The 288,358-nt window shown below is 36.4% G+C and overlaps 1 protein-coding gene across 1 annotated transcript; it reads left to right on the plus strand.

The window, feature by feature from the left end:
• Positions 1-231,432: 231,432 nt before the first annotated feature.
• LOC132303203 (protein DOWNY MILDEW RESISTANCE 6-like) lies at positions 231,433-236,998 on the plus strand. The gene is made up of 4 exons (XM_059800370.1): positions 231,433-231,839; positions 232,019-232,266; positions 235,272-235,596; positions 236,223-236,998. The coding sequence occupies exons 1-4, from the start codon at positions 231,642-231,644 to the stop codon at positions 236,463-236,465; spliced, it is 1,014 nt and encodes a 337-aa protein (XP_059656353.1). The 5' UTR covers positions 231,433-231,641; the 3' UTR covers positions 236,466-236,998.
• The last annotated feature ends 51,360 nt before the right edge of the window (positions 236,999-288,358 follow it).

Here is a 288,358-nt window from a genome sequence, read left to right on the forward strand (position 1 = left end):
TTAATTGTTTTTAGTTGCATTTGTTTACTTATTTTACTTTAATTGATTTACTTTATTTAATTAATTGTTTTACTTAGTGGTCGTAATTGATTGTTTTAATTTACTTCTTTAATTATGTTAATTTAAATTAATAAGGAATTAATGTGATTTAATAAATTAATTGTTTTAAGTTAAATTAAATTTAATTGAATTTAGTTAGTTTGCAACATGACTTTAGTTTTATGGGGTTTATAGTTTTCATAGGCAGCCGACATTATATAACCTAGGTTTGCCTATAGGCCGAATTATACATGGATTAGGGTTTAATGTTTGAGGTTATAAATAGGTTTATATGGTGGTTTAGGGTTTAAAGAAAAACAAAACAAAATCGTAGGTTTTCTGTGGAGGCATAGAGGAAACAGAGAGGGAGAGAGCAAACAGAGAGTTTTACCGGAGAACTTGGGAAGAACCGTCGGTGTAAGGCAAGTTTTATATCTAACTCTATCTCTTTGGCTTGTGTTCTTTACATCTTTAATTCAATCCCAGGATGAAATAGACTTAAATTAATTTGGTTTAATTTAGTTTCCATGTTATTTAGTTTTAAAACTGTATATGTTGCTGTATGTGTAATCTGCTCGTTTTGAAACTATTTTTGCTTGTTCTTGTTCTGGATGAATTTGATTAACAAGTAATGAATTTAAATAACTTTAGAGAACCTTGGGACTTAGTTTAACCAGTAGGGAAGTTGGTTTGGAGAAACAAAGTAGCCGAATACTGCCGGAGTGGAAGGAGACGACGAACAGGGGAGAAACAGGTTCACCAAAACGCAGAGCAGGCTCCTCCATGCGTGGAGCCGACTCAAGGATCAGTGGAGGCTGCTCCACCATGGGCGGAGGCTGATCCACCACAATTGGAGGCGGCTCCACCACAATTGGAGGCGGCTCCAATGTTTAGGGAGTCGGCTCCTTTAACAGTTTTCAGTTTTTCGCCTTTTCAGTGATGGTTTTGGCTACGGGTTTCAGAATTTGGTGTTTCTAGATGCTATTAGGAGCTATGTAGGGATGTTTCAGTAGCATTTAAGTCCTGTTAAAAATTCTGAGGGTGTGATAATACATAATAAATTACAAAGAAATCGGTAGATTTAAACCGTTATAGTTTTAAGTGAACTTGTGGACTGTTTTTTGAGGCAGAGGATTTTAAGTGCATAACCCTATGAGTTACAATTTATCTGGGAATGGAAATATTGTTTAATCATGTTTCTGTAATTTAGATTTAGCATATTAGATTACGGAATGATTATATATTTATAAGTGACAGTAAGACACTTTTAAGGAAGTTTACTTGGTTAAAATTTTACAGATGATTCAAGTTAATTAATTTTAAATTAGCAATTGAAATAGGAGTTTGACTTGAAAGTCATATAACAGTGGTATGAGATTAAGCCTGTTAACTAATATAAATTCAGTGAATGCTTAATAAGAAACTAGTTGATATTTACCAAGAACTGTTTATATCAACTTATGGAATGTTGTGGAGTAATTACAAGTAAGCATGTATATACTGTTATTGTTACAATTATGCTTATTGTGAGTTACAGAATGATTATATTTATTTTTTTTCATTTTAAATTGTAGAGAATTATATACTGGATGTATTAAACAAGCATGCTATTTATACAATCTTGAAATGCTTATATTGGATATGTTGATATTTACTGTAATTTATATTGTCAACACTGGATGGATGGATTGTATGCACCGGTATGGGATGGTGACATACTAGGGGGATTAGCTCAAAAATGCTAAGTCTTACCTACTCTGGATTAAAGGATGGATTAACTACAAAAGTTAAGTCCTACCTGTATATTGTGTCAGACCACTAAATGGTTGAGTGACACTTTTGGATTGGAACGGATTTTAAATATATTTTTATGGTACCACGACATGAGCCTGAGTCTCATAGTCGTTGGCTAGGGAGCGTATATGCATTAGGATGCATAACTGGCTACGATGGTTGGAGGTGTACCCTATTTAGGTTAGGTACACATGCCCACTTCGTGTGCGTTTTAGCATGTTACCTCTATTAAGGTTGAGACCGGCCTGTAGGCCAGTGAGAGTCCTTTAGTGTGATTATATATATATATATATATATATATATATATATATATATATCTATATGGACTATTTAGTTATTATTGGATTGGTTAGGATGTACATGCGTATTGGGCCTCTGTTTGGATTGTAGTGGTATAGAACTTGCGCGTAGGCCTGACCCACTTCTATTTTTCAGGTACACGACAGTTCTAGACTTGGACGTGCTCGTGTTGAGCAGAGGTTTCTATTCACTCTACCGACGATGTAGGACTTCTCTTCGTAACTTACTTCTGGATGTCTTATTAGTTATTTTTATTACTGTTTGGATTGCTATTAGGGGTCCACTAGAGATGGATTCCCGAGTTGTACCCTTGGAGGTTTTGGAGTTGGATTATTAAATCTTTATTATTTGGGATTTTAAGAATTTTATTTCTAAAGGATTTTATATTTTAGATTTCTTTCAGCTCATTATATTATTTCTTTTAATCACCTTGTATACCGTGTTCATTTTAAAATATTAATTGTTTGATATTCCTTTGGGTTTGGGCCTGGGCCTGATCAACCCATGTCTCGGATCCGAGAGGTATCACATTTTCGAAATATCTCAGATTTGTTTTTATCCAAAAAGCGCCGCCATTGAGGATCGATCCAACTTCAGTTCGATAGATCTCAGCCATGTTCAATCGATCCAAGTCCAAGGTTCGATCGATCGAACTTCCTCCAGTGCGAAAAAGTTCAATTTCCAGCTCACAAAAAGTCATCCTTTATCCAATCATTGGGGAATATTTGTTGTACGACCCCAGCTTATTTTGGGTGTCATTTGACCTACCTATAAAAGGATAAGGATTACTTTTTACATCATAACACATCATATCATATCATACCTTGTAGAACACTTAGAGAGAAAGCTTAGAGGAGGAGGACGCTAGAGACACCATTGGAGACTCTTCATCAACCAAGGAGCAAATCTCTACCATGGAGTTAGCCCTTGAGGGTTGGGGAAGCACCACCATGAGTGGCTAGACATCCTCTTGGAGCTAGAGTTAGCCCCAAGCATGCTTTCTACATCTTGATTTTGTGTATTATTGAGGGATTAGTGTTGTAATACATGTTTTGACACTTATATATATATAGATCTTGTTTATTCAATGATTTATATGGTTTAATGCTTCCAATTGACCATGTCATTCTATCCATATGTCTATGTATGCTAGAATAGATGTTCATGTGTTTGTCTCTATTTCTTGTGTTATTTATGCATGTCTATGTGTATTAATAATGCCATAGATCTAGAGATTGTCAAAACATTATGCTTAATGGAATGCTCTTGTAATTTTCTTGATGGTTCATGCTCATTTCTTGATGGATTGTGCCTCTCCCTTAGTTTAATTAGTTTAATTTCATGTCATTAGCTTAATTGTAGTGTAGTGGTTGCATAGTTGTTAGATGGGAGGACAATCCATGCTTGTTGTTTGATGTTCCACACTTTTGAATGCAAGTAGCATATGTCTCTACCCTTGTGGTGTATTTGGCTTGTGAGCTTAATGAAATGATTAATGACTTGCTAGATATATTGTGCTTTTCACACGCTATTTAGACAATATATACTTAATAGTTAGATATATTATAATGACCCGGATTTTCACAGATATTTTTTTTTCCGTTGTCTTTCCTTTCTGAGTTTAGTTCCTCTTCGCTTAGTGTCGTCTCGAGTGCTCTGGAGTGATTTCTGAGACTCTTTTCTGTGGATTGACAACTTCATTTGAGGACCGAGTCGTTTCCACATTTTTCGTTTTTCGACACTATTCACTTTTCGTCCTTTTCCCTATTTCGTCCTTTTCCCTATTTTATCTTTTCCCCGTTTGACACTTTGTTGGCGTAACCACACTTCTTGTGTTCGGAGTTAGTTTTTGACTTCATGTATCTCTATCTTAAGTGGTTTCCACGAAATACGTATCTTTACTTTTGCAAGAAAGTACTCTGGTTACTCCTGGTGTCCATAGGGGCATGGATGCAAAGTTCTTTCAAATTATTTTCTTTTCTTGGGGTGTTTTTCATAAATAACTTTTGAAGATATTTTATTTCAGGGGTTTTTAAGAAAATATTTTTGGAAGATATTTTCATTCTGGGCCATTAGTGCAATTTTCACTTTTTAGAGGGGCCATTGTGCAATTAATGAAAGTTATTGCTAAATGCCTTGTTTTGAGCCTGGATCCTCATACAGGATTCATTTTCACTTTCTATCGAGTTGCGTATTCTTAGAAATTCCTTCTGGTCATTCTTTTCCAGTTTCAGGGTTTCTGGCCCTAGTTAGCGCCAAACTTGTTTGGGGCATAACTTTCTACTCGGGACTCAGTTTTTGACGCCATTTCTTCCGTTGTTCATATTTTCTCATTTTGAATCTTTTTCATTCACAGAGTTTTACCATTTGAGCGCGTATGCTCAAATTTCACTTTTTCAGACCTGGGGGGGCCCGTGCGGGGCACTTTTTGAGATTTCTATAAAAGGGGGGTGAGATATTTTATTTTTTCATCTTCCCCACTCTCTTGCATGATCTGAAGCTTCCATGGCAGCCCAAGGGGGGCTGCCACATTCTCGCTCCTCTTTTGAGCTTCATTCCTTCGTCAGAACGTAGAAGGGCCTTTGCGTTTAGTGTTCGTGTTGACTACGCGTTTCTTTCACCCTTATTAGAACCCATTTCTGGCCATTCTTTGAGTTTGGGTTTGAAGTCAAGTTGTGATTTTGATAGGGCTTCCTTGGGGGTTATGTGCACGGTGTAGTCCCCGACAAAACCTAGAAGTTTCGTCGGATTTGGAGCGGTTTCCATTTGGTGGCTTTTGAGATTTTCATCTCAAATTGAGGTAGAGGATGTTCTAGGCTTTTGTGTGTGTTGTATTGAGTGTTTAGCATGATTATACAACTTAATTGCATGCCTTGTATCAATTTTAGAAAATTATTATTAATTATTTCTTTGTATGAAATTTAATTCACAAGGATGTGTATAACTTGAAATGGAATTGTGGCATGCTAGAAAATCATGTTTTAATATGTTTGTTAACATATATTAAATTGGGACTAATTGAATAAGAATTGCACTTTTTATTTAATATTTATCTTTGGTGAAAGACTAAATCCCATGGCCATACTTTTCATGAAATGAACTTGTAGTATGCTTTTAAATTAAGTCTTAGCATGTTTGTTAACATACTTTAATTTGAGAGTATTTGGACAAGTATGAAAATATAGAGATTTTAAATTAAATAATTAATTAAAATCTATTTAATGGTTCCCTTGGCCCAATTAAGTTTTTTACTTGATAATCAAGATGACTAGGACTTGTGTACTAGTATATATTAAATTGGGACCATTTAAAGTTGCTTTGAAATTTAGAAGTTTAATTATCATGATATAATTAAATTCTACCTTGTTGTGCCATTGGCCTAATTGAGATTTTAGTGAATGTATGTATATACTATGCTATATTGTATAATATGCATTGATTAGGGGCCATTTGATTGAGATTTGAAAGCTCGGGAATTTAATCAGTTTATTTGATTAGATTATGTTTCTATTGCTTTAATGATTAAATCCTGAAATTGGCATTGATAGTATGTTTGAAGCATGATTTTAGACTTGTAATAGATTTATAAATTATGTTTTCAATATTGGATTATATTGTTATAGCGTGTAGTGAATCGCACACTAAAGATTTGACATGTAATGTTGTTATAGCGTGTAACGAATCGCGCTCTGAAGATTCGACATTGTCATCCTATAGTTGTTGCGGATTTAGAGCATGTGTTGTGTGGTTACAACCTACTTGTGCATGAAGGTAGTTTCGTGTACTTTTTAATACGTATATAAGTTGTTAACTTATTTATTTTGGAGTTGCTTGGGATATTGTTAAGCTGTGATGGCTAGGGTTTGGCTCTAGTACGGGGATAAGAGTCCTCTAAGTCAAAAGTTCGAGCGTTGGGTAGGCTGCCTGGAGGTTAGTAGCTCCAAATTTGCCTTGTCTCAGCGGAAATCCGAGTTGTGATGTCCAAGTCTTCCACTATTTGATTTCGCATTCAATTCCAAGTTGACAACCAATGTTTAATTGTGACTTGTGGTTTCAGTAATTGGCGATTTAATGTTGTTAAGTACATCTATACTAAATTGATATATTTAGTTGATTTCACAAATTTAGATTGCTAGTTGATAACCTAGAGAATCTATGTCTTGATGTGTGGTATTAGATATTCTAATTATGCTAAATTGCTATATTTAGTTGATGTTGTATTTTAGACTTCTAGTTAATAACCTTGAGAACCACTATGTTGTTGGTTTGTGTAAGCATGCTCCTATGTTGTTACTTTGTGTAAGCATGACCCAATGTTGTTTGCATGATTGAGGTGATTGATGCTAGAAATGATCTTAGGTAGCTAGGATGCTCCCTGAGTCTCACCTTGACATAGACGTTAGGTGGAATGAACCACAATAATTAAATCATGCAACTTGGAAAACTTTAGGTCGATGCATGCTCAATTCCTACGAGTAGCTTTATGTTACTCACCCCTACGATACTGGGGCATATTTCAGGTACAGGATACAAGATTGGAGATTGCAATTGCTTGGGTAATTTGCTGAGTTGAGCTTCTTTAGAAGCATTCTTGTTCACATGCAAGTGTTAGCATGTTCATGATTTGTCTATGAAATGTAATTTTTCTAACTTGGAGGTTTGACATGTCAAATGTTGTAAATGTATTGTAATGAGGCCATAGGCCATTGTAGCACATATATTTTATCATATTACATACACTTGCATGCTCACTTTGGCAAACAATACCTTCCTTGATGAAACAAAAACCTAAAGTTGCATATTTTTTAGTTTGACCCTATTCTGTTACAAGGGCATTTTGGGTATTTTAAAATGAGTTTTTTTTATTTTTCCTTATGACTTACATAGAAAACTTGATTTTGAGGGGGGTTTATTTTTTGTGTTTTTCCAGAAAACATCATCTTGGCCCTCAAAAATCCATATTTTTCCAGAAAATCCTTGCTGCCAGGTTTTGCAAATTTTTAGTACAAATGTAGTTGGTACTATTCATCGACTTTTTTTTTAAAATCGTCACGACCGATCTAAAACTTCCGAAGGTCTTGTGGGTGTATTTTAAGATTTTTTTTTCAATTTAGGAAATTTGAAAACCTCCCGAAGCCCTATTTCCAAAACTTTGGCAATAACTCGGATTATTTTTTTTTCCTCTTGACCTGATTTTCTTGGGGGCATTCTGGGCATTCTACATTGCATTTTTTTTGTTTCCGTCTATGTGTAGGGTAAAAAACTTGATTTTAGGGGGGGGGGTTCTTTTTTGAGTTTTTCCAAAAAAGTCTGTTTAGATGCCCGTTTTACTCTCAGTTGCAGCAGTGGTGGGTTGTCCTCGTCGGGCCGCCACGACATCATTTTTGTTTTTTATCTTTCTCCTTCGTCCGGACTCTGAATAATGAAATTCTTGAGTCCATTATGATTAATTTTTTTATTGTCTTCCCAGCGGTGTGCTCGATAACACTTGAATCCACTTTTTGCAAAATGAACATTTTGCCCCTAGGTTCTTTTTGTCCGTTTTTGAAACGACACTTCTGCATTTGTTTCCTTTGTGTTCCGTGACCTCATTGAGGGTCATATTGGTGTCTTAGAGATGCATTGTATCTCTAGAGACCGTTGTTTTACCTTTCGCTTCCGCATTTCGGATCCATTATCGGGTCATCTTTTAGTCATCACTAACGCACCAGGTTTACAAAACTTGGGCCGTCACATATATTGTGCTTTTTACATGTTGCTTAGACAATATATACTTAATTGGTCACCCTTGCTAATTGAATCAACCAAACACACACACACATCAATATTGCAACACATATTTCCCTCATTTGTCACTTGTTAAGGGTGTAGAGAAGTATTATTTGGTGGTGACCTCTAAACCCCAAGATCTCTCTCTTACTTACTCTTTATTGCGTTCAATTATTTAGTTTAATTTGCTCTCTAGTTTAATCAACCAACCAACTATTTGTTTGATCACTCGACCTACTAACCCTAATAGCGATTCCACAACCAAATTCAACTCCAATCCCTTGGGACGATCCCTACTCACCCTAACTATATTTTTAGTGAAGGTAGTAGTGGCTTTTATAAATGTAAAACCTAGCCCTCGCCTTAATGTACACTCTCTAAGCTTGTAGTGAAGTGACACACCAATGCTCGGTACTTCATTTTCTGACACACATTTCCTTAAGATTTGATCTAAGTAAATAACGAAACAAAATGGGATCTTCCCAATAGTATTTTCGGATGTTAGCAAAGAATCGGTCATTTTCTTGTTTTGACCAATTAATAGGAAGTTTGCTGGTTGCAAGATAGTTAACAATGTCAGCAAACCAAGGCAACGTCCTATTTAAGATTTGAAAAAGTTGTTCATCCAGAAATGATTCATGAATTAGAAGATTTTGAAAAGATTTAACCATTAATCTAAAAAGATGATCGGCAACAACATTGTCGGAGCCCTTTTTTGTCCTTGATTTTAAAGTCAAATTCCTGAAGAAGTAGGATCCATCTTATCAAGTGAGGTTTGGTTTCCTTTTTCATTAAAAGATGCCTAAGAACGGCATGATCAGAAAACACAATGACCTTAGATCCTAAGAGATATGACCGACATTTATCAAAGGCTTATACTACGGCAAGTAATTCTTTCTTGGTGGTAGAATAGTTTAATTGGGCACCCAAGAAAGTCTTACTCACATAGTATATAATGCATGGTATCTTACCTACCTTTTGCCCTAAAACAGCACCCTTGTGAAATTGGAAGCATCACACATAATCTCAAATGGTAATGACCAATTTGGAGGTCACATGATGGGAGTGGATGATAGAAGAGTGCGAAATTGGTGAAAAGCATTTAGGAATGCTTCATCAAAGAAAAATGGTGTGCCCTTGGCAAAAAGATTGCACAAGGGTCTAGCAATTTTGCTAAAGTCTTTGATGAATCGACGATAGAAATTGGCATAACCTAGAAAAGAGTGGATTTCTTTCACCATTGTAGGTGGAGACAATTCTAAAATTAGCTCAACTTTTGCTTTGTCAACTTCTATTCCTCTTTTAGAGATGACATGTCCAAGCACGATTCCTTTTTGAACCATGAAATGGCTCTTTTCCCAACTTAACGTGAGATTAGTCTCATGACATCTTTGAAGCACTTTTAAGAGATTTTAGAGACACGAATCAAAGGAGGACCCTAAAACTGAGAAGTCATCCATGAAGACTTATAAATATTTTTCCACCAAATCTGAAAAAATTGACATCATACACCTTTGAAAAGTGGCAGGAGCATTGCATAATCCAAAAGACATCCGTCGATAAGCAAAAGCTACTTGATTGTACCCCGAGTAACCATCTAGGAAGCAATAATATTGTTGCCCGGCCAATCTTTCCAAGATTTGATCAATGAAAGGCAACAGAAAATGGTCCTTCCTAGTGGTAGAATTCAGCTCTCGGTAATCAATGTGTACACGCCACGAAGTGGAGGTGCGTTTCGATATGAGATCACCTTTAGAATTTTTAACAACTATGATTCTTGACTTTTTGGGAACCACTTGAGTTGGACTAATCCACTTGGAATTAGAGATAGGATAAATGATTCCTGCATCTAGAAGTTTCACAACCTCCTTCATGATAACTTCCTTCATATTCGGGTTCAATCTCCTTTAAGCATCCCTGAATGGCCTTTTATCCTCTTCTACGTGTATGCGATGCATAAAAAGTAGAAGGGTCAATGCCTTTAAGGTTAGCCACACTCTATCCAATGGCTTCTTTGTTAGCTTTAAGCACTTCTAAAAGATCATTCTTTTGGTCATTTTCAAGATTTCAAGTAATGATGACCGGAAGAGTCTCTTTTGGGCCTAAGAAGGCGTATTTGAGATTGGATGGAAAAGGCTTAAGCTCAAGAGTAGGAGGAGAGATAAGAGACGGAACTGGTGGAGTACTAGAGAGTGAAGGAAGTGATTTTTTCTTGCTTTTCCAAGGTGGGAAATCCAAAGTGGCCATAGAGTCCATCGAAGCATTCACCTCACTCATGGATCCTTCCATGTTAAAACTACAACTTTCAAACATTTCACAAAGGCACGCCTCAAAAGGGTCCTTAGAGAGAATAGAGGGAAGAATCTCCTCTATGATTTCATCCAAAACATCCACTAAGAAACACTCGTCTTCATCTGTGGGATGTTGACTCTCATTAAATACATTAAGCTTAACCATCATGTTGCCAAAAGAGATATCCATAATGCTAGATCTACAATTAATGGTGGCATTGGCTGTGGCAAGGAATAGTTTTCTTAGGATGACTAGAATGCGACTGGCTCAGGATCAACTAACATAAAATCAACAAGGAAATAAAATTTATCAACCTTAATTAAAATGTCCTCAACAATTCCCCTGGGTTTCTTAATTAATTTACCAGCTAGTTGGGTTCCTCAACAATAGTTTTCTTAGGATGACTAGAATGTGACCGATGCTGGCTTCAAGTCCTCTAATCCTAATTGCAAGTAAACAGAGTATAGAATGAGATCAATACTTGCACCTAAATCAAAGAGAGCTCTACAAACCTCTTAGTTTCCAATAACACAAGAAATGGTCGGAGCACCCAGATCCTTGAACTTAGGAGGAGTGTTAGAAAGAAGAATGGAACTCACTTGGTCAGTTAAAAGTACTTTCTTAAGGTCCTTTCCTTTGCTTTTCCTCTTTTGAGTGCACAAGTCATTCAAGAACTTTACATATGGTGGAATTTGCCTAATTGCATCTAGAAGAGGAAGTTTAATTTTTAATTATTTAAACACTTCCATTATGTCATGAATTTTTCCTTCTTGTTTCCCAAATGATGAAGTCTCTCTCAAAGCTTGAGAAAATGGAGCTTTTGGCTCATAAGGCTTCTCTAATTGGGGAGATGATGATGAAGATGATGGAATGTCCTTTTTAGAACCACTAGTATCCAAGGAAGTATGAATATGATTTGGAATGGGACGGATGCGACCACTTTGTGGTGCCAGATCACTATCCTCACTGGTACCTCTACGTTATTATCCACTCTTCTACCACTCGTTAAGGTAGTAATTGCTTGAACTTGCTCACTTCCAGAAAATCCAGATGAAGGACTTGTTTGCACCATAAATTTCCACTTAGGATTGGTTTTAGTTTGACTAAGAAACTTACCTTTCTCTCTCATATTTAAAGAATTAGCTAATTGCCCGACTTGAGCTTCAAGCCTTGCAATTGATTGAGAGTGAGAATGAAATAATTGATTATCTTTTCGAAGATTACCTAAGGCTTCCAAAACCTTGTCTTCAAAAGTGGGACTCTTAGGAGGGGCTTGATTTGGATTAGAGTAAGATTAAGAATTTGATGCTTGAGAATGAGAATATGATTGAGAATTTGATGCTTAAGGATGAGAATATTGATTCACATTTTGAGGATAGAATGAAGGACGGTAACCTTGAGAATTCTGATTTTGATTTTGGAGATGTGGGGGAACATACTTCGCTTGGTAACCTTGAGTTTAAGAAGGGTTTGTACCATCTTCTTGATTTTTTCATGCGAAGTTTTGATAATTCTTCCACCTCGAATTGTAAGTATTGGAATAAGGGTTGTTCCCTTGATGAATAATAGTGGCATTTGCTTGTTCTTGAGACTCACTTGGTATGATTTGTCCAAGACGAAAATTTAAAGTATAGTGAGTGTAACTAGAACATTTCATTAGAATGATGGGAATAAGATTGAATTGTTAGACCTTGATTCAAAAGAAATTTATCAAACCTTTGAGTAAGATTTTTGACCTCGGCGGCAATTTCCATAGAAGTGTCTATTTGACATAGAGCTTTCTTTCCTCCCACATTTGATAGGCGACCCCCTTAGAAGATGAAGATCTATTCATTGAGTTTTCACTCATTTTTTTGAAAAGATGCCAAATTTCATCCTTATTTCTTTCTATGTAACTGCCTCCACATGAAGCATTAACAATGCCCTTATTGGCATTGGATAAACTTGAAAAGAAACATTGAACTAATTGCCACTTAGGAATGTCATGATGTGGACATTTCCGTAGCAAGTCATTCAAATGTTCCCATGCTTCATGAAAGGATTCTCCCTCTTCTTCTTATACAATTGTGCCCAAGAGGTGATTGTATTTGGCCCCAAGTTGTTAAACCAATATTTAGCTTTATCTTAAAGAGTGAAAGGGAAAAGCTTCATTTTAAGGACTTCTTCCGGCACATCCGTGATTTCTATGGTGGAACAAACTTCCAACAACTCATGTAAATGTTTATAAGGCTCTTCATTGCTCAACCCATAGAAAAGGGGGCACATGTTAATGGTGGAAGCCTTAATCTCATAATGATGAGCACGGAAATTTGGTAATTGAATGCAAGTAGGTGCATTATATTGATTTGGAGTGTAACAATCTTTAAGGAGGATTGAGAGGTGGGTATACCTCTTGATGAAGAGGGTATGACATTTGACCTTGATGAGGGTTTTCCATTTGACCTTGTTGAGGGATTTGAACATATTGATGTTGTTGCTCACCAATTGGGGGAACAACATTTGGCCTTGGCATCCCTACATTAGATTGTTGCACAACATGATTGATTGGTCATGGCATTCCCAATGGTGGATGCACACCTTGAGGATCCATAATATGAACTTGTTATGGGTGGTGCACACATTGATGATCCATATGACCAAGATCTTCAATGGGATCTTCAATTGGGTCTTCCATTAAGGGTGATGGAAGATAAAAATTTGGAAGATTTGGATGACTATCCCTAGTACTACCTCTTAAATGCTGAAGGGAAACTTTGAGATTTTGATTTACAAGAGCAAGAGGACGACTAACTGATCTACGACTATGCATGCACTAGAATAATACAACACACCAACACATCAATTTTAACCTCCACATACGATGTTCCCAAACTCCTCAATAATATCAATGCACAAAATAAATACAAGCCTCCACATGGGCCGATGCCTTCTACGAGAAGGTATATCATGAGCGCTGAATATTGCGTATTCGAGCCCCTAAATGTACGTATATTATGGCCTAAAGTGATACTTCTATCCATAGTTAGATTGATTTATGTTTAATGTGTGTTTATAGGTATTTTTCCCAGAGAAATGGCTAAAACCGGAACTTTATGATGATATCGAAGCTTACAGAGTTGTTGCTGGTCATTCAGAGCAAGCCGAGAGCTTAAATGGTGAAGTTTGGAAGAATTCAGGAACCAGAGCTCGAGCCCATGTCCTGAGGCTCGAGCCTTGCAAGAAAAAAAGAAGAAAAGTCAACAAGGCATTAAAGCTCGAGCCTTGTACCTTCAAAGCTCGAGCCTTAACAGAGGGTGCTTGAGCCTTACCTAAGGGTGCTTGAACCTTGGCCCACAAGCTCGAGCACAAAGCATTGAAATTTGAAGAGTTGATTTAAATGAAAGAACCAAGCTCCCAAGGCCTCGTGCCAAGACTCAAGGATCGAGAACCATTACTCAAAGCTTGAGCCTTGAGTACCTAAAGCTCAAGCCTAGTACCTAGTGCTCGAGTCCATGAAGCTTGGATCAAGTAATGTTAAAAGTGATCAATCCTAAAAATATTATAAGTGTTGAGGGAAAAGAGGCTTCGAAAAATAGTTGAAATTTTTTGGCTAAGTGTCAAAGTGAAGATCAAGCACCATTCGTTAAAGCTCGAGCATTAATCCAGAGAAGCTCGAGCCTTATTCCCAAAGCCAAGCCTGAACCTTAAAGCTCGAGCTCGACTTCTTAAAGCTCGAGCTTTCCATGGCAGATTAGATTTTTAGTACAGGATTATTCCTTTTTAAGTCGTATTTCACTCCAGATGGGCCAGAAGACCTAAAAGCCCACCATATCTTTATTTTCTTCCATAAAAGAAAGCATAGGCCTTGATAGAAGAGGTCCAAAATTCCAAGTCCTTTTTCTCGTATTATTCAGAAGGTTGATACTGGGGTGGCTTTTAGGGTTTCCATAACCTTAGAAGGTGAAGATCTTGAGAAGAGAAGTGCCGTCCGTGACGATGGAGATGACTACAACACAAATGATATTCAACATCGTCATGAGTAGCTAATTCCTCTCTTAAGGCACTGATATAACCTAATCTAATAGTATGGTTTGGTTGTTTTAACTCTAGGATGTTTTTAATATATTATGTTTTTTATTACATGACTATGAGAAATTGAGACAACTCAATTGGATTTAATGTTTTAAATAGTTTTTGAATTGTTATTATCTTGTCTTAGATATAACTGTTCGTCTTCTATTCTCAACCCATTCTTATTGGATGGTATCTGGCAGAGCCCTGCTGGATATAAGAATGAAGGTCATGTAATGGTGTTCTAACGTTTTTTTATGAAAGAATGTTTTCATAGTCTATGCTTAGGAAAGATAGATTGTTTATAAAATAGTTAAAGTAGTTAGAGTAGGTAGGTGGATAGTCCATGCTAACCGCAGATAGGTTATAGTTAACTACATTTTATAGAACATCTTTCTTTAAAACCTAAATTGAATGAATATTATTGAATTCAATTCATTTGAAATATAATTTGGTTAAATTCCCAAAGTTGAAATAGTTAACCATAGTTACAAAGGTTGTGGTGAAGTCAAAGCCCTAAGAACTCTCTCTCTCCGATCACTTTAGTTTAATTTTAGTTTACTTTCAGTTTATAATCGTGACAACCAATCAATCAATTCAATCAGTTACCTGTAAACCAACAAAAATTAGTTAAAAGCAGAATATAATAATTTATCTCCCTATGGGTTCGACACCTTCTCTATAGTGCTATCCTATAAGGATTAGTGTTGTTGCGAGTGGTAAATTTATAAGTAGTATGCAAAAACACATAACAACTTTTGGCACCATTGCCAGGGAGATTTGTTATTAGTTTAGTTTTTAATTAGTTCTATTTTGGGTTTACCAGTCTTCAGACTTTCTGATATCTCACCTTAATTCTTTTTCTTTTTAGGTACAGGAAATTAACAGTGAGGATAAAGACGCTTAAGGGATAAAAGCTTCGGTTTAATAAACCTTCTGTGAGTTTTTATTGTTTTTGTTTACTTGGAAAACTTTATTTTTGTTACTATTAGGATTAGTGGAATTAGTGCATGTTAACTCGCCATACTCAGACAAACTTTAGTGCATGATTCTAAAATAGAGAGAACTCTTAGTCAATTAAGAAAACTTAAAAAACATTTGAATACAATAGGAAGTTCCTCTAATAATATGACTGATCAGCGAGATGCACCGGGTAATGGCAATGGTAATGGTAATGGTAATGGAGAATGGGTGCCACTTGAGGGATCATTTTATTCTGACCACATATATTTCCCCTTCGTGCTTTGTATTTCTGGATGCTGATGCAACCCATTTTGAGATCAAGCCTGCTATAATCCAAATGCTTCCTATTGTCCATGGGTTTACAACAGAGGATCCTTATACGCACTTAGATGTATTTTTGAAATTATGTTCGACTATTAAGTTGACCACTCTTACCAATGATTCATTCAGGATGCGACTTTTCCAATTTTCTCTCAAGGACAAAGCAAGAACTTTATTGCAATCCCTTCCAACAAATTCCATATCTACATGGGACATGTTGCAACAAGAGTTCTTGAAAAAGTACTACACAGTAGGAAAAGCCTCTCAAATGAGAAGAGAAATCATGGTATTTTCCCAAATCCCGGGAGAACAGCTCCATAATTCATGGGAAAGATATAATGATCTTCTAAGAAAGTGTTCACACCATGATATTGCTCAATGGCACTTAATACAGATTTTCTATGATAGTCTTTCAGATTCTTATAGAAACATGGTTGATGCATCTAGTAATGGAGCCTTTCTATGTAAGAGTCCGGTTAACGCTGGGGAACTGTTTGAGGCCCTAAGTGAAAATTCAGTGCAACATGGTTCTTCCTTTAGATCTAGGTCTTCACCTGGAATACATAAGGTTGAAAAACTTTACGAGGTAGACAAATTTAGTGAGTTAGCCACTCAAATAGAAGCTTTGAACCATAGGTTTGATCAAATCTTATCATCTGTCTTTGCTCTTATTGTTAATCCACAAACTTCCTTGCCAAAGGAAGTTTGTTCAATCTTTGTTAATCCTTCCCATTTTACTAACACTTGCCCTATGATGGGACAATCATCTGAGATCCCATAGAAGCAAGTGAATGCTGTATTCTCTAGACCAGCTTATAATCCATATTCGTCTGCATATAATCCTGGCTGAAGAGATCATCCTAATCTATCATGGCATAATCAAAGTCAAGGAACCACTATTCCTTAATCACAGGGACTATATCATAATTCATCCAATCATGTGCCACAAAATAATTCTTTCAATTAATCTGGTATTTATTGTCCACCTCAATTTAGGAATCAACCTACTAAAGCCCATACTCTTCCACCTCCTCCTAGAAATTCTACTTTTGAGGATCAAGTACTCAATGCTCTTATTGATCTTAAAGCCAAGACCCAACTTCTTAATTCTCATTCTCAAGCCATAGCAAAGCTAGAGGCATAAGTTGGGCAACAAGTACTCTATCTCGAAGAGATGATAGAAAGCTACCTAGTCAACCAATAGCCAGCCCGAAAGGGCAGACTTATATGATTGATAAAACTAATTCATCAGGTATTCATCATGAGCAAGTTCAGGCTATCACTACATTGTGGAGTGGTAAAGTGGTTGATAACCAAGTTGAAAAAGTACAAGAAGAAAAAGAAAGGTTAAGGATTCCCATTGTTCCTATCATTCATAATCCATATCCCAATGATGTTTCCTCAAGTTCTATTCCATAATCCACCACATGAGTTAAAGGTGGAGTCACTTCTTCATCTACTCTTAACCATGAGATAGTTTATGAGCCAAGAGCACCTTATCTTGAATGTCTCAAGGAACCCTCCCACTTTGGTAAACAAGGGGAGAAAATTCAAGATATGATGGAGGTCTTTAAACAGGTCAAAATTAATCTTCCTCTACTTGATGCTGTAAAGAAAATTCCAGCCTACTCCAAATTTTTAAAGGACTTGTGCACTCTTAAGAGAAAATCCAAAAGCCAAGTTCCTAAGAAAATTTAGCTCACCGAGAAAGTCAGTGCTATTCTTAAGTATAACACTCCTCTAAAGGTTAAAGACCTGGTGCTCCTACAATTTCTTGTATTATTAGAAACAATGTGATAGAGCAAGCACTTCTTGATCTTGGAGCAAGTGTGAATCTTATTCCTTACTTGGTGTATGAGAAGCTAGGTTTGGGATAGTTAAAACCTACGTCGGTTGTTCTACAACTTACTGACCGTTCTATCATACAACCATGAGGTATTGTTGAAGATGTACTCATAAAAGTGGACAAGGTCTATTTTCTAGTCGATTTCTTAGTTCTTGATATAGAACCGGTCCACGATTCCAAAAAGTATATTCCAGTTATTCTTGGGTGTCCTTTTCTAGCTACAGCAAATGCTTGCATTAACTGTAGGATTGGAGCCATGGATTTATATTTTGGAAATATGAAAGTCAAGCTGAACATCTTCAATGCTATTTATCATCCCCACGATGATAGTGATCGGTTGATCAACTATACATCAACCTTCGCAATAGCACGAATCATTGTAAAATAGGGCTATTGGTCGGGTAAGTCGAACCACTGGGACTGCGCTAGTCTTAAGGCAACCTAAGTGTCTAAAGTCATTTTAGAGTGATAAGGGGTGTTCATAGAGGGTTTGTTTTATGGTCACTAAACTAGGAATTCAAAGTGCATAAAATAATAGTGTTAGTAAATGAGAGTTAGAGATAATAAAAGGGGAAACTAGAGAAGTGAATCCACCTACGCCCTAAATACATGCTAGATTAGGTCTAAATTTGGGGATAAATAGCATATATGCAATGGTCAAGAATTATGTAGCAACACATAGTTGCTTCATAACCAATAAGAAGTTCATGAGATTAAAACAAGAATGGTCTATCAAAAGACAACACATTTGGACTACCTAGACTAGGGTGTAGTATCAAATACATTAACTTAAGCAAAAGACCATCAAGCATTCAATCAAATGATGAAGCACATGAAGGTAAGAATCAAGCATAATCCATCAAAGGAGGTACCTAAGCAATGGAATATCAAGTTTCAAAATCAACATGCCTTGAAAACCATTCATAGTTAATATCTTCATTGTCACTATGAAAATAAAAGCAATAAGACTAATGTAAGAATCATCAAGACAAGCTAAATAACTCACATCAATCATTTAAACATGAATATTCATTACAAGAAGTAATAAGCTCTTAAACTATGAAAAGACCAAAGTTTATACATTATAATCCCCAAAATAGAACCTAATCTAGAACATGAACAAAAGGGGAGGCTTCATCACCTCCCTAGATGAGGTTTAGTTACCCATGAGTGAGCTAGAAGAAGGAAGAAGCTTGCCCTTTTCCTCCATTTTCGAGCTCCCTTCCTTTTGCTCCAAGAACCCTCTTCTTCTTGCTCTCTTCTCTCTCCTCTATCTTGTAGAATATAGGATAATGATATATGTGGCCTTCCTTGCCTTATCTCCTTCAACAAAGCTCTCTCTCTCCTCCAAAAAAAAACATCCCCAACCACCTCATAAAGAAGTAAGTAGAAAATGAGGAAACCAATGCACAAGTGGCTGCCAAAATGAGAATTCCTGAAGGCAATTCTGCCCCAAATTCGAGCACTCTAAGCAAGGCCTCGAGCGCTCGAATTTAGTGTAAAAATGCCCATGCTTCACTTGCTCCGCCCAGACCTACTTTGGTTAAACAGCCATAACTTTGCGCTCCGAACTCCGAATGACAAACCGTTTAAAGATTTGGAGAACTGATTCAGAGCTTTAGAAACTTTATGTTTTGATGAAGACCCAAATCTCAAGTCTGGTTGGTCGAAAATGGGGAGAAAGGCAGTACTTCAGTGCTGCCAGGCAGTTCTGCGCACCTCTGGTAACAAGGCCATAACTCTCTGCTCCGAGCTCCGAATGATGAACCGTTTGAAGATTTAGAAAGCTAATTCAGAGCTCTAAATCTTTCATGTTATGATGGAAGTCCAGTTCTCGAGCTTTCTGGGTCAAAATGGCGAGCAAAGTCCTAACTCCACTGCTGATCTCGTGAAGCAATCTGCCCTAATTTCGAGCACTCGAAATTAGGCCTCGAGCACTCGAAAATTGGCCAGAATGCCCTATGCTTGGTTTGCTCATCCCGGACCTACTTTGGTAAAACGGCCATAACTTTGTGCTCTAAACTCCAAATGATGAACCGTTTGAAGATTTGGAAAGCTAATTCAGAGCTCTAAAAACTTCATGTTTTGGTGGAGATCCAATTCTCAAGGATGATTGGTCGAAAATGAAGATCAAGGCAGAATTTCATTGCTGCCAGGCAGTTCTGCGCACCTCTGGTAACAAGGCCATAACTCTCTGGTCTGAGCTCCGAATGATGAACTTCTTGAAGATTTGGAAAGCTGATTCAGAGCTCTAAATATGCCATTTTATAATGGAAGTCCAGTTCTCGAGTTTGCAAGGTCAAAATGGTGAGCAAAGTCCTGACTCCACTGCTGCCAGAAATTCAGAATTGTGCCTTTTGATGGCCAAAACTCCACAAAGCCTTGATTTTGCTCCTTTTTTGGCAAATGGACCTGAAAATGCATAAAAACATAGAAATGAAGATAATCTACATAAATTAACATACAACGGACTTTACTAATGCAATTTAGGGCGCTTGAATATATAATATTCGGCGCTTATCACACCCCCAAACTTACATTTTGCTAGTCCCTTAGCAAAACTACAATGAAAAATTTAATGAAAAGACAACCATGGGCTTGCTACTGCAAAAATATCATCCATGGTAAAATAAGATATATACATTGCTCAAAAAATAACTTGAAATAGAAAAAGAGCTGGAGATGGGGTCATTGGGAAGACTACCTTGCATATATGAAGCGTTGATACAAAAATTGGCTAAATACATTTCCACATACATGCATCAACATCAAAGTCTATATAAATAACTCAATTATCATCTCTTGAATGGAAATCAACTCTAGCTTCAGTGAAAGTGAATTAGATTCTCAACATGCGGCTTTTACTTTCTTTTCCAATTCCAAAGCGCAAGTTTTCAAATCATTGAATTCCCCTTTAAATGAGGTCCCTAAGGCATGATTTTATTTACAAGACAACTTTTGTTGCTTGTTGACAATTTATTGTAACTCATAAGCGAAACATAGAATGGTTGTGCAATGCTGAAGTCCCTTAAGCTTTCTAACCAACTTATGTAGCAAGCGTTAGGCCAACAACTCCCAAACCAGATGGCTTTAGGGTGTTAAGTGTAGAGACACTCCAAAGGGCTTAATAGCTCAAGTTGGAAAGGCTACGAACTCTAGCAAACCATGTTTATTACCAGTTTATTTTTTGAATGACCGTGCAATGTTTAAGTCCCTTAAGCTTTCTAACCAACCCTTGTAGCAAGCGTTAGGCCAACAACTCCCAAACCAGACGGCTTTAGGGTGCTAAGTGTAGAGACACTCCTAGGGCTTAATAGCTCGAGTTGGAAAGGCTACGAACGTCAACTGGTCATTATTTTCTTTCCTTCTCAGTTTTTTTTTTTTTTTTTTTTGTTAGATTCATGCCAAAAGTATTCATCCATTAGGTTCATCAAATCAGATTAACTAGGCCAAGATCAAGGTCAATCAAGTTGCATGCCTCACAGTTAAGTTTCCAATGTGCATCTGTGCATTGTGAAGCTTAAAAGAGTGTCAAATCCGGCGAGAATCTAATTGAGACATTTATACAGACTAATTTGAATCTACATGATCATTTCAACTCAAATTTTTCTTTATTTTCAAAAATGTCACAATTGCTTCTATACACAAGGTATTAAACATATGCTTCATCTCCAACAGGTTTCAAATTACAATATCATTGCTTAGCAAAAATGCAAAACCAAAAATGCATAAATGCACCCCCAAACTTGAATGTCACATTGTCCTCAATGTGAGAAGACAAGTAAATGAAAATAAGAACAGAGAGGGTTAAAGAACAATAATACCAAGCGGAGTGAGGAAGGCAAAGGTTTCCATCTATGTGAATGTGCAAGTGCTTCCCCCAAACTTGGACATGAAGACCTAGCAAAACACAACTAATATACAAATGTAAAAGCATAGGCTCTTAAGGAAAATCAAAACAGAATTAAAAACACTAACCTGAATTGTAGTGCAAGATAAAAATCCAAACAAAACACAAATGCAGACATTAGCCACAAGTGTAAAATGGATAGCAAAAGAATGCCAAAAGTGTGCCATTTTTTTTTTTTTGAATGGCATGCATGAGGGTGTTGTGGAGGAATTGAGGATGGGGTTGATTGAGTGCGAAGGGTGGTGGGTGGTTAGGGAGTGAAGGTGTCGATAGAGAGATGGTGGCATGTATGGTGGGGTGAGGTGAGGAAGTTTGGTGAGGTTGGTTGGATGGTTGGGAAAAAAAAGGATGCCGAAAGGGGCATGCATGGGGGTTGCATGGTGTTGGTGTGTGTAGATGCCGAGAGAAAGAAGGCTTGTGTGAGGGTTGGTTGGTGAATGAGAGAGGGGTGAAGTTTGGGGTGGTGGTCGGTTTGGTTGTTGTGTGCATGGTGTTGATGTGAATGGTTGGGATTATGTTGGGAGGGTGGCCGTGGAAGGCATGCATGGTTGAGGATGATGAGGGGTTGGTGTTGTGTGAGGTGGTTTAGAAAGGTTGGCATGCATGTTTGGATGGTGCCGATGGTGGTTGGTTTCATAGTTGGATGCCTTGGGTGAGAAAGAGATTTCGAGCACTCCAAATGGGATTTCGAGTGCTCGATTTGAAGACAGAGAGTTCGGTATGTTGGGTTACAGTGGGCGTGGGATTGATGGTTCACATTTAGAGTGCTCCAAAATGGAATTAGAGTGCTCTAAATACAAGCAGCAGCCTCGGAATGATGGTGGAGAAGTTTGGAGCAATCCAAATGGAAGCTAGAGCGCTCCAAACTTGGGCAGTGAGCATGCAAAATTGGTGTGGTAATTTGGAGCAATCTGAATGGGATTTGGAGGGCACGAAATTGGCTCAGTAGGCTAGGGGGTGAGCTCGGCTGTGAAGACTGAAACAAGGAGTGAAAGGGAAAACATGCAAGACAGTGAGCACCATGGAAGTCGAATTTGTTGCAATGGAATATGGAATGTGAGCAACATGGAAATGGAAGCTGTTCAAAATGGAGTCCATGCATGGAAATTCCATGCATTTGCATTTGCAATCTCATTCCATGGGAGACAGTGAGCACTATTGCATGCACTTTCATGCATTTTGATGCATTTGCAACATCATTCCAGGAATTTTGCAAGTTGGCGACTTGGAAACAAAAAAATTTTGCATGTCATTCCCATGGAATGGAAGAATTTCTGAAAATTTTCAAATTGTCTCATAATGCTTGAATGAACTGAAGAAAATTTTCAAATTGCATCATCTTTGGAAAATTTCCAGACTTTGAATGAATTTGAAAATTTTGGAATTTTTGAATATCTCTTCAATGCAACATCACACAATTCATGGAAAATTTTTAAAACTTAGCACTTTATCTCTAAAGCATGGAAAAAATTTTAAAATTTGCAAATTCAGTCCATTCCACTGCATGGATGGAAAATTTTTGGAAAAATTGTCGAATTGCTCAACATTTCTAATGCCTAGATGAAAAATTTTCAAACTTTGCATTTCATCTCCAATGCATGGAAAATTTTGGGGAACCATGATCCAACAATGTGTTGAAAATGAGAGGTTGTGCACATGAGTTGCATGCCAAAGATCCTATGAACTTGCTCGAAAGCGATGGAAATTTCCGGGAATGAAAATTAGAGCTGAGAAGGTCTAAGAGGCCAGTCTAAAATTGCGGAACGCAACTGAAGATCATTTCAGAAAAATCAAATTTTTGGCTTTTCTAAACCATTTCCCAGAAAATTTCAAGGCACGAGCAATTTGAGAAGGTAGGGAAGCTTGGAACATCGAAAGAATTTCTTCCCTTGCTTTGCTAAATTTGATGTCGATAGCTAGACGAACCAGGATCAGGATCCATTGGAGAGATGGATCCTTAACGCTCCGTATGCAACTTGCCTCCTTCATATGGTCTCAAACTTAGATCAATGAATGGTGAGGGATATTGATCCTTCTGAAGAGAAACAAGTTTGGCCTTAGAGGATTTGAGCATTGCTTTTAATCTCACTTCTTTTATTTTCAGATTTAAGCAAAGGTGTTGCTTGTTCGAGATTATGGAGGCTCGTTGAATGTCATTGTTTTGACTAACAATGGTAGGATCATGACCTTCCATATTTGCAATCTCCAAGTCATATACCTCATTGTACTCAAATGGTTTGTTCACAGGTTGAGTATCATGGACAATGATTCTAGATTGGGCTGGAATGATTGGAAGAATTTTCAGTAACTTGTCAACATTCTCCTTACCTTTGTCTGGTGGTTCACCCTCAAAATGTTGAGGTAACTCCGGTGAAGAAATGGAAGGAGATGGACAATCCCACGATAGAGATGGATTTGGTGCTTCCCATAAAGGAGAGGAAAATGGTGATGGAATATCAAGCAAGGAGTTGACTTCCCGAATGGATTTGTCCACACCAAAATCCTCAAAATCAAAAGGGACCAAGCAAGCATGTAGGGGATCCTCCGTTGAAGGAGGTGGGATTGGATTTTGAATGTGTTCATCAGCAATAGTGATTTCAAAACACTCATTGTCATCTGAAGGAAGTTGCACAGCATTGAAGATATTGAGCTTAACATTCATATTCCCAAAAGAGATATCCATCAATCCGGATCTACAGTTAATGGAAGCATTAGCTGTAGCTAGAAAAGGACGTCCGAGAATTATGGGAATGTGTTTTCTTGGATCATGGACTGGTTCCGTATCAAGAACCACGAAGTCTACCGGGAAGTAGAATTTGTCCACTTTTATGATCACATCTTCAATAATTCCCCGTGGTTGCTTAATAGATCGATCAGCAAATTGCAACACTATCGGAGTTGGCTTTAGATCTCCCAAACCAAGTTGTAGGTAAACCGAATATGGAATCAAATTCACACTAGCTCCTAAGTCAAGGAGGGCCCTCTCGATTTTGTTGTCACCAATGACACAAGAGATTGTGGGGGCACCCGGATCCTTATACTTCGGAGGAGTGCTATGCTGAATGATCGCACTAACATTTTCGGTTAACCTTACTTTCTTTGGTAAATGACTTCTGGAAGTGCGCTTTTGAGTGCACAAATCCTTAAGGAATTTTGCATAGGGAGGAATTTGCTTGATAGCATCGAAGAGAGGAAGATTGATCTTTACTTGCCTAAAGACCTCCCACATGTCTTGAATTTTGCAATTCTTATTCCCAAAATGTGTCGACTCTTGAAGACGTTGAGGGAACGGAGCTTTTGGCTCATAAGTAGTTTCCACATTTGGGGTGACATGCGTGGGACTTCCGTGAATGGTATTTGGACAAGAAGAACTTGGATTTGGACTTGAAGAGCTTGAATTTGGATTTTTCAATGGAGGGTTTTTCTCACTTGTGTCTCCATCAACCTTGTTGTCAACCACTCTACCACTCCGAAGGGTGGTGATAGCTTGAACTTGTTCATGAGTCGGCCCACTCGGAGGAGGGGTTTCATCAATCACATGCATTCCTCTAGGATTTTCAAATGGTTGAGCGGGAAGCTTACCCTTGTCTTTTTGAAGAAGTTGGTTCACTTGGTTAGCTATTTGTCCCATTTGATTTTCGAGCCTAGCTATGGATTGAGTATGGGAGTGAACCATTTGGAGAGTAGGTTGCAAGGATGTCAAGAGATGCTTGTTGGAATCTATGATTTGCTTGTTTAATGATTCCATCATTTGCACATTGAATGATTCCATCATTTGCTTGTTTGCAGCCACTATCTCATCAATTGGATTCACAGGAGGTTGAGTGGAGACATTTGGATTGTATGGAGGTTGGTAGCTTGAAGAGGCTTGGAAAGGCCTACCTTGATATTGAGAAGAGGGCTGATTTTGAGGCCCTTGATTTTGAAGTTAGGAATTTTGTGGGGCTTGTTGCCTCCACGAAAAATTCGGATGGTCTCGCCAACCCGGATTGTAGGTGTTGGAATATGGATTGTTCCCGGGCCGTGAGAACATGGCATTAGCTTGCTCTTGGTTGGGATTGGGAAATTGCTCCGGTGTGGGGCAATCTTCCGAGAGATGAAATGGACTATTACATGAGGCACAAACCGAACTTGCCGAATTTTGAGACAATGAAGGAGGAAGATGTGGTGCCATCAATTGGTAGAATTTATGAGCTATGGCATCCACTTGAGATGATTCCTCCCTTATTGATTTTTGTTGACAAGGATTGGTGTTCTTTGGAGTGGTTGAGGTCGGAGCCCTACGAGAATTGTGTTGAAGTGAATTTTCACTCAAATTCTCAAGTAAGGTCCAAGCCTCATCCGCATTCTTGGACATGAACATCCCACCACAAGAAGAGTCAACCATAAATCTATGGGTGTCGGTCAAACCGGCATAGAAAGCTTGCACTAATTGCCATTTTGGGATCAAATGATGAGGACATTTTCGAAGAAGATCTTGTAGCCTTTCCCAAGTCTCGTGGAGTTGTTCTCCATCAACTTGAGAAAAGCTTAGAATGGAACGCCTCATTTGGTTGGTTTTACTCACCGGATAATACTTCTTAAGAAATTCTTGTTGCAATTGAGCCCAAGAAGTAATAGAGTTGGGAGCGAGGGAGTTCAACCAATATTTTGCCCTATCCTTTAGGGAGAATGGGAAAAGATGGAGATGAAGTGCATTGTCCGAAAAACCTCTCAACCGGATGGTCGAACAGATTTCAAGGAACTCATCAAGATGCTTATATGGATCTTCATTATCAAAGCCATGAAATGATGGAAGCATTTGAATGGTACTAGACTTGATCTCATATTGAGCTGCATCGATGTTTGGCATCACTATACAAGAAGGAGAAGCATAGGTGGTAGGAATGAAATGATCTCTAAGAGTCATTGGTTCTACATTAGGAATTTCAACGCGTTCATTCCCCGGATTTCCTACGTTATCCCCCATTATATTGAATTCAGTTTCAAGGTCCCTTGTAAGAGTAGGTTCCCTAAGGTTCCGTCTAAGAGTTCTTTCAAGAGAGTTAATATCAATGGGAGAATCGATTGTGGGTAAGGAAAGTGACCTACGACCGAACATCAACAACAAAGCATATACTTAAAAAAACAATTCATCAACCACAACTCCACATACGATGTTCCCTTTCTCCTCAATTATCAAGACAGAAAATGTAAATGGCCACGACAAGGACCGATGCTTGAACACAAAATATAAACAAGATAAGAGCCTCGACAAGGGCTTCACAACTAAATTAAACACATACACAATATTCACAATGCGAAACTAGAAGTCAAGAGACTTACCTGGGGTCCTCTAGACTTACAATTTGCTAGCAATCCCACGGCGAGCTCCGAGTCCCTAGAATCTTACAACACAAAAATGGTTAAACCACACGACAAATATGCACAAAACACGATATTAACAATCACACTAAGTTTAACCCTAAAACTTTGGTTGCTAAACCGTATGCAAGTCCCCGGCAACGGCGCCAAAAATTGATCGGTTGATCAACTATACATCAACCTTCGCAATAGCACGAATCATTGTAAAATAGGGCTATTGGTCGGGTAAGTCGAACCACTGGGACTGCGCTAGTCTTAAGGCAACCTAAGTGTCTAAAGTCATTTTAGAGTGATAAGGGGTGTTCATAGAGGGTTTGTTTTATGGTCACTAAACTAGGAATTCAAAGTGCATAAAATAATAGTGTTAGTAAATGAGAGTTAGAGATAATAAAAGGGGAAACTAGAGAAGTGAATCCACCTACGCCCTAAATACATGCTAGATTAGGTCTAAATTTGGGGATAAATAGCATATATGCAATGGTCAAGAATTATGTAGCAACACATAGTTGCTTCATAACCAATAAGAAGTTCATGAGATTAAAACAAGAATGGTCTATCAAAAGACAACACATTTGGACTACCTAGACTAGGGTGTAGTATCAAATACATTAACTTAAGCAAAAGACCATCAAGCATTCAATCAAATGATGAAGCACATGAAGGTAAGAATCAAGCATAATCCATCAAAGGAGGTACCTAAGCAATGGAATATCAAGTTTCAAAATCAAACATGCCTTGAAAACCATTCATAGTTAATATCTTCATTGTCACTATGAAAATAAAAGCAATAAGACTAATGTAAGAATCATCAAGACAAGCTAAATAACTCACATCAATCATTTAAACATGAATATTCATTACAAGAAGTAATAAGCTCTTAAACTATGAAAAGACCAAAGTTTATACATTATAATCCCCAAAATAGAACCTAATCTAGAACATGAACAAAAGGGGAGGCTTCATCACCTCCCTAGATGAGGTTTAGTTACCCATGAGTGAGCTAGAAGAAGGAAGAAGCTTGCCCTTTTCCTCCATTTTCGAGCTCCCTTCCTTTTGCTCCAAGAACCCTCTTCTTCTTGCTCTCTTCTCTCTCCTCTATCTTGTAGAATATAGGATAATGATATATGTGGCCTTCCTTGCCTTATCTCCTTCAACAAAGCTCTCTCTCTCCTCCAAAAAAAAACATCCCCAACCACCTCATAAAGAAGTAAGTAGAAAATGAGGAAACCAATGCACAAGTGGCTGCCAAAATGAGAATTCCCGAAGGCAATTCTGCCCCAAATTCGAGCACTCTAAGCAAGGCCTCGAGCACTCGAATTTAGTGTAAAAATGCCCATGCTTCACTTGCTCCGCCCAGACCTACTTTGGTTAAACAGCCATAACTTTGCGCTCCGAACTCCGAATGACAAACCGTTTAAATATTTGGAGAGCTGATTCAGAGCTTTAAAAACTTCATGTTTTGATGAAGACCCAAATCTCAAGTCTGGTTGGTCGAAAATGGGGAGAAAGGCAGTACTTCAGTGCTGCCAGGCAGTTCTGCGCACCTCTGGTAACAAGGCCATAACTCTCTGCTCCGAGCTCCGAATGATGAACCGTTTGAAGATTTAGAAAGCTAATTCAGAGCTCTAAATCTTTCATGTTATGATGGAAGTCCAGTTCTCGAGCTTTCTGGGTCAAAATGGCGAGCAAAGTCCTAACTCCACTGCTGATCTCGTGAAGCAATCTGCCCTAATTTCGAGCACTCGAAATTAGGCCTCGAGCACTCGAAAATTGGCCAGAATGCCCTATGCTTGGTTTGCTCATCCCGGACCTACTTTGGTAAAACGGCCATAACTTTGTGCTCTAAACTCCAAATGATGAACCGTTTGAAGATTTGGAAAGCTAATTCAGAGCTCTAAAAACTTCATGTTTTGGTGGAGATCCAATTCTCAAGGATGATTGGTCGAAAATGAAGATCAAGGCAGAATTTCATTGCTGCCAGGCAGTTCTGCGCACCTCTGGTAACAAGGCCATAACTCTCTGGTCCAAGCTCCGAATGATGAACTTCTTGAAGATTTGGAAAGCTGATTCAGAGCTCTAAATATGCCATTTTATAATGGAAGTCCAGTTCTCGAGTTTGCAAGGTCAAAATGGTGAACAAAGTCCTGACTCCACTGCTGCCAGAAATTCAGAATTGTGCCTTTTGATGGCCAAAACTCCACAAAGCCTTGATTTTGCTCCTTTTTTGGCAAATAGACCTGAAAATGCATAAAAACATAGAAATGAAGATAATCTACATAAATTAACATACAACGGACTTTACTAATGCAATTTAGGGCGCTTGAATATATAATATTCGGCGCTTATCAGATAGTGAATGTAATGACTCGGTCATTTTCCTCCCTTTCTTTTTCTCAAAATTTACGGATATATTTTTTCCGTTTAATTTTCTTTTCCAAGTTCTATTTCTCGTCACTTAGTGTTATCTCGAGTGCTTGGAAATGGTTTCTAAGACTCTTTTGTTTGGATTGACAACTTCCTTTAACGACCAAGTTATTTCCACATTTTCACTTTTCGGATACTATTCACTTTTTGTCCTTTTCCCTATTTTGTCTTTTCCCCGTTGGTCAATTATTGGCACAACCTTACTTTTCATGCTTGGAGTTGGTTTTTGACTTTATATATCTTCATTCTAAGTGATTTCCACAAAATACATATCTTTACTTTTGTAAAAAAATACTCTAGTTGCTCCTGGTGTCCATAGGGGCATGGATGCATAGTTTTTCATAATCTTTTTCTTTTCTTGGGGTGTTTTTCATAAATATCTTTTGAAGATATTTTATTTTAGGGGTTTTTAATAAAATATTTTGGGAAGATATTTTTATTCAGGATCATTAGTGCAGTTAACCCTTTTTGGAGGGGCCATTATGCAATTAACGAAAGTTATTGCAAAAATACCTCATTTTGAGCCTGGATCCTCGTACAGGATTCATTTTCACATTTTGTCGAGTCTTGTGCTCTTAGAATTTCCTTCTGGTCATTTTTCTCCAATTTCAGGGTTTCTGGCTCCGGTTGCCGCCGAACTTATTCGGGGCATATCTCTCTACTCGAGACTCAGTTTTTGATGTCGTTTCTTCATTATTCATATTTTCTCATCTCAGTTCTTTTTTGTTCATAGAGTTTCACTGTTTGAGTGCTTCTGCTTAAATTCCACTTTTCCGGACCTGGCGGGACTCGTTTGGGGCATTTTTTTTAGTTTTTCTATAAATCGGGGGTGTTAAGCCAAAAAATTAGATTTCATCATCTTCCTCCCCTCTCTTGGCTGGATTCCATGGTAGCCATGGCTGCCACTTTCTCTCTCTTCCTTTGAAGCTCTTCCCTCGTGTAAAACGTCATAGTGCCTTAGTGTTTTGTGTTTGCCTTGATGACGCTCACCTTTCCCCATTATTAGAACCCATTTCTGACCATTTTGTGAATTCGGGTTTGAAGTCAAGTTGTGATTTTCATGGGGCTTCCTTGGGGATAATGATCATTGTGTTGTCCCCGACAAAATCCTGAAGTATCGTCAGATTTGGAGTACTTTTCTTTCGATGGGGATTTGAGATTTCCATCTCAAATTGAGGTAGGGGGTGTTATAGTTTATGTTCTTAAAGTATTGCATGCTATTGATGTTTATGCAACTTAATTACATGCTTTGGTATCAAATTTAGAAATTTTATTATTTATTTTTCTTGTATGAGATTTGATTTTCCAGGTTGATTATAGCTTGGTTTAAACATGTGGCATGGAATTATATTACCCCTTGATATGTTCATTGACATATATTATATTGAGAGCATTTGAACAAGTATTGAAGGTTTTAATTAATATTTTTCTTGAATAAAAATTTAATTCATGTGGCCTTGTCTAGCTTGAAATTAATATGTGATGTCATATTATATTAGGCCCTAGCATGCTCTTCAACATATGTGAATTTGAGAGTAATCGGATGTGTTTTAAAATCTAGTAATAATTAATTAATTAGATTAATTAATTTTATTCTAAGTGCACTATTCACTCTATTGGATTTTCGACTTCATTTTATTGATGTGCATGCCGTATACTTTCATATATATTAAATCGGGAATATTTTATTAGGTTTTGAAACCTTTCATTTAATTATTTTCTAGTATTAAAGTTTAATACCCATGGCCGTATCTTGCATGGAATTCACTTGTATCATGTTTTTAAATCAAGTCTTGACATGTTGTACAACATATATTAATTTAAGATCATTTGGATGAATTTCAAAATCTAGAGTCAATTAAAATCCATTCAATGGTTCTATAAGCTTGATTAAGTTCTAACTTGGTATTCATGATTTTCTTTACAAGTTCCTTCACGTGTATCAGTTTGAGAATTATCGGATAAGTTTTGAAACTTACATTTATTTATTTCCTTTGTATGGAACTTAATTCACATTGTTGTGTCTTGTATGAAATGAACTTATAACTTGATATTGAACTTGTCCATGACAAGATCCTTGACATAATATATTCGTAAAATGTTGGACTTGCCTTGTAATCTTAAGAACTTAATCCCTTAAGTAGATTAAATTCCCTTTTATGCTTCCATTGAGTTAATCATACCTTGATTTTGAATCTTTGTTAATCTTATGAATCGGACTTGTATTACATGGACTTTTATCTTTTTATCAAGCACCATGACCCCTTGTAACTTGGTTTCATTAATGTACTTAATGAACTTACACGATTGTCTTGGAATGGTTTAATTACTCATGTGTTGCTTAGTAAATAATTGAATCATTAATCTTATACTTGTGGTATATTTACATCAATGAATTTCATGTGCAATGTATCTTGGTTCTAATTTATATAAATTCATACTAAGATTTTTTGACATTTCACATGCTATCATAGTTGACAACTTAGGGCATGACTTATGTGTTCCAAAATCTTGGTTGTGCATGAAATGTGGTTTAATGCATTACTTGTATTTTGATACACTCTTGGTTGCACAACTTGTTGATTTTGGGACTTGGGATATCAATTAAGAATTGACATGGCTAGGACTTGGTTCTAGTACAGGAAATAGAGAGCTTCCTACACTATAGTGCACACTAGGGGAAGGTACCCATGGGTTAGTAGCCCTAAAGTGATCCCAAGAGTACGGTTTTAATCCGGGCGATATCCGAGTTTCCATATTGGTTGATTTCACACTTTAAATTTCAAGTTGTTATTCCTTGAAGATTTAAAACTTGTCGTGTTATGTGAAATGCCCCAATCTTGTTAATTGCATAGATATTATACCATGTCCTTGATTTCATGTATTATTCCTATTCCGTTAATTGGAATGCTCCAATCATGTTAATTGCATTGATAATATAATTTTTGTCATTGTATATCCAAGTACCCTTCTTGTCGTGTTATATGGATTATTCTAAACCTTGCTTAATTGTGTTGATAATGCAATTCATGTTGATCTATATTCAAGTATCCTTACTATCATGTTCCTTGGATTATCCCAACCTTGATTCGTTTCATATATGTATATGTATCATGATTCTTGTTGATTACACTCTAAGGTAGCTTAGGATGCTCCCTGAGTCTCATCTTGACATAAACGTTAAGTAGCATGAGCCCCTTTAACATGTTTCACCTTAAGGTGATAAAATTGTAAAATGCTAGGTCTATGCATGCTCATTTCCTACGAGTAGCTTTATGTTACTCACCTCGAAGTTACTGGGGATTTGTTTCAGGTACGAAGGCTTGGTTCATGATGCTCATCACTCCTTGGATGACTTATAGCTTTTATGTTTCCATTTCATGCAAATGTTAGCATGAATTGCCATTTTCATAGTCATGTATGTCTAAACTTGTATTCTTTGATCCTATTTATGTAATGTGTACATAAGTACATTCTTTTCAATGTATTTGACATGTATGAGATGAGGCCGGAGGCCAATGACATGTATCTTGTATTTTATGCACTTTCGTTTTCAAGGTTTACGATGAAAATATTGAAAAATCACATGTCATTGCTTCACCATGGTTGTATCGGGCGTGGGAATTCCATTCCTTTTCTTTCGTAGAGTCTCTATGATCATGCATGAGGTGTGGCCAAGGGACAAACACCATTATGTTCTAAGTTTCGCATTTTGGTTTCATTTATTGCATTTTAAGGCATTTTTGGCCGTTGAGAGGTCATATTTTGCACTGGGGTTATTTTGAGGCCGCTAACTATTGGGACACGTCTTAAATGTCTTTTACGTTTGCGTGCATGTCCACTTTTCACAAAACTCTTAAGTTTCAACTTTTGACCAATTTTTGGGCGATTTTATGAATTTTTATAAAAAAATTCATGCATGGGGGTGTCATTTGAAGTCCCTCCTTGTTTAGGTATGTTTTAGATGCTTGAATGAGGCTAGGGAATGTTTTCAAACTTGTTTGGATCATGTGGAATGCATGTATAGCCTTAGAGATGGACCAAGCATCTCACACACACATTGCAGTAGCTTTTTCTACTGTAGCAGATGTGTTGGTCGGCTGATGAGGATCCGTCAGCCGGCTGACAAGGCCCTCGAGACCATTCCAGTGGCCTTTTATTAAAAACATCGTTTCGGCTGGCTGATCATTGAGGTTCGGTCGGCTAATGATTGAGTTTCTGCCAGCTGACCCTTGCTGTCGGTCGACCGACCCTCCCTGGAACCATTTTCTTCATCTTTTCCTTGGACACCTTTGTTGGTCCAACTTTAAGAGATCATATCTCATTCGTTTTAGATCCAAATCTGGTCGTTCTTAAGTCTAAGTTGAAGAGCTTGGAATTAGCTTTCCAATGGTACCAACCACTCATCAAAACTCCCTATAGTGAGACTTATTTCAGTTTTAATAAGATAGGGTCGTGGTAACTCTTAAATGAAGAAGGCACTTTGTTTTAATTTCATATTCTTTCCGTTCAGACTCAGAATCAGGCAATTCTTGAGTCTAATTTCATTCATTTTTTGTTGTCTTTCCAATGGTGTGTATGGTGGCACCCATTTCAATGTAAAATGACCATTTTGTCCTTAGTTCATTTTTTTTCAAGTTTGGCATTCTTGCTTCATTGCTTAGCTCATTTGAGTTTCGTGACTGCATAAGGAGTTATCTTGGTGCCTTAGGGATGACGTACATCTCTTAAGGCCATTTTGCTTCTTTTACTTCTGCATTTCAAATCCGTTATCGGGTCATCTTTTGGTTCATCACAGGACACACACTAGGTTGAAAAATCCAAGGTCGCCACAGGTGGTATCAGAGCATCCGGGTTCGAATACCTTAGACGACGGGTTTTGGGTGCATATCATGCTCACATTTTTTTTCTTTGATATGTTATTTGTATCTTGATAACATATCTTGTTTGATAACATGTCTTATATGATAACATGTTCACATGCTCGGGTGTTTTAAAACATTAACTATTTGTTCAGCATGCTTTATGTATATATATGCTTCCTGATAACATGGTCTGGGTTGCTATCATGTTCTAGTGTAATATCATGTCTACGTGCTTATGTTAGCATGACCGTATATGACGTACGTTGGCATACCTTACGCCTTTCATTCACGTGTATTGTCGTACCGTGTACTTGCGGGCTTCTTGATAACATGTTTTGATTTGATAACTTGTCTGTTTGCTTATATGGCAATTTGTTTAGAAACTTACTTTGACTGTCTTAGCATATGATATATGCTTGTTTACCTTGGCACATGGTACCTACTTGTTAGTTTAGCATATAGTATATGCTTGTCTGCCTGAGTACATTGTGTACGCTTGCTCATCTTGACATTATTATATACAGCATATCATCATGCTTTACGTTCTTCTCTTGTATACACTGACATGCTTTATGTGATTTTACTACTTGTATGAGTAGATAGTTCGTTGCTATGTTGCATGCTATCTGTTTACTTTTATATCTGGTTTTGACATTGTCTCCTAAGATCTGTCGCATCCCATGGATGCATTCTTGTTTTACAAGTTTCTTCCTTGGATAGGAGAAATTCATTCTGTAAGGACCCATGTCGGGAACCTGCTTATCTATTTTGTTGGTTGGATGTTTCAAGACCTAGTCTGACGGTTGATGCGAGTAAGGCTTATGTGAGCATAGAATCGCAGTCCTTGTCTGGTGAAGTGAGACACGGGCCAGGGAGGCACCGTTTCATTCCCTTTTCCTTCATGGCTTCACGACGTGGTCTGGGAGTGTCGTGGGTGTTTTGCAATGTAAGAGCTACTGGCTCTACTTGCGCTGAGGATTTAAGGCCTTAAGCGTAGCGGTGCCTATAACATTCTTATTAGAGTTTTGGGATTAGCTACCCTAACTCTCGCAGATGCCTGGTTACCGTAGTGCTTTTGGTAATGATCATTTTCGACATTGATGTCATCCGTATCGATAGGTTTTTCTGAGTTGACCTGTTGGGGGTATGTTATGAACTAGTGCCTTACACTGTCATGCTACCTTACTGACGAGTAAGTGTGGGTGGATTCTGGTCACTATTCGTACTGCCTTGTCACTCTCTTCTTTTATTATGATTCAACATTTCGTTGTCTTGGGATTCTCTCGGTGGTTGAGGTTTAGTTAACGTGCCGATTCGTATGAGGTGTTGTCTCGGTTCATGGTTTTGCGTTCCTTTAGTTAATCTTGAGACATCTAGAGTTGTCCTTCAGTGCTTTATGAGCTGTCCTTTGGTTTGACCTTTTGTTCGGTCCTTACTCTATTCTTTTTTTGGTATGTTCCGAATTTCGGGGACGAAATTCCTTTAAGGAGGGCAGGTTGTAATGACCCTCGATCATTTTCCCTCCTTTCCTTTTTCTCAAATTTTATGAATAAATTTTTTTTTCGTTTAATTTTGTTTTCCGAGTTCTGTTTCTCGTCACTGTAATGACCAGGTTATTTTCCTCGCTTTCCTTTTTCTCAAATTTTACGGATAAATTTTTTTCGTTTAATTTTCTTTTTCGAGTTCTATTTCTTGATGCTTAGTATCGTCTTGAGCGCTCAAAAATGCTTTCCAAGACTCTTTCCCTTTGATTGACAACTTCCTTTAAGGACCGAGTCATTTCGACATTTTCACTTTTTGGATACTATTCACTTTTCGTCCTTTTCCCTTTTTTATCTTTTCTCCGTTTGTTACTTTTTGGCACAATCTCACTTTCCGTGCTCGGAGTTGGATTTTGACTTCATGTATCTTCATTCTAAGTGGTTTCTACGAAATACGTCTCTTTACTTTAGCAGTAAAGTACTTTGGTTGCTCCCGATGTCTATAGGGGTATGGATGCATAGTTTTTCAGAATCTTTTTATTTACTTGGAGTGCTTTTCATAAATATCTTTTGAAGATATTTTATTTCTGGGATTTTTAAGAAAATATTTTTGGACGATATTTTCATTTTGGGTCATTAGTGCAGTTTTCACTTTTTGGAGGGGCCATTGTGCAATTAATGAAAATTATTGAAAAAATGCCTCTTTTTGAGCCTGGATCTTCGTACAGGATTCATTTTCATATTTCGTCGAGTTGTGTGCTCTTAGAATTTCCTTCTGATTGTTTTTCTCCAGTTTCAAGGTTTCTGGCCCTAGTTGACGCAGAACTTGTTCTGGGCATATCTCTCTACTCGGGACTCGATTTTTAATGTTGTTTCTTCCATTGTTCCTATTTTTTCATTTTTGTTCTTTTTTGTTCACAGAGTTTTGCCGTTTGAGTGCGTCTGCTCAAATTCCACTTTTCCGGACCTGGCGGCGCCTTTTCGGGGCACTTTTAGGGTTTTCCTATAAATAGGGGGTCACAAAATTAAGAAGTTATCTTCCTCTCTCTTCATGCACACCCAAAAGCTACCATGGCAGCCCAAGGGGGGTTGCCACCCTTCTTATCTCAATTAAACCTTCTTCCCTTTCTTAAAAAGTCATAGTGCCTTTGCGTTTTGTGTTTGTCTTGACTACGCGCATCTTTTCCCCTTATTAGAACCCCTTTTTGGCCAATTTTTGAGTTCAGGTTTGAGGTCAAGTTAGGATTTTGGTAGGTCCTCTTTGGAGTTTAATGTTCACGACGTTGTCTCTGACAAAACCTAGAAGTATTGTCGGAATCAGAGCCGTTTCATTCTGGTGGCTTTTGAGATTTTCATCTCAAATTGAGGTAGGGGATGTCTTAGGCTTTTATTTATGCTGTATTGATAATTTTATAATCTTATACGACTTGTATGCATGTTTTGTATTAATCTTAGAATTTAATTTAATTCTCAAGGATGTGTATAACTTAGAATTAAAGTATAGCATGCTAGTAAATTTGGCCTTGGTATGATTGTTGACATATATTAAATCTAGTTAATTTGAATAAAAATTGCAACTTTTATTTAATATTTTTTTTTTTGTGAAAGATTAATTCCCATGGCATGCTCTTTAACATACTTTAATTTTGGAGCATTTGGATGAGTATGAAAATCTAGAGAATTAATTAAAATCGATTTAAGGGTTCCATTGGCTTAATTGAGTTTTAAACTTGATATTTCAAATGACTAGGACTTGTTTACTAGCATATATTAATTTGGGACCATTTGATGTTGCTTTAGAAGTTAGAGATTTAATTATCATGATTTAATTAAATTCTACTTTGTTGTTCCATTGGCTTAATTAAGTTTTGAATGGATGTATGTTATGGCCATGTAATGTTATTTAACATGTGTTAATTAGGGATCATTTGATTGACATTTGAAACTTAAAGAAATTAATTAGTTTATTTAATTAATTTCTATTTCTATAGTGTTAATGATTTAATCATGTGTTTGACATTGGTTATATGCTTAAATCATGATTTTGGACTTGTATTAGATTTGTAAGTTTATGATTTCAATGTTGAGATATATCGTTATAGCGTGTAACGAATCACACACTGAAGATTCGACATTTTTCATGCCTTAGTAGTTGTGGACTTAGAGCATATATTGTACGTGCTTCCAAATTTGGTTGTGCATGGTAGATAGTTGATTATCTTGTATATATATATTGACAGATATGTTGTTGCAGAACTTGTTGATTTTAGAAACTTTGGGATGTCATTGTTTAACTACAGCTATGACATGGTTCTAGTACGGGGGATTATCCCTCTACAGTCTAGTGTGCACATAGGGAGGTTACCCATGGGCTAGTAATCTTAAAGTAACTATGGTGTCAGTCTGATCCGGCGTGATGTCCTAGTATCCACTATGTTTGATTTCGCATTTCATTTCAAGTTGATAACTAGATGATATCGTAACTTGTTGTTCCATATTTGATTTCCCATTTTGAGTTTCAAGATGTTAACTTTGAGAAATCATACTTTATGCATTGTATTGGAAGTTCCAATATTGGTTAAATTGCATCAATATTGTGATTTGTGTTTTGATGTTCAATTGTAGCTTAGGAACGATCCTATAGATTCATTTAAAACATAGACGTTAGGTGGCATAATCCACTTAAGTTGTTTTCGTGCTTTAGATTTTAAGTTGAGGACTTTGAGAATCTATATCTTGTTGCTTTGTATAACATGCTTCTTGTAATGACCCGGTCATTTTTTTTCCTTTTCTTTTTCTCAGATTTTAAAGGATATTTTTTTTTTTCCCGTTGCCTTTTCCTTTTTGGGTTTGGTTTTTCATCACTTGATGTCATCTCGAGTGCTCTGGAATGATTTCTGAGACTCTTTTCCTTGGATTGACAACTTCCTTTGGGGATTGTGTCATTTCCATATTTTATTTTTCCAAACACCATTCACATTTTGTCTTTTTCTCGTTTATCCTTTTTCCTTTCACAACCTCACTTTTTGTGTTTGGATTTGATTTCGGTTTTGCATGAATTCATGATATTTGATTTTCATGATAGTGATATTTTTACTTTTCTAGAAAAGCATGTTGATTGCTTACTTCTTTCATAAAGGGCCATTAATGCATACTTTAGTGTAATTATTCTTAACTTGTGGGGTTTTAGTGTAATTAAATAAAGTAATTATTTTTCATCTTGGGGACCATTTTGCAATTAAATTTGGAAGATATTTTCAAAAAGGACCTTTCTGCAATTTTTGAAAAGTGTGACAAGTGTCCCACTCTCATTGGTCCACTTGTTGACATTTGTGTGGAAACACTTTAATGTATTGGATGATGACATTTGGAGGGTGAGGATTCACACACTTGTTGGCCTAGGATTGGTGCACTTGTTGGCTTGGATGGTTGACAAGTGTAGGTGTGGGATTAAGCCTAGGAATGAGCCATGGATTGGTGACAAGTGTAGGTTCACAATTTAGTCTAGCAAATATCTTTGAGCCACTTTGGGATTATGGTTTTAAAGGAGGGTTTTTGTGCAATTGACCATAGATATGTGTGTTAACCATGGTGTAAGAGCACATAGTGAGTGGAGGATTTCTATTTCCTCCACTCACACTTAACCATATTATTTCATTCTCTTCTTTACAAGAAAACCCTAGCCTCCATGGATGGAGCTTGAAGCCTTAGGCAATGACCTTGATCTTTGAGGCCCTTCCACTTACTTTAGACCATAAAGCTTGGAATACTTTTTGTTCCCCTCATCCTCCTCTTCAAAACACTTGAAGGATCTAGCCTAACTCCTAGTTTTGCTTTGGTATCTAGAGGTTCAATTCTCTAGTGAGGTATTGATCTATTATTTTAAAGTATTTTTATGTCATTATTGAGTGTTTTACATGAATGGAAGAGAAGGACTTGTATTTTGCCCTTAAACTGTTTTAACTTGAAATTAATCTTATCAAATTAAATATATAATATGAAAATATACTCAATTAGCTTTCATTTAGTTTTGGTTTCATGTAATTTGGATTTAAAATGAAGTAGTTATGAATTTTTGAAGTTACAAGCAAGTTGCTGGAAATTCGAAGCTTTTTCTTTTTGGTCCGGAAATGAATTTTTAGATGGAGCTGTAGTGCTTCAATTACCTTTAAATTTTTACTTGAATATCCCCCATGGGTTCGACACTACTCAGAATTTTTTCACGATTTTAGAGCATTTCTAAAAATTTTTAAAAATCTGAAACTATCTGTTGTTCATGTTTTTATTGCAGCTGGAAAACATATTTTTAGATGATTTATTTCACTAACCTTTTGACATTGGATCATGGCTTAAATTCCCAGTTTTACACTCTCATATGTTTACTTCCAAAATAAATTAGGTTTGCCCAATTTGGATGTCAAATGAATTTTTCATGAATTTTCAAAGTTGGAAGCTATAGGCTGAAAATGTGTTTTCTGGGCAGAATTTGTTTCAAAGTTGTGGGGCAAAACTGTTTCAATTGGGAAAATATTTTGTTAAAATAAATTGATATTATCAAATTACAGTGCTTAATCTTTCATTAGGCTTTGGATTCATTCAATTTGGTTTAGAATTGAATTTTTTATGAATTTTACAAGTTGAAGGTAGCAAGCTGAAAAATCTGTTTTGCGGACCGAAAATTTGGGGCGATTTCATTTCGGTGGTAATTGGGATTTTCATTCCAATAGAGGTAGGGAATGTTTTATGATTATTTGTGTGTTGTATTGGGTGTTTGCCATCATTATACAACATATATGTATGCCTTGTATCAAATCTAGAAAGTTAGTAATTTTTATTTCTTTGTATAAGATTTAAAATTTATGATGATGTATCACTTTGATTTGAATTGTAACATGCTAGGAAATTATGCTTAGATATGTTGGTTAACATATATTAAATTTGGATCATTTGATTAAGAATTACAACTTTTATTTAAAATTTATCTTTAGTGAAAGTTTAATTCACATGGTTGTATCAAGCATTAAATCAAGTTGTAATGTGGTATTTAAATAGGCCTTGGCATGTTCTCTAACATAGATTAAATTGACGGCATTTGGAGTTGTTTAAAAATCTAGAGGAAATTAATTAATTAGCTTGATTAATTTTGTTTTAAGTGTTTTAATCACTTAACTTGTCATTTGATGTTATATATATGATAACCATGACATGTCTTTCAATATATATTAAATTGAGGTTATTTGGATTAACTTGGAATTTAGAGAATTTAACTATTAATGTTTAATTAAATTCTACTTTATTACTCCATGGATTTAATTGCATTTTGGAAGTTATTCTATATTTAAATCATGGATTTGGATTTGATGTATGTTCACTTGATTACTTTAGAGCATTGGATAACATAGTTGTTCCTTTTATATTCATGAGAATATGTTTTTCCTTATTGAATATATTGTTGCTTTATGTAAGGAATTGCACACTTTGTATTTGACATCTTACATGCCATAGTAGTTGTGAAATTTGAGCATGTATTGTATAAGTTTCCAAAATTTGGATTGTGCTTGGTAAATAGTTGATATCTTGTATATACATGTTGATATATATACATTGTTGCACAATTTGTTGATTTTGGAAACTTGGGGATGTCGTTGTTTGGCTACGGCTAGGACTTGGTTCTAGTACAAGGGATTGTCCCTTTGTACAGTCTAGTGCGCATATAGGGAGGTTACCCATGGGCTAGTAATCATAAAGTAACTATGTTGTCGGTTTGATCTGGCGTGACGTCCGAGTATCCACTTTGTTTGATTTTGTATTTCATTTCAAATTGATAACTAGATGATATCGTAACTTGTTGTTCCTTATTTGATTTCCTATTTTGAGCTTAAGATGTAGCTTTGTGAAAGCATGCTTCATGCGTTGTATTGGAAGTTCCATTGTTGGTTAAATTGCATCGATATCATAATTTGTGTTTTGATGTTCAAATGTAGTTTAGGAATGACCTTATAGATTCATTTTGAACATAGACGTTCGGTGGCATGACCCACCCTTGTTGTTTTCATATTTTGGATTTCAAGTTGAAAACTTTGAGAATCTATATCTTGTTGCCTTGTATAACATGTTTCCATGTTGTTTGAATTGCATGAACAATGTGATTATGATAGAAATGATCTAGGTAGCTTAGGATGTTCCCTGGGTCTCATCTTGACATAGACGTTAGGTGGCATAACCCCTTTAACATGTTTCACCATAAGGTGATAAATCGTTAAATTCCTAGGTCGATGCATGCTCATCTCCTATGAGTAGCTTTATGTTACTCACTCATACGATACTGGGGCATATTTCAGGTACAGGACTCAGGATTTGGAGATTCCATTGCTCCTTGGATGGCTTACAGTTTCTAAGTTTCTATTTTATGCAGTGTTAGCAAAAGATTCCTCTTTGTAGCCTTATTTGTTTAAACTTGTATTTGTTAATTCGTATATGTAAAGTGTACGTAAGTGCACTCTTTTCAATGTATTTAACATGTATGAGATGAGGCCGGAGGCCAATGACATGTATCTCATTTTCTATGCACTTTTGTTTTCAAAGTTTATTATGAAAATATTGGAAAATGTTAAGTCATTGCTCCATAACTTTCGCATCAGGTGTTAGAATTTCATATCTTTTCTGCCCGAACTCAGAATCAGACGATTCTTGAGTCTAATTTTGTTCATTTTTTGTTGTCCTTCCAATGGTGTGCACGGTGGCACCCTTTTCGGTGAGAAATGACCATTTTGCCCTTAGTTCATCTCTATTTAGGTTAGGCATTCTTGCTTCATTTGCTTGGCTCATTTGAGTTCCGTGGCTTCATGGAGAGTCATTTTGGGGCCATAGGGATGACGTACATCTCTTGAGGTCATTTGGTTTCTTTCGCTACCGCATTTCGGGTCCGTTATCGGGTCAACTTCCGGTTCATCACTAACGCACCGGGTTGAGAAATTCGGGTCGTTACAGGTGGTATCAGAGCTCCTAGGTTTGAATACCTTGGACGACGGGTTTTAGGTACATATCATGCTTATGTTGCCATGCTCTATGTATTTATATGCTTCATGATAACATGTTTTGGTTTGGTAACATGTTTATGTGCTTATGTGCTACATGTGGTATGCTATTTGTTTAGCATGATTTAATTATTATGTAAAGAGCATGACATATGATGTATTCTAGATCAGATTTGTACATGCCTAACTATGTTACATATTTGGCATGACACGAGATTGGTCATTGAGGCTCGAGTTGAGGTTGATGGTGATTATAGTCACAGTTGTATTGTAGTTTAGGTTGTTATTGACCTAGAGTTAGTTTTGAGGTAGGTGGAGAGACACCTTTTGTTTAGGCTCTTGTGGGGTGAGCCATTTGGCATAACCGTAGTACTGGATTTGTTGATTTTAGGCCATGGTTAGGTTTTGGACCTTTTGGGATCCTTGGTTATTTTGGAAGGTTCCTCTGAGATTGCAATTTTCGTGGGCAGGTACGTTGTGGGTGGGTGCATGGCACTGTCATGCTACTATACTGGCAAGCTACGAGTGCAGTTTGGATGGAATCAGCACTGGGTTTTGTTCCGACAGGTGTAGTCCTTTTGATCGATAATGATGATGGTTGTTTTGGGGATCAGTCGTAGTGATCGATTTAGTTGTCTGATTGTATGGCTAGAGTTGCCATTTTCTTTGAGTTCTCCTTGCGCGATGACGCTTTTGGGGTTAAGTCGATTGATAGATGCTTGGGGTAGAGAGAGCATTGCATTGTTAGTGTCACTTGTAGTGTCACCCTTAGATTCAGAGATGGATTGTAAGAGTCTTACCATTATGGTAAGGGCTCACGTTTGTTTTGAGACAGGTTGTTGTTGCATTGGTTTTTGGAGTCAAGGTATGGCTAGGACTAGTCCTTCCTTTTTACCGAGGCACTCTAGACACGATGTCCATAGGGTTCATTATTGCATCACTTTTGTTTTCTGCAGTTTCATTTACTACCATGTTAGTAGTATGATTTATGATATTGTGATGCATGAGTAGGTGGAGGTCTATCCACGTTTGCCTTCTTGTTTTGTGGCAATAACATGCCTTTCTTATATGCTTCGAGATACCATGTTGTTACTGCGCTTTAATGACATGCTTTTGTGTTTATATGGAGATGTGCAACATGTGCTTTTGATTTTCATCTATGTAAGTAAATTTTTTTTCTGGTAGTTGCATTCCTTGTCATATGCATAACTTTCAGGTTTGCTTTTCCCATTCGTTTCCCTTGGTCGTACGTAGTCTGTATGCGGGTTTCCACAATGGTTTTGTCCTGGTTCGTGTTAGGGACTTCACAAGGAGTGAGTCTCTTCCCTTCGTTACGTTGTGCACTGTTTTGGGGTTGGTTGGTCCATGATGATCATCGTTGTTGTCTTGAGTCCTTGGTGAGGATTTGATAGATTTTGGTTGACTTACTTCCATGTAGGGGGTGAAGTCGTTGACTTTGTTGTCTTTCATTTCAGAGATGGAGTCGTGGTGTTGTCCTTTTTAGGACTGGTGGTCCCCTTTCTTTCGTGTCTTCCCTTGGGGAGTTCCTACCGTGGTTGTTGACGGTTGTGGTGCTCAAGTGAGTTAATTGGTGTGAGATCATTTTACGGAGACTTATGTCCATATCTTTGAGGATTGTTTGATTCGTGAGGTAAGCTCGATGCTCTTTTGAGAATGTCTTTTGGAGACTTGTTCCAGTTTTGGAGGCCTGGATGTGGTTGACTCTTAGGAGGAGTTTTAGAGGATCGTTATTGGATATGGCTTGCTTGTGGAGTTTTCTCGTCCTAGTTCTGACTAGGCATGGCCTTGAGGAAATCGTAATTCCAGTGGTTGTTTATAGATGCATTGAAATTGAGGAATTTTGATTTAGCTTGGTGTTGTCAAGTACGATTTTGAGAGACTCATTCTATGACCTTGGTTGTCAAGATTTTGATGTGTGTGCCACTTCGTGGACTTGTATTTCGAGGATCTAGTTATCCGTGATAAGGATTTTGATCCGATGTTTGATTACGGTGAGTAGTCTTATAGTTGATCTATTTTAGGATGATATTTGGGATTTTGGAGTTGCTGTTTTGCTTGTCAGACTTTGGATCTGTAATTGATGTTATTGATAGTAGTGTTTTGAGATGTTAAAATTGTTGGTCTTTTTGTATTGAGGATTTAAGACCTTAAGCGTAGCGGTACCTATGGCATTGTTGTCAGAGTTTTGGGATTGGCCAAGATGGTCCGGCCGAACATCTTTGGACCATATCTCAACTCTCACAAAATTTTGGTTTCCGTAGTGCTTTTGGTAATGATCATTTTTGACATTAAAGTCATTTGTATCGAGAGGTTTTGTGGGGAGACCTAGTAGGGGCAGGTTATGAATTGGTGCCTTATACTGTCATGCTACCGTACAAGTTGTGTGCTATGGGCGGGTGCTAGTTGCCGTCGATACTACCTTACTAACGAGTAAGTGTGGGTGGGCACTAGGAATTGTCGTTGCTACCACACATTTGAGTACGTCGTGGGCAGGTTCTGGTTGCTATTCGTACTGCAATGTCGTCTTTGTTTAGTACTTTTATTTGATTTATGGATATTTTAAAGTTCTGTTGGTGGTTGTTTTTGGTTCCTTATGATGGTTCGTTAGGAAGGATGCTTTCGATTGTTGTCTTCCGTTCCCTCGTCTGGCCTTAAGTTCTGTGTGTGAGTTTTGACTTATGTTGTGGCCATGTGATCACTTTTCTTTTGAGGGGTTGTCCTGTCGTGAGCACGTGGGTGCGAATGACATGGGGTTGTACGTTGTCTTCACTTTTGGGATTGCTTTCGTAGCATGTTGCGAGGGATACTCAGAGATGTACTTCGTAGTTATCCTGGTTTCGCTTTTTTGTTTTGTTGGGGCTAGATTTCGGGGACGAAATCCCTTTAAGGTGGGAAGGTTGTAATGACCAGGTCATTTTTCTTCCTTTTGTTTTTCTCAAATTTTAACGGATATTTTTTTTTCCATTGTCTTTTAGTTTTTGGGTTCGGTTTTTCATCACTTGATGTCGTCTCGAGTGCTCTGGAATGATTCCGAGACTCTTTTCCTTGGATTGACAACTTTCTTTGGGGATTGTGTCATTTCCATATTTTATTTTTCCGAACACCATTCACATTCTGTCTTTTTCTCGTTTATCCTCCACTCACACTTAACCACATTATTTCATTCTATTCCTTACAAGAAAACCCTAGCCTCCATGGATGGAGCTTGAAGCCTTAGGCATTGACCTTAATCTTTGAGGCCCTTCCACTTACTTTAGACCATAAAGCTTGGAATACTTTTTGTTCCCCTCATCCTCCTCTTCAAAACCCTTGAAGGATCTAGCCTAACTCCTAGTTTTGCTTTGGTATCTAGAGATTCAATTCTCTAGTGAGGTATTGATCTATTATTTTAAAGTATTTTTATGTCATTATTGAGTGTTTTACATGCATGGAAGAGAAGGACTTATATTTTTCCCTTAAACTATTTTAACTTGAAATTAATCTTGTCAAATTAAATATAGAATATGAAAATATACTCAATTAGCTTTCATTTAGTTTTGGTTTCATGTAATTTGGATTTAAAATGAATTAGTTATGAATTTTTGAAGTTGCAAGCAAGTTGCTGGAAATTTGAAGCTTTTCCTTTTTGGTCCAGAAATGAATTTTTATATGGAGCTGTGTTGCTTCAATTGCCTTTAAATTTTTACTGGAACTTTCCCCATGGGTTTTACACTACTCAGAATTTTTTCACGATTTTAGAGCATTTCTAAAATTTTTTAAAAATCCGAAACTATCTGCTGTCCATGTTTTTATTGCAGCTGGAAAACATATTTTTAGATGATTTATTTCACTAACCTTTTGACATTGGATCATGGCTTCAATTCCCAGTTTTACACTCCCATATGTTTACTTCCAAAATAAATTAGGTTTGCCCAATTTGGATGTCAAATGAATTTTTCATGAATTTTCAAAGTTGGAAGCTACAGGCTGAAAATGTGTTTTCTGGGCAGAATTTGTTTCAAAGTTGTGGGGCAAAACTATTTCAATTGGGAAAATATTTTGTTAAACTAAATTGATATTATCAAATTATAGTGCTTAATCTTTCGTTGGCTTTAGATTCATTCAATTTGGTTTAGAATTTAATTTTTTATGAATTTTACAAGTTGAAGGTAGCAAGCTGAAAAATCTGTTTTGTGGACCGAAATTTTGGGGCGATTTCATTTCGGTGGTAATTGGGATTTTCTTTCCAATAGAGGTAGGGAATGTTTTAGGATTATTTACGTGTTGTATTTTGTGTTTGCCATGATTATACAACATATATGTATGCCTTGTATCAAATCTAGAAAGCTAGTAATTTTTATTTCTTTGTATAAGATTTAAAATTTATGATGATGTATAACTTTGATTTGAATTATAACAGGCTAGGAAATTATGCTTAGATATGTTGGTTAACATATATTAAATTTGGATCATTTGATTAAGAATTACAACTTTTATTTAATATTTATCTTTAGTGAAAGTTTAATTCACATGGTTGTATCAAGCATTAAATCAAGTTGTAATGTGGTATTTAAATAGGCCTTGGCATGTTCTCTAACATAGATTAAATTGACGGCATTTGGAGTTGTTTAAAAATCTAGAGAAAATTAATTAATTAACTTGATTAATTTTGTTTTAAGTGTTTTAATCACTTAACTTGTCATTTGATGTTATATATATGATGACCATGACATGTCTTTCAATATATATTAAATTGAGGTTATTTGGATTAACTTGGAATTTAGAGAATTTAACTATTTATGTTTAATTAAATTCTACTTTATTACTCCATGAATTTAATTGCATTTTGGAAGTTGTTTCTATATTTAAATCATGGATTTGGATTTGATGTATGTTCACTTGATTACTTTTGAGTATTGGATAACATAGTTGTTACTTTTATATTCATGAGAATTTTGATTTAAATCATGGATTTGGATTTGATGTATGTTCACTTGATTTGATGTATGTTCACTTGATCACTTGATTACTTTTCCTTATTGAATTTATTGTTGCTATGTGTAAGGAATTGCACACTTTGTATTTGACATCTTACATGCCATAGTAGTTGTGAATTTTGAGCGTGTATTGTATAAGTTTCCAAAATTTGGATTGTGCTTGGTAAATAGCTGATATCTTGTATATACATGTTGATATATATACGTTGTTGCATATTTTGTTGATTTTGGAAACTTGGGGATGTCGTTGTTTGGCTACGGCTAGGACTTGGTTCTAGTACGAGGGATTGTCCCTCTGTACAGTCTAGTGCGCACATAGGGAGGTTACCTATGAGCTAGTAATCCTAAAGTAACTATGTTATCTGTCTGATCCTGCGTGACGTCCGAGTATCCACTTTGTCTGATTTTGTATTTCATTTCAAGTTGATAACTAGATGATATCGTAACTTGTTGTTCCTTATTTGATTTCCTATTTTGAGCTTAAGATGTAGCTTTGTGAAAGCATGCTTCATGTGTTGTATTGGAAGTTCCATTGTTGGTTAAATTGGATCGATATCATAATTTGTGTTTTGATGTTCAAATGTAGTTTAGGAATGACCTTATAGATTCATTTTGAACATAGACGTTAGGTGGCATGACCCACACTTGTTGTTTTCGTATTTTGGATTTCAAGTTGAAGACTTTGAGAATCTATATCTTGTTGCCTTGTATAACATGTTTCCATGTTGTTTGAATTACATGAACAATGTGATTATGATAGAAATGATCTAGGTAGCTTAGGATGCTCCCTGGGTCTCATCTTGACATAGACGTTAGGTGGCATGAGCCCCTTTAACATGTTTCACCATAAGGTGATAAAATGTAAAATGCTATGTCGATGCATGCTCATCTCCTACGAGTGGCTTTATGTTACTCACTCCTACGATACTAGGGCATATTTCAGGTACCGGACTCAGGATTTGGAGATTCCATTGCTCCTGGATGGCTTACAGTTTCTAAGTTTCTATTTTATGCAAGTGTTAGTATAAGATGCCTCTTTGTAGCCTTATTTGTTTAAACTTGTATTTGTTGATTCGTATATGTAAAATGTATGTAAGTGCACTCTTTTCAATGTATTTAACATGTATGAGATGAGGCCAGAGGCTAATGACATGTATCTCAGTTTCTATGCACTTTTGTTTTCAAAGTTTATTATGAAAATATTGGAAAATGTTAAGTCATTGCTTCATAACTTTCGCATCGGGTGTTGGAATTTCATATCTTTTCTGCCCGAACTCAGAATCAGATGATTCTTGAGTCTAATTTTGTTCATTTTTCGTTGTCCTTCCAATGGTGTGCACGATGGCACCTTTTTCAGTGAGAAATGATCATTTTGCCCTTAGTTCATCTCTTTTCGGGTTAGGCATTCTTGCTTCATTTGCTTGGCTCATTTGAGTTCCATGGCTTCATGGAGTGTCATTTTGGGGCCATAGGGATGACGTACATCTCTTGAGGTCATTTGGCTTCCTTCGCTTCCGCATTTCGGGTCCGTTATTGGGTCAACTTTCGATTCATCACTAACGCACCGGGTTGAGAAATCTGGGTCATTACACTTCTATATTGTTTAAATTGCATGAATGATGTGAATTATGCTAGAAATGATCTAAAGTAGTATAGGATGCTCCCTGAGTCTCATCTTTACATAGACGTTAGGTGGCATGAGTCTCTTTAACATATTTCACCTTCAGGTGATATGATTGTGAAATGCTAGGTCGATGCATGCTCATCTCCTACGAGTAGGTTTATGTTACTCACCCATATAGGGGGGACATTTTTCAGGTACAAGGACCTTGATTCGGGATGCACACTAAGCCATGGAAGTTTCGTAGACTTGAAGTATCATTTTCATGAAAATGTTGGCATGAAATCCTATTTGTAGCTTTGTATGTCGAAACTTGTATCTTTAATTGCATATATGTAATGTGTACATAAGTACACCTTTTATGCTGTATTTGACTTGTGTGAGATGAGGCCAGAGGCCAATGACATCTATATTGAATCTTATGTAATTCTTGATTTCATGAAATGTTATGAAAATATTGGAAATTCATAAGTCATTGCTTCATTACTTTTGCATCGGGTGTGGGAATTCCGTTTTTATTCTTTCATAGAGTCTCATTAATCATTTATGAAGTGTGGCCAAGGGCCAAATGGTAATTTGAAACCATTTCATATTTTTGAATTTCAAATTTTCCATTTTGAGTTCATTTTCGCCATTTTTGGCCGTCGGGGGGTCGTATTTTGCATCGGCTATTTTTGAGAGCCACGGACCATTCCCGCATGCTTAAAAACACTAAATATGTTTGCGTGCATAACCATTTTAGCCTATAAATGCATTTAGGGTCAAATGAACACTTGGTGCAAAGTTATTTTTTCCTGGTTTTTGGCCTAGACTGATCAGGGGCATTCTGGGCATTTCACAGTGCATTTTTTTTTTTTTCTTCTTTCGACATGGTCGGGTAGAAAACATAATTTTAGAGGGAGTTTCTTCTTCGTATTTTTCTAGAAAATATAGTCTTGGTACCGGAAATCCCTTGCAAAGTTCAGTTTTCTACTATGCATGTAGCAGCTTTTTAACCCTCTTGACTGAAACTGATCTAGGGGCATTTTGGAATTTCCTTTGGAAACTAAATTCTAATCTTAACATAGTCACATAAAAAACGTGATTTTAGGGGGCGTTTCTTCAGAAAATTTTTCCAGAAAATGTCATCTTGGATTCGAAAACCCCGCATCAAATCTGATTTCCTGTGCACACTTGCACTATTTGAAAAAGTCTGTTGTAAGGGCATTTTGGGGATTTCACATCAAAAATAAATTTTTCTTTCAACATGGTCACCTTGGAAAAATTATTTTGAGGGGGTTTCTTCTTTGTATTTTTCCAGAAAACGTCGTTTAGTGCCTCAAAACGGAACACGAATTTCAGCATTTTGCACAGGTTACTATTCATTGATGTCAAAACACTATTCACGGCCGCGACGATGTCAAAACTTTGTTTTGACTTTTCTCTTCCATCCGGACTCCAAATCAAGTGATTCTTGAGTCTAACCTGATTAAATTTTCACTGTCTTCCCAGTGGTGTGCTCGGTAGCACCCGATTTTATATTTTCATAAATGACCATTTTGCCCTTGGGGCTATTTTTGTCCAGTTTTTTTATAATTCGCTTTTGCTACTTTCTTTTAAGTTCCGTGACTTCACAGGAAGTCATGGATGTGTCTCGGGAATAATACACATTCTAGAGACGTCATTTCCATGTAAAATGACTATTTTGCCCTTGGGGCTTATTTGTCATATTTTTGATCTTTTGCTTCCGCGTTAGTTCTCATTGAGTTTCACGACCTCATGGAAGTTCATCAAAGTGTCTTAGAGGTGTGTTATGCCTTGGGAGACCGTTGTCTTATTTTCTTGCTTCCGCATCTGGATCCGTTATCGGGTCAATCTTTGGTTCATCACAGGACGCACTGGCTTGAAAAACCAGGGTTGTCACAGGTGGTATCAGAGCTCTTAGGTTTGAATACCCTGGACGACGGGTTTTGGTATATCATGTTTTTGTTGCTATGTTATACGTGTGTATATGCTATTTATTAACATGGTCCAGTATTATAACATGTTTATGTGTTTCTTGATAACACGTTTGGTATTATGACATGTCTATATGCCTAAATGCTTGTGTGTTTAAGAGCATCTTTGTTTGACATGTACGCTTATTTGCTTTAGTGCTTAATTGTTTAAACAGCTTTCTCTGATTGCTTTAGCATGACCGTATGTTGCATACCCTGTCTTGCTTTGTGTTTGGTACATTCATAGTCTGAGTTGCATTCGATCATAATAACTCGTATTATTGTTGATCTCATTTCCTTTCCACGCATATAGCGTTACAGTCTTGACTTGCGAAGAGTATTCTTGTTAGGGCCCAAGTGAGCGTAGGGTTGTAGTATCCGTCTGGCGAGATGAGACATAGGCCACGAAGGCACCGTTTCGTCTCATTTTATTTCGTCTTTTTATGATGTGGTCATAGTGGCGTTGGAGGTGTCGGTATCATCTCTTAGGACTTCATAGTGGTCTTGACGTCATGATGTCTTTGAGGTCTTTGTTTTTAGCGTTGTGGGACGATTAGTCAGGACTAACTCGAATCCTTCCTTAGGAGTTGGGAAGTTGCTTTGTGAGCCTCCGGGTAAGGTTCTCATGTCTTGTCTTCTTAGGGCGATGGTTTCGGGATTTAGATGGGTGTGTTGACCTAGTATCCTTCTTGTATTGCCTTGGTTAGCTTTTACTGGCTACGGTTAGGATGTGAGTGGTTTCGTGTAATTAATTGTGTTGGTGCAATTAATTACTCTCCCTTGTCATTGGAGACTTAGGGGGGGCGTTGTGTTAGGGTTCTAGTAGAATCCTGTAGAGTTCCTATCTAGCTCATTGGCATCTTGGTTTGAGGGTTTTCTCGTTGATGTCTTGTAACGGTTAGCCTTGGGGCTGTCCATTTTGTTGTTGCCTTGTTTCGTGTAGTGTTGGGATTCCATCAGGGAATGAGCTGGTCTTGGGAAAAACATGCTGACTCTATGTTTAGGAGACCTTAGTGGTCATTAGGGGGAATGATTCCTTTCCTCGTAGTGAGAGATTGGACTCATCCAGGTTTTGTGTTACCTTTTCTGAGAGGTTGTTCCTTTTGAGAGGCACTCCATTCATTTATTTTGATTTTACGAACTTGCCATTTGTATGGTCACTTTTACATGTTTATGAACACCATTGTTTATGGGCATGCCTTAGAAACATGTATTGGATTTATGACTATGTGGTAGTTGTATGAAGATGTACATGATACGTTGCTTATACAGTATCTGCTTACCATGTTTATGCCGTTGGTGGGGTATAGCGCATCGCTATTTGTTTGACCCCTATGTGATAAGTGGTTTATTTGGTTTAACTTATGTGTACTGTGTGTTTAGTACTATGATATTATTTGATTTATGTCATTTAATTTTTTCGAGTATGCACTATGTGAGTATTTGGTTTACACTGATTCATCTTTCCTGCACTTATGTTGGGTTTTGTGACCTTGGTTGTTGGGATAGAGATATGTGAGCTACATTGTAGACTTGCATTTTGAGATTTTAGCTATCCACTATAAGGATTTTGACCCAGCGTTTTGTCTTCTGTATGTAGCCTTACGGTAGGTCTACTTCAGATCGATACATAGGTTTTTGGTTTGGTAGGTCCAATCCATTAGCTTGAGGGTACAGACTCGTCAGGCTGTGGATTCGGGACTGGTGTTGTTATTGTTACATTTTCAGATGTGGGGGTCGTTAGTTATGCCAGTGTTAGGGATTTAAGGCCTTAAGCGTAACGGTACCAATGACATTATTGTTAGAGTTTTGGGATTAGCTACCCCAACTCTCGTAGATGTTTGGTTTCCGTAGTGCTTTCGGTAATAATCATTTTTGACATTGATGTCATTTGTACCGAAAAGTTTTTTTCTGAGTTGATCTGTTGGGGTCATATTATGAACTAGTACCTTATACTGTCATGCTACCTTACTTACGAGTAAGTGTGGGCCAGTTCTGGTTATTGTTCGTATTGCCATTGCATTCTTAGCCATCTGTTTTGATCTGACTTGTGGTTATCTTGGGATTCTTTCGGTTATTAACATTGAATTAATATACCGATTCGTTTGGGGAGTTATCTCTCAGTTCTTGGTTTTCGTTTTCCTTCGGATGATCTCCAGGCTTTTGGAGTTACCCTTTAGCACCTTATGGTCTGTTCTTTATTTGACCATGCATTCAGTCTTAGTTTGGTTCTCCTCGGATGTTCCTAATTTCATGGATGAAATTCCTTTAAGGAGGGTAGGTTGTAATGATCGCGGTCATTTTCAACCCTTTCCTTTTTCTCAAATTTTACGGATAAATTTTTTTCGTTTAATTTTCTTTTCCTAGTTCTGTTTCTTGATGCTTAGTATCATCTTGAGTGCTCAGAAATGGTTTCTGAGACTCTTTCCCTTGGATTGACAACTTCCTTTAAGGACCGAGTCATTTCCATATTTTCACCTCTTAGACACTATTCATTTTTCGTCCTTTTCCCTATTTTGTCTATTCCCCGTTTGTCACTTTTTGACACAACCTCACTTTCTGTGCTCGGAGTTGGTTTTTGACTTCATGTATCTTCATTTTAAGTTGTTTCCACGAAATACGTATCTTTACTTTTGCAGTAAAGTACTCTGGTTGCTGTTGGTGTCCATAAGGGTATGGATGCATAGTTTTTCAGAATCTTTTTCTTTTCTTGGGGTTTTTTTCATAAATATCTTTTGAAGATATTTTATTTCAGGGATTTTTAAGAAAATATTTTTGGAAGATATTTTCATTTTGGGTCATTAGTGCAGTTTTCACTTTTTGGAGGTGTCATTATGTAATTAATGGAAGTTATTGCAAAAATGTTTCGTTTTGAGTCTGGATCATCGTACAAGATTCATTTTCACATTTCATCGAGTTGTGTACTTTTAGAATTTCCTTCTGGTCATTTTTCTCCAGTTTTAGGGTTTCTGGCCCCGGTTTCTGCCGAACTTGTTCAGCATATCTCTCTGTTCGGGACTCAATTTTTGATGTCGTTTCTTCCGTTATTCATATTTTCTCATTTCAGTTCTTTTTTGTTCACAGAGTTTTGCCGTTTGATCGCGTCTGTTGAAATTCCACTTTTCCGGACACGGCGAAGCCCTTTTGGGGCACTTTTAGGGTTTTCCTATTAATAGGGGGTTATAAAATTAAAAAGTCATCTTCCCCTCTCTTCATGCATGACCAGAAGCTGCCATGGCATTCTCTCCATTAAACCTTCTTCCCTTTGTTAAAAAGTCATAGTGCCTTTGTGTTTCGTATTTGTCTTGACTACGCGCATCTTTCCCCCTTATTAAAACCCATTTTTGGCCAATTTTTGAGTTCGGGTTTGAGGTCAAGTTAGGATTTTGGTAGGTCCTCTTTGGAGTTTAATGTTCACGACATCGTCCCCGACAAAACCCCTAAGTATTGTCGAATTCGGAGCCGTTTCATTTTGTTGGCTTTTGAGATTTTCATCTCAAATTGAATTAGAGGATATCTTAGGCTTTTATTTATGTTGTATTGATGATTTTATAAGCTTATGCCACTTGTATGCATGTCTTGTATTAATCTTAGAATTTAATTTAATTATTTTCCTTGTATAGGATTTAATTTTCACGGATATGTATAACTTAGAATGAAAGTATAGCATGCTAGTAAATTTGGCCCTGGTATGGTTGTTGACATATATTAAATTTGGGTCATTTGAATAATAATTGCAACTTTTATTTAATATTTTTCTTTTGTGAAAGATTAATTCTCATGGTCGTACCTTGCATGAAATTAACTTGTGATAGGCTATTAAATTAATCCTTGGCATGCTCTTTAACATACTTTAATTTTGGAGCATTTGGATGAGTATGAAAATCTAGAGATTTTAATTAAATGAATTAATTAAAATCGATTTAAGGGTTCCATTGGCTTAATTGAGTTTTAAACTTGATATTTGAAATAATTAGGACTTGTTTACTAGCATATATTGATTTGGGGCCATTTGAAGTTGCTTTAGAAGTTAGAGATTTAATTATCATGATTTAATTAAATTCTACTTTGTTGTTCTATTGGATTAATTAAGATTTTAAATAGATGTATGTAATGGCCATGCAATGTTGTTTCACATGTGTTAATTAGGGATTAGTTGATTGAGATTTGAAACTTAGATAAATTAATTAGTTTATTTAATTAATTTCCGTTTCTATAGCGTTAATGATTTAATCATGTGTTTGACATTGGTTATATGCTTAAATTATGATTTTGGACTTGTATTAGATTCATGAGTTTATGATTTTAATGTTCAGATATATTGTTATAGCGTATAACGAATCGCACACTGAAGATTCGACATTTGTCATGCCTTAGTAGTTGTGGACTTAAAGCATGTATTGTATGTGTTTCCAAATTCGGTTGTGCATGGTAGATAGTTAATTATCTTGTATATACATATTGATATATACGTTGTTGTATAACTTATTAATTTTGGAAACTTGGGGATGTTGTTGTTTGACTACGGCTAGGACATGGTTCTAGTATGGGGGATTATCCCACTACAGTCTATTGCACACATAGGGAGGTTACCCATGGGCTAGTAACCCTAAAGTAACTATGGTGTCAGTCTGATCCGGCGTGATGTCCAAGTATCCACTTTGTTTGATTTCATATTTCATTTAAGTTGATAACTAGATGATATCGTAACTTATTGTTCCTTACATGATTTCCTATTTTGAGCTTCAAGATGTTAACTTTGAGAAATCATGCTTTATGCGTTGTATTGGAAGTTCCAATATTGGTTAAATTGCATCGATATTGTGATTTGTGTTTTAATGTTCAAATGTAGCTTCAGAATGAGCCTATAGATTCATTTAGAACATAAACGTTAGATGGCATGATCTACTTAAGTTGTTTTCGTGCTTTAGATTTCAAGTTAAGGACTTTGAGAATTTATATCTTGTTGCTTTGTATAACATGCTTCTATATTGTTTAAATTGCATGAATGGTGTGATTTATGATAGAAAAGATCTAAGGTAGCTTAAGATGTTCCTTGAGTCTCATCTTGACATAAATGTTATGCGGCATGAGTCTCTTTGCCATGTTTCACCTTAAGGTGATATAATTGTATAATGCTAGGTCGATGCATACTCATCTCCTACGAGTAGCTTTATGTTACTCACCTACGTAGTGGGGACATTTTTCAGGTACAAGGACCTTGATTCGGGATGCACACTAAGCCATGGAAGTTTCGTAGACTTGAAGTACCATTTTCATGAAAATGTTGGCATGAAATCCTATTTGTAGCTTTGTATGTCAAAACTTGTATCTTTGATTCCATATATGTAATGTGTACATAAGTACACCTTTTACGATGTATTTGACTTGTGTGAGATGAGACCCAAGGCCAATGACATTTATATTGTATCTTATTTAATTCTTGATTTCATGAAATGTTATGAAAATATTGGAAATTCATAAGTCATTGCTTCATTACTTTTGTATCGGGTGTGGGAATTCGGTTTTTATTCTTTTATAGAGTCTCATTAATCATGTATGAAATGTAGCCAAGGGCCAAATGGTAATTTGAAACCTTTTAATATTTTTGCATTTCAAATTTTCCATTTTGAGTTCATTTTCGCCATTTTTGGCCGTCGGGGGGTCGTATTTTGCATCGGCCATTTTTGAGAGCCACAGACCATTCCCGCGTGCTTAAAAATACGAAATACGTTTGCGTGCATAATCATTTTAGCCTAGAAATGCATTTAGGGTCAAATGAACACTTGGTACAAAATTGCATTTTCCTTATTTTTGGCCTAGACTGATCAGGGGCATTCTGGGCATTTCACAGCCCATTTTTTTTTCTTCTTTCAACATGGTCGGGTAAAAAACATTATTTTTGGGGGAATTTATTCTTCGTGTTTTTCCAGAAAATGTCATCTTGGTACCGAAAATCCCTTACAAAGTTTAGTTTTCTGCTACGCATGTAGCAACTTTTTAACCCTCTTGGCCTAAACTAATCTAGGGGCATTTGAGAATTTCCTTCGAAACTAAATTCTGGTCTTATCATGGTCACATAGAAAACGTTATTTTAGGGGGGGTTTCTTCACAACATTTTTCCAGAAAATGTCATCTCGGACCCGAAAACCCCGCATCAAATCTGATTTCCTGTGTGCGCTTGCACTATTTAGAAAAGTCTGTTGTAAGGGCATTTTGGGGATTTCACGTCAAAAATAAAATTTTCTTTCGACATGGTCAGCTTGGAAAAATTATTTTGAGGGTGGCTTCTTCTTCGTGTTTTTCTAGAAAAACATCCTTTAGTGCCTTAAAAAGGCACACGAATTTCAGCATTTTGCACAAGTTACTATTCATTGCTATCAAAACACTATTCACGGCTGCGGCGACGTCAAAACTTTGATTTGACTTTTCTCTTTCATCTGGACTCCGAATCAAGTGATTTTTGAGTCTAACTTGATTAACTTTTCGCTGTCTTCCCAGTGGTGTGCTCGGTAGCACCCGATTTTATATTTTCACAAATGACCATTTTGCCCTTGGGGCTATTTTTGTTCGATTTTTTTGTAATTCGCTTCCACTACTTTCTTTTGAGTTCCTTGACTTCACAGGATCTCATGGATTTGTCTTGGGAATAATATACATTCTAGAGAAGTCATTTCCATATAAAATGACTATTTTGCCCCTGGGGGCTTATTTGTCATATTTCTGATCTTTTACTTCCACGTCAGTTCTCATTGAGTTCTATGACCTCATGGAAGATCATCAAAGTGTCTTAGAGGTATGTTGTGCCTTGGTAGACCATTGTCTTATTTTCTTGCTTCCGCATCTGGATCTGTTATTAGGTCAATCTTTGGTTCATCACAGGACGCACTGGCTTGAAAAACCAGGGCCGTCACAGTCACTGGGTGTCGTCTCGAGTGCTTGGAAATGGTTTCTGAGACTCTTTCATTTGATTGACAAATTCCTTTAAGAACCGAGTCATTTCCATATTTTCACTTTTAAAACACTATTCATTTTTCGACTTTATACCTGTTTGTCACTTTTTGGCACAACCTCACTTTTCATACTCGGAGTTGGTTTTTGACTTCATTTATCTTCATTCTAAGTGGTTTCCAAACATGTATCTCCCGGTGTCCATAGGGGCCTTGATGCACTGTTCTTCAAAAACATTTTCTTTTGTTCGGGTATTTTTCATAAATATCTTTTGGAGATATTTTATTTCAGGGGTTTTTAAGAAAATATCTTTTGAAAGATATATTCATTCTGAGCCAATTTTGCAGTTAACCCTTTTTGTAGGGCCATTATGTAATTAACGAAAGTTATTGCAAAATATCTTGTTTTGAGCCTAGATCCCCATATGGGATTCATTTTCACATTTCGTCAAGTTGTGTTCCTTTAGAATTTCCTTCTGAACATTTTCCCCAGTTTTAGGGATTCTGACCCCAGTTGCTGCCAAACTTGTTCGGGGCATATCTCTCTGCTCGGGACTCAGTTTTCGACGCTGTTTTTTCCGTTATTCATTGTTTTTTATTTTGGTTCTTTTTTGTTTATGGTGTTTTACCGTTTAAGCTCGTCTGCGCAAATTACACTTTTCTGGACCTTGCGGAGCCCGTTTGGGCCACTTTTTGGGATTTCTATAAATAGGTTGCCTTAATTTAAATGGTTAACTTTTTAGCCATCTTCTCCCCTTCATGGTCGGCAGCCATGGCAGCCCAACGAGCTGCCACCTTTATTTCTTCTTCTCCACTTGCGTGCCTTTGTATTTTGCTTCGAGCCTTAACGTTTTTCGTAGGCCTCGTCGTGCTCTACCTTTCCCCCTTATTAGAATCCATTTCTGACCAATTTTGAGTTCGATTTTTGAGTTTGGGTTTCGATTTTCATGGAACCTCAAAGATTAAAGTTATTCCTCTAGTTGTCCCCGACATAACCTAGGAGTATCGTCAGATTTGGAGCATTTTTCTTTCGGTGGGGATTTGAGATTTCATCTCAAATTGAGGTAGGGGATGTTATAGGTTTATATTCTTAATGTATTGCATGCTATTAATGCTTATACAACTTATTTACATGCCTTAATATTAAATCTAGAAACTTTATTATTTATTTTTCTTGTATGAGATTTGATTCTCCTGGTTGATTATAGCTTGGTTTAAACCTGCGGCATGATATTATATTACACCTTGATATGATCATTGACATATATTTAAATTGAGAGCATTTGGACAAGTATTGAAGTTTTTATTTAATATTTTTGTTGAATGAAAATTTAATTCATGTGGTCTTTTCTAGCTTGAAATCAATATGTAATATCATATTATACTCTTCAACATATGTGAATTTGAGAGTATTTGAAGATGTTTTAAAATCTAGAGATAATTAATTATTGTGATTAATTAATTTATTCCAAGTGCACTATTCACTCCATTAGATTTCCGATTTGATATTATTGATGTGCACATATATTAAATTGGGAATATTTGATTAGGTTTGAAACCTTTCATTTTATTATTTTCTTGTATGAAGCTTTAATTACCATGGTTGTATCTTGCATGGAAATCACTTGTATTAGGCTTTTAAATCAAGTCTTGGCATATTTTGTAGCATACTTTAATTTGAGAGCATTTAGATGAGTTTAAAAATCTAAAGATTTTAATTAAAAGAATTAATTAAAATCTATTTAATGGTTCCATTGGCTTGATTAAGTTTTAAACTTGATATTTGTAATGACTAGGATTTGTTTACTAGCATGTCTTAATTTTGGATCATTTGGAGTTGCTTTAGAATCTAGAGATTTAATTATCATGATTTAATTAAATTCTACTTCATTGTTCCGATAACCTAATTAAGTTTTTGAATAGATATAGGTGATGACCATGCTATGTCCTTTAACATGTATTGATTTGAGATTATTTGAAATTAATTTGCAATCTAGAGAATTTAATTATTTTTATTTAATTAAATTCTATCTAATTGCTCCCTGGATTTAATTGTGTTTTGGAAGTTGTTTCTATGTTTAAATCATGGACTTGGACTTGTTGTACATTCACTTGGTTACATTTTGAGTATTGGATAACATTATTGTTATATTTAGATTCATGAGTCTATGTTTTCAATATTCAGTAACATTGTTATAGCGTGTAACGAATCGCACACTGAAGATTCGACATTTATCATGCCATAGTAGTTGTGGACTTAGAGCATGTATTATATGTGTTTCCAAATTTGGTTGTGCGTGGTAAATAGTTTATTATCTTGTATATACATGTTGAAATATACGTTGTTGCACAACTTGTTGATTTTGGAAACTTAAGGATATCGTTGTTTGACTACAACTAGGACATAGTTTTAGTACGGGGGATTGCCCCCCTATAGTCTAGTGCGCACATAGGGAGGTTACCCGTGGGTTAGTAACCCTAAAGTAACCACGTTGTCGATTTGATTCAGCATGATGTCCGAGTATCCACCTTGTTGGATTTCATATTTTATTTCAAGTTAATAACTAGATGATGTTGTAACTTGTTGTTCCTTATTTGATTTCCCATTTAAGTTTCAAGATGTTAACTTTGGGAAATCATGCTTTATACGTTGTATTGGAAGTTCCAATGTTTGTTAAATTGCATCGATATTGTGATTGTGTTTTATTGTTCTAATGTAGTCTGGGATGATTCCTTAGACTCATTTGGAACTTAGACGTTAGGTGACATGAACCATTTTAGTTGATTTCGCATTTCAGATTTCAAGTTGATAACTTTGAGAATCTATATCTTGTTGCATTATATAGTATGCTTCTATATCATTTAATTGCATAAATATTGTAGTTTGTGCTTGAAATGCTCTAAGGTAGCTTAGGATGCTCTTTGCGTCTCACTTTAACGTAGACATTAGGTGGCATGAGCTCCTTTAACATATTTCACCTTAAGGTGATATTATTATAAAATGTTAGGTCTATGCATGCTCATCTCCTATGAGTAGCTTTATGTTTCTCACCCCAAAGTTATCGGGGACATTTTTCAGGTGTGAAGACTTGGTTCGTGATGCTCATCATTCCTTGGATGACTTGTTTTTAAGTTCCATTTCATACAATTGTTAGCTTGAAATGCCATTTTGTAGCCTTATATATCAAAACGTGTACACTATTTATGATGTATTTGATATGTATGACATGAGGCCAAGGGCCACAAACTTAAAAGTTCAAGTGTATGCATTTAAATTTCAAGTTTTGCCTTTGAAATGTAATTTTGCTAATCTTAGAGGTTTGGTATGTGATTTGGAGTAAATGGAATGTTATGAGGCCATTGACTATTGTGGCGCGTCTAAATTGTTATTTTATGTTTTTGTGCATGCTCACATTAGCACACAAATACACGGTTTTAAGTTTGATCATGTTATGGGGGATTCAAATGAGACTTAAGAACTCTTCTTATTTCTTGTGCATGGTAGGCTTCATTTTCACCTTTTCAACCTGTTTTGGTAGAGCGGTGGCTTGTTTCGGTCGACCGGTTCCTTGTTTAACTTAATTGCACAGTAAAAACTCGTTTTCCAATAACTTTCTCACCGTTTGGGTCCATTTCGGTCGACCGCTTCTTCATTTCGGTTGACTTAAAATGATTTTCCTTCATTTTTAGGATTTTAGGCCATTTTGGGTTCATTTCGGTCGACCAGTGGCTCATTTCGGTTGACCTAAATGGTCTATTTCTTTGTTCTTCAGTCTTTGGACAGCAGTGTTGCTCTGACTTCAAACGGTCATAACTTTTTCATTTCTAATCCAAATAGGGTGATTCTTGAGCCTAAATTAAGAATTTTGAGTCAAATTCCAATGGTACAAATGCCATTCTCATATTAAAATCATAGTGGGAGTTATTCATTTTTTAGTGAGACGGTGTCAGATTTTGCTTGAATCGGGAATGGGAGTCTTGTGGGATTCTTGGCCAAATTTCTTAGAACCTCTTGGAATGTTGTTAAATGATTAGTTTAGGTTGTATAGACCTCATTTGAATTGCTTAGAGTCAAATCTCCCTTTGCATTTGTAAATTGACCATTTTGCCCCTTGGTTAATGGATTTTGCCTGTTTTGACCTTTGTTTCTGCTTTCGTTCTCTTTGAGTTTCATAACTTCATGGAAAGTCACTTGGGTGTCATAGGGATGATTGATATCTCTATAAACCTTACTTTTGGTTTCGCTTCCGTATTTCAGACTCATTACCAGGTCAACTTTCGGTTCATCACTAACACACCGGGTTGCAAAAATCAGGGCCGTCACAAGTGGTATCAGAGCGTCTGAGTTCGAATACCTTGGATGACAGGTTTTGGGTGCATATCATGCTCACGTTGTTTTGCTTGATATGTCATTGTATCTTGATAACATGTCTTGTTTGATAATATGTCTTGTATGATAACATGTTCACATGCTCAAGTGTTTTGAGACATTTATTATTTGTTAAGCATGTTTTATATGTATATATGCTTCCTAGTAACATGGTTTGGGTTACTATCTTGTCCTAGTGTGATATCATGTCTGCGTGCTTATGTTTGCATGACCGTATGTGACGTATGTCGGCATACCTTACGCTTTTCATTCACGTGTATTGTCATACCATGTACTTACGTGCTTCTTGATAACATGTTTTGATTTGATAACATGTCTGTTTGCTTATGTGGTAACTTGTTTATATGCTTGTTTACCTTAGCACATGGTACCTACTTATTATATTAGCATGTAGTATATGCTTATCTTCCTGAGTACATTGTATATGCTTATTCATCTTGACATGATTATATGCAGCATATCGTCATGCTTTATGTTCTTCTCCTATATACATTGACGTGCTTTATGTGATCTTACTACTTATGTGAGTAGGTAGTCCGTTGCTATACTATATGCTAGCTATTTACTTTTATGTCTAGTTTTGACGTAGTCTCTTAGGGTCTGTCGTATCCCTTAGATGCGTTCTTGTTTGATGAGTTTTTTCCTTGGATAGGAGAAATTCATTCCATAAGGACCCATGTCGGGAACCTTCTTGTCTATTTTGTTGGTTGGGTGTTTCAAACCCTTAGTCTGACGGTTGATGCGAGTAAGGCTCATATGAGCGTAGAATTGTAGTCCTTATCTGGTGGAGTGAGACGCGCGCCAGGGAGGCCCCGTTTCATTTTGTTTTCCTTCGTGGCTTCACGAAGTGGTCAGGAAGTGTCAAAGGTGTTTTGCAATGTTGGAGTTGTTGGCTTTACTTACATCGAGGATTTAAGACCTTAAGCTTAACGGTGCCTATGATATTGTTGTCAGAGTTTTGGGATTGGCCAAGATAGTCTGACCAGACATCATTGGACCATACCCCACTCTCGCAAAATGCCTGGTTCCTATAGTGCTTTTGGTAATGATCGTTTTCGACATTGATGTCATTCGGATCGATAGCTTTTTTTTAAGTTGACCTGGTTGGGGGCAGGTTATGAACTAGTGCCTTATATTATCATGCTACCGTACCAAATTGTGTGTCGTGGGCGGGTGCTAGTTGCCGTCGATGTTACCTTACTGATGAGTAAGTGTGGCTAGGCACTGTCATTGCTACCACACATTTGAGTACGTTGCGGGTGGGTTCTGGTCATTGTTCGTACTTCCTTGTCGCTCTTTCCTTTTGTCATGTTTTGACTTTTCATTATCTTGGGATTCTCTTAGTGGTTGACATTGAGTTAACGTGCCGATTCATATGAGGTGTTATCTCGGTTCGTGGTTTCGCGTTCCTTCAGTTGATCTTGAGACATCTGGAGTTGTCCTTCAGTGCTTTTAGGAGCTGTCCATTGGTTTGACCTTTTGTTCAGTCCTTGCTCTATTCTTTTTTTGGTATGTTCCGAATTTTGAGAATGAAATTCTTTTAAGGAGGGTAGGTTGTAATGACCCCCGGTCATTTTCCCTCCTTTCCTTCTTCTCAAATTTTACAGATAAATATTTTTTTTTCGTTTAATTTTCTTTTTCAAGTTCTATTTCGTGTCACTGGGTGTCGTCTTGAATGCTTGGAAATAATTTTCGAGACTCTTTCATTTGGATTGACAACTTCCTTTAAGGATCGAGTCATTTCTACATTTTCACTTTTTGGACACTGTTCACTTTTCGTCTTTTTCCTCGTTTGTCACTTTTTGGTACAACCTCACTTTTCATGCTCGGAGTTGTTTTTGACTTCATGTATCTTCATTATAAGTGGTTTCCATGAAATACGTATCTTTACTTTTGTAGAAAAGTAATCTAGTTGGTCCTAGTGTCTATAGGGGCATGTATGCATAGTTCTTCAAAAATATTTTCTTTTCTTTGGGTGTTTTTCATAAATATCTTTTGAAGATATTTTATTTTAAGGATTTTTAAGAAAATATCTTTTGAAGATATTTTCATTCAGGGATAATTTTGTAGTTAACCCTTTTTGTAGGGGCCATTGTGCAATTAACGAAAGTTATTGCAAAATACCTCGTTTTGAGCCTGGATCCTCATACGGGATTCATTTTCATATTTTTTTGAGTCATGTACTCTTAGAATTTTCTTCCGGACGTTTTTCCCAATTTTAGGGATTTTTGACCTCGATTGCTGCCAAACTTGTTCGGGGCATATCTCTTTGCTCAGAACTCGGTTTTCGACGCCATTTCTTCCGTTGTTCATTTTTTTTTTATTTTGGTTCTTTTCGTTCATAGTGTTTTACCGTTTGAGCGCGTCTGCACGAATTACACTTTTCCGGACCCGACAGGGACTGTTCGGGTCACTTTTTGGGATTTCTATAAATAGGTTGCCCTAATTTAAAAAGTTAACTTTTCAGCCATCTGAGACCCTTCATAGCCGGCAGCCATGGTAGCCCAAGGGGCTGCCACCTTTCTTTCTTCTTCTCCACTTGCATCCTTTTGTATTTTGCTTCGAGCCTTAACGTTTATCATAGACCTCGTCGTGCTCTATCTTTCCTCCTTATTAGAATCCATTTCTGACCATTTTTGAGTTCAGGTTTCGAGATCGGGTTTGGATTTTCATGGTACCTCAAAGGTTAAAGTTGTTCCTCTCGTTGTCCCCCTACCTCAATTTGAGATGAAATCTCAAATCCCCACCGAAAGAAAAATACTCTTGATCGACGATATTTGAACACTTTTAGTAACTGGTTAATCTTTTATTTATTTTGCTTATTTAAACACTTTGAGTAACTGCTTGACCTTTTATTTATTTTTTCTTGCTATTATCTTACTCTTCTACCTATTTTTGCCAATTTAAACTAAGTTGTGTTACTTAAGTACTTCATATTCATTATGATATAATATGACTACGTGTTTTGCTTCTGAAAGTTTAAATGCTACATAATTAAATAGAAGCATGAGGCCAGGGGGAGATAACATCTCCAAAATTAAATATGGGATACTCTTGCAAATATATTCTGTCATGCCTACCTAAATTCTTATTCCTTCAAGCATGTTGATTATATTTACTATGCGCAATATTTATTTTTCTTGTATGAGATTTGATTCTCCCAATTGATTATAGCTTGGTTTAAACCTATGGCATGATATTATATTACACTTTGATATGATCATTGACATATATTAAATTGAGAGCATTTGGACAAGTATTGAAGTTTTTATTTAGTATTCTTCTTGAATGAAAATTTAATTCATGTGGCCTTATCTAGCTTGAAATCAATATGTCATATCATATTATATTAGGCCCTAGCATACTCTTCAACATATGTGAATTTGAGAGTATTTGAAGATGTTTTAAAATGTAAAGATAATTAATTAATTTGATAAATTAATTTATTCCAAGTGTACTATTCACTCCATTGAATTTCTGACTTTATATTATTGATGTGCATGCCATATAACTTCACATATATTAAATCAGGAATATTTGATTAGGTTTTGAAACCTTTCATTTTATTATTTTCTTGTATGAAGGTTTAATTATCATGGTTGTATCTTGTATGGAATCACTTGTATTAGGCTATTAAATCAAGTCTTGGCATATTTTATAACATACTTTAATTTGAGAGCATTTGAGTGAGTTTAAAAATATAGAAATTTTAATTAAAAGAATTAATTGAAATCTATTTAATGGTTCCATTGACTTGATTAAGTTTTAAACATGATATTTGTAATGACTAGGACTTGTTTACTAGCATGTCTTAATTTTGGACTATTTGGAGTTGCTTTAGAATCTAGAGATTCAATTATTATGATTTAATTAAATTCTACTTTATTGTTTCAATAAACTAATTAAGTTTTTAAATAGATATAAGTGATGACCATGCTTTGTCCTTTAACATATATTGATTTGAGGTTATTTGAAATTGATTTGCAATATTGAAAATTTAATTATTTTTATCGAATTAAATTCTATCTAATTTTCTCCATGGATTTAATTGTGTTTTGCAAGTTGTTTTTATGTTTAAATCATGGACTTGGACTTGTTGTACATTCACTTGGTTATATTTTGAGCATTGGATAACATTATTGTTATATTTAGATTCATGAGTTTATGTTTTCAATATTAAGTAACATTGTTATAGCGTGTAACGAATAACACATAAAAGATTTGACATTTGTCATGCCATAGTAGTTGTGGACTTAGAGCATGTATTGTATGTGTTTCCAAATTTAGTTCTGCGAGGTAGATAGTTGATTATCTTGCATATACATGTTGATATATACGTTGTTGCACAACTTGTTAATTTTGGAAACTTGGGGATGTCGTTGTTTAACTACAGCTAGGACATGGTTCTAGTATGGTGGATTGTCCCCTAATAGTCTAGTGTGCACATAGGGAGGTTACCCATGGGCTAGTAACCCTAAAGTAACCACATTGTTTTTCTGATCCGGCGTGATGTCCAAGTATCCACCTTGTTTAATTTTGTATTTTATTTTAAGTTGATAACTGGATGATATTGTAACTTGTTGTTCCTTATTTGATTTCCCATTTAAGTTTCAAGATGTTAACTTTGAGAAATCATGCTTTATACGTTATATTAGAAGTTCCAATGTTGATTAAATTGCAACGATATTGTGATTGAGTTTTATTGTTCTAATGTAGCCTAGGATGATTCCTTAGACTTATTTGGAACATAGACGTTAGGTGGCATGAACCATTTTAGTTGATTTCGCATTTCAGATTTCAAGTTGATAACTTTGAGAATCTATATCTTGTTGCATTGTGTAGTATGCTTTTATATCATTTAATTGTATAAATATTGTAGTTTGTGCTAGAAATGCTCTAAGGTAGCTTAAGATGCTCCCTGAGTCTCACTTTGACATTGACGTTAGGTGGCATAAGCCCCTTTAACATGTTTCACCTTAAGGTGATATTATTGTAAAATGTTAGGTCTATACATGCTCATTTACTACGAGTAGCTTTATGTTACTCACCCCAAAGTTATCGGGGACATTTTTCAAGTGTGAAGACTTGGTTTGTGATAATCATCATTTCTTGGATGACTTGAAATTTTTAAGTTCCATTTCATGCAAATGTTAGCATGACATGCCATTTTGTAGCCTTTTATGTCAAAACTTGTATCTTTGATTCCATATATGTAACGTGTACATAAGTACATCTTTTACGATGTATTTGATATGTATGACATGAGGCCGAGGGCCACAAACTTAAAAGTTCAAGTGTATGCATTTAAATTTCAAGTTTTGTCTTTGAAATGTAATTTTGCTAATCTTAGAGGTTTAGTACGTGATTTGGAGTAAATGGAATGTAATGAGGCCATAGGCCATTGTAGCACATCTAAAATGTCATTTTATGTTTGCGTGCATGCTCACATTAGCACACAAATACACGGTTTTAAGTTTGATCATGCTATGGGGTATTCAAATGAGACTTAAGAACTCTTCTCATTTTTTGTGCATGGTAGGCTTCATTTTCACCTTTGTGACCTATTTCGGTCGACCGGTGGCTTGTTTCGGTTGACCGGTTCCTTGTTCAACTTAATTGTACAGTAAAAACTCACTTCCCAGTAGCTTTCTCACCGTTTGGGTCTATTTCGGTCGACCGCTTCTTCATTTTGGTCAACCTAAATGATTGTCCTTCATTTTTAAGATTTTGGGCCATTTTAGGTTCATTTCAGTCGACCGGTGGCTCATTTCGGTCGACTTAAATGGTTCATTTCTTTGTTCTTTAGTTTTTGGACAACACTGTTGCTCTGACTTCAAACGGCCATAACTTATTCATTTCTAATCCAAATGGGGAGATTCTTGAGCCTAAATTCAGGGATTTTAAGTCAGCTTTCCAATATACCAATTCCATTCTCAGATTCAAATCACAATGGGAGTTATTCATTTTTAAGTGAGAAAATGTCAGATTTTGCTTGAATCGGGGAATGGGAGTCTTGTGGGACTCTTGGCCAAAGTTCTTAGAACCTCTTAGAATGCTGTCAAATAATTAGTTTAGGTTGTATAGACCTCATTTGACTTGCTTGGAGTCAAATCTCCATTCTCATTTGTAAATTGACCATTTTGCCCCTTGGTTAATAGATTTTGCCTGTTTTGACATTTGTTTCCACTTTCGTTCTCTTTGAGTTTCATGACTTCATGGAAAGTCACTTAGGTGTCTTAGGGATAATTGATATCTCTATAGACCTTGTTTCTTGTTTTGCTTCGGCATTTCAGACCCGTTACCTGGTCAACTTTTGGTTCATCACTAGCGTACCAGGTTGCAAAAACCAGGGCCGTCACAAATTATCTACATACCTACTTATAATCTAATATTGCAGTATAACTCGTCTTCCCTAGGCATAGATTATGAAAACATCCATTCATGAAAAACATTTGAATACCATTGTATAATCTATTTTCTTATGTCCGATAGTTCTCTACCATACCATCTAGTAAGAATATGTTGAGAACAATTTAAGAATAATTATATCTAAGACAAGGTAATAATCATTCAAAAACCATTATTTCATTAAAATACCAATTAATCCATAATCAGTTACTTGTAATTATGCAATCAAGATACATAAATATATAAATCCCTAAATTTAAGAACGATCAAACCATAATACTTGAATTCGGTCTACATCAAAGCCCTAAAAGAGAAATTAGCTACTCATAACGACGTTAGATATCATCTGTGTTGTGATGGTCTTCAACGCCATGGACCGCAATTTTCTTCTTGGGATCTCCACGTTCAAAACCCTAAAAGCCGCCACTAATTAAGAGAAAATAACTAAGAGAAAGAGAGAGAGGACCCCTAATATGTGGCCTTGTGCCTCCCTTTATAGAAAAATTAACTTCTAATAAGGGTTGGACGGGCTTTTAGGTCTTCTGATGTCTTCTGGCCCATCTTGGATGAAATAAGACTTAATAAGGACAAATCATGCATCTAAAAAGTCTTAATCTGTCATGGAGAGCTCGAGCTTAGAAGCTAAAGCTCAAGCTTTTTGTAACATGGGCTCAAGCTTTTGAAGTAAAGCTCGAGCTTTTTGGTTCATGGCTTAAGATTTATGGAATGGTGCTCGAGCTTTACTTTTATACTTAGCCAAATTTCTTTAAATATTTTCTGAAGCGTCCTTTCCATCAACACTTGGAATATTTTTGGGTTTTGTCTTCAATAGTGATCGATCCCCTTTGATGGTGCTCGAGCCCTAGCTCTTACGCTCGAGATTTTTGGCTTAAGGCTCGAGCTCTTTGTGAAGGTGCTCGATCCCTTTAGGTCTAGCATGAGGTCTTGGGACTTGGCTTTTTTAAAAATAACTCTTCAATTCCGACACCTCATGGGCTCGAGCTTTTAGGCAAAGGCTCGAGCACCCTTAGGTTAGGCTCAAGCACCCTTAGGTTAGCTCGAGGTCTTGAGATCAAAGCTCGAGCTTTACTACCTTAGTTGGAATTCTTGCTTCAATTGGTTTTTGGGCTCGAGCCTTAGGAACAAGGGCTCGAGCCTTGACACTTAAACTTCTCTAAAATCACCCTTTTTGACTCTCGACTTGCTTCAAATGACCAGCAATGACTCTGTAAGGTTCAATGTCAGGCTTTTCATCATAAAAGCTCGGTTTAACCATTTCTTTGGGAAAGATCCTAAAAATAAGAAATAAACATAAATCAGTCTAAAATTGGATAGAAGTACTACTTAAGGTCTTAACATACATATATTAGGGGCTCGAATATGCAATATTCAGTGCTCATCACACCCCAAAACTTACATATTGCTAGTCCCTTAGCAATACAAAACTAAAAAAAACAAAAAACCGCTTTCGTGGTAATCAAAGTTGCATTTAGCTTATGCAACAAGCCTTTAAACCCTTAAGTTACCCCTAGTAAATGAGTTATAGTCTCGTGAGGGTTTCCAGTGATGGTATCCACAAACTTCTCAAATCAGTGCCTTAATTGCACGGTAAGCTCATTCAAACCTGTTTTCATATTACAATGTCCCAGCAATGCATCAATCAGTTAAATACAATAAGGAACTATATTAAACAGGAAAAATTTAAACTCTTAACATCATATCAGTAGCCAGGGTCCCCATATGTCAGTTTAATCACATATTTAACAATCCCGATCCCCAAAATCCTTTCTAATAATGAACTCGCAATTTTAAAGATGTGGCTTACTATCCATACTTATATCTGACCCATGCTATCCCTCAATTCACAAGTAAACCTTTCAAATTCTGATCCCTAAGGTATTTTTTCTAATTTTCTACAGCTATGCATTAATCTCATTCATCACTCATGTTTTTTCAAGAAAGGTATTTGTTGGACCTAAGGTTCCCTAAACAATGTTTGCCTATTTAATGTCAAAAACCTATTTTTCAGTGGCTTCAAAGGGTTTACTCTTCTTCATTAGTGTTTGAAATAAGATACAAAGGCAATATAGTCATCTTCTTACTAGTGTCATATTCTTCTCATTGGCCTCAGTGTGTGTATCTCAGTGTTAGTACCTATTTTAGCTAAATTTGCTGAGTTAATTAAGGTTCAGCTCTTAAAAAGTTACTACAAGTGTTCTCAAGGGCAGCATTTTCTTTTCTCAGTTGTATTACATATATATACGTATATTCAGGTAGCTGCAATGCATTAAAGTGTCTTGATTGAACCTACATTGTGAGGAATACAGTCTCAGGTCTGTCACAGTGCTGAGAAGAGTTAAATATGTTTTGAGGGCATTATGGTCTTTTCTAGCTATGCTTCAAGAATGTGACACGTCTCACTGGTCCTAGAGAGCCGGTATATGCAAGAATATTACATTTCTTGGAGGCTAAGTCATGAGGAAAATGCAAATTACAACAGTGTATTATGTGTATATGATTTCTAATGTGTAAGGTGACAAAATAGCTGAAGTGGTTTGCTGTGATTAGTTCTCTCTCCTAAAAATATCTTATTTATGCTCTATCAATCATTGGTTGAAGGTGACAAGTGTATGCTCTAGGTGTATAAAGCTTTGTGTACTCAGCATTACTATATATATGCTATTATAGAGCTTTTAAGGTTTCAAGCCTATTGAGTATTGTTAAAAGTGAGCTACAGTTAGTATTCTCTCGAGAGTATTGAATGAACTTATTTTTTGAGTGTTTTAATGATGATTCATGCTAGGAAAACTCACTGATTCAAGCCTTGTTAGTGTATTAATTGAGGAAATGCTGCTGCTGTTATTTTCACTACTGCAAGGGCTAGACTGAGTAATGTTTTTGAGTTCCAAGGTGTTGTGGTTTATTCTAAGGGTAAACACAAGTATAATTCATCTTTTTACACTTGCTCAGTACAAAGTTTTGTTTAAAACATGCTAAAATTAAATTTGGACAGTGAGCTCACCTGTTATGCTTAAGTTATTGGTTTATTCTTGGATTCAAGCATTGATTGACTATGCCTTGCTATTTTATGAGTTTTTAATCTGCTACCAAGTATATTTTGATGAATTAAGACTGTTGAAGCTGGCCTTGTGACAAAAATTTGGTTAGCTATAATTTTTAGTATTAAAACCCTAAGGCTTAAGCTGTATTTTGTTGAAACAAGGGCTGTAATGAAGTTTTGTGATATTCTCATACTACACTTCATTGTTTAAAGCTATGATCATGAGTACTACAGTGAATGAAGATTGTATAAGGTTCTGTTAAGTTGATCTTGAGAGGAAATTCCTATTTTACCCCTCAAACCCTAACTGTAGTAGATTGAGGTTTTGAGGTTGTATCTTGGAGTTTTAAGTTATCTGACCTATTCCAATTATAGGAAGGACTTGTTAATATTGTTTTACATCTACTATGGTGTATTTGGTGACCTTTGAGAGCTTGTTTGGTCCAGGCAGGGTTGCCTAGGACAGGGGGAGTATGTGTTTACACTGTTTTGAGCTAGTGTGTGAGTAGAGTGTGTGAAAACTAGTGTCTACTTCTGTGACAAGGGTGTGTGCAGAGAGTGAGACAGCTTGTGATGACCCTGGTTTTTAAGCCAGTGTGTCCTGTGACGACCCGAACTGGATCCAAGATGCGAAAGCAAACGAAACAAGACAACAATCTTTCAAGGCACAACACACCTATAAGACACTTTGATGACCTTCCATGAGGTCATGGAACATAAATGAACCAAACAAATGAAGCAAGAATGCCAACTCGAAAAGAAATGAACCAAGGACAAAATGGTCATTCCAAACTGAAATGGGTGCCACTAAGCACAACACTGGAAAGACAACAAAAAAATGAACCAAGTTAGACTCTAGAATCGCCTGATTTGGAGTCCGGACGGAAAAGATAAGAATTAAAAAACCAAGTGGCCTTCGCCGTTTAAGGGTTACCACGAACCTATCTTACTAAAACTGGAATAACTTTCATTATAGATGGAGTTGTGATGTGTGGTTGGTACCATTGGATAGCTAACTCCGAGCCCTTGAATTTAGAGTTAAGAATGACCTAAATCGGATTCGAAATGAAAGAGATATGATCTCCCAAAGTTGGAACAACAAAGCTGTCCAATAGATGCTGAGGGGGAGAGGGTTCCAGGGAGGATCGGTCAACTGAAATGCAATGGTCAGCCAGCCGAAACTCAACCGTCGGTCAGCTGAACCCCAATCATCAGCCGGCTGAAACAAGGGTTTTTCCTAAAAAGCCTACTGGAATGGTCTCGAGGGAATCGTCAGCCGACCGATGGAGCTTCATCAGCAGACCGAAACTCCTGCTGCTGCTATGAAAAGCTGCTGTAATGGTGTATATGATGCTAGGTTCATTTCTAAGGCTCTCTAAGCTTTATAAATGATCCAGACAAGTTTGAAAACATCTCTTAACATCATTGAAGCATTCAAAACATGCTAAAATAAGGGGAAACTCAAAATGACACCCCGTGGAAGAATTTTTCATAAAAATTCAATAAATCGTAAAAAAATAGGCCAAAAGTTGAAACTCAAGGGTTTTGTGAAATGTGGACATGCATGCACACGTAAAAAGACATTTAAGACGCGTCCCAATGGTCCGCGACCTCAAAATGTCCAGAATGCAAAATATGACCTCTCAACGGCCAAAAATGCCTAAAAATGGAATAAATGAAACTACAATGCAAGACCTAGAATGAAATGGTGTTTGGCCCTGGGCCACACCTCATACACGATCATAGAAACCCTATGGAAAAGAAAGAATGGAATTCCCACGCCCGATGCAAAAGTTATAAGGCAAAGACTTGTAAATTTTCAATGTTTTCACAATGACTTTGAAAGTAAAAGTTCATAGAATACATAATACATGATATTGGCCTCCGGCCTCATCTTATACATGTTGAATACAATGAAAAGAGTATGTTTATGCACACTTTACATATGTGGAATCAAAGAATACAAGTTTTATACAAAAGGCTATGACAATGGCATTTTCATGCTAACACTTGCATGAAATAGAAACTGAAAAGCTAGAAGCCATCCCACTGAACAGCAAGCATCATGAACCAAGTCTTCATACCTAATCAAATCCTCCAGTAACTTCGGGGTGAGTAAACAAGTTTACTCGTAGAGAATGAGCATGCATCGACTCGATTTCTTTAGAGATTTTTAGGACTAAGATGATATAGTTCAAAAGGGATCATGCCACCTAACGTCTATGTCAAAGATTAGACTCAGGGATCATCCTAAGCTATCATGAAGTATAAGCAACAAAAATCATGATATATATACATATATGAAACAAGTCAAGATTGGGGTAAGCCAAAAACACGATAGGAAGGATAGTACTAGAACTTAGATTAACATGAATTGCATTATCAATACAATTAAGCAAGGTTTACTATAATCTGTATAACACGGTAAGGAGGATACTTGAATACAAGTTAACAAGAATTACATTATCGATGCAATTAACATGATTAGTACATACCAATTAACATGACAAAAATAACACACGAAACCAAGAGCAAGGCATAAAATCTATGCAACTTAACATGATTGGAGCATTCCAATTAACACAATAGAAATAATACATGAAGTCAAGAACAAAACATAATATCTATGTGATTAAACAAGATTGGAGCATTCCAACTTACAAGATATGAATTATACATAGAATCAAGAACAAAGCATAAAATTTATGCGATTTAATAAGTTTGGTGCATTTCACATAACACGACAAGTTTAAATCTTTAAGGAATAGCAACTTGAAATTTAAAGAGCGAAATCAACCAATGTGAAAACTCGGATATCGCCCGGATTAAAACCGTACTCTTGAGATCACTTTAGAGCTACTAACCCATGGGTACCTTTCCCCTAGTGCGCACTATAGTGTAGGAAGACAATCCCACATACTAGAACCAAGTCCTAACCATGACAATTCTTGATTGATATCCCAAGTCCCAAAATTAACAAGTTGTGCACCCAAGATTGTATCAAATACAATAAATGCATTAACCACGTTTCATGCACAACCAAGATTTTGGAACACACAAGTCATGCCCTAAGTTCATCAACTATCATGGCATGTGAAATGTCAAGAAATTATAGTGTGCAACTACATAGACAACAACCAAGATACATAGCACATGGAGTTCATTGAAGTAAATATACCACAAGTATAAGATACATGATTTAATTACTTTCTAAGCAACACATGTGTAATTAAACCATTCCAAGACAAATATGCATGTTCGTTAAGTACATTAATGAGTTTGCGATACAAGTGTTCACGATGCTTGATAAAAGGAATAAAGTCCATGGAATTCAAGTCAAATTCACAAGTCTAACAATAATTCACTAACAAGGCATGATTAACTCGATGGAAGCATATAAGAAAATTTAATCTACTCAAGGATTAAATTATCAAGATTTCAAGGTGAGTCAAAATGTTCTACGAACAAGTTATTTCAAGGATCATGTCAAGGCCAAGTTCATTGTTAAGTTACAAGTCCATTACATACAAGATGCAACCATGTGAATTAAATTCCATACAAGGGAATTAACTAAATATAAGTTTGAAGACTTATCCGATTATTTTTGATTTGATACACATGAAGGAACTTGCCAAGTAAATAATGAATACAAGGTTAGAAACTTAATCTAGCTCATGGAATCATTGAATGGATTTTAATTAATTCATTTAATTAGAGTCTCTAGATTTTAAAAGTCATCCAAATGACCTCAAATTAAAGTATGTTATACAACATGTCAAGACTTGTTTTAAAACCATGATACAAGTAAGTTCTAAGCAAGATACTACCTTGAGTATTAAACTTTAATACTAGAAAAATAAAAATTGAAAGGTTTCAAAACCTAATCAAATATTCTAGATTTAATATATATGAAACTACATGCCATGCACATCAAGAATTTCAAATCGGAATTCCAACGGGATGAATAGTACAATTGGAGCAATTTAATTAATCTAATTAATTAAATATTACTAGATTTTAAAACATTTCCAATTTCTCTCAAATTCACCTATGTTGAAGAGCATGCCAAGACCTAATATAATATACTAACACATATTGATTTCAAGCTAGTTAAGGCTACATGATTTAATATTTTATTCAAGATAAATATTAAATAAAATCTTCAATACTTGTCCAAATGATCTAGATTTAATATATGTCAATCAACATATCAATGGGTAATATTCTATCATGCCACATGATTAAACAAAGCTAGGGACAACCGGGAAAATTAAATCCTTCACAAGAAAAATAGATAATAAAATCTCTAGATTTTTTTATCCAAGCATGTAATCAAGTTGTATAAGCATCACAAGCAAGTAATATAGCAAGAAAATAAATTATAACACCCCCTACCTCAATTTGAGATGAAAACCCCAAATCCCCACCGGAAGAAAAGTGTTTCGAATCCGCCGAAAGTGATGGGTTTTGTCGGGGACAACACGATCTACATGAATCCGAAGGAAGCCCCATGAAAATCACAACTTGACCTCAAACCCAAACTTAAGAAATGATCAGAAATGAATTCTAAAAAGGGGAAATGGCAGAACACGTCGAGGGGAACAAAAAATGTGAAAGCCGAAGACTTTTCACTTAGGAAAAGTAAATCAAAGGAGGAGAGAGAAGGTGGCAGCTCCATGGGCATCCATGGCTACTTCAGGTCATGCAAGGAGAGTGGGGAAGATGAAAAATGAAATATCTCATCCCCCTTTTATAGAAATCTCAAAAAGTGCCCCAAATAGGCCCCGCCGGGTCCGGAAGAGTAGATTTTGAGCAACCGCGCTCAAACAGAAAAACTCTGTGAACAAAAAAGATTCAAAATGAGAAAATATGAATAACGGAAGAAACAGTGTCAAAAACCAAGTCCCTAGCAGAGAGATATGCCCCAAACAAGTTCAGTGGCAACCGGATCCAAAAACTCTGAAACTGAAGAAAAATAACCAGAAGGAAATCTCAAGAGTCCATGACTTGACAAAATGTGAAAATGAATCCTGTACGAGGATCCAGGCTCCAGAGGAGACATTTTGCAATAACTTTCGTTAATTGCACAATGGCCCCTACAAAAAGGGTTAACTGCGAAACTGCCCCAGAATGAAAATATCTTCCAAAAGATATTTTCTTAGATACCCCTGAAATAAAATATCTTCAAAAAAATATTTACGAAAAACACCCGAAGAAATGAAAAATATTCTGAAGAATTGTGCATCTATATCCCTATGGACACAGGGAACAACCAGAGTACTTTCTTGCAAAAGTAAAGATACGTATTTCGAGGAAACCACTCAAGATGAAGGCACATGAAGTCAAAAACTAACTCCGAGCATGAAAAGTGAGGTTTTGCCAAACAAGTGGCAAACGGGGAAAAGGACGAAACAGGGAAAAAGACAAAAGTGAATAGTGTCTCGAAAAGTGAAAATGCAGAAATGACTCGGTCCTCAAAGGAAATTGTCAATCCGAACAAAAGAGTTTCGGAATCCACTTCCAAGCCCTCGAGATGATACTAAACGACGAGAAACAGAACTCAGAAAAGAAAATTAAACGGAAGAAATTTATCCATAAAATTTCAAGAAAAAGGAAAGGAAGGTAAATGACCGGGTCATTACAACCTACCCTCCTTAAAGAAATTTCGTCCCTGAAATTTGGAACATACCGAAAGGAGAACAGAACAAGGACCAAACAAAAGGTCGAACCAAAGACAGCTCATAAAGCACTAAAGGACAACTCCTGAAGTCCAAGATCACCTGAAGGAATGCGAAACCATGAACTAAGACAACACCTCATAAGAATCGGCACGTTGACTCAACATCAACCACCGAGAGAATCCCATGATAACAAAACGTTGGAACATGATAGAAGAAGAGAGTGACAAGGCTGAACGAAAAGCGACCAAAACCCGCCCACACTTACTCGTCAGCAAGATAGCATGACAGTATAAGGCACTAGTCCATAACATGCCCCAAACCAGGTCAACTCTGAGAAACCTATTGATACAGATGACATCAATGTCGAAAATGATCATTACCAAAAGCACTACGGGAACCAGGCATCTGCGAGAGTTGGGGTAGCTAATCCCAAAACTCAGACAACAATGACACTGGCACCATTACGCTTAAGGCCTTAGATTCAGAAGCCACAAAGGAAAAGGAAATGACATGGTGCCTCCCTGGCCACGTCTCACTCCACCAGATAAGGAAAAGGACATGAATTGTAGTCCTCTACGCTCATATGAGCCTTACTCGCATCAATCGATAGAACAGACAAGAAGGTTCCCTACATGGGTCCTTACGGAATGAATTTCTCCTATCCAAGGAAGAAACTCATGAAACAAGAACACATCCAAGGGATACGACAGACCCCAAGTGAAAATGCCAAAACCAGACATGAAAGTAAACAGCTAGCATGCAACATAGCAATAAGCTACCTACTCAAGGTGCCACATAAGTAACCAGACATGTTATCAAATCAAACATGTTATTAAGAAGCACGTATGTACATGGTATGACAATACACGTGAACGAAAAACGTAGGGTATGACGACATACGTCGTATACGGTCATGCTAACATAAGCACGCAGACATGATATCATACCAGGACATGATAGCAACGCAGACTATGTTATTAGGAAGCATATATACACACAAAGCATGCTTAATAAATAATAGATGTCTCAAAACACCTGAGCATATAAACATGTTATCACACAAGACATGTTATCATACAAAACATGTTATCAAGATACAATGACATATCAAAGCATGACAACGTGAGCATGATATGCACCCAAAACCCGTCGTCCAAGGTATTTAAACCCGGACGCTCTGATACCACATGTGACGACCCTGGTTTTTAAGCCAGTGTGTCCTGTGATGACCCAAACTGGATCTAAGATGTGGAAGCAAAAGAAACAAGACAATAGTCTTTCAAGGCACAACACACCTATAAGACACTTTGATGACCTTCCATGAGGTCATGGAACACAAATGAACCAAACAAATGAAGCAAGAATGCCAATTTGAAAAGAAATGAACCAAGGACAAAATGGTCATTCCAAATTGAAATGGGTGCCACTGAGCACACCACTGGAAAGACAACAATAAAATGAACCAAGTTAGACTCAGGAATCGCCTGATTCAGAGTCTGGACGGAAAAGATAAGAATTTAAAACAAAGTGGCTTTCGCCATTTAAGGGTTACCACAAACCTATCTTACTAAAACTGGATAGCTATATGTGGTTGGTACCATTGGATAGCTAACTCCGAGCTCTTGAATTTAGAGTCAAGAATGACCCAAATCGGATTTGAAATGAAAGAGATATGATCTCCCAAATATGAATAATGGAAGAAACGGCGTCGAAAACCGAGTCCCGAGTAGAGAGATATGCCCGGAACAAGTTCGGCGGCAACCGGGTCCAGAAACTCTGAAACTGAAGAAAAATGACCAAAAGGAAATCCCAAGAGTCCATGACTCGATGAAATGTGAAAACAAATCCCGTACCAGGATCCAGGCTCTAGATGAGACATTTTGCAATAACTTTCGTTAATTGCACAATGGCCCCTACGAAAAGGGTTAACTGCAAAACTATCCCAGAATGAAAATATCTTCTAAAAGATATTTTCTTAGATACCCCTGAAATAAAATATCTTCAAAAAATATTTACGAAAAACATCCCAAGAAATTAAAAAGATTATGAAGAATTGTGCATCTATGCCCCTATGGACACCGGGAGTAACTAGAGTACTTTCTTGCAAAAGTAAATATGCGTATTTCGAGGAAGCCACTCATGACGAAGGCACATGAAGTAAAAAACTAACTTCGAGCACGAAAAGTGAGGTTTTGCCAAACAAGTGACAAACGGGGAAAAGACAGAATAGGGAAAAGGGCGAAACAGGGAAAAAGACAAAAGTGAATAGTGTCTCAAAAAATGAAAATGCGGAAATGACTCGGTCCTCAAAGGAAGCTGTCAATCCGAACAAAAAAGTCTCGAAAACCATTTCCAAGCATTCGAGATGACACTGAACGATGAGAAACAGAACTCAAAAAAGAAAATTAAACGGAAAAAATTTATCCGTAAAATTTCAAGAAAAAGGAAAGGAAGGTAAATGACCAGGTCATTACACAGCTGAATGTGTAACAGCTTACTTACAGCTAGTGGATAATTGAATTGGCATAGGCCAAGAACCAAGGTTTTCCCTAATTGACAGGGTTTCCTTGTAAATACTATTTAATAAGCGTCAAATATTTCATATTTAAGCGCTCTTAATTGTATTAGTTAAGCCCATTATTTGATCTGTTTATATAGATTAACTACATTTTTATGTTTTTGTATTTTTTCAGGTCTTATTGTGTAATACCCCGATATTTTAAAGGATTTATTTATTGAAATTAATTACTTTTATTTTATTTTAAATGATTTATTTGATTAAATTTGAATTAATTGCGTTTATTTTAATTTTAATTAATTTATTTTATTGAGTGCTTAGATTAATTATTTTATTTTATTTACATTTCGTGAATTATTGATATGATGATTGTTGTATGTGTGCTTAATTATTGATTGAATTGTTGGCGTGTTGATTTTATTGATATGGTGTGACTTGGCTGTAATTTATTGTTTTGTTTATGTGTTTAGTATAATTAGTTTTTTTAATTTAAGTGTTTATTTAATTATTTGATTTATTTCAATTAATTGGATTTGGGCTTAAGGAAAGTTGGACCAAAAGATGTGGTCTTGGGCTTGTATGAAGCCTTATTGGGTTAATGAATAAAGACTCATGGTTATTTATTTATTTAAATAATCATTTTTGTATTAATTATAAATATATAAAATTATATATAAATATAATTAATTAATAATTGTTATGGAAAGATATATATAGAGATATATATTTATGGATATATATAGGTCTATATGATTATAAAATTATATATAAATATAATTAATTAATAATTGTTATGAAAAGATATATATTGAGATACATATTTATGGAAATATATAGGTCTCTATGATTTAATTAATCAATGGGTTAATTATGGAAGGAATATATATATATGTAATATAATATATGTTTATAGATATATATTATTTAAGGATTATAATTTTATTTGAAAGTCCTAGTAGGAATATGATTTAGATTCTAATGTGTATAAATATATGCATAAGACTTTAGGGTTAAAGTTTTACACGTTAGAAAAATAAGAGAGAGAGAGAAAAGGAGAAGGCCGATAAAAAGGAGACCGGATTAGAGAAAGAGAACGTCGGATTTGGAAGAGGCAATCAAGGCTTGAAGCTTCGGTTTCGTTTTAAAACCTTTAGGCGAGTTCTTCTCTAACTTTCCTCTTAGAACTCATAAGGATTTCACCTTGAATATCAATTTTTAGATTAAATTTATTAATTAAATTATGGTTAGATCAGATGAATTAAAAACATGAATTACTATTTTTTATTTTTTATTATTATTATTTTTACTTTGGATTTTAAATTGTGAGATGTATGTGTTATTTTTATTTTTAAATCAATTGTTATGCTTGATCTGTGACCCAAGAGGGTTATTTAGGGTTTATACAATTTTTTGTAATTTTCTTCAAATTTTAGGTAATTTTTTTTCAAAAAGTTTTAGGAATTTATTTCATTTTATTTTTCCTATATTTGTTGGATAGTTATATATAAATATATATTGTTTATATATATATATATATATATATATATATATATATATATTTATGCACGTCTGTGAACCGGCGGCATCAAGGGGGCGAGTAATCCGGTGTGGGGAGGTCTATGGAGCCTTAATGTACACGCTGATCTGGGTCCTTGGTCTAATTTAGTATAGGGAGTTTGATCCGGTGTGATGGAGATCCATGGAAGTTTGGTACGCATGCGCATCTGGGCCTTGGTGTGGTTTGATCAACAGAGAATAGATCCGGTGCATCGCGGCGTATGGAGTTCTGTGTGTGTGCACATCGGGACCGTTGACTTGATCTAGTCAACAGAACTATTATTCGGTGTGGTCGCGCTCATAGTAGCGAATGAGCTCAACCTATTATTTTTAACTGTTTTGTTACTCAAAATTTAAACGGTCATAACTCAGTCATTTTAAATCGAAATTGGGCCATTCTTCTGCTCGAATTGAAGGATTTTTCATCCTCTTTTCAATGGTACAAATTTCATTATCTGATTTCCATCATACTAGGACGTATTTACGTTTTAGGTAGACGGTATCGGAAAATTATTTACCGAGATGGAGTATTTATGGGAAACTATTTCTGTCGATATTTAGTAGCATTTAAATTGTGTAAATATAATTAAATTAATATATTGTTATGGAGGGAAGTGTGTGTGTATATATGTATATATATATATAATTATTTATATATGTGTATATTGGTTTAATTGTTTAGGATAAGTATGGAAGGATGTGTGTATATATATATATATTGATATATATATGTATATATATATGATTTAAATAATCAAAGATTAACTTGGATGGTAGTATACATATTTATATATTATATAATATATGTGTATGTATATATATATCAATTAAGATGATTATTATTTTTTTTTTTTTTTGATATATCTGGATAGGATGGTTAGTAAATTTGTGATATGCTTATAATCTGCATGAGATATTTATGTATGAATTAGCTATCATTGAGTCCAAAGTTGGTACATGGTTGAATTGTAGGCATGAATGAGTTGCCATAGGTGTAAATATAATGCCTAAGTATTCGTATGAATAAAATACATGCATATGAAGCATAGATGAGTTGCTAGTTTAAAAATATAAATATATATGTTTGTGGAGGCATGGTTGAATTGCCAATGTATAAATATACATATATGGAGGCATGATTGAATTGCCAATGTATAAATAAATATACTTATGGAGGCATGGTTGAATTGCCAATTTATAAATAAAAATATTTATAATGGCATGGTTGATTTGCCAAAACATAATTAAATTGCCATGTGTTAGATGATTAAAATATCATCTTTGGTTGTTGTATGTATAGATTAGATTAGGATTAGGTATTTTTAAAGTAGAATAATTTAGTACTTACTGGTTAGTGTATTATTTTTTATCAGTAAAATAATATTGGTGGAGACATGAATGATTTGTCAAAGCTTAGATTTTGGATATGTGATTTAAATAATTAAATCATTATCGGGTTTTGGGATTAAATATTGTATTCCTTTTATTATAATTTATTGTTTAAATGATTAAACGACTGATTATGATGGAATTAAAGTTAAAGGAGTTTTTTTTTAAAAGGAATGGTGGATTGATCTAGGTATGATTATTATTTTAATCATTGTTTGATAGGTTTGAAAATTTAATAAATCTATTAATGGATGTGACTAGTGTAGTCTATATAATTATTTATATATATGTATATCATGCTATATTAAAGTTAAAATCTTTATTACGTTTGGTTTTGATCAGAGATGATCTGCTTATTGGTTTTCAGAGGCCAGGTAGAGAGAGCTTGCTCGTAGGGTTTAACCCGCGATTTGTTTTTCAGGTTATTAGAAGTTTCAAGTCTCAAGGTTGAGGATCCGCAACTGGAGGACTTGTGACGGCCCAAGTTTTGTAAACCCGGTGCGTCAGTGATGACCAAAAGATGACCCGATAATGGATCCGAAATGCGAAAGCGAAAGGTGAAACAACAGTCTCTAGAGATACAATGCGTCTCTAAGACATCAATGTGACCCTCAATGAGGTCACGGAACCCAAAGGAAACAAATGCAGAAGTGTCGTTTCAAAAACGGACAAAAAGAACCTAGGGGCAAAATGGTTATTTTGCAAAAAGTGGATTCAAGTGCTATCGAGCACACCACTAGGAAGACAATAAAAAATTAATCATAATGGACTCAAGAATTTCATTATTCAGAGTCCGGGCGAAGGAGAAAGATCAAAAACAAAAATGATGTCGTGGCGGCCCGATGAGGACAACCCACAGCTGCTGCAACTGAGAGTAAAAACGGGCATCTAAACGGATTTTTTTGGAAAAACTCAAAAAATAAATCCCCCCTAAAATCAAGTTTTCTACCCTACAAATGGACGGAAACAAAAAAAATGCATTGTAGAATGCCCAGAATGCCCCCAAGAAAATCAGGTCAAGAGGAAAAAAAATAATCCGAGCTACTGCACAAGTTTTGGAAATAGGGCTTCGGGAGGTTTTTAAATTGCCTAAATTGAAAAAGCAATCTTAAAATACACCCACAAGACCTCCGAAAGTTTCAGATCGGTCGTGACGATTTTCAAAAAAAAAGTCGATGAATAGTACCAACTATATTTGTACTAAAAATTTGCAAAACCTGGCAGCAAGGATTTTCTGGAAAAATATGGATTTTTGAGGGCCAAGATGATGTTTTCTGGAAAAACACAAAAAATAAACCCCCCTCAAAATCAAGTTTTCTACGTGACTCGTGAGAAAAAATGAAAAAAACTTATTGTGAAATACCCGAAATGCCCCTATAACAGAATAGGGTCAAACTAAAAAATATGCAACTTTAGATTTTTGTTTCATCAAGGAAGGTATTGTTTACCAAAGTGAGCGTGCAAGTGTATGTAATATGATAAAATAGATGTGCTACAATGTCCTATGGCCTCATTACAATACATTTACAACATTTGACATGTCAAACCTCCAAGTTAGAAAAATTACATTTCATAGACAAATCATGAACATGCTAACACTTGCATGTGACCAAGAATGCTTCTAAAGAAGCTCAACTCAGCAAATCACCCAAGCAATTGCAATCTCCAATCTTGTATCATGTACCTAAAATATGCCCCAGTATCATAGGGGTGAGTAACATAAAGCTACTCATAGGAAATGAGCATGCATCGACCTAAAGTTTTACAAGTTGCATGATTTAATTATTGTACTTCATTCCACCTAACGTCTTTGTTAAGGTGAGACTCAAGGAGCATCCTAGCTACCTAAGATCATTTCTAGCATCAATCACCTCATTCATGCAATTTTAACAACATATGGTCATGCTTACACAAAGCAACAACATAGGAGCATGCTTACATAAAGCAATAACATAGGAGCATGCTTACACAAAGCAGCAACATAGTGGTTCTCAAGGTTAAAATGCAACATCAACTAAATATAACAATTTAGCATAATTAGAATATTTAATACCACACATCAAGACATAGATTCTCTAGGTTATCAACTAGCAATCTAAAAGTGTGAAATTAACTAAATATATCAATTTAGTATGGATGTACTTAACAACATCAAATCGCCAATTACCAAAACCACAAGTCACAATTAAACATTGGTTGTCAACTTGAAATTGAATGCGAAATCAAATAGTGGAAGACTTGGACATCACAGCTCGGATTTCCACCGAGACAAGGCAAATTTGGAGCTACTAACCCCCAGGCAGCCTACCCAACGCGCGAACTTTTAACTTAGAGGACTCTTGTCCCCGTACTAGAGCCAAACCCTAGCCATCCCAGCTTAATAATGTCCCAATCAACTCCAAAATAAATAAGTTAACAACTTATATACGTATTAAACAGTACACGAAACTACCTTCATGCACAAGTAGGCTGTAACCACACAACACATGCTCTAAATCCACAACAACTATAGGATGACAATATCGAATCTTCAGAGCGTGATTCGCTACGCACTATAATAACATCACATGTCGAATCTTCAGTGTGGGATTCACTACACGCTATAACAATATAATCCAATATTGAAAACATAATTTATAAATCTATTACAAGTCTAAAATCATGCTTCAAACATACTATCAATGCCAATTTCAGGATTTAATTATTAAAGCAATAGAAACGGAATTTAATCAAATAAACTAATTAAATTCCCTAACCAATGCATATTATACAACAAGGTAGAATTTAATTATATCATGATAATTAAACTTCTAAATTTCAAAGCAACTTCAAATGGTCCCAATTTAATATATACTAGTACACAAGTCCTAGTCATCATGATTATCAAGTAAAAAACTTAATTGGGCCAAGGGAACCATTAAATAGATTTTAATTAATCATTTAATTTAAAATCTCTAGATTTTCATAGTTGTCCAAATTCTCTCAAATTAAAATATGTTAACAAACATGCTAAGACTTAATTTAAAAGCATACTACAAGTTCATTTCATGAAAAGTATGGCCATGGGATTTAATCTTTCACCAAAGATAAATATTAAATAAAAAGTGCAATTCTTATTCAATTAATCCCAATTTAATATATGTTAACAAACATATTAAAAAATGATTTTCTAGCATGCCACAATTCCATTCTAAGTTATACACATCCTTGTGAATTAAATTTCATACAAAGAAATAATTAATACTAATTTTCTAGAATTGATACAAGGCATGCAATTCAGTTGTATAATCATGCTAAACACTTAATACAACACACACAAAAGCCTAGAACATCCCCTACCTCAATTTGAGATGAAAATCTCAAAAGCCACCAAATGGAAACCGCTCCGAATCCGACGAAACTTCTAGGTTTTGTCGAGGACTACACCATGCACATAACCCCCAAGGAAGCCCCATCAAAATCACAACTTGACTTCATAATCAAACTCAAGAAATGGTCAAAACTGAATTCTAATAAGAGGGAAAGGTAGAGCACGGCGAGGGGAACAACAAACGTTAAGGCCGAAGACTTTCCATCAAGGAAAAGTGAACCAAAAGAGGAGAGAGAAGATGGCAACACCCCTTGGGCTGTCATGGGAGCTCCAGGTCATGCATGAAGAGGGGAGAAGATGAAAAATGAAATATCTCACCCCCTTTTTATAGAAATCTCAAAAAGTGCCCCGAACAGGCCCTGCCGGGTCCGAAAAAGGAAAATTTGAGTAGACGCTCTCAAATGGAAAAAATTTGTGAACGAAAAAAATTCAAAATGATAAAATATGAACAATGGAAGAAATAGCGTCAAAAACTGAGTCCCGAACAGAAAGTTATGCCTAAAACAAGTTTAGCGCAAACCGGGGCCAGAAACCCTGAAACTGGAAAACATCGACTAAGAGGAAATTCCAAGAGTACGCAACTCGACAAAATGTGAAAATGAATCTCATACAAGGATCCAGGTTCAAAACAAGACATTTTGTAATAACTTTCATTAATTGCACAATGGCCCCTCTAAAAAGTGAAAACTACACTTATGGCCTAGAATGAAAATATCTTTCAAAAATATTTTCTTAAAAACCCTTGAAATAAAATATCTTCAAAAGATATTTATGAAAAACACCCCAAGAAAAGAAAATAATTTCAAAAAACTTTGCATCCACGCCCCTATGGACACCGGGAGCACCAGAGTACTTTCTTGCAAAAGTAAATATATGTATTTCGTGGAAACCACTCAAGATGGAGATACATGAAGTCAAAAATCAACTCTGAACACAAGAAGTGTGGTTACGCCAACAAAGTGTCAAACGGGAAAAAGACAAAATAGGGAAAAAGGACGAAATAGGGAAAATGATGAAAAGTGAATAGTGTCAAAAAACGAAAAATACGGAAATGACTCGGTCCTCAAAGGAAGTTGTCAATCCACAGAAAAGAGTCTCAGAAATCACTCTAGAGCACTCGAGACGACACTAAGCGAAGAGGAACTGAATTCAGAAAGGAAAGACAACAAAAAAAAAAATATCCGTGAAAATCCGGGTCATTACAAGTCTTATCTATTTTTTCAGTTTATTCCAAAGTAGGATGATAGAATTATTTAATTTATAATTTAATGGATTATTAAATATTGTTTTAGGGGTCCTTGCATTACGGGATTCCCGAGCTGTATATTCAGAGAAGTATTAATGAAAATATTATTTAATAGTTTTTTTCAGCGAGTTATTTATTCTTTTTATTTCTTCTTGTATTCTGTACTTGTTTAAATACTTTAATTGTTTTGATATACCCTGATTTTGTGCGCAGACTTAATCAACCCGTGTTTCGAAATTAGGGGGTATCACAGTTGGTATCAGAGCACTCCAAGTTTAAGTGTCCCTAAGGTGTTTTTCATTATGTGACTTCCACGTTGTGTACTCTTTTACTTAGAGCTTAAGTTTAGGATTCTTTGTATTCTAAATTTGGTCCGTTAGTGCGTCCTATAGTTAAATCGTTAAGTCTTATCAACAAATGGTAGGACACCGATTTGGAAGGGATTTGAGGAGGCAAGTGGAATGACCCGGTCATTTTCCTCCCTTTCCTTTTTCCTGAAATTTTACGGATAAATTTTTTTCGTTTAATTTTCTTTTATGAGTTCTGTTTCTTGTCACATAGTGTCATCTCGAGTGCCCGAAAATGGTTTCTGAGACTCTTTCAATTAGATTGACAACTTCCTTTGAGGACCAAGTCATTTTCACTTTCAGACACTATTCACTTTTTGTCCTTTTCCCTATTTCGTCCTTTTCCCTATTCTGTCTTATCTTCTTTCGTTAGTTTTTGGCACAACCTCACTTTTCGTGCTCGGAGTTAGTTTTTAACTTCATGTGTCTTCATTCTAAGTGGTTTCCACGAAATACATATCTTTACTTTTGCAAGAAAGTACTCTGGTTGCTCCTGGTGTCCATAGGGGCATGAATGCACAATTCTTCAGAATCTTTTTTTTTCCTGGGGTATTTTTCGTAAATATCATTTGAAGATATTTTATTTCAGGGGCATCTAAGTAAATACCTTTTGGAAGATATTTTTATTTTGGGGCAGTTTCGCAATTAACCCTTTTTTGTGGGGGCCATTGTGCAATTAACGAAAGTTATTTCTAAAATACCTCGTCTGGAGCCTGGATCCTCGTACGGGATTCATTTTCATATTTCGTCGAGTCATGTACTCTTAGAATTCCGTTCTGGTCGTTTTTTTTCCAGTTTCAGAGTTTCTGGACCCGGTTGTCACCGAACTTGTTCGGGGTACATCTCTCTGCTCGGGACTCAGTTTTCGACGCTGTTTCTTTTGTTGTTCATATTTTCTCATTTTGAATCTTTTTTGTTCACGGAGTTTTACCGTTTGAGCATGTTTGCTCAAATTCCACTTTTTCGGACCCGGCGGGGCCCTTTCAGGGCACTTTTTGAGATTTCTATAAATAGGTTGCCCTAATTTTTAAAATCGGATTTTCAAACCTTCTTCCTCTTCTTGGCCAGCAGCCATGGGAGCCCAAGGGGCTGCCTTCACTCTTTCGTCTCCTCCACTTGAATTCCTTAGTGAAAACCCTTCGGCCTTAACGTTTATTGTTCGCCTTGACGCCGCGCACCTTTCCCCCTTATTAGAAATCGTTTTTGGCCAAATTTTGAGTTCGGGTTTGAAGTCAAGTTGTGATTTTCATGGGTTTTCTTGGGTATTTTTATTCATTGTGTTGTCCCCCACAAAACCCTTCGGTATCGTCAGATTCGGAGCACTTTTCTTTCGGTGGGGATTTGAGATTTTCATCTCAAATTGAGGTAGAGGGTGTTATAGGTTATTATTCTTGTTATATTGCATGCTAATGATGTTTATGTAACTTATTTACATGCTTTGGTAACAAATCTAGAGATTTTATTATTTATTTTTCATGTGAAGGATTTGATTTTCCCGGTTGATTATAGCTTTATTTAAACATGTGGCATGGAATTATATTACCCCTTGATATGGTCATTGATATATATTAAATTGAGAATTTTTGGACAAGTAATGAAGATTTTATTTAATATTTTTCTTAAGTAAATATTTAATTCATGTGGCCTTATCTAGCTTGAAATCAATATGTGTTAGCATATTATATTAGGCTTTAATACACTCTTCAACATATGTGAAATTGAAAGTAATCGGAGATGTTTTGAAATTTAGTAATTATTAATTAATTTGATTAATTAATTTGCTCCAAATGCACTATTCATTTCTTTGAAATTCCGACTTGATATTCTTGATATGCATACCATATACTTTCACATATATTAAATTTATAATATTTGATTAGGTTTTGAAACCTTTCATTTAATTAATTTCTTTGTTTGAGATTTATCCTCATGATGATATACAACTTGGAATTAAAGTGTGGCATGCTAGTATTTTAGGCCTTGGTATACTTGTTAACATATATTAAATTGGAATCATTTGAATGAGAATTGCAACTTTTATTTAATATTTATCTTTGGTGAAAGTTAATTTTACATAGATGTAACTTGCATGAAATAAGCTTGTAATGTGATATTACAATAGGCCTTGTCATGTTCCCTAACATATGTTAATTTGAGAACATTTAGATGAGTTTGAAAATCTAGAGATTTGAATTAAAAGAATTAATTAAAATCTATTTAATGGTTCCCTTGGCTTAATTAAGTTTTTAACTTGATATTTGTAATGACCATGACTTGTTTACTAGCATATAGTAATTTGGGACCATTTAAAATTGCTTTAGAACCTTAGGATTTAAATTAGCATGATTTAATTAAAATTCCACTTTATTGCTCCAACAACCTAATTGAGTTTTAGAATGGATATAGGTGATGACCATGCTATGTCCTTTAATATGTATTAATTTGAGGTTATTTGGAATTGAATTGGGATCTAGAGAATTTAATTGTGTTTATTTAATTAAATTCTATCTAATTGCTCCATGGATTTAATTGCGTCTTGGAAGTTGTTTCTATGTTTAAATCATGGACATGGACTTGTTGTGTATTCACTTGGTTACATTTGAGCATTTGATAACATTATTGTTATATTTAAATTCATGAGCTTATGTTTTGAATGTTGAAAGATATTGTTATAGCATGTAACGAATCGCACACTGAAGATTCGACATTTGTCATGTCATAGTAGTTGTGGACTTAGTACATGTATTGTATGTGTTTCCAAATTTGGTTGTGCTTGGTAGATAGTTGATATCTTGTATATACATGTTGATATATACGTTGTTGCACAACTTGTTGATTTTGGAAACTTGGGGATGTCGTTGTTTGGCTACGGCTAGGACTTGGTTCTAATACAGGGGATTGTCCCTCTATATAGTCTAGTGCGTACATAGGGAGGTTACACATAGGCTAGTAACCCTAAAGTAACTATGGTGTCGGTCTGATCTGGCGTGACGTCCAAGTATCCACTTTGGTTGATTTCACATTTCTTTTCAAGTTGATAACTAAATGATATCGTAACTTGTTGTTCTTTATTTGATTTACCATTTTAAGTTGCAAGATGTTAACTTTGAGAAATCATGCTTTATGCGTTGTATTGGAAGTTCCAATGTTGGTTAAATTGTATCGATATCATGATTTGTGTTTTGATGTTCAAATGTAATTTAGGAATGATCCTATAGATTTATTTGGAATATAGACGTTAGGTGGCATGACCCATTCTTGTTGTTTTCGTATTTTAGGTTTCAAGTTGATGACTTTGAGAATCTATATCTTGTTGCTTTGTATAACATGTTTCTATGTTGTTGAAATGCATGAATGATGTGATTTATGCTAGAAACACTCTTAAGGTAGCTTAGGATGCTTCTTGAGTCTCATTTTGATATAGACGTTAGGTGGCATGAACCCTTTTAACATATTTCACTATAAGGTGATAAAATTGTAAATTGCTAGGTCGATGCATGCTCTTCTCCTACGAGTAGCTTTATGTTACTCATCTACGTAGTGGAGACATTTTTTAGGTACATGAATCAATGTTGAGATTCTCATTATGCTTGGATGATTTGTGGACTTGAAGATTTCCATTCTTGTCAAGGTCGACTTGAAATGCCATTTGTAGCCATTTTGTCAAATGTGTATATTTGATTCTAAACTTGTATTATGTGCTTAAGCATACTTTTTGGTATTCATTCTATGTATGTGATATGTGGCTAAGGACCAAACTTCATTTGTAATCCATGTATATTGAAAAATGTTGAATTTTGCCTTTAATGAGAAAAGTATGAAAACTAGGGTTTTGATATGTCATTCTCGCACCGGTGTGTGCATTTTGTGTGAAATTCATCCTTTAACATTCATTTTCCATATGTGAGGTGTGGCCAAGGGCCAAACACCATTTAGTTTTCATTTTTGCATTTTAGTTCACGTATTGCATTATTGGGCTAAAATAGTAGAAACCGAGTCTTTAAGGGTTCATTTTCAAATCGGGTGGTGCAAAATGTGTTCCGGCACCTCCACTAGGTCTCATTAATCATGTAAGAAGTGTGGCCAAGGGGCAAACGGTAATTTGAAATCATTCGTTAAATTTTAAATTTCAAAATTTTCATTTAATATACATTTTTGCCTTTTTGGCCGTTGGGGGGTTAAATTTTGCATCGGTGGTATTTTTAAGCCATGGACTATTGTAGCGTGTCCTAATAGGTAAGTTACGTTTGTGTGCATGATTGTTTTCAAGAAAAACCATTTCCTTTGTGATTTGAGCCTTCTATGGAATCATTTTAAAATTTTCTTGCATAATCTGATTTTAGGGAATTCTGGGATTTTCCTTCACGAAATAAATTCCGGTCTTTACATGGTCACTTAGAAAACGTGATTTTAGGGGGGGTTTCTTCTTCGTGTTTTTTCAGAAAATGTCATCTTAGTACCAGAAATCCCTCGTGAAGTTTTAGCTTCTAGTTTTCATTTTAGCAGCTTTTTAGCTCTCTTGACCAGATTTCTTGGGAAGACATTTTGGCCATTTTGCAGCGAGTTTTTGTTTTCATTTTCTCCTACGCAACTAGGTAGAAAATTTGATTTCGGGAGGGGTTTCTTCTTTGTGTTTTTCCAGAAAAATTCATTTGGTAGCCTGTTTTCAATCTCAAATCCTGCAGCAGCTTTTTGCCCTCATGTCTAGTTCTTATCTAGGGGCATTTTGGGGATTTACAGTGAGTTTTTTCATTTCCTTTCGCCTAGTTAGGTAGAAAACTCGATTTTAAGAGGGGTTTCTTCTTCGTGTTTTTCCAGAAAAATCCATTTCGGACCTCATTCCGGCTCTCAGTTCTGGCTGAATTTTTCTCTTTCCTAGCATGTCATGGTGCATGCCATAGGACGCCGAATGGGGCGCCGGCATAGGCGTCGGGAGTGCATGGAGCATGCCATGGCCTTCGTCGGGCCGCCGCGACGTCACAACTTCAAATACTCATTTCTCCCTCGTCCGGACTCCAAATTGAGTGAACTTTTTTTTGTACTTGACTAATTTTTCGCTGTCTTTGCAACGGTGTGCTCGGTTGCACCCGATTCTTCCTGGATAATTACCAGTTTACCCTTTTAACCTTAAGTGCTCGTTTTTCTTCGTCATGTCGTTTCTTCTTTGTCCGGACTCTGAATCATGCGATTCTTGAGTCCATCTTGATTATTTTTTTGTTGTCTTTCTAGCGGCGTGCTCGGTGGCACTCGAATCTATAATTTTCAAAAATGACTATTTTACCCCTAGGGGCTTATTTGTCATATTTCTGATTTTTTACTTCCGCGTCAGTTTTCTTTGAGTTCTGTGACCTCATGGAAGGTCATTTTATGGTCTTAGAGGTGTGTTGTGCCTTGGGAGACCATTTTCTTGTTTCTTGCTTCCGCATCGGGATTCGTTACTGAGTCAACTTTTGGGTCACCATTGACGCACCGGGTTGAAAAAAAACCTGAGTCGTTACAGCAAGAGCAGGATCGTATACTAAATCAGTATGTAGGGAGACAATATTTATTGTGAAAATTGATTTAATGTCATATACTACGACGGTCGATAGTTTACGTTCACACAGTAAGCATAGTTGCGAGATAGAGTAGATAACTGAATTGTGGAAAGTTATTACTTCGACACTTAGTATTGTCTAGGGAGGATGAGAGTAGTTGCAGATATTCTCAAACGTCAACACGATACAAAATGGTTTATATGTTTAGAAGTAATCTGGTTTAGGGATTTGACCACGATCGATTGAGAGCATTAAATAAAGCTTTCAGGGTTACATGTTGGTATGGCATTGCTTAAGGATTTGTATGGACGATCTTTTATAATTTTTCATTCGTGGATACTTATTTAAAAGGAGTTGAATTATGAGTCTTATATTAATTAAGGACATATTTATGGAGATTACTTTTATTAGAGATCTTTTGTGCATTCCTAGAATAGGAGAAATAGTTAGGTTATCATAAACTTGTCTAATAGAGTTCAAAAATGGGAAGCGGGTTATTACCTAAAGCATTTTTTCGTGACGATTATAATGTGATTTAGCAATAAAGAGGAGGCTATTACCTCATTATGTGGGTTATTCATATTTTGTTCGATTAGGCAATAGCCTATTGTTAGCGATGTTATATATTTCAAGTCAGGTATGTAAAGGGGGTTTTATGTGTTTTGCTGTAAGAAAATACAGTAATTAGGATAATTCTCAACGCATATAAGTTGGTGAGGTTAGGTTGCAAATAAATGCAACAAGTATGTATTAGCTTAGCAATGTCTTAAATTACGAGATATATCTACTAATTATGAGTAGGTGTGGATGAATTAATTCGACACGGATAAAGGAAGAATGAAAATTTGGATTAAATAACCAGAGTTTCATATCATAGATTCGTGAATTCCAAGGATGGAATTCCTGTTGTTAGGGGGGAAGAATGTAATACCTCGATATTTTAAAGGATTTATTAATTGAAATAAATTACTTTTATTTTATTTTAAATGCTTTATTTGATTTAATTTGAATTAATTGCGTTTATTTTAATTTTTAATTAATTTGTTTTATTGAGTGCTTAGATTAATTATTTTATTTTATTTATATTTCGTGAATTATTGATATGATGATTGATGTGTGTGTGCTTAATTATTGATTGAATTTTGGCGTGTTGATTTTATCGGTATGGTATGACTTGGTTGTAATTTATTGTTTTGTTTATGTGTTTAGTGTAATTAGTTTTTTTTAATTTAAGTGTTTATTTAATTATTTGATTTATTTAAATTAATTGGATTTGGGCTTAAGGGAAGTTAGACCAAAAGATGTGGTCTTGGGCTTGTATGAAGCCTTATTGGGTTAATTAATAAAAACCCATGATTATTTAATTATTTAAATGATCATTTATGTATTAATTATAAATATATAAAATTATATATAAATTTAGTTAATTAATAATTGTTATGGAAAGATATATATAGAGATATATATTTATGGATATATATAGGTCTATATGATTATAAAATTATATATAAATATAATTAATTAATAATTGTTATGGAAATATATATATAGAGATATATATTTATGGATATATATATGTCTATATGATTTAATTAACCAACGGGTTAATTATGGAAGGTATATAAATATATATATATATATATATATATATATATATGTAATATAATATATGTTTATAGATATATATTATTTAAGGATTATTACTTTATTTGAAAGTCCTAGTAGGAATAGGATTTGGATTCTAATGTGTATAAATATACGCATAAGACTTTAGGGTTAAAGTTTTACACGTTAGAAAAATAAGAGAGAGAGAGAAAAGGAGAAGGCCGATAAAGAGAAGGCCGGGTTAGAGAAAGAGGACGTTGGATTTGGAAGAGGTAATCAAGGCTTGAAGCTTTGGTTTTGTTTTGAAACCTTCAAGCGAGTTCTTCTCTAACTTTCCTCTTAGAACTCATAAGGATTTCACCTTGAGTATCAATTTTTAGATTAAATTTATTAATTAAATTATGGTTAGATCAGATGAATTAAAAACATGAATTACTATTTTTTATTTTTTATTATTATTATTTTTACTTTGGATTTTAAATTGTGAGATGTATGTGTTGTTTTTATTTTTAAATCAATTGTTATGCTTGATCTGTAACCCAAGAGGGTTATTTAGGGTTTATACAATTTTCTGTAATTTGCTTAAAATTTCTGGTATTTTTTTTTTAATTTTTAGGAATTTATTTCATTTTGTTTTTCCTATGTTTGTTGGATAATTATATATATATATATATATATATATATATATATATATATATATATATTTTTATGCACGTCTGTGAACCGGCGGCATCAAGGGGGTGAGTAATCCGGTGTGGGGAGGTCTATAGAGCATTAATGTACACGCTGATCTGGGCCCTTGGTTTAATTTAGTATAGGGAGTTTGATTCCGGTGCGATGAAGATCCATGGAAGTTTGGTACGCATGTGCATCTGGGCCTTGGTGTGGTTTGATCAACAGAGAAGAGATCCGGGGCATCGTGGCATATGGAGTTCTGTGCATGTGCACATCGGGACCGTTGACTTGGTCTAGTCAACAGAACTATTATTCGGTGTGGTCGCACTCATAGTAGCGAATGAGCTCAACCTATTATTTTTAATTATTTTGTTACTTAAAATTTAAACGGTCATAACTTCGTCATTTTAAATCGAAATTGGGTCATTCTTGAGCTCAAATTCAAGGATTTTTCATCCTCTTTCCAATGGTACCAATTTCATTATCAGATTCCCATCATAATAGGAGGTATTTATGTTTTAGTGAGACGGTATCGGAAAATTATTTACTGAGATGGAGTATTTATGGGAAACTATTTCTGATGATATTTAGTAACATTTGAATTGCGTAAATATAATTAAATTAATAGATTGTTATGGAAGGAAGTGTGTATATATATATATATATATATATAATTATTTATATATGTGTATATATGGTTTAATCGTTTAGGATAAGTATAGAGGGGTGTGTGTGTGTGTGTATATATATATATATATTGATAAATATATGTAGATATATGATTTAAATAATCAAAGATTATTATGGATGGTATTATACATATTTATATATTATATAATATATGTGTATGTGTATATATATATCAATTAAGATGATTATTATTATTATTATTTTTATTTGATATATCTGGATAGGATGGTTAGTAAATTTGTGATATGCTTATAATCTGCATGAGATGTTTATGTATGAATTAGCTATCATTGAGTCTAAAGTTGGTACATGGTAGAATTGTAGGCATGAATGAGTTGCCATAGGTGTAAATATAATGCCTAAGTATTCGTATAAATAAAATACATACATAGGAGGCATGAATGAGTTGTTAGTTTAAAAATATAAATATATATGTTTGTGGAGGCATGGTTGAATTGCCAATGTATAAATATACATACATGGAGACATGACTGAATTGCCAATGTATAAATAAATATACTTGTGGAGGCATGGTTGAATTGTCAATATATAAATAAAAATATTTATAATGGCATGGTTGATTGGCCAAAGCGTAATTAAATTGTTATGTGTTAGATGATTAAAATATCATCTTTGGTTGTTGTATATATAGATTGGATTAGGATTAGATATTCTTAAATTAGAATAGTTTAGTACTTACTGGTTAGTGTATTATTTTATATTAATAAAATAATATTGGTGGAGACATGGATGATTTGTCAAAGCTTAGATTTTGGATATGTGATTTAAATAATTAAAATCATTATCGGGTTTTGGAATTAAATATTGTATTCCTTTTATTATAATTTATTGTTTAAATGATTAAACAACTGATTAGGATGGAATTAAGGTTAAAGGAGTTTCTTTTTAAAAGGAATGGTGGATTGATCTAGGTATGATTATTATTTTAATCATTGTTTAATTGATTTAGAAATTTAATAAATCTATTAATGGATGTTATTAGTGTAGTATATATAATTATTTATATATATGTATATCATGCTATATTAAAGTTAAATTCTTTATTAGGTTTGGTTTTGATTAGAGATGATCTGTTTATTGATTTTCAGAGGCCAGGTAGAGAGAGCTTGCTCGTAGCGTTTAACCCGCGATTTGTTTTTCAGGTTATTAGGAATTCCAAGTCTCAAGGTTGAGGATCCGCAGCTGGAGGACTTATCCATTCTTTCAGTTTATTCCAAAATAGGATGATAGAATTATTTAATTTATAATTTACTGGATTATTAAATATTGTTTTAGGGGTCCTTGCATTACGGGATTCCCGAGATGTATTTTTGGAGAAGTATTAATGAAAATATTATTTAATAGTTTTCTTCAGTGAGTTATTTATTCTTTTTATTTGTTTTTGTATTCTGTGGTTGTTTAAATACTTTAATTGTTTTGATATCCCCTGATTTTGTAGGCGGACTTGATTAACCCATGCTCCGAAATTAGGGGGTATCACATATTGCTAAAAAGGAATAAGAATGAAATTTTAAAGGGTTTTGAAGCACAAGTCATATCAGGCGTACATTTCAAGTGATCATCAAAGAGAAATGACATGAAAAGGTGATGGATGTAACCGAGGCTAAAGAGAGAAGTCTGTGTCAGAGTAGCATGCCTGGCGTCCAAACGCCATCTTCCAGAATCTTGCGTCTGGATGCCCATTTTGGCGTCTGGATGCTAAACCATCAGGGCCTCGCGTCCGGAAGCCAATCTTTGCGTCCGGATGCGAGACCACGGGCCCCCATTTTATTTAACTCCGATTTTGTCTATCCTAAGATGTATTTTCAAATTTTAAATGAGGGATTTTGTATTTTGAACTGACGGGAGGATAAAAAGGGGGAAAGGGCTTAAGGAGTCTATATCGTTTTTGTTTTTTGGAAAAGATACCGAGAAAGGGGAGGATTTTTAGAGTTTTTGGAGGAGGCTTGCAAAAATGGTGAGAAAGGGAATTCTATTCTCTTTTTCAATCCTAGAGGGTGTAGCCATATTCATCAGAGGCTAAATCCCTTTTCTAGGGAGTTAATGTAACCTAGACCAAGCAAACATGGTTTGATTTGTATTTCAATTTGGGGATTTTTACTGTACATATTAGTTTCATAAATTAGAAGTATTTACATTGACTTGATGTTCTTTACATTAAATTGATGCATGTGCTTATCATATGAATATAAATTTGTGTTGATTTGTTATCTTGTCTAAGAAATCATATTGATACAAGTATTACACTTGATTTCCTATAGTGACAATGGGAAAGAATTTATGAAATGGTTATATTGGCATGAAATTAAGCATTTATATAGGTTATACCTAAGAAAGATGGACCATACTACACCCTTAGATTAATGTAGTTAGGTAGATAGTCCATAACAACAGAAGATTGTCTATGATATTTAATTTATTTCATATATTGCAACATACTATTAAAGGACCTTAATAGGCTATACCTAGGGAAGATGGTTCATAGCACAATTGTGACGGCTCAAGTTTTTCAACTCAGTGCGTCAGTGATGAACCGAAAGATGACCCGATAACGGATCCGAAGTGCGGAAGCAAAAGATAAAAAAACGGTCTCTAGAGATACAACATGACTCTAAGATGCCAATGTGACCCTCAACGAGGTCACGGAACCCAAAGGAAACAAATGCGGAAGCAACGTTTCAAAAAACGAACAAGAATGAACCTAGGAGTAAAAACGTCATTTCCATCCTAAAAGTGGGTGTCACCGAGCACACCATTGGAAAGACAACAAAAAATTAATGAACTTAGACTCAAAAATCACTTGATTTGGAGTCCGGATGAAGAAAATATGACTAACGGAAGAAGAAGGGGCAAAACAGTCAAAAAATACCAACCCAAGAGCATCTAACCGGTTAGGAGGCCAAAACACACGACCAACACACTGCCCCAAGCCATCTAACCGGTTACCAAGACCCTTCTAACCATTTACATGTGAAGAGGCAGTAAGGGTGTGACCCAAAAACCTAACAGCAGGGGTTTTTCCTGAAAAAATGGAAATTTGAGGGCCTAGATGACATTTTCTGGAAAAACACAAAGAAGAAACCTCCCTCAAAATCGAGTTTTCTACATGAATTTCAAGAAAAATAAAAAAATACCCACTTTGAAATGCCCACAATGCCCCTCCATGAAATCGGGTCATGGAGGTCCAAAAAGCTGCTAAATTTAAAAACTGAGAGCTGAACTTCGTATGCGATTTCCGATACCAAGACGACATTTTCTGGAAAAACACAAAAAAGACCCCCCCCTAAAATCATGTTTTCTATTCAACCATGTTGAAAGAAGGAAATAAAACTGAATTGAAAAGTCAAGAATGCCCCTAGATCAGAATATGCAACAAAAACGCAAAATGAATCCGTTGGAGGCTCAAAACACAAACAATGTGGTTTTGACCGGAAACGACTATGCACGCAAATGTAACTTACTTATTTAGACGCGCTACAATGGTCCATGGCTTAAAAACATAGCCGATGCAAAATCCAACCCCCCAACGGGCAAAAAGGCAAAAATGGACTTGGAATGGAAAACATGGAATCCAAAAATACAAAATGGAGTCAATTGACCATTTGGCCCTTGGCCACACTTTATACAAGATTAATAAGACCCTATGAAAGAATGAAAATGGAATTCCCACACCCGATGCAACTATGGTGAAGCAATGACTTGCGATTTTTCAAGGTTTTCATAGCATTTCATGAAGTTAAAAAGTTGCATAGAATGCAATATACATGTCATTGGCCTCCGGCCTCATCTCATACATATCAAATACATTGAAAGAAGTGTACTTAAGTACACATTATATACATGGAATCAAATGTACATATTTTGACATATAAGACTACAATTGGCATTCTGAGCCAACCTTCACAAAAATGGAAGTTTCCAAGTCCACAAACCATCCATGCATAATGAAGACCTCAATTTTGATTCTTGTACCTGAAATATGCCCCAGTATCATAGGGGTGAGTAACATAAAGCTACTCGTAGGAGATGAGCATGCATCGACCTAGCATTTTACAAATTTATCACCTTAAGGTGAAACATGTTAAAGGGGCTCATGCCACCTAACGTCTATGTCCAAATGAGACTCGAGGAGCATCCTAAGCTACCTTAGAGTCTAAGCAACAAGAATCATGATATACATACGTGTATGAAATGAATCATGGTTGGGATAATCCAAAGAACACAACAAGAAGAATGCTTGAGCATAGATTAACATGAATTGCATTTTCAATACAATTGAACTAGGTCTAGAGTAATCCATTCAACATGAAAAAAGAATATTTGAATACAAGTTAACAAGAATCACGTTATCCATACAATTCAACAACAAAAGAGCATGTTATACAATGCAACAAGGTATAAGTTCTCAAAACCATCAACTTAGAATCTAAAGCACAAAATACAGTAGTGGTTCATGCCACCTAACATCTAAGTTCTAAATGAATCAATAGGATTAATCCTAAGCTTTGTTAGAACGTCAAAACATAATTTTCAATATCGATGTAATTTAACCAACATTGGAACTCCCAATACAACGCATAAATCACAATTTCGCAAAGTTAACATCATGTAACTTAAAATGGAACGACAAATAAGGAACAACAAGTTACAACATCATCTAGTTATCAACTTGAAAATGAAATGCAAAATCAAACAAAGTGGATACTCGGACGTCACACCGAATCAGACCAACAACATAGTTACTTTAGGGTGACTAGCCCATGGGAACCTCCCTATGTACGTACTAGACTATATAGAGGCACTATCCCCCGTACTAGAACCACGTCCTAGCCATAGTCAAACAACGACATCCCCAAATTTCCAAAATTAACAAGTTGTGCAACAACGCATATATTAACAGGAATATGCAAGATAATCGACTATCTACTAAGCACAACCAAATTTGGAAACCTATACAATACATGCTCTAAATCCACAACTAATATGATATAATGAATGTCGAATCTTTAGTGTGTGATTTGTTACACGCTATGCATGAAAGATGTTAAATACAAAGTGTGCAAATCATTACACAAGGCAATAATATATTCAATAAGGAAAACATATTCTCATGAGTACAAACATAGGAACTATGTTATCCAATGTTCAAAACATAACCAAATGAATATACAACAAGTCTAAGTCCATGATTTGAATATAGAAACCACTTCTAAAACACAACTAGATCATGGAGCAAATTGCTAGAATTTAAATAGATAAACACAATTAAATTCTCTAGATTCCGATTCAATTCCAATTAACCTCAATTTAATACATGTTAAAGGACATGGCAAGGTCATCACCTATATCCATTCTAAAACTCAATTAGGTTGTTAGAACAACAAAGTAGAACTTTAATTAAATCATGCTAATTTAAATCCCAAGGTTCTAAAGCAACTTCAGATAGTCCCAAATTAACATATACTAGTAAACAAGTCATGACCAATACAAATATCAAGTTAAAACCTTAATTAAGCTAATGGGACCACGAAATAGATTTAAATTAATTCGTTTAATTAAAATCTCTAGATTTTCAAACTTAACCAAATGCTCTCAATTTAACATAACTTAGAGAATATGACAAGGATTAATGTAATATCACATTACAAGTTTATTTCACTCAATTTAAGACCATGTGACTTAACCTTTCACTAAAGTTAAATATAAATTAGAAGTTGCAATTTTCATGCAATTAATCCCAATTTAATATATGTGAACAACTATACCTAAGCTTAATACAATTCCAAGTTGTATATCACCATGAGGATTAAATCTTAAACATGGAATTTAATTAAATAAAAGGTTTCAAAACCTAACCGAATATTCTAAATCAAATATATGTGAAGCTATATGGCATGTAAATCAAGAATATCAAGTCGGAATTCAAATAGAGTGAATAGTGCACTTGGGGCAAATTAATTAATTAAATTAATTAATAATTACTAATTTTCAAAACACCTCCAATCACTTTCAAATTCAACTATGTTGGAGAGCATGCTAAGGCCTAATTTAATATGCTAACACATATTGATTTTAAGCTAGTTAAGGCCATATGATTTAATATTTTATTCAAGATAAATATTAAATAAAATCTTTAATACTTGTTCAAATTCCCTCAATTTAATATATGTTAATGACCATATTATAGAGTATTATATTACCATGCTATATGTTTAAAACAAGTCATAAGCAACCGGGAAAATCAAATCAAATACAAGAAAATTAAATAATAAAATCTCTACATTTTATATTTAAGCATGCAATCAAGTTTTATAAGCATCAATAGCATGTTATATAACAAGAATTAAACCTATAACACCTCCTACCTCAATTTGAGATGAAAATCCCAAAGGCCCACTAAAATAAAAGTGCTCCGAATTCGACGATACCAAGAGGTTTTGTCGAGGACAACACCGTGAACAAGAATCTGCAAGAAGCCTCATGAAAATCTCAACTTGACTCCAAACTCGAACTCAAAAAATCGTCAGAAATGGATTCTAATAAGGGCAAAAGGTAGAGCACGTCGAGGGAAGCAATAAATGCTAAGGCCGAATGATTTCTACCAAGGAAAAGGGGACCAAAGGAGGAGAGAGAAAGTGGCAGCCATGGCTGCTAGGAGATCCGGCCAAGAGAAGTGGGGAAGATGACCAAAATCTAATTTTTCACTTTAGGGCATCCTATTTACAGTAAGTCTCAAAAACTGTCCCAAAAGGGCCCCGTCGAGTCCGGAAAAGTGAATTTTGAGAAAACGCACTCAAACGGCAAAACTCTATGAAAAAAAAGATTCAAAATGAGAAAATATGAACAACGGAAGAAATGGCGTCAAAAACTGAGTCCTGAGCAGAAAGTTATGCCCCAAACAAGTTCGGCGGCAACTAGGTTCAAAAATTTTGAAATTGGAGAAAAACGACCAGAACGGAATTCTAAGAGTCCACGACTCAACAAAATGTGAAAATGAATCCCGTACGAGGATCCAGGCTCCAGACGAGACATTTTGCAATAACTTTCGTTAATTGCACAATGGCCCCTATAAAAAGGGGTAACTGCGAAACTGTCCCAGAATGAAAATATCTTCCAAAAGATATTTTCTTAGATGCCCCTGAAATAAAATATCTTCAAAATATATTTATGAAAAACACCCCAAGAAATGAAAAAGATTCTGAAGAATTGTGCATCTATGCCCCTGTGGACATCGGGAGCAACCAGAATACTTTCTTGCAAAAGTAAAAATACGTATTTTGAGGAAACCACTCAAGATGAAGGCACGTGAAGTCAAAAACCAACTCCAAGCATGAGAAGTGAGGTTGTGCCAAAAACTGACAAACGGAGATAAGACGAAATAAGGAAAATGACAGAATAGGGAAAAGATGAAATAGCACATAGTGTCCGAAAAACGAAAAAAGCGAAAATGACTCGGTCCTCAAAGGAAGTTGTCAATTCACATGAAAGAGTCTCAGAAACCAATTATGAGCACTCGAGATGACAGTAAGCGACAACAAACAGAGTTCAGAAAAGAAAATTAAACGAAAAAAATTCATTTGTAAAATTTCAAGAAAAATGAAAGGAAGGCAAATGATCGGGTCGTTACAACAATCTAGTTTAGGTGGATGAACCATGCTAACCAAAGATGGGATATGCTTAGTCCTGAATGTATGATCTTCTTGACGATGTTGTGGTAGTTTTATGCTCCTACACATCATTTTATATATATAATTGTCAATCCCCAAGTTGAGTGCAAGTTCTACATGTTTATAAGGTTGAGTTAAAGTCAATTCCCTAGCCTTTTCTTTATAAGTTCAATCCATCCATTTTACATTATTTACTATTTTCTGAAAGTTAAATTCGTAGGTTAAGTGACAAACCAATCAATTTTCATTTCTTTTATCAAATAGAGGAAGTAGTTTTATAATTCTGTTTGCCATAAACAAGCAATCCTTGCGGTTCGACAACCTTTTACTCTAGCATTAATCTGCAATGATGAATGTGCTATTGTTATAAGTGGTATTTTTAACTGGTACACATTTGTGCGCTTTAACTTTTTGGCACCGTTGCCGGGGATTGCATATGGTTTGGTAATCAGAATTTAAAAATTGCTTCATTATTTGGGAGTATATATCTTTCATGTTTTTGATATTTTTGTGTTGGTAGGGACTAAAGACTTTCCAGAAGATTTAATTGTAAAATTTGAAGTCTTAAGGACGTATATTTTTGAAGTTCCTAGTTATATTTTGTTAAGTTCTTGTCGAGGCTATTGCAAATTTATTATTTTATTCAAAGCATAGGTCCTTGTCGTGGCCAATTTTATTTGTTTTAATTATTGTTGAATTGAGGAGAAAGGGATCAATGTATGTGGATGTATTGGTGAAGGGTTGTTGTGATTGATATGTTTAATAGTTAATGGTAGGTCGTAGATCATTGTGTTTACCACATCTTGAGGAACCAATTGATATCACTTTACTTGAAGGAACTCTTAGGTAGCAAAGAAGGAACCTTAGGGATCCTAAAATTTTAAGAGAACTTGAAATTGAAGTAAATAAAATGGCTAATGAACATGATAATCTCGGAAATCCTAATGCTGAAAATGAAAATTCAGCACCAATGACTCTTAGGGACCATTTTGTACCTTCTACATACATATCTCCATCATGCATTGTCATGCCTAATGTTGAGGCTCATCATTATGAGATCAAATCTACCACAATTCAAATGTTTCCAACATATCATGGGTTTGATAATGAGGATTCTTATAAACATCTTGATGAGTTTTTGGAAATCTGGTCCACCATCAAGATGAGGGATTTTCCCCAAGATGCACTTCATATGCTTCTCTTCCCATTCTCTTTGAAAGATAAAGCAAAATATTGGTTGAACTCTATTGTTGTTAATTCCATCACTTCATGGGTCCAATTGCAGCAAGAATTTCTTAAAAAGTATTATCTTGTGAGTAAAACCAATCAAATGTGTCATTCCATTCTTAGTTTTTCCCAAATTGATGGGGAAATATTCTATAAGATGTGGGAGAGATTTCAAGATTTTATGAGGAAGTATTTTCACCACCAAATTCCACAATGGCAATTGGTGCAAGCCTTCTATGATGGTTTAACAGAACCACATAGGCAATTAATTGATTCTTCATGTGGGGGCATGTTTATGTCCAAAAATCTAGATGATGCACGGACTCTACTTGAGAACATAAGCAAAAATTCTATGCAACATGGTTCTCGTAGAGCTTCTACATCTAATGTGGTTAAACCCTCAAATCCATGTCAACCACGGACTCTTAGGGAAGAATCTTCTCAAGTGGATGCCATAGCTCATAAAGGTTTTCAGCTTGTGGCACCACATCTCTCATCTTCTTAAAATTCTTCATTAAGTGCTATGTGTGCACATTACATAAGTACTTTTCATAATGTGGAAGATTGCCCCACATCGGATCAATTTTCTGAAGGTATGCCAGAATAGGTAAATGCCATGTTCTCTTGCCCTTGAAATAATCCTTATTCCAATATATACAATCCGGGTTAGAGAGATCATTCAAATTTCTCATGGAGGCAACAAACCCCACAGAATTCATCATTTCAAGGTCATGGGCAATCAAATCAATCTAATTCTCGGTTCATGAACCGGCCATTTCAAGCTATCGTCCTCCTTCCTACAATGGAAATTTTTCCAATCAGAATCATGTTCCTTCACAACAGTCTCAATTGGATGAGATAAGAATTTTCAATAAGCAGATAATGGCTACTCTTAGTGGTTTGCAATCAACTATGCAATTGGTTAATACTTACTCTCAATTAATAGCCAATATTGAAACCCAACTAGGACAAATAGCTAATTCAATAAATCAGCTTCACAAAAAGGACACAGGAAAACTTCCAGCTCAACCTATGGTGAACCCGAAAGGGCAGTATATGATTGATGAGATCACTCCTCCGAGTGGATCAAATCTTGAGCAAGTTCAAACAAACACCACACTTCGGAGTGGAAAAGTTATGGATGACAAGGTTGATGAAAAAGCTGAAATTCTTGCTTCCAAGGATTCAACTTCTTCATCCAAAAATCTGAAAGATAGTCCAGAAATTCCAAATCCGCCAATCCAAAATGTTGAAACATCTTATGAGCCTAAGCCTCCTTTTCCTCAATACCTCATAAAGTCCACACATTTTGGGAAAAAGGGATATAAAATTTAGGATATGTTTGAAGTCTTTAAGCAAGTAAAGATCAACATTCCTCTCCTTGACGCCATTAAGCAAATTCCACCATATACAAAATTTCTTAAAGATTTGTGTACTCAAAAATGCATTTTTAAGAGCAATTTTGCAAAGAATGTGAGGTTAACTGAGCAAGCAAATGCTATCATTCAGCATAATACACCTCCAAAGTTTAAGGATCCGGGTGCCCCGACAATCTCATGTGTCATTGGAGACAATGATATAGAAAAGGCCCTCTTTGACTTAGGATCAAGTGTAAATCTGATTCTTTACTCAGTATACTTGCAACTTGGCTTAGGAGAACTCAAATCAACTTCGGTTGTCCTGTAACTTACGAATTGATCTGTAATGCAACCTCATGGTATTATTGAAGATGTACTCATTAAGGTAGATAATTTTTACTTCCCAGTAGACTCTGTGGTTCTAGATACTGAACCAATCTATAATCCAATAAAATATATTCTTGTAATCCTTGGTCGGCCTATCTTAGCTACAGCTAATGCTTCAATTAATTACCGAATCGGAGTGATGGATATTTCTTTTGGAAATATGAAGGTGAAGTTTAACATCTTTAGTGCTTCTCAACATCCTCAAGGGGAATATGAGTGTTTCTCTCTTGACATCATTGATGAAATGGTTGAGGAATCTCTCCCATTTATTTTAAGTCAAGATCCTCTTGAAACTTGCTTGGCTCATTTTGACTTTTAAAATTATGATATTGATCAATCCATTTATGAAGTCAACACTTTGCTTGAAGCCAATGTAATCTCTGACATTCCTCCTTGGAAAGTGCCAAAGGTGATGAACGCTGAAAAGTGCGCATTTAAACCCCTTAAGCTTAGGTATTTTAGGACCTTTATCGATCTTACTTTCTCGTTTTAGACTAAGTTCGTGTTATTGTCCTTTTTAGGTGTTTATCCCCAAAATAAGCTAATTCAGCCGAATAAGAGCTTAAAAGAAGCTAACTCAAGCTGGATGGAAGAAATGAGCAAAGTGGAAGCAGAATAAAGCAAAATGTGGAAATCAACATGTTCGATTGATCTCAAGAATACTCCGACCGATCAAAAGTTCATCGATCTAGACTCTCCAAGATGGATCCAACCCCTTTTGTCCTTATCCAAAAATCCCACAAAGTTCAATCGATGCAACATTTCTCAGATCGATCAAAAAGATTCCATCTTATCCTGTTGTAACACCCCACCTACCACTTTTGTCTCTTTCCCCAAAATATCTTAGATCTGTCCTTATCTAAAAAGGCGCCGCCATGGGAGGATCGATCCAGCCAAAGTTTGATAGATCTCAGCCAAGTTCGATCGATCTCAGCATAGGTTCGATCGATCAAACCATTTCAAGTGCGAATTAAATTAATTTCCAGCTCATTAAAAGTTATCTCATTGTGCAATCATTGGAGGAGCCCTTGTGTATGAGCCTAGACCATTAGGTGTGACATTTGAGCTACCTATATAAGGATTATGAGCCACTTTTACACAGATGCTTTTTAGAGTTGATAGATACAATTTTTGATATTTCTTAGAGATGAAGAAAGAGAAGAGGAGGCTAGAGACACATTCTTAGGAGGTTTTCCATCTACTTCAAGAAAAAGAGCATTTCTACCATGGAGATAGCCCTTAAGGGTTAGAGGACACCATTCATGAATGGCTAGATATCCTCTTGGGGCTAGAGTTAGCCCTAAGCATACTTTCTTTACCTTGATTTATGTATTTTTTAGGGAATTCGTGTTGTAATACATGTTTTGACATATTTATATACATAGATCTTGTTTATTCAATGATTTATGTGGTTTAATTCTTCCAATTGATCATTTCATTCTATCTATATGTCTATGTATGCTAGAATAGATGTTCATGTGTTTATCTCTATCTTTTGTGTTGTTGATGCATGCCTATGTGTGTTGATGATATAGATCTAGAGATTGTCAAGACATAGTGCTTAATAAAATACTATTGTGGTTTATTTGATGGTTCATACCAATTTCTTGATGGATTATGCCTCTCTCTTTGTTTAATTAGTTTAATTTCCATGTCATTAGCTTAGATGTAATGTAGTTACCTTAGTTGTTAAATGGGAGGACAATTCATACTTGTTGTTTGATGTTCCATACTTATGAATGTAAATAGTATATTTCTCTAATTATGTGATGTGTTTGGATTGTGAGCTTAAAGAATGATTAATGACTTAGTTTGATGTATTGTGCTATTCATTATGCTATTTAGACAATATATACTTAATTGATCATCCATGCTTGTTAAAACAACCACACACACTCACTATTGTTGCAACATATGTTTTCCCCCTCATTAATATTGAATTGAGTGTATAGAAAGGTGATGCTTAGTGGTGATCTCTAAGTCCCAAGACCTCTTTCTCTTGTTTTTTCTATCCTTTAATTACTTGTCTTATATTGAGCTTGCTTAATCTTAATTGTAGTTTAATCAACCAAACAATCTACCTTTGATCACTCGACCTACTAACCCTAAGCATTGTTTCCATTGCAACGATACCCACAATCCCTTGGGATGATCCCTACTCACCCTAGCTATATTTTTAGTTCGAGGTAGTGGTGGCTTTTACAAATTTAAAACTTAGCCATATTGCACACTCACACTCTTAGTTCATATTATTTTGCAAACTTTTGGTGCATAGGTACGACGAACACCAAAAGGAACTTCTTTCATTAATTTCCAACACTCCTCCTGTCCCTTCATTGAAATCTCCACCTCAACTTGAGTTAAAGCCGCTTCCGGTCAATCTCAAGTATGTATTTCTTGGTGTAAACAAAACTCTTCTGGTCATCATTGCATTGGATCTTTCAAAAGATCAAGAAATTACCCTTCTAGTAGTGCTACAAGAGCATAAAGAAGCTATTGGTTGGTTGGTGGCTGATTTAAAAGGAATTGATCCTTCCATTTGTATGCACCGCATTCTTTTGGAGGAAGAAGCTAAACCTTCCCAAGAGGTGCAGCGTCGATTGAATCCAAACATGAAGAAGGTTGTCATGAAAGAGGTAATCAAGCTATTAGATGCGGGAATCATTTACCTCATCTCGGATAGCAAATGGGCGAGTCCCACATAAGTTGTTCCAAAGAATTCTGGCCTCACTGTTGTTGAAAATTTAGTGGGAGAACTCGTGCCAAAACGTACTACCACTGGTTGGCATGTGTGCATTGATTACAGAAAACTAAACTCTGTAACTAGGAAAGAAAATTTTCCACTCCCATTCATTGATCAAATCCTAGAGAGGTTAGCTGGTTAAAGTTACTATTGTTTTCTTGATGGTTATTCTAGTTATAACCAAGTAGCTGTAGATCCTCAAGATCAAGAAAAAAACCACTTTCACTTGTCCTTTTGGAACTTTCACTCATCGTCGCATGCCCTTTGGATTGTGTAATGCGCCGGCCACTTTTCAAAGATGCATGATGTCCATATTTTCTGATATGGTTGAAAATTTTTTTGAAGTATTTATGGATAATTTTTCTGTCTTTGGATCTTTTTTTAACTTTTGTCTCCGTAATCTATCACTCGTCCTTCAAAGATGCAAAGAAACCAATATGATTTTAAGTTGGGAAAAGAGTCACTTCATGGTGTAAGAAGGAATTTTCCTGGGACATATTATCTCTAAAAGAGGGATTGAGGTCGATAAGGCAAAAGTTGAATTCATTTATAGCCTTCCTCCTCTCTCTTCAGTGAGACAAATTTGATCCTTTCTTGGTCATGCAGGCTTTTACCGTCGTTTCATTAAAGATTTTAGTAAGATATCTCAGCCTTTGTGCCACCTTCTTGAAAAGGACACTAATTTCAACTTTGATGAAGTATGTTTGGAAACTTTTAAGAAGCTCCATTCGCTACTTTCTTCTGCCCCAATCATGAAACCACCTAACTAGTCTCTCCCCTTTGAGATCATATGTGATGCATTCGATTATGCATTAGGTGCTGTTTTGGGCCAACGTGTGGATAAAACTCCTCATGCTATTTACTATGCTAGCAAGACTCTGCCAGATGCTCAAATGAATTATACAACAATTGAGAAAGAATTACAAGCAGTTGTCTATGCCTTGGATAAATTCCGTTCATATCTTCTTAGATCCAAGGTCATCATTTTCACGGATCATGCCACGTTAAGACATCTACTTGCAAAGAAAGAGACCAAACCTTGACTCATTCATTAGATACTCTTACTCCAATAGTTCAATATTGAGATTAAGGATAAGAAATGAACTGATAATGTAGTTATAGACCATCTTTCTAGGCTTCTTATTGAGAAAACTTTTGATTTCTATCCAGTTCATGACTCTTTTCTAGATGAGTAACTATTCCAGATTTCTCATGAGTTGCCTCCTTGGTTTACTAACATTGTCAACTATCTTGCGGTTTGAAAAATTCCATCAAAATGGTTTAAGCAAGAGAACGACCGGTTCTTTGCTCAAATCAAAAATTTCTTTTGGGAAGACCCGGAATTGTTCAAGTACTGTCTGGATCAAATAATCCGAAGATGTATTCCTAAATCTGAAGTCTGAAATATCTTGAAATTCTACCACACTCTTGAATGTGGAGGACATTTCAGTGCCAAAAAGACTTCATCTAAAGTCCTTCAGAGTGGATTTTATTGGCCTTCATTATTCAGGGATGCCTACAACTTTTGCAAGCCTTGTACGCGATGTCAAAAGTTTGGGGCCATATCTAAAAGGGACATGATGCCATTGAACTCCATTTTAATTATCGAAATCTTTGATGTCTGGGGAATAGATTTTATGGGACCATTTCCATCTTCATATGGTTATTTTTACATTCTCCTAGCAATGGATTATATATCTAAGTGGGTAGAAGCTGAGGCAACCATAACCAATGACCATACTATAGTGGTCCAGTTCATTCAAAAAAATATATTCAGTCGTTTTGGCACACCTCGAGCACTCTTGAGTGATAGAGGATCTCATTTTTGCAACTGTTATCTTCGATCTGTCAATCATAAGGTTGCCATGCCTTACCATCCTCAATCGAATGGTCAAGTGGAAGTTTCCAATCGGGAAATCAAGCATATTCTTAAAAAAACGGTTCGACCTGATTGCAAATATTGGTCATTACGACTGAACGATGTGCTTTGGTCCTACCAAACTGCGTTTAAGACGCCAATTGGCATGTCACTTTACCAGATTGTTTACGGTAAGACATGTCATCTTTCGGTTGAATTAGAGCATTATGCATTTTGGGCCATAAAGTGGTTTAATTTTAATCTTGATCAGGCCAGCTCTAACAGAAAATTGTTGCTCAATGAGCTAGAAGAAATCCGGAATGAGGCTTATGAGAATGAAAAATTTTAAAAAGCAAAGACTAAAGCATTCCATGATAAACATATTATTAAGAAGTCTTCTGCTTCAGGTCAAAAGGTTTGGCTTTTCAATTCCAGATTACAACTTTTCCCAGGGAAGCTTCGATCACGCTGGGAAGGTCCTTTTCTAATCTTTCTGTATTCTTTTATGGTGCAGTTGAGCTGAAAGACTCGAAGAATGGGAATCTTTTTAAGGTCAATGGTCAGCGGCTTAAGCCTTACATTGATAACCTAGTCCCGGTCAGATATGTAGATTCTATTATCTTGATGGATCCAATTTATGAGGACTAGAAGGATTCCCATAATGTATAGCTATAGACGTTAAATTTAGCATTCCAAGGAAGCAATTCTTTCTATTCTAAGCTTCCTTCTATACTTGTTACCATGAACAAAAAATTCTCTACAAATGGCTAAATAGAATTTCCACTTTGCATTCTTCAAGAATCATTTATATGTCCATTCAAGTGGCCATAGTGGGTTTCTATAGTTATATAAAGGTTTGGTAACATTTTTGGGTGTCTTTGATCAACAATTCATAAAAGCTACAGAAGCACTCGCATCCGGACACCATACCTTACGTTCGGACGCCAATATCACCTCATCTTGCATTCAAACAGCACATATATCGTTCGGACACCACCACCTGGAAGCACTCGCATCGGAACGCCATCACCGGCATCCGAATGCCAACACCTGATTCTCCTCGCTTTCGGACGCTACCAACGGCGTCTGGACGCCATTCTACCACCATCAGCCTCCAGTGCACAATAATCAATCATTAAAAGCCCCACTACAATCCGCATCCAGACACGAAAGCCCATGAAGCAACCTGAGCCCAGCTTGGGTTTTATAAATTTCATCCTTTCATTCCCCTCATTCACAACCTACACCTCCCATTTTCTAACCCTACCTTCCCCACCCTCTAAAACTTGTTCTTTACCTCTCTCAATCTCCATTATTCATCAAATTATCCTCTGTTATCATCATCATTCAATCAAAGAGGGCAAGGTTTCATTCTCTAAATTAAGGTAAGTTCATTTCTCTTCAATCTTTTAATTGTAGAATAGTTCATAGAGATGATGGTTAGAACTTCATCTTGTGGTTAATTGATTCTTTTTAAGTGAGGAAAGGTTGTGTTTTCATTCTAGATTCATGCTTATTAGATTCAAATAATCTAATCTTCACAAATGCTCTTTACTTTTCAGTCTTGCATAACACATGTTCGACAAAAGTCCTGAAACAAATTCTTTCCCTTAAATTTGAGCATGAATTTCAAGACCATCCGGAAACGGCTTGGTCGGTTTTAGAATTGAAAAATCGTGGTCTTGTCGCTTTATTTAAGCCATGTGCTTAGGTATTCCTTCCGCGGATCGTTCGGCAATTCTATGCCAACATGTCTCACTCCTGCGCTGAGCCAGACGTGAAACGAACAACAATTGATGGTATGCCTTTTGCAGCCACCATCAATGACATTGCTATAGCTTAGGACATTCCTCTGACTTCTCCGTTGAATGATGAGGATGAGCTGATTTATGGTGTTTGTCCGAACACAATTATGTTACAGGACATTGCGCGTGAAATTTGTCACAACAACTTCACATATCGTCGCACAACGAGCACTAACAAGTCCTATATTCCATGCCGAATTTGGTTTTTAGATTCTGTCCTCACCCAGAATGTCTTCTCGGTTGCTAGGCATTCCAAACGAAAGGGTGCTTTCCTGAATACCCTTTACGCTGTAGAAAGAGGATATTGGTTTTGTGTCCCACAGCTAATTTGGGATCAAATTTTGAAACTTTACCATCGCCTCATTATGATGCAACAGGATAATGCTTTGACTTGGGCATTTCCCTTTCCTTATTTGATCACAAAAATATTAAACAAAAGGGACTCAAGGTGCGCAAGAATGAGGAGAAAATGAAGGATATGTATTAGTATAATCTCACTGAATGGAAAAAGAGCCGCTCTCAATTAAAAAAGGGTAGACAGCTACGCATGGGTGATAACTTTTATTAGGGTGATGTGAATATTCCTTTGGAGGATGAACATGATGACCCTTCACCTGTTGGTCCAATGCCACCTGCGCTGACTAGGGCAGATTATGACTCTTTTAGCACTCGGATTGATCCTCTTCAGCTGCAGGTCGATACCATGGAGGGAAATCTTACAGATTTTTGTAAGGAAACAAGAGAAGGACAACAACTTCTGCAGGCAATGATGCAATCACTTATTAATCGTGGTATGTTGCTTCAGGTCCATCATCTTCCACCTTTATGGAGGACTGAGCATTGTGTTGCTCTTTAGTTTTATTTAGTTCATGCTATTTACTTCTGTTTTGTGTGCTTTGAATAATTTTAGGATTTGGGCCATGTTTGGCATGACAATTGTGGGTGCACTTTTTGATGTGCACATATTTTGATTTTTTTCCCAGTTTTGAATAAAGCATGATGTGGTACTTTATATTTATATCTTTATATATGTCGATGCTTTTATGCTTGGTGTATAGTTTTCTGAATAGATTATCAGGTCCAAGTTTGGGGGAAGAAAATTCGTTGTTTCACTACCACTGGTTACATTGAAGTCACTGTTTCGCACTTGGTAGTTTATCTCTTTTTACACTTCTATGCATGCTTAGTTTCCATACTTGTTTTCATACATTAAGGACAATGTATCATTTAAGTTTGGGGGTGTTGAGAGTTGGCAAATTGTCATTGTTTATTTATGGTTGAACTGTTTTTTTTTTTTTTTTTTTTTTTTTTTTTTTTTTTTTTTTAAATTAAAAAAATTGCATGTTTAGGCAAATGACTTTTGCCGTTGTTAGAACTAAGTTTAGGGGGGAATTTATGTGATTAATATAACTTGTATGCTTATATAGGATATCAAGGAATGATTGAAAGTTGTCAGCATGATTATTCAAATGAAAAAGGTCCATTGCATGATTTAAATGTTCCATTTTGGAGTCTTTCATCTCTAAGTGACTTCACAATGCACATTGAGCACACCAAAAATTGCATTCCCTTCCTTGTGGTTTTACTTAATTGACTCCCTGAATTGGTAGGTCGGATGAATGAAATAATCCTTGGCATAATAATTAAAAAAAATAAAAACAAATATATATATATATATATATATATATATATATATATTAAATAAAACTGCATTCTTTCAACATGTGAACTGATTAAAAAAGAAGACAAGGAAAGAATATAAGATGTATGATTAGTTTGAGTTTGTAGCCTAGCCATTCCGAGTCATTACACCTTTAGGAGTGTCTGTAATGACCCGGTCATTTTTCTTCCTTTTCTTTTTTTCAGATTTTAACGGATATTTTTTTTTTTCGTTGTCTTTTCCTTTTTGGGTTCGGTTTTTCATCACTTTATGTCGTCTCGAGTGCTCTGGAATGATTTGCGAGACTTTTTTCCTTGGATTGATAACTTCCTTTGGGGATTGTGTCATTTCTATATTTTATTTTTCCGAACACTATTCATATTTTGTCTTTTTCTCGTTTATCCTTTTTCCTTGCACAACCTCACTTTTTGTGCTCAGATTTGATTCCGGTTTTGCATGCATTCATGATATTTGATTTCCATGGTAGTGGTATTTCTACTTTTCTAGAAAAGCATGTTGATTGCTTACTTCTTTACTGAAGGGGCATTAATGCATACTTTAGTGTAATTATTCTTAACTTGTGTGGTTTTAGTGTAATTAAATAAAGTAATTATTTTTCATCTTGGGGACCGTTTTCCAATTAAATTTGGAGAAAATTTTCAAAAAGGAACTTTTTGCAATTTTTGAAAAGTGTGACAAGTGTCACACTCTCATTGGTCCACTTGTTGACATTTGTGTGGAAACACTTTAATGCATTAGATGATGACATTTGAAGGGTGATGATTCACCCACTTGTTGGCCTAGGATTGGTGCACTTGTTGGCTTGGATGGTTGACAAGTGTAGGTGTGGGATTAAGCCTAGGAAGGAGCCATGGATTGGTGACAAGTGTATGTTCACAATTTAGTCTTGCAAATATCTTTGGGCAACTTTGGGATTGTGGTTTTAAAGGAAGGTTTTTGTGCAATTGACCATAGATGTGTGTGTTGACCAAGGTGTAAGAGCACATAGTGAGTGGAGGATTTCTATTTCCTCCACTCACACTTAACCACATTATTTCATTCTCTTCCTTACAAGAAAACCTAGCCTCCATGGATGGAGCTTGAAGCCTTAGGCATTGACCTTAATCGTTGAGGCCCTTCACTTACTTTAGACCATAAAGCTTGGAATACTTTTTGTTCCCCTCATCCTCCTCTTCAAAACCTTTGAAGGATCTTGTCTAACTCTTAGTTTTTGATTTGGTATCTAGAGATTCAATTCTCTAGTGAGGTATTGATCTATTATTTTGAAGTATTTTTATGTCATTATTGAGTGTTTTACATGCATGGAAGAGAAGGACTTGTATTTTGCCCTTAAAGTTTGAAATTAATCTTGTCAAATTAAATATAAAATATGAAAATATACTCAATTAGCTTTCATTTAGTTTTGGTTTCATGTAATTTGGATTTAAAATGAATTAGTTATGAATTTTTGATGTTGCGAGCTAGTTGTTGGAAATTTGAAGCTTTTCCTTTTTGGTCTGAAAATGAATTTTTATATAGAGCTATAGTGCTTCAGTTACCTTAAAATTTTTACTGGAACTTCCCCCATCGGTTTTACACGACTCAGAATTTTTTCACGATTTTAGAGCATTTCTAAATTTTTTTTAAAAAATCCGAAACTATCTACTGTCTATTTTTTTATTGCAGCTAGGAAACATATTTTTAGATGATTTATTTCACTAACCTTTTGACATTGGATCATGGCTTAAATTTCCAGTTTTACACTCTCATATGTTTACTTCCAAAATAAATTAGGTTTGCCCAATTTGGATGTCAAATGAATTTTTCATGAATTTTCAAAGTTGGAAGCTACAGGCTGAAAATGTGTTTTTTGGGCATTTGTTTCAAAGTTGTAGGTCAAAACTATTTCAATTGGGAAAATATTTTGTTAAACTAAATTTATATTATCAAATTAGAGTATTTACGCTTTCATTGGGCTTTGGATTTATTCAGTTTGGGTTAGAATTGAATTTTTTACGAATTTTACAAGTTGAAGGTAGCAAGCTGAAAAATCTGTTTTGCGGACTGAAAATTTGGGGCGATTTCATTTCGGTGGTAATTAGGATTTTAATTCCAATTGAGATAGGGAATGTTTTAGGATTATTTGTGTGTTGTATTGTGTATTTGCCATGATTATACAACATATATGTATGCCTTGTATCAAATCTAGAAAGTTAGTAATTTTTATTTCTTTCTATAAGATTTAAAATTTATGATAATGTATAACTTTGATTTGAATTGTTACATGCTAGGAAATTATGCTCAGATATGTTGGTTAACATATATTAAATTTGGATAATTTGATTAAGAATTACAACTTTTATTTAATATTTATCTTTAGTGAAAGTTTAAATCACATGGTCGTATCAAGCATTAAATCAAGTTGTAATGTGGTATTTAAATAGGCCTTGGCATGTTCTCTAACATAAATTAAATTGAGGGCATTTGGAATTGTTTAAAAATCTAGAGGAAATTGATTAATTAGCTTGATTAATTTTGTTTTAAGTGTTTTAATCACTTAACTTGTCATTTGATGTTATATATATGATGACCATGACATGTCTTTCAATACATATTAAATTGAGGTTATTTGGATTAACTTGAAATTTAGAGAATTTAACTATTTATGTTTAATTAAATTCTACTTTATTACTCCATGGATTTAATTGCATTTTGGAAGTTGTTTCTATATTTAAATCTTGGATTTGGATATGATGTATGTTCACTTAATTACTTTTGACCATTGGATAACATAGTTGTTACTTTTATGTTCATGAGAATATGTTTTTCCTTATTGAATATGTTGTTGCTATGTGTAAGGAATTGCACACTTTGTATTTGACATCTTATATGCCATAGTAGTTGTGAATTTTGAGCATGTATTGTATAAGTTTCCAAAATTTGGATTGTGCTTGGTAAATAGTTGATATCTTGTATATACATGTTGATATATATACGTTGTTGCACAATTTGTTGATTTTGGAAACTTGGGGATGTCGTTGTTTGGTTACGGCTTGGACTTGGTTCTAGTACGGGGGATTATCCCTCTATATAGTCTAGTGCGCACATAGGGAGGTTACCTATGGGCTAGTAACCCTAAAGTAACTATGTTGTTAGTCTGATCCGGCGTGACGTCCGAGTATCCACTTTGTTTGATTTTGTATTTCATTTCAAGTTGATAACTAGATGATATCATAACTTGTTGTTCCTTATTTGATTTCCTATTTTGCGCTTAAGATGTAGCTTTGTGGAAGCATGCTTCTTGCGTTGTATTGGAAGTTCCATTGTTGGTTAAATTGCATCGATATCATAATTTGTGTTTTGATGTTCAAATGTAGTTTAGGAATGACCTTATAGATTCATTTTGAGTATAGGCGTTAGGTGGCATGACCCACACTTGTTGTTTTCGTAATTTTGGATTTCAAGTTGAAGACTTTGAGAATCTATATCTTATTGCCTTGTATAACATCTTTCCACGTTGTTTGAATTGCATGAATAATGTGATATGATAGAAATGATCTAGGTAGCTTAGGATGCTCCTTGGGTCTCATCTTGACATAGACGTTAGGTGGCATGAGCCCCTTTAACATGTTTCACCATAAGGTGATAAAATTGTAAAATGCTAGGTCGATGCATGCTCATCTCCTACGAGTAGCTTTATCTTACTCACCTCTACGATACTGGGGCATATTTCAGGTACAGGACTCAGGATTTGAAGATTCCATTGCTCCTTTGATGGCTTACAGTTTCTAAGTTTCTATTTTATGCAAGTGTTAGCATAAGATGCCACTTTGTAACCCTATTTGTTTAAACTTGTATTCGTTGATTCGTATATGTAAAGTGTACGTAAGTGCACTCTTTTCCATGAACTTTTGTTTTCAAAGTTTACTATGAAAATATTGAAAAATGTTAAGTCATTCCTTCATAACTTTCGCATCGAAAGTTGGAATTTCATATCTTTTCTGCTCAGACTCAGAATTAGACGATTCTTAAGTCTAATTTTGTTCATTTTTCGTTATCCTTCCAATGGTGTGCACGGTGGCACCCTTTTCAGTGAGAAATGACCATTTTGCCCTTAGTTCATCTCTTTTCGGGTTAAGCATTCTTGCTTCATTTGCTTGGCTCATTTGAGTTCCGTGGCTTCGTGGAGAGTCACTTTGGGGCCTTAGGGATGACGTACATCTCTTGAGGTCATTTGGTTTCTTTCGCTTCCGCATTTCAGGTCCGTTATCGGGTCAACTTCCGGTTTATCACTAACGTACTGGGTTGAGAAATCCGGGTCGTTTCAGGTGGTATCAGAGCTCCTAGGTTTAAATACCTTGGACGACGGGTTTTGGGTGAATATCATGCTTATGTTGCCATGCTCTATGTGTTTATATGCTTCATGATAACATGTTTTGGTTTGATAACATGTTTATGTGCTTACGTGCTACATGTGGTATGCCGTTTGTTTAGCATGATTTAATTATTATGTAAAGAACATGACATATGATGTATTCTAGATCAAATTTGTTTATGCATAACTGTGTTGCATATTTGGCATGACACGAGATTGGTCATTGAGGCTCGAGTTGAGGTTGATGGTGATTGTAGTCACAGTTTCATGGTAGTGTAGGTTGTTGTCGACCTAGCATTGGTTTTGAGGTAGGTGGTAAGTCACTTTTTGTTTAGACTCTCATGAGGTGAGTTATTTAGCATTGCCGTAGTGCTAGATTTGTTGGTTTTGGGCCATGTTGGGGTTATGGACCTCTTAGGATCCTTGGTTGATCGGGATGATTCCTTTAGGATTGCAATTTTCGTGGGCGGGTACGTTTGTGGGCGGGTGCATGGCACTGTCATGCTACCGTACTGGCTAGCTACAAGTGTAGTTCAGATGGAATCAGGGTTGGTTTTCGTTTTGATAGGCGTTGTCTTTTTGATCGATGATGATGATGGTTGTTTTGGAGATCATTCGTGGTGATTGATTTGGTTGTTGTTGGTATGGCTATAGTTGCCATTTTCTTTGAGTTCTCCTTACACGATGATGCTTTTGGGGTCAAGTCGATTGATAGATGCTTCGGGTAAAGAGAGCATTGCATTGTTAGTGTCACTTGTAGTGTCACCCTTAGATTCAGAGATGGATTGTAAGAGTCTTACCATTGTAGTAAGGGCTCACGTTTGTTTTGAGACAGGTTGTTATTGCATTAGTTTTCGGAGTTAGTGTATGGCTAGGACTGGTCCTTTCTTTTTTACCTAGGCACTCTAGGACACGATGTCCATAGGGTTCATTGTTGCATCACTTTTGTTTTCTGCAGTTTCATTTGCTACCATGTTAGTAGTATGATTTATGATATTGTGATGCATGAGTAGGTGGAGGTCTCTCCACATTTGTCTTCTTGTTGTATGGCAATGGCATGCCTTTCTTATATGCTTCGAGATGCCATGTTGTTATTGCGCTTTAATGACATGCTTTTGTGTTTTTGTGGAGACGTGCAGCATGTGCTTTTGATTTTCATCTATGTAAGTAGATTTTCTTTCTGGTAGTTGCATTCCTTGTCATATGCATGACTTTCAGGTTTGGTTTTCCAATTCGTTTCCCTTGGTCGCACGTAGCCTGTATGCGGGTTTGCACAATGGTTTTGTGCTGGTTCGTGTTAGGGACTTCACAAGGAGTGAGTCTCTTCCCTCCGTTGCGTTATGCACTGTTTTGGGGTTGGTTGGTCCATGACAATCATCGCTGTTGTCTTGAACCCTTGGTGAGGATTTGATAGATTTTGGTCGACTTACTTCCATGTAGGGGGTGAAGTCGTTGACTTTGTTGTCTTTCATTTCAGAGATGGAGTCGTGGTGTTGTCCTTTTTAGGACTGGTGGTCCCCTTTTTTTCGTGTCTTCCCTTGGGGAGTTCCTGCCGTGGTTGTTAACGGTTATGGTGCTCAAGTGAGTTGATTAGTGTGAGATCATTTTACGGAGACTTATATCCATATCTTTAAGGATTGTTTGATTCGTGAGGTGAGCTCAATGCTCTTTTGAGAATGCCTTTTGGAGACTTGTTTCATTTTTGGAGGCCTGGATGTGGTTGACTCTTAGGAGGAGTTTTGGAGGATCGTTGTTGGATATGGCTTGCTTGTGGAGTTTTCTCATCGTAGTTATGACTAGGCAAGGCCTTGAGGAATCGTAGTTCCAGTGGTTGTTTATAGATGGATCGAAATTGAGGAATTTTGATTTAGCTTGGTGCTGTCAAGTACAATTTTGAGAGACTCGTTCTATGACCTTGGTTGTCAAGATTTTGATGTGTGTGCCACTTCGTGGACTTGTATTTCGAGGATCTAGTTATCCGTGATAGGAATTTTGATCCGATGTTTGATTACGGTGAGTAGTCTTATAGTTGATCTATTTTAGGATGATATCTGGGATTTTGGAGATGCTATTTTGCTTGTCAGACTTTGGATTCGTAATTGATGTTGTTGATAGTAGTGTTTTGAGATGTTAAAATTGTTGGTCTTTTTGTATTGAGGATTTAAGGCCTTAAGCGCAACGGTACCTATGGCATTGCTGTCAGAGTTTTGGGATTGGCCAGGATGGTCTGGACGGATATCTTTAGACTATATCTCAACTCTCACAAAATGTTGGTTTCCATAGTGCTTTTGGTAATGATCATTTTTGACATTGAAGTCATTTGTATCGAGAGGTTTCATGGGTAGACCTAGAGGGGGCAGGTTATGAATTAGTGCCTTATACTGTCATGCTACCATACAAGTTGTGTGCTGTGGGCGGGTGCTAGTTGCCGTCGATACTACCTTACTGACGAGTAAGTGTGGGCGGGCACCAGGAATTGTCATTGCTACCACATCTTTGAGTACGTCGTGGGCGGGTTCTGGTCGCTATTCGTACTGCCATGTCGTATTTGTTTAGTACTTTGATTTGATTCATGGATATCTTGGAGTGCTGTTGGTGGTTGTTTTTAGTTCCTTATGATGGTTCGTCAAGAGGGGTGCTTTCGATTGTTGTCTTCCGTTCCCTCGTTTGGCCTTAAGCTCTGTGTGTGAGTTTCGACTTGTGCTGTGGCCATGCGATCACTTTTCTTTTGAGGGGTTGTCCTGTCGTGAGCATGTGGGTGTGAATGACATGGGTTGTACGTTGTCTTCAGTTTTGGGATTGCTTTCGTAGCATGTTGCAAGGGATACTCAGAGATGTACCCCGTAGTTATCCTAGTTTCGCCTTTTTGTTTTGTTGGGGCTGGATTTCGGGGACTAAATCCCTTTAAGGTGGGAAGGTTGTAATGACCCGGTCATTTTTCTTCCTTTACTTTTTTTTAGATTTTAACGGATATTTTTTTTTCCCGTTGTCTTTTCCTTTTTGGGTTCGGTTTTTCATCACTTGATGCCGTCTCGAGTGCTCTGGAATGATTTTCGGGGCTCTTTTCCTTGGATTGACAACTTCCTTTGGGGATTGTGTCATTTCTATATTTTATTTTTCCGAACACTATTCACATTTTGTCTTTTTCTCGTTTATCCTTTTTCCTTGCACAACCTCACTTTTTGTGCTCGGATTTGATTCCGGTTTTACATGCATTCATGATATTTGATTTCCATGATAGTGGTATTTCTACTTTTCTAGAAAAGCATGTTGATTGCTTATTTCTTTCATAAATGGACATTAATGCATATTTTAGTGTAATTATTCTTAACTTGTGGGGTTGTAGTATAATTAAATAAAGTAATTATTTTTCATCTTGGGGACCTTTTCCAATTAAATTTGGAGGAAATTTTTAAAAAGGACCTTTTTGCAATTTTTGAAAAGTGTGACAAATGTCACACTCTTATTGGTCCACTTGTTGACATTTGTGTCGAAACACTTTAATGCATTGGATGATGACATTTGGAGGGTGATGATTCACCCACTTGTTGGCGTAGGATTGGTGCACTTGTTGGCTTGGATGGTTGACAAGTGTAGGTGTGGGATAAAGCCTAGGAAGGAGCCATGGATTGGTGACAAGTGTATGTTCACAATTTAGTCTTACAAATATCTTTGGGCAACTTTGGGATTATGGTTTTAAAGGATGGTTTTGTGCAATTGACCATAGATGTGTGTGTTGACCATGGTGTAAGAGCACATAGTGAGTGGAGGATTTCTATTTCCTCCACTCACACTTAACCACATTATTTCATTCTCTCCCTTACAAGAAAACCCTAGCCTCCATGGATGGAGCTTGAAGCCTTAGGCATTGACCTTGATCTTTGAGGCCCTTCCACTTACATTAGACCATAAAGCTTGGAATACTTTTTGTTCTCCTCATCCTCCTCTTCAAAATCCATGAAGGATCTATCCTAACTCCTAGTTTTGATTTGGTATCTAGAGATTCAATTCTTTAGTGAGGTATTGATCTATTATTTTGTAGAATTTTTATGTCATTATTGAGTGTTTTACATGCATGGAAGAGAAGGATTTGTATTTTGCCCTTAAAGTTTGAAATTAATCTTGTCAAATTAAATATAAAATATGAAAATATACTCAATTAGCTTTCATTTAGTTTTGGTTTCATGTAATTTGGATTTAAAATGAATTAGTTATGAATTTTTGAAGTTGCAAGCTAGTTGCTGGAAATTTGAAGCTTTTCCTTTTTGGTCCAGAAATGAATTTTTATATAGAGCTGTGGCTCTTCACTTGCCTTGAAATTTTTTCTGGATCTTCCCCCATGGGTTTTACACGACTCAGGATTTTTTGACGATTTTAAAGCATTTCTAAATGTTTTTAAAAATCCAAAACTATCTACTGTCCATGTTTTTATTGCAGCTGAAAAATATATTTTTAGATGATTTATTTCACTAACCTTTTGACATTGGATCAAGGCTTAAATTTCCTGTTTTATACTCTCATATGTTTACTTCCAAAATAAATTAGGTTTGCCCAATTTGGATGTCAAATAAATTTTTCATGAATTTTCAAAGTTGGAAGTTACAGGCTGAAAATGTGTTTTTTGTTCATTTGTTTCAAAGTTGTTGGTCAAACTATTTCAATTGGGAAGATATTTTATCAAACTAAATTTATATTATCAAATTACAGTGTTAAACCTTTCATTGGGCTTTGGATTCATTTAATTTGGGTTAGAATTGAATTTTTTATGAATTTTACAAGTTGAAGGTAGCAAGCTGAAAAATCTGTTTTGCGGACTGAAAATTTGAGGCGATTTCATTTTGGTGGTAATTTGGGATTTTAATTCCAATTGAGTTAGGGAATGTTTTAAGATTATTTGTGTGTTGTATTGTGTATTTGCCATGATTATACAACATATATGTATGCCTTGTATCAAATATAGAAAGTTAGTAATTTTTATTTCTTTGTATAAGATTTAAAATTTATGATGATGTATAACTTTGATTTGAATTGTAACATGCTAGGAAATTATGCTTAGATATGTTGGTTAACATATATTAAATTTGGATCATTTGATTAAGAATTACAACTTTTATTTAATATTTAACTTTAGTGAAAATTTAAATCACATGGTCGTATCAAGCATTAAATGAAGTTGTAATGTGATATTTAAATAGGCCTTGGCATGTTCTTAAACATAGATTAAATTGAGGACATTTGGAATTGTTTAAAAATCTAGAGAAAATTAATTAATTAGCTTGATTAATTTTGTTTTAAGTATTTTAATCACTTAACTTGTCATTTGATGTTATATATATGATGACCACGACATGCCTATCAATATATATGAAATTGAGGTTATTTGGATTAACTATTTATGTTTAATTAAATTCTACTTTATTACTCTATGGATTTAATTGCATTTTGGAAGTTGTTTCTATATTTAAATCATGGATTTGGATTTGATGTATGTTCACTTGATTACTTTTGAGCATTGGATAACATAGTTGTTACTTTTATATTCATGAGAATATGTTTTTCCTTATTGAATATGTTGTTGCTATGTGTAAGGAATTGCACACTTTGTATTTAACATCTTATATGCCATAGTAGTTGTGAATTTTGAGCATGTATTGTATAAGTTTCCAAAATTTGGATTGTGCTTGGTAAATAGTTGATATCTTGTATATACATGTTGATATATATACGTTGTTGCACAATTTGTTGATTTTGGAAAGTTGGGGATGTCGTTGTTTGGCTATGGCTAAGACTTGGTTCTAGTACGGGGGATTATCCCTCTATATAGTCTAGTGCGCACATAGGGAGGTTACCTATGGGCTAGTAACCCTAAAGTAACTATGTTGTTGGTCTAATCCGGCGTGACGTCCGAGTATCCACTTTGTTCGATTTCGTATTTCATTTCAAGTTGATAACTAGAAGATATCGTAACTTGTTGTTCCTTATTTGATTTCCTATTTTGCGCTTAAGATGTAGCTTTGTGAAAGCATGCTTCATGCGTTGTATTGGAAGTTCCATTGTTGGTTAAATTGCATCGATATCATAATTTGTGTTTTGATGTTCAAATATAGTTTAGGAATGACCTTATAGATTCATTTTGAGCATAGACGTTAGGTGGCATGACCCACACTTATTGTTTTCGTAATTTTGGATTTCAAGTTGAAGACTTTGAGAATCTATATCTTATTTCCTTGTATAACATGTTTCCACGTTGTTTGAATTGCATGAACAATGTGATATGATAGAAATGATCTAGGTAGCTTAGGATGCTCCCTGGGTCTCATCTTGACATAGACGTTAGGTGGCATGAGCCCCTTTAACATGTTTCACCATAAGGTGATAAAATTGTAAAATGCTAGGTCAATGCATGCTCATCTCCTACGAGTAGCTTTATGTTAATCACCCCTACGATACTGGGGCATATTTCAGGTACAGGACTCAGGATTTGAAGATTCCATTGCTCCTTGCATGGCTTACAGTTTCTAAGTTTCTATTTTATGTAAGTGTTAGCATAATATGCCTCTTTGAAGCCCTATTTGTTTAAACTTGTATTCCTTGATTCGTATATGTAAAGTGTACGTAAGTGCACTCTTTTCAATGTATTTAACATGTATGAGATGAGGCCGGAGGCCAATCACATGTATCTCATTTTCTATGCACTTTTGTTTTCAAAGTTTATTATGAAAATATTGGAAAATGTTAAGTCATTGCTTCATAACTTTCGCATCGGGTGTTGGAATTTCATATCTTTTCTGCCCGGACTCCGAATCAGACGATTCTTGAGTCTAATTTTGTTCATTTTTTCTTGTCCTTCCAATGGTGTGCACGGTGGCACCCTTTCAGTGAGAAATGACCATTTTGCCCTTAGTTCATCTCTTTTCGGGTTAGGCATTCTTGCTTCATTTGCTTAGCTCATTTGAGTTCCGTGGCTTTATAGAGAGTCACTTTGGGGCCTTAGGGATGACATACATCTCTTGAAGTCATTTGGCTTCTTTCACTTCCGCATTTCGGGTCCGTTATCGGGTCAACTTCCGGTTTATCACTAACGCACCGGGTTGAGAAATCCGGGTCGTTACAGGTGGTATCAGAGCTCCTAGGTTTGAATACCTTGGATGACGGGTTTTGGGAGCATATCATGCTTATGTTGCCATGCTCTATGTGTTTGTATGCTTCATGATAACATGTTTTGGTTTGATAAGATGTTTATGTGCTTACGTGCTACATGTGGTATGCCGTTTGTTTAGCATGATTTAATTATTATGTAAAGAGCATGACATATGATGTATTCTAGATCAAATTTGTTGATGCATAACTGTGTTGCATATTTGGCATGACACGAGATTGGTCATTGAGGCTCGAGTTGAGGTTGATGGTGATTGTAGTCACAGTTTCATGGTAGTGTAGGTTATTGTCGACCTAGCATTGGTTTTGAGGTAGGTGGTAAGTTACCTTTTGTTTAGACTCTTATGAGGTGAGTTATTTAGCATTGCCGTAGTGCTAGATTTGTTGGTTTTGGGCCATGTTGGGGTTATGGACCTCTTAGGATCCTTGGTTGATCGAGATTATTCCTTTGGGATTGCAATTTTCGTGGGCGGGTACGTTTGTGGGCGGGTGCATGGCACTGTCATGCTACCGTACTGGCTAGCTACAAGTGTAGTTCAGATGGAATCAGGGTTGGTTTTCGTTTTGATAGGCGTTGCCTTTTTGATCGATGATGATGATGGTTGTTTTAGAGATCATTCGTGGTGATTGATTTGGTTGTTGTTGGTATGGCTATAGTTGCCATTTTCTTTGAGTTCTCCTTGCACGATGATGCTTTTGGGGTCAAGTCGATTGATAGATGCTTCGGGTAGAGAGAGTATTGCATTGTTAGTGTCACTTGTAGTGTCACCCTTAGATTTAGAGATGGATTGTAAGAGTCTTACCATTGTGGTAAGGGCTCACGTTTGTTTTGAGACAAGTTGTTGTTGCATTGGTTTTTGGAGTTAGTGTATGGCTAGGACTGGTCCTTTCTTTTTTACCTAGGCACTCTAGGACACGATGTCCATAGGGTTCATTGTTGCATCACTTTTGTTTTCTGCAGTTTCATTTGCTACCATGTTAGTAGTATGATTTATGAAATTGTGATGCATGAGTAGGTGGAGGTCTATCCACATTTGCCTTCTTGTTGTGTGGCAATGGCATGCCTTTCTTATATGCTTCGAGATACCATGTTGTTATTGCGCTTTAATGACATGCTTTTGTGTTTATGTGGAGACGTGCAACATGTGCTTTTGATTTCATCTATGTAAGTAGATTTTCTTTTTGGTAGTTGCATTCCTTGTCATATGCATGACATTCAGGTTTGGTTTTCCAATTCGTTTCCCTTGGTCGCACGTAGCCTGTATGCGGGTTTGCACAATGGTTTTGTGCTGGTTCGTGCTAGGGACTTCACAAGGAGTGAGTCTCTTCCCTCCGTTGCGTTATGCACTGTTTTGGGGTTGGTTGGTCCATGAGGATCATCGCTGTTGTCTTGAGTCCTTGGTGAAGATTTGATAGATTTTGGTCGACTTACTTCCATGTAGGGGGTGAAGTCTTTGACTTTGTTGTCTTTCATTTTAGAGATGGAGTCATGGTGTTGTCCTTTTTAGGACTGGTGGTCCCCTTTTTTTCGTGTCTTCCCTTGGGGAGTTCCTGCCGTGGTTGTTGACGGTTGTGGTGCTCAAGTGAGTTGATTAGTGTGAGATCATTTTACAGAGACTTATGTCCATATCTTTCAGGATTGTTTGATTCGTGAGGTGAGCTCGATGCTCTTTTAAGAATGCCTTTTGGAGACTTGTTCCATTTTTGGAGGCCTGGATGTGGTTGACTCTTAGGAGGAGTTTTGCAGGATCGTTATTGGATATGGCTTGCTTGTGGAGTTTTCTCATCCTAGTTATGACTAGGCATGGCCTTGAGGAATCGTAGTTCCAGTGGTTGTTTATAGATGGATCGAAATTGAGAAATTTTGATTTAGCTTGGTGTTATCAAGTACGATTTTGAGAGACTCGTTCTATGACCTTGGTTGTCAAAATTTTGATATGTGTGCCACTTCGTGGACTTGTATTTTGAGGATCTAGTTATCCGTGATAGGAATTTTGATCCGATGTTTGATTACGGTGAGTAGTCTTATAGTTGATCTATTTTAGGATGATATCTGGGATTTTGGAGATGCTGTTTTGCCTGTCAGACTTTGGATTCGTAATTGATGTTGTTGATAGTAATGTTTTGAGATGTTAAAATTGTTGGTCTTTTTGTATTGAGCGCAGCGGTACCTATGGCATTGTTGTCAGAGTTTTGGGATTGGCCAGGATGGTCCGGTCGGATATCTTTGGACCATATCTCAACTCTCACAAAATGTTGGTTTCCGTAGTGCTTTTGGTAATGATCATTTTTGACATTGAAGTCATTTGTATCGAGAGGTTTCATGGGTAGACCTAGTAGGGGCGGGTTATGAATTGGTGCCTTATACTGTCATGCTACCGTACAAGTTGTGTGCTGTGGGTGGGTGCTAGTTGCCGTCGATGCTACCTTACTGACGAGTAAGTGTGGGCGGGCATTAGGAATTGTCATTGCTACCACACATTTGAGTACGTCGTGGGCGGGTTCTGTTCGCTATTCGTACTGCCATGTCGTCTTTGTTTAGTACTTTGATTTGATTTATGGATATCTTGGAGTTCTATTGGTGGTTGTTTTTGGTTCCTTATGATGGTTTGTCAAGAGGGGTGCTTTCGATTGTTGTCTTCCATTCCCTCGTCTAGCCTTAAGTTCTGTGTGTGAGTTTCGACTTGTGGTGTGGCCATGTGATCACTTTTCTTTTGAGGGGTTGTCTTGTCACGAGCACGTGGGTGCGAATGACATGGGGTTGTACGTTGTCTTCAGTTTTGGGATTGCTTTCGTAACATGTTGTAAGGGATACTCAGAGATGTACTCCGTAGTTATCCTGATTTCGCCTTTTTGTTTTGTTGGGGCTGGATTTCGGGGATGAAATCCCTTTAAGGTGGGAAGGTTGTAATGACCTGGTCATTTTTCTTCCTTTACTTTTTTCCAGATTTTAATGGATATTTTTTTTTTTCCGTTGTCTTTTCCTTTTTGGGTTCGATTTTTCATCACTTGATGTTTTCTCGAGTGCTCTGGAATGATTTCCGAGGCTCTTTTCCTTGGATTGACAACTTCCTTTGGGGATTGTGTCATTTCTATATTTTATTTTTCCGAACACTATTCACATTTTGTCTTTTTCTCGTTTATCCTTTTTCCTTGCACAACCTCACTTTTTTTGCTCGAATTTGATTCTGGTTTTGCATGCATTCATGATATTTGATTTCCATGATAGTAGTATTTCTACTTTTCTAGAAAAGCATGTTGATTGCTTATTTCTTTCATAAAGGGGCATTAATGCATACTTTAGTGTAATTATTCTTAACTTGTGGGGTTTTAGTGTAATTAAATAAAGTAATTATTTTTCATATTGGGGACCATTTTGCAATTAAATTTGGAGGATATTTTCAAAAAGGACCTTTTTGCAATTTTTAAAAAAGTGTGACAAGTGTCACACTCTCATTGGTCCACTTGTTGACATTTATGTGGAAACACTTTAATGCATTAGATGATGACATTTGGAGGGTGAGGATTCACCCACTTGTTGGCCTAAGATTGGTGCACTTGTTGGCTTGGATGGTTGACAAGTGTAGGTGTGGGATTAAGCCTAGGAAGGAGCCATGGATTGGTGACAAGTGTATGTTCACAATTTAGTCTTGCAAATATCTTTGGGCAACTTTGGGATTATGGTTTTAAAGGAGAGTTTTTGTGCAATTGACCATAGATGTGTCTGTTGACCATAGTGTAAGAGCACATATAGTGAGTGGAGGATTTCTATTTCCTCCACTCATACTTAACCACATTATTTCATTCTCTTCCTTACAAGAAAACCCTAGCCTTCATGGATGAAGCTTAAAGCCTTAGGCATTAACCTTGATCTTTGAGGCCATTCCACTTACTTTAGATCATTAAGCTTGGAATACTTTTTGTTCCCCTCATCCTCCTCTTTAAAACCCTTGAAAGATCTAGCCTAACTCCTAGTTTTGATTTGGTATCTAGAGATTCAATTCTCTAGTGAGGTATTGATCTATTATTTTGAAGTATTTTTAAGTCATTATTGAGTATTTTACATGCATGGAAGAGAATGACTTGTATTTTGCCCTTAAACTTTGAAATTAATCTTGTCAAATTAAATATAGAATATGAATCTATACTCAATTAGCTTTAATTTAGTTTTGGTTTCATGTAATTTGGATTTAAAATGAATTAGTTATGAATTTTTGAAGTTGCAAGCTAGTTGTTGGAAATTTGAAGCTTTTCCTTTTTAGTCCGGAAATGAATTTTTATATGGAGCTGTGGTGCTTCAATTGCCTTGAAATTTTTACTGAAACTTCCCCCTTGGGTTTTAATGTTTTCATGATTTTAGAGCATTTCTCAAATTTTTTTAAAATCCGAAACTATCTTTTGTCCATATTTTTATTGCTGTTGGAAAACATATTTTTAGATGATTTATTTCACAAACCTTTTGACATTGGATCACGGCTTAAATTTCCAGTTTTACACTCTCATATGTTTACTTCCAAAATAAATTAGGTTTGCCCAATTTGGATATGAAATGAATTTTTCATGAATTTTCAAAGTTGGAAGCTACAGGCTGAAAATGTGTTTTTTGGGCAGAATTTGTTTCAGAGTTGTAGGTCAAAACTATTTCAATTGGGAAAATATTTTGTTAAACTAAATTTATATTATCAAATCACAGTATTTAAACTTTCATTGGGCTTTGGATTCATTCAATTTGGGTTAGAATTGAATTTTTTATGAATTTTACAAGTTGAAGGTAGCAAGCTGAAAAATCTGTTTTGCAAACTGAAAATTTGGGGCGATTTCATTTCGGTGGTAATTGGGATTTTCATTTCAATTGAGGTAGGGAATGTTTTAGGATTATTTGTGTGTTGTATTGTGTATTTGCCATGATTATATAACATATATGTATGTCTTGTATCAAATCTAGAAAGTTAGTAATTTTTATTTCTTTGTATACAACATATTGTGCTTGGTAAATAGTTAATATCTTGTATATACATGTTGATATATATATGTTGTTGCACAATTTGTTGATTTTGGAAACTTGGGGATGTCATTGTTTGGCTACGGCTAGGACTTGGTTCTTGTACGGGGGATTATCCCTCTATATAGTCTAGTGCGCACATAGGGAGGTTACTCATGGGCTAGTAACCCTAAAGTAACTATGTTGTTGGTCTGATCCAGCGTGACGTCCGAGTATCTACTTTGTTTGATTTTGTATTTCATTTCAAGTTGATAACTAGATGATATCGTAACTTGTTGTTCCTTATTTGATTTCTTATTTTGCGCTTAAGATGTAGCTTTGTGAAAGCATGCTTCATGCGTTGTATTGGAAGTTCCATTGTTGGTTAAATTGCATCGATATCATAATTTGTGTTTTGATGTTCAAATGTAGTTTAGGAATAACCTTATTGATTCATTTTGAACATAGACGTTAAGTGGCATGACCCACACTTGTTGTTTTCGTAATTTTGGATTTCAAGTTGAAGACTTTGAGAATCTATATCTTATTGCCTTGTATAACATGTTTCCATGTTGTTTGAATTGCATGAACAATGTGATATGATAGAAATGATCTAGGTAGCTTTGGATGCTCCCTAGGTCTCATCTTGACATAGACGTTAGGTGGCATGAGCCCCTTTAACATGTTTCACCATAAGGTGATAAAATTGTAAAATGCTAGGTCGATGCATGCTCATCTCCTACGAGTAGCTTTATGTTACTCACCCCTACGATACTGGGGCATATTTCAGGTACAGGACTCAGGATTTGAAGATTCCATTGCTCCTTGGATGGCTTACAGTTTCTAAGTTTCTATTTTATGCAAGTGTTAGCATAAGATGCCTCTTTGTAGCCTTATTTGTTTAAACTTGTATTCGTTGATTCGTATATGTAAAGTGTACGTAAGTGCACTCTTTTTAATGTATTTAACATATATGAGATGAGGCCGGAGGCCAATGACATGTATCTCGTTTTCTATGTACTTTTTTTTTCAAAGTTTATTATGAAAATATTGGAAAATGTTAAGTCATTGCTTCATAACTTTCGCATCGGGTGTTGGAATTTCATATCTTTTCTGCCCAGACTCAGAATCAGATGATTCTTGAGTCTAATTTTGTTCATTTTTTGTTGTCCTTCCAATGGTGTGCACAGTGGCACCCTTTTCAGTGAGAAATGACCATTTTGCCCTTAGTTCATCTCTTTTCGAGTTAGGCATTCTTGCTTCATTTGCTTGGCTCATTTGAGTTCCGTGGCTTCATGGAGAGTCACTTTGGGGCCTTAAGGATGACGTACATCTCTTGAGGTCATTTGGCTTCTTTCACTTCCGCATTTCGGGTCCGTTATCGGGTCAACTTCCGGTTTATCACTAACGCACCGGGTTGAGAAATCCGGGTCGTTACAATGTCTTTACACTTAACGCCCTAAAACCATTTTGTTTGGGTGTCATTGGCTCAACACTTGTTACATGGGCTGGTTAGAGAGCTTAAGGAACTTAGACATTGCACATAGTCATAAAAAAATAAATAAATAAATAATAAACACAAAATGTGTTCAAATAAATGTATGCCTTGGATTATGATTTTAAAAGATTGATTAAGGATGGGAAAGTGTTGAATGCGCCATAAAAGGGTTAAAAGTGCATTTTAAAAGAAAATAAAATTTTGGTTCACTTCTAAAGATCTGGAGATGAAATTCTATTATAAATGAGATGTTGAAGATCATATATGTGGACTAGTATGTTGATGCATGAGGGCTGGGAATTGAATATTGTTTTGAGATGTCATTGTATGCATACTTGTTGTAGTCTTCTTGATAGAGTTTTTCCCCAAAGTCATATGTTTCAATGTACATTATAATGAACCTTGTTGCTTAGTGTTTGTGGGTATTATTTTTGATAAACACTCACGAGACTTCACTCGTCCTCTAGGGATACTTAAGGGTTTAAAAGGCTTGTTACATATGCTAAATGCAATCGTCACTTCCATGAAAGAGAAGAAGTCTGTGTTTCAATTTTTTTTTGCTAAGGGACTAGCAAAATGTAAGTTTGGGGGTCTGATAAGCGTCAAATATTTCATATTTAAGCACCCTTAATTGCATTAGTTAAGCCCATTATTTGATCTGTTTATATAGATTAACTACATTTTTATGTTTTTGTAGGTCTTATTGCTAAAAAGGAATAAGAATAAAGTTTTAAAAGGTTTCAAAGCACAAGTCATATCAGGCCTACATTTCAAGTGATCATCAAAGAAAAATGACATGAAGAGGCGATGGATATAACCTGAGCTAAAGAGAGAAGTTAGTGTCAGAGTAGCATGCCTGGCGTCCGGACGCAAGAACTGGCCTTTGGACTCCATCTTCCAGAATCTCACGTCTGGATACCGATTTTAGCTTTTAGACGCTAAACCATTAGGGCCTCGCGTCCAGACGCGAGACCAAAGGCCCCCATTATATTTAAGTCCGATTTTGTCTATCCTAAGATGTATTTTCGAATTTTAAATGAGGGATTTTGTATTTTGAACTAACGGGAGGATATAGAGGGGGAAAGGGCTGAAGGAGTCTATCTCGTTTTTGTTTTTGGAAAGATACAAAGAGAGGGGAGGATTTTTAGGGTTCTTAGAGGAGGCTTGCAAAGATGTGAAAGAGGGAATTCTATTCTTTTCTTCAATTCTGGAGGGTGTAGCCATATTCATGAGAGGCTAAATCCTTTTTTCTAGGGAGTTGATGAAAACTAGACCAATTAACCATGGTTTAATTTGTATTTCAATTTGGGGATTTTTACTATATATATTAGTTTTATAAATTAGAAGTATTTACATTGACTTGATGTTCTTTACATTAAATTGATGCATTTGTTTATCATATGAATATATATTTGTACTGATTTGTTATCTTGTCATAGAAATCATATTGATACAAGTATTACACTTGATTTCCTATAGTGACAATGGGAAAAAAATTTATGGAATGGTTATATTGGCATGAAATTAAGCATTTATATAGGTTATATGATTGGTTGTCAATTATACATCAACCTTTGCAATAGCACAAATCATTGTAAAATAGGGCTATTGGTCGGGTAAGTCGAACCACTGGGACTGCTAGTTTATGGCGACCTAGGTGTCTAGAATCATTTTTAGAATGATGAAGAGGTATAGAGATTTGTTGGTTTGTCACTAAAATTATGAATTGAAAAATGCGTAAACAGTAATGCTAAGAAGTAAAGAGGCAAAGACAATTAAAAAAGGAACTAGGGAAGTGAATCCGCACTACCCTAAACACATGTTAGATCAAGACTAAATTAGGGATAGACAATATAAATGATGGTCAAGAATTATATAGCAACACATGGTTGCCCTATAATCATCGAGAAGTTCATTAAATCAAAACAAGAATGATCCATCAAAAGTTTATACATTCAAACTACCTAAACTAGGGTGTAGCATCAAACATACTATCTTAAGTAAAAGATCATCAATCAAATGATAAAGCACATGAAGCTAGGAATCAAGTATAAACCATCAAAGGGAATACCTAAGCAATGGACTATCAAGTTTCTCTATTAACATGCCATGAAAACCATTCATAATCTTATTTCCATTGTCACCATGAAAATGCAAGCATCATGATTAATATAAGAAACCATCTAAGACAAGATAATTAACTTACAACAATCATTTATAAACATTAGAATTCATTACAAGAGGTAATATGCTCTAGATTGTGAAAAGACCAAAAATTATACATTATTATCCCCAAAATAGAGCTTAATCTAGAACATGATTACAAGGGAATGCTTCATCACCTCCCTAGATGAAGGTTTAGTTACCCATCACTACAAGGAATGAAGAGGAAGAAGCAAGTCCACCCTCCATTTTTGCACCTCAAGGAAGCTAGAACCCAAGACCTCAAGAACACCTCTTTTCTTCTCTAGAACTTAGCTAAAAATGTGAGATATCTCCAAAATAATGAGCTTTCCCTCTATATACACTCAAAACCTACTCCACATACCCAAAGTCCTGAGCTCCCTCCTTTGCATGAAGCTAGACCACACAAAAGAAGGATAAAGGGACCAAAATGCTGAAAATCAGGGGCAGTTGAACTACCTACTACAGTTCCGCGGGCGTCCGCGGGGGCTTGGGCTCGCGAGGGAAATGCTGGTGTGTTTGGCGGGCGCCCGCGATGGCGCGGTGGGTGCCTGCAGTGGCTCACGGGGGCTTCCGCGGGAGCTGAGGAATGGGCCGCAACAGTTGGCAGAGAGGAGAGAGGTTTGGCGGGCGCCCGCGGTGGCATGGCGGGCACCCGAGGGAGCTTGCCCTTTGCAACTTTGACCATGCTTCTTGCAAGCCTCCCCAAAACAGATCATGGATGTGCTTCCATCTCAAAAGCACAATGAGCACTAAGCCATGGCTTCGAAAAAATTGTAACAGAAGAGGTTTGGTCCAAAAGATAACTCCCCAGCACGGCGCACGTGTTTCAACACAAGTGATGTCAAAATCGCTTCTTTGATCATTCTTGGGAAAAATACCTGAAATCAGAAAGAAATACACAAATGAATTAAAACTGTACATTATCCTGTAATAATGGACTTAACTAATGCAATAAAGGGCGTTCGAATATATAATATTCGGTACTTATCACACCCCCAAACTTACATTTTGCTAGTCCCTTAGCAAAACAAGATAAAGAGCTTAATGAAAATGACGACCAATGAAATGCTAACACATGCATCAATCATAAAACAAAAATATCAACTAAGCTCAACTATGATTTGGCACACAGAAAAATCGAAGATTGACATTAGGCAGACTACCTTGCATATATGAAGCCTTAATAGGAAAAAAAATGGCACAACAAGATCAACTTTAAAACATCAATAATCAAGTTCTATATAAAAACTTCAATTGTCATTTCTTGAATAATCATGAACTCTAACTTCAGTGAAAGTGAGCCGAATTCCCAATATGCGGCTTTTACCCTCTTTTTCCAATCTCAAGAACACATTTTCAAATCCTTAAATCTCCTTCTAAATGAGGTCTCCAAGGCATAACTTTATTCACTAAACAACTTTTGTTGCTTATTGACAATTTTATTGATCAACTCAAAAGATCACTTACTATGGTCGTGCAATATCGAAAATCCATTAAGCTTTCTAACAAACCCATGTAGCAAGTGTTGGACCAACAACTCCTAAGCCAGATGGCTTTAGGGCGCTAAGTGTAAAGACACTAGGGCTTAATAACTCGAATTGGAAAGGCTACGAATTTCGACGAACCATCTTTATTTATTTTTTGAATAACCGTGCAATGTCTAAGTTCTTTAAGCTTTCTAACCAACCCATGTAGCAAGTGTTGGGCCAACAACTCCCAAGCCAGATGGCTTTAGGGTGCTAAGTGTAGAAACACTCCTAGGGCTTAATAATTCGAGTTGGAAAGGCTACGAACTTTAATTGGTCATTGATTATTTATTATTATTATTATTATTATTATTATTTTAACTTACAACAAATGCCAAGGATATCCATTCATTAGGGTCATTAATTCAGATCACTGAGTCCCGATCAAGGTCAATTTGGGTTGCATGCCTCACAATTAGGTTTCCGGTGTGCAAATGTGCAATGTGAAGCATAACAGAGTATGAAATCCGACGAAAATTTAATTGAAGTCTTTATACAAACTGATTATGAATCAACATGCTTATTTCAAAAGTTTCTTTATTTTCAAAAAAATTGTCTGGGCTTCTATACAAAAAGTATTAAGCACATGCTTCAACTTTCAAAAAGTTCCATGATTACACTATCATTGCTTTAAACAATATGATTTTATTAACTTACGAGCATAAAAAATAGGCAAAAATCATTAAAACTGCAATAACATGCACATGCACCAAAAATGTAATAGCATGCGCATGCACCACCAAACTTGAATGTCACATTGTCCCCAGTATGAGAAGATAAGGGATAAACAAAGACAATGAACAAAAGGGGGAAAGGAACAATGGTACCAAGTTGAGAGGATTGGAGTGGCGGTGCAAAAATAGGCCAGCTCGTGAATTCCATGAGCATGCCCCCAAACTTGGTTTCAAAAACCTGTCAAAAAATATCTATACAAAGCAAGAATCATATGAATCCAAATTCAATGAAAATAACTGCAATTTATTTGACTAAAAACTATAATCCATGCAAAGTAGCAAAAGTGATGCAGTTATAAGTGCAAAAGAAAAATTGAAAAGAAAATGCCAAACGCGGCCCAAAATAAGTCTAAAAAGTACTAATGAAAAGGGAAATGACACGAAAAACATGAAATCATTACACCATTGTTGCAGAGGAGGAAGCACCAAGTGCGCCAGGTGCCTGATCAATCAATGACTGGAGCATCGCCTGCAAAATCTCTTGATTCTCCTGAGCCTTCTTGACGGCACCCTCTATGGCGTCAAAGCGCAAGGAAAAGGCATCGAGATGAGTATTCAAGGCGAGATAATCGGCCTGAGTCATGACATCTGGCAGTGGTACAAAAGGGGCAGCTGGAGCAGCGGGGCCATCATGAGCAGGAGGGGCAAGAGCCACAGGGGGAGCCGGAGCACCCCAATCCAACTCGCCACCAATGCAGGCCTAACAGGACGTCTGAAGCTGAGCTGTGCTGGACTTCCAGACCCTAAGGCTGAAGTTCAACACATCTTTCTCTTTCTGCTCACCACGGGGAGCTCAGAACCCCGCATTTTTTAGCAACCTTGTAATAAGGTATAGAAATGGGAATGCGCAAGTGGTGGTGGTGCGCGACCGAACCAAGATTAATTAATTGTAGATTTTTAGCAATTGGTCCCAGACAATCTGTGGGACACAAAACCAATACTCCTTTTTAGCATAGTAGAGGGTTTTTCAGAAAATCCCCCTTGTGCTCAGAATGGCCTGGCACGGGTAGGACGTTCTTGGCCAGGACCGAATCAAGAAACCATAGCCGGCATGGTAAGAAAGATTTATTGGTGCTTGTGGTTCTGTTGCCGGTGAATAGACTATGACAAATTTCTCCCACAATGTCCGCTAAGGTAAGCTGATTGGGACCTTCAACATAAAGGGGGAGGCCCGCCTCATCCACCGGCGAAACCAAGGGGCAATCCATAGCCATAGCAAGGTCATCCAGGTCGAATTCATAATCATAGCCATCAATGGTGGTTTTGAGTTTGTTCGGTTCCTCACATGAGTGGAACATGTTGGCGTAGAACAGACGGACCACACGCGGGTAGTAAGAATGAGCGCGCGGTTTGAAAAGAGAGGCGAGGCCACGGGCCCTCAATTCATGGAGGGACCATGCGGTCTCCAAATTATTCTCGAAAGTATTTGCAATGTCGAATCTTACTGTAGTTTTAATTGGCCATTCAGCCCAATTTGGGGTCGGAGGAACATTAGAAGGGCCCTCAGATAAACGAGCACACTTGGAAATGACCCTAGGAGCCATTAGAAGGAAAAAAAATGGTTCAGGACTTCTATCGAACACCTGGTGTGCAGCAGAATTGGGAAGAGAGCAAAAATATGGTTAGAAATGCAAAAACCCCAAAATTCTAACCTGCAATCAACAAAACACAACCCCAAACAATTGTAAACCCTCCACATAATCAATCTCGTCCTCCATTGATTCACAAATTGAAAGAAAGGGAGAAGAAAACTTACCCCAAGTTGATGAACCAAAAGCTCTCTTGTTGGAGCTTGGGGATGGAAGATGATGAGGATGAGGAAGATGGATGAAGGATGAGGATGGATGAAAATGGATGAGATTGATGAGATTGAAGTGAGAGTGAGAGATTAAGAGGTGAAGGAAGGTGTTTGAAAGGGTTGAGGGTGAGAGTGGAGAGAAGGAAGGGTTGAAAGGAAAATAAAAAGAGGGAAAAATGGGCTTAAAAGCCCATTTAAAAACCTACCAGCGAAGGCGGCGGGCGCCCGTGGACATGCGGCCAGCGCCCGTGGACGTGTGGCGGGCGCCCACGGAGCTGATGGAGGGGGCCCGCGCAGCTTGGCGGGGCCCCGCGGAGGCTGGTTTGCTACTGCCCAATTTGGCGGGCGCCCGCAGGAGCTCTCAGCAGCTGCCTTGTGCAGCTTAAGATTGTCTTGCAAGGCCCAGTATGGGATCAAATAACAACTTGGATATGAATTTTTGAATTGCGGAGGATTCTAGTTGCTTTGCAGGAATGCCAGAACGGGATTTGGCATCAACGGCCCAAGGGAAAGTTACGAAATTTGAAAGGCATTTAAATTTTTGGATTAGATGAGCCAAATGCTTAAATGACCAGGAATAATTCCGAACGTGGTACGAAGACCTGAAAATGACTAAGAAAACCAAATGGGACCATGGAATGCAAGATGAGTCAATTCCGGAAAGGTGCACATTTTGGTTAAACTTAGCGAATTCCCGGAATATTTGTGGAACGAGGCACTTGGAAGAAGGAAGCTCGGAAAATGGAAGAATTTCTTCCATGAATGCTAAATTTAATGTCGATAGCTAGACAAACTAGGCGTTGCATGGCGCACTAATCCTCGTAGATTGGGTCCATCAATAGGACTTTGTTAACTTTTCTAAAAGGGACTATGCCATCGATGTAAAGCTTAAGCCGTTGGCCATTAACCTTGAAGAGAGATCCATTGGTAGGATCTTGGAGTTCGACTGCACTATGAGGAAAGACGGCGGTGATGACATATGGACCATCCCACCGCGAACAGAGTTTATCGAGAAATAGTCTCAATCTAGAATTGAAAAGCTAAACTTTTTGTCCAGGGGCAAAAGACTTTTTGACAATGTGCTTGTTATGAAAAGTTTTAGTCTTTGCCTTATAGATTTTGACACCTTCATACGCATCATTTAGAAGTTCCTTAAGTTCATTGAGTTGCAATTTACGAGTAGAGGCGGCTTGTTTGAGATCAAAGTTGAGCCTTTTTATGGCCCAATAAGCATAGTGCTCTAGTTCAATGGGGGGATGACACGCCTTGCCAAAGACAAGTCGATATGGCGACATGCCAACGGGTGTCTTATAAGCTATCCGGTAAGCCCAAAGCGCATCGTTTAGTCTTAATGACCAATCTTTGCGGTCCGGTCGAACCATTTTTTCCAAGATGTGCTTAATCTCTCGATTAGATACTTCCACTTGACCACTCGTTTGAGGATGGTAAGGTGTGGCAACCTTGTAAAGGACAGAGTACTTGGAGATGATGGATTTAAAGTAACGATTTCGGAAATGAGTTCCACCGTCATTAATGATTGCTCGGGGCGTACCAAAACGACTAAAAATGTTGGACTGAATGAAGTTGATCACTACTTTTTGATCACTGGTTTTGGTAGCTTCGGCTTCAACCCATTTGGAAACATAATCCACCGCTACAAGGATGTACTCATAGCCATAAGAAGATGGAAATGGTCCCAAAAAGTCGATCCCCCACACATCAAAAATTTCTATGATTAAGATAGGAGTGAGGGGCATCATGTCCCTTCGGAACATGGATCCGAGCTGTTGACATCGCTTACAAGATTTACAGAAATTGTATACATCCCGAAACAAGGATGGCCAATAAAATCTGCTTTGAAGGACTTTATCGGCGGTCTTTTCGGCACTAAAGTGTCCCCCACAAGCAAGAGTGTGGCAGAAATTTAGGACACTTGTGGTTTCACTGTCAGGAATGCATGTTCGGATGATTTGATCCGGGCAATATTTGAACAACTCTGGATCTTCCCAAAAGAAATGCTTAACTTGGGAGAAGAACCTGTCTTTCTCTTGTTTGGACCAATTGGATAGAATTTTGCCTATCACTAGATAGTTGACAATATTCGCATACCAAGGGAGACTGGAATGGGAAATCTGAAAAAGTTGCTCATCCGGAAAGGAATCACGGACTGCAGCAAATTCATAAGATTTTTCAATGGGTAAACGAGAGAGATGGTCTGCGACAACATTGTTGGTCCCTTTTTTGTCCCGGATTTCAATGTCAAACTCTTAAAGTAAGAGTATCCATTGAATTAGACGGGGTTTGGTCTCTTTTTTAGCGAGCAAATGCCTAAGAGCGGCATGATCCGAGAAGACAATGACCTTGGATCCAAGAAGATAGGAACGGAATTTATCCAAGGCATACACCACAGCTAGCAATTCTTTTTCAGTGGTGGTGTAATTTAACTAAGCATCAGAGAGAATCTTGCTAGCATAATAGATGACGTATGGAAGTTTTTCTACACGTTAGCCCAAAAACCACACCTAGTGCATAATCGGATGCATCACACATGATCTCAAATGGAAGAGACCAATTAGGCGGTTTCATGATTGGGGCGGATGAGAAAAGAGTGCGTAGTTTCATGAAAGCTTCCATACAAGCTTCATCAAAATTGAATGGAACATCCTTGGCAAGAAGATTACACAAGGGTCGAGGGATTTTGCTAAAATCTTTAATGAAGCGCCAATAGAAACCGGCATGTCCAAGGAAGGAGCGGATTTGACGGATCGAATTTGGAGGAGGGAGATTAGAGATTAACTTTACTTTGGCTTTGTCAACCTCAATTCCCCTTTTTGAAACGACATGTCCTAAAACAATGCCCTCTTGGACTATAAAGTGACTTTTCTCCCAACTTAGAATGAGATTTGTTTCCTTGCACCTTTAAAGTAGAAGAGATAGATTTTGCAGACATGGGTCAAAGGAGGATCCAAAGACGGAGAAATCGTCCATGAATACCTCTAAGAATTTTTCAACCATATCCGAAAATATGGACATCATGCATCTTTGGAACGTGGCCGGTGCATTGCATAGCCCAAAAGGCATGAGTTTATAGGCAAAGGTTCTGAAGGGGCATGTGAATGTGGTATTCTCTTGATCTTGTGGATCAATTGCCACTTGGTTATAGCCGGAATAACCATCTAGAAAATAATAGAAGCTTTGGCCGGCTAACCTCTCTAGGATTTGATCAATGAACGGAAGTGGAAAATGATCTTTCCTAGTGATAGAGTTAAGTTTCCGGTAGTCAATGCACACACACCACCCAGTGGTGGTGCGTTGTAGCACGAGCTCTCCAGCGAAATTTTCAACGACAAAGAGGCCGGATTTCTTAGGAACAACTTGAGTGGGACTCACCCATTTGCTATCGGAGATAGGGTAGATGATTCCTGCATCCAATAGCTTGATCACTTCTTTCATGACCACTTCCTTCATGTTGGGATTCAACCAGTGCTGCACCTTTCTAGATGGTTTAGCGTCCTCCTCCATATGGATGCGATACATGCAAATAGAAGGGCCGATTCCTTTCAAATCAGCCACTGCCCAGCCAATAGCTTTTTTGTACTCTTGTAGCACCGCTAAAAGACTAGTTTCTTGATCCTTTAAAAGGTCAGAAGTAATGATGACTGGAAGAGTTTGATTTGCACCAAGAAATACATACTTGAGGTAAGCCGGGAGCAGCTTTAGCTCAAGTTTTGGAGGAGACTTCAAGGAAGGGACCGGAGGAGTAGAAGAAAGTTGAGGAAGCAGTTCTTTTGGAATCTTCCAAGGAGGAATATCCATGATAGCATTGATGTCAAGCAAGGAGTTTGCTTCTTGGATTGATTGGTCAATTTCAAAGTTTGAGAAGTCAAAATGAGACATGCAAGTTTCCAAAGGATCTTTGCTTAGAATGAAGGGGAGAGATTCTTCGACCACTTCATTCACCACATCGATAAGGAAACAATCATCCTCATCGGAAGGATGTTGAGTTACATGGAAGATGTGGAGTTTGACTTACATATTTCCAAAGGCGATATCCATCACCCTGGTTAGGCAATTAATTAAAGTGTTAGCAGTAGCTAAAAATGGCCTACCGAGGATCATGGGAATATGCTTCTTAGGGTCATGGACCGGTTCCGTGTCAAGAACCACAAAGTCTACCGGGAAGTAGAATTTGTCCACTCTGATAATGACATCCTCAAGAATGCCTTGTGGGTGCTTGACCGATATATCGGCAAGGTACAAGACCACAGAGGTTGGCTTTAGATCTCCCAACCCAAGTTGTAAGTAAACTGAATATGGAATCAACCTTGTTGTCAACAACACGACCACTCTTAAGGGTGGTGATTGCTTGGACTTGTTCATGAATTAGCCCACTCGGAGGAGGGGTTTCGTCAATCACATGCATCCCTCTAGGATTTTCAAATGGTTGAGTGGGAAGCTTACCCTTGTCCTTTTGGAGCAATTGATTCATGGAGTTAGCTATTTGACCCACTTGATTCTCAAGCTTAGCTATGGACTGAGTATGAGAATGAACCATTTGGAGAGTGGGTTGCAAAGATGTCAAGAGTTGCTTGTTGTAATCCATCATTTGCTTATTCAATGATTCCATCATTTGCTTGTTTGCAGCCATGATTTCATCAGTTGGGAACACATGGGGTTGATTGGAGACATTTGGATTGTATGGAGGACGGTAGCTTGATGAGGCTTGAAATTGCCTATTTTGAAATTGAGAAGAAGGCTGATTTTGTTGCCCTTGATTTTGAAAACTTGAATTTGGTGGTGCTTGTTGCCTCCACGAAAAATTCGGATCATCTTTCCATTCCGGATTGTAAGTATTGGAATATGGATTATTTTCGGGCCTTGAGAACATTGCATTTTCTTGCTTTTGGTTGGAATTAGGAAATTGTTCCAGTGTGGGACAATCTTCCGAGAGATGGAATGGACTAGTACATGATGCATAAACTGCACTTGCTGAATTTTGAGACAAAGAGGGGGAGAGATGAGGTGCCATCAATTGATAGAATTTATGAGCTATGGCATCCACCTAGGAAGATTCCTCCCTCAGTGTTTTTGGTTGACAAGGGTTGGTGTTCTTTGTATTGGTTGAGGTTGGACCACTATGAGAATTGTGCTGCAACGAGTTTTCACTCAAATTCTCAAGTAAGGTCCATGCCCCATCCGCACTTTTAGACATGAACATCCCTCCACAAGATGAGTCAACCATGAATCTATGTGGGTCAGTTAACCCAGCATAGAAGGCTTGCACCAATTGCCATTTTTCAATTAAGTGGTGCGGACATTTCCTTAAGAGGTCTTAAAATCGCTCCCAAGTCTCATGGAGTTGTTCCCCCTCGCTTTATGAAAAGCTAAGAATGGAACGCCTTATTAAATTGGTTTTACTCACTGGATAATATTTCTTTAAGAATTCTTGCTGCAGCTGAGCCCATATGGTGATGGAATTGGCAGCAAGGGAGTTCAACCAATATTTTGCCCATTCTTTTAATGAGAATGGGAAGAAGTGCAATTGGAGAGCATTATCAGGAAAGCCCCTCAGCTTGATGGTAGAGCATATTTCAAGGAATTCATCAAGGTGCTTATAAGGGCCCTCATTTTCAAAGCCATGAAAAGATGGAGGCATTTGGATGGTGCTAGATTTGATTTCATATTGTGCGACCTCAATATTTGGCATCACTATGCAAGAGAGAGAAGCATAAGTGGTAAGGATGAAGTGGTCCCTAAGAGTCATGGGAACCACATCTGGAATTTTCATCCATTATGTCAAATTTAGTTTCAAGCTCTCTTATATGAGAAGATTCCCTAAGGGTTCGTCTAAGAGTTCTTTTAAGAGATTTTATTTTAACTGGCGATTCTAAAGTTGGTAGGGAGAGTGATCTATGGCTAACTATCAACAACACACCCCACAATCAATACAATAATTCATCACCATCAACTCCACATACGATGTTCCCTTTCTCCTCAATTATCAAGACAGAAATATAAATGGCCACGACAAGGACCGATGCTTTGCAATATAGTAAACAGGAATAGCCTCAATAAGGGCTTCACAACTTAACTATCACCAAATTTACACATGCATAATATTAACAATTTCGAAACTAGAAGTCTAAGAGACTTACCTAGAGTCCTCTAGACTTACAAATTTGCTAGCATTCTCTCGGCGAGCATCAAGTCCCTAGAATCTCACAAACAACTTTCAACACCAAGATGGTCAAAACCGCACAAGAAATATTCACAAATCATAATATTGACAATCAAACCAAAATTAACCCTAGAGCTTCGATTGCTAAACCGTGTGCAGTCCCCGGCATCGGCGCCAAAAATTGATCAGTTGTCAATTATACATCAACCTTTGCAATAGCACAAATCATTGTAAAATAGGGCTATTGGTCGGGTAAGTCGAACCACTGGGACTGCTAGTTTATGGAAACCTATGTCTAAAATCATTTTTAGAATGATGAAAAGGTATAGAGATTTGTTGGTTTGTCACGAAAATTATGAATTGAAAAATGCGTAAAATAGTAATGCTAAAAAGTAAACAGGCAAAGACAATTAAAAAGGGAACTAGGGAAGTGAATCTGCACTACCCTAAACACATGTTAGATCAAGACTAAATTGGGGATAGACAATATAAATGATGGTCAAGAATTATATAGCAACACATGGTTGCCCTATAATCATCGAGAAGTTCATCAAATCAAAACAAGAATGATCTATCAAAAGTTTATATATTCAAACTACCTAAACTAGGGTGTAGCATCAAACATACTATCTTAAGCAAAAGATCATCAAGCCTTTAATCAAATGATAAAGCACATGAAGCTAGGAATCAAGTATAAACCATCAAAGGGAATACATAAGCAATGGACTATCAAGTTTCTCTATCAATATGCCATGAAAACCATTCATAATCTTATTTCCATTGTCACCATGAAAATGCAAGCATCATGATTAATATAAGAAACCATCTAAGACAAGATAATTAACTTACAACAATCATTTATAAACATTAGAATTCATTACAAGAGGTAATATGCTCTAGATTATGAAAAGACCAAAAATTATACATTATTATCCCCAAAATAGCGCTTAATCTAGAACATGATTACAAGGGAAGGCTTCATCACCTCCCTAGATGAAGGTTTAGTTACCCATCACTGCAAGGAATGAAGAGGAAAAAGCAAGTCTACCCTCTATTTTTGCACCTCAAGGAAGTTAGAACCCAATACCTCAAGAACAGCTCTCTTCCTCTCTAGAACTTAGCTAAAAATGTGAGATATCTCCAAAATAATGAGCTTTTCCTCTATATACACTCAAAACCTACTCCCCATACCCAAAATCCTGAGCTCCCCCCTCTGTATGAAGCTAGACCACACAAAAGAAGGATAAGGGGACCAAAATGCTGAAAATCAGGGGCAGTTGAACTGCCTACTGAGTTCCGCGGGCGCCCGCGAGGTGCCGGCGGGCGCCCGCGAGGTGCCGGCGGGCGCCTGCACGGGCTTGGGCTCGCGAGGGAAATGCTAGTGTGTTTGGCGGGTGCCCGCGATGGCGCGAAAGCTGAGGAATGGCCCGCGAAAGCTGGCAGAGAGGAGAGGGGTTTGGCGGGCGCCCGCGGTGGCGCGACGGGCGCCCGCAGGAGCTTGCCCTTTGTAACTTTGACCATGCTTCTTGCAAGCTTCCTCAAACTGGATCATAGACGTGCTTCTATCTCAGAAGCACAACGAGCACTAAGCCATGGCTTCGCAAAAACTGCAACATAAGAGGTTCGGTCTAAAAGATGACTCCCCAGCACGGCGCATGTGTTTCAACACAAGTGATGTCAAAATTGCTTCTTTGATCATTCTTTGGAAAATTACCTGAAATTAGAAAGAAATACATAAATGAATTAAAACTGTACATTATCCTCTAATAATGGACTTAACTAATGCAAGAAAGGGCGCTTGAATATGTAATATTCGGCGCTTATCAATATAACTAAGAAAGATGGACCATACTACACCCTTAGGTTAATGTAGTTAGATAGATGGTCCATACCAACTGAAGATAGTCTATGTTATTTAATTGATTTCATATGCTGTAACATGCTATTGAAGGACCTTGATAGGCCATGCCTAGGGAAGATAGTTTATACCACAATCTAGTTTAGGTGGATAAACCATGCTAACCAAAGATGGGTTATGCTTAGTCCTGAATGTATGATCCTCTTGACCATGTTGTGGTAGTTTTATACTCCTACACATCATTTTATATATATAATTGTCAATCCCCAAGTTGAGTGCAAGTTCTACATGTTTATGAGGTTGAGGTGAAGTCAATTCCCTAGCCTTTTTCTTTATAAGTTCAATCCATCCTTTTTACATTATTTACTGTTTTCTGAAAGTTAAATTTGTAGGTTAAGTGACAATCCAATCGATTTATCATTTCTTTTATCAAATAGATGAAGTAGTTTTATAATTCTGTTTGCCATAAACTAGCAATCCTTGTGGTTCGACAACCCCCTACTCTAGCATTAATCTGCAATGATGAATGTGTTATTGTTATAAGTAGTATTTTTAAGTGGTACACATTTGTGCGCATCACTATTTCATTGCCTATTGCTTACTTGCTTTGATTCCTATTAAGTTTATGTAAGAAAAGGTTTCAACCAATTCACCCCACTCTTAGTCCAGTAATTGGTATCAGAGCTATGGTCTACTATGTAGGGTTCTAGCAAGCCTGCAGTTGATCTTAGCAATGGATAAAGGCCAAGTTACAAACAAAGCTCCAGGGTTTAGTGGTGGGAACTGTGATTTATGGAAAATCAGAATGGAAGCATTCCTAGTGTCTCACTCTTATGATATTTTCCATACTGCTATGCATGGTATTGTGATTCTTAGTCTTGATAATCGCTCTGAAGCTGATCAAATTGCCGTGGCTAATGATGGTAAAACCAAACATGTCCTTTACTATGCTTTGAAGCAAAAAGAGTTCACCAGGGTCAAGAATTGCAAGACAGCTAAAGAAATGTGGGACTCTCTTCAGGCTGCTCATGAAAGAAGTATTGTTATTAAAGAAAACAAGATTCAGCTCTACAAAGTTCAATATGAAGCTTATAAGATGGAAAAAGGGAAACTGTGGCTGATTATTTGTTTAGGATCAATGGCATTGTCAATAACCTGAAATCCCTTGGTGAAGACATTAAAGACTCTGATATTTGCAAGAAGATACTTAGGTCTCTTACACTTAGATTTAATGCAAAGGTTACAATTCTTAAGGATAAAGACTTATCTCAAATGAAGATTGATGATCTACAAGCTTCTCTTACAGCCTATTAAATAAGAATTGGAATTCTAACTGTTCAAAAAAGAGAAACTGCACTTAAAGCCAAAGAAGTTGCAGAAGAATCTGAACCAAAGTCTGAAGAAGATGATCTTGAAGAGGATGAAGTGGCCTATCTGTCAAAGAAGTTCAAAAAATTCAAATTTAAGAAGAGAAGTCAATCCCAAAATCTAACTTGTTATGGTTGTGGCAAGCTTAGCCATTATGTCTTGAGTTGTCCAACTTCAAAAAGGCAAAACCGAAAGAAGAAAAAGGGGGGAAACTTCAAGGGAAGATTTGGAAGGTAGGCTCTTATTTCAGATTGGGATTCAATTTCAGAAGAAGACAAACCTAAAAAATCAAAAGAAGATGAGTGTTTATTTATGGCTATTCTTGAAACACCACAGACAACAACTAAAGTTGAAGAAGACGGTGACTTAAAGATTAAAGAAATACTTGAAAAAGTGAGAGACTTGTTGTGAAGTGCAATCAACAAAAGTCTCAGCTGAAAGCCATCAGTTCTGAATTACAAAAAATCTAAACAACTTCTTGCTAAACACTTTTGGTTCTGCACTCGTCAATGCACCCAATTGCATGCAAAATAGAGAGAGAAGTGTGTAGTGTGGGCAAGTTTAAATTTAGAAAATGCCACTACCACTTCCAACTAAAAATATAGTTACAATAAGTAGGGATCGTCCTAAGGGAAATAAGGTGTATTTGTACTTAGAAATTAATGTCGGATTAGTAGGTCGAATGATCAAAGATGGTTGGTGATTGGTTAATTAAACTACAATGCAATTAAAATTAATGCAAATAAATAACAATCTAGAAAATAGGGAAAAGATATAGGAGAGAATTCTTTGGGTCTAGAGTCACCACTAAGCTTCACTTCATCAAACACTAGCAATTGTACATTAATGGGGAAATTTAAATTGTAAATTGTGTGTGTGTGACACTAATTGAAACTAAGCATGGATGGCAAATAAGTATAGATTGTCTAGCCAATTTTAATGAAAAGCACAACCTATCAAATGAGACCAATATCCATTCAATAAAACCACAATTAATGCACACACAAATATCTAGAGATATGCACTATTTGCATTCATAAGTATGAAACATCAAGAAACAAGAATGAATTGTTCACCTACCTAAGAAATTAAAGCAATTACACTACAACTAGGCTAGAGACATGAAATTAAACTAATTAAACTAGAGATGTGATACAATCCATCAAGAAACAAGTGTGAATCATTAAATAAATTACAAGAGTGTTCCATTAAGCACTATGCCTTGACCGTCACTAGATTAACATCATCAACACACATAGACATGCATCAATTTCATTAAATCTAGAGATAAAAACATGAACGTCAATTCTAGCATACATAAACATATGAGTAGAGCTAAATGATCAATTGAAAGCATTAATCCATACAAATCAAGTAGAAATCATAAGATCTATATTTATTCATAGTCAAAACATCTATTACAACTAAAATCCCCAAAAATCCACAAAAGCTAGGTTTGAGAAGCAAGCCTAGGGGCTATCTCTAGCCCCAAGAGAATGATTTAGCCACTCATTGTAGTGGTCATAGAACCCTCAAGGGCTAGCTTGGAGGTTGGCATCATCATCTTCATCCTCGCTTTCTTCCCAAAACCCTAGTTCTCGAGAGAGGAAAAATATTTTTCTATAATTGGTAATATTTATCTATGATGGTATGATATAATAATGTTCAATAAATCAATTACATACTCCTTTGAGTAAGGACCAAGTTAGAATTACAGCCTATGATTGGAGGAAATTCGTAGCTACACAAGTTAGGTAGAAATCGGCTCGCTCGGGAATTAGACAGCTCACTGCCAGTAGGCATTTCGATCGATCGAATCGATCGGATACTTGGCTTCGATCAATCGAAACTAATGTGGCTTAAAAATATCTTCCAGGCTTTATCCAATTGGCTGAGCTGGCACCGCCTCATTTCAATCGATTGTAGACCTCTTCAATCGATCGGGACTTCCCTTCGATTGATCGAAGGTCCCCTGGTTCATTTTTCTTGGCTTCTTTCCAACTTTGCTCCTTAGCTCCAAAATTGAGTTAAATGGCTCTTGTTAGCCTGTTTGAACTTTATTAACCTGAAATAGGCAAAAAAACAAATAAGTATTTAAGACATGAAAGTAAGATAGATCAATGGACTAAAATACCCTAGCTTAGGTGCTAAAATGCGTCACATTTGACCACTTATCACACCCCCAAACTTAGATATTGCTAGTCCCTAGCAATGAACTATAAGGAAAAATAAAGAAACAAGCAACTGAGCAACTATGAACTCGAAAGCAATGAAAGGATAACGCAACTTTCGTAGGGAATACGATTGCATTTAGCATATGCAATAAGTCGTTTAAACCCCTAGGTTACCCCTAGTAGACAAGTGAAGTCTTGTGAGGGTTTCCATAAATGATACCCACAAACATTGAGTTCTTTCTCACAAGAGAGCCACCAATATACAAAGCAAGTATTGAGAGAAAACTACCTCAAGTATGCAATTTTTCAACCACTTCCAAGTAATCTCCCAAAATTTCAACATCAAGTAAGCAAATATGGTCCTCCACACATCAAGACAATGATCATGCAAATCAAAACAACTCTAAAATCCTTTTTGAGTGAACCAGCATCAAATATGTTGTTATCTAAGCCAACTAAAGAAATGATCATATCCTTACCCTCAAACTAGCATACAAATCTAGTACCGATCATCAAAACAAATAGTGGACCTTTTATTAAAGCTTTATTCATCTAGGTGCGCTTATTCTTTTCACTCAAATTTTTTTTCCTTTTTTTTCTTTCAAGTATCCTAGAGGATAAAAGATGGAAGCATGGTACAATGTAGTGATCTATTAAGCTTTCTAGTGATCCATGAGGTCGAGCATTAGGTCAATGACTCCCAAACCGGACGACTTTAGGGCATTAGGTGTTTAAACACCCCTTAGGACTTACAAGCTCAAATTGACTAGGCTATAAATCAAAACTACCTCCATCTAATCATTTGCCACTTATCTCCTTTTGGGAGAAATCCTCACTTTTTTTTTTTTTTTTGCTTTTGCAAATTTTTTTTTTTTAATTATTAACCTAGAGTTTGGGCCCTCTACCTTTCGGCGTAAGAAATTTAGTGCTTGATGAGGCTAGAATCTTGGCTACTCAATGAAAAGGGTTTGTTATTCACCTTTATTAAGAATGAAAGCTTTCAATGCACTATTAGCTCAATTGGGATATAACCAAATGAATAATCAACAAAGCATGTACCCCACAAATGAATGCTAGTGTGAGCCTATGCTAGTGTAGAATCTTAGAGTGAATCTCAAAACAATCACAAGATCAAGATGATGTAGACCACAAATGCAAGCAAGATATCAATATTTTGAAAAATTTACTCCTAAATGGCATCCACAAGGCATACAATGAGTATTGGACTCTTAAGTCAAGCAATTTTTAAATTCTAAGTATCAAGGTCCTTAAAAGATCAAAATCATAGCTTAAGACTCTCAAATCATATCACTAGCATAGAAAGTAAGTGCGATATGTAAAGTATGCAAATACACCCCTAAACTTAATCTGTGTATTGTCCTCAATGTATAAAGAAGCAACAGATAGTGGAAAGAGTATAGCAAATGGGTGAAGCAAAAGGGACCCGGCAACGGAAGCTTAGCTTTGGAAGGCGCACCCCCAAACTTAGATTCTGAAAACCTGTCTAAAAATGGTTACACTAACAACTGTCAAATCATATGCATCAATGATATAAATGAGAAGTGAAACTGAGAAGTGGGCAAAAATCATGGCATCTAGCAATGTAAAGCTCATAACATCTAATACTGATATCAAAGATCCAAAAATCCATGTATATATAATATAAATACAAGATTAAATATCAATAAATCAATGTACTAGTGCAAATGGAAGCAATAATATCCAGAGCAATATCCAAATAAATATCTAAATAATATCTAAAACCAGTGCAAGTGTCTAAATGGTGCAGAAATGATGTCAGATAGGTAAAGAGTAGGAGAAAGAGAAAATGGAATCAGACAGTAGGATCCGGAGTAATAATGTCTGTAATATACTGCAGCATGGCAGTCATCTCGGTGCTGTGGCGAGTGAGAGAATCGGTAAGGTCAGTACGTAGTGCGCCTAGCTCATGTCTCACCTCAACTACATCTGCTCCAAGTCGTCATGTCTCCTCACCAGGTCATCATGCCTTATTGTGACATCATCGTGCCGCCCAGTCATGTGAGCTCTAAAAGATATGAAATTTATGTTCAATTGAGCTACCTCTAATCTGTAGCTAGAATCAATGCTGGTATGGGCTGTTGGCTCAGTAAGAAGGGCATGTGAAGGGTCAGTCTATTGAGATGCACTAGGTACATCTGGCTGGGAGGTAGAACTTGAAGTGGTAATGCGACGTCTCTGCCTGGGGGGAGATCTATCTACTATATCATCCTCTGAAACATCGCCTGTTGCGGCTACCTGTGCTGCTGTTCTGTGCTACTGTGCCCATAGTCTCTTCATATTCCTATTTGCTCTATTCTTACGGCATGAATTAAAAGTCTTATTCCACTAGGCCAGATCATAGGCTCTCTTCGATTGCTCTGCATCAGGCTCTGGAATTTCCTCAGGGTCAAACTGATACCCTTGGTTTAGAAGCAGCTGTGTAATCAAATGGCCAAAAGGTAGAGGCCAGGTATTTGCTCTAGTATTGTGCATGTGATGCAAGTTCTTCCAGAACTTATGCATGAGCTCCCATATAAGTGCAGGAATAGAGATCCAATACCCCTAATCTAAACAATATAAGGACTGGAAGATCCCCTCTCGCCTTTGAGTGCCATGGCCTATAGGGAATGCATTGAGGTATAGCACTGAATGGAAGAACCAATACCGGGGATCAATCTCGACCCGGTTTGCAAAGGTGTGCCCCTCATATGCTACCTGTGGAGATAATGTAGCTACCATGGTTAGTTCAGTGGGAAAAAAATGGATGTGTAAGATACAGGGGCTCCTGAGTATCATCAACCAATGGAGAAGTGTGAGGGTAGTGACTGGCAACAGCTATGGCCGGAAAAGAAATATTAATCTCCTGGTCATCTATGGTAGTGTGTAAAAGAAATCTGTCATCCTCATCCATCCAGAGGCACTGGTAGAATAGAGTAACCAACCGGGGGTAGACGACTGTGTCTGCTGGAGTCATAATAGCATAAATGCCCTGCCTCACAAGCTCATCATATGACCACTTGGTCAGATCCAAAGTGGATAATAGGTCTCTATCAAATCTGTACTCGGTTTCTCGTGCCTTACTGCCGTAAAACTCAGCAGGGAACTCTCTCGGATAATAGCATGCTCAGCATCTATGGCAGATTGGACTGATGCCGAAGATGAAGAAGAAAAAGGCTCTGCAATTGGAGATGGAGGCTATGGAACTCTGTGAACTCGTATCCTAGCAAGAGTCTTTCTTTTACGCTGCATCTGCAAAAACACAAGTATAAATCAGTGCACAGGTATAGGATAAGGTAAGCAACTGGTAAGGAAACACAAAGCATATCTGAATCAGTTAAGAACAAAAGATAGACAGGAAAGATCATGCTTGTGTAAGAAATGAATAAGAAAGCTTCAGAATCATCATCCTATATGCCTCAACTAAACAAAATAGATCAGATATGCAATAATGGCATAGAGGGCAGAAAAGTCACATATGGAACATTTGGAGCAGAAATATGATCAACAGGACAAGTATAGGTTGTGATGTGTATAAATGATGCAACGTTCATTCACAAACCTAAAACTCAAGTAGATGCTACAATGATGTGACAAGTAGACCCTAGGATGATATCGTATCAATTCTTAAGCAAGAATGTCTACAAGTGCAATAGTGAAGATCAAATACAGTAAGCAGGATAACATGAAGCATATAGGTATGGCAACTGTCAACCTAGGACTCAACACACAGGCATGTCATGTAATAAAGACTAAGCAAAATGCACAGTTACAAAACACTATAATCCAAGGCATGTTATGAAAAGCTATTTCAAGAATGAATCCTGGACATGATATGCAACTAGATGGCATATATCAGAATGATGCACAGAGAACAACAACTCTAGACAAAGAAATATCCTGTACTGCAAATGCAACAAAATCAACATCCTATGATCACTCATGGCTCGAGACCTCTCTAATGCTTAAATGAAGCAGAGAATGGTTAAATATTAAGAATACCAGAAGCTTACCATCTAGAAGTCAGAATTTGGATCGGATAGAACCTTGGTCATCAAGAATAGATCACAAGTGTAAGATATCAAGACAATGGCATGTAAACCAATAAACATCAATATCAAGCAAACACAGTCCTAACTTGGTTCAAATTGCATTTCAAAATCTTAAATAAGTGCAAAAATTGATACTGAGGCCAAAGAATAGATACAACATCCAAATCATGCATTACAACTCAAAAATCCATAACACCCCCAAACTTAGTCAGAAATCAAATCCAAGAAAACAAGCTCAAAAGATGCATAGAAAATCTCAAAACTGTCAATATGATACAAGTGTGTACAAAATGGTGTATATACAAGCAATAGGTTACAATTATTCTAAAGGGCACACAATTATTTAAAAGAGATCACATTAGACAGGTTTTAAGGTCATTTAAGCAACAATGGAATTAATTGACTTCAAACCGATGGGTGAGAATGGCAATTCAACTCAGTTTGCAAGAGAAGATTAAGAATCATGATAAGGTCAAGAGACATCAAACTTATTCCCTAGCATGGCAAGAATCAAGAATTATATCACAAATAAGTTCAAAGGCACTTAGCATTTGCAAATGGATGCAAAGGAATCAAATGGAACAAGCTTCAACTTAAACAAGGGCATTTTGGCCAACTTTGGAATTTCTAAACACTTTTAGGGAAAAATTGGAATTCTTGAAAACTTATGGGTCAAAACATTCAATTGCATTGTAGAAAAACTTCATGACAAGAATCATACAATGAATGAACAACAATAGAAGGAATCATGCAACTCAACTTTACATTTTTCAAACAAAGTTCAAAATTTCCATTTTTAAGCATGTGAAACCCAACAAGTGTGATCACAAAGTATTTTAACAATGAAAGATCATTTTACCAAAACAATGCACTCAATCCAATCAAAACTTTCAAAGAGGTCCATTCGAAACATTTTTATACACTGAAGATAAGACTTAGCATTTTCAATTCAAAAGCACAAAATCAAATCAAGTTATGCTTTCAATCAATTTAGGCAATGTAGAACACACCCATGCATTTCATATTCAAGACAAGCAAATGAAACAAGGTGGAACTATGCTCACCACAATTCAAAGTTTTCAATGTTATTTAGTTTTCAAAAATATCAAGTCCAAAAAAAAATTGTCCTTTTATTCAAAAATATTTCTTCTTTTGCAATTAAACTTCAAAATCTATCTTTAAAAAGTCTTTTCATCTCAAATTCCATCTCAAATTCGAAAAATCAAACCACATGCCTTTATGTATTTTAAAATCAAGGTTCAAAAATTTTTCGAAAATCCGGCATGGTTTTCCCTTAAAAATGGACATCCCAAAAATTTCAAAACACATCAAATATCATGCATTTATCAATTAAGACAATCAATCAGCTCCACATTCAAATCAATCCCATCATTTCACCAACAAGGGACACCACCCATAACAATTCATAAACCCAATTCAATTTTTGCCCATTCTCCTTCTAGCAACTACAATTCATAACCAAAATCTATCATTCATTCTCAAAGTGTGCCAATTACCAATGCCATTCAAAAATCAGAGTAAGCAATCCAAGTTTCTTGTCCCAAAAATTGTTTCATTTTTCATCTCATTCTTTTTTTAGAAATTGAATTTTTTTTTTAAATTTTATTTTGTTTTCCAAATTTTTTATATATATACAAGAATATATACAAAATGACAATTCAAATGCAAAACTAAGTAAAATGGAAAAGGAAATATAAATAATAAATAATAAATAAAAGCAAATTAAAATCAAAATCAAATCGGAACATACCGGACTCAAATAAGGGAATAGGAGAGCAAAATGAAGAGATTTTGGAGAAAATGGGAGTTTTCCAACCTTGCCGGCGTCGGAGAAGACGACTGGAGACTCACCGAAGCTTCGAATCGAGGTCTCCTTGGCCTAAATTGGCCGGAGACTAAGACTAAGAGAGAATCCGAGATGGATGGAGCTTAGAAGATGAAGGAGCTTGGCCGGATGGCCAAAAGCTCTTACCGGCTTTAATGGAGGTCGGCGGCGGCGAGGTTTGGTCTTCTTTGGGTGTCACTTGTAATGAAAAGAGAGGGAGGAAGGTGATGGTGTGGTGGTGGAGGTGGATTGAGATAAAGAGGGATTGAGAGATGAGAAGGAGAGAAAGGAATCTGGGAGAGAGAATGAGGGAGGTTAAGGTTTGGGTGAGAGAGAGAGATAAGATGAATAGGAAGAAAAGAAAAAGAGAAAGAAAAAGAAAAGAAAAATAGGGAAGAAAGGAAGAATGAAAAATAAAAAAAAAATAAAAATAAAAAAAAATAAATAAAAGAAAAAGGAAAAGGAAAATTAGGGTTGGGGAGCTGAACGGCCAAAGTGATTTTCTGGAAAATTTCAAATGTCGCATTTTTTATCAATCGAAGGACTTCGATCGATTGAACCCTTAACTTTGATCGATCGAAATGGAATTTGAAAGGTCCTCAACCCAGGCGATTCGATCGATCGAAGTGGAACTTTAATCCATCGAACTGGAGTTTGATCGATCGAAATCTCACTAGCAGTGCTCAAAATGCAGGAAATGGCTTGTAAGCCAGATTTTTAAATTCAACACATATCTAGACGACGTAGAAACATATAAAAATAGAAATGAGGAGGAATAAGGTTGTCAAAACCTATGGAATGCACTAGTCTTTAACGTCTCTAGCAAGAAGTTGGGCTTTTTTAGCCCAGATCAAAAATCTTGTTGTGCATACCCTCCATGATGGGGTGAATGGCATTTCGAATCCCACCCAACAAATTGCTCCCTAAAGAACTTGTTGGATTTGATTCAAAGGAGATTGATGGTCCTTTGTCAATGCAACTCTCAAGCTTCCATGCCCTATCAACATTTGGTTTTAAAACAACATCCTTTAAAATCATTTTGGAAGGTAAACCTTTGGAAATTTCATTATCAATCAAAGACTCAACTTTTTCAAATTCATTTTCAAGACACTTTTCCACAACACACACTTCTTCATGCTTATACATTGAACTCGGGGTTGGATTGAATATGTTCAATTTCAACTTCATATGCCCAAATGAAATTTTCATTATCCCCATCCTACAATTTATGTTGGCATTAGCGGTTGTCAAGAAGGGACGGCCAAGGATAACGGTAATTTGGCTCTTGGGATTTGGGACCGGTTCCATGTCAATGATAACGAAATCGACCAGGAAAAAGAATTTATCAATTTTAATCAACACATCCTCAATAATACCCCGTGGCTTTTTGATGGATCGATCTGCTAGTTGCAAAACTACCGACGTTGGATTTAAGTCTTCTAAGCCCAATTAATCATACACGAATATGGAAGGAGGTTAACACTTGCTCCTAAATCTAGAAGAGCCCGGTTAATGACATGGTCACCAATAATGCAAAAAGTAGTAGGTGAACCGAGGTCCTTAAATTTTGGAAGAGTATTGTGTTACAAAATGGAGCATACTTGCTCGATCAAGAAAACTTTATTTGGTGCTTAGCTTTTGTTCTTCCTTTGGGTGCAAAGATTTTTCAAGAATTTGGCATAAGCTGAAATTGGTTCAATTGTATCCAATAGAGGAAGACTTATCTTCACTTGCCTAAACATTTTAATTATTTCGTTGGCCTTAGTCTTTTGTTTTTCAAGAGAAATGCATCATTTTAAGGCATCTGGAAATGAAGCCTTTGGCTCAAAATCGTTTTCAAAAACCTTTTTTGGAATTACTTTCAACACAATAATTTTTTAAATCATTTTTCAAAACTTTCTCAACAACGGGTTCATGCACATACAACGAAGGAGGAATAAAATGTGAAACGGGACGGGTGTCAACTTTTGGTTACACCGATTCACTCTCTTCATTGTGAACTCCAACTTGATTGCCAACAATTTTTTCACTTCTTAAGGTCGTCACCGCATTGACATGCTCAATTGTTGGACCTTCTGATGAGGAATTGGTCTCTACAACAAATTATTGCTATGGTGGATTCAAAGGCATTTTCACTTTTTCCCTACCATTCAATGTACTTGCTATTTGCCCAACTTGGGTTTCTAACTTAGCAATGGACTAGGGATCGTCCTAAGGGAAAGGATGTGTATTTGTGCTTGGAAATTAATGTCGGATTAGTAGATTAAATGGTCAAAGATGGTTGGTGATTGGTTAATTAAACTACAATACAATTAAACTTAATGCAAGTAAATAGCAATCTAGAAAATAGGGAAAAGATATAGGAGAGAGGTCTTGGGGTCTAGAGTCACCACTAAGCTTCACTTCATCAGACGCTAGCAATTGTACATTAATGGAGAAATTTAAATTGTAACTTGTGTGTGCGTGACACTAATTGAATCTAAGCATGGATGGCAAATAAGTATAGATTGTCTAGCTAATTTTAATGAAAAGCATAACCTATCAAATGAGACCAATATCCATTCAATAAAACCACAATTAATGCACACACAAATATCTAGAGATATGCATAATTTGCATTAACAAGTATGGAACATCAAGAAACGAGAATGGATTGTTCACCTACCTAAGAAATTAAAGTAATTACACTACAACTAGGCTAAAGACATGAAATTAAACTAGTTAAACTAGAGATGTGATACAATCCATCAAGAAACGAGTGTGAACCATCAAATAAATCACAAGAGTGTTCCATTAAGCACCATGCCTTGACCATCACTAGATTAACATCATCAACACACATAGACATGCATCAATTTCATTAAATCTAGAGGCAAAAATATGAACATCAATTCTAGCATACATAGACATATGACTAGAGCTAAATGATCAATTGAAAGCATTAACCTATATAAATCAAGTAGAAATCACGAGATCTATATTTATTCATGGTCAAAACATCTATAACAACTAAAATCCCCAAAAATACACAAAAGCTATGTTTGAGAAGCAAGCCTAGGGGTTATCTCTAGCCCTAAGAGAAGGATTTAGGCACTTATTGTAGTGGTCATAGAACCCTCAAGGGCTAGCTTGGAGGTTGGCATCATCATCTTTATCCTTGCTTTCTTCCCAAAACCCTAGTTCTAGAGAGAGAAAAAATATTTTTCTATAATTGGTAATATCTATTTATGATGGTATGATACAATAATGTTCAATAAATTAATTACATACTCCTTTGAGTAAGGACCCAGTCAGAATTACAGCCTATAATTAGAGGAAATTCGCAGCTACACAAGTTAGGTAGAAATGAACGCGCTCGGGAATTAGACAGCTCACTGCCAATAGGCATTTCGATCGATCAAAGATTCTCAATCAATCAGATACTTGGCTTCGATCGATCGAAGCTGACCTGGCTCGAAAATATCTTCCAGGCTTTATCCAATTGGCTGAGCTGGTACCACCTCATTTCGATCGATTGAAGACCTCTTCGATCGATTGGGACTTCCCTTCGACCAATCGAATGTCCCCTAGTGCATTATTCTTGGCTTCTTTCCAACTTTGTTCCTTAGCTCCAAAATTAAGCTAAATGGCTATTGTTAACCTGTTTGAACTTTATTAACCTGAAATTGGCAAAAACACAAATAAGTATCTAAGACATGAAAGGAAGATAGATGAATGGACTAAAATACCCTAGCTTAGGTGCTAAAATGCGTCACATTTGAGCACTTATCAACTTCAAGCTTAAGCTATCAACCTTGTGTTCAGTTTCTCTTATCTTCTTAAGTCTAATGAAGTCTCAATCCTATACTGAATGGTCTACCAAAAGACATAGAGAAGAACTCTCATTGATTCTTGAAGAAAGGCCTATGAAAATGGCAAAGATTTGAAAGCAATCCATAAAGCAAATTGGGAACACTGGAATTGGTTACATCTGTGACATTACAACCAAAGTTAAACAAAACCACTCTGTGTTTGTTAAGGCCACCACTAGTGAGGTGTATGCAAAGTTTTCAATTGTAAAACCAATGAGATCAAGATATGATATACTTGATGATGAGCACTAAAAAGTGCGCATTTAAACCCCTAAAGCTTGAGTATTCTAGGACCTTTATCTATCTTACTTTTCCGTTTTAGACTAATTTCATGTTATTGCTCTTTTCAGGTGCTTATCCAAAAAATAAGTCAATTCAGTCAAATTAGAGCATAAAAGAAGCAATCTCAAGCTGAATGGAAAAATGGAGCAAAGTGGAAGCAAAGTGGTGGAAATCAGCAATCTTCGATCGATCAGGAATACTTTTGATGGATCACACATTGATCGATCTCACCTCACCAAGATGGATCAGACCAATTGTCCTTATCCTTAAAGAAATTCTATCTTTGATCGATCCAACTTTCTTCAGATTGATTGAACTTCCTTGATTTTATCATCACCTACCACTTTTGTCTTTATCCCAAAATATTCCAAAATATCTCAGAGATTTGTTGTATTCCAAAAAGGTGCCGCCAAAGATTGATCGATCTGGCCTTAATTCGATAGATCTAGCCACAGATCGATCTCATCTGAATTCGATCCATCAAACCTCCTCAAGTCCAAAATAAAACAAAGTCCAGCTCATTAAAAGATGGCTCATGGTGCAATCATTGAAGGGACCCTAGTGCACGAGACCTGACCATTGGGTATGACACTTGAACTTCCTATATAAGGATTTTGAGCCATTTTTACATCATAACTTACATATCATCAAATAACTTAGAATCTCATATCACATATCTTGGAGAAGAGGCTAGAGCTTAGAGAGACATACACTATTTTGGGAGTTCTTCCATTCTTCTAGGGTTTTCATCAAGGAGAAGAGCATTTTCTACCATGGAGATGGCCCTTGAGGGTTGAATGACTACATCAATGAGTGGCTAAACATCTTTTTGGGGGAAGAGTTAGCCCTAAGCATGCCTTCTAAACCTTAATGCTTTGTATTTTAAGGGGATTTGTGTAGTAATCTTGTCTTGACACTTGATTTATATATGAATCTTATTCTTACAATGATTTGTGTTGATTAATACTTCCAATTGATCATTTCATTATATCAATATGTCTATGTATGCTAGAGTAGATGTTCATGTGTTTTTCTCTAGGTTTTATGATATTGATGCATGTCTATATGTATTGATGCTATGAATTTAGAGATTGTCAAGGCATAGTTCTTAAATAGAATACTCTTGTGATTTGTTTGATAGTTCATACTAATTTCTTGATGGATTGTGCCTCTACCTTAGTTTAATTACTTTAATTTCCATGTCCTTAGCTTAGATGCAGTGTAGTTGCTTTACTTTCTTAGATGTGAGGACAATCCATACTTGTTGTTTGATGTTCCATACTTATGAATGCAAGTATTATTATTCTCTAACTTGTTAGTGTGTTGATTGTGAGCTTAAAGGAAGGAATAATCACTTAGTTTGATATATTGTGCTATTCACTAGGTTGTCTAGACATTATATGCTTAATTAGTCCATCCATGCTTGTTGATTCAATCAATCACACCTCCTTGTATTGTAACTTATATTTCCCCTTATTCATTATATATTGAGTGTCTAGAATGGTGATGTTTAGTGGTGACCTCTAGATCCCAAGACCTCTCTCTCTTGTTCTCTACCCTTTTATTTGCTTCAATTAATTAGTATTGAATTCATTTACATTATAGTTTAATTAACCAACAAAGCACTTTTGATCACTCGACCTACTAATCCAACCTTGTTTCCATATTAACATAGCCCCCAATCCCTTGAGATGATCCCTACTCACCCTAGCTATATTAGTAGTTAGAGGTAGTAGTGGCACTTATAAATTTAAACTTGGCCGCACTTTTATTGCAACTTTGTTGGTGCACACAACGGCACACTCTAAGTTTTGGCGCCGTTGCCAGGGATTGATTTGGCAACGCCGTGTTTTGGAAACAATTAGGAATTAGTACTCTTTTGATCGTGTCTTTATTTACTTTATTTTTAGTTACTTATTGTGTTTGTTCTTGATTGGCTAGGTGAATTGAGTAAAGGAGAATTGAAAGTAAGGAGCTAAGCTAAGCATTAAAAAAAAAAAAAAAAAAAAAAAAAAAAAGGCTAAAATCTAAAATTTGCAAAGCTAAGCGGAAAATTGAAAAATGAATTGAAGTTGCTTAAGGACCCTTTGTGAGATCTTTCTAACTTAATCTCTAGTTAAATCGTCGGCCTGCGTGGTTGCAAGTTCTTATATTCTTAGATAAATCATGAGCCTGCGTGGAGGCAATTTACTTTTCTTTGCATATTATTCAAGCATGGGAGTATGGAATCATTTTATGTGGAGATTTGTTGATTGATTTGTTGTGGGGGTTAAGTGATTGTTATTTGATTGTTATTTATTTTGTTAGTGCATGCATGGTCGTAGGTCATTAAATCTTACTCTTGTTCCACTTGATTTCCATCTTGAATCGGTTATTCGTAATCCTAGGGAAAGAGGTAATTCTCATCACTCTATTTCATCAATGGAGGAGCAACATGATGACCATGTGGAGGACCTTGGTCACATAGACCAACAAGGCATCCTCCACCCTAATGTGCATCATGACAACATCCAAGTACCATTAGGCATGCCTAGACCATTCATTCCACCACAACAACAAGGCTAAATTCCATTAGGAATGCCTCGGCCAATTTTTGTTCCACAACCTCCCATGGTTCAAGTTAATCACGGTGTTCGTTTTACACCATCGGTTAGCAATCCTCTCATTGCTTTGCGTGATCATTATGTTCCAAATAAATACAATGCACCAACATGCATTCAATTACCCCCATTTAGAGCACATCACTATAAGATTAAGCCGCAAAGCATTCAAATGCTTCCTAACTATCATGGACTTCCAAGTGAAGAACCGTACAAGTATTTGGATGAGTTTCTTGAAGTGTGTTCCACCGTGAAATACACGGACATGCCAGAAGAAGTGTTAAGACACAAACTTTTTCTTTTTACCCTTAAAGACAAGGCAAAATATTGGTTCAACAATCTTAGGCCTTTTTCGATAACTTCTTAGGCAGAAATGTAACAAGAGTTCTTGAAGAAGTACTACCCGGTATCAAAGACCAATGCTATGAGAACTTCTATTCGTGAGTTTTCTAAAGGGGAGGGGAAGTGTTTCATGAGGCATGGGAAAGATTTAATGATTTGCTTAGGAAATGTCCACATCATGACATTCCAAAATGGCAATTAGTCTAATACTTCTTCAAAAGTTTGCCGGATAATCAAAAAGGAATGGTGGATGCATCTATGGGTGGTTCTTACCTCGATAAACATGAGAATGATGTTTGGCAATTGTATGAAAGTATGAGTGAAAATTCCATACATAGATCTTTGTCCTCTAAAAATGGTAGAATTCTAGATGGAAGGAAGAATGTCGGCCTATATCAAGTTGACAACTCAAAGGTTTGATCAATTTTTGGTCAACCACAATTCGGCAAATCAAATGTCTTCCACCCCTAATTATGTTCATCCTGCATCTAACGAACCTTGTATGACTTGTTCTAGTGTCTTGCATGATACTTCCAATTGTCCCCATGGACATGTGCAAAATGAACATCATGAACAAGTTAATACTGTATTTGTCAACCAAGGGAATAATCCCCATGGCTCACACTACAATCCCGGATGGAGGAACCATCCAAACTTCTCTTGGAAAAGCCAAGGGGAAGGCTCAAAGCCTCCCTAAGGTGGTTTTCAAGGCAAGTATGTTTCACCTCTAATGCAAAGCCAAGGTTCCCAAGGTTATAGATCTTCGTTTCAATCATCACATGGAAACCAATTTTCTAATTCTCATTTTCCTAATCAATCATCTTATTCCCAAGGAAATTCTAAGAGCCCCGCTTTTGAGGAGAAAGTGTTGACCGCTTTGGGCACTCTAGAGGCAAACACTCAATTACTTCATTCCCATTCTCAATCCATTGCTAAGCTAGAAACCCAAGTCAGGCAAATAGCTAGTACCTTGAATGCTAGAGAGAAAGGGAAGACGCCTCTAAATGCCCCACCAAAGCAACAATTTGTTGTAGAAATCAATGAAGGTCACACAATTGAACATGTCAATGTGGTGACGACCTTGAGAAGTGGGAAAATTGTGGACAATCAAATTGGTGTTTCCAATGAAGAGAGTGAACCGGTGCAAACAAAAGTTGACACCCGTCCCATTTCACATTCTATTCCTCATTCATTGCATGTGCATGATCATCTTTGTGAGAAAATGTTAAAAAATGATTTGAAAAGTGATTTGAGCAATGGTTTGGAGAATTCTTGTTTTGAAAATGTTGTGACAAAAGATTTTGAGAAAAACTTTAAGCCAAGAACTCCATTTCCGGATGCCTTAAAAGGGTTCATTTCTATTGATAAGCAAAAGACCAAAGTGAATGAAATAATTGAAGTGTTTAGGCAAGTGAAGATCAATCTTCCACTTTTGGATGCAATTAAGCAAATTCTGGCTTATACCAAGTTCTTAAAAGATCTTTGCACCCAAAAGAGAAAGAACAAAAGCCAAGCACCAAAGAAAGTGGTCTTGACTGAGCAAGTAAGCTCCATTTTGCAACACAACACTCTCCCAAAGTTTAAGGACCCCGGTTCACCTACTACTTCTTGCATCATTGGTGACCATGTCATTAATCGGGGCTCATTTAGACTTAGGAGCAAGTGTAAACGTTCTTCCATACTCGGTGTATATTAAATTAGGCTTAGGAGACTTAAAACCGACTATGGTGGCTTTGCAGCTTGCCAACCGATCCATCAAAAAGCCCCAGGGTATCATTGAGGATGTTTTGATTAAGAATGATAAGTTCTTCTTCCCCGTTGATTTCGTTGTCATTGACACGGAACCAGTCCCAAATCCCAAGAATCAAATTCCCATTATCCTTGGCCGTCCTTTCTTGGCAACCGCAAATGCCAACATCAATTGTAGGACGAGGATAATGAAAATACCATGTGGGCATATGAAAGTGAATTTGAACATTTTTAATCCAACCCCGAATTCAATGGATAAGCATGAAAAAGTGTGTGTTGTGGAGAAGTGTGTTGAAAATGAACTTAATAAAGTTGAGTCTTTGCTTGATGTTGAACATTCCCATGGTTTGCTTACCAAAAAGAGCTCAAAGAAAAATGTGTGCAAAGCTAGTGTTGAAAAGGCGTGGAAGCCCAAGAATTGTATAGACAAAGGACCGTCAATCTTCTTTGAGTCAAATCTAACGAGTTCCTTAGGGAACAATTTGTTGGGTGGGATTTAAAGTGCAATTCACCCCTTCAAGGAAGGGATGCACAATAAGATTTTTGATCCGGGCTAAAAGAGCCCAACGTCTTGCTAGAGACGTTAAAGATTAGTGCTTCGTAAGGTTTACAACCCTATTCCTCCCTCATTTCTATTTTTAACTTTCATTTCTTGTGTCGTCTAGATATATTCTGGGTTCATACACATTGCTAGGAACTTTGATTGAGTATGCATGCACTTTCACTTTCAAATTAGGCATTTTGTGCCTGTTCGATTGATCTCAAAAGAGGTTTGATTGATCGAACTGCCAACCCTGCATCCAATCATCTCTTAGTCCCATCGAGCATAATTTTCCTGCAAATTTTAACTCTCTGTGTATCATGCGAACTTCATTTATGATCAATCTGAGTGTTCCAAGATCAATCGAGACTTTCCTCAGATCGATCTTCATTCCATACTTACAAAAAATTTTGGAACCCAAGAAAAAGGCCTCTATATGCATCGTTCGAACTTGTATGCAGGTTTTCACCTATTGGATCGATCGAAGTTCCTACCAAATCGATCTTTGATCTATCGATCCATGTTCCTTTTGTTGACTTTGACTGCTTTTTGAATTTTGCTTTTCATTCTAACAAAAAAAAAAAAAAAAAAAAAAAACCAAAAATATTTTATTTTATTTTATTTATTCCATTTTATTTTATTTTTATTTTCAAAATTCAAAAATCCAATATATATATATATATATATATATATATATATATTTATATATATATATTTCTTTATTTTTATTTTTATTTTTATTCCATTTGATTTTCAAAAATCCAAAAAGAATTTTATTTTATTTTATTTTTACTTTCATTTTATTTTATTTTTATTTTTATTTTTGTTTTATTTTATTTTTATTTTTATTTCCGAAAATATAAAAATATTTTTAATTTTAATTTTCAAAAAATAAAAATAAAAATTTTAAAAAATTTTTGAAAAAAATACTTGTCATTTTACGAGGTTAGATCGATCTAAGTCCCTTTCAGATCAATCTTTGTTCGATCGATCTGATTTCTTAGTGATCGATCAAACATGTCGGAAACAGTTTTTAAAAATAGAAGCCAAAGGTCATTTGGATTGATTTTAAGATCTATCTCAGACCCTAGATTCTTCCACCATTGTTCATCATCTTTCCCACCTCCGACGACCATCCCAAGTCTTCGAACTCCATCTCTCACCTCCGATTTCATTTCATCTCTTCATCTCCACTTCTCTCATTCGGTTTGGTAAGTTCTAAGTTTTATTTTTAACTTTAAGCTTCAATCTTGATTCTTCCATGTTTTCCATGTTAGATCTGAAATTCCATGTTTGATTTCTACCTATTTTTGAAGTCTCAAAGCATGTGATATATTTGTATATATATTTATATATATTTTATTTTGATTTTGTTTTCGGGGTTCACGTGCCAAGATAAGTGACCAAAGTTGACTTGTTGATGTGTGAGAGGACCGACGAGCTTGCTCAGGTGCCCCCCGTGTTGTCCACGTCACAGATCTGTGACTTTTCATATTTTTTGCAGAGTTCAGTCGATCACTATTTTCTCAGATCAATCAGAGAAAGATCGATCTCACTCAATTCCTAATCGATCCAACTTAGATCGATCTTATTTTTTTCATGATCGATCGAACATCACAGATTTGCATACCCACTTCACATGCCATCTTTTGTGTTCCATGCTATCTTATATTTGCCCATGCCTGTGTTTTCCACATTGGGTGCATTTTATTCTATCATATTTAGCATGTTTCACTTATTCATTGTCTATATCTGGCTGCATTACAACTTGCATAGATTCATGTCAATTATTCTGAGTTGTCTATCTTACTTGACATACATGTTTTTATATATTATACTTCAATTCTTTATTCCTGTACTGACTTCATCTATAAGTTTTCTTTTCTTTTTGCAAGCCATGGCTCGACTAAAGACTGTCTGCCGTAGGCAGTATGAGCGTAGAGTGAGACAGTGGATAGAGGAGCCTGTAGAGCTTTCCCATCCTCAGGACCCAACTCTAAAGCCAGCTACAACTCAATCCTCATCAACTGATACCAGACTACAGTCTTCTGCTTCCGCATCATCTTCTTCGGATGAGGCTGAGCGTGTACCACCTCCTTCACCACCACCGGCACTACCAGGCCAGGTCTGAGATAGACCTAGTAGGAGATATACACGCCTTCAGGTGGCGCATGAGTCGGGCTTTGACATTGCCTTCTTTTCCCGATCGATTCTAACCCGGGTGGCCTTTGATAATATTGATCGGCGGGGCATTTTAGCTACTTTTGCTCTAGTCACTTATCCAGCTTACCTGGCACTCATCCGATTATTTTTCCTAGAACCTCTGGCCGACCCCGAGTAACCTATCGGAGCTGTAAACTACTATAGATGGCCATCTCATCCGCATCACTGTTGATTCATTGGCCACATCTTCTCGATGCCCGTATGTCTGCCCTCCCGGCTTTCATTACCCTATTCTCAGGCGGCCATCTGATGCAGACATAGCCGTTGCTCTGACTGGCCATTACAGTGATGGCGAGACATTCGCCACTCGAACTTATTTGCCCGACGATTTATAGCTCTTCGATTCGGTCTTGTACCGAAACTTATTTATGGTAGGCAATAAGATCTAGTGGTGTTCATACTTTCTTGTAGCCCTCTACGCCTTCTATACAGGCCATTCGTTCTCTATTCCTGTGCTCATTTGGAGTGTCATGCTAAGATTATACGCGAGCTACATTAGCAAGGCCAAGCCTAGGTGAGCCACTTTCCTCCCCTTTGGACAACTTATTACTCAGATCCACCTAGATCAGCACTACCCTTTCCATCCAATGGAGCAGACTGAGTCAGGGGATTGCCACTATGGCAAAAAGGATTGGAACAAAATCTATAATGCTCTTATCAAGAGCTTAGAGCAGGAGGCCATTTTAGCAGCAGAGGAGGCTGCAGAGGTAGAGATTGTAGAGCAGGCAGCAGCAACAGCGGTAGAGCATGATCCAATAGACCCACCGGTGGCTGCGGACGTGTATATAGATATAGATCTAGAGCGAGAGCCTCCAGTAGAGTCACCACATCACTCTCCGGCAGGGTCGCCACTACATTCTCAGGAGTAGGGTCAGGATGTACCTCAATTTCACGATCCAATCATCCCTGACGCTCCAGTTCTGACACCTGGCCTAGGAAAGTGTATACAGACTTTGGAGGATGCGGTTGTCTCTCTTCAGTCAGATGTGGCCTCCCTCAGCACTGATATGACTACTCTCCGCTCAGACGTCTTGGCTGCGCTACAGGATTTATCCAGAGATATCCAGGGATCACGGCCCACTCGCCCTACTTCCTCTGTTTGATCTCTATACCTCTCTTTCATCTTTTTATATATATCTATGATACCCGCTATTTTTTATACTGTTATGATATTTTTCGGCCAGTTTGATGGCCCTGATACTATGATGTACTATACATTATTTTTCTTTTTCTATGCATGCTATGTTTGGATGTCAGATTCTTATATTGATACATCTATCTAATTAACTCCATTATCAAGTGCATCCGAGTGACTTCAGTGAGAGTGAGTGCTACCCAAAATTTTTCAGGACCATCCTTATTCCTCTTTCCTTAATTTATTTATTATCCTATTTACAGTTGCATGTCCACTGTGCACTGTTATTATCCTATTTGTAATCTGATCAGCTTTTCTCCCAATGCCATCTTTTCAAGACCACAGTCAATCTCAAGTTTGGGAGGGTTGTACCACCCACTTTGGATACTTGTGTCCTGGCCATTCTTTGCCTTAGCTGCACTGGTATACTCTTTCCTTTGTTCTCTTTGCACATTGAGGACACTGTGCTGTTTAAGTTAGGGGGTAATAGGTGTTATTTGCAGTGTTTGCTTTCAATTCAAAATTTTGAGCATGACTTGTGTATTTGAGGGATTTGCTATGATTGGTCCATGACTAGCTGTGATTTTGATCTTTTAAGGACTATATTGCTTAAAATTTAAAAATTGCTTGACTTGAGAGTCCAATACTCTTTGTATGCCTTGTGGATGCCATTTAGGAGTAAATTTTTTGAAAGATTGATATCATGCTTGCACTTGTGGTCCACATTATCTTGATTTTGTAATTGTTTTGAGATTCACTCCAAGATTCTACACTAGCACGGGTGCACACTAGCATTCATTTGTGGGGCACATGCTTTGTTGATTATTGAATTGGTTATATCCCAATTAGGCTAGTAATGCATTGAAAGCTTTCATTCTTGATAAAGGTGGATAACAAACCCTTTTCATTGAGTAGCTGGGATTTTAGCCTTATCAAGCACTGAATTTCTCGCGCCGAAACGTGAGGGCCCAAACTCTCGGTTAATAATTGAACTTTCTATCCAGAAAAAAAAAGAAAAAAAAAAAGAAGAAGTTACAAAAGCAATAAAAAGTGAAGATTTCTCCCAAAAGGTGAGAAGTGGGAAATGATTAGATGGAGGTTGTTTTGATTTGTAGAGTAGTTGATTTGAGCTTGTAAGTCCTTAGGGGTGTTAGAACACCTAATGCCCTAAAGCCGTTTGGTTTGGGAGTCACTAACCTAACGCTCGACCTCATAGATAGCGCACCTAGAACAATAAAGCTTTAATAAAAGGTCCGCTCTTTGTCTTGATGATCGGTACTAGATTTTTATGCTAGTTTGAGGCTAAGGATGTGATTATTTCTTTAGTTGGCTTAGATAGCAACATATTTGATGCCGGTCCACTTAAAAGGATTCTAGAGTTGTCTTGATTTGCATGATCATTTTCTTGATATGTGGAGGACCATACTTGTTTGCTTGATGTTGAGATTTTGGGAGATTGCTTAGAAATGGTTGAAAAATTGCATACTTGAGGTAGTTTTCTCCCAATGCTTGTTTGCAATATTGGTGCCTCTTTTATGAGAACGAGTTTATTGTTTGTGGGTATCATTTTTGGAAACCCTCACGAGACTTCACTCGTCCACTAGGGGTAACCTAGGGGTTTAAAAGGCTTGTTGCATATGCTAAATGTAATCATGTTCCCTACGAAAGTGGCATTATCCATTTATTGCTTTCTACTTCATACTTGTATAGTTGTTCATTTCATTCCCTTACTTTATAGTTCATTGCTAGGGACTAGCAATATTTAAGTTTGGGGGTGTCATGAGCGCTGAAAAGTGCGCATTTAAACCCCTTAAGCTCGAGTATTCTAGGATCTTTATCTATCTTAGTTTTCTGTTTTAGACTAATTTCATGTTATTGCCCTTTTCAGGTGCTTATCCCCAAAATAAGTCAATTCAGCCAAATTAGAGCATAAAAGAAGCAATCTCATGCTGAATGGAAGAATGGAGCAACGTAGAAGCAAAGTGGTGAAAATCAGCAATGTTCGATCGATCAAGAATACTTTTGATCGATCTCACATTGATCGATCTCACCTCACAAAGATGGATCAGACCCCTTGTCCTTATCTTCAAAGAAATTCCATCTTCAATCGATCCAACTTTCTTTAAATCGATCAAACTTCCTTGATCTTATCCTCACATACCACTTTTGTCTTTATCCCAAAATATCTTAAAGATTTGTCGTATTCCAAAAAGGCACCGCTAATGATAGATTGATCTGGCCTTAATTCGATGGATCTGGCCACAGTTTGATCGATCTCATCTAAATTCGATCGATCAAACCTCCTCAAGTCCGAAATAAAACAAAGTCCAGCTCATTAAAATATGGCTCGTGGTACAATCATTGAAAGGACCCTAGTGTACGAGACCTGACCATTGGGTGTGACACTTGAGCTTCCTATATAAGGATTTTAAGCCATTTTTAAATCATAGCTTACATATCATCAAATAACTTAGAATTTTGTATCACATATCTTGGAGAGGAGGCTATAGCTTAGAGAGACATATCCTATTTTGGGAGTTCTTCCATTCTTCTAGGGTTTTTATCAAGGAGAAGAGCATTTTCTACCATAGAGATGGCCCTTGAGGGTTGGATAACTACATCAATGAGTGGCTAAACATCTTCTTGGGTCTAGAGTTAGCCCTAAGTATGCCTTCTAGACCTTAATGCTTTGTATTTTGAGGGGATTTGTGTAGTAATCTTGTCTTGACACTTGATATATATATGAATCTTGTTCTTACAATGATTTGTGTTGATTAATACTTCCAATTGATTATTTCATTCTATCCATATGTCTATGTATGCTAGAGTAGATGTTCATATGTTTATCTCTTGGTTTTGTGATATTGCTGCATATCTATGTGTATTGATGCTATGAATCTAGAGATTGTCACGGTATAGTGCTTAAATAGAATACTCTTGTGATTTTTTTGATGGTTCATACTCATTTCTTGATGGATTGTGCCTCTACCTTAGTTTAATTACTTTAATTTCCATGTCCTTAGCTTAGATGTAGTGTAGTTGCTTTACTTTCTTAGATGTGAGGACAATCCATGTTTGTTGTTTGATATTCCATACTTATGAATGGAAGTAGTATTATTCTCTAACTTGTTAGTGTGTTGATTGTGAGCTTAAAGGAAGGAATAGTGGCTTAGTTTGATATATTATGTTATTCACTAGGTTATCTAGACATTATATGCTTAATTAGTCCATCCATGCTTGTTGATTCAATCAATCACACCTCCTTGTATTGCAACACATGTTTTCCCTCATTCATTATATATTGAGTGTCTCGAATAGTGATGTTTAGTGGTGACCTCTAGATCCCAAGACCTCTCTCTCTTGTTCTCTACCCTTTTATTTACTTCAATTGTTTAGTATTAAATTCATTTACATTGTAGTTTAATTAACCAACAAAGCACCTTTTGATCACTCAACCTACTAATCCAACCTTGTTTCCATATTAACATAGCCCCTAATCCCTTGGGACGATCCCTACTCACCCTAGCTATATTAGTAGTTAGAGGTAGTAATGGCACTTATAAATTTAGACTTGGCCACACTTTCATTGCAACATTGTTGGTGCACACGACGGCACACACCACTTGACAACACTTATAATAGCTTTTGGTTGAATGGAAGTAATTTTGTTACATCATCCATCAGAAACTTTAAAGTTACCAAGATGTATGTGAAGAAATCTAACTTGACTCAAGTTTAACAGGTCAAAAACAAATGATCTCTTGTGAAGTCCAAGCTCATGTAGATGCCTAAAAAAATGAATGCAGTGAGTATGTTGGTATATACAGCCTTTAAGGCAGGTAATTCTTATGATAAATGGTATGTTGACAGTGGCTACTCTAGACACATGACAAGGGGTGGTTCCAAGTTTGTTTCTCTGAAGAATTTTGATGGTGGGAATGTGATCTTTGGAGATAATCTAAAAGCAAAAATTATAGGCATTGGTACTGTAAGCAAAACTGAAGAACTATCTGAGATTAAAGAAGTTCTACTTGTTGAAGGCCTCAAACATAATCTCTTAAGTGTCAACCAATTGTGTGATAATGCAAAGAATGTGTACTTTGATAAAGAAAAATGCAATGTGGTTGACATTGAATTTGAAAATGTTCTATTCTCAGCTTGTAGATCCTCTAGAAATGTCTACACTGTTACTGAAGAAGCTGCTCAATGCAATTTAACCACTTTTGATGAAGCTATACTATGGTACAAGAGATTAGGTCATCTTCATTCAAGAAATTTATCCAAAATCCAGAAGTTAAAAGTTATGAAAGGCTTACCTGATCTAAACTACAGTAACAATCATCTTTGCAAAGCCTATCAATAGGGAAAACAAACTAAAGTTCCATTCCCCTCCAAAGAAATCAACACTTCCAAAGCTTTTAAGTTGATACAAATAGATCTCTATGGCCCTACTAGAACTACTAATATTGGTGGAAGTAAATACTTTATGGTTCTAATTGATGATTTCAGCAGAATGGTGTGCGTTTACTTTTTGAAAGAAAAATCTGAAGCTATTTCTCACTTTATCAAGTTTGTAAATCTAGTTGAAAATAAAAAGGGCTACACTGTGAAAAAGCTTAGGTCTAACTTTGGCTCTGAATTTACAATGAGAAAATTTGAAAGCTATTGTGATGTAAAGGCAAGAAAGAGTTTTCAGCTGTAACTACTCCTCAGCAAAATGGGGTTATGGAAAGAAAGAATGGGACTGTTCAGGAAATGGGGAGAACTATGTTACTTGAAAAAGGTCTTGTTAAGGGATTTTGGGAAGAAGCTATAAGTACTGCAATGTATATCATCAACAGGGTGCTTCTCAGACCAAATTCAACTAAAACTCCTTATGATTTATGGTATGGAAGGCCTGCAACAGTCCATTACTTCAAGGTGTTTGGCAGTAGATGTTTTATTCTCAATCATATAAACAACTTGGGGAAATTTGACTCTAAAGCTGATGGAATATTCTTGGGATACTCTACCAAAAGCAAGGCTTTCAAATGTTACAATCTCAGATCTTCCAAAGTTGTTGAATCAATTCATGTTAAATTTGATGAAAGTCCTCAGTCCAGTATCAGTGATGACAGTTGTTTTATACCAGATCAACAGAAGCCAATCCCTCTTCTTCAATTCAAGGTCTAAATTAAACCATTCGATCCACTTCAGGGTCTGATAATCAAAGGGAGGTTACTTTTCCAGAGTTACAAAAACAAGTTCAAGCTGAAAAACATCATTGGATCACCTCAGGCTAGTGTTCAAACAAGACACAAGAAAAGGGCCACTAAATTAGAAGCTGAAGATGGAGAAGACTATAGTCATTTTGCTATGTTATCCTTAATTGAACCAAAGTCTTACAATAAAGCATAGAAAAGCAAAGATTAGATAGTGGCTATGCAAGAAGAACTTGACCAGATTCACAAAAATGATATTTGGACTTTAATTCCTAAACCTACCACTAAGAATGTCATTGGTTCCAAATGGATTTAAAGGAACAAGTTGGATGAGAAAGGGGTCTGTTATTAGAAACAAAGCAAGACTGGTTTGCAAAGGTTACTCTCAACAAGCAGGTATTGATTATGATGAAACTTTTGCACCAGTTGCTAAAATGGAATCCATTAGGATGCTCTTGTCCTTTGCCTACAACAAACAAGTAAAAGTTTATCAAATGGATGTTAAGTCTACCTTCTTGAATGGAGATTCAAAAGAAGAAGTCTACTTGGAACAACCTGAAGGCTTTGAAAATCCCAAGTATCCCTCTTATGTATTAAAGCTTAATAAAGCTTTGTATGGTCTCAAACAAGCTCCCAAAGCTTGGTATGAAAAGCTACATCAATTCTTGGTTCAATAAGGTTTTCACAGAGGGAAGATTAATAGCACTCTTTATGTAAAAATCCATCAAGACCAGTTTCTCATTCTTCAGATTTATGTGGATGACATCATGTTTTGTGGCTCAGACACTTCATTAGCATCAGAATTTGCCAATCTAATGAAAACCAGATTTAAAATGTCACTTTTGGGAACTCTTAGATACTTCTTAGGTCTTCAAATCAATCAAACATCTAAAGGGATTTTCATTTCTTAACATAAGCATGCTTCTGAGCTACTTAAAAATTTCAATATGGATGATTATAAGACTGTGTCCACACCACTATGTCCTAATACCAAATTATCTCTTGAATGTGCCACAGAGCCTGTCCTCTCCACTCTTTACAGGTCTATCATTGGCAGTCTATTGTATCTCACAGCTTCAAGACTTGATATAATGTATTCTATTGGTTTGGTGGCTAGATTTCAAAGTAATCCAAGAACTTCTCATCTTTAAGCTGCTAAAAGGATTCTTAGATATGTCAAGGGAACTATCTCTTATGGTTTATACTATATGTTCTCCCCTACATTGTCTATTACAGCCTTTTCAGATGCTGGTTGGGGTGGATCCCTACCTAATAGAAAAAGTACTTTAAGTTGTTATCTCTTTGGTTCAAATGTTGTCTCATGGTTGAGCAAGAAGCAGGATACTATCTCTCTCTCTACTTCAAAAGCTAAGTATATAGCTGTTTCTCAGGCTAGATCACAACTTCTTTGGATGGCAACTACTCTGACTAACCTTAGACTTCAATTTTTAGGTCCTCCTAAGCTCTACTATGATAATCAAAGTACCATTGCAATCGGTAAGAATCCCACGCTTCATTGGGAAAGCAAACATATTGATATCAGGTATCACTTTCTTAGTGACAAAGTCCAAAAAAGTCTCATTAACATCACTTATTTACCCACTGAAGATCAACTAGCAGATATCATGACCAAACCTTTTCTCCCTCAGAGATTTTTAACCCTTGGAGCTTTTCTCAGGGTTGTTTAACCACCTTTCCAAGCTTATCATTGTTGGTACTTCTCACCTTTTGTCCTTCAATGTCAAAAAGGGGGAGAATGGACTGAGATAAGGGTAGTTTTCCAGCTATTCCTTTTAGTTGGTGTTGTTTTTACTATGCTTATTGTGGTTCAGTATTGTTGTGGTTGACTGTGGGTCACTGAGATCTTATTTCATGTTAATGTTTTTGTTATTAAAGGCAAAAGGGGGAGATTGTTGGTCCTAAGGTTCCCTAAGCAGTGTTTGCCTATTTAATATTGAAAAGCTATTTTTCAGTGGCTTCAAAGGGTTTACTCTTCTTCATTAGTGTTTGAAATAAGATACAAGGGCAGTATGGTCATCTCCTTACTAGTGTCATATTCTTCTCATTGACCTAAGTGTGTGTATCTTAGTGTTATTACCTATTTTAGTTGAATTTGTTGAGTTAATTGAGGTTTAGCTCTTGAAAAGTTACTACAAGTGTTCTCAGAGGCAGCATTGTCTTTTCTCAGTTGTATTACATATATATGTGTATGTTCAGGTAGCTGTATTGCACCGAAGTGCCTTAATTAGACTTCCATTGTGAGGAATACAGTCTCAGGTTTGTCATAGTGCTGAGAAGAGTTAAATATGTTTTGAGGGCATTATAGTCTTTTTTAGCTATGCTCAAGAATGTGACACGTCTCAGTGGTCCTAGAGAGCTGGTATATGCAAGAATATTACATTTCTTGGAGGCTAAGTCTAGAGGAAAATGTAAATTACAGCAGTGTATTGTGTGTGTATAATTTCTGGTGTGCAAGGTGACAAAATAGCTGAAGTGGCTTGCTGTGATTGGTTCTCTCTCCTGAAAATATCGGATTTATGCTCTATCAATCATTGGCTGAAGGTGACAAGTGTATGCTCTAGGTGTATGAAGCTTTGTGTACTCAGCATTACTACATATATGATGTTATGGAGCTTTAAGGGTTTCAAGCCTCTTAAGTATTGTTAAAAGTGAGCTGCAGCTAGTTTTCACTCCAGAGTATTGAATGAACTTGTTTTTCTAAATGTTTTAATGATGATTCATGCTAAGAAAACTCACTGATTCAAGCCTTATTAGTGTATTAACTGAGGAGATACTGCTGCTGTTATTTTCATTGCTGCAAGGGCTGGACTGAGTAATGTTTCTGAGTTCCAAGGGGCTGTGGTCTATTCTGAGGGTTGACACAGGTATGATTCATCTTTTTACAGTTGCTTAGTACAAAGTTTTGTTGAAAACATGCTGAAATTAAATTTAGATAGTGAGCTCACCTGTTATGCTTTATTTACGGGTTTATTCTTGGATTCAAGCACTGATTGACTATACCTTGCTATTTCATGAGTTTTTAATCTACTTGTAAGTATATTTTGATGAATCAAGACTATTGAGGCTGGCATTGTGATAGAAATTTGGTTAGCTGTAATTTTCAGTATTCAAACCCTAAGGTTTAAGCTATGTTTTGCTGAAATAAGGGCTGTAATGAACTTTGTGATATTCTCATGCTACACTTCATTGTTTAAAGCTATGATCATGAGTACTATAGTGAATGAAGATTGTATAAGGTGCTGTTGAGTTGATCTCGAGAGGAAATTCCCATTTTACCCCTCAACCCCTAACTGTAGCAGATTGAGGTTTTGAGGTTATATCTTGGAGTTTTGAGCTATCTGACCTATTTCAATTGTAGGAAAGACTAGTTAATATTGTTTTACATCTTCTATGGTGTATTTGGTGAGCTTTGAGAGCTTGTTTGGTCCAGGCAGGGTTGCCTAGGACAGGGGGAGTGTGTGTTTACACTGTTTTAAGCTAGTGTGTGAGTAGAGTGTGTGAAAACTAGTGTCTACTTCTATGACAAGGGTGTGCGTAGAGAGTGAGACAGCTGAGTGTCTAACAGATTACTTACAGCTAGTGGATGATTGAATTGGCATAGGCCAAGAACCAAGGTTTTCCTTAATTGAAAGGGTTTCCTTGTAAATACTATTGCATTGCCTATTGCTTACTTGTTTTGATTGTTGTTAAGTTTATATACGAAAAGGTTTTGACCAATTCACCCTCCTCTTGGTCCAACAGTATTGTGCAATGTTAAAGTCTATTAAGTTTTCTAAATCACTCATGTAACGAGTTTTCAGCTAATGACTCCCAAACCAGATGGTTTTAGGGCATTAGGTGTTGAAGCACCCCTAAGGACCTAATTACTCAAGTAATCTAGGCAACCTAAACTCCTTATGTAACGAGCTTTCAGCCAATGACTCTCAAACTAGATGGTTTTTGGGCTTTAGGTGTTAAAACACCCCTAAGGACTTAATTGTTCAAGCAATCTAGGTACAGACCCAAACTTGACCCTTTGTTTCTTTCACTTTTCTATTTCTTTCACTCTTTGGTGAAGAACTTTTTTATTCAATATTTTTTTATTCATTGCATACATACCATTATTTTCTTTTCATTTTTTTTATCCTTGGTTCTCAAAATAATCAAATTCACTTGTTCATCTTAATTTAACACAAATCAGAATAAGATTTCAAGTTTATACCCCGCATAATGCATATAAGTGTGATCATGTGCAAAGTGAAGTATTTTAGGAATTAAAATCATCAAATTGTAACTATCCTGACAAAGTGGACCACAGGCCACCAACTGATATCAATAATTTTCAAAAATCTTAATTTAACATGAATTCAGCATACAAACCATCTCTAACCAATATCAGACTATATATGGACATCACAACAATCAATAGACTCAAAATCATGCTAAAATAGTTAGATTTCATTCCCTTGTGCACAACATATCACAGTAAAATTTAAAAGGGATACCGCCTTACCCCCAAACTTAATGTACACATTATCCTCAATGTGTGAAAACAATTTTAGATTTAGAACAACATTACCAAATATACAGAACCAGCAAATATCATGACCTAGATCACAGAAGAGCGAAATCTTCACCTCACCCCCAAACTTAGTCCTTATTACCTAGCAAAAGAATCACACTCCAAAGCACACATCAGAGTATCAAGTATATGGAGGAAAACAGATATATATCATCATGCACAAAGATTTTTAGTATTATTATTTTTTTTAATCATAAAACTACACTAACCTAATCTAAAAATAAAATAAAAACACTCAAGTAAAACTAAAAACCTAGAAAACAATGTGATCTTTTTGCCTAGGTGAAGGAGGAATAGGATTAGAACAGGACGGGTGCCAACACTTGGTTACACCGGTTCACTCTCTTCACTAAGGACATCCACTTTGTTGTCAATCACTCTTCCACTTCTCAAAGTGGTGGTGGAATTCACTTATTCATGTATGGTGCCTCCCGATGGGGGAGTTGCTTCCAACATATATTGAGGTTTGGGCTTAGGATGAGGAGGTAATTTCCCTTTCTCTTTAACATTCAAAGTACTAGCTATTTGCCCTACTTAGGTTTCTAGCTTCGCAATGGATTGAGAATGGGAATGAAGCAATTGAGTATTAGCCTCCAAACTTCCTAAAGCCGACAAGACTTTTCCTTCAAAAGCGGAACTCTTAGAAGAACCTTAAGAGTAGGAATGAGAGTTAGACACTTGAGCATTAGATGATTGGTTCACATTAAAAGAAGAGTAAAATGGACAATACCCTTGAGAATTTTGATTTTGCAAATAAGGGGGAACATACTTAGCTTGGTAACCTTAATTTTAAGGAGGGTTTGCACCATTTCTTTAGTTTTTCTAAGAAAATTTTGGGTGATTTCTCTAACCCGGATTATAATGATTTGAAAAAGGATTGTTCCCTTGATTAGTGAAAGTGGCATTCACTTGTTCATGTTGCTCACTTTAAACATGTCCATGAGGATAATTGGAAGAAGTGTGAAGCACACTACAACATGTCATGCACATCTATTGAGGATTACGAGGAGAGGAAGATGCTTGATTGACCGAGTTTTGACTCATCAAGAATTGATCAAACCTTTGAGTTAAGGTTTTAACTTCGGCAACAATGTCATTAGAACTCTCTACTTGACATAAGTTCGAGTTCTTCTTCCCTCCAAAATTAGAATTTCGGGATTGGCGAGAGGATAACAATCTATGCATAGAGTTTTCACTCATATTCTTAAATAATTGCCATATGTCATCCTCTTGCTTGTCCAAGTATGATCCTCTACACGAGGCATCTACCATTCTCTTATGGGTTTCGGATAAGCTTTCGTAGAAGTATTATACTAATTGCCATTTTAGAATGTCATGATGTGGACACTTCCTAAGCAAATCGTTCAACCTCTCCCACGCTTTATGTCTCCATCCCCTTGTGAGAATTCACAAATAGAGGTTCGTATAGCATTAGTTCAAGAGGTGGGATAATATTTCCTTAAGATTTCTTGTTTCATTTCTGCCCAAGATGTGATGGTATTAGGCCTTAAGTTGGTGAACCAATATTTGGCTTTATCCTTCAGAGTAAAGGGGAAAAGCTTCAATCTGAGAACTTCCTCCGACATATCCTTGTATTTCACAATGGAGCACACCTCAAGAAACCCATCTAAATGTTTGTAGGGTTCTTCATTACTTAACCCATAAAAATTCAGGCACATTTGGATGGTGGTAGGTTTGATCTCATAGTGATGCACTCTAAAATTCGAAATCTGGATACATGTCAGGGAATTATACTCATTTGGCACATATTGGTCTTTCAAAACTATTAAGGGATTGGGAACTTGTTGCTCTACTTGAGCTCCAAGAGGAACTTGATTTATCGAAGGAGGTGGCACAAAGATTAGCCTTAGCATTCAAAGGGGAATTTGGCAAAGTGGTGGTTGTGGAACAAGAGGTGGCCTCATATTATTAGGTTGCACAATATTTAGGTGGTATTTGCCTTGTAGGTTAACATGACCAAGGTCTTCAATGTGATCTTCCATTGATGCAATGAAGTGACAAAAAATCGGAAGAATTTGACTAGAACAACATGTTAGTCACTAATTGACTCTAGAAGGGGGGTGAATAGAGTTAAGGGCCAATTTTTGCAATTTATAAAGTATTAAATATAACAAACTGTTAAGCACAAATCAATTTAAATATTCAAGCAACATATGACACAAGTATAAGAGAGATAGAGATAAAAGATTGCAAACAATGACTCGGCGATTTAGCGAGGTTCAGAAACTCCTACTCCTCAGCTCAAGGTCCCCCTTGAGACTTCCCAAATTCACTAGAGCTTCTCCTTAATGCTGGAGAGCAAACCTTCAATTGAAGTAAGACTTTGCTTCTCTTCCTTACTAGGAGAACACCCTTTGCCTAGGCTTTCTTTTGGGTCACACCAACCCTTTACAATAACTTGGAATAGAAATGAATTGTACAATAAATCTCTCAAAGATAGAAGTACACAGTTCTGCTCATGACTATAGTAAAGATGAATATATATATGAAGCTCAGAATTACTACAGTGGAATGAAATGTAATAGAGGAAATGAAAGCTCAAGGAATGCTTCTTTAATGCTTTTCAAGAATGGTAGAATGCTCTCCGTAATGGTGTAATTTATGTTGTAGGCCAACCTCTATATTTATAAAGAAATAGTGTTCAATATAGCTGTTGCAGGTGGTTGGGAAACAATAAATGAAAAAGTTTCCGTTGTAGTTCGAAACCCTAGAAGGAGTTGTCTCTTGTAAAACAAGAGGAGGTCGCTCCCTAGCCTTGAGAGCCGGCTCCCAGCCTCTGAGAGCCTACTCCCTATTTTGGGAGCCTGCTCTTTGGTTGGAAGATTCATTTTTCGTTGAAAAATAGCTTACTGGAATGTTAAGAGCCTTCTCTATCTTTTATTAAGCCTTCTCTATTTCATGGAGCCTTCTCTAATTTTCATGGAGCCTTCTCTATTTCATGGAGCCTTCTCTAATTTTCATGGAGCCTTCTCTATTTCATGGAGCTTTCTCTAATTCATGGAGCCTTCTCTATTTAAAGTACGAGACTTAAAATGAATTTATTTAAGTCCTAACTACACTTCATATGATGTGAGGCTCATGTGTGAATGTGTTCAAAAACTTAATGAGCTAAATTTATGTTCTTTGAAAAATAATTTGAGAATGTTATGCATGAATTGTAATTTTGAGCTTCAAAATATATTCAAATAAACTTTGACATTAAATCTTAATCTCTCACCATCCTATCTACCCTTTTCTTCATTTCTTGACTATAATCGTTTAGGCTTGATGAAGACTTGCTGAAAAGCTTGAGTGATCTTTGAAGTCAGAGTTTTTCTTTAATTTCTTGCACTTTGAGGCTTCCTTGAATCCATAGCTTGAGTATTTGGAATGCTTGGAATGGATCTTGTAGCTCAACATTGAGGATTGAATATTGATTAACTATATATCACTCAATGAAAATATTAGTACTTAAACATCATTAATGGTTTGTAATCATCAAAACATAAGATTGACCTTTAGATAAAATCCTTGGGCCAACAATCTCCCCCTTTTTGATGATGACAAAACATTGATGTGTTTATAGTCAACGTAGAGTTGCATTTGAAAGAATGCTCCCCCTATCAATAAGCATATCTAGAATATCATATCATGCTTGATTCTACAACAAATATTTTTACAAGTCTCCCCCTAACAATATGCATCTATCAAGATATATAATATCCCCCTAACAATATGCATCTATCAAGATATATAATTAAAATAGAATAGACACATAAGCATAAGAACACATCTTTCTCCCCCTTTGTCATCTCAAAAAGGCGGGAGAATAAAAAAAAAAAATTACTTGCCATTTTAGGAAATAACAAAGAAAAATGAATTAAAGGGCAAATGATGAACAAATATGTCATTTTATAGATAGCAGAATTCAATACATAAAGAGACAGTGAACATAACTACCATATGAAAGACAAAAGCATAGTTTATAAAACACAGCTAAAAAAATATTTCTCTAAAGATAATAAAGCAAATAAGTGCACACAAAAGTAGGTTTGAAATGAAGGGATACTGTTCTAAGAAGAGGAAGATCCATATGTGTTTCGAAATTCTTCAAAATCCTCATTAAGATGAGCGATTGTCATTTGTATTTCGTTAAGTTGAGTTTGTTGTTTTTCAAGAGTGGCTTGGTTTTGACGAGTGCCTTTAAGAATTTCCAATAAGAGAGCATGATTGGTACAATTTTTAATTGGAACTTCCTCATCTTCAGCACCGTCCTCACTGTCATGTTCGTCTTCATCCCCATCATTGACATCCTCAGTCTCTTCTCCTCTAGCTCTAGCCTCTTCGAACCTTCGTTGCCTAGGATAAAACTACACTCCATTTGAATAACTTTTTAGCCCCATTACGCAAGATTTGAGGTAGTGAGGAACCCTGGTTCAACTGGTTCATGATTATCAAGCGGAACTTTCTTATTTATAAATATGTGAGTGAGAACCATGGCATAATATAGAGAGACCATTTTTTTTCTTTTACATACAAACAGGTGATGAAAGATTATATATGCAAGATTAAAGTGCTTGCCATTTAAGAGACACCAGATAAGAAATATGTCCATATGGGAGACTTTGGATCGACTGCCGGATTTTGGAAGAATGGAGTATATGATGATCTTGTGAATCAATCGGGCTTCCATAGTTAATTGCTTGGTGTTTACCTCTTTGGTATTGGTTACACGGGAATCATAACTCATTTGCCGAATAGCCGTGAGCTTGTCAAAACCTTATCCATTAAACCATTTGGAAGAAGAATAGAATTTAATTCTATCCACATGGTAAAGGTGAAGGATTCGAGCAATGCTACTTGTATCGAGGTGAAAATACATTCCAGCCACATAGCAATTAAGTTTTTCGTCTCCAGGTATTTCTTCAAGATAAGTGTAGAACAACTTCACTAATTTTGGATAGTATCTATCATTCATCCCAACAAATGATCCAAGGCCTATTACATCAAACAATCTATAGGTGTTGAGATTAAGATCATCGCAAATTGTGTCAAACAACACCATTATTGTTGCCACTTTTCTATGCTGAAAGTATTTGTCAAATACTCTTTTATAGGGGGGGGTTTTATATAGCATGATAGCAGAGATTTGAATTAAAGGAGGATTTGGTTCACTAAGGCTTGATTCACCACCATGAGAACGTTAAGTATTCCATTTTTGTCCACGAGGAGGATTCTTTCTACGTGAGGATGAGGCCATGGATATTTCTAGAATTTAGACTAAAATTGCAGAAAGAATTTTCTAAATAAAAAAACAATTAACATATAATGAAAATTTCAAGACTCAAATTAGTTTAGACTAAAGATAAATAGAGGAACTTAAAAAGATTTTAAAATAATGAACCAACCCAGTTTAAAATTCATATTCAGTCAATTTTGAGTGCTAAGACAAATTTAAGCTTGAAAACCCCAAAACAAAATTTTATATAACAAGATCTAGAGATTGAAATGGATAATTTCAGCCTAAAAGTGGAAATCCAATAGAATCTTGAAATAAACTACCCAAATGATCCTTAGACAACACATGGTTAGAATTTATTCAAAGATAAATTCAAAACAAATGGAGTTTGATAACAAAATTTTATATAATATATCTCAAAGATTTGATCTAAATATAATAGATCAATAGATTGATTAAAGGACAAATGGTAGTTTGTGCATAAATTTTGAATTTTCAGATCATAGACTAAGCAATTCTCATTAGAAGAAGTCTTTTACATGTGAAAGAGAAAAGCTACAGTACAATTAAGGGTTTCATGGAATGATGGATAAAAGGAGATGAGTTTAGAAATTAATCACTAGAATTCATTTAAAAAGCAAGAATCATATGAACTTTAAAGAGAATATTGATGAAGGAAGCTTACTGGTAAGGATGCCCAACAAGAGTCCTAGCTGAGATGCTTACCCATTTATGCTTCTAGAAAATTTTCTGAAATGATTCAATCTTAAGAGCTCACAGTAAGGAAATGCCGAGACCAATCTGTTTCTAGCATTAATAATGGAGCCGGCTCATAAGTGTATTGTAATGACCAGGTCTTTTTTCTCCTTTTTCCTTTTTCGACGATTTTCTTTTTTCGTCTTTTTCCTATTTTGTCTTTTCCCTTTTTCGTCTTTTTACCGTTTATCGTTTTTCCTTGCATAACCTCACTTGTTGTGCTCGGATTTGATTCCATTTTTGCATGCATTCATGATATTTGATTTTCATGACATTTGTATTTCTACTTTTGTAGAAAATACATTCTAGTTGCTTACTTTATCATAAAGGGCATGGATGCATACTTTATTGTAATTATTCTTTATTTTTGGGGTTTTTGTGTAATTACATAAAGTAATTATTTTTCATCTTAGGGACCATTTTGTAATTTATTTTGGAAGATATTTTAAAAAATGACCTTTTTGCAATTTTTGGAAAATATGACAAGTGTCACATTCTCATGGAGCCACTTGTTGGCATTGGGGTGGAGTGACTTGGGGACATCATCTCTTAACATTTGGAAGGTGGAGATTCATCCATATTTTTGCCTAGGATAGGTGCACTTGTTGGCTTAGATGGTTGACAAGTGTAGGCTTAAGATTAAGCCTAGGAAGGAGCCATTGATTTGTGACAAGTATAGGATCATAATTTAGTTTTGCATTGTGTGTGTGTGAGAGATGTAGTGTAAGAACACATAGTGAGTGGAGGATCTATTATTCCTCCACTCACCATTTTCACTTTATCCCTTTTCATTTTCACTTATTTTCTAAGAACCCTAACCTAGCCACCATTGGAGAAAAGCTTGGCTTAGAGCTTTGACCTCACTTTTGGCCTCCTTCCATTCACCCTAGACTTAAAACCTTGGAACACAAAAGTTTCCCCTCACTCTCCTCTACATTAACCCTAAACTTGTTTCCCATTTTGAGCTTGGCAGCTTGGATTATAAAGATTCAATTCTCTATTGAGGTAGGGGTGGTAGTATGTTTATATTTTAAGTGTTTTAAAATCCTTTGGGGTTTAATATATATTGTGTACATATTTTTAGAATTGTAGTATTGCATACTATAGGAAATCCTTAAGATTGACTTAGGATTTAATGAATTAAGCATGTATATTGTGGATGTATCTTGAGTAGGATTATTAATGTTGTATAGAACTCCTTTTGATTTGAATTACTATACTATTGTGATGTCAATCTTACATTCTAGTGAATTACTATTGGTAATTGTAATTACTTTAAAAGCTTAATACTATAATGTTGTAATCTAATATATGAAACTTATTGTTGAGGCATGGTTTAACTTGATAAGTTGGTGATATTGTTTTACACATTTTATCATGACGAGTACTTGTCATTTATCATGCCATTCTAGACTTGGAAACCCTAAGACTTGGATTGTGTGGTTTCAAAATACTTGTGCATGGAAGGTGATATATATGCCTTAATAATTATGTATGAGTTTTGAACTTGCTATATTTTGGATTATCTTGGGACATTGTTGTTACAAGTGATAAGGCTAGAGTTTGGCTCTAGTACGGGAGATATGAGTTCTCCCCACTTATAGTGCGCACTTAGGGTGGTATTCCCAGTGGGTTAATGCCCGAAATAACCATTTAGGTCTTGGCTTTATCCAAGATTTGATGTCCAAGTATTCCACTATTTGATTTCGCATTAAATTCCAAGTTGACAACCAATGCTTAATTGTAACTTGTGATTTTTGTGATTGGCGAATTGATGTTGTTAAGTACATTTATATTGATATATGTTAGATGGAATCATTGTATCAGCTTAAGGTGATCCCTTAAAATACCTTAAACATAGACGTTAAGTGGAATGCTCCCTTTTATTCGTCTATATTGATCTTGCAATGATATTAAAACTTTAGGGTATACGCATATGCTTCTTCCTACGAATAACTTGATTACTCACCCTAGTGGTTTGGGTTATTTTTTAGGTAAAGAGACTATCTTCTTGGATGCTCATCATCCCTAAAGGCTAATAAGCAATTTGGAACATTTTTGTATATTGACATGCAAGTGTTTAGCATTCTTTACTTTTGGATGTTATATTTTTGCATACCATGGATGTATGGTATTTTAAAAGCTAATGTGGCTTTCTTAATGTGTAATGATACTTAAGCACTTACTTTTGATATTAGAAGCATGTATATATGGAGGCCAAGGGCCAAGCATGTTTAAATTAATACTTGTATCCATTTGGTGCCAACTTTTGTTTCAAAAATGTATTTTTACCTACTTTGGAGGTTGGACATGTGAATTTCTTGTAAAGGACATGAAAAAGGCCATGAGCCATTGTTTTACATTCACATATTCATATTACACTTGTTGACATGTCCACACGCTCACTTCTCCATGAAAATCAGTTTTAAACTTTCATTTTTGAACCAAATCATCATGGGATTCAAAGCTTGGGTTAAACCTTAACACCTTAGGCTTATAATAGGCCTTAAAGTAGCATTTTGAAGTGTTTCGGTATTTCGGTAAACCAATGGCAATTGGAATCATCAATGCATAGTAAAAAAAACTCATTTCTGGTAGCCATTTTTACTGTTCAGAGCCATTTCTGTCGACCGATGGCTTACTTCGGTCGACCGATGCTTCAATTCGGTCTACCAAACCAACCAACACTTAAAAACATGTTTTTAGAACACATGCGTTCCAGTTCAGTCGACCAAAACTCTATTTCAGTCGACCGAAATAGCTTGAACTCGCACACAGCTTCCAGTTAGGTTTCAGCACTAATGGTCCAACTTCAAAAGGCCATAACTTCTTCGTTTCTAATCCAAATGGGGTGATTCTTGAGCCTAAATTCATGTATATTGAGTCAAATTCCCAATGGCACCAATGCCATTCTCATATTCCAATCATAATGGGATTTATTCATGTTTTAGTGAGGTAGTGTCAGTTTTCGCTTAAACCAGGAAAGGGCATTTTGTGGGATTCTTGTCCAAAGTTCTTAGAACCTCTGAGAATGTTGTGAAATGATTAGATTAGATTGTATTCACCTTGTTTGACTTGTTTAGAGTCAATTTTCTCTTTTTAGTTGTGAATTGGCCGTTTTGCCCTTCATTATCGGATTTTGCCTGTTTTAACTCTAGTTTCCTCTTTTACTCTCTTTTACTTCCGTGAGCTCATGGAATGTCACATTGATGTCTTAGAGATAGTTTATATCTCAAAGGACTATGGTTTCATCTTTTGCTTCCACATTTCGGATCCGTTATCGAGTCAACTTTTGGGTCATCACTGACGCACCGAATTGAAAAACTTGGGCTGTCACAAGTGGTAGCAGAGCCTCTAGGTTTGAACACCTTTGGACAATGGGCTTTGGGTTCATATCATGCTTTTTTTGATCTACTTTGATGTATTCACATGCTTTTGATAACATATTTTGGCTTTATAACATGTTTATGTGTTTTCTTGATTACACGTTTGGTAGTATGACATGTCTTTATGCTTATATGCCTATGTGGTTAAGAGCATCTTGTTTAACATGTATGCTTATTTGCTTAAGTGCTTAACTATTTACACAGCTTTCTTTGATTGCTTTAGCATGACTGTATGTTGTATACCATGTCTTGCTTCGTGTTTCGTGCATTCATAGTATGAGTTGCACTTGGTCATAATAACTTGTGTTATTGATGACCTCTTTCCTTATGTTCGTTTAGCACCATGGTTGTCACACGTGGAGAGTCTTCACGTCAGGGCACTGAGGAGCAGGTGGCAGACACCGAGTTCATGAAGGGTCCGGGGAGGCCCAGGATTCCAATTTGTGGCGTGGGTGCTAATCTGCCACAGGGACCAACTTATGAGGAACGAGTGGCTCAGGGAATCAATCAGGGGATCACTGAATCCTTATAGGAGTTGATACACAGGTAGGTGGTAGGGATATAGTTTCCTACACCGGCACTAACACCGGTAGTCAATGAGGCACTAGAGTACTTTATGCGACTACAGAGGGTCAAGATTGATGCATTTGCAGGGAGTTCAGATCCGCTAGTCTCAAAAGCTTGGTTGGACCTTATGGTTCGCAAGTTGGACATTATAGTGGTACCTATAAATAGGTTGAGGATTTCTTTGACTGCTTCTATGTTCATGGGGGATGTTGATATTTGGTGGAGGTCTATGACCAATGTCCACATTGTTGAGTTAATGACTTGGAATGAGTTCAGAGATTTATTTTTCGAGCGCTTCTTTCCGAGGGATATAAGGCTGGAGATGAGGATACTGTTCACAGGTCTTTATCAGGGCACTATGAGTGTCCTTGAGTATAAGACACGATTTACTTCTCTCTCTCGTTATGCTAAGGATATGGTAGCGACAGACGAGGCCAGGGCAATGAAGTTTCAGGATGGATTAAATCTTGACATCAAGCCACGGGTCTCAATTCTTGATTTGAGGACTTATAGGGAAGTGGTCCAGAAGGCTATGCTAGCTGAGGGGGAGGAACGGGATCAGGTACGGATCAGAGGTTCACATAAGTAGCCTCCCGGGGACAATCCATCATCTTCCGAGAGTCAATGGAAGAAAGCTAAGGCAGGGAACAGTACACACTCACAGGGGGCACTACAGCAGAATCGTTCTGTACCTACAGTTCCTGTACCTTCGGGGTCAGCCCGAGGTGTGATTTGTCACCATTGCCAGCAACCGGGGCACATCAAGCCTCACTGCCCACAGCTTCGACCACAGGCCAGTCAGATATCAGTTCCTATGAGAGCAGGGTAGGGAGCTTACTTCTATTACAGGCAACCAGGCCATCTGAAGAAGGATTGTCCAAAGTTATTGAATAAGTCACGTGGTGGCGTAGATTCACAGATGGTACCAGCACAGTCTACAGTGGTTCAGCCTGGGTTCAGAGTTCCTCAGGCACCACAGCCAGTGGTGCTAGTTGGCACTTATCCAGCCATGGGTTCTACACCTTCTTCACATCACTCAGGCTATCAGGGTAGTTCACAACAGGGCTCAGGGACTCAGGGAAGAGCCTACGTTCTTCCACAGGCGAATGCTTCCGCAAGCACCTCTTTAGTTCGAGGTATCTTTCCAGTTTTCAGTTCTTGGGCACGAGTTCTTGTTGATATAGGTGCATCACACTCTTTCATTTCTGCATCATTTGCACATTCATTGGGTCTAGAAGTCACACTTCGGGACAGTCTTCTTTATGTTGACACACCAATTGGGGGTCCAGTGTCTTTGGATCGTGTTTGTTGGAGTTGTACTATTGAGATAGTTGGGCAGACCGTAGAGTTCAATTTTATTGTTCTCGACATGATGGGCTTTGACGTCATTCTCGGGATGGATTGGTTGTCATTCTTTTGGGTTACGATTGATTTCTTCCGTGGGAGGGTGTTCGTTTACACTCCCAAGGGAGATTGTTTCCATTTTGTGGGAGATCAAAGTGATTCCCACCCAGCGATAGTTTTCAGTATTGGTGACTAGAGTCGCCACAGATCCTACTTGGCTAGTTTACTAGTTGACGAGGATAGCAGTTTAGGCCGTGTTCTTCCGGCAGTTGTTAAGGAGTTTGTTGATGTCTTTCCAGAGGAACTGACAGAGTTACCTCCTTTAAGGGAAGTTATTTTTCCCATTGATGTCATTCCCGGTACAGCGCCCATCTCTATGGCACGGTACCGTATGGCACCGGCAGAGCTTGATGAGCTAAAAGGTCAGTTGGATGATTTGAAAGTTAAGGGCTTTATTCATCCTAGTTCTTCACCATGAGGAGCACCAGTTCTTTTTGCGAAGAAAAAAGATGGCTCTTTGAGACTTTGCATCAATTATCGCAAGTTGAATCATGCTAAGATTAAGAACATGTATCCTTTGCCTAGGATTGATGACTTGTTTGATCAATTGAAGGGAGCGACATGCCTTTCGAAGATTAGTTTGAGGTCAAGTTACTATCAGTTGAGGGTAAAGGATGAGGATATATCCAAAACCATTTTTCGCACACGGTATGGCCATTATGAGTTTCCGGTGATGCCATTTAGTTTAACCAATGCTCCAGCAGCTTTTATGGATTTGATGAACCGTGTATTTAGTGACTATCTTGACAGATTTGTGGTGGTGTTCATTGATGACATTCTCGTATACTCAGCTTTGGTAAAGGAGCATGAGTATCATTTGAGGACAGTGTTGCAGATCCTTAGGGAAAACCAGTTGTATGCCAAGTTCGAGAAATGTGAATTTTGGCTACCAGAAGTGAAGTTCCTTGGACACGTTGTGTCAAAGAGCGGTGTTACAGTGGATCCATCAAAGATTGAGTCTGTAATGGATTGGGAGCATCCGAAGACAGTGTTTGAGGTTCGTAGCGTCCATGGACTAGCCGGCTACTACAGGAGATTTGTACAGGATTTCTCTCGTATAGCGGCACCTTTGACTCGACTTACTCGCAAGGGAGTCAAGTTCATATGAAATGAGGCTTGTGATTTTGCTTTTCAGGAGTTGAAGGTCAGATTGACATCAGCACCAGTTTTGATTATACCTGAACGTGGTTTGGGTTATGTTATCTACTGTGATGCTTCGCGGAAAGGATTGGGTTGTATCTTAATACAGACAGAGCGGGTGGTTGCTTATGGGTCTCAATAGTTAAAGACTCATGAGTTGAACTATCTAACACATGACTTAGAGTTGGCAGCGATTATCTTTGCCCTGAAAGGGTGGAGACATTATTTGTACGGGGAGAAGTTCGAGGTTTTCTCCGATCACAAGAGTCTCAAGTATCTCTTCTCCCAGAAGGATTTCAACTTAAGACAGAACAGATGGGTTGAGTTCATGGAGGACTATGACCTTGAGTTACAGTATCATCCAGGAAAGGCCAATGTGGTGGCCGATGCATTAAGTAGGAAGTCACGGGGTACTCTTGCTAGCATTTCCTTTCACACATGGAAGATGCTAGAAGAGCTTGCAGATCTTGGATTACAGTTGTATGAGGATGTTTCACTGGCTATTTTGTTTAACCTTGTGGGTCAATCGGCTCTTGTTAGCAGAGTTATTGAAGCGCAGCAGGGGGATGGGGAGATGAAGTCCATCCAAGATTGAATTTCAGGTGGTGAAAACGTAGAGGGTTGGACCTAACATTCAAAAATGCTAAAAACAGTGGTCTGTTACCTCGCGTGCGCCCGCCAACCTGCAGAAGGCAGTTCAACGGCTCCTATATTTAGCATTTTTGTCCCCTTATCATTCTTTTGTGTGGTCCAGCTTCATGCAGAAGAAAAGGCTCGGGATTGGGAGTATGGGGAGTAGGTTTTGGAAGCATAAGAAGGGGGTATGGTCATACATATCAAATATCTCATGATGGAACAGCTAGAGTAGAGGTGGAGAGATTTTTGGTTGTTCTTAGAGCTCAAGGTGCAACAATGGATTCTTCTTCTTCTTATTTCTCTCCACTCTTTGCATTAATGAGTAACTAAACCTCCATCTAGGGAGGTGATGATGCCTTCCCTTGTAATCATGTTTTAGATTAGGCTCTATTTTGGGGATAAATATGTATAATTTTTGGTCTTCTCATAATCTAGAGCATATTACTTTTTGTAATGAATTTCAATGTTCATAAATGATTGATGTAAGTTAATTATCTTGTCTTTGATGATCCTTATATTAATCTTAATGCTTACATTTTCATGGTGACAATGGAAATAAGATTATGAGTAGTTTTCATGGCATGTTAATAGAGAAACTTGATAGTCCATTGCTTAGGTATTCCCTTTGATGGTTTATACTTGATTGCTAGCTTCATGTGCTTTATAATTTGATTAATGGCTTGATGGTCTTTTGCTTAAGGTAGTAAGTTTGATGCTACACCCTAGTTTAGGTAGTTCAAATGTATGAACTTTTGATGGATCATTCTTGTTTTTATTTAATGAACTTCTTGATGATTATAGGGTAACCATGTGTTGCTATATAATTCTTGACCATTATATATATATTATCTATCCCCAATTTAGTCTTGATCAAGCATGTGTTTAGGGTTTAATGCAGATTCACTTCCCTAGTTCTTTTTAATTGTCTTTGCCTATTTATTTCGTAGAATTACCATTTTATGCATTTCTCAATTCATAGTTTTAGTGACAAACCAACAAATCCTCTATAAACCTCCCTTGTCATTCTAAAAGATGATTTTAGACACTTAGGTTGCCATAGACTAGCAGTCCCAGTGGTTCGACTTACCCAACCAATAGCCCTATTTTACAATGATTTGTGCTATTGCAAAACGGGTTGATTTATAATTGACAATTGATTCAACCGATCAATTTTTGGCATCGTTGCCGGGGACTGCAAACAATTTTTGCAACCAAAGTTCTAGGGTTAATTTTTGATTAATTGTTAATATTGTGATTTGTGAATATTTCTTGTGTGGTTCTGACCATCTTGGTGTTGTAAGTTGTTTGTGAGATTCTAGGGACTTGATGCTTGCCGAGGGAACGCTAGCAAATTTGTAAGTCTAGAGGACTCCAGGTAAGTCTCTCGACCTTCTAGTTTCAAAATTGTTAATATCGTGCATGTGTTAAAATTAGCGATACTTAAACTGTGAAGCCCTTGTCGAGGCTACTTATTGTGAATTTACATTGCAAAGCATCGGTCCTTGTCGTGACCATTTAATTCCTGTCTTGATAATTAAGGAAAAAGGGAACATTGTATGTGGAGTTGATGTTGATAAATTATTGTGATGATTGTGTTGTGAGTCGTTGTTGTTTGGCCGTAGATCACTCTCCCTACCAACTCTTGAATCTCCAGTTGATATAAATTCTCTTGAAAGAACTCTTAGACGAACCCTTAGGGAATCTTCTAGCATAAGAGAGCTTGAAACTGAATTTAACACAATGGATGAAAATGTAGGAAATGTCAAAAACGAGGGAATTAATAATGATAGGGCCAAAATTCCAAATGTGGTTCCCATGACTCTTAGGGACCATTTCATCCTTACCACTTATGTTTCTCCCTCTTGCATAGTGATGCCAAACACTGATGCAGCTCAATATGAAATCAAATCCAGTACCATTCAAATGCTTCCATCCTTTCATGGCTTTAATAATGAAGATCCTTATAAGCATCTTGATGAATTCCTTGAAATCTATTCGACCATCCGGTTGAGATGTTTCCCTGAGAATGCACTCCATCTACATCTTTTCCCATTTTCTTTAAAAGATAGGGCAAAGTATTGGTCGAACTCACTCACTCTAAATTCCATCACTTCTTGGGCTTTATTATAGCAAGAATTCCTTAAGAAGTATTATCCGGTGAGTAAAACCAACCAAATGAGGCGTTCCATTCTTAGCTTTTCTCAAACGGATGGAGAACAACTCCACGAGACTTGGGAAAGGTTACAAGATCTTCTTAGAAAATGTCCGCATCATTTGATTCCAAAATGGCAACTAGTGTGAGCTTTCTATGCTGGCTTGACCGAACCCCATAGATTCATGGTTGACTCTTCTTGTGGTGGGATGTTCATGTCCAAGAATGCAGATGAGGCTTGGACCCTACTAGAGAATTTAAGCAAAAATTCACTTCAACATAATTCTCGTAGGGCCCCGACCTCAACTAATGCAAAGAACACCAACCCTTGTCAACCAAAATCAATAAGGGAGGAATCATCTCAAGTGGATGCCATAGCTCATAAGTTCTATCAATTGATGGCACCACATCTCTCTCCTTCATTATCTCAAAATTCGGCAAGTTCGGTATGCTCATCATGTACTAGTCGATTCCATCTCACAGAAAATTGCCCCACACCGGAGCAATTTTCCAATCTAAATCAAGAGCAAGCTAATGCCATGTTCTCAAGATCCAGGAATAATCCATATTCCAATACCTACAATCCGGGTTGGAGAGATCATCCAAATTTTTTGTGGAGGCAACAAGCCCCACAAAATTCCCAATTCCAACATCAAGGGCATCAAAATCAACCCTCTTCGAAATATCAAGGTAGACCATTTCAAGCCTTTTCAAGCTACCGACCTCCGTACAATCCAAATGTCTCCAATCAACCTCCGGTGCACCTAACTAATGAAATTATGGCTGCAAACAAACAAATGATGGAGTCATAAAACAAGCAAATTATGGATTCCAACAAGCAACTCTTGACATCTTTGCAGCCTACTCTTCAAATGGTTCACTCTCATACTCAATCCATAGCTAAGCTCGAAAATCAAGTGGGCTAAATAGCTAACTCTGTGAACCAATTGTTTCAAAAGGATAAAGGTAAGCTTCCCGCTTAACCATTTGAAAATCCTAAAGGGATGCATGCGACTGATGAAACCCCTCCATCGAGTGGGCCGAGTCATAAGCATGTTCAAGCAATCACCACCCTTAGGAGTGGTAGAGTGGTCGACAACAAGGTTGATGGAGACAAAAATGAAAAAGAACCTCCTTTGTAAAATCCAAATTCAAGCTCTTCCAATCAAATTCCAAGCTCTTCTCGTCCAAATACCATTCATGGAAATCCCACACATGTTAACCCAAATGTGGAAACTCCTTATGAGCCAAAAGCTCCGTTTCCTCAACGTCTTTAAGAGTCAACACATATTGGGAACAAAAACTATAAAATTTAAGACATATGGGAAGTTTTTAAGCAAATGAAGATCAACTTGCCCCTCTTGGATGCTATCAAACAAATCCCTCCCTATGCAAAATTTCTCAAAGACTTGTCCACTCAAAAGCGCACTTCTAAAAATCATTTGCCAAAGAAAGTGAGGTTAACTGAAAATGTTAGTGCTATCATTCAGCACAACACTCCTCCAAAGTATAAGGATCCGGGTGCCCCCATAATCTCTTACGTCATTGGTGACAACAAAATCGAGAGGGCCCTCCTTGACTTAGGAGCTAGTGTGAATTTAATTCCATACTCAGTTTACTTACAGCTTGGTTTGGGAGATCTAAAGCCGACTTCCGTGGTTTTGTAACTTGCCGATAGATCGGTCAAGCATCCACAAGGCATTCTTGAGGATGTTATCATCAAAGTGGACAAATTCTACTTCCTGGTAGACTTTGTGGTTCCTGACACGGAACCGTCCATGATCCAAAAAAGCACATTCCTGTGATCCTTGGTAGGCCATTCTTAGCTACGATTAATGCATCAATTAATTGCCGAACCGGGGTGATGGACATTGCTTTTGGAAACATGCAAGTCAAACTCCACATCTTTCATGCAACTCAACATCCTTCCAATGAGGATGATTGTTTCCTTGTTAATGTCATTGATGAAGTGGTCGAAGAATCTCTCCCCTTCATTCTAAGCTAGGACCCCCTTGAAACTTGCATGTCTCATTTTGACTTCTCAAACTTTGACATTGATCAATCCATTCAAGAAGTTAATTCTCTGCTTGATGTTGATGCTATCATGGACATTCCCCCATGGAAAATTCCAAAAGAGCCGCTTCCTCAGCTCTCCACTACTCCTCCGGTTCCATCTTTGAAATCTCCACCACAACTTGAGCTTAAGCCGCTCCCGGCCCATCTCAAGTATGTTTTCCTTGGTTCAAATCAAACTCCCCCGGTCATCATTGCATCGGACCATCTAAAGGACCAAGAAACCAACCTTTTAACGTTGCTACAAAAGCACAAAAAAGCTATTGGTTGGGCAGTGGCTGACTTGAAAGGAATTGACCCCTCCATTTGTATGCACCGCATTCATATGGAGGAGGACCCAAAGCCTACTAGAGAGGTTCAGCGCCGGTTAAATCCATACATGAAGGAAGTGGTAATGCAGGAAGTGATAAAATTGCTAAATGCAGGAATCATCTACCCCATCTCTGATAGCAAATGGGTGAGTCCCACTCAAGTTGTTCCTAAGAAATTCGGCCTCACCGTCGTTGAAAATTTTGCGGGAGAGCTCGTGCCACAACGCACCACCACCGGTTGGCGTGTGTGCATTGACTACTGAAAACTTAACTCCACCACTAGGAAGGATCATTTTCCACTCCCATTCATTGATCAAATCCTAGAGAGGTTAGCTGGCCAAAGCTTCTATTGTTTCCTTGATGGTTATTCTGGCTATAACCAAGTGGCAATTGATTCGTAAGATCAAGAGAAGACCACATTCACATGCCCCTTCGGAACCTTTGCTTATAGATGCATGCCTTTTGGGCTATACAATGCTCCGGCCACATTCCAAAGATACATGATGTCCATATTTTTGGATATGGTTGAAAAATTCTTAGAGGTGTTCATGGACGATTTTTCTGTCATTGGATCCTCCTTTGACTTGTGTCTCCACAATCTATCCCTTGTGCTTCAAAGGTGCAAGGAAACAAATCTCATTCTAAGTTGGGAGAAAAGTCACTTCATGGTCCAAGAAGGCATTGTTCTAGGACATGTCATTTCTAAATAGGGAATTGAGGTGGACAAAGCAAAAGTTGAGTTAATTTCTAATCTTCCTCCTCAGAATTCCGTCAGTCAAATCCGTTCCTTTCTTGGCTATGCCGAATTTTATCGTCACTTCATCAAGGACTTTAGCAAAATTTCTCAGCCCTTGTGTAATCTTCTTGCCAAGGATGTTCCGTTCAATTTTGATGAAGCCTACATGGAAGCTTTCATTAAACTTCGTACTCTTCTTTCATCCGCCCCAATCATGAAACCGCCCAATTGGTCTCTCCCTTTTGAGATCATGTGTGATGCATCGGATTATGCATTAGGTGCAGTTTTGGGCCAGCATGTGGACAAGCTTCTGCATGCCATCTATTATGCGAGCAAGACTCTCTGTTATGCTCAGTTAAATTACACCACCACTAAAAAAGAATTGCTAGCTGTGGTGTATGCCTTAGATAAATTCCGCTCCTATCTTCTTGGTTCTAAGGTCATAGTCTTCTCGGATCATGCCACTCTTCGGCACTTGTTAGCGAAAAAAGAGACCCAACCTCGCCTAATTCGATGGATACGCTTACTTCAAGAGTTTGACATCGAAATCCGGGACAAAAAAGGGACTGACAATGTTGTCGCCGATCATCTCTCTCGCTTACTCATTAAAAAATCCTCGAAATTTGCTGCCGTCCGTGATTCCTTTTCGGATGAGCAACTTTTCCAGATTTCCCATTCAAGTCTCCCTTGGTTTGCAGATATTGTCAACTACCTTGCGATAGGCAAAATTCCCTCCAATTGGTCCAAATAGGAAAGAGACCATTTCTTCTCCCAAGTTAAGCATTTCTTTTGGGAAGATCCGGAACTATTCAAGTATTACCCTGACCAAATCATCCGGCGATGCATTCCAGAAACTGAGACCACTAGCATTCTAAATTTCTACCATACTCTTGCTTATGGCGGCCATTTTTGTGCCAAAAAGACAGCCGACAAAGTCCTTCAAAGTGGATTTTATTGGTCATTCTTGTTTCGGGATACTTACAACTTCTGTAAATCTTGTGAGCGCTGCCAAAAGCTCGGATCCATGTCTAGGAGAGACATGATGCCCCTCACTCCAATCCTAATTATTGAAATTTTTGATGTGTGGGGGATCGACTTCATGGGACCATTTTCATCTTCTTATGGCTATGAGTATATCCTTGTAGCGGTGGATTATGTTTCCAAATGGGTTGAAGCCAAGGCTACCAGAACCGATGATCATAAAGTCGTGATCCAATTTATTCAATCAAACATTTTCAGTCGTTTTGGTATGCCCCGAGCAATCATCAGTGACGGCGGATCCCATTTCCGAAACCGTTATCTTAAATCCGTCCTCTCTAAGTACTCCATCCTCCACAAGGTTGCCACACCTTACCATCCTCAAACGAGTGGTCAAGTGAAAGTATCCAATTGGGAGATTAAGCACATCTTGGAAAAAACTGTTCAACCAGACCGCAAAGATTGGTCATTAAGACTAAACGATGCGTTTTGGGCCTACCGGACGGCTTATAAGACACCTATTGGCATGTCGCCATATCGACTTGTTTTTGGCAAGGCATGTCATCTCCCGGGAGAATTCGAGCACCGTGCTTATTGGGCCATAAAAAGGATCAACTTTAATCTCAAACTAGCCGGCTCTAACCGTGCTTTGCAACTTATTGAACTTAAGGAAATCCGAAATGATGCATATGAGAGTGCCAAAATCTATAAGGAAAAGGCCAAAGCATTCCATGACAAGCACATTGTCAATAAGTTTTTTGCCCCGGGACAAAAAGTTTGGCTCTTCAATTCTAGCTTGAAACTCTTTCCCGGTAAACTCCGGTCAAGGTGGGATGGTCCATACCTCATCACTTCTGTCTTTCCTCATGGAGCGGTTAAGCTTCAAGATCCTGCTAATGGATTGTTGTTCAAGGTTAATGGCCAATGCCTTAAGCCCTTCATTGACGGCATAGTCCCAATCCGCAAAGTAGAGAAAGTCCTATTAATGGACCCAGTCTACGAGGACTAGTGCGCGCATTTAGTTCGTCTAGCTATCGACGTTAAAATTTAGCACTCATGGGAAGCAATTATTCCATTTTTCATGCTTCCGTTCTCTTCATGGCCAATGTCAAGACATTCCCGGGACACATTCTGGTGATCACATTTGGTCATTTTCATCATGTCCATATCTTTGTTCAACTTCGGGGAATATTCGAAGTCGTTTGGACAAATCTCCCATTCTATCCAAAGTTTGCATCATAGGACTGTTGTGGTGAATTAGTTCGTTCCATTTCATTCTTCGCAGTCATCACAATCCCGTTGCTCTCCAATCTATGCTGGAAGTTCATGTGCTTCCGTCCATGGGTTGACCAAACTTGACTATGCTGCACAAGGCAGCATTTCATGAGCTCCCGCGGGCGCCCGCCGCGCCACCGCGGGCGCCCGCCAAACTAGTCAGTACACTCAGGTCATTCGCAGGCGCCCGCGGAGCTCTCGCGGGCGCCCGCCACCCGTCGCTGGCAAATTAAATAGGCTTCTAAGCCCATTTTTATTTCATATAAACCCTCCTCCCTCTCTCAACCTGCGCCCCAAACCTTCCTTCACCCCTAAATCTCTCACTCTCACTTCATTATCATCGATCCTCCTCCATCCTAATCTCCATCCATCTTTCTCATCCTCTTAATCTTCCATCCCCAAGCCCCAACAAGAGAGTTTTTGATTCTTCAACTTAAGGTAAGTCTTCTTCTTCCTTTCTTTCAATTTGTGGATCAATGGAGGATGGGATTGGTGTGGTGAAGGTTGTAGAATTTGTTGGGATTGTGCATGGTTGATTTTAGATGCAAATTTTTGGAATTTTCACCTTTCTAACCTCATTTTGCTCTCTTCTAATTTCTGCTGCATACCAGGTGTTTGACAAAAGTCCTGAACCAATTTTCTTCATTCCAATGGCTCCTAGGGTTATTTCCAAGCGTGCTAGGTCATCCGAGGCCCTTCTAATGCTCCTCCGTCCCCAAATTGGGCTAAATAGCCAATTGAAACCGAAGCTCATTTTGACATTACACCTACTTTCAAGAGCCATGTGGAGACCGCATGGTTCATCCGTGAATTGAGGGCTCGTGGCCTAGCCTCTATTTTTAAACAGCACGCTCATTCTTACTTCCCACGTGTGGTCCGTCTATTCTATGCCAACATGGTCCACTCATGCGAGGAACCGGACAAAATCAAAACTACCATTGATGACTATGATTATGAATTCGACCTCGATGACCTTGCTATAGCTATGGATTGCCCCTTGATTTTGCCAGTGGATGAGGCGGGCCTCCCCTTTTATGTTGAAGGTCCCGATCAGCCTACCTTATCGGACATTGTGGGAGAAATTTTTCATGGTCAATTCACCGGAAACAGAACCATAAGCACCAATAAATCTTTCATAACTTGCCAGCTATGGTTTCTCGATTCGGTCCTGGCCAAGAACATCCTACCCGTGCCAGGCCATTCCGAGCGAAAGGGGGAATTTCTGAAAACCCTCTACTATGCTGAAAAGGAGTGTTGGTTTTGTGTCCCACAACTTGTCTGGGACCAATTGCTAAAAATCTACAAGGAATTAATCTTGGTTCGGTCGCGCACCACCACAACCTGGGCATTCCCATTTCCATACCTTATTACAAGGCTGCTCAAAAATATGGGGTTCCGAGCTCCCCGTGGTGAACAGAAAGAGAAAGATGTGTTAACCTTCAACTTTGGGGTCTGGAAGTCCAGCATAGCTCAACTTCAGACATCTCGTCAGGCCCACATTGGTGACGAGTTGGATTGGGGTGCTCCGGCCCCCCCTGTGGCTCCTGCTCCTCCTCTTCCTGATGCCCCCGCTTCTCCAGCTGCCACTTTTGTCCCACTGCCGGATGTCATGACTCGCACCGACTATCTCACTTTGGATGCTCATCTCGATGCTTTTTCCTTGCGCTTTGATACTATAGAGGGTGCCGTCTAGAAAACCCAGGAGAATCAAGAGATTTTGCAGGCTGTGCTCCAGTCATTGTTAGACCGAGCGCCAAGCGCACCTGATGCTTCCTCCTCCACGCCAATAGAGGATTGATTTCCTGTTTCTTGGTTTTATTTCCCTTTTGCAGTAATGCTACTTTTAGACTTCTTTTGGGCCGCGTTTGGCATTTCTTTTCCAATTCTTTTAAACTTTTAACTGCATCTCTTTTGTTTTTTTGCATGGATTTTAGATTTGAAATAAATTACAGTTATCGTTAGTAATTTTTGGATCATTTGATTCTTGCTCTGTATAGATGCTTTTGACAGGTTTTTGATTTCAAGTTTGCAGGTTTGCTCTTGGAATTCACAAAGTGGCTTATTTTTGCACCGCCACTTTATTCCTCCTCAACTTGTTACTATTATTCTTCGCACTCTCTAGTTTTCTTTCTAATTCTCTTATCCTTTGTCTTCTCACATTGAGGACAATGTGACATTCAAGTTTGGGGATGCATGTGCTTTCATTCGTATGATTTTTGCTCATTTTTTATGCTCATAAGTTAATAAAATCATGTTGTTGAAAGCAATGACAGTGTAACCATGGAACTTGTTGAAGGTTGAAGCATGTACTTAATACTTTGTGTATAGAAGCCGAGATAATTTTTGAAAATAAGGAAACTTTTGAAATAAGCATGTTGATTCATAGTTGGTTTGTATAAAGACTTCAATTAAATTTTTGTCGGATTTCATACTCTTTTATGCTTCACATTGCACATTTGCACACCGAAAACCTAATTGTGAGGCATACAACCCAAATTGACCTTGATCGGGACTCAGTGATCTGAATTAATGACGCTAATGAATGGATACCCTTGGCATTTGATTAAAAAAAAAAAAAAAAAAAAAAAAAAAAAAAAAAAAAAAAAGGAGAGCAATCAATGACCAGTCGAAGTTCGTAGCCTTTCCAGCTCGAGTTATTAAGCCCTAGGAGTGTTTCTACACTTAACACCCTAAAGCCATCTGGTTTGGGAGTTGTTGGCCTAACGCTTGTTACATGGGTTGGTTAGAAAGCTTAAAGAACCTAGACATTGCACGGTTATTTTTTAAAAATAAATAAATAAATAAATTTGGTTCATTGAAGTTCGTAGCCTTTCCAGCTCGAGTTATTAAGCCTTAGGAGTGTTTCTACACTTAGCACCCTAAAGCCATCTGGTTTGGGAGTTGTTGGCCTAACGCTTGCTACATGGGTTGGTTAGAAAGCTTAAGGGATTTTGGCATTGCACAACCAATTGTTTGCTTTCTTTTGTTTTGAACAATAGAATTCTCAATAAGCAACAAAAGTTGCATTTTAATAAAATTATGCCATGGGGACCTCATTTTGAAGGAGATTTAAGGATGTGAAAATGTGTTCTTGGGATTGGAAAAAGAGGGTAAAAGCCGCATATTGGGAATTCAGCTCACTTTCATTGAAGTTAGAGTTCATGTTATCCAAGAGATGATAATTGAAGTTTTTATATAGAGCTTAATGATTGATGCATTGAAGATTGAACTCATTTTTGCCATTTTGATTATTAAGGCTTCATATATGCAAGGTAGTCTGTTTAATGGAACTTCCTCCAATTTTTGTCATTCCATGTTACATTTGAGCTTCAAAGATAAATTTCTTGCTCAATGATTAATGCATTTTGTCATTTTTAATAGATTCTATATTTTGTTTTGCTAAGGTACTAGCAAAATGTAAGTCTGGGGGTGTGATAAGCGCCGAATATTGCATATTCAAGCGCCCTTTCTTGCACTAGTTAAGTCCATGAATCGAGTATAATGTACAGTTTAACTTCATTTGTGTATGTATTTCTGATTTCAGGTATTTTGCCCGAGAATGATCAATGAAGCGGTTTTGACATCATTTGTGTTGAAATACGTGCTCCGTTCGGGGAGTCGTTTTGGATCAAGTCTCTTATGTTGCTGTTATTGCGCCCCTCGTGGCTTAGTGTTCATGTTGAAGCTCGCATCAATGCTCTGGCTCAGGAAGGCTTACAAAATAAAGCCTGAATTGAAATGCAGCTGCAGGCCTCCGCGGGCGCCCGCCGAACCCCTCAACTCTCTGGCCTCTTTCGCGGAGCCTTGTTGAAGCCCCCGCCGAAGCCCCCGCAGGCCTCCGCGGGCACCCGCCGTGCCTCCGTGGGTGCCCGCCATTCACTCCAATAGCATCCCCTCAAAGCCAAGCCTCCGTCGGCGCCCGCCAACCTGCAGAAAGCAGTTCAACTGCTCCTGTTTTTCAGCATTTTTGTCCCCTTATCATTCTTTTGTGTGGTCCAGCTTCATGCAGAGGAAAAGGCTTGGGATTGGGAGTATGGGGAGTAGGTTTTAGAAGGATAAGAAGGGGGTATGGTCATACATATCAAATATCTCATGATGGAAGAGCTAGAGTAGAGGTGGAGAGATTTTTGGGTGTTCTTGAAGCTCAAGGTGCAATAATGGATTCTTCTTCTTCTTATTTCTCTTAACTCCTTACATTAGTGGGTAACTAAACCTCCATCTAGGGAGGTGATGATGCCTTCCCTTGTAATCATGTTTTAGATTAGGCTCTATTTTGGGGATAAATATGTATAATTTTTGGTCTTCTCATAATCTAGAGCATATTACTTTTTGTAATGAATTTCAATGTTCATAAATGATTGATGTAAGTTAATTATCTTATCTTTGATGATCCTTATATTAATCTTAATGCTTACATTTCATGGTGACAATGGAAATAAGATTATGAGTGGTTTTCATGGCATGTTTATAGAGAAACTTGATAGTCCATTGTTTAGGTATTCCCTTTGATGGTTTATACTTGATTCCTAGCTTCATGTGCTTTATCATTTGATTAATGGCTTGATGGTCTTTTGCTTAAGGTAGTAGGTTTGATGCTATACCCTAGTTTAGGTAGTTCAAATGTATGAACTTTTGATGGATCATTCTTGTTTTGATTTAATGAACTTCTTGATGATTATAGGGTAACCATGTGTTGCTATATAATTCTTGACCATTATATATATATTATCTATCCCCAATTTAGTCTTGATCTAGCATGTATTTAGGGTTTAGTGTGGATTCACTTCCCTAGTTCTTTTTAATTGTCTTTGCCTATTTATTTCATAGCATTACCATTTTATGCATTTCTCAATTCATAGTTTTAGTGACAAACCAACAAATCCTCTATAAACCTCCCTTGTCATTCTAAAAGATGATTTTAGACACTTAGGTTGCCATAGAGTAATAGTCCCAGTGGTTCGACTTACCCGACCAATAGCCCTATTTTATAATGATTTGTGCTATTGCAAAACGGGTTGATTTATAATTGACAATCGATTCTACCGATCAATCACTATGGATTTTGTGACGGGACTTCTGAGATCCAAGGCAGGGAATGATGCCGTTTGGGTCACTGTTGACAGATTGACTAAGACGGCTCACTTTTTGCCTATGGCAGTGGCAGATGATGCAGAGAGACTTAGTGGACTGTATGTGGGGCAGATTGTCAGGCTTCACAGGGTTCCAGTATCCATTGTTTTGGATAGGGATCCTAGGTTCACGTCTCACTTTTGGCAGAGTTTTCATGAGGCTCTTAACACGGAGCTTCATTTCAGCACGGCATTCCATCCTCAGACTGATGGTCAGTCGGAGTGTACTATTCAGATATTGGAGGATATGCTACAGGCTTACATTTTAGATTTTAGGGCTAGTTGGGAAGACTACTTACCTTTGGTGGAGTTTGCCTATAACAACAATTACCAGACCAGTATTGGCATGGAACCTTTTGAGGAGTTGTATGGCAGACCTTGCAGATCTCCAGTTTGTTAGACAGAGGTAGGTGATACAGTCGTTTTGGGTCCCGATATAGTCTTTGAGACTACAGAGAAGATTAAGTTGATTCAGCAGCAGTTGGCTACAGCTCAGAGCAGGCAGAAGAGTTATGTAGAAAAGAAGAGGAGATCCTTGTCTTTTGAGGTAGGGGACCACGTCTTTCTCAAGATTTCTCCAAGAAAGGGACTTCTGAGATTTCCGCAGACGGGCAAGTTGTCTCCTAGGTTCATTGGACTGTTTTAGATTTTGGAGTGCGTCGGTGAAGTTGTTTATTGTTTGGCATTGCCACCAGACCTGGATAGGTTTCACAACGTCTTTCATGTATCTACGTTGAGGAAGTACGAGCCAGATCCATCGCATTTTTTACGATAGACTAATGTTGTTGTTGATGAGGATGTGACCTACGAGGAAGGTCCAGTCCAGATTCTTAATTCATGGGAATAGGTTTTGTGGACTAAGACCATTCCATTGGTTAAGGTCTTGTGGAGACATCACGGCATTGAGGAGGCTACCTGGGAGCTCAAACAGGAGGTTCGCTCTTGGTATCCCAATTTGTTCTCTCTTTCAGGTACGACTCAATTTCGAGGATGAAATCCTTTTAAGGAGGGTAGGTTGTAATGACCCGGTCTTTTTTCTCCTTTTTCCTTTTTCGGTGATTTTCTTTTTTCTTCTTTTTCCTATTTTGTCTTTTCCCTTTTTCGTCTTTTTCCTGTTTATCGTTTTTCCTTACATAACCTCACTTGTTGTGCTCGGATTTGATTCCGGTTTTGCATGCATTCATGATATTTGATTTCCATGACATTTGTATTTTTACTTTTGTAGAAAATACATTCTAGTTACTTACTTTTTCATAAAGGGCATGGATGCATACTTTCTTGTAATTATTCTTTATTTTTAGGGTTTTTGGGTAATTACATAAAGTAATTATTTTTCGTCTTGGGGACCATTTTGTAATTTATTTTGGAAGATATTTTGAAAAATGACCTTTTTGCAATTTTTGGAAAATGTGACAAGTGTCACATTCTCATGGAGCCACTTGTTGGCATTGGGGTGGAATGACTTGGGGACATCATCTCTTGACATTTGGAGGTGGAAATTCATCCACATTTTGGCCTAGGATAGGTGCACTTGTTGACTTAGATGGTTGACAAGTGTAGGATTAAGATTAAGCCTAGGAAGGAGTCATTGATTTGTGACAAGTGTAGGATCATAATTTAGTTTTGCATTATGTGTGAGAGAGAGGTAGTGTAAGAACACATAGTGAGTGGAGGATCTAGTATTCCTCCACTCACCATTTTCACTTTATCCCTTTCATTTTCACTTGTTTTCTAAGAACCCTAACCTAGCCACCATTGGAGAAAAGCTTGGCTTAGAGCTTTGACCTCACTTTTGGCCTCCTTCCATTCACCCTAGACTTAAAACCTTGGAACACAAAAGTTTCCCCTCACTCTCCTCTTTATTAACCCTAAACTTGTTTCCCATTTTGAGCTTGGTAGCTTGGATTATAGAGATTCAATTCTCTATTGAGGTAGGGGTGGTAATATGTTTATATTTTAATTGTTTTAAATCTTTTGGGGTTTAATATATATTGTGTACATGCTTTTACAATTGTAGTATTGCATACTATAGGAAATCCTTAAGATTGACTTAGGATTTAATGAATTAAGCATGTATATTGTGGATGTATCTTGAGTAAGATTATTAATGTTGTATAGAACTCCTTTTGATTTGAATTACTATACTATTGTGATGTCAACCTTACATTCTAGTGAATTACTATTGGTAATTGTAATTATTTTAGAAGCTTAATACTATAATATTGTAATCTAGTATGTGAAGCTTATTGTTGAGGCATGGTTTAACTTAATAAATTGGTGATATTGTTTTACACATTTTATCAGGATGAGTACTTGTCATTTATCATGTCATTCTAGACTTGGAAGCCCTAAGACATGGACTATGTGGTTTCAAAATACTTGTGCATGGAAGGTGATATATATGCTTTAATAATTATGTATGAGTTTTGAACTTGGTATATTTTGGATTATCTTGGGACATTGTTGTTACAAGTGATATGGCTAGAGTTTGGCTCTAGTGCGGGAGGTATGAGTTCTCCCCATTTATAGTGCGCACTTAGGGTGGTATTCCCAGCCGGTTAATGCCCGGAATAACCATTTAGGTCTTAGCTTTATCCAAGATTTGATGTCCAATTATTCCACTATTTGATTTTGTATTAAATTCCAAGTTGTTAGACCAAGAGAGGGGGTGAATTAGTCTGATTCAACTTCTTTAAAATTAGTCAATTCAAACAAATCAAACACATATGATGCACATAACATAAGATATACAAGGAAACCCTCTGAATAGGGAAAAACCTTGGTTCTTGGCCTCAGCCAATAAAAGCCTCCACTAGTTGTATGTATCTTGTTATACAATCAGCTGTCTCAGTCTCTGCACACACCCTTATACCAGAATAAACACTAGCTTTCACAACCAATACACACACACTAGCTAATCAACAACACTTACTATATGCAAGTAGTTACTCACTCAGCTGCCCCACTTTCCAACCACCTTGTACTCACCAGGACACTGACTTTCACTCCCTCTACACACACACAAGCTTCAATAATAAGCACATATGCACTCCCCCTGTCCAAAGCAACCCTGCTTGGACTTACAAGCTCTTAGTAGCCAAATCAACAATAGAATGAGGTGTCAATACACCAAGTACATACTACTTCAGCTTCAACAACAATAATAAAAGAATGCAATACGCAGCCTCAAGTAGAACAATGTGAAACCCAAGTCTTCATGTAATGACCCGGTCATTTTCTTCCTTTTCCTTTTTCCTCAAATTTTGCGGATAAATTTTTTTCGTTGTCTTTTCTTTTCTATGGATGGTTTTTCGTCACTTAGTGTCGTCTTGAGTGCTCGAAAATGGTTTCTGAGACACTTTTCCGTGGATTGACAACTTCCTTTGAGGACAAAGTCATTTCCACAATTTTCGTTTTTCGACACTATTCACTTTTTGTCTTTTTCCTATTTCGTCCTTTTCCCTATTTCGTCTTTTCCTCGTTTGTCACTTTGTTGGCAAAACCTCACTTCTTGTGCTCAGATTTGGTTTTTGACTTCACGTATCTTTATCGTGAGTGGTTTCCACGAAATACGTATCTTTACTTTTGCAGGAAAGTACTCTAGTTGTTCCCGGTGTCCATAGGGGCATGGATGCATAATTCTTTAAAATTAATTTCTTTTCTTGGGGTGTTTTTTGTAAATATATTTTGAAGATATTTTATTTCAGGGGTATCTAAGAAAATATCTTTTGGAAGATATTTTCATTCTGGGGCAGTTTTGCAGTTAACTCTTTTTGTGGGGGCCATTGTGCAATTAATGAAAGTTGTTACAAATTATCTTGTTTTGAGCCTGGATCCTCGTACGAGATTTATTTTCACTTTTCGTCAAGTCGTAAAATCTTAGAAGTCCCTTCTGGTCGATGTTTTCCAGTTTCAGGGTTTTTGGCCCTAGTTTGCGCCAAACTTGTTTGGGGCATAACTTTCTGCTCGGGACTCAGTTTTTGATACTATTTCTTCCGTTGTTCTTATTTTCTCATTTTGAATCTTTTTCATTCATAGAGTTTCATCATTTGAGTGCGTTTGCTCAAATTTCACTTTTCCCGACCCGGTGGGGCCCATTCGAGGCACTTTTTGAGATTTCTATAAAAGGGGGATGAGATATTTTATCTTTTCATCTTCCCCACTCTCTTGCATGACCTGAAGCTTCCATGGCAGCCCAAGGGAGGCTGCCACCTTCTCTCTCCTCATTTGAACTTCATTTATTTGTCAGAACATAGTAGGGCCTTTGCATTTTGTGTTCGTGTTGACTACGCGCTTCTTTCACCCTTATTAGAACCCATTTCTGGCCAAATTTTGAGTTTGGTTTTGAATTCAAGTTGTGATTTTCATGGGTCCTCTTTGGAGTTTATTGTTCATGGCGTTGTCCCCGACAAAACCCCGAAGTATTGTCAGATTCGGAGCCGTTTCGTTTTGATGGCTTTTGAGATTTTCATCTCAAATTGAGGTAGGGGATGTTTTAGGGTTACATTAATGTTGTATTGATTGTTATATGAGCATATACAACTTGTGAGCATGCCTTGTTCAAGTTATAGAATTTAATTTAATTATTTTCTTTGTTTAAGATTTAATTCTCATGATGCTAGGCAACTTAGAATTAAATTGTGGCATGCTAGAAATTTAGGCCTTGGTATGGTGGTTGATATATATTAAATTGGGGTTATTTGAATAAGAGTTGCAAATTTTATTTAATATTTATCTTTTGTGAAAGTTTAATTCACCTAGTTGTATCAAGCATGGAATCAACTTGTAATGTGATATTAAAATAGGCCTTGGTGAGTTCTTTAATATATATTAAATTGAGGACATTTAGATTTGTTTGAAAATCTAGAGAAAATTAATTAATTAGCTTAATTAATTTTATTTTTAAGTGTTGTAGTCACTTAAATTGATTTTGGATATATTATATGTGAAGACTATGCTATGTTCCTTAACATATATTAATTTGAGTTTATTTGGGATTAATATGAAATCTAGAGACTTTTCATGTTAGGTTGAAAATCCCTTTTTAATGTAGTGAAATTAATTACCTTGTGAGCATATTACTAATTGGATGTAGAATTAGTACTTGGGGCCTCTTAAAATGGTAATTGGACTTAGCATGATATAGAATACCATTGACTTGTAAAGCTTGTTTAAATATATCTTGTGTAGGTATATAGCTTGTTAGAATATTACAATTGTTTATCTTGAAAGCTTTTTACTAAAATGAAGCTTATTTAGTACTTGTGGCTTAAGATAGTAATGTGACTCAATTGTTGTAAAATATTCTTACTTTGTGTATAATTGCATATTAGAGACTTGACATGTCATATGCTATTTAGACTTGAATCATTACACATGGTTTGTATGGATTCAACCTTATTTGTGCATGGAAAATGGTTTTATGCATTATTGATTTTGATATAAGTTTGGTCTAACTTATTGATTTTAGTATAAGTTTTGAACTTATTGATTTTGGGAAGCTTGTAAGGACATATTTCACGTGATGGCTAGGGTTTGGCTTTAGTATGGAGACAAGAGTTTTCTAAGTCATAAGTGCGCACTAGGTAATACCTTGTGGGTCGTAATTGCCCGGAATAACTTATACATATGCGCACTAGGTAGTGCCTTGTGGGTCGTAATTGCCCGGAAACACTTGCTTGGTCTAGCGACCGCATGTCCTAGTCTTTCCACTATTTGAATTCGCATTCAATTTCAAGTTGTTAATCATGGATTACTTGTAGCTTGAGAATTGATGCTTGCTTTGGATATTTGAATCCTATTTAGTATACTTGAACTTGTATACTTGCTCCGTGAGTTTAAATTTCATTTAGTATGCTTGTGTCGTGTATACTTGTTTTAGGCATATTTCTTTTAGCTTAGTATACTTGTGTTCGTATACTTGATTTACGAGATTTCCATATAAAATGTATACTTGTGTACATATGCTTAGACATTGCATGACTTGTCTTAATATGGTTTAGTATACTTGGAAATGTATGCTTGTATGTTGTGTAGCATGTTTTAACAATGTTTAGCATACTTGAGCATGTATCCTTATGTGCCGTTGTTCACTTTAAATTGCATGAGTAGATTAGGACGATCCCTGAGTCTCACTTGACATAGACGTTAAGTGGCATGAGCCCCTTTGACATGTTTTACCTTAAGGTGATAGAATTGTAAAATGCTAGGTCGATGCATACTCATCTCCTACGAGTAGCTTTATGTTACTCACCCACGTAGTGGGGGCATTTTTCAGGTACCGGGATCAAGATTCAGGATTCACATCATGCTTGGATGGTTTATAGAGTTGAAGTTCTCATTTCTTGTAAATGTTGGCTTGAAATGCCATTTATAACTTTATATGTCAAAATGTGTAAATTTGATTCTATTTTTGTAATGTCTACATAAGTACACTCTTTACAATGTATTTGACATGTATGAGATGAGGCCATAGGCCATTGACATCTAATTTGTATCCTATATAACTTTTAACTTCATGAAATATTATGAAAAATATTAAAAAATGCCGAGTCATTGCTTCACTATGCTTGCATCGGGTGTGAGAATTCCATTTTTATTCTTTCATAGGGCCAAACGGTAATTTGAAATCATTTGTTAATTTCGGTTTCCAAATTTCTCTTTTCTTGTTCATTTTCGCCTTTTTGGCCGTTGGGGGGTCAGATTTTGCATCGAGTCTTCTCGGGAGCCGTGGACCATTCCCGCGCGCTTAAAAACACTAAATACATTTGCGTGCACATTCGTTTCAACCTAGAAATGCATTTAGGGCCAAATGCATACTTGGTGCAAAGTTGTATTTTTTTGAGTTTTTGACCCCTTACTGAGATAGGGGCATTTTGGGCATTCTACAGTGAGTTTTTTTTTAATTCTCTTGCGAATCATGTAGAAAACTCAATTTTGAGGGGGGGTTTCTTTTTTGTGTTTTTCCAGAAAAATTCATCTACTGGCCCGATTTTACTCTCTGTTCTGGCTGTTTCTGAAAAAAAATGCTTGTAGCAGTTTTTTGGGTCCCTCTTGACTTACTCTGTTCTAGGGGCATTTTAGGAATTTTACAGCGTGTTTTTTTCGTTCCTTCTACATAACCGGGTAGGAAACGTGATTTTAAGGGGGTTCTTCATCGTGTTTTTGCAGAAAAATTCGTTTAAGGGTTCGTTTCTAGCCTCAGTTCTGGAAAAAAAATTGAAAAGTTGCTTTCTGTCAAAACACTATTCCTGCCCAGATTTTCGTACCCGAAAAAGTTGGTTTTTTTTAAAACTTTGAGGCTTCATATCTCCTTCGCCCTGACTCCAAATCAAGTGATTTTTCAGTCTAAGTTTATTACCTTTTGTTTGTCTATCCAACGGTATGAATGGTTGCATCCAATTCTATCTGAAAAGACCATTTTACCCCTTGCAAAGTACCCTTACCACATTGATTTGAACCCAGAAGTTTATTTTTTTGAAACTTTGAGGCTTCATATCTTCTTTGCCCGAACTCCGAATCAAGTGATTCTGGAGTCTAGATTTATTAACTTTTCCTTGTTTATCTAATGGTATGCTCAATTACATCTAGTTTTGTCTTAAAAGACCATTTTACCCCTTGTAAAGTACCCTTGCCGCATTGATTTAACTCAAAAGTTTGATTTTATGAAACTTTGGAGTTTCATATCTTCTTTATCCGAACTCTGAATCAAGTGATTCTTGAGTCCATCTTGATTAGTTTTTCGTTGTCCTTCCAGCGGTGTGCTCGGTGGCACCCGAGTCCACAGTTTTCAGAAATAACTATTTTGCCCTTGGGGGTTTATTTGTCATATTTTTGGTCTTTTACTTCCGTGTCAGTTCTCATTGAGTTCCACGACCTCATGGAAGGTCACTTTGACTTCTTAGAGTCTTGTTTTCTGTTTTTGCTTCAGCATTTTGGATCCGTTATCGGATCAAACTACGGTTCATCACAGGACACACTGGCTTGAAAAACCTAGGCCGTCACACTTCACTTCTCTACAATCAAAGGACAGAACTGTAAAAGCACAATGTAGCTTCACTTTATGCTCAAGCTAGGTTCCCACAGCCTTTTCTCAGTAAAATACACTTGCTTGAATAAATTCCTCAATAAGAAAAGCAAGGTAGAATAATGTAGATCACACTAGGCAAAAAATCCTAAATTCAAGGGTATAGTAGTCACTTCACATTACAACCATTAGAATGGCCTGCAAATGTCTTCCATAGCTGTCACAGGCTTAGATACACTTGCATGAGAAAGAAACTCAATGAAATCAGCAAGATGAAGCAATGAAGAAATATAATAGCCTTGACTCCTTTAAAAACCCTAAATATGGTCTCCCAAAAGTAATATTGTAATGCAGCCTCAATTACACACCAAACTTAGCACCCTCAGTCAGTAATATATAAAGTACACTTGCTCAATTGATAAGAACAATTAAAACAGCAATGTATGACATTTAAAATCTCAGAATGAACAAAACCCCAATTAAACCCTTGCTTTGTAGCTTCAAAGTGTACTTTAGTAATGTAGCTTCAAGGACAACCCAAACATCAGTCCTCCAGTCTTCAATAGTCAAAATACACTTTTCACATGATATTCTCAATTTCCACAGCAAGATGAACACATTGCAGCACTAAAACAGCAACAAAATAGCTTGCTATAGGGTCTATTTTCAGGCTACTGTGAAGCTACTGTTCTGAGGGTACAGTGGTTATTTTGAATTTTTTCAGGCCTAGAAAAGACTCTCACATACCTATTTCATCTTCACACAAAAACTCAGGGGCAAAGCACATCAACAAGCATATCAATTACAGCCCCAAAAACTACTCAGAATCAGTTTCTGCATAATTCTGTTGTCAAGGGTATTTTTGGAAATTCGTGGTTGCAAAGTCCTTAAACCACTTTCTTTAAACTTGAATCACATATATAAACTTGCCTAAATAATGTTCAGTGCTTATCTAGCAAGATATATCAGAGTTGTTTTACAACAGTAGTTAAATCAGCCCAAAAAACCCTAGTATACAAGGGTTTTACAATTCAATAAATATAGAGGCTACTTTCTCTGATGAACCATAGTTTGTACACCTTTGATTTAACATTTTAAGCATGATTAAATGATAATCAACCATGTGATATCAGGATGTAGCTCAGTTAAGTACAATCACAGCAACTATACAGCAGAAAATGAAGATTAAAGTAGGTTTGATGTATGAGAATTGATACCAGCTGTATTTTGGTTGTGTGGATGCCTTCAACAGATGTAAACCACCAAATTACACTTGCTCAAGCCTTGCTTTGACCCCAGAACCACCTTCAGCTATTTTGGACCTCCAAGACCTCTACCTTGCAACAGAAAACTGAGCTGTGTTCTGCACTATGATTACACCATTTTCATGTTGAATTCAGAGAATAAAAGATGCTCAAATCATCAAGAAAACTCTCTGAAATCGTCATTAACTTTAAACTCTCGAGACCTCACTCTTTTTCAGCTCAAAAACTCAATGTAGGCTCTCATAGGTGTACACATGTTGCTGCTACTATAACAGCATATTTATATGGAAAATTATACTGCCCTAGTGTAGATAAGTGTAAAATATCATCCACCAATCATTGAATAAGAAATATGCTTAGCTTTCATACTATGAATTCTGACCTTGCATACTGTGAATGGACAAAACTACCCCTTGTACAGCCCTCATCATGACACAAGAAGCACCTTTTCTGCAGCCCATAAAAGTCATTGTACAATGCTGATACATATAGCTAAGAATTTCATTTCTGTCATTATCCTCTCTCACTAGGACCACTGTGCACGTGGCATAATGTAGGGAGTCTTCATTTTACAATTGAAATTCCAGAATTGCCCTCACATTTGACTTGTAATTGCTGCAGCACCAGTCTATGTTGATAGATACTTGAGTATTTACTCTGTGGTGTATTTCAGTATACTGAAGGAGTAAAAACACATACACACACAAGAGTATAATGACTGAAATACCCTTGTGACTAAAATACCCCTAAATGGCCATGAACACTTTTGACTTCCATATGTTTCTTCTTACGAGTAACTTGATTACTCACCCTAGTGGTTTGGGTTATTTTTCAGGTAAGGAGACTATGTTCTTCGATACTCATAATCCTTAGAGTCTAATGAGCAATTTGGAACATTTTTGTATATTAACATGCAAGTGTTTAGCATGTTTTACTTTTGGATATTATATTTTTGCATACCATGGATGTATGGTATTTTAAAAGCTAATGTGGCTTCCTTAATGTGTAATGATACTTAAGCACTTACTTTAGATATTAGAAGCATGTATGTATGGAGGCCAAGGCCAAGCATGTTTAAATTAGTACTTGTATCCATTTGGTGCCAACTTTTGTTTCAAAAATGTATTTTTACCTACTTTGGAGGTTGGACATGTGAAAATCTTGTAAAGGACATGAAAAAGGCCATGAGTCATTTTTTTACACTTGTTGACATGTCCACACACTCACTTCTCCATGAAAATCAATTTTAAACTTTCATTTTTGAACCAAATCATCATGGGGTTCAAAGCTTGGGTCGAACCTTAACACCTTAGGCTTATAGTAGGCCTTACAGCAGCATTTCGAGGTGTTTTGGTCGACTGAAACTCTATTTCGATAGACTGATGGCAATTGGAATCATCAATGCACACTAAAAAAACTCATTTCCAGTAGCCATTTCTACTATTCAGGGCTATTTCGGTCGACCAATGGCCTATTTCGGTCAACCAATGCTTCAATTCGGTCTACCGAACCAACCAACACTTAAAAACATATTTTTAGAAAACATTCTGTCTAGTTTGGTCGACCGAAACTCTATTTCAGTCGACCGAAATAGCTTGAACTCGCACACAGCTTCCAGTTAGGTTTTAGCACTGATGGTCCAACTTCAAAAGGCCATAACTTCTTTGTTTCTAATCCAAATGGGGTGATTCTTAAGCCTATATTATGGATTTTGAGTCATATTGATAATGGTACCAATGCCATTCTCAGATTCCAATCACAGTGGGAATTATTCATGTTTTAGTGAGGTAGTGTCAGTTTTCACTTAAAACCGGGAAAGGACATTTTGTGGGATTCTTGCCCAAAGTTCTTAGAACCTCTGGGAATGTTGTGAAATGATTAGATTAGATTATATTCACCTTGTTTGACTTGTTTAGAGTCAATTTTCTCCTTTTAGTTGTGAATTGGCCGTTTTGCCCTTCATTATCGGATTTTGCCCGTTTTAACTCTAGTTTCCTCTTTTGCTCTCTTTAACTTCCGTGACCTCATGGAATGTCACATTGATGTCTTAGAGATGGTTTATATCTTGAAATAATATGGTTTCATCTTTTGCTTCCGCATTTCGGATCCATTATCGGGTCAACTTTCGAGTCATCACTGACGCACCGGGTTGAAAAACTTGGGCCTCACATGTATAGAGCCGACTCTAAATAAATGTACATGGAGCCGGCTTTAAAATTATTGGAGCTGGCTCTAGTATGCTGCTTGAGAGATGCCGAGAGTAATATAAATGGCAGCAATGTGGGAGCTGGCTCACATATTTATAAAGCCGGCTCAATGAATTTCTATGGAGTCGGCTCTTTATGAATGGAGCCAGCTCTTGATTGAAGTATTTAAGGAGTAGGCTCTTCTAATTTCTAGAGACGGCTCTATGGCTGGTAATAAGAGATGCAGAGAGATCCCGAGAGCAACAAAAAAATATGCAGGTTTTGGGAGCCGGCTCTTGTTTTTATAGAGCCTGCTCTCTCAGATTATAGAGCCTGCTCTTATATAAAGGGAGCTGGCTCTCTCTTAAAAATCTTAAAATCCCGAGAGCATGCAATTTGATATCATCTGTGGAGCTTGCTCTGCTTTGTATAGGGACAGCTCTTTTTCTTCAAATAGACGACTCTTTTTTCTGAATGGAGCTGGCTCTACTGCTGCTTTGCTTTATTGCTGTATTTCTTCTTCTGAGGACATTCCAATTTCCCTTCTAAGCAAGCAAAATATATCCTCTTGGAGTGGTTTTGTAAAAATATCGGCTAATCGTTTTTTCGTATTGTCAAATATAAGTTCAATGTCGCCCTTAGAGACATGATCCCTAAGAAAATGGTACCTAATTTCTATATGCTTTGTCCTAGAATGCTGAATCGGATTTTTTGAAATACAAATTGCACTTGTATTATCACACATGATAGGAACATGATCAAAATGAAGTCCAAAGTCCTCAAGTTGTTGTTTAATGTAAAGCGTTTGAGCGCAACAACTACCGGCTGCAATATACTCGGCTTCCACCGTTGATAGAGCTACAGAGTTTTGTTTCTTACAAGACCAAGATACCAGTGATTGTCTAATGAAGTGATAAGTCCCGCTAGTACTTTTTCTATCAACTTTGCATCCTCCAAAGTCAGCGTCCGAGTAACCAACAAGTTCAAATGATGTATGCCTAGGATACCAAAGACCTAAGAATGTAGTATAACTTAAATAGCGAAAGATGCGTTTAACGGCGCATAGATGAGATTCTTTAGGACAAGATTGAAAACGAGCACATAAGCATACATTAAACATGATGTCCGGTCTACTTGCGATTAAATATAAGAGACTACCAATCATACCTCTATATTTTTTAATATTCACATTAATGCCCTTTTCATCTTTGTCGAGTTTCAAAGATGAGCTCATTGGAGTATTGGCATGTTTGACTTCCTCCAAGCCAAATTTCTTTAGTAAATCCTAAACATACTTAGATTGGCAAACAAAAATGCCATCAAGTGTTTGTTTGATTTGCAACCCAAGGAAGAAGGTAAGTTCGCCCATCATGCTCATTTCAAATTCATTTTGCATACTCGAGGCAAACTTTTCACATAGCACACTATTGGTTGATCCAAAGATAATATCATCAACGTAAATTTGAATGATCAACAAGTTGCAATCAATGGTTTTAGTGAAAAGAGTATTGTCAATTTTTCCTCTAATGAACCCATTAGCAAGTAGAAGACCACTTAGTCTTTCATACCAAGCTCTTGGAGCTTGCTTCAAACCATACAATGCTTTTGTCAATTTGAAAACATGGTTTGGAAAATTATAGCTTTCAAAGCCAGGTGGTTGTTCAACATACACTTCTTCTTTAATGAAGCCATTTAAGAAAGCACTTTTTACATCCATTTGATATAACTTAAAGTTTTTATGAGATGCAAATGCAAGGAGCATTCTTATAGCTTCAAGTCGAGTTACATGGAAAAAGGCTTCCTTATAATCAATTCCTTCTTCTTGATTATAACCTTGAGCAACAAGCCTTGCCTTATTTCTCACAATTGTTCCCGATTCATCCTATTTATTTCTAAACACCCACTTTGTGCCAATGATAGTTTTATCTTTAGGTCTTGGAACCAAATGCCAAACTTCATTTCTTTCAAATTGTTTAAGTTCTTCTTGCATGGCCAAGAGCCAAGATTCATCATTTTCGGCTTCAAGAATATTCTTTGGTTCTAGTTGGGAAACAAAAGCCACATAGTTGTAAACATTACTTATTTGAAATCTAGTGCTTACTCCTTTAGATGAATCGCCAATAATTTGATTTATTGGATGATTAGGCACTTGCTTCCAAGCCTTAGGAAGAGTGTCTACATGAGAGTGACTATCTTTTGGAACATCTTTGGAGCAATCTTCAAGAGACGAACCATTTAAATCAAGATTTTCAATGTTCTTTTCAATCTCAATCACATCTTCATTATCATCCAATGAGCATATAAGAGGGGGTAATGGAGATTCATCAAATACAACATGTATAGATTCCACAACCACTAGTGTTCTTTTATTAAACACTCTAAATGCTTTGCTACGATATGAATATCCTAGGAAAATACCTTCATCCAATTTAGGTTCAAATTTTCCTAAATTATCTTTATCATTCAACACGAAGCATTTACACCCAAAAACTTTAAAATATCCAATATTTGGCTTTCTTTTGTTCCAAAGTTCATAAGGAGTCTTATTAAGGAGTTTTCTAATGATAACTTTATTCATGACATAGCATGAGGTACTAACGGCTTCGGTCCATAGAGTTCTAGGAGATTTATGTTTATTTAACATAGTCCTAGCCATTTCTTGGAGAAACCTATTTTTCCTTTCAACAACTCCATTTTGTTGACGAGTTCTAGGAGCCGAAAGATTATGATTGTATCCATTTTCATCACAAAATCTTTCTACATCTTGGTTATCGAACTCTCTTCCTCTATCACTTCTAATGGTCTTAATCTTACACTTTTTTTCATTCTCGACTTTCTTACAAAATTTAGCAAAGATTATATGAGCCACATTTTTGTGTGTAAGGAAAAATACCTAAGTGGATCTAGAGTAATCATCAACAATGACAAATGCATAGAGTTTTCCACCAAGACTAGCAATTCTCTCCGGACCGAATAAGTCCATATGAATTAATTCAAGTGGTCTTGTAGTCGTTATGTCCTTTTTCCTTTTAAATGATGACTTGATTTGCTTGCCTATTTGGCATGCGCTACAAGTTTTATCTTTAGAAAAATTAATCTTTGGGAGGCCTTTGACTAATTCATTCTTAGATAGTTTTGAAATCAAATCCATATTAGCATGACCTAACCTTCTATGCCACAACCAACTATTTTCATTTGAGGATACAAGGCACTTGACATCTTGATCATGTAATTCACACAAAAGTAAAGTATATACATTACCATTTTTTAGAGCATGGAATATTTCATTATTATCCTTTTTGATAATGCATTTATCCGATTTAAACAAAACATCATATCCTTTATCACATAGTTGGTAATACTAAACAAGTTATGTTTTAAGCCTTTAATAAGTAAAACATCATCACTAGATAAGGAAGAGGAGATACCAATAGTTCCAATGCCGATGACCTTGCCTTTTGAGTTGTCACCGAATGTAACATTTCCTCCTTTGTGAGGTTTGATAGAGCAAAATTTTGATTAATCTCCCGTCATATGTCTTGAGCATCCACTATCAAGGAACCATTTGTCCTTGGATGAATATGAAAATTTCAAGCAAACCTACAAAAGGAATTCGAGTAATCTTCTTTTGGTACCCACATTCTCTTGGGTCCATGAGACTTAGGAAGAGGCATATAAGTCCCTTTAACAACCCAAACTTCTTTTGTCCTACATGGCCTAATAGGACAATGATTGATCTTATGTCCTAACTTTTTACAATAATTGCATTTTGGACTAAAGGAGGAATTTTTAACAAAGTAATTGTTCAATGGTTTTCTCTTTTTTTAATAAACAAGAATCTTTGTTGTGAGGATCAAATCCAAGCCCATCCTTAGCATAAACATTTCTTTGCTTTCCAAGAATGAGGCTTAAATTTTCTCTACCTTTTGTGAACTTAGCTAAAGTCTCAATTTGATCCTCAATAATGACTTTTAATGATTCATTTTCAAAAATTAAATCAATTGAGGCCGATTCTTTAGCTAATTCTTTTTCCTTTTTCAAAACTTCATTTTCAAGTTTATATTTTTCAAGGTTTTGAGAGATGATATACTTTTCTCTTTTAAGACTAGCACATTTTTGAACCATTTTGTCTAATTCATCATGCAATTCCTTAAAAGCATCTATCAAGTAGTTATGTGCATCAACCAATTCATCATAAGTAGTTTCTAAATCAAATGAGTCATGATTAGAATTTACCTTATCTTCGTCAGCCATGAGACAAAGATTAACCAATTCATTGAGTTCATCGTCACTTTCGGACCCATTTGAATCATCATCCTCCCATGTAGCTTGCATGGCTTTGCCTTTCTTTTTCCTTTCCTTTTCATTTTTGTAAGCATAGCAACCGGATTTGAAATCTCCTAGTTTTCCACAATGAAAACAAGTAGGTACTTCTCTTTTTCCTTGCTCACTTGATGAACCGCTTCTTTTGAAGTTGTTGCTCTTTTGATACTTCTTCATTTAAAGAACTCTTCTCACGGTTTTAGTAATGAGAGCAATTTCTTCTTCTTCTTCATCATTAGGAGCCTTATCAATTGCAACTTCTTTAGTAGTAGCTTGAAGAGCTATGTCCTTCTTTTGGATTTCTTTTTCTTCATCTCGATCACTCATTTCTAGCTCATATGCCATCAATGAACCAATGAGTTCCTCTATGGGGAGTGTGTTGAGATTTTTGGCCTCTTGGATGGCGGTCTTCTTGGCTTCCCAATTTTTAGGCAATGACCTAAAAAAATTTCTCACATTGTCGGATGATGTATAAGACCTTCCAAGAGCCTTCAAAGGATTCACAATGTTAGAAAAACGAGAGTACATTTCACTAATAGTTTCTTTGTTGCTCATAGTAAATAGTTCATATTTATGGACAAGCATATTCATCTTAGATTCCTTAACATGACTAGTACCTACATAGGTAATTTCAAGTTTATCCCAAATTTCTTTGGTCGTTTTGCAATCTAAAATTCTATTGAATTCATCTTTGCTTAAGGCACAATAGAGATTAGTGATAGCCTTAACATTGCATTGCACAAGCCTACGGTCATTGAGGGTCCATTCAATATCGGGTGTTGGAACTCTTTCACCATCTACTGTTTTGGTTGGAATATGGTCTCCTTGTTCGGTGGCTTTCCAAACATCTATATCTATGCCTCTTAGGAATGCTCTCATTTTGATCCTCCAATAGTTGTAGTCATTTCCGTCAAACCAAGGAGGTCTATTGTTAGATTGACCTTCTTGATGAAAATTTGCATTGGTCATGATCGTTCTCTAAAATGATTAAATCTTTTTCTAGAGATTAGGCTCTGATACCAATTGTTAGTCACTAATTGACTCTAGAGGGGGGGTGAATAGAGTCAAGGGCCAATTTTTGCAATTTATAAAGTATTAAATCTCACAAACTGTTAAGCACAAATCAATTGAAATATTTAAGCAATATATGGCACAAGTATAAGAGAGATAGAGATAAGAGATTACAAACAATGACTCAGCGATTTAGCGAGGTTCAGAAACTCCTACTCCTCGGCTCAAGGTCCCCCTTGAGACTTCTCAAATTCACTAGAGCTTCTCCTTAATGGTGGAGAGCAAACCTTCAATTGAAGCAAGACCTTGCTTCTTTTCCTTGCTAAGAGAACACCATTCGCCTGGGCTTTCTTTTGGGTCACACCAACCCTTTACAATAACTTAGAATAGAAATGAATTGTACAATAAATCTCTCAAAGATAGAAGTACATAGTTCTGCTCACGACTATAGTAAAGATGAATATATATATGAAGCTCAGAATTACTACAGTGGAATGAAATGTAAGAGAGGAAATGAAAGCAAATGAAATGAAAGCTCAATGAATGCTTCTTTAATGTTCTTCAAGAATGGTAGAATGCTCTCTATAATGGCGTAATTTATGTTGCAGACCAACCTCTGTATTTATAGATAATCGGTGTTCAATATAGCTGTTGCAGGTGGTTGGGAAACAATAAATGAAAAAGTTTCCGTTGTAGTTCAAAACCCTAGAAGGAGCCGGCTCTTGTAAAATAAGAGGAAGCGGCTCCTTAGCCTTGAGAGCCGGCTCTCCATTGCATAGAGCCTGCTCTTTGGTTGGAAGATTCTTTTTTCATTGAAAAATAGCTTACTGGAATGTTGAGAGCCTTCTCTATCTTTTATTGAGCCTTCTCTATTTCATGGAGCCTTCTCTAATTTTCATGGAGCCTTCTCGAATTCATGGAGCCTTCTCTAATTTTTCACGGAGCCTTCTTTATTTACAGTATGAGACTTAAAATGAATTTATTTAAGTCCTAACTACACTTCATATGATGTGAGGCTCTTGTGTGAATGTGTTCAAAAACTTAATGAGCTAAATTTATGTTCTTTAAAAAATGAAATGAGAATGCTATGCATGAATTGTAATTTTAAGCTTCAAAATATATTCAAATGAACTTTGACATTAAATCTTAAGCTCTCACCATCCTATCTACCCTTTTCTTCATTTCTTGACTATGATCATTTAGGCTTGATGAAGACTTGCTGAAAAGCTTGAGTGATCTTTAAAGTCAGAGTTTTTCTTTAATGTCTTGCACTTTGAGGCTTCCTTGAATCCATAGCTTGAGTATTTGGAATTCTTGGAATGGATCTTCTAGCTCAACATTGAGGATTGAATATTGATTAACTATATATCACTCAATGAAAATATTAGTACTTAAACATCATTAATGGTTTGTAATCATCAAAACATAAGATTGACATTTAGATAAAATCCTTAGGCCAACACAACCTCTACCCCTTGGATTACGAACGGTGGATTCAAGATTTAAATTCAAAGGAACAAAAGGGAGATTAAGTGACCTTCGACCATGCATGCACAAAACAAGTCAGCACACCAACAATAACAACAAATATCAATAACGTCTTCTCTACAACAACAATCAATCAACCTCCACATACAATGTTCCCATACTCCCATGCTTTCAACATTTAAAATAAGTGGCCGCAACAAGGACCGATGCTGCAACAATATTAACAAGGCCTAAAGTACAATTAAAGTAAATGAGTTCAAGATACGCTCACAAAGTTCCCAAACAATAATAACAACTTCAAGATTCAATGCTTGCTTCAAGGTCCAATGCATGCTTTCATTTCCTTCAAGTACCTAATTGCAAAAGTAATAAGTGAGAAAACAAAAATAAAAGTAAAGATAAGGGATCAAAATAGTACTAATTCCTATTTTGATTCCAGATACGACCGTTGACAATCCCCGGCAATGGCACCAAAAACGCGGTGTAACCTCGACCGAGTGCTCAAAAAGATAGTGAATTAATAGTGGCACCACATTTAAAAATTTATAAAACCATTAGACACTTATACTATGTAGTATGAAGCGTGAAGAGATTATCCCAAGAGATTGTAAGGGTATTTGGAATTAAATTTGGATTAGTAGGTCAAGTGATAAAAAGAGTAGTTTGGTTTGGTTTACTTAAGCTATGATTAACTAAATTAAGCAATGCAAGAGAAAACAAGCTAAATAAAGTAGGGTGTAGAGAATAGGAGAGAGGTCTTAGGGTGTAGAGAATCACCACTAAGCTTTTCCTCTAAACATCTAGTCTTTAACAATTTAGGGGAATTCAATGTTGTAACCAAGGTATGTGTGTTCTACCAATTGAAACAATGAGCATGGCTAACAAAAACAAGCATGAATTATCTACTTAAGCTCGAATGTAGTACAACTCATCAAGTTAAGGCATGAACCATTCAATAAACCTATAATTGGAGTACACATCAATCTAAAGAAATATATATCTTATAACAAAAAGCATGAATTATCAAATTCAAGCATAGATTATCTACCTAACTAAAAATTTAAAGGCAATTACACTAAGACAAGGAAATTAAACTAATTAACTAGGGGTGTAGAATAATCCATCAAGCATGAGCATAATCCATCAAATCAATTCACAAGAGTATCCATTAATAATAATCATGCATAACCATCACTAGATTCTCAATTGAATCACACGTAAACATGTATCAAATCTAGAGAAACTAGTGTAGAGACATAACCCCCAATTTAATCACACATAGACATGCAAATAAACTAAATAATTAATTAGAAGAATTGAACCATACAAATCATAGACAAATTCAAGATCTATACATTCATAAGGTTAAACATTCATTACAACAAGGAATCCCCAAAAATGTCAAAGGTCTAGGGTTTAAAGTGCAAGCCTAGGGCTTTTCCAAACCCTAAAAGGATGATTTAGCCACTCATGGATGTGGTCATAGAACCCTCAAAGGCTATCTTCAAGCTTAGCTCCATCTTCTTCTTCTTGGTCTTCTTGTTAGGAACCCTAGGGATGATGGTGATCTTGCCTCTTTTCTTACTCAAAAACCCTAATTTCTAGAGAGAGAAACTATTGTCTAAAAATTAATTCAATTGTAAAATTAGCTAACCTCTATAAAAATGGTTCAATTTGATTTAAATACAAGCTCCTTGGAGTAGTGAACAACTCAAAAAATGGCCTTCTAACTGGTCCAATCTCGCAGCCATGTGATAAGTAGAGTTTATGTGACGACCTTGGATTTTTTAACCCAATGTGTCCTGTGATGACCCGAAGCGGATCCAAAATGCGGAAGCAAAACAAAACCAATTCCTTATAGATGTACATCATCCCTAAGACACAAGAATGGCCCTTTAAGGAATTTCGAGACTCAGCGGAAGCAAAATGAAGACAAGGGTATCAAAACCCTACCAAAAGAAGGACCAAGGGTAAAATGGTCATTTACCCTAAGAGGAAGGAATTTGAATCCCAACAAGTCAAATGAGATCAAAAAAATTCAAAAACATCCTTTGGTAACTTAACATGAAGTCTCAAGGCCAAAGGAAATGAAATCCCAGAAGAACCCTATCCTGGTTCGAACCAAAACTGACATACTCTCACTAAAACAATTATATCTTGAGTTAAGAGAAGAATTTGAAACTTAAATTGGTACCATTGGAAATCTTACTTCGACGCGGTCAATTTAGACTCAAGAACGGACCAATTTGGAGTTAAAACAAAGAAGTTACATCAGTTTGAAATTGGGAGTCCAAAACTGAAAACTCTGGAAGACTTGAACCGGTTCAACATTCTTGAACCGGTTCAACATTGACAGTACGCCCAAGCTGAACCAAAATGACACCTTGAACCGGTTTAACTATTCTTGAACCGGTTCAACTTGAACAGAACACCCAAAATGCAGCAGAAACAGTGTTTTAGCAGAAAAATGAGTTTGCGACACGGTTTTTGAGGTCAAGATGACATTTTTCAGAAAAATGTCATGAAGAAACTCCCCCTAAAATCACATTTTCTATGTGATGGAGTCAAGAACGGAATTTATTTCCCAAATGAATTTCCCAAAATGCCCTTAAGCCGAATTTTTCAACAAAAAGGTGAAATGAATCCATAGGAGACTCAAAATACAAACAAAAGAGTTTTTCATGAAAACGATCATTCACACAAATATAAATGGTGATTTTGAGCGCGCGGGAATGGTCCGCGGCTCTCGAAAATGGTCGAGTCAAAATCCGACCCCCCAATGGCCAAAAAGACGAAAATGAACTTAAAATTGAAACTTTGAAAACCAAAATCAACAACTGACTTCAAATGACCGTTTGGCCCTTGGCCACACTTCGTACATGATTAATGAGACCCTATGAAAGAATAAAAAATGGAATTCCCACACCAGATGCAAACATGGTGAAACTATTACTTGGCATTTTTCAATATTTTCATAATATTTCATGAAATCATAAGTCTCACAGGATGCAAAATACATGACATTGGCCTCTGGCCTCATCTTATACATGTTAAATACATTGTAAGGAGTGCACTCATGTACACACTACATATATGGAATCAAATATACACATTTTGACAAATAAGGTTACAAATGGTATTCCAAGCCAACCTTCACAAAGATGGAAACCTCCAAGTCCACAAACCATCCAAGCATAATGAGAGTCTCAACTTTAATTCCTATACCTGAAAAATGTCCGCACAACGTGGGTGAGTAACATAAAGCTATTCGTAGGAGATGAGCATGCATTGATCTAACTTTTTACAATTTTATCACCTTAAGGTGAAACATATTAAAGGGGCTCATGCCACCTAACGTCTATGTCAAAATGTGACCTAGGGAGCATCCTAAGCTACCTAAGATCATTTCTAGCACAAATCACATCATTCATGCAATTCAGGTAACATGGGAGCATGCTATACAAAGCAACAAGATGTAAATTCTCAAAGTCACTAACTTGAAATCTGAAATGCTAAAACAATTATAGTGGATCATGCCACCTAAAGTCTATATTCCAAATGAATCTATAGGATCATTCCAAAGTCACATTTGAACAACAAAGCACAAATCACAATATCTACACAATTAACCAACATAAAAGCATGCTACACAAGTATCAAGATATAGATTCTCAAGGTTACTATCTTGAAATCTAAAATGCAATAACAACTAAATATAACAATTTAGTACAATTAGAATTTCAAATACCATACTTCAAGACATAGATTCTTTAAGTTATCAACTTGAAATCTAAAAGTGTGAAAACAACTAAATATAACAATTTAGTATGGATGTACTTAACAACATCAATCACCAATAGCCAAAACCACAAGTCACAACTAAATATGATTGTCAACTTGGAATTGAATGCGAAATTAAATAGTGGAAGACTTAGACATCACGTCTCGGATTTCTGCCGAGAACTAAATGGTTATTCCTGGCATTAACCCGCTGGGAAGACCACCCTAGTGCGCACTATCTCAATTGGGGAGAATTCATACCTCCCACATTAGAGCCAAACTCTAGCCATGTCACTTGTAACAATGTCCCAAGACTCCAAAATAATCAAATAAGTTCACAACTTATATGTAATTTATATAATGCATGAAAACCACCTTCCATGCACAAGTAGGTTGAAACCACATAATCCATGCCTTAGAGTTTCAATTCTAAAATGGCATATATAATGTCAATTACAAAATGTACAATTCATTACACATGGCATCAATATATTCCATAAAAAAAACATGTTCTCATGAATATAAATATAACAACAAATTTGTCCAATGCTCAAAACACAACAAAGTGAATACATAACAAGTTCAAGTCCATGATTTGAATATAGAAACAACTTCTAAATTACCAATAGATTCATGGAGCCATTAGATAGAATTTCATTAAACAAGATAATCAAATTCGAATAACTTCAAATTAATATATGTTAAACAACATAGCATGCTCATTACATATATCAAATCAAAAGTGTCAAATGAGCAAGATAGCATCATATAGAATTTGATTAATGTAAATTAATTAAATCTCCAGATTTCAAAAGTTATTCAAATGATCCCTAATTAATATATATCAAGCACCAAATCATGGTCATACCATATCTCAAGTCTAAAATGGAATACAAGTAAAATACAATTTACTAGAATTTAAATCAAATTAAATCCATTTAATCTCTAGATTTGAAAATTCATCTAAATCATCCCAAATTAATATATATCAAAGATCAACTCATGGCTATGCCATTTACCAAGTCTAAAATGAGTTATATGCAAGATATGATAAATCACTAATTTCTCAATTTAACAAAAGACATGCATACAACTTATAAAAGCATCAATAACATGCAAGAAACAAAAATATAACCCTATAACATCCCCTACCTCACTAGAGAAGAGTCTTTCTAGAATCCAAGGCAAATCAATACAAAATGGCAAACCCTTCTAGGGTTATGTAGAGGAGGATGAGGGGAACAAAAAGTGTTCCAAGCTTCAAGGTCTAAGGTGAGTGGAAGGCCATCAAAAATCAAGGGCAAGGCCTAAGGTTTCAAGCTCTATCCATGGAGGCTAGGGTTTTCTTTACAAGAGATGAAGGAGATAGAAATTAAGTGTGAAAGAATGTGAGTGGAGGAAATAGAAATCCTCCACTTATTATGCGGTCTTACACCAAGGTCAACACACATAAGTTTTAGTTAATTGCACAAAAACCCCTCTTAATAACATAATTCCAAAGTGACCCAAAAATTAATTGCAAGACTTAATTTGGAGCATACACTTGTCACTCATCCAAGGCTCCATCCTAGGCTTAATCTTAGGCCTACACTTGTCAACCATCCAAGCCAACAAGTGCACCAATCCTAAGCCAACAAGTGGTTGAATCTCCACCCTCCACATGTCATCATCTAAGGCATCAAAGTATTTCCACACAAATGTCAACAAGTGGACCAATGAGACTGTGACACTTGTCACACTTTTCAAAAATTGTAAAAGGTCCTTTTTGAAAATATCTTCCAAATTAAATTGCAAAATGGTTCCTAAGACGAAAAAAAATTACTTTACAGTATTTACACAAATGACCCCAAAAGAAAGAGAAATTACAAAGAAGTGTGCATCCACACCCCTAAGGAAGAAAGACCACAACTAGCATGCTTTTCTACAAAAGTAAAAATACACATAGCATGGAATTTAAATATCGTGGATGCATGCAAAACCGGAATCAAATCCGAACACGAAAAATGAGGTTATTCCAACAACGTGACAACCGAAAAAAAGACGAAAAGTGAATAGTGTCACAAAAGTGAAAACGTGAAAATGACTCGGTCCTCAAAGGAAGTCGTCAAACCAAAGGAAAGAGTATCAGAAACCATTCCCGAGCACTTAATATGACACTAAGTGATGAGAGGCCGAACCCAAAAAAGAAAGATCAACGAAAAAAAAAATATCCGTAAAAATCAGAGGAAAGGAAAGGAAGGAAAATGACCGGGTCATTACAGTTCAAGCGAAGTCGGGAATAAAACAGCTCACTGCCAACAAGGGTGGCGATCGATCGCCAACTTCTGCGATGGATCGCCAACTTTGGCAATCAACAACTGGCAACCTTATCCTCTTAGTTGGCGCTGATGTGGCACTGCAAACGATCGCAGATTGGCTACAATCGATCGTGGAATTGACGAACGATGAGCTGGCAGTCTTATCCCTTTGATGACGTAGCTGCGATGGATCGCGTGGCCTGCAATCGATAGTGGGTGACTCTGCGATCGATCGTTGATGCTCTAGGGAAATTTTTCTGACTTTTTAAGATTTTCTTCTTGACTCTAAAAATGGCTTAGTAGGCTATTTTTAGCCCATTTGAACCTTATTGACCTGAAATAAATAAAAACAAGAATTAGAACTAAAATGAGAAAGTAAGTTAGATGAATGGACTAAAATACCCTAATTTAGGTGCTAAAATGTGCAACATTTGAGTACTTATCACACATATTAGCAACAATTCTTATCAATAATCGTAAGTATAAAGAAGGGAACCCCCTCATCTCTGTCCCATTCACATTTGCGCCGTTACAACTATTTCGAACTAGACTTCCATAACCAAAATCGGCGGTAGACAAGGCAAAGGAAGGGATGAGTAAGGCGGCAAAGAAATTATAAAGTAAAGAGATCATGACATTTGGTCCTCCGACGATAGAGGAAACGTAGGGGTGGCGAAGACGCTACCAGAAGATCAAAGAGATTGTGGTCCATTGATGATTATGTGGAAGATCCTATGAGGAGGGCTTGTTATGGCCTTTGTACCTAGATTACCTACAAAAACTAATATTTTTTGCCATCATCCATTTTCTCTCTTTAGCTCTCTCTCACAACTCGATCTCAGACTTTATCATTATGATGGAAGAGGAAATTTTGGGTCTGCTATTTTAGCACCATTATTGAGAATTTCATTATGAGAAGCAGTGCATACTGTCAATCTTCAGGGGTGCGTATTGTCAATTTGGGGCTTAGGTTCAAACTTTCGATTTAGGGCTTGGGCTCCAACTATTGATTTAAGCTCATTGTGATAGTACTGTGAATGTCGATTTGTAGGGATATGTACTATCAATTTAGGGCTTGTTCTTTTTCAATGGAGCAATATGGTCTAGGTGTGTATCTACTACATATGTGTGTATATATGATGTAGAGGATAAAGATAGATACTTTATAGAGAGAAGAGAGAGAGAGAAAGATGGGTGAAGAGGATAGGGATAGAGATAGCGATAGAGAATAGGGATCTAAGATGATAAGGATAGAGATAAAAAAAATTAAAAAAGAAATGGAGAAGAAATAACAATGTACAATACAATATCATCTACTCAACAATTTAAATTATGCCTCAATGGTAAACTCCCACGTGGGTCCTCCCGGCCAGAAAAACAGAAAAGTGCCGAAATAAAAACCATTGCATTTCCAAGAGTCCTAAAAGCAACTGATTTTAGGATTTAGGAATTTTGGAATTGAATTTAGCAAAAATCCATATGTAGGTCACGTTTGGCCTTTAAGGATCATAAAGGGGTAGTATGACCTTTTTGTATCATAAGGGTTGAATGATCGTTTAATTTTAATATGACAATCGTGAGACAGGATCGCATGACTTAGCAGTTAAAAAACAACTGCCGGTGACCGTACTGATTAAATTGCCACCAAATCGCTAAGTTGAAGGGGTTAAAATACATCCTTGGTACTTCAAGAGGGCCATTTGCTCATAGGGTCATAGTCGGGGGTTTACTACCCTATTGTATATTCTATTGTATCATATTAAATCTCCTCCGATATGTTATCGAAAAGTGGCCAATGGTCACTGGCTGGAAGACTTTGTGACACTCGGTCAACCAAAACAAAACTCTCCCTTCCCCCCTCCCAATCTTCTTAAGTGCACATGCCAGTCCCCTTCCTCGAAGTCACTAGCTAAAACCTTGAAGGAAGAGGTGCACGCACTTAATCAAGGTTCCCCACACACACACACACTCTATCTACTGTTTATTCCTCCCTCTCTATATATCAATCTCTGAGGTCTCCGGAATCCATGGATACAAAGGTCATCTCAACTGGAATCCGCTACTCAAGCCTTCCGGAAAGTTATATCCGGCCGGAATCAGAAAGACCAAAACTTTCAGAAGTGTCCGACTGTGAAAACGTTCCGATTATAGACTTGGGTTGCGGTGACAGGGACCTAATAGTACAACAAATAGGCGATGCCTGTCAGCAATATGGCTTTTTTCAGGTTTTTAGTTTGATTCCATTTCCATTTCAATCATATAAACTAATCAATATATATCTCATGGTCTTTAATATTATATATTAGTTAGAACTAGAGTCCTATATATATATTAGTGGAATTTTAATTGCTTTATATATATATGTGTGTGTGTGATGTTGTGAATTAATTTGTGTATATACTAGGTGATAAATCATGGAGTGTCCAAGGAATCGATAAAGAAAATGCAAAGTGTGGCTAATGAGTTCTTCTGTTTACCAGTAGAAGAGAAGATGAAATTGTACTCTGAAGACCCATCAAAGACCGTGAGACTCTCCACTAGCTTTAATGTGAAGAAGGAAAAGGTTCACAATTGGAGAGACTTTCTCAGACTCCACTGCTACCCATTGGACAAGTACATGCCCGAGTGGCCCTCAAATCCCTCTTCTTTCAAGTAACTCTCTCTCTCTCTCTCTCTCTCGCTCTCTCTCTCTCTCTTTCCTATTTCTTCTAGTTGAGTTCTTTGTTTTGTTATGTCTATAGACATCAAATTTCAAAATGGTAATAAATTATCATAGGCAACGCACTATAACTCAATTATTGGCATCTCACATCTTTTAAAAACATGTTAACTTGTTTCATACTTGTTACTTAATTTGGTAAAAAAATTTCTCTGATTTAATTTAAACATGGATAAATCTTTTTTACGAAGAATATTTTACCCTTTTATGAGGGTATCTAAAAATTTTTGTGTCACCTTTATACCTAATAGTTCCTACGCGCCATGAAAAACTTTTTATGTTACCATAAAATGCACGTAAAATGCATTCTTCTTTGTGCAGAGAAAATAAATAAATAAATAAATATATATATATATATATATATATATATATATATATTATAAGAGAAAAGGCTACAGTCGGACTATTTTTAGACTTTTTGGTAAATACTTACACACCATGAAAACTTTTTACGTGTGTTTGGCCTGTTAAAAAATCTTGTAATAGAGAAGGTTACTGTCACATTTAAGGAACTATTTTTGGGCTTTTTGGTATATTTATACACCTTGAATAACTTTTTAAGTCGTGTGGTGTTTGGCTACTCTAAAAGGGCTTTTTCCTTGTAGTGACAAAAACAATCTTATTATAGATTACGTTCACATTTAACGGATCACTTTTAGGGCTTTGTGATACATTTACACAAATACTTTTTAAAAAAATAATAATAATAAATGTGCAGGGAATCCACAAATCTAATTTGTTTATCAACTTAATTAAGAAGTTTAAAAAATATATATACAAAAACTGTCATAGACTCTTACTATCTCCTCAATAAAGATACTTATGTTAAGAGGAGGGAGTAATATATTACTAATAAAATAATAATAAACAAAGTTGTCGTACTTTACCTAAAAAGATAAAAAAAAAAAAAAATTAATACTCGTCGTGGTTCCACGTGCTGCCGACTAGGTAGTATAATATTTAAGTTTCGGCGCCGTTGATTATTGGGTAATGACGTCATGCAAAGCCTACGTGGCTGACATCATACCCATTGACATTTTTGTACATCTAACTACCTTTTTTATTTAAAGTATCACTTTTTCCGCGACATCATTCAATGAATACGTGTTGACGTAAGCGAATTGAATTATATGATCATTGTTTTATATGATCCATGATTGCCTCCTCATAATATCTGATTTTTTTTTTTTTTTTTTCCTTCATGATAGCTGATTCAGCATCTTTTAAAATATTTTAATTTTAATTTATTTTATTTTTGGTCAACAGTATAAATGACTCAAAAATAAAACGTGCCATCAACAATATTAAGACCCGTTTGACCATCACTTTCGCTCCATATATTTTTATTTATTTTTTGGTTTCAAAATTTCAAATAGTACTGCAGTGAATTAAAATACCAAAACGTGTTTAATAACATTTATTACCATTTAAATAGTATTAAATAATTTTTTAAAACATAGGTCAAAATCAAAAATTGGTGCTTCCGATTCTGACCTGGTGCTTTTGATTGCCTCCTCCTTGTACCAAAAGTTGTCTAATTTTTCGTGAATGTATTAGGTGAAAAAGAAGGTATCTTTTATTTAAGTATTATATTACTTTTTTATCAATATTCCATTTTTCTAAGGTAAAAAAGTTTAAACTGTTTATATAAGTTTTGCTATAAATAATAAAGTTTCAATAATAAGTTAATCATTTTAAAAAATATAAGTTACAATTTTTTTTTTTTTTCTATTTTTATGATAAATTGATACTAATAATAAAAATATGATAGTAAGTATAATTTTTTTTTTTTCTTAGGTGTTACTCACACACCCATATATGCCTTAAGTGAAACTTGAACCCCGACATTCTTTTGAAAATTAGGGGTTTAATATCCGTGGGCTACTTGCCCATTACTAGGTAAATACTATAATTGATATTTAGATAAGAGAAAAAATAATAAAAATAATTTAATAAGAATTGACAAATTTTAAAGAGATGGTAAAATAATCTTTTGTGATGAATTTGTTCTTAATTATAACAAATTAATAGTTAGAGGGAGGAACAATTATAAAAAGGCAACAGTTAAATGGTTTTTTTTTTTTTTAAGAAACATATTTTTATGTTTTTGCTTTTAAAAATATTACAATCAATATAAAATTACTAAACATACTTTCAAATAATATTAAATACACTCTAAAATATAAACGTTGTTACTATTTTAAGTCAAAACAAAATACAAACAAAGGGAGATTGCTAAACATACTCTAAATTTGTGAACTCTATTATAAAACTCGCAAAATTTATTGTTTAAAGGTTGTACTGCACTTGCAATTAAAGCCTGGTCACCTTCAAGGAATAGCATCTCATCTTTTTATTAGATGTGACAAAATACTATTTGTTGTTACTTATCAAAAACAGAGAGATGATGGAGTCCCTAGTGTGCATCTCTATAGATGTCACTTTATAATTAGAGTATTACTCCAAAATTTACATATTTAATTAGGATATTACTCCAAAAATTTATACGTACAATTTTCCATTGCACAAACTTTTGGTATTTATATTCTTACAAAATATCACATTCTCACAATCATCACAATTACAATCATTATTGTAACGGACAATTCTAGAATACTTTTAGGTACCATACTCTGGTCCTCCTATCGTTGGATGTGATGGTAAAACTTACCTAATGGATATCCAACGAAAAATTGTAAGACTTTACGTAAGTAACAATAAAACTACTTTAAACTACCCATGCCTAATGTTAATGTTCATACATTGGGATACTGTGAATTAGGAAATACAAAACCAAAAAAAAAAATTAAAATAAAGTTCATTTTGTTTTTTCATTGGTAAATTCATTATTGGAATAAAAGTTACTAAACTCTCAGTTCCAAGACAAATTGAGCATCCGTATGTTATAATCTAATGATAAATTCTTCCACATTAATAGGGATATTGTGAGGAATTACTGTACAGAAGTTCGGGAGCTTGGGTTCAGGCTGCAGGAAGCCATATCAGAGAGTTTAGGGTTGGATAAAGACTACATAAAGAATGTGTTGGGTGAACAAGGACAACATATGGCTGTTAACTACTATCCTCCATGTCCAGAACCCGAGCTGACTTATGGATTGCCAGGGCACACTGACCCCAATGCCCTCACCATTCTTCTTCAGGACCTACAAGTTGCAGGCCTTCAGGTTCTTAAGGATGGCAAGTGGGTAGCTGTTAATCCTCACCCAGATGCTTTTGTCATTAACATCGGTGATCAATTACAGGTAACTTAGCTTTTATGGTAAAAACAAAAATTTTAATTGACGATCGTTATAGAAGAGAATTTTATTATGTCACACTATAGATTAAATACATTTCACATATAGGGTAACATGAACAAAGTCCTTTCAATATGCTTTCCTTTATGTCATGCTTAATTGCTTATGCCTCTCGAACTTGTGATTGAAAATGGTTTGAATAATTGTTTAAACTTACGATTTAAACAATTGTACATATTCACTAACAATAAAATAATTTAAACTTCCAAAAAACAATCTTTTGATGAAAATGGTTTTGTTTATGACATTTTTAATTAAACGCTCATGTGGTTAAGAAAGCAGTCCTGTAATAGACACATATAACTAATATTTCATGGCCTTTTATGCTAATCGACAAGGGCCATGAATAGAGATATGTGAATACACATCTTTGATTTAGACTTGGTAAATTTGCATCTTTGGAATGTTTTCCAGAAGCTAATTATTACCCTATAAAGAAAAATTATAGTTGTTTCATTTTAATAGGAATGTGCTTGATTTTCGACAAAAAAGCATGCTGCTAACCCGCATAATATAGTTGATAACTTGTTTATTTTGTGAAGTTGATCAAAATGAATAATGAGTGACTGCAGGCACTGAGTAATGGGAGGTACAAAAGTGTTTGGCACCGAGCCATTGTTAATGCCGATCAACCAAGGTTATCGGTGGCTTCTTTCCTTTGCCCCTTCGATGATGCACTAATCTGCCCTCCAGAGGCACTGACAGAGGATGGAACTGGAGCCTTATACCGGAGTTTTACGTATACAGAGTATTACAAGAAGTTTTGGAGCAGGAATCTAGACCAGGAGCATTGTTTGGAACTTTTCAAGAACTAATTGTCCTTCCGCCTTTTGCTTTGCACCAGTCCTTGAACTCTTTACCTTGATAGTGCCATTAAGAGTTTCAACTCAAGTCCCAAGCACCAAAATTGTTAGGGTGTGGGAGGAACTAATAATACTAAAGAGTGGTTTCCCTACAATTATTTTTCAACTGTAGTTTCAATTGCTTCGTTCCAAATGACGGTGGTATGCAAAGATGATCGTCATCATCATCATCCTTATCTTAATCTCGTACAAATGGAATCTGGAAAGATGCTGATATGTTTTCCGAAGACTTCAAAAATTGCAATTCCTAAAATGTTCTTAAATTTTAATTTTAATTTTAAGTTATGTGGTAGTATGAGTGGCATGTTAGTTGCTCAAACTATTAAGGTGAGTAGGAAGGTGATCCGAATTTTATTATTTGGATTTCGGAACTTTAATATTTATTTTTTGTTTTATGTCCAACTGATTCAGAAAAGTGTTGTTGTCGTATGTTGGATACGAACCTACTTCTATTGTTTAGTTTATTGCTTCATATTGCATTTCAATGACGTGTTACTATATAGTTTTTGCGTAAGATAAAAAAAATTTGTCACATGTGAAACCTCGAATTTTCACGTGTAGGTTGGCTAGGCCCACACCTGAAGACCCAAAAATATTAAAACAATTTGACAATAAACGAATATAGAACACAAAATGAATAAAAGAATAAAAAAATAATTAATTCGCTGAAAGGATTCTATTAAATAAATAAATATTTTCCTCACAGATAAACTCTATAATCTCAAACTTCTAAAATACAACTTGGAAATCCTGTAAGTCAAGGACTCCTAAACCATAAACTGACTCCTAAACCATAAACTACTAATCCACTAGTTCATATACATTTATTAATAAATGTCAACACTACTTAGAAGTAGATAAGATGAGTAGACGAAAAACAAGTCTCCAAGCTGCGGATCCTCAACCTCGAAACTGGAACTTCTAATAATCTGAAAAATAAAGTGTGGGTTAGACCCACAAGCAAGTTCTTTCTACCAAACCTCTGATTGGGAATGAGTGCTAACGAATTGCACAGTTGATTGCATACCACTAATGGCAGCCATTATCTACTTATTGGAGTTTACTAGCTCATCCAATTGGGACTGTTAAGAAGGAGTATAATTTTGATTAGAAGAGCTTGCATTATAGGAAGGAGGACAGTAGCTTGAAGAAACTTGAAATAGCCAGTTCATGGACTGAAAATTAGACTGAGTTGATTGCCCATAACCTTGAAATGATGAATTTTGTGGGGCTTGTTGCCTCCACGAGAAATTTGGATAATCTCTCTAACTCGGATTGTATGTATTGGAATAAGGATTATTTCCAGGGTGAGAAAACATGGCATTGGCCTGTTCTGGCATACCTTCAAAAAATTGCTCCGGTGTGGGGCAATCTTCTGCATTATGAAAAATGCTTATGCAATGTGCACACATAGCACTGGATAAAGAATTCTGAGAAGATGAGAGAAATGGTGCCACAAGCTGAAAAACTTTGTGGGTTATAGCATCCACTTGAGAAGATTCTTCCCTAAGAGTCGGTGGTTGGCACAAATTTGAGGGTTTCACCACATTAGAAGTAGAAGCTCTACGAGAACTATGTGGCATAGAATTTTCGCTTATGTTCTCAAGTAGAGTCTATGCATCATTTGGATTTTTGGACATGAACATGTCCCCACACGAAGAATCAATTAATTGTCTATGTGGTTCTGTTAAACCATCATAGGAGGCTTGCACAATTGCCACTTTGGAATTTGGTGGTGCGGACACTTCCTCAGAAAATCTTAAAGTCTTTCCCATGTCTCATAGAATATTTCCTCATCAATTTGGGAAAAACTAAGAATAGATCGACGCATTTGGTTGGTCTTACTCACAGGATAGTATTTTTAAAAAAATTCTTGTTGTAATTGGACCCACGAAGTAATGGAATTTGCAACAAGATAGCTCAACTAATATTTTGCTCTATCTTTCAAAGAGAATGGAAAGAGAAGCATATGAAGTGCATCTTGGGGGAAGTCCCTCATCTTGATGGTGGAGTAGATTTTCAAAAACTCAACAAGATGTTTATAAAGGTCCTCATTATCAAACCTATGATAGATTGGAAGCATTTGGTTGTGGTAGATTTGATCTCATAATGATGAGCCTCAACATTGGGCATGACAATGCATGATGAAGATGTACATGTAGAGGGTACAAAGTGATCTCTAAGAGTCATTGGGGCTACATTTTCATTTTCAGCATTAACATTTTCGAGATTATCATGTTCATTAACCATATTGTCTACTTTAATTTCAAGTTCTCTTATACTTTTGGGATCCCTAAAGTTCCTTCTTTATTGCCTAAAAGTCCTTTCAAGTAAAGCAATATCAATTGATTCCTCAAGATGTGATAGAGACGATGATCTACGACCTACCATCAACTATCAAATACAACAATCACAACAACCCTTCACCAATACATCCACATACATTGATCCATTTCTCCTCAATTCAACAATAATGAAAATAGATTAAATTGGCCACAACAAGGACCTATGCTCTGAATAAAACAGAAAATTGCAATAGCCTCGACAAGGGCCAAACAACGAATAAACTAGAAACTTCAAAAACTTACCCAAAGTCCTTAAAATTTCAAATTTACAATTAAATCATCTGGAAAGTCTTTAGTCCCTAGTAACACAAAAACATCAAAAACATAAAAATATATGTACAATTAAACATAAAGCAATTTTTAAACTTTGATTACAAAACAGTATGCAATCCCAGGCAATGACGCCAAAAGTTGATGGGTATAATTTGTTACCACTTAAAATTACCACTTGCAATAGCACGTATATCAATGTAGAAAAAGGCTATTATAAGGGTTTGTCGAACCACAAGGAATGCTAGCTTATGGCAATCAAGATTGTAAGATTAATTCCCGGTTTGATTTGTGAAAGGTAGTTTTTGGATTGTTTTGTTTTTCACATACATAAACTGAAATTAACTAAAAACAGAATTTGAATGAAATAAACTTATAAAGATAAAGGCTAGGGAATTGACTTCACCAAAACCTCATAAACATGCTCACTTGCATTCAACTTGGGGATAAACAACTATGTATATAAAATGATGTATAAAAGTATAAAACAACCACAACATCTTCCAGAAATTCATACATTTCAGAACTAAGCACAACCCATCTGTGGTTGGAATTGTTCATCCACCTAAATTAATTCGTGGAATGAACCATCTTCCCTAGGCATGGCCTATCAAGGTCCTTCAATTGTATGTTGCAGCACATGAAAACAATTATCTATCATAAATTATCTTCAATTGGTATGGACCATCTAACTAAGTACATTAATCTAAAGGTGTAGTATGGTCCATCTTCCTTAAGTATAATCTATATAAATTCTCAACTACATGCAAATATAACCATTTTATAAATTCATTCACATTGTCACTATAGGAAATCAAGTGTATAATTGTGTCAATATAATTTCTAAGACAAGATAAACATATCAACATAACTATATATTCAAATGAAATTCACATACATTAATTCAATATAAAAACACATTAATTCAATGTAAACAATTTCTAATTTATGAAATCAATGAATACAAGATGAATCCCCAAATTGAAATAGCAATTACAACATATTTATTTGGTCTAGGTTACATCAATTCCCTAGGAAGGGAGTTAGTTCCTCATGGACATGATAGCAACTTCAAGGATTGCAAAAGAGAAAGATTTCCCTTGCAACCCCATTGTTGCAAACCTCAGCATCAAACCCTGAGGAAAATCCTCCCCTCTTAATATTTTTTTAGAATAAAAAACTAACTAATAAAATTCAAGCCTCTTCCCCCTCTTAATCCCAAAATGAGTTTTAAAATAACCCAACTCGTCAAAATTCAAATTCCCACTTAAAATGGAACAAACTTTGACTAATTCAAAATGGGGGCCCGTAAGCTTGTGTCTGGACGCGAGTTTCTGCATCCGGACACAAGGTCCTGATACTTGGGCTTCTTTTTCTCTTCTGCAGTGCTAACTATATCCATTACATATTTGGGACATATCTTCTTGAAAACCACTTGATATTTAGGCCCAATATGACTTGTTCTTCAAAAATCTTTAAAACCTTATTTTTATTTCCTTTTAGCAATTAAACCTACAAAAACACAAAAACACAAAAATGAAGATAATCTATATACAAAGATCAAATAATGGGCTTAACTAATGAATTTAAGGGCGCTTGAATATGCATTATTCGGCACTTATCATCATCCATGCTTAGTATATCAATTGATGGCACACACACTTGTTTTACAACATTTAATCCCTCTAAATTAACAAATACTAGATGTTTAGTGAGGTGAAGCTTAGTGGTGAATTCTAGACCCCAAGACCTCTCTCTCATTCTCTACACCTCATTTACTTTAGCTTATTTTACATTGCATTACTTTTAATTAAATTGTAGTATAATTCAACCAACAAACCACTCACTTTGATTATTCGACCTACTAATCCAACTTTGATTCCGTAATGCCTTACAAATCTCTTAGGATGATCCCTTTTCACTCATACTACATAGTATAGTATTAAGTGGTTTTTATAAATTTTAAATGTGGTGGCCACTTCACACACTCGCACTTTTTACATCATTTTAGCACTCGGTCGAGACTAGCACCAACGAACTTTGTATTATGGTCAACCATTCAACCTTGGGATTTCAACAATTTATATACCATATGAATTAAACTCAATAATATTCATTTAATTCGGTTTTGAAGAAGGATGTTTTGTGAATTTTAACTAATTATAACCTATCTTTGGTTAACACGAACTATCCACCTACCTAGTTCTAACTAATTCTGTAGTATAATTCATATTTCCGAAGTATAGCCTATGAAAATATTCATTTATAAAAATGTTGGAGCACCATTACATGATCTTTATTCTTAACGTCGATAAGCCCTTATACCGCCATCTCATACATTAAGAATAGGTTGAGAATAATTAAAGAATAATTAAATCTAAGACAAGGTATTAATTATTCAAAAACTATTATTTCATAAAACTCCAACTGATAGTACTCAATCGCTCATAATCATGCAATCAAAATTCATAAATTATTAAATTTCCAAAGTTAGAACAGTTACACCATAATACTCAAATCGGGTTACATCAATGCCCTAAGAGATGAATTAGATACTCATGATGACACAAGATATCATATGTGCTGTTGTGGTCTTCATTATCATGGGCTGCTCTTCTTTTATTTGGATCTTCACTTTTTCTAACTACAGAAACCCTAAAAGCCACCACTAAAACAAGAGAGAACTGAAAGAGAATAGAGAGATATTTTCTGTGGCCTTGTGCCTCCTTTTATAGAAGAATTTATAAAAGAAATAACTTCTAATAAGGGTTAGATGGGCTTTTAGGTCGTTTGGGGTCTTCTGGTCTCGTCTAGGATGAAATATGACATAATTAGAACAAATCCCATAACTTAAAGTTCTGACTTATCATCAATGGCTCGAGCCTAGAAGCTTCGGTTTAAGCCTGGAAGCTTTAGCTTGAGCTATTTGGAAGGGTACTCGAGCCCTAACTTCTATACTTAGCCAAATTTCTTCAAATATTTTTCGAAATATCTTTTTCAACAACACTTAGAATATTTTTGGATTTCTTCTTTAACAGTGCTCGATCCCTCCTTCATGGTGCTTGAGCCTAGGGTCTCTGACTCGAGCTTTTTGGCAAAGGCTCGAGCTATTTAGTCTTCGGCTTGAGCTCTTAAGTCTTGGCTCGAGGCCTTAGCAAGATGGGTTTTCTGAAGCAACTTTTCATATTCCGACGCACTTTCTACTCGAGCTTTTTGGCAAAGGCTCGAGCACCTTGAGGTTCAGCTCGAGCCTTAGAATCTTGGCTCGAGCTATTCTGTCTTAGTGGAATTTCTTGTTTCTTGCTATTGTGCTCAAGCCAATGGACTTAGGCTCAAGCTATGGCACTAGAATTCTTTCAAAATTCACCATTTTGACTCCAGGCTTGCTTTAAATGATCGGCAACAATTCTATAAGTTTCGATATCAATCTTTTCATCTTAAAGACTCGGTTTTAACCATTTCTTTGGGAAAGTATTTACAAACACAAAATAAACATAAACCAGCCTAACAATGGATAAAAGTATTACTTTAATTCCTAACATACGTATATTTAAGGGCTCGAATATGCAATATTCAGTGCTTATCAAGTATAGCATGTATAAACAATTACAACACTAATATAGGCTCAATTCTACAAAACCTTCAAGAACTAGGATTTCATAAGGTTAAAATCTATGTTGACCTTATTTATGTGTAAACCTCAACTTTAGCAACCTTTATTCAACTATGGAATCTTGTTCAGATGATAATAATGCAACTCATAGCAAGATATAGTGATAATAAGTTCAGATCTATAAGATAAACTAGTAAAATAGGCTAAAACACAGGTCTAAGACGTTAAAATCAAATGCAGCTATAAGATGGTCACAAACATACTTTCTGCAAATGTTGTAATACCCATAATTTCAAAAGGATAGTCCTGATATTTAATTTATTGTTTTAATTGAATTTTTAATTATTTAATGGTTTATTTGAATTATTTGAATTATTTGAATTACTTAAATTACTTGAATTATTTGACTTATTTGATTTATGTGAATTAGTTGAGTTATTTGACTTAATTTGAAATTGGTAAGTTGTTTAAATGACATTATTTTTATTTCTTTGAATCACTATTTTAATTTAATTATTTGTTTTCATTTAAGGATTTAGATTAGGGTTCTTTTAAGAAGTCACGTATGTAGCCGACATAATTTATTAATTAGGTTTTCTATGGGCCAACTAAGGATTTAGTGTAGGGTTTTAGGGTTTGGTGTAAACCTATAAATATACGTCATGAAGTTCTGCCTAGGGTTTTAGAACCCTATTCACGACGTAGAGATTTTGAACAAAAGTCTTAAAGGCAAGTTCTAATCCTAGTTCTTTTCCTTTGCCTCGTGTTCTTTGCATGTGTAATACAACTCCAGGAAGATAATAATGATTAAAATTAATCTGCGTCTTCATGTTTCTGATGTTTTAAAACTGATCGTAGTTGTATGATTAAGTATTGCTTGTTTTGAGGTTTTCTTGTTTAACCTTTAATTGAATGCATGTAAATTGATGTATATAGGGTTTTAATTAATCTGGAACACATGGGAATACAGTGGAATTAAACTGGATCATAGGGTTGAATGCTTTAATCAGTGAGTGTTCAGGAATAAACAATTACTTCGTTTTAAGTTCTGTTCTGTAAGTTGTGTTCCGAAGAATAAATGGGTTTGTATAAATATTTAAATTGTCTATTGAATATATTGAAACTCAGTTTAAAGACCTATAAGTCTTAGGAATTGAGAACAGACAAACTGAACGTCGCTAGAGTGGACAAAAGGGAAAAAATCAAGCAAAGAAGAGGAGAGTGGGAAGAGGCGGCTCCATGGAAACATGGAGCCGACTCTAAAAGGATTTGGAGGCAGCTCCAAAAAGGTTGGAGGCGGCTCCAACTTGGTTGGAGGCGGCTCCTTCAAGTTTTCTTCAGTTTTTCGTTTTTCTGCGACGGTTTTGGCTATGGGATTTTGACGTTTTCAGATTCTGTTGGAAGCTGTATTGGAGTGTTTAGAGATGTTCTATGCCTTGTTGAACTTCAGAGAGTGGGTTTAGTGCATAATGAACCATAGATGTTCATAGCTTAGTAGTTAATAATGGACAAAACTGTTGTTATTTCAATTGTGGAGGATTTTAATGTTTCTAAACCTCGAGTTAATTATTCTCTGTGAATGGGAATTTGTTTAATTATGTACCGATAAATAGTAGACAAGCATGATAATTAATATAATTAATATTATACTTGTCATGGAATATGGAACGGGGAAACGGATTTTGTGTAATCTCAGGTGTTGGAGGATTCTGCATTGGTAATTCAATAGAAGCATGATAGCTTATCTATTTGTTATTTGTTCAATATGGGTATCAGTTACTAGAGTAAGCATGTTAGATCACAGAATGATTATATGCTTATAATGGATGAATTACTTATACATATGTTGACTGTATTAGAAATTATTGGATAACTGCGTAATGGGGTAAAGTAAGCATGTTCAATTTAATATTTTAACTCTATTTATTGTGAAATTTGTTGGTATTTACATTCGTGATCTATATTATCAACTTCTGGACGGATGGATTGTATGCACCGGTATGGGACGGTGACATACTAGGAATGGTTTAGTTACAAAATACTAAATTCAACCTGAATTGGAATAAGGGAATGGATTTTAATTAAATCCTACTTATATTTATGCTAAGTCAAAGAAGCTGCACAAGCTGAATGATTAGTTGGATTATTTGTTATCTATGTTAAGTTTGTGCAGTTGAATAAGCTGAACGACTTACTAGATTTATTATGGATGGTTATAAATGGATTTAAAATATATTATTATGGTACCATGACATGAGCTTGAGTCTCAGAGTCGACGGTTAGGGAGCGTATATGCAGTAGGACGCGTAGCTGGCTATACTGGCTGTGGTGTACCCTGTTAGGCTTAGGTAGTCATGCCCACTCAAGTGCGTTTTGCGTGTTGCCTTCTACTCAGGTTGAGACCCGTATCATAGTCCAGCAATAGTCCATAGTGTGGATATATATATATACACGACTTATATAGTTATTGTTGAGTTGGTTAGAGTGCATATGCGTATCGAGTCTCTGCTTGGATTATAGTAAGTTAGAACTTGTTCGTGGGCCTGACCCACTTCTATTTTTCAGGTACTCGTCAGTTCTAGACTTAGACCTGATCGTGTTGAGCAGAAATTACTACTCACTCTTCCAATGACGTAGGACCTCTCTCCATGGATTAATTTTGGATGTCTTGTAGTTTTATTTCAGTTTGGATTTTTGTGTTAGGGGTCCAATAGATAGATTCCCGAGTTGTTTAGCTATTGGAGATTTTGGATTTAAGTATTTAATTTTTAAAGGTTTTTATTTTTAGAATTCTTCCAGCTTTTGTTTATTTCTTATTTCATTTTGTATTCCGTGTTCGTTTTAAATATTAATTGTTTGATATCCCTTGGATCTGTGCTCAGCTTGATCACTCGTGGCTCTAGAATCGAGGGGTATCACAGATATAAAATAGTAAGTTACACTTGCCTCAACCTTTTCTCATCACCACATCGTGCTCATACCAAGCTCAAACCTCCAAACCAGCTTTTGCACTAACAAAATCACAACAACAGGCCTCCATTTGGTATACTACACTTGTATTTAATCTGAATGTATTTCTAAGCTCAACTCAAGCTTTGATAATTATAAACAATCTCAGAAATCTGTGCTCATATTCAGCTCTTTGGTATAACACAATGTAGCTTGCCTTAGGGTTTCTCAAGATGGTTTAACCCTAGACAATGCTATAACAACATATATATATAGTAGCCCTTGAATACAAATCATATCTCAATGAGGAAATATACCTAGCACCATTATCCAATCATTGGCCACAGAATAACATGTAATTCCCCTTGTGAATAGACCATAGAACACTTGTCACCTTTACAAAATTTGTCTTCTTACAACCAAGCTAATTGACAACTTGTGTATGTATATGTATATGAATATTTATCAAGATTAATCACTAAGCAATGAATAACAACCTACATTTTCTCACACTAGGACCACATGACACATGTTACAAGAATGCTCCGCAATTTGCATTAACCAAAATGCCCTTATAGTGACACTTGTCAATATGCATTGTCTTCCGCAGGTGTGACTGTGAACACTTGATCAAACTGAGAATAAAAGCAATTTAACACAATGTACTATCATACACAAGTGTATTATGATATAATACATGTGTAAAAAGACTTAATTGCCCCTAAAATACTCTGTAACCAAATATTAACTTTTGTCTAGGCCTGTAACCCTAATTGGCCTACAGAGTGAGCCTTCAACACAATGTACATTTCTTATACCATTTGAATAGTCTTCTTAACAATGTGGAATGACCAAACTACCCCTGAAGATCAATATTATACATTGTGCATGCCAGAGTCACTTAAGACTCAATGTAGGGAACCTGTGACAGGCTTTTTAACATTTAAAGGGCAAACCCTAATTCAAAGGTGGGACCAACATAATTTTTTATCTTTTTATACTAAATTCAATATCTTCAACACTCCATTGTTTGGTCTTCAATTAAGAAAAGGGTATATATACACACACATTTTGTGAGACATAGATTCTAATAGATCTTTGTAGATATTTTTTTTATTATTATTTTAAGATCTTTTCAATTTTGTTTGTAATGGTAGATATTTGTTCTATTTTATTTTTGAAATTTTATAGACCTTTTAGAGATAAAATAAGTCAAAAACATTTTTATAATTTAAGCATGTGCATAAATGCATTATTTGATATTCTTATCTAATTTAATTTGAAATTTTAATTTTAGTAAATTATACTTTTGCATTTGATATATATATATATATATCAAGAAAAGATGGGAAAAATAGAGTAAGATAAACAAAGATGATTATTTGAATTAGAATTTTTTGTATTAATTTGTGATGAATTTATGATTTCATAGTTATTAGTTATTGACTAATTATATTTAATTAATTTATTTCTTCCATGGTTATTGTGATAGTGTCAATTTGCCTAAAATGAAATTTATTTTATTATTTTTAACATTTACTTATTTATTTTATTATTTGTTAAATTTTCTTTTAATATCTTTACAAGGACATGATACATAAATAAATAAATAATGTGTATATATAGCCGAATTTTTTGAGTCGAATTTTTTATTCAACAATGTATTATATACGTATGTATCTGTATTTAAATTTTTATATTTTCGTTTTTTTCAGCTGAATTTTTTTAATGTATTTTTTTAAAAAAAAATTCGAATCATATTGGTACTTTTCTGAATCTTTTTTTTTTTTTTTTTAGCTGGTGCGTATTTTACTAACTATGATATAATAATAATAAAGTGGACTAGTACTTGAGCTTTTCTATCCCTATTGTCATTACAAAATTTGAAGCACGTGTCATTTTGTCAACTTGACATGTGTAGCAGTGTTAAGTCATTGAATATCGAAAGTGATCACGCACATTCTTCCCTTGCCACATATAATTGGTTAAGCATCATCCCAAGTTGTTTGAAGAGGTATTTCTCTCCTCATCTAACTATCTATTCACATTACACCCAGAAATCACGTTTCAAATTTTGGCTACATTAATGACGAGACAATGATAATGATATTTATGTGACTTTTATTGTCACGAAAGCTTATTCTTAGAGTCTTCCATGTTTGTAACTTTTAGCCTGGTGGAAAGGCCACCAAAAGTGATGAGGCACCACGATCTCTGATATATATGCGTGATGAAGAAGGGGGACACACCAGTGACCTTTTGCACATATAATATATACACGTCAAGATGTGTGTATGTGTGTGTGTATATATATACATATATTTATATTGTACTCAAAAATGTATGTAGTCAGTCACTAGTCACATGTAACAGAGTGGGGCAAGGGAAATGCTAAAATTATAGTAGTGCCCATATAAATTTTTTGTACATCCCACTTAAAATGCTAATTTGAAATTATTTTAGTTTATGTTATATTTGGAAGTATTGTATTCACACTTTAAAATTTAAATTTTTAAAAATTAATTAAAATTTTAAAAAAAAAAACTACACATCAGTAAAGTTAGGAGTCCTAAATATTAAATCCATCAGTTTTAAAAGTCAATTTTTTATTTTGATTGGATTAAGCAAAATAATTACAAGTATATCAATAGTTATTACTTAGGTCCAAAATATCCTCACACTCTTATTTCAGAATACTAAAATATCCTCGTTAAAATTCTATAATTTTAATATAATAAAATAGATAATTAAAATTAGTTTGACTAACAAATAATAATTCCCTATCACTTATCTTAGTCGTCAATCAACCATCAAGGTCCAGGGCACCACCTACCTGCAGGGCACCACCCACCTTGCAGGTCTTCTAGGTCCCCGTCCCCCTCTCTCTCTTCACACACGTATATAAATATAAATATGTAATCATTTTTGTTCAGGAATTTCAGATCTATGACTTTATAGGCTTTAGAATTATGTTATAGTTTATGAATATATTTAGGGTTCTTGCATAGGGTTATCAATTTAGTATCTCAAAATTTGCTGTGATTTTTTATAATTGATTGAAGAAGGAAACAAACAATTAGAGACCTCTCGACAACAAAAAAGAAAGGCTATTTAGGTAACAATTGAAAAATCTTCTATGTGATATACCATTACTGCCATAGTAAGCTTTTGGAGTATCCCTTTTCAATTCATACCTTCCAGATCAGATGACATCAATTCCAAAGAACAATCTTATGCCGATGGACGACGGAGAAAAAAGATAGAGAATTTTTATTTGTTAGTTAAACTAATTTTTAACTATTTATTTTAATATTTGAAATTAGATAATTTTAAGAAGGATATTTTTGTATTTTGTAATAAGAATGTGAGGACATTTTGGACTTTAGCAATAATTCTTGATGCATTTGTAATTAGGATAAATTACACCGACCTCCTCTGAGATTTTGTTAATATACATATACCTCCCCTTTTGATTGCCAAATTACACCAACCTTCCATAAGATTTGCATCTCTGTAATGCCGGGATCCCTTTCATTAAGGGTTGTTTGTGGTCAACTCAGTCAACAATGATGTAAGCATTCTTTTAAGTTTAAAGTTCCAATAATGCCCTTTTCATTGCCCTTCTTGACAAATGGAAATACATTAATACCCTCCAACGTTTATGTTATACTATTACCCCTGTTGTACCTGAAGCAAATGTTTTATATCTGCAACACACTTTAGTCTTTAGTTACATTATTAGGTCTTGTTTGGAGAAATATACTATTAATTTGTTTTGGTAAGAAAATTGATTATTTACCAAATTCCTAGAATAAAAAAATAAATAAAATATTGAGATAGTTTCGCACAATAAAAAATAATAATAATAATGAAAGTGAATGTCAGAATATATATATATATATATATATATATATATATATATATATATATATATATATAGTTGTATACTACCCCGTAACAGTTTTTGGCAGAAGATAATTGCAAGGAATTTGGTATAAGATAATAATAAAAAATAAAAAAAATACATCTATAAACCAATCTTATTCGGCCAAAACACTGAAGAAGATGAAGGTTGGTAGGACAACCACTTTGCTAATGTGTTTTAGAAAATTGATTATTTACCAAATGAAAACAAGAATGGGTCCTGTAAAAACAAGCAAGTTTTTTTATCTCTATAAATCAAGTCAAGGAATCATGCCATGTGGGTTTAAAGGCTTTACATAAATTTTTTATGTTTCAACATCATTAAGTAGTTCAAAATCCTCGAATTAACATGTTGAGATCTTTATCACTATCAAAATTCAAGCTATTTATACTAGTTGTGTTTTGTTATGTATATATATATAATGGAAGTGGGGCCCACAATATATGTATGTCATCCATGACATCACCATATATAGCTTACATGGGAAGATTTCATTTGTGGCTTCTTTGGGAAGCTAAGTGCAACACCTATATATATGGCATACATATGTACTGCGTGGGTGTGTGTTTGTGAATAAAAAGCATTCTGCAATCTCTCTCTATCTCTCTTTGTCATTCTCTCTCTCTCTCTCTATATATATATATATATACACTCTCACACATATTTATTATACGTTATCAGCACGAGCTATCCATCTGAGAGTTGAAGAAGAAAGCTTTCTCTCCCTCTTTCTATCCCAACTATATATCTATTTTGTGATATTAGTTTTGATAGATTGTTGGGTTGGTTTGCTTTATCGGATAAAATAATATTTCTGACTCCAAAGGGTAAGGAAATTTTAATTATGGATTATTGTTAGTAAAATAAAGCTGTTCACTTAAATGATATATATGCTTACATTATGGTCGGTTCTACCACCTTTATTATTTAATAATTTACTAATTATGGTCGGTCTTACCACCTTTATTATTTAATATTTTATGGCTGGTTTTACCGCCTTTATTGTTTAATAATTTATTTATAATGACCAGATTGACCATTATTGTTGTTTAAATAATTTATATTATATTATTATTTCATTTTAATTCCATTTTATTTATATGCTAAATTATATTTTTATATTGTTGTCACATCTAGTTATTCTGAAAATGTCAAATTTGACAAAGCTGGAATTCGTGGCCCTGGATATTTCTGGCAAAAATTATTTATCTTGGATTCTGAATGCTCAGATCCATTTGGATGCCATGGGCCTTGGTGACACAATTAAAGAAAACAATAAGGCATCATTGCAAGATAAAGCAAAGGCCATGATTTTTCTCTAGCGCCATATTAGTGAGGAACTGAAAACTGAATACCTCACTGAAAGAGATCCACTTTGTTTGTAGAATAATTTGAAAGAAAGATATGATCATCAAAAAAGAGTCATCCTCCCAAAGGCCAGGGCTGATTGGCTGCAACTGAGGTTGCAAGATTTTAAAACTGTGGCTGAATATAACTCTGCTCTATTCAAAATCAGCTCTACATTAAAATTATGTGGTGATATTATTACTAATAAACTTTTGCTAGAAAAAACATTCACCACATTTCACGCCTCGAATGTACTCTTGTAACAACAATATCGAGAGTGTAGATTTAAAAAATATTCAGAACTGATATCATGTTTGCTTGTGGTAGAGCAAAATAATAAACTTTTATTGAGAAACCACCAGTCCCGTCCAACTGGATCAACACCGATCCCTGAAACATATGTTGCCTCATCCTGTGGTCGTGGTCGCGGACGCGGACGTGGTCGTGGTGGTAGAAATGAATATGGTCGTGGCAAAAATAACTACCACAATAATGAATATGGTCGTGGTAGAAATCATTCTTATTATCGTGAAGGATATCAATCCTCACATTTTCGCAATCAGAGATCCACACCATATCCTCAAAGGAAAGATCATAATGAAATGAAACAAGTAAAAGGGAAGGATGTGGCTCAACCTTCCAAGGCACACGATAATACTTGTTATCGGTATGGCATGACAGGACATTGGCAAAGTATATGTCCTACACCTAAGCATCTGGCTAAACTTTACCAAGCCTCAATGAAAGAAAAGGGAAAACAAAAGGAAATGAATTTCCTTGATCATGATGAGCTAGTTGACACCACAAATCTGGAAATGAATTTCATTAATCATGATGAGCCAGTTAACATCACAAATCTGGATGTTTCAGATTTTTTGAAGGACTGTGATAAAAGGATAAACTTCCTGATTGGTGATGGAAATGTCCACACCAATTAATCTTATTTTCTTTTCATATTCTGTCTACTATGTTTTTATTTTCCTTATATTAAAGTTTTTATCCTCTAGTTTGTATTAAAGTTTATTTTGTTATAAAAGTTTCTTTTCTAATAAAGAAATTTGCATGAATAGGAATGGATCTGACTAGTTCAAATATAAATGGAGAAGACATATGTCTTGCAGATAGTGGAATAACACATACAATCCTTTGAGATCAAAAATATTTTTCCCACTTAATTCTATCAGATGAGAATGTCAGTACCATATCAGGTCCCACCGACTTGATTGAAGGCTCTGGACGAGCCAACATCATTTTACCACATGGAACAAGATTACAAATCAATGATGCCTTATATTCTACACGATCTCGGAGAAATCTGTTGAGTTTTAAAGACTTGCGTCGTAATGGGTATCATATTGAGACTGCAAATGAAAGAAATGTGGAATATCTCTACGTTACTTCCATTACCTCAAGCAAGAAGCTGATATTAGAAAAACTCCCTGTTTTCTCTTCTGGGTTATACTATACAACCATTAGAACAATGGAGTAAAATGCTGTGATCCATAAAAAATCTTGTGACCCAAAACTTTTTATGCTTTGGCATGATCGACTTGGTCACCCAGGGAGTATAATGATGCGTCGAATTATTGAAAATTCACATGGTCACCCACTAAAGGATCAGAAAATCATCTTACCAAATAATCATCTATGCACCGCCTGCTCACAAGGTAAGTTGACTATCAGACCATCCCCTTCAAAAGTCATTGTTGAGTCTCCTCCATTTTTATAACGAATTCATGGGGATATATGTAGGCCAATTCATCCACCCTTTGGACCATTTCGTTATTTTATGGTCTTAATTGATATATCAACACGATGGTCACATGTTTGTCTTCTTTCTACCCGTAATGTTGCATTTGCTAGACTCTTTGCTCAAATTATCAAATTACGGGCACATTTTCCTGATTACCCAATTAAGACAATTCGTCTTGATAATGCCGCTGAATTTTCTTCTCAAGCTTTTGATGATTATTGCATGTCAGTTGGAATTAATGTTGAACATCCTGTTGTACACACTCTTACTCAAAATCGTATGACTGAATCTTTTATTAAAAGACTTCAGCTAATTGGTCGTCCTTTGCTTATGCGAACAAAATTACCTGTTTCTACCTAGGGTCATGCCATATTACATGTTGCATCATTAGTTCGTATATGACCAACTGCTTATCATAAGTACTCACCATTGCAACTTATTTTTGGTCAACAACCGAATATCTCCCACATACGAGTTTTTAGTTGTGCTGTATATGTTCCAATTGCACCACCCCAACGCACTAAAATGGGTCATCAACGTAGACTTGGAATTTATGTTGGTTTTGATTCTCCATCTATTATTAGATATCTTGAACCCCTGACAGGTGATGTCTTTAAAGCACGATTTGCTGACTGCCATTTTAATGAGACTGTTTTCCCACCATTAGGGGGAGAAAAGGCACAGCAGCAACGTGATCTTACTTGGAATGCCCTGGAATTGTCTCATTTTGATCCTTATACAAATCAATGTGAACGAGAAGTTCAAAGGATCATTCACTTGCAAAATGTTACAAATCAATTACCTGATGCATTTACTGATACAAAGAAAGTGATAAAATCACATATACTAGCTGCAAATGTGCCGGCACAAATTGCTGTCCCTGAGGGACCTTCTATCAGTAATGCAGCAAATGCATCTAAAGCACGCCTGAAGTGTGGTAGACCAGTCGGTGGAAAAGATATTGTTCCTCGTAAGAGAAAATCACAAAGAAAAGTTGGCACTCCTGAAGAGGCCACAAAAAGAGCAACAAATATTATTGATCAATCTGAGATAATAGCTTTTGATAACGCAGAGGCTCTTGATGAGTCTCAGGTACCTAAAAATGATGAAATCATAAATATTGATGAGGCAAAAACAACAAATGATGATATGGCCCTTGATGAGGCACATGCCCTTGATGAGGCACATGCCCTTGATGAGGCAAAGGTACCTAAAAATGATGAGATCTCATTAAATTATGAAACGAGATGGAATAGAAATGAAATTGTTGTCGACAACATATTCTCATATCTCGTTACTCTTGATATTGAAAATGAGGATTCGGAACCTCAAAACGTCGAAGAATGTCGACGAAGAAATGATTGGCCAAAATGGAAAGAAGCGATACAAGCAGAGCTAAATTCATTAGCTAAACATGAAGTATTTGGACCAATAGTCTAGACACCTGAGGGTGTTAATCTTGTTGGGTACAAATGGGTATTTGTACGAAAGCGTAATGAGAAAAATGAAATCGTGAGATACAAAGCCTGACTTGTTGCTCAAGGTTTCTCACAAAGACCTGGTATTAATTTTGAGGAAACATACTCCCCTGTGATTGATGCAACTACTTTTAAATTCATAATACACTTGGCAGTCACAGAAAGATTGCATATGCATCCAATGGACGTGGTTACAGCATATTTATATGGATCACTAGATAGTGATATTTATATGAAAATCCCAGAAGGATTTAAAATGCCTGAAACAAAATCACGTAATATGCACTCAATAAAATTACAACGATCCTTATATGGATTGAAGCAATCTGGACGAATGTGGTATAATCGCCTTAGCGATTACTTACTCAAAGAAAGGTATGTGAACAGTCATATTTGTCTATGCATTTTTATTAACAAATCAGAATCTGGTTTTGTTATTGTTGCAGTATGTGTTGATGATCTGAACCTTGTGGGAACATTGGACGAGATCGAAAAGACAGCCAATTATTTAAAGAAAGAATTTGAAATGAAAGATCTCGGAAAGACAAAATTCTACCTTGGGCTGCAGGTTGAACATTTTTCGAATGGTATTCTTATCCATCAATCAACATATACAGAAAAGATTCTGAAACGTTTTCATATGGATAAAGCCTATCCAATGGTTGTCCGATCACTGGACATCAAGAAAGATCATTTTCGTCCTCGAGGAGATGATGAAGAACTCCTTGGTCCTGAAGTGCCCTATCTCAGTGCGATTGGTGCTCTTTTGTATCTTGCAAATTGCACAAGACCTGATATAATTTTTCCAGTCAATTTATTAGCACGGTACAGTTCTGCACCAACTCGCAGACATTGGAATGGAATCAAGCACATACTACGATATCTTCGTGGCACAACTGATATGGGCTTGTTTTATTCGAAGGCACCAATTTCTCTATTAGTTGGATATGCAGATGCCAGCTATCTTTCTGATCCACATAAAGCTTATTCACAAACAGGATATGTGTTTACCTGTAGCGGCACTGCTATATCATGGCAATCAATGAAACAGACAATAATTGCAACTTCTTCGAATCATTCTGAGATACTCGCAATTCATGAGGCAAGCAGGGAATGCATTTGGTTGAGATCAATGATCCAACATATTCAAACAACATGTGGTCTCTCATCAATAAAAGATAGCCCAACAGTATTATATGAAGATAATGCGGCATGCATTGCACAGATGAAAGAAGGATATATTAAAAGTGACAGGACCAAGCACATTTCACCAAAATTCTTTTATGTACATGAACTCCAGAAAAAGGGTGATATTGATATTCAGAAGATACGTTCATGTAAAAATCTAGCAGATCTATTCACTAAAACGCTTCCAACTACAACCTTCAAGAAGTTGGTGCACAACATTGGAATGCATCAACTAAAGGATCTTTAGGGTTGATCTAATGAGGGGGAGCAATTGATCAAAAAGGTATTGACATGCTGTACTCTTTTTCCTTCGTCCAGGTTTTGTCCCACTGGGTTTTCCTGGCAAGGTTTTAATGAGGCAGTTTTACTTTATACAATACCATTTTCAGATACATAAGAATACTGTACTCTTTTACTTTCGCTAGGGTTTTGTCCCATTGGGTTTTCCTTAGTAAGGTTTTAACGAGGCATATTCTTAATGTAATATTGTAGACCCTAAGGGGGAGTGTTATGTATATATATATATAATGGAAGTGGGGCCCACAATATATGTATGTCATCCATGACATAACCATATTTAGCTTACATGGAAAGATTTCATTTGTGGCTTCTTTGGGAAGCCAAGTGCAACACCTATATATATGGCATACATATGTACTGCGTGGGTGTGTGTTTGTGAATAAAAAGCATTTTGCATTCTCTCTCTATCTCGCTTCGTCATTCTCTCTCTCTCTCTTTCTCTCTCTTTCTCTCTCTCTATATATATATATATACACTCTCACACATATTTATTATATGTTTGCTTTTGTCTCAAAATGATGTACAAATAAATAAAATATATATTTTTGGTGAAAAGAGAAGAGAAGAAGATAAGAAGGAGTCAATGAGTTTAATGATTGGTGAAAAGTAATCTATTTTTTATTTTTTCTCTGACTTGAAAGGAAATAATAAATATAGATGGGCATTTTAGTTTTTGAAATTTTGAAATAAAAAATAATATATATAATAAGGACATAAATGTAATTACATAATCATAGTTAACACTATCCAATTTACCGTTATGATAGAGGAGGTTCGTATGATGTGAAACAAGAGAGTAGGTCTCTATATATTGACAAAATCTCAAGAGTGATCAATATAATTTATCCTTGTAATTATTTTGTTTAATTCAATCAATGTGAAAAATTAACTTTTAAAATTGATCAATTTGTTATTTAGACCTCGTAATGCTACTTTATTTATATATAATTTTTTCTTATTTTAGTTTATGTTATATTTGAAAGTATTAAATCCATATTTTAAAATTAAAATTTTAAACTAAATTTATTCAAATTCTAAATTCACACCGCAGATTCAACCTTCCTAACATAGTAATATTATTTTGAGGTCGATTTTTCTCAAAAAAATAAAATAAATTTTGACTCTATTATTATATTCACATATATTCTCATCTTTATCAATTTGCCGACCATGTGCATACCATGTTATGCACGTGTATGAAAGTGGAAACGAAAAGGGGTGGAGATCCTCCATCACCAAATAAAATAATTAAAATTAAAATTAAAATTAAAACGAAAACAAATAAATAGTCCTTTTTCTCTTCAAACTCAAAAGTAAAATATTGGTGGTTTCTTATAAAAGTTCTTTTCGACCGTGAGTGGTGTAATTAATGGGCTGAGTTAGCACTGGACCACTGCCCCATAAATGGGGGTGGATTGAAAATAGCATGTGGCCTATGACAACGCCACGACTTAGTCCAAATACGTTTAAAAAGTGAATGGATTTGGACTGAGTTGTCTACATTAAAATCACAGGATTATCAACTCATTATAAACAACGTTTTTTTTTTTTTTTGGGTTCAACTTGCCATTGCCTTTAAGGTGACTTTTGTCTCTCCATTAGAGAGAGAGTTCATGATGATGAGGATGATGCTCTCTCATTTTCAACTTGCCCCTTCATTCACTAGATTGACTGGTTGATAAATCGTGTGAAGCCCCTCACCTTGGGCTTGCTGATAAAATTTTATTGGCTTATGGTGTCGCATAAATCATTGGACAAGATTTGCAGAGTTGATAAGTTTGACCATTGATGTGGTTCATTATAAATGTATAAATAATTTAAAATTAAAAAATTAATAAATAAGGATAATATTTTTTTATATATAGTAATAAATTGAATTAATTACCTAATTTCTTTATTTATCACTTTCTAAATATTATAATTATAGACTATTCATACATTTATAATTAGGTCAGATCACCGGTTAATAGGGATAATCTATTCAACGGTGAGTAAATAAGTCTTATCCTATATTATTTTATACAAAAATATATATAATACTTGAAAATTATTTATACGTAATACCTTCAACCAGTAAATAATCATTAAAACTCTTGACTTACCTTCGTAATAGAGAAATGAAGAGTTGCGTACCATATAGAATAAATACTCCCAAAATATTGTTTGATACATACTTTGAAACAAATTGTGAAAAAAAAATAATCTAAGCCCTATCCCCGCCAAAGTATCAAACTCTGACAACAAATTGCGAAAAAATTATCTTAACCCCTATCCCCGCCAAAAATTAAAGCAAAAGGGTATGCAAAACTGGTATTTTTCAACTTCTTGTGCCTCCAAATTTAATTGTCAACAACTTCTTGAGTTATATAGCTTATAAGTTTCATTCACAGGGAAAAGTACCTCCTCATCTATTTGGGATGTTGATTTTGGGACAAATAAAAGGATCAAAATGAACCAATGTTGTATATAAGGAAAAAATATTACGTCATTCCAGAATTATTGGTGTCAGACAATTAACAATAAGTCAATTTTATTTCACTTTTTAGTCAATTTTATTTCACTTTTTACTTGTGTTGGGATTAGTAGTTCAAATCATAGTTCGCAATCACATTATTTGCGGTCGTTAACGGATTTGGACGAATATTAATGTAAATCAACTAATTTACAAATTTATGTAACAATATTAAATTTTTTAAAAAAAAATTATGAAATGATTGATACGCCGTGTCTCAGTCGACTGTCGACATGGGAACCACGGTTAGACACCAAAGTAATAATTTCTCTTATTAGGTTATCAAACATCCAAACTTTCTTGTAGGTAAAATGCATTGTATTGAGTGGTTCCCATTAAACAGACGGCCAAAGGATAGGGGCATTTGAATATTCGTTAGGTCTTATCATCTGATGCGCCTTCTATTTACTAAGAAGTGGCTCTAATACATGCACCTTTCTTTTTTCGTCAAGTGGCTCTCATATGTTCCATCTCTTTGCACAGTTCCAAATTTCAGCCTCTGAAGAATTACCGGTACACGTCAAGAGGGTCTGCATTCTCTACAGTGACTCTACTGTCCAGTCAAATTTTTTGTTTATATTTAAGAAAAATATCTTGAATTATTAGTATTTTGACATCTTAGAAAATTCAAAATTATAATCATGATATGTGAAACTTGAAAGGAAATGATGAGATTGATGATTCTTGGAGGAGCACGAGGCTCGAGGGGAAAAACATAGTTAATATAATATCATATTTATACTACTCTTTTTCATAGCATAGTGTCACGAAGTGATTCCTAAGACGCTTGGAGGATGGAAGACACGCATGCTGGTTGGTAAAGAGCAGAGTTTGACTGGGAATGGTTCTAGGGAAGGGGCGTGCAGGACCACAGGATGGTACCTCTTCAGAGTTCAGGCAGGTCGACTCGGTTCAGTTCGAGGTGCTTGTCGCTAGTCTTGGACTTGACTATGAAGAAGGGAGTTGGCCATCCCTGCACAAACTGGTTGGGAGCTGGAGCCGTTCCCCTGACGAGGCCATGGCAGGCCGAAACCAGTCAGCATGTATCCTTGGGAGGGCAGGTCATGGTGGCTGACCAGGGCGCTTGCGCGAGATGAAGCAACGCCTTGGTGCCGCACGGGCCGTGCCGCTGCGCCAAATCTCTAGGCCCGTGACAAATGGTATCAGAGCAGGACTTGGGGTAAAGCACGGTGGGGTGCCCCCTTGTCGGTCCGGGAGGGGTCAGAGAATGAAGACGGTGCATTGAAGTTGCGTCGATGTGGAGGAATCAATGCAGTTGGGGGGGAGAGCCTCCATCTCCCCAGGAAGAGGCGTCCGTTGAAGTTGCGCATTGAAGGGCCGGAGGGCCGCGCGCACCAAAGTTCGTGCTTAGTCCTTGGGTGATGCAAACCATGGTGAAGGGCGAGCATCAAGTCGGCAGAAGGCCATTGCTTGCTCGGGATGTCGCGGAGGCGGCATGACGGAGAAGAGTCACGTCCTTGAGGAGTGGACGTCCCCTTGGTCCGAGGCCTATCATTGGGCGAGTGCAGTGCAGGGAGCTGCACAAGGAAGCGATGGTGGGAAGGCGAGCATACCGCATGGAGGCAGACTTTGGAAGGGAGTGGACACAGTAGTGAAGCGCCGCACTGCGACGAGGACGTCGCGGGATTTGGGTGGGGGAGAATGTCACGAAGTGATTCCTAAGACGCTTGGAGGATGGAAGACACGCATGCTGGTTGGCAAAGAGCAGAGTTTGACTGGGAATGGTTCCAGGGAAGGGGCGTGCAGGACCACAGGATGGTACCTCTTCAGAGTTCAGGCAGGTCGACTCGGTTCAGTTCGAGGTGCTTGTCGCTAGTCTTGGACTTGACTATGAAGAAGGGAGTTGGCCATCCCTGCACAAACTGGTCGGGAGCTGGAGCCGTTCCCCTGACGAGGCCATGGCAGGCCGAAACCAGTCAGCATGTATCCTTGGGAGGGTAGGTCGTGGTGGCTGACCAGGGCGCTTGCGCGAGATGAAGCAACGCCTTGGTGCCGCACGGGCCGTGCCGCTGCGCCAAATCTCTAGGCCCGTGACAATAGGCTCATTTATGAAAATTAAAATTTTTAAAAGGACGTGTAATTAATAAATTATCTTCTTTTAAAATTATCAAATTATCTTTTCTAATTTAAATATTATACACACAAATTTTGTAAGTCTGCAATAGAAACAAAATATGGAGCAAATAATATAATTTTATTAATTTGAGAAATTGAGGTACAATTCTCTGTAATATTCTTTACAAAAAGAATGGTTCTCTGATTCGATCTCCTTTTTGTTATTGATTGGATCCAAGGGCTGCACGAGCTTATTCTTGAATCACCGTGGAATTTGATGAAGAACGGCACGTCGTTGGACATGCTTGTTGTCGATCACCGTGGAATTTTATGAAGAACGGCACTACTTTGGATACGCTTGATGTTCTTTGTTTTTGGGTTTGGATTCTGAATTTTTGTCTCTGACTTCTGAGTCTCTGGACTTCTGAATTCTGAATTTGTGTCCCTGACTTCTGAGTCTCTAGATTTATAAGTCTCTGGATTTCTGGACTTCTGAATTCTGAATTTGTGTCCTTTGTTTCTGGACTTCTGAATTCTGAATTTGTGTCTGAATTTTTGAACTTCTGAATTTTGAATTTGTGTCATTTGTTGAATTTGAGGAAGAACGGCACGTCTTTGGATGTACTTGTTGTTCTTCGTCTTCAGAGAGAAGGGAATTTGTTGAATTTGGTGAAGAACAGCACGACTTTGGATGTGCTTGGTGTTCTTCGTCTTCAGGTTTGCCCTCGGGATTTCTGGCCCTTTGGATTTCTGATTCTCTCAATTTCTGGACCTTCTGAATTTTGAATTTGTCTCCTTCTCCCTTCCTCCAGGCTTCTATTTATAGGCTTCTTGGATCCATAGGATGATGACACGTGTCCTCTCTGATAAGGAAAATATCATAACTGGGCCGGGCCAGATATATTATGATAATTATCCTTAAAAATAATTATTCCAAATATATTTTATTAGGAATAATTATTTTTTTTATTTAACTATTTAGACTGGACTTAATTAAATAATTTAAGTGGACCAAACTTGGGCCAATTAAATAACTTAATTAAACATTAGACCCATATTTAATGGGTCCATTTGTCCAAATCAAAGTCCACTAAAATTTTAGTGTCTACAAATTGCCCCTACTTCGAGTCCCAAGCTTAACAAGACTTGTCTCCTCTTTCAAGTAGGACTTGAAGTATCCAACTTTCCTTCTTCTATTATTTTTTTTTTTATTTTTTATTTTGGCCTTTCCAATCCCACTTTGGATTGGAATTTTACTTTCCAATTTATACAAATCTCTTGCCTATATATAGCACCCAAGTCATAGAGTTTGACATCAATTTCAATCAGCTCTGAAGGACTTGTAAGATTGTAGCCTCTTAAGATTGTGTTGGATTGCGGCATCTGTTTGAACACATAGGTATGACTGTTCTTTCTTTTCTTCTTCTTCTTCTTCTTCTTCTTCTTTTTTTTTTTTTTTTTTTTTTTTTTTTTTTTCTCCTTCACGCTTCCCAGAAGATTTTTTTTTTTTTTTTTTTTCCTCCCCTCTCCACGCTTGCTGGAAGAGAAAACAAATTTTTTTTTTTTTTTTTTTCCACACTTGCTGGAAGGAAACAAACAATTTATTTATTTTTATTTTTTATTTTTTTTCTCTTCCACAGTTGCTGGAAGGAAACAAACAATTTATTTTATTATTATTTTTTTTTTAGGATTCAAAAGGGCCTTTCCTATTTCCATCAACGAGAATTTTGTCAATTGAAGATATATTCAAATACCTAATCCTGACAACGAACATTATTCATCTCATTGGACATGCACGACCACATACGAACTAACCAACTTTAGTCTTGATCAGATTAATGAAGAATCTATTGTCTCTGAAGCCTTGATACCAAATTCTTCACTTTATAAGAGAGTTGTTGAAGAAAACCAGTTTTCACTATTGGGTGTCACTGTTCAGGCGAGGGAAATATCATGGAGTATTCCCTATAAACTTTCTGCTGAATTGCCATACATCGAACTATATTGGGAGTGGTTAGAAGATGTCTTGGCGCGTTTCCATGACTTTCTATCAAAACAGCAACTATATGGTGCTCTATTCGCCTCTCTATTTTCCTATGATCGTCATGAAGATGAAGTATTCCTTAAATGTTAGGGCCAGCCACTAATACTCTTTATTGTTCTATTGGTGAGCTATCCATTTCCCTTCGAGCTTTATATATGCTAGGCGGTCTTCCTTATCAAGGAAAAATTTCTATCAAAACAACAACTATATGGTGATCTATTCGCCTCCCTATTTTCATATGATCGCCATGAAGATGAAGCATTCCTTGAATGTTGGGGCCCAACCACTAATACTCTTCATGGTTCTATCAGCGAGCGAAATTTTTCTTCGAGATTTATATATGCTAGGCAGTCTCCCTTATTAAGGAAAAATTTCTATCAAAACAACAACTATATGGTGATCTATTTGCCTCCCTATTTTCATATGATTGCTATGAAGATGAAGCATTCTTTGAATGTTGGGGTCCAACCACTAATACTCTTCATGGTTCTATCGACGAGCGAAATTTTCTTCGATACCTCAGCAGAAAGCCAAAGATCTTTTTCACCAATACCTCGGCGGCAAGTAGAATTTTTTCTTCCTTTCAATGACACTTCAGTGGTGAGTCAAAATTTTGTTGCAACAACACTTTGATGATGAACCGGATTCTTTAGCAACGCCTTGGCAGCAAGCAAAATTTCTCTTTTAGCAATACCGCAGCGATGAGCATAATTTTCCTAGGCAGCTACAGTCTAGCGACGAACCAATTTATTTCTTCGCAGTTACATTTTGCCGGATCAAAATTCTTTTTGTAGCTATAACTATGACGACGGCCCAAAATTCTTCTTTGCTGCTACATTTTGGCGGCGTGCCAAGTTGACAGGGTGCGAAGAACACTTTTGATATCGCATGATGAGTGACAATATCTTGATAGCGAGCCAAGTTGAAAATTTATGACGAGCAACAATAATATTTTAACAGTAAACCAAGTTGATTAATTGTGACTAGTCCTTTTGATATCTCGTGATGAGTAAATTTATTTTTTTATTTTTTTATTATAATTATTTTTTTTTTGTGAACAAAAATGTTATCATTGTTTATTGGTTTCGCTGTTCATAGTTTATACTCTTGCGAGCTAGGAGTATGTTGTCATTTTTTTTTTTTTTTTTTTTTTTGGGCCTTACACAGTTTTAGCTCATGCGGGCCCGGAGCATAGTGCAGTTTAAGCTTATACGATCAGGAGCATTGCCTTCATGGGTAGTAGCGCTTCAGGAACTTGCCATTAATGGGCCCCACTCTTACTCCGTCTTCATCAATAATGAGATATGCGCCGTTAATATAAACTTCACGAACAACATATGGTTCATCCCATTTGGATACAAATTTATTTCCTTTGCGATTCATGATAATTGGTCTTCGAACAGCTAATACTAAGTCTCGAACTTGGAATGACTGATGTCAAACTTTCTTATTGAAGGATTTAAAAAGTCGAGCTTGATAACACTCTAGCTATTGTTGGGCTTCTAATCTCTTCTCATCCAATGCTTCCAGTTCTTGAAGACATAAAATGGCATTTTCTTCACTTGTAAGACCTTCTTGTATGGCAATCCTTAACAAAGGGATCTGTTGTTCCAATGGAAGAACCGCTTCTACGCTATAGACCAGAGAATACGGAGTTACTTGAGTAGGTGTACGATGCGTAATGCGGTATGCCCACAATGCTTCTTCCATTTGCTCATGCCAATCTCTCTTTGTCTGGTTGACTACTTTCTTCAATAACTTACAAAGAGTTTTATTGAATGCTTCCGCGAGACCATTTGCAGGGGCATTGTACATAGAGGATTTAAGTTGTTTGAAGCCAAACTTCTCGCAAAGGTCGGTTACCTAACTGTTTTTGAAATTTGTCCCATTATCAGTGATGATGTACTGAGGGACACCATATCGATAAATAATGTTAGACTTGATGAAATCAACCACTGTTTCCTTTTTCATATGTTTATAAGGTGCAGCTTCCGCCCATTTAGAAAAATAATCAGTGGCAGCCAAGATATATAAGTGGCCCTTTGAAGACTTGTCTAAAGGACCAACTACATCTAATCCCCATGCATAAAATGGCCATGACGTCACAGTAGGGTGCAACAGTTCCGATGGTTGGTGTATGAAGTTAGCATAGAATTGACATGCTTTGTAATGACCTGATCATTTTACTTCCTTTCTTTTTTCAGAAATTTTCTTTTTTCGTCTTTTCCTTATTTCGTCCTCTTCTCGTTTTTCACTTTTACTTGCATAACCTCACTTTTGGTGTTCGGATTTGATTCCGACCTTGCACACATCCATGATATTTAAATTCCATGATATCTACATTTTTACTATTGTAGAAAAGCATGTTAAATGTTTACTTTTCTAGAAAAGGGCATAAATGCATTACTTTTGGTAATTACTCTAAACTTGAGGGGTTTTTGTGTAATTAAATAAAGTAATTATTTTTCATCTTAGTAACTATTTTGCAATTTAAAAAGGACCTTTTTGGAATTTCTGAAAAATGTGACAAGTGTCACATTCCTAAGGTGCCACTTGTTGGTTTTGTGGTGGAACCACTTGGGGGCTTAATCTCATGACACATGGAGGGTGGAGATTGACCCATTTGTTGGCCTAGGATTGGACCAATTGTCGGCTTGGATGGTTGACAAGTGTAGGCTTAGGATTAAGCCTAGAAAGGAACCTTAGGATGGTGATAAGTGTAGGCACCATATTTGGTCTTGCATTTGTGTGTGTGAGAGAGGTAGTGTAAGAGCACATAGTGAGTGGAGGAATACTAGATCTTCCACTCACCTCTTTCTCATTTTACTTTTCATATCTCCTTGCTCTCAAATCCTAACCTAGCCACTATTGAAGGGAAAGCTTGGTTTAAGGCTTTAGGCTTCATTTTGGTACCCTTCCCCTCACCTTAGAATCTATAGCTTGGAATACTTTATCGTCTTCTCACTCTCCTCTACAAAACCCTAGATTGGTTTATCATTTTGAGCTTGGTTGCTTTGGATTATAAAGATTCAATTCTCTATTGAGGTAGGGGTGGTTGTATGTTCATCCTCTTTGGGTTTTATATATATTGGAGCTGAATATATATTGATTACATGCCTTTTTAAATTCTTGTACTAGCATGTAAATAAAGATTTTATATGCATGACTTAAGATTTGTGGATTAAAGCATGTATGTGACTATTAAGTTGTATAGGTAGGTTATTGTCTAATATTTTGCCTAATATTTATGATTTTATTAAGGTTTTACTATGGATATCTTGAGATTACATTTATGATGTTAAGTAATATAGATTTCATTGAAAGCTTAGTATGAAAATCTTGTGTGTGGCACTTATAATTACTCGTAGGTAGATTACTATATTTCATGATTTGCAATTATGGCCTATATTGATAGTAAATGTGTAACACCCCCACATTTTCCACGCAAAAGTTGATCAGGCTTATACACGAAAAACGAGGGATATCAAAAACAATTGGCAATATATAAGCATGGAATACAAAATGATGATAATAAAAGAATTTAGACAGGAAAGGAACACTAAATAATACAACATCCATCCATCCTTTATTTAATACCGTACTTCATTACAACTTGGAAATCCTATGTCAAAGATCCCTAAATATAACCCTGAGAGTTCAACGTCAAAAGTAAATAAAAACTGAAACTGAAGTAATACATAAAACTTCTACCCTGAACTGGATCGTAAGAGTAGATGAGTTCGGATGGTGGTCCCACACTGCTAACCTCAACCTTGGAACGGGTACTGACCGTATCCTGAAATAACAACAATGGTGGGTCAACCCCACGAGCAAGTCCTCTCTACTATGACCCAAATCAGAGAATCAAATAAATTAATCATTATGAATCGGTTAAGTACTATATCTGTATACATCCTAAGGGAACTATCCCATGTATAACATGACCTTAACCAGAATAGACGGTGATCACTTAGACTCACACTAGGTGGTTAAGTGTCGCCTTTCCCCACCCGGGAAATCAGCTATTATACATGGTGCACGGTACTGACAACACAGACTATAACGAACTACACAGTGATAACACCTCGCAAAGTACTGATGAATATACTGAGCATATAAGTTAGGCAACACATGCCAGCAATATTAATAAATATACTGAGTATGTTAATTAGGCAACACATGCCAATAATATTAAACCACATACCCCGACAGCCACACATCTGTCTATCGCAACGAATGCATAAGGTATAAATGAGTCTAAACTTATTAGCCAGCTCACATGGTTCTATATGGCAACATATCCATATAATATAAATGCGACATAATTTAAACAGTCCATTTATTTCCTGAAATGCACACAGCATAATAATCATGGTTGATATATGATTAACAGTATAAATATCCCATAATATATATTGGATAATTTATATGACTAAAACATGACATTATTTAATTTAACAGTAATGTTTGATTCCATTTAGTAAGATATTAACACTATTTATATTTAACAATGTCATTAAATAAATCACATTAATATCCGTACCGTAAACGAGCCAATAGATGCTTAGAAGAGATTAATTGGCCATAAGAATAATTAACGGGTATTAAAATAATAATTTCGTGGCCCGTTAAACCCGTAAATACCAACACAGTACCTAAAAATCCACGTTTAAGGTTCTGGAATTTACAAAACAGGCCCTAGGGGTATTCTGGTAATTTTCAGCAGCTGACCGGGCCCTTCACGCGCCCCCACGCGCAGCCCTAAGCTTCCCCACGCGCAGCCCTATGTTTTCCACTCTCTCACGCGCTCACACGCGCCTCCACGCGCGTCTGGCATCAGCCACGCGCGCGCACGCGCTCCCACGCGTGTCTGGAGAGTTCCACGCGCGTGCACGCGCTCCCATGCGCGCGTTGATGGCTTCCTGCTGACGTGGCGTCCTCCGGTTGGTTGGCTGCATCACCTTTCCTACATGCGCGCCACACCGGATCAATCCACCTATGCTCCTTTCATCCTACGGCTGATGATTAGCGCGCACCATCATATGGTGTCCCGCGCTACACCGAATCAATCTAAGGATTCACAACCCATCTAACGGCTGCTGATCCATGCGCATGCTTGTTACAATACACCGCAACACACCAGATAACTCCGGTCACCTTCCTCACTGCCGGTGGCCGGAAAACTCGCCGGAGTCTTGCCGGAAATTACAGAAAATGCCCGGAAAATTCCTAAAAATTCTAAAAAAAATCCCTAATGCCTTAAGGAAATATTTTTAGATATTTTGAACATCATAGGATAATAACTAATTATATACCATCCTAAATAATTAAAAATTCATTAATTTAATAAACTAAAAAAAATCATTTAATAAAATTTAAGCATGCTCTCAATGCCCCATCATAATCTAAATAATTTAAACAATTAATTTATGGATTCAAAGGGGAAAAATAGATAATAACTTGCCTTTTTGGATTTAAAATAAATCCGCCGGTTGCGCGTAGTCGGGTAAATTCCCTACACCGGTCCAAGCTCCTTTCTTTCTCTCTCTTCCTTTCCACACTCTTACAATGGCTCACTAGAATTTATAATTTGTTTCTAACTCCCTTTCTTTCCTTCTAAGGTAGGCTAGCTAATTTATATACAAATTATATAATATAAATATTACAAATATCTATTTTTGCATTAAAATTAACCACATTCCCAACCATAAGGCTTTAAGGCTAGCAAGCCAAGTCAAGCAAGATGTCCTAAGGTAAATCCTATCCTAAGATTTAATTTTTCATCATTACATTGATTTAATACTAATATTATTATTACTAATATTATTATTAATAAAACTTTTATAATTATTATTATTATATTATTATTATTATTATATTATTAAACTATTATTATTATTATTATTATTATTATTATTATTACATAAGAATACATTATATCATTATAATACTTTATAACACAAATATAATACTTTAATTAACTAATAATGATTAATATAAGCATAACCAACAAATAAAATTATTAATAATAATACATGCATAATTAAATGAATAAATTTACTATTTTAACATACACAATTAATTTACATGCACATTTAAATGAACTTAATATAATAATGTAGCATGCACAATAATAAGTAAAGAAATCCTCACATAAATAAATTTTTTAAATAAACTAAACTCTGAAATAAAATACGGGGTATTACAAAATGGATATAACATGATGTGTAATATCATTAACTCACCACTTTAAACATGTAATGGAATTTCGTCCCCGAAATTCACTACATACCTGTATTAAAAAGCTCTGGATACTTGGCACGGATAATATCTTCCCGTTCCCAAGTAGACTCTGTAGCATTATGATGACTCCATTGTACACGTACTAATGGAATAGTCTTCATGCGCAGTATCTGATTCCTACGATCGAGAATACAGTAAGGTTGTTCCAAATAGGTTGCATCGGGTTGCAACTCAATCTCACCCACATCAATGTGTTGATATCGATCTTCTTCCCATAGAAATTTTCGCAGCATAGATACATGAAAAACATTATGTACCCTATGAAGATTATCTGGTAGAGCCAGACGATAAGTTACTGCCCCAATCCGATCTGTAATCATAAAAGGACCCACAAAACGAGGCGATAACTTACCCTTTGACCCAAACCGCATTACTCCCTTCAGGGGAGAAACCTTAAGCAAAACCTGATCTCCAACCTTAAACTCCAAAGCACGAGTTCGACGGTCAGCATAACTTTTCTGTCTGCTTTGAGCTGTACGCATCCGATCCCTAATGATAGCGATCTTTTCTGACGTGTCCTTAATAAATTCAGGACCCAAAAAGCTGTTCTCACCAACTCCAAGCCAACAGACAGGAGACCTACACGGTCTACCGTACAAAGCCTCAAATGGTGCCATACCAATAGTTTTCTGATAACTATTGTTATAAGCAAACTCTGAAAGCGGCAAATATTCCTCCCAATTGCCCTTAAAATCAAGAACACATGCCCGCAACATGTCTTCTAAAATCTGATTAACTCGCTCAGTCTGTCCATCTGTTTGAGGATGATAAGCAGTGCTAAGATAAAGTTCTGTACCCAAAGCCTACTGAAAGCTCCTTCAAAATCCTGATACAAACTTCGGATCTCTATCTGATACGATGGACAATGGTACGCCATGAAGTTTCACCATTTCTGCAATATACAGCTTAGCATACTGTTCTGACGTAAAGTTTGACCGAACAGGCTGAAAGTGAGCGGACTTGGTCAATCTATCAACAATGACCCAAATAGAGTTGTGATTATGCTGTGAAGTAGGTAATCCCTCTATGAAGTCCATGGAAATACTCTCCCATTTCCACTCTGGTATGGGAAGTGGCTGTAACGATCCTGGCGGTCTCTGATGATCAATCTTAATCATCTGACAGGTGCTACATTTAGAGACAAAGATAGCTATATCTCTTTTCATGCCGGCCCACCAAAACTGGCGTTTCATGTCCTGATACATCTTGTCTCCCCCTGGATGTACAGAGAACTGAGAAGTGTGTGTCTCTCTCATCACAACATTTCTCAAATTGTCAGCTGAAGGCACAATTAAACGTCCCTTGGACCTCAATCCTCCATCAGTCCCTATAGAATAAAAAGGAACATCTCCGGAGGCTAACTCCGAAACCCGATCAATACACTGTTGATCTGAGAGTTGCGCTTGAATGACCTGATGAATGATAGAAGGAGTTACTACCACACATGCCATAAAAGCGTCTGCTAACTCATCAACCGTCTTCAAAGCATCCCACTCTGTTGCAAACAAAGCTGAAAGGCTGACATAGGGTCGGCGGCTGAGTGCGTCTGCTACAACATTCGCTTTCCCTAGATGATACTGTATAGAGAAGTGATAGTCTTTCACGAACTCCAACCATCTGCGCTGTCTCATATTCAGTTCCCTCTGTGTGAACAAATACTGTAGACTTTTATGATCGCTAAACAATTGAAAAGTCTCCCCCAAAAGATAATGTCTCCAAATACGCAAGGCAAAAACCACTGCTGCGAGCTCTAGATCGTGAGTCGGGTAATTAAGCTCATGAGGCTTAAGCTTCCTAGACCCATAAGAAACTGGTCGCTCTTCTTGCATCAACACACAACCCAAACCCTTCAGAGAAGCGTCGGTAAATACTAAATACTCGATTCCACTTTGAGGTGTGGCTAAGACAGGTGCAGAAGTTAACTTACTCTTCAATTCAGCAAAAGCAGTCTGACAAGAATCATCCCATACAAATGGTACATTCTTCTTAGTCAGATGAGTAAGTGGACCCGCAATTTTGGAAAATCCCTGGATGAACCTGCGATAATATCCCGCCAATCCCAGAAAACTGCGAATCTCTGTCGGTGAGGTAGGCTGTCCCCACTCCATAACGGCCGCAACCTTGGCTGGATCTACTGCTAACCCTTCTTCTAACACTCAAACTTCGCAAACAACTAATGTTCTCGAAGTGTCTGCAATACTGTGCGTAAATGTCTGGCATGGTCCTTCTCCGACTTAGAGTAAACCAGAATATCATCAATGAAAACAATGACAAACTGATCTAAGTATTCTCTGAATACTCTATTCATCAAGTCCATAAAGACAGCTGGAGCGTTCGTTAAACCGAAAGGCATAACACAAAACTCATAAGATCCGTACCTCGTGAGAAATGCTGTCTTTGGAACATCTTGTTCTCTGACTCGTAGCTGATGATAACCAGACCTCAAATCGATCTTTGAGAAGTAAGTAGCTCCCTTCAACTGATCAAACAGGTCATCAATTCTGGGCAACGGGTACTTGTTGCGAATAGTGACCTTGTTCAGTTCTCTGTAATCAATACAAAGACGAAGAGATTCATCCTTCTTCTTGACAAACAGTACTGGTGCTCCCCATGGTGAAGTACTCCTACGAATAAATCCCTGGCTGAGCAACTGCTGAATTTGATCCTTCAACTCTCGCATCTCCACTGGTGCCATTCTGTACGGCGCCTTAGCAATAGGCGTAGTGCCTGGAGCTAAATCAATAACGAAGTCTATCTCTCGACTCGGTGGCAAGCCTGGAATTTCCTGGAATACATCCTGGAATTCCTGTACTACCGGGATGCTGTCAAGAGATACCGCAGTCGCTTCCTGTGAGTCCTCCTCAAGAACGAATAAATAAGTGCTAGGCCCTCTATCAGGTTGTGGTACAACAAGAAGATACATCTCCTGTCCTGGTATAGAAAATACAATAGACTTTTCGTAACAGTTAACCTGAGCATGGTACTGAGATAACCAGTCCATCCCAAGTATAACATCATACGAATGCATATCTAACACTAACAAATTTGCAAGAAATCGAAGCCGGCCCATATCTATAAGGATATCACCGCCACACTCTCGTAAAATTACGCCAACTCCCAATAGTGTATAAATATTAAGAGGTTGGTCACATAACTGAGTCGTCATACCAGATAAGATAACAAAAGATCTAGACACAAAAGAATGTGATGCACCAGTGTCAAACAGTATACGAGCAGTTCTACCATGTATAGAAAACATACCCTCAATAGCCTGAGGAGCCTGCGCATTATGTGGCATGAAGTTATAAACTCTGCCATGATGCAACTGCTGTGGAGGTTGTCCCGGAGGAAATGGTGGTGCTGGAAGTGCCGGAACATTTTGAACTTGCCCACGTGGCATCGGTGGGGCCGGTAGAGGTAACGGCTGATTAGGTCTCGGCTGCCCATACTATCCCTGCTTAGCTTTGGGACACATCTTGGCCGGATGCCCAATCTCTCTACAGTGATAACAACGTCCCGTAAAAGGACCTACCTGCCTTCTCTGTTGATTTCCCGACCACTGTTCCTGTCCGGTCTGAGGTATCCCACCTTGTCTACCCTGATTAGGGACTCCATCCCTCTGCACATCTGGGTTTCCTTTGTTTTTCTTCCAAGGTTGATGTCCTTGAAATCTGCCCTGATCATTGGACTTGGCACCACTACTGCTTCCTTTCTCCACTGTCTGGTAGTCTCGGTTAGTCCGCTTATCTCCCTTGGACTTCCGATAATCACTCCTCATCTGGCAGTGCTGTAAAGTGGCATTAACCACCTGGATATAAGTAGTATATGCAGGACTCCCTATGATCACCACTTTAATCCGCCATATCAACCCCTTCACAAAGCGGTCTCGCTTCTTTTCTTCCGTATTGACCTCCTCTGGTGCAAATAATGACAAATTAATAAACTTCTGTTCATACTCAGCCACAGTCATATCCTCCTGTTGCAGATCTAGAAATTCAGTTTTCATCGCTGATCTTACTGACATAGGAAAATACTTGTTGTCAAAGCGAGTCTGAAATTCAGCATAAGTCAATCTGGTCCTCTCATCGATAGTAGTAATAGACTCCCACCACTGCAATGCATTGCCTATCAGCATAAACGCAGCTAGCATCTGTTTCTGCACTTCGGTACAGATTACCATCCGAAGATGACGCTCGCTCTCCTGTTTCCACTGATATGCTAACAAGACATCTGTGGACCCCGCAAACGATGGTGGATTCCCTCTGATAAACGAGTGACGAGTTTTGTCCCATGACATTGGCTATGCCACTGGTTCAGGAACAGGTACTATCAGAGGAGGTTGCTGGTTTCGTAGAGCAGATGCTACTCTTACTGCCACAGCTCGTGCAATGATATCAGCAACTTGAGGGGAAAATTCCTGATTCTCATTTTGAGTTGGGGAAATACTGCGATGCTGGTTCGCATTCCTTGTCCCACGCTGAGACATCCTTCTTTTAAATTCAGAAAAATCTAACGTCAGTACATTATAATGGACCGACTAAAAGAATACAAAGAACCCTAATACTTAGGCTCTAATTATCAAAATACACAACGCGGAAGTATAGTAATCACAGATCCCTAAGACACTCGAACCTGGAATGCTCTGATACCAACTGTAACACCCCCACATTTTCCACGCATAAGTTGATCAGGCTTATACACGAAAAACGAGGGATATCAAAAACAATTGGCAATATACAAGCATGGAATACAAAATGATGATAATAAAAGAATTTAGACAGGAAAGGAACACTAAATAATACAACATCCATCCATCCTTTATTTAATACCGTACTTCATTACAACTTGGAAATCCTATGTCAAAGATCCCTAAATATAACCCTGAGAGTTCAACGTCAAAAGTAAATAAAAACTGAAACTGAAGTAATACATAAAACTTCTACCCTGAACTGGATCGTAAGAGTAGATGAGTTCGGATGGTGGTCCCACACTGCTAACCTCAACCTTGGAACGGGTACTGACCGTATCCTGAAATAACAACAATAGTGGGTCAACCCCACGAGCAAGTCCTCTCTACTATGACCCAAATCAGAGAATCAAATAAATTAATCATTATGAATCGGTTGAGTACTATATCTGTATACATCCTAAGGGAACTATCCCATGTATAACATGACCTCAACCAGAATAGACGGTGATCACTTAGACTCACACTAGGTGGTTAAGTGTCGCCTTTCCCCACCCGGGAAATCAGCTATTATACATGGTGCACGGTACTGACAACACAGACTATAACGAACTACACAGTGATAACACCTCGCAAAGTACTGATGAATATACTGAGCATATAAGTTAGGCAACACATGCCAGCAATATTAATAAATATACTGAGTATGTTAATTAGGCAACACATGCCAATAATATTAAACCACATACCCCGACAGCCACACATCTGTCTATCGCAACGAATGCATAAGGTATAAATGAGTCTAAACTTATTAGCCAGCTCACATGGTTCTATATGGCAACACATCCATATAATATAAATGCGACATAATTTAAATAGTCCATTTATTTCCTGAAATGCACACAGCATAATAATCATGGTTGATATATGATTAACAGTATAAATATCTCATAATATATATTGGATAATTTATATGACTAAAACATGACATTATTTAATTTAACAGTAATGTTTGATTCCATTTAGTAAGATATTAACACTATTTATATTTAACAATGTCATTAAATAAATCACATTAATATCTGTACCGTAAACGAGCCAATAGATGCTTAGAAGAGATTAATTGGCCATAAGAATAATTAACGGGTATTAAAATAATAATTTCGTGGCCCGTTAAACCCGTAAATACCAACACAGTACCTAAAAATCCACGTTTAAGGTTCTGGAATTTACAAAACAGGCCCTAAGGGTATTCTGGTAATTTCCAGCAGCTGACCGGGCCCTTCACGCGCCCCCACGCGCCGCCCTAAGCTTCCCCACGCGCAGCCCTATGTTTTCCACTCTCTCACGCGCTCACACGCTCCTCCACGCGCGTCTGGCATCAGCCACGCGCATGCACGCGCTCCCACACGCGCGTTGATGGCTTCCTGCTGACGTGGCATCTTCCAGTTAGTTGGCTGCATCACCTTTCCTACATGCGCGCCACACCGGATCAATCCACCTATGCTCCTTTCATCCTACGGCTGATGATTAGCGCGCACCATCATATGGTGTCCCGCGCTACACCGAATCAATCTAAGGATTCACAACCCATCTAACGGCTGCTGATCCATGCGCATGCTTGTTATAATACACCGCAACACACCAGATAACTCCGGTCACCTTCCTCACTGCCGGTGGCCGGAAAACTCGCCGGAGTCTCGCCGGAAATTACAGAAAATGCCCGGAAAATTCCTAAAAATTCTAAAAAAAAATCCCTAATGCCTTAAGGAAATATTTTTAGATATTTTGAACATCATAGGATAATAACTAATTATATACCATCCTAAATAATTAAAAATTCATTAATTTAATAAACTAAAAAAAATCATTTAATAAAATTTAAGCATGCTCTCAATGCCCCGTCATAATCTAAATAATTTAAACAATTAATTTATGGATTCAAAGGGGAAAAATAGATAATAACTTACCTTTTTGGATTTAAAATAAATTCGCCGGTTGCGCGTAGTCGGGTAAATTCCCTACACCGGTCCAAGCTCCTTTCTTTCTCTCTCTTCCTTTCCACACTCTTACAATGGCTCACTAGAATTTATAATTTGTTTCTAACTCCCTTTCTTTCCTTCTAAGGTAGGCTAGCTAATTTATATACAAATTATATAATATAAATATTACAAATATCTATTTTTGCATTAAAATTAACCACATTCCCAACCATAAGGCTTTAAGGCTAGCAAGCCAAGTCAAGCAAGATGTCCTAAGGTAAATCCTATCCTAAGATTTAATTTTTCATCATTACATTGATTTAATACTAATATTATTATTACTAATATTATTATTAATAAAACTTTTATAATTATTATTATTATATTATTATTATTATTATATTATTAAACTATTATTATTATTATTATTACATAAGAATACATTATATCATTATAATACTTTATAACACAAATATAATACTTTAATTAACTAATAATGATTAATATAAGCATAACCAACAAATAAAATTATTAATAATAATACATGCATAATTAAATGAATAAATTTACTATTTTAACATACACAATTAATTTACATGCACATTTAAATGAACTTAATATAATAATGTAGCATGCACAATAATAAGTAAAGAAATCCTCACATAAATGAATTTTTTAAATAAACTAAACTCTGAAATAAAATACGGGGTATTACAAAATGGATATAACATGATGTGTAATATCATTAACTCACCACTTTAAACATGTAACCTTAAGACATGGGTTGTGTGGTTTTACCCTACTTGCATTGAGATTGCATTGATGTCATGAACTTGTTGATTTTTGGAAGCTTGTAAGGATATGAGATGCTAATGGTTAGGGTTTGGCTCTAGTACGGAGGATAAGAATCCTCCTAAGTCATAGTGCGCACTAGGTAGTACCTTGTGGGTCGTAATTACCCAAAATAACTTGTATGGTCTCGTGGCCACATATCCTACTCTTTCCACTATTTGATTTCACATTACTTTCCAAGTTATAAATCATGGATTTCTTGTAGCTTGTGATTTGGAAAATCTTAGTTGAAATGCATTAGTGTACTTGTTTATGTATACTTGGATGCCATGTGTTTATCATTTCAAACATTTATATAGCTTGAGATGATCCTTTAGAGTGCCTTGAAAACATAGACGTTAGGTGGAATGCACCCTTGTGATGGTCTATGTTTGGTTCACATTATACTTGAAACTATAGGGTATGCGCATGCACCACATCCTACGAATAACTTGATTACTCACCCTAATTGTTTGGGTTGTTTTTTAGGTAAAGAAGCCTTGTTGTAGGATGCACAACACTCTTAGGATTGCTTATCTACTTAGAGCATTTTTGTTATGTTGGAATATGCACTTCTTAGCATATCATGCTCTATTTTTGTTTATTTTGACAAAACATGTATCTAATGCTCAAACTATGTAATGTACACTTAAGTGCACCTTTTGACACTCTTCAAATATGTATGTAATAAGGCCAATGGCCAAGGACACATATATGCCATGTATGCTACTTTATCTTTATAGTTTGTATGTGGAACTTAGGGGATTCCATCCATTGAAGGGTCATATTTTGTATATGACGTCCCATGAGGCCGTAGGCCATTGTAGCGCGTTTACTTCACCATTTTACGTATGTGTGCATGTTTAAATTTCACAAAACTCTTAAACTCCAACTTTTGAACTATTTATGGATGAATTATGCAAATTTAAGCAAAAATGCATGCATTGAGGTAGCATTCAAAGCTTCACTTTGATTTTAGCATGTAATGGTTGTTCATTTAAAGTTCAAAGTGTTGGGAAACGTGCAAGTTTTTAAAACTTTTTGAGGGATTTGCAATCATGGATCTTGATTCATCACATAGAGATAAGTTTTATGCAAAGATAAATAAAAGATGATGTATAATTCAATAAACAGATCGAATACTTACATCAAAGGTCTGAGTAAACCTTTTGAACTTTCCTCTAAAGTGAATGTTCTCACTTATTGTAGATCCCTTTAGCAAGATCCTTTCTCCTTCTTTTTGATTATTATCTTCCCTTTAGGAATCACCAATATGCCTTGATGAATGACCTTGGAATCTAGGCTGGTGGTAGCCTCCTTTAGAAGAGAAAACAAAACCCTAAAATCTAGAGAGAGAAAGTGTATTCCTTTTTCTTGTTCTCCAAGTCACCCTAAAATATACATGAACTCATGTATATAGAGGCAAAATAAAAATAAGAATAAGGAAACAATAAATCATTCTCCATCTCTAATTCAACTTTCTCAATTCTAACATGACTCCAATATCAACTTGGGCCATTAGTGAGAATCCTTTTGGGCTTACTATTTTATTGGCTCCTATAAATTAATAATTGGTCCGGTCCATTAAACCATGGACCCAATTCAATTAATTCATAAATTAATTTCTACTCCACTAAAAGAAATTAATTGCACTCCAATTAAATAGTAAATAACCTCTAAGTCAATGTTGCACTTTGACCCCTCTATGCTTAATTATTTATCGGATAATTAAAGCCATCAATCCGACAACATAATTAATATAATTATTTTGTTACCTTTGATTATTTTCGGCTCGATCACAATAAAATATTTATTTGACAAAAATAATAATAATTTATTAAATAAATATATATATATAGAAAACATTTGTCTAAAACATACGAAGGCCTTCGAATTTAATTTGTGATCAACCATAATAAAAACAAAATAAATACAAATAGCACTGATGCAAATATTGAGAATATAGACCTCTAATTATTAATTACATAACTACCCAAAGTGTCGATCTAAGGATCCCGAGGTATCCGCCGAACAAATCAAAGTAATTATTAATTAATAAAAGAGTCTATACTTCTCTCATGCTTGAGAGTCAAAAGCCATGACTGTGATAGAGAGTAATTGCATACGACAGTTCTCGCAATATATTTCAATCTATCGTGGACTCGGTTTAAGTCTTAACTAATTAAATGTCCATCCATAATTACCGACTTTAAACCATTTATGATTACTAATTTATAACATAGTATTAATTGCCATTACATACATATAAATATATTATGTAATCAAGTGGACACAATCAATTCCATAATGAATCGACCAAATAATACATTCCATTCACCAATTGTATAATGCTTTAATAATAATATCCAGATAAGAAACCATGACTTTTACAATCCAAAATTAGAATTTGCTATGCTAGGGCACACATATCCTAACAGCTCCCACTTGCACTTATAGCCAATTCGAATCACATCTAACTCCCATGTTCTCCATATGACGATCAAACATCTTGATCGGTAAAGCCTTTGTGAATGGATCAGCAAGGTTATGTTCCGATGCAATCTTGGCCACAAGTATATCTCCTCGCTTTACTATATCACGAACCACATGATGTTTCCTCTGAATGTGTCTCGTTCCTTTATGAAATTTTGGGTCCTTGGTTTGGGCTATAGCTGCACTATTGTCGCAATGAAGCGTCATAGGCCAATCTATGTGCTCCACAACCTCCAGTTCAATTAGAAAGTTTCTCAACCAAACAGCTTCTTTTGCTGCCTCAGAGGCTGCAATGTATTCTGCTTCCATGGTTGAGTCAGCAGTACAACCCTGCTTGACACTCTTCCAACTAACTGCCCCTCCATTGAACTTGAACACATATCCAGATGTAGATCTCCTGGCATCAGGATCTGATTGAAAATCAGAATCCGTATATCCGACTGGAACCAGATCATCACCTCCATAAATGAGCATTAGATTCTTAGTTCTTCTAAGGTATTTTAAGATATTCTTCACAGCTGACCAATGATCAAGTCCAGGATTGGACTGATATCTACTGACAATCCCTACAGAGTAGCAGATGTCCGGTCTGGTACAGACCATGGCATACATAAGACTACCAACTGCCGAAGCGTATGGTACCCGCCTCATTTGCTCAATTTCCTTATCTGTCTTGGGAGACTGATCATTAGAAAGAGCCAACCCATGTCTAAATGGTAAAAACCCTTTCTTAGAGTTTTCCATTCCAAACCTGATCAGAACTTTGTTAATGTAAGACTCTTGAGACAAGCCTATTTTCTTTTTAACCCGATCTCGCATAAGCTTGATCCCAAGAATATAGCTTGCTTCTCCAAGATCTTTCATCTCAAATTTATTGAACAACCACCTTTTAACTGATGACAAAGCCTCTACATCATTACCAATGAGTAAGATGTCATCAACATATAAAACGAGAATCATGATGACATTACCCTGTTTTTTCTTGTAAACGCAAGGTTCAAACACGTTTTGTTCAAAGCCAAATAATTTGACTGCCTGATCAAAACAAATGTTCCATGTGCGTGAAGCTTGCTTAAGTCCATAAATAGACCTATTCAACTTACATACACAGTCCTCACGATCTTTAACCATGAAACCGTCTGGTTGCCTCATGTAGATGTCTTGTTCAAGATGGCCATTTAAAAATGCCGTCTTAACATCCATCTGCCATATCTCATAGTCATAATAAGCACTAATGGCCAAAAGAATGCGAATAGATTTAAGCATTGCAACTGGTGAGAATGTATCCTCATAATCAATACCTTCACGTTGAGTGAAGCCTTTGGCAACCAGTCTAGCTTTAAATGTCTCAACATTCCCATCCATTCATCTCTTTCGTTTGTAGATCCACTTACAACCAATGGGCTGAACCCCACTAGGAAGTTCTACAATATCCCAGACTTTGTTAGAATACACCGATTCCAACTCTAATTTCATGGCATCTTTCCAACGATTCGCATCTATATCGGTCAACGCTTCTGTATAGCTTATTGGGTCCGACTTATGCTTATCGGGGACGGCCTCATAGACCTCACCCAAAAGTGTGAATGTTTCGGGTTGGATGATAGTCCTCCCACTACGCCGAAGGACCGGTACAGGAATCGATGTACTAAATGATGGTAATTCAACAGGGACTTCTTGTGTCTCATCATTCTCAGTATTTATATTAAGTGTGTCCACAGGGGCTATATCTGACGTGCCAACCATCTCCTCTAACACTATCTGGCTACTAGGTCTGTGGTTCATAATATAATCCTCCTCCAGGTAAACAGCATGAGTGCTGACAATAACCTTATTATCCCTGGGATCATAAAATAATCCACCTCTAGTGCCCTTAGGATAGCCAACAAACAAGCATGCATCCAATCTTGCTTCCAACTTGTTTGCCTGTTTCTTACGCACGTGTGCTGGACACCCCCATATATGCATGTGATTTAAACCAGGTTTCCGTCCAAACCACAGCTCATATGGCGTTCCTGAAACAGACTTGGATGGAACACAGTTCAAAATATACATCGCTGATTCTAAGGCTAATCCCCAAAATGATAGAGGTAATGTAGCAAAACTCATCATAGATCTAACCATGTTAAGTAAAGTTCTGTTTCTCCTTTCTGCCACTCCATTCTGTTGAGGGCAGTCAGGTGCGGATAACTGGCGCACAATACCCTCATTGACCATATGATCCTTGAACTCCCCCAAGAAGTATTCACCTCCTCGATCAGATCAAAGTGTTTTGATAAGTTTACCTAATCTACGCTCCACTTCCGCCTGAAACTCACGGAATTTTCCATAAGCTTCTGACTTTTGTCGCATTAGGTAAATATATCCAAAACGTGAATAATCATCAATGAAAGTGATGAAGTACTCAAACCCTCCTCTCGCTTGGGTGTTCATGGGACCACACACGTCTGTGTGCACCAACTCTAATTGTTCTTTGGCTCTATATCCTTTGGCTGAGTAAGCCCTTCGAGTCATCTTTCCTTCAATACAGGATTCACAAGTTGGCATAGGCTCCTCTGCCTCACAAAGTAATAAACCTTCTTTAACCAACCTTTGAATCCTATTTTGATTGATGTAACCCAATCGTAGATGCCAATGATACAATGAATTTGGAGAAACTGCTTTTCTTTTAACATTCAATCTAGATGAAGTTGCATTTAATTCATAATTTTGCATTTGATATGAGCTAGGAGTTAAAACATATAGATTATCTTTCAATGCACCAGAAGTTATAACACAACCATTTAATTTAATTAAAACATTTTTTCCAAAAGTAAAAATATAATTTTTGCAAACCAACGAAGAAACTGAAATTAAATTGTGCCTAACATTTGGCGCATAAAGACAATCTTCTAAAATAAGACTCCTCCCACTATCAAACTGCAAATGAACCACTCCCACTGCTTTAGCTTCCACCTTAGCATTAGATCCCATATGCAAGTATATCTCTCCTTCATTGAGGCTTCTGGACTCCTGGAATCCCTGCAATGAATTGCAAACATGATTAGTGGCTCCAGAATCTATGCACCAGGAATCTATAGATTCAACCACATTACATGCCTCAACAATGAATATACCTTTTCCTTTGCCTTGTGTGCGAAGTATTGGGCAGTTAGGTTTCCAGTGACCCGGTTGACCGCAATGGAAGCAGTTTCTTTCGCCTTCAACCCACACTTTCTTCTTTCCCTTATCCTTTTGGATTACTTTGTTTGGCACAACCACAGTTTTGGCACCATCCTTCTTCTTTTTCTTGCCCCTCCTCTTGGGCCTAGAAGTGGATGGTCCAGCAGACTGAGTGTAGTTGATAGATGCACCCTTACTTTTGTTTATCCCTTCAAAGGTTACCAACTCATTCAATAGTTCAGCGAGTGTGTACTCAAGCTTGTTCATATAATATTTAACCCTAAAAGAGTTAAATGAGTCTGGCAATGAAGCGATAATCATGTCAACCTGAAGTTCACCATCCAAGTTACATCCAAGGATCTCCAGTTCATTTAAAAAACCAATCATTTTTAAAGCATGTTCCCGAACTGAAGTACCTTGGACCATCTTAATGGTCATCAAATTTGTCATTGCATTTTGGCGTGCACTCTTACCAATTTGCCCAAACATTTCATTAAGGTTAAGCATGATGTCTGCAGAAGTGAGATATTGAAGATGTTGACTTTGGAGTACATTCGAGAGTGAAGCAAGAATGTAGCACCTAGTCATCTCATCTGCTTTATTCCATTTCTTAAAAACTTCATGCTCCTCAGGAGGATCCTCAGGCAAAGGTGGAGAAGGTTTGGGAGTAGTAAGCACATAATTCAACCCCTCATATGTGAGTACAATATCTAGTTGCCTTTTCCAATCGATATAATTAGGTCCAGTTAATCGATTTTCTTTTAGTATGTTTGCAAGTGGACTGAATGGACTAGTCATGATAAATCTGAAAATAAAAGCATTCATACAATAAATAAAGTGAATAATAATAATCATGCAAGTATAAAATAATTAATTAATTGTGGGTCCCTTAATCACATTGCATGAAAAATCGGACAATCAATATGCCAATAACTTATCCGGTTGGCAGAATTCATTATTACTTATTGACGAGAACAACTCATTATTTCCATATCTCTTTAGACAATGCCTTATCTATATATGAAATAATTCCCGATTAGATTTAGCCTTTCTAAAATCACCTAGTATAGACCACTCCGTTGGGGAGCTAATACTATTGATTTTAGATTGAGTGTATAACATAATTAATGCTCCAACGAAAAAATAAATATTAAATATATTGCCATTAATAGCTTAGACTCTTTAAATTATGCGTTGGGCCTTATTTTTAAAGATCTAACTATAATGGTTATTTAATAAATATATTTTCGTGAGACAACCATTCTTGTAATCTAGACTCTTTAAATCATGCGTGGAGCCTTATTTTTAAAGATCTAATCACAATGGTTATAATTACGAAGGCCATGGGGTAATGTATAAAAATCCCCGCTCTCACTCAATTTTTAATAATATAAAACTAGGGTTTTCAATACATGATTTAATGCATGCAAAACGCCTTAATTTTAATCCAATTAAATTTAGAAAATATATGGATTTTAAATGATTCACCAATATTTAATTTGAGGCAAAAAATAATTTACAAAAATAATTTTTCTGTTTCCCAATAAATGCCCTCAAATTAATTAGCAATCTAATCCAATTTATCTTCATAATTTAATTAATATAAATCAAGCCATTTAGTTAAAAATCATGGATCCAATGCATGAACAATTATAATAAGCATTAAATTATTCGATGCATCAAATAATAGACAAAAGCAATATAAATGGCCAATGGATTCAGCTTTTAACATTTAAAAACTATTATTGCTGTACGGGCGTCCTTCAACTGTCTGTAAACACCCATAGGAAACTTGTACGCATCAGGAGAAGCAAAACGCCGCTTGGAACGAGCCCGGAGGACCCCACACGCACTGGCACGCGCCTAGGGCAGGCTGCAATACTCGGCACGTGCTCCCACTCGCCCTCACGCGCTCCCACGCGCCTGGGGACGTGGGACGCGCCTCCACGCGCCTTCACGCGCGTGGAGGACAAAACCTCCTTGGCTGGTGCGTGCAATGCACGCGCCAGCATGTGCCTTCTCCTGGCGCGTGTGGGAACACGTGCCAGGCTCACCCATTCGATGCCACACCTGATCCGGGCCAACTCCGACGCCTCTTCTCGCCGCCGGCGAAGCTCCGGCCACAGGAAAAACGCCGAAAAAATTCCAAAAAATCCCAGAAAATTAAATTAAGCCTCAAAAAATTCCCGAAAAATTCAGAAAAATTCCAAAAAATTGCTGAAGCATAATTTAACCCTTTCGGACCCTCTTGAAGCTTCATAGCATCCTTTGATGAATATTACATGGCTTTAATAAATACTTACAATTTGAAATACAATGGAAAAAATTAAATTACATCATTGAATTTTCAAACGGCTAAAACAAAGCCTTAATTACATTCATCCAAAAATAAAATTACATTCTATATACCTATAAGTTTCATCCATAACCCAAACACACATCATCATCCATTCACAATTATACATACATCATCATGTATTAATATATATCAACATAATAAATCATACATCAACATATATCAATAATTTTATATATGTATATATAATTTGGATCCATGAATATGATTTTTATAAACACATGTTCTCTAGTAATGAATCAAACCATGTGCTTTGATACCACTGTTGGGAAACGTGCAAGTTTTTAAAACTTTTTGAGGGATTTGCAATCATGGATCTTGATTCATCACATAGAGACAAGTTTTATACAAAGATAAATAAAAAATGATGTATAATTCAATAAACAGATCGAATACTTACATCAAAGGTCTGAGTAAACCTTTTGAACTTTCCTCTAAAGTGAATGTTCTCACTTATTGTAGATCCCTTTAGCAAGATCATTTCTCCTTCTTTTTTATTATTATCTTCCCTTTAGGAATCACCAATATGCCTTGATGAATGACCTTGGAATCTAGGCTGGTGGTAGCCTCCTTTAGAAGAGAAAACAAAACCCTAAAATCTAGAGAGAGAAAGTGTATTCCTTTTTCTTGTTCTCCAAGTCACCCTAAAATATACATGAACTCATGTATATATAGGGAAAATAAAAATAAGAATAAGGAAACAATAAATCATTCTCCATCTCTAATTCAACTTTCTCAATTCTAACATGACTCCAATATCAACTTGGGCCATTGGTGAGAATCTTTTTGGACTTACTATTTTATTGGCTCCTATAAATTAATAATTGGTCCGGTCCATTAAACCATGGACCCAATTCAATTAATTCATAAATTAATTTCTACTCCACTAAAAGAAATTAATTGCACTCCAATTAAATAGTAAATAACCTCTAAGTCAATGTTGCACTTTGACCCCTCTATGCTTGATTATTTATCGGATAATTAAAGCCATCAATCCGACAACATAATTAATATAATTATTTTTTTACCTTTGATTATTTCCGGCTCGATCACAATAAAATATTTATTTGACAAAAATAATAATAATTTATTAAATAAATATATATATAGAAAACATTTGTCTAAAACATACGAAAGCCTTCGAATTTAATTTGTGATCAACCATAATAAAAACAAAATAAATACAAATAGCACTGATGCAAATATTGAGAATATAGACTTCTAATTATTAATTACATAACTACCCAAAGTGTCGATCTAAGGATCCCGAGGTATCCGCCGAACAAATCAAAGTAATTATTAATTAATAAAAGAGTCTATACTTCTCTCATGCTTGAGAGTCAAAAGCCATGACTGTGATAGAGAGCAATTGCATACGACAGCTCCCGCAATATATCTCAATCTATCGTGAACTCGGTTTAAGTCTTAACTAATTAAATGTCCATCCATAATTACCGACTTTAAACCATTTATGATTACTAATTTATAGCATAGTATTAATTGCCATTACATACATATAAATATATTATGTAATCAAGTGGACACAATCAATTCCATAATGAATCGACCAAATAATACATTTCATTCACCAATTGTATAATGCTTTAATAATAATATCCAGATAAGAAACCATGGCTTTTACAATCCAAAATTAAAATTTGCTATGCTAGGGCACACATATCCTAACACAAAGATGATTTGAAACTTGTTTGGATCATTTAAGAAGCATGCAAAGCCTTAGAACCAAGCCAAGCATCTTCCCCATGGGTTACAGCAGGTTGCAACAGCTTTCCTTACTGCTGCTAGGTCCATCGGTCGACTGATAGCAACCATCGATCGACTAAAACGCTTTAAAATTGAGATCCCGAGAGTTTGCCTTTGAAAAAGGTGTTTCAGCCGACTAATGATTGGGGTTCAGCCGGCTGATGATTGAGTTTCGGTTGGCTGGTACTGTAGCATCAGTCGGCTAATCCTCCCTGAAGCATAGTTACCTTTTAGCATCTCGGACAGAATTTTTGGGTCAACTTCAGAGGGCCATAATTCATTCTTTTCTAACCCAAATTAGGTCATTCTTGAGCCTAAACTCAAGAGATTGAAGTAATATTTCCAATGATATCAATTTCACACAAAAACTCCAATCGTAGTGAGAGTTATACCAGTTTTAGTGAGATAGGGTCGTGTTGTATCATAAACGGAGGATGCCTCTTCATTCTAAATTCATATCTTTTCCGTCCGGACTCCGAATCAGGTGATTCTTGAGTCTAAATTCATTAATTTTTTGTTGCTTTTCTAATGGTATACTTGGTAGCATCCATTTCTGTAATACCCCTAATTTTAAAAAGGATATTCCTGGTATTTAATTTATTATTTAAGAACATTTTATTTGATTATGTGTCATTATTTTTTTTTTTATTAGGTGCTTAATTGTTTTCTTTTGTGGTGATTTAATTTATTTCTTTTGTGGTGATTTAATTTATTTAAATGATATTTATTTTTAGTTATTTGATCGGAATTACTTGTTAGTGTTTTAATTATTTAATTGGCATTAATGGTTTAAGTGTAATTGGTTTAGTTATTTGATTGGAATTACTTGTTAGTGTTTTAATTATTTAATTGGCATTAATGATTTAAGTGTAATTGGTTTAATTATTCTATGTGTGTCTTATTTTATGTGTGTCTTATTTGGTTTAATTGGGTTTACTAATTATTATTTTGTTCAATTAGATTATTTGTTAAGTATTTAATGGTGAATAGGGTAATTAAGTAAATACATCTAACTAGGGTTTTAATTACAGTATAAATTATGGTTTTATATTATAGCCGTCGTAGGTTTCTACGTTAATTGGATGGGCCGGTTAGGATTGTGAGTTGAACTTAAATGAATCTAGGGTTTAGGAAAACTCTATAAGTATAAGGTAGACGTCTGTGTAGGGTTTTTTTTAAACAAAGCACACGTTTTGTGGAAGTGGAGAAGGAAAAACGCATTTTTTCACATTTTGCCAAGGTTTAGTCAAAGCTCCGATCCCGCTTCGTCCGTGGTCCGATCAAGCTGAATTTTGGAGGAGAGGTTCACGACTCAGTGACGCACAATCTGAATGGTGGAGATCAGAGTTTCACCTCAGGAACAGTGATTCGTACTCATGAACAGTAACTGGGTCGCACAGGTTTTTTTTTTCCATTTTGCCCAGATTTCATCAAACATCCGATCCTGCTTCGTCCGTGGTCTGATCGAGCTAAATTTTGGAGGAGAGGTTCATGACTCAGTGACGCACAATCTGAACGGTGGAGATCAGAGTTTGACCTCGAGAACAATGATTCGTACTCATGAATAGTAACTGGGTCGCACAGGTTTTTTCCATTCTGCCTAGATTTCATCAAACATCCGATCTTGCTTCGTCCGTAGTCCGATCGAGCTAAAATTTGGAGGATAGGTTCAGGACTCAGTGTCGCACAATCTGAACGGTGGAGATCAAATTTTGAGTTTGGGAATAGTGTTTCGTACCCTTGAACAGTAACCGGGTTTTGGAACTCACCGGGATTTTTTAAGAAGACGACGTTGAAACTTTGAACAAAAGTTTCTGAGGCAAGATTCTATCCTTACTCTTTCCCTTAGGCTTCATACTCTTTGCACTCTTAAATGATTCCAGGATTAATGAAGATTAAACCAAACTAAAATGATATATGTTTTGCTATGAAACTGGTAGTTACAGTAGTGTTGTATGCTTGTTCAACCTAGACTAAGCATGTTTGTGGATGCATTGTGGTTCTGTGGTTCACGTTTTTCCTTACCACTGCTAGTATAAATTATTGGAAGGATGGGTCTAGATGATAGCTATCTTAACTTCTGTAATAGCAACTGTTGGAACTTAAATACTAGGAGGATTTGAGTTTAACACTAGATCGGTTTTGTGGAACATTATAATTTAAGCATGTCTACATACATACTGTGAATATTGTTTTGATGCTTACATTATCACAGTTAGTATCAACTGTGGAGGTTAGGATTTTGTGATACATACCCTACATATCTGTATGTCATTTGTAAGGTGTTAAATGAAAGTTTTAATTAATTCTGTCTTTATATCAGACTAAAGGGAACAACTTAAATTGGGCATGTATATGTTATTGTTGTGACCCTGTTTATCAATGCTTATTTTATCACTGCTAACATTGAATGTTGGATGTTGGAATTTAGTTGATATATACTTGATTTATTGGTATTATTGACTAC

This window comes from Cornus florida, unplaced genomic scaffold, assembly GCF_030987335.1.
Source record: "Cornus florida cultivar Cherokee Brave unplaced genomic scaffold, ASM3098733v1 CherokeeBrave_3.0.0_Hap2_Chr04, whole genome shotgun sequence".
Lineage (NCBI taxonomy): Eukaryota > Viridiplantae > Streptophyta > Magnoliopsida > Cornales > Cornaceae > Cornus > Cornus florida.

Excerpts from the sequence above, each read along its gene's own strand:
- LOC132303203 (XM_059800370.1), top strand. The coding sequence starts at position 231,642 with ATGGATACAAAGGTCATCTCAACTGGAATCCGCTACTCAAGCCTTCCG. Across the intron at positions 232,267-235,271 it reads TCAAATCCCTCTTCTTTCAA|GGATATTGTGAGGAATTACT; the intron begins GTAACTCTCTCT and ends CCACATTAATAG. Across the intron at positions 235,597-236,222 it reads ACATCGGTGATCAATTACAG|GCACTGAGTAATGGGAGGTA; the intron begins GTAACTTAGCTT and ends GAGTGACTGCAG.